Here is a 288,358-nt window from a genome sequence, read left to right as displayed (position 1 = left end):
TCTAGTCTGTCTAGTCTTGTTAGAATTTTATAAGTTTCAATGAGATCCCCTCTCATTCTTCTAAACTCCAGCGAATATAAACCTAATCGACCCAATCTCTCCTCATACGTCATTCCTGCCATCCCAGGTATCAGTCTGGAGGCCATTCAGCCTGTTGTGCCTTTGCCGGCTCTTTGAAAGAGCCGTCCAATTAGTCCCACTCCCCAGCTTTCTCCCCTTAATGCTGTAAATTAGTCCTCTTCCAGTATGCGTCCGATTGCCTTTTGAAAGTTCCTGTGGACGCTGTTTCCACCACTTTCAGGTAGTGCATTCCAGAACTTAACAACCCTCTGTGAAAAAAATTCTCCTCTAGTTCTTTCGGCAATTATTTTAAATCTATGACCTCTGGTTACTGACCCACTTGCCAAACAGTTTCTCCCTACTCGATCTATCAAAACCCCCTCATAATTTTTGAATAACTCTATTAGGTCTCTCAGCTCTAGGGAGAACAATCCCAGTTTCTCCAATCTCTCCGCATAACTGAAGACTGGTATCATCCTGATAAACCTCCTCTACACCCTCTCCAAGGCCTTGACATTCCTTGCTAAAATGTGGTGCTGTTTCTATTTATTTATTCATTCATTCACAGGAAGTGGGCGTTGCCGGAAAGGCCAGCATTTATTGCCCATTCCTAATTGCCCACGAGAAGGTGGTGGTGAGCCATCTTATACAATGGGCTTGCTAGGCCATTTCAGAGGGCAGTTAAGAGTCAACCACATTGCTGTGGGTCTGGAGTCACATATAGGCCAGACCGGGTAAAGACAGCAGATTTCCTTCACTGAAGAACAGTAGTGAACCAGATGGGTTTTATACAACAATCCAGTAGTTTCATGATATTTGCTTTTTATTCCAGATTTATTTAATTAACTGAATTTAAATTCCCCAGCAGCCGTGGTGGGATTTGAAGTCATATCTACTGAGATCATTAGTTCAGGCTTCTGGATTACTAGCCCAGTGACATAACCGCTGTGCTACCGTACCCGATATCCTAGTGAAGCCTAGGCATGGCCAGCGCCCAGTGCAGTTGTTGGTCCCAGTTCAATCAGGGTGCGCTGAACTAGCTTTAGATCATATTGCAGTTACTTGTCTTTTTTCTTTCCCTCCTATGTTCTTCCCAACTCTCCTGAAGCCACGCAAGGGTTTGCTTCCGCAAGTAGTGCCGGTTCTCCATGAGCCTGGCCAAGTAACCATTCTTTGTGTGCAAGCCTAGGCAGTGGGTATTGGTGGGCTGAGCGACTGTGGGAGCATCACAGCTGAGCTCAATCCTGGCTTCACCTGGCACCACGCACGTGCACGGTTTCCGCGCAGGACCTGGACTAGAGACTGGATTTGGACTCCGCGGTGATGCCCCCATGGCCAAATAGCCCGCCGGCCCTTATGCTGGCTAATTTAGCAGAGATTTTTGAAAAGTGGCCAACAGCTCTGGAGCTGAATCCCGGTGCGTATAAAGCCAGAGAGGTGGGAAGGAAATTGGTCGGGAGGAGGGAAATTAAGTGGGGGCGGGGGAGGGGGGAAGGAATCTTTTTCTAAAAATAAATAATTTTAAATAAAGAGCAGCACTACCCAGCATTGGCATCCTTCACCTTGATGAGCACAATTTCACCATCCAAGCTCCTTTGAAAAGTACGTTCTGCTGTTCAAACTGTTTGTTGTGCAATCACTTCCTGATAGCTTTTTGGCTGCAGGAACTATGTTGATTGACTTGTAATTGGAAGGTACTTAGTCACACGGACATGCTCGCTGAGCACTGGGAGGACAGACTACACCCAGCCACTCCATACCTGCTGAAATCCTATCCCTGAAAACCAGTCCCTCCTCCGATTCCTTCCATTGTCTGCTGTCCCAGGTCACTGAGTCCTGCTGTTCCCTAAAGTTTTTCCCATTATTTTATCCCACAGGCTCATCGCAGGTTCCCCAGAGGTCCGAATGTCACTGAGCTCTTGTCACTAGCGGGCACGCTCCATTTCATCCACCTGCCTGTCGTTAGCTCCCCTGCTACAGTTTTATGAATGGAGAGGTGGGGATAAAGACACTGGGACTACCACCAGCACTCATTTGTAGGAAAAAGCTTAACGTCTTTTAACAGCAACCTAGATGCTTCTGATTCCAGCTTCATAAACCTCCGCAATGACTGCCCGCTCTCGCTCAGCCCAGTGATGCGCAGGCACTGGCTTCAGCTGAGCACTGAGCTGGCCGCCCTAACACGTATCATCTCAGTTGCCTCACAGCGCCAGGCACCTGGGTTCGAATCCGGCCTCGGGCGACTGTCTGTGTGGAGTTTGCACATTCTCCCCGTGTTTGCGTGGGTTTCCTCCGGGTGCTCTGGTTTCCTCCCACAGTCCAAAGATGTGCGGGTTAGGTTGATTGGCTATGATAAATTGACCCTTAGTGTTAGGGGGATTAAATACGTGGGGTTACGGGGATCGGGTGGGATATGTGTCGGTGCAGGCTCGATGGGCCGAAATGGCCTCTATCTGCACTGTGGGGTTTCTGTGATTCTGTGTGAGATCATCACCCAATTGCACTCCACCTCTCATAAGAACATAAGAAATAGGAGCAGGAGTCGGCCATTCGGCCCCTCAAGCCTGCTCCGCCATTCAATGAGATCATGGCTGATCTTCTGCCTCAACTCCATTCACCGGCCCTATCGCCATATCCCTTGATGCCCTTACTAGTCAGAAATTTATCGACTTCTGTTTTGAATATACCCAATGACTGAGCCTCCACAGCCCTCTGGGGTAGAGAATTCCAAAGATTCACCACCCTCTGTGTGAAGAAATTTCTTCTCATCTCAGCCCTTTATCCTGAGGCTGTGGCCCCTGGTTCTAGACTCCCCAGCCAGGGGAAACATTCTCCCAGCATCCACCCTATCCAGCCCTGTAATACTTCTGTATGCTTCAATGAGATCCCCTCTCATTCTTCTGAATTCAAGAGAATACAGGCCTAGTTTACTCAATCTCTCCTCATAGGACAGTCTGCTGCCAAAAACCTAAACCATGTCTTCATCACCTTGATAATTGGTTCCCCCAACAATCTTTTCACCAATCTCCTCACATCCTTTGCAAACTCTAGCTTATCGGAGTGATATTCTCCAGTTATTCCAACCTGTATCCTCTACCCCAACTATTCCAGACCACTCTGTGTTAGCTTGGCTCAGTGTTGGACTCTTCCCCCCTGAATCAGTAGGTTGTGGGTTGAAGTCCCATTCCAGGACCGGAGCACAGAATCTAAGCCAATACTTCAGTTCAACAACAACAACTTGCATTTATATAGCACCTTTAACGTAGTAAAACGTCCCAAGGCGCTGCACAGGAGTATTTTAAGACAAAAAATTTGACACCGATCCACATAAGGATAAATTAGGGCAGGTGACCAAAAGCTTGGTCAAAGAGGTAGGTTTTAAGGAGCGTCTTAAAGGAGGAAAGAGAGGTAGCGAGGCGGACAGGTTTAGGCAGGGAATTCCAGAGCTTAGGGCCTTTTTTTAAAATATTCGCTTATGGGATCTGGGATTCGCTGGCAAGGCCAGCATTTATTGTCCATCCCTAGTTGCCCTTGAGAAGGTGGTGGTGAGCCGCCTTCTTGAACCGCTGCAGTCCGTGTGGTGAAGGTGCTCCCTCGGCAAGAGTTCAGTTCAGTACTGAGGGAGTGCTGCATTGTTGGAGGCGCTGTCTCTCAGATGTTAAACTGAGGCCCCACCTACCTGCTCGTGCGGAGGTAAAAGATTTCCTGGTACTATGTGAGGGCGAATGGTGAGCTTTTCTGGTGTCAACATTTCTCCCTCACCAAACACCATCAAAAACAAACCATCTGGCCATTCATCTCCTTTACTGTTTGCGAGACTTTTCTGTGCACCAGTTAGCTGCTGTGTGTGTCTACCTCCCAATGGCGACCACACTTTGTAATCCATTGATTGTAAGGTGCTTTGGGACATCCTGAGGGCGTGCTAAATAGCTGCAAGTTCTTGCTGCTCACGCCCAGCTCCCTGCAGCTCACCATTGGAGGCCACTCCTTCAGTCATTACGACCCTGCTCTCTGCAACTCGCGCCCAAACTCACTTTGCTTTGTTACTCACTCCTTTCCTTCAACAGCAGCCCTCCCCAAACCTCCCCATCTCCTGCTCGCCATCCTCCCCTCCCCCTGTGAAAGGCTCGGCAGTGTTATTCCACGTGAGCAGCGTTAAATCAACGCAAGTTCTTGTTTTGGCGGCACAAGGAATTTTTTCCACAACATCGGTTAAAGTGGATGAAAGATCATTCCCGCCTATCTGTTATTTACATCATAGATTGATACAGCACAGAAGGAGGCCATTTGGCCCATCGTGCCTGTGCCGGCTCTCTGAAAGAGCTCTCCAATTAGTTCCACTCCCCCCTGCTCTTTCCCCACAGCCCTGCAAATGTTTCCTTTTCAAGTATTTATCCAATTCCCTTTTGAAAGTTACGATTGAATCTGCTTCCACCATCCTTTCAGGCAGCGCATTCCAGATCATCATAACTCGCTGTGTTAAAAAAAATTCTCATCTTCCCTCTGGTTCTTTTGCCAATTACCTTAAATCTGTGTCCTCTGCTTAATGACCCTTCTGCCACTGGAAACAGTGTCTCCTTATTTACCCTATCAAAACCGTTCCTGATTTTGAACACCTCTATTAAATCTCCCCTTAACCTTCTCTGCTCCAAGGAGAACAATCCCAGCTTCTCCAGTCTCTCCACACAACTGATGTCCCTCATCCCTGGTACCATTCTGGTAAATCTCCTCTGCACCCTCTCCTAGGCTTATAATTTACCTTTATTTTAATTTTCTTCCTTCCACCCCGCCCCCCACCCTTTCCCGAGGTGGGGTCTCTTGCTGATGTGTGAGAACACGAGAGGACAGCAGTCCTCTGGTACCGCACTCAGTTGCCTGTTCTTTATGTGCGAACCCAGGTGGTGTCTTGACAGGCTATTCAACCATAGGGGTCATTACAGCTGCGCTCTGTTCTACCCTCACCTATAGTCTGCACTTTGCTGTGGGGGGATCCATGGATAGCGATCAGGAGTGGGGACTCTGGCTCATGCGCCCCCCCACCCCAGCTCGGGGACACTGAGTCCAACTGTAGCTCATCCCCGTGTAATCAATAACCCAGCACAGACCACGGAATGTCCCGTCTCCAGCCTACAGGACTGCTCACCCAATGGAGAAATGGACGGTATAGGAAGGGGTGGGGCAGGCTCCTCGGGAGTAGTGCGAGCTCCACTCACAGAAACAAGAACATTTATTGATTGAGCAGGAAGAGGGACGCAGCATTAGTGAGTGAAACACAGGTTACCGACTTTACTCAAGCTACACGTCAGACAGTAAACAGCCAGGGCAGTGTTGTGATCGAGTCCACTCTGTCCTTTTGCCCTGCTTTAATCCGGTGCCAGGTGTGTGTCCATTTAAGCAGCACGTGAGTGGGGAATGAATCGGCAATTCATTAATAGAGTCGCTGCTTAAAACCCACCTCTTTGACTGAACATTTGGTCACCTGTCCTAATGTCTCCTTATTTGGCTGAGTGCCTGATTACGCTCTAGTGAAGCACCTTGGGAGGTTTTACTATGTTAAAGGCGCTATATAAATGCAAGCTGTTGTTGTTGTTAAAGTTTCGTCTTAACACAACAACGTAGCGATCATTGAAATCAGCTCAGAGGAGCTCGACAGGTGAACAGGATGCCCAGCTAGGAGTTGAGCTAACCAGACCAGGGGCTTTAATTTCCTCCGGTTTACATATTTGGGGGAAATTCCTCTACGTGCTGTTTTAATACAATCGTTAATCCATTTTATTTTAAAAGAGTTTAACAACTGCACTAAACCCAGCGCACGAAGGAACTCATTAACCAGCGCACTGGCAGAGGGAATGAAACTTCACGGAGATCTGAGGCTTGATTCCAGGCCTGTGTTGAACTGATCTCAGTCTGGGGCGGGCTTTAGGTGCGCATTTTATTTCTAGGCAAGTTTTCTCCACAAAATGCTCTCCCCTTCCCACCTTTTCTGGAGCTGGGAATGGTTCCCCAGGTGCCAGGCACTCGCCAGGGCTCCCCGCCTATGGCCAGGGGCCTTAGCAGTGAGTGCCAGCAGGCTACTTGACGGTGACGGGCCAGTTTCAGTACGGCCGAGGCTGAGGCTGATTTGGTCCTGCTCCAACGTGCACAGGCGCACACTTTCCAGCAGGGGTCACTGTTTGCCGATCAGGAGCCAGCACCACGGGGAATTACCGCCCCCACCCTCCTCCCTCGCCCAGGGTACTGAGGCTAACTGGAGCAGCCCATTGCTGCCCCTGCTAAGACTAGCTAATCCAGGGGGGGAGGGGGGTGCCAAACCGGAGTACATCCTGGCCTGTACAGCTCAGCTAAAACCGGATAAACTCACCAAGCCATCCAGGAGCTTCAATCCAAGATCAGCTTATTTGTTTTCTTTATTGTTAATTTTTTTTTGTTGCTTAAAAGTTGAAGGAGTCAGTGCCTTCAGGAGGCACAGGGAGAAGAGGGAAGACGATTGCCTTAAACCTTCTGGATCTCGGTGGGTCCCATTACACTGCAGCAGATACAAAAGCATTAACTCCTCAACACTGATCAAAGCAGCGAGTAGCAAGTGTCGGGTCAGAAATACAAACAGTATTTTTCTTGCGGGGGGATGGGTGCGAGCACTTAACATCTGCACATCTAAATAAGGTAGGCCGAAGGGCTGAGAGAAAGGTAACCCTATAGGCCCTCCGACCAGCTGTGCGCTATTTGGCTGTTGTAATGTCCAGGTGCTCATGTAATGCATTCTCCCATGGAGGGACGCCCCGGAGCAATATATCAAACCTTTCCTTTCACAGACTTTTAACTCCTTCCTGGCCCCTCGAGGTTCTTTCAAAGTGTAGACCAGAAGCCTAAGAGGAATTCTGTGGGGACGTGCGAGATAGGAACTGAAGAAATGTGATTGAGCTGCCCCGTGAGCCACTCTATGGGATACCTATAGGGGTTTGGAAATTGCATGATAATCCATGCTCTGTATTTGAAAGAAAGAAAGATTTGCATTTATAGAGTGCCTTTCACGACCACCGGACGTCTCAAAGCACTTTGCAGCCAATGGAGTACTTTCGAAGTGCAGTCACTGTTGTAATGTAGGAAACGCGGCAGCCAATTTTGTGCACAGCAAGCTCCCACAATCAGCAACGTGATAATGACCCAGATAATCTGTTTTTTTTTTGTTATGTTGGTTAAGGGATAAATATTGTCCAGGGCACCGGGGCGAACTCCCCTGCTCTTCTTCGAAACAGTGCTGTGGGATCTTTTACGTCCGCCTGAGAGAGCAGACGGGGCCTCGGTTTAATGTCTCATCTGAAAGACGGCACCTCCGACAGTGCAGCACTCCCTCAGCACTGGCACTGGGAGTGTCAGCCTGGATTTTGTTCTCAAGTCCCTGGAGTGTGACTCAGAAGCGAGAGTGCTACCCACTGAGCCATGGCTGACACTTAACCTGGTATCCAAAAGAGCCATAAATGTCTTTTTCTTTCAACATTGTGCTGTATGTTTTCCTTCTGCTTTTCTTGCCTCCTCCCTTGAAGACGTTATTGCCTCTTGCTGGGGTACAGTTCCACAGGGCTGAAAGCCTTTAACTGGCCGCTCTTCATATGTGACCTTAGCCATTGAATGACAGAAGACTATTCAGCTGTGGGAGTCTCCTGCTTTGATCTGACATGTAGTTGCCCGTCGGGGACACTGGAGAGTGAGCCAGAAAAAAAACATGAATCAACAGAACTGAACACTGATTTGTTGATGGGATCCTCTCCAGTTCACTGTAGACCAGGATAGTAAAGCTTAGGAGCAACCTCCTCTTGGCCCTGCCAGAGCATGGAGCAGGTGAAAGAAGGTTGTGGGCTCAAGACCCAAGTGTTGGGTGTCACTCCAACCTGCCTCCTCTGTCAGGCAAGAATCTCCCCTTTGTCACTTCTGCTGTCATTAACAGCTCTGATGTTGCCTTACCCCATCCCCATTTCCTTGCTGAATTTGTACCGGTTATAGGTGAAGTAGCAGGGAATATGAAAATATCCCCCAGTCCATCTCTATCGATGGCGATCCCTGCACGCCATCTGAAGGTTACGGCTGTTAAACCTCGGCCTTGTCCTCGAATACATGCCTCACTCCACCCTACCTGCCAATATTCTAGAGCTCCCATCCCAACAAGCACCATTTGCTTTTCCCACTCTGTGTTTCTGCCTTGTCCCCCCTTGTTCCACCTTCAGTCGCAGTTCCTTCAGCCACGATGTCCCCGCACTCTTGGAACCCTCGCCCTAAACCTCTTATTCTTGCTGCCTCTCCCCACCTCCCAAAAGCCTCCTTAAAATGTACTTCTTCGACAGTGAGCACCTCCACAGACTTCTTCCCACTTCCTGCTGGGCACCTCCTCCTTCCTCTGCAAAGAATCTTGGGATGTTTTGTTATGTGGATGACGCCATACAAACACACATGAGAGTTGCAATCTGGTAGTTGCTCCTCTACCGGTGTCTAGCTGGTGTAAATGGTTAGGCTCTGGACTTTCTCAGCCAACTATACCAGAACAAATCAACCCTTTATTATGGCACACTTTCCTCCCGTGTACACTGAAACGAGGGTGTAAGAATTGTGTAAAATTGCTAAATCAACTCCAGATTATACAAAATTCAACAACAACAACAACAACTAGCATTTATATAGCGCCTTTTACATAGTAAAGCGTCCCAAGGCTTAGGCCCAAGGTGGCTGAGGCGTGGCCACCATTGATGGGGTGAAGGAAAGGGGAAGATCTACAGGGGGCCAGAGTTGGAGGAACGCCGAGTTCTCCGAGAGTTCGAGGGCTGGAGGAGGTTACAGAGATAGGGAGGCGCAACACCGTGGAGGGATTTGAACACAAGCATGAGAATTTTAAAATCGAGGCGTTGCTGGACTGGGAGCCAATGTAGTCCAGCGAGCACAGGGGGTGATGGGTGAGCGGGATTTGGTGCGAGTTATGACACGGGGGGCCAGCGGAGTTTTGGAGCAAACCATTTCCAGCTGTGTAGAATTCCAACAGACTGAAGCTCTTCCCATTTTCTCCCAGTTTGTAGATTTTCAACGGATCAAAACCCTTCCCATTCGCTCCCAAGAGGGAAGCAGCATCGACCCCAATGACAGTCCTCACTATAACACTCAGGTACACCACATCCTGAGATGCACTGTTTGCCGCTGCCCTGCAGTCTCAGTGAGTAACGGCGCCGCGCGGCACGGTGTGGTGCGGAGCCCAGCTGACCAGGTTGGCCCCGAGTGGGATCCTCAGCCCTGTCTGTGCTGAGTCAGTGGATTTCAGTCTACAATTGGCATTCCTTGTGCTATGAACAAATAGGTTTGTCCAGGATTCCTGCTCCTGGTCACGAACTAATGACTCCTCCTGGGAAGTACATGAGGGTTATCAACACTGGTTGGAGATATTCCTGGGGGTTTCATCACATGACCCTCCCCGCCACCCCCCCCCCCCAAGCTCACGCCATTGGTCGCCCGGCGCATCCATCGTCATGGCGCCCCGCCTTCCCACGGCCAATCGGAAAGAGGACAGATTCTTCATTACCCGATTGGATGATTTGACTGTCAGTCAAACAGCCTTCCCCCATCTCCAATATTTATATAACTAATAAACTAAAATGCTCAAAGTAAACCATGCTTGACTAATCTACTGGAATTTTTTGAGAATGTAACCTGTAGAATAGATAAGGGAGAACCAGTGGATGTGGTGTATTTAGACTTTCAGAAGGCTTTCAATAAGGTCCCGCATAAGAGATTAGCGTGTAAAGTTAAAGCACATGGGATTGGGGGCAAGGTACTAACTTGGATAGAAAACTGGTTGGCAGACAGGAAGCATAGAGTTGGAATAAACGGCTCTTTTTCCAAGTGGTAGGCAGTGACTAGTGGGGTACCGCAGGGATCGGTGCTAGGACCCCAGTTATTCACAATATATATTAATGATCTGGACGAGGGAACTAGATGTAATATCTCCGAGTTTGCAGATGACACAAAGCTGGGTGGGTGTGTGTGCTGTGAGGAGGATGCAGAGAAACTCCAGTATGATTTGGACAGGTTGGGTGATTGGGCAGATGCATGGCAGATGCAGTATAATGTGGATAAATGCGAGGTTATCCACTTTGGTGGCAAAAACAGGAAGGCAGATTATTATCTGAACGGCAATAAATTGGGAAAAGGGGAAGTGCAACGAGACCTGGGTGTCCTTGTGCACCAGTCGCTGAAGGTATGCATGCAGGTGCAGCAGGCGGTTAAGAAGGCAAATGGTATGTTGGCCTTCATAGCGAGAGGATTCGAGTACAGGAGCAAGGATGTCTTGCTGCAGTTGTACAGGGCCTTGGTGAGACCACATCTTGAGTATTGTGTGCAGTTTTGGTCGCCTTATCTGAGGAAGGATGTTCTTGCCATGGAGGGAGTGCAGCGAAGATTCACCAGACTGATACCTGGGATGGCAGGAATGACGTATGAAGAGAGATTGGGTCGATTGGGCTTGTATTCGCTAGAGTTTAGAAGAATGAGAGGGGATCTCATTGAAACTTATAAAATTCTAACAGGACTAGACAGACTCGATGCAGGAAGGCTGTTCCCGATGGCGGGGGAGTCCAGAACCAGGGGTCACAGTCTAAAGATAAGGGGTAAGCCATTTAGGACTGAGGTGAGGAGGAATTTCTTCACCCAGAGAGTGGTGAACCTGTGGAATTCTCTACCACAGAAGCCAGTGGAGGCCAATTCATTAAATATATTCAAGAAGGAGTTAGATATATTTCTTAAGGCTAAAGGGATCAAGGGATATGGAGAGAAGGCAGGGACAGGGTACTGAATTTGGATGATCAGCCATGATCTCATTAAATGGCAGAACAGGCTCGAGGGGCCGAATGGCCTACTCCTATCTTCTATGTTTCTGTTTCTAAATGGAGGAAACCCCACATTTTTTTTACTGGCCCTGTGATTTTTCTCCAGCATTGTTGGAAGCAATGCCCAGGAGATCAACCTTTCATTCCTGGAGACTCCAGGACAAGCCTGGAGGCGTTGGCAACCTTAAGATACAAATGTGTGGACAGCAGGTGAGGACAGGATTGGGCAGGCTGTGATGCTCTCTGTAGTCAAATAGCCGTATGATGCTCACTGTCTGGGCCCGCACATGAGGCACGGCCACTGTATTGGTGTATTGGTGTCTGTGGAACCACACTTTGGCATGGATCACCAACTCAATGAGGAGAGAGGAGAAAATTGGAGAAATTCTGAGATAATTGGCAAAAAAGCCTGGGGGGGCGGCGGCGGGGGGGGGGGTGCGGTGGTGGGTGGCGGGGGGGAGGATGAGGAGAGTTTTTTTTACTCAGCGGGTTGTCGTGATCTGGAATGCACTGCCTGAAAGGGCGGTGGGAGCAGATTCAATCGTAACATTCAAAAGGGAATTGGATAAATACTTGAAAAGGAGAAACTTGCAGGGCGATGGGGGAAAAGGAGAAGGGTGGGTGGGTCTAACTGGATCGCTCTTTCAAAGAGCCGGCACAGGCACGATGGGCCGAATGGCCTCCTTCTGTGCTGTGTGATTCAATGGATCTCCCACTAATGGAGAAGTGGTTTAAATCTCTCTCTGTAGCTCTGTGCCCCTCAGTAGAAGAGGTAGTTGACAGGTCCCAGGCTGCACTATAGTTTCAGGAAACTCTTTGGTATCCGGCACCGACGGGACCGGCGTGTTGCCGGTTGATCAAAAATTCCGGATGATGGAGAGGGTTATCTACCGAGGCTATTTTTAACAAAGAAAAATTAAAAAATCAAGAAATGTGCAGGATACAGTTCTTCTTCTTCTTAGGCAGTCCCTCGGAACCGAGGATGACTTGCTTCCACGTTAAAAATGAGTTCTCAGGTGACTGATGAGTCCAATGTGGGACCTACAGTCTCTGTCACAGGTGGGGTAGATGGTGGTTGAAGGGGTGGGTGGGTGGGGTGCTTGGGTTAATGTGCGCTCCTTGCGCTGCCTGCGTTTGGCTTCCGCTTGCTCCTGGCGAAGAGACTCGAGGTGTTCGGCGCCTTCCCAAATGCTTCTCCTCCACTTTGTGCGGTCTTGGGCCAGGGATTCCCAGGTGTCGATGGGGATGTTACACTTTTTCAAGGAGACTTTGAGGGTGTCCTTGAAGCGTTTCCTCTGCCCACCTGGGGCTCTCTTGCCGTGCCGGAGCTCCGAGTAGAGCGCTTGTTTTGGGAGTCTCGTATCAGGCATGCGGACAATGTGACCCGTCCATTGGAGCTGATCGAACGTGGTCAAAGCTTCGATGCTGGGGATGTTGGCCTGAGCAAGAACACTGACGTTGGTGCGCCAATCCTGCCAATGGATTTGCAGGATCTTGCGGAGGCAGTGTTGGAGGTACCTCTCCAGTGCTTTGAGGTGCCTGCTGTACATGGTCCATGTCTCTGAGGCATACAGCAGGGCGGGTATCACTGCAGCTCTGTAGACCATGAGCTTAGTGCCGGGTTTGAGGTCCTGGTTTTCAAACACTCTCTTCCTCAGGCGATCGAAGGCTGCACTGGCACACTGAAGGCGGTGTTGGACTTCGTTGTCGACGTCTGCCCTTGTTGACAGTAGGCTCCCGAGGTATGGAAAGTGGTCCACGAAATGTGCAGTATACAGTAATTGGGTACTCACCTACAGAATGTTGTGTTAAATGGATGGTGGAAGATGCTTGATTAAGTACAGTACTGCCAGTTGAGGGTAATGCAATGCAATGACTACCAGCAGCGTGGGAGACACACAGTACCCCTGTAAAATGGCGGATCAGAAGAGACTACCGGCAGCGCGGGAGAGTCAGACTCCTGTTGCAGGGGTATTGAGGTGTTCCAACTTCCGACAGCGCCAAGAAGCCGAGTAGTGGCAGTTTGGAGAACTACCCCCACTGACTAACTCGGCCACCGCGGGAGACTCGGACTCGGCAACACTGCCGGTTATTGAGGTGTTGTTTTCGGAGTGAGAATTCCAGATATTTAGGTACCGTTTAAACGAGAGTTTCCTGTACTACCCTATCCCCCGGGCGGTTGCCTCCCTTTCCCCCCTGACCGCATTGACTCTTTGTTGGGTGCACTTCCACCAGCACCCCTTCAGTATGGTGGCCAAGCAGCCGTTCATAGCTGAGCCTAGACAGTGGGTGCTGCTATTCAACAATGGGGGCATCGCAGACAAGCCCAATCCTGGTCTTATCTGGAGTCCACTCAAGATATGGTTTACAGCAGGGTCACTGGACATGAACTCGGAGCAGGAAGCCCGGGCCTGCTGCTACCCACTGCCTTAATGAACGGAGCCATAGTTCAGTGGGGAAGATTTCCCCTGTGCACTGCGTGTGATGAAATTAGAGACCTGTTCTTAATAAGCAGGTTTACCATTTCATTACACATTAAGCACAGGGGGAAGGCTCCCCCAGTGTTTGCTAAAATGACCCACTCTGCCTCACACTGAAGGGTTACTGAACCAAGGTTCCTCGGTGTGTTGGCTGCGATGGTGGAATTACGGCTAACACGAGACGGAAGCCGGAGCCAGTGCAAACCTCGCCGATCCTGGCAAATGGTTAACACGTGAGGCATGATGGATCAGGCAATGAGCTGCTGTGCTGCACAACTCAAAGGAGAGGTTGTGAAATCGGGGCCTTTTAAACACTTCCAGAAACAAATTTCTGATGTTAAAAAAAAAAAATCTTTCTAAAGGGGGGGTGGGGGGTGAGGGGGGAGGAAAAAAATTGGAAGATCTAAATTCGTTTTGACAGTTCAAGAATTGAATTGAGCTTGTCAAAACCAGCGAGGGCAGCGGGGAAAATGATTACATGTCCTGCTGGGGTCTAAAGTGACAGGAGAAGGCCCAATTTGCCCTTCTTAGGTTTCAGGTTTTTCTTCCTACCAGTGCCCGCTGATAGCTCTTTCTCGCTCCCTTTTTTCTTTTTTTTAACAAATAGCCCAATTACAGCCATCCCCATGGTGATAATCACAGATGTGTTCCAGTATTTTTCTGGCTTTTTTTTTTGGACAACAGGAACGTCATTTTAAACATTATAAAGGCACTGGCTTTCAAATCTGTGAAGATTATGCCGTGTCTCGCTGAGCAAGTGAGTAACAGGTAAATTGGTTTTCTTGTGCGATCATTAGGATATCGCCTGACAGAGTTGTACCTTCGCGTTCTGGTTGTAATCACATCTTGTGATGTTTCCACATTTAAGCGAGAGAGAAAAAAATAAAAATTAAAAAGAATCCGTCAAAGTATTTGACAGATCAAATCTCTGAACCGCCCTGGGTGGTGCGGTGCTCACTCTCTCACACACACGGAGGGCTCCACGCTTCACTCCTGGTCTACGCTGAATTGACTGGTCTTAATTGTTCTTGGTGCACCTGGGCTGGGATGGGAGAGAAAGGTTCCCGCTCCTGAACATTTCCCAGCGCCCCTGTGTCGTACAGTGTTGGTGGGCCCAGGCTTCAGGTATTGGCAGCACTCTCGCCTCGGAGTCAGAAGGTTACGGGTTCGAGTCCCAACTCCAGAGACTTGAGCAGAAAAAATCCAGGCTGACACTCCCCAGTGCCAGTGCTGAGGGAGTGCTGCACTGTCGGAGGTGTCGTTTCAGATGAGGCGTTAAACCGAGGCCCCCGTCTGCTCTCTCAGGTGGATGGAAAAAAGATCCCATGGCCACTATTTTGAAGAAGAGCAGGGGAGTTATCCCCAGTGTCCTGGGCCAATATTTATCATTCATCCAAAATCACTAAAAAACACATTATCTGGTCATTATTATTATGTCCGTGTGTAATTGAGACACGGACTGCAGGAGTTGGTTATAACAGGTCTTTACTGAGTGGAGACAAACTGGAACTACTATGCAAAAGTTACTACACAGGCTTATATACAGGGGTGGTCACTACTGGTACTGCAGTATACAGGGGCTGCAGAATATAGTTCCTTCTGCAAAGTACATACATGACAATTATCACATTACAGTTTGTGTGAGCTTGCTGTGCGCAAATTGGTTGCCGTGTTTCCCACATTACAACAGTGACTACACTCCAAAAAGTACTTCATTGGCTGTAAAGCGCTTTGGGACGGCCTGAGGTTATGAAAGGCGCTATATAAATGCAAGTCTTTCTTTTTGGTTGTCTTCTCCCTTCTTCGGTTGAATAACTTGCTGACACTCAATGTTCAATCCACTCATGAAGAATGGGCATAACCAAAGACTCAGTCGGCTGGCCCAGCTTGCATCAGGGCCTTGAGGAGACAAGGCGGGAAGGTTAGACGGACTGCGCTGCAACCTGTGAGCGCCCACTCCAATTGTTGCCATTTTTGATCCATTGGCTTCTCCAACGAGGCTAATCAGAAATGTCCTTATTTTTAACCTGTTTCTGGAATTCGCTTGAATCCCAATACTGAATAAAAGAGATGTTTTATTAAGGTTTGCAGCCAACATTCGCAGTTCAACCTCTGCGAACAAAACGCCGACTTCAATGTGCTGCCTGGAACAGTCCAGCTCAAACCGGTTGTCTGATTGATAAATGAGCAAAGTATGATTGTTAATGGAATATATTTAAGTTACTCACTGAAACTGATAGGAAACACAGGCAGTTACTGAAGTTCAATTCCATGATGTGTAAGATCGCCAGGAAAGGTGTGTCTGACTACTTGACCATGTGACTACTTGACCATGTGACTGAGTGACCATGTGACTGAGTGACCATGTGACTACTTGACCATGTGCGTGTGACCATGTGACTACTTGACCATGTGCCTGTGTGACCATGTGACTACTTGGCCATGTGCCTGTGTGACCATGTGACTACTTGACCATGTGCCTGTGTGACCATGTCTCTACTTGACCATGTGACTGAGTGACCATGTGACTACTTGACCATGTGCCTGTGTGACCATGTGCCTGAGTGACCATGTGACTACTTGACCATGTGACTGAGTGACCATGTGACTACTTGACCATGTGACTGAGTGACCATGTGACTACTTGACCATGTGCCTGTGTGACCATGTGACTGCATGAACATGTGACTGAGTGACCATGTGACTACTTGACCATGTGCCTGAGTGACCACGGAGAGTGACTGCACAGGTATCCACTGATTGCCAGAACTTTTACGGAGCCAATGGGCACTGCAGAACATTAAATGCCTTATCGATTCAAATCAGACAATTGCAATTTAAAAATGGCTGAAAATCAAGTTTAGTTTGTACAGATCGCTCATTTATATTGTTAGTGGTGCCCTCCTTAACTTAGCAGGGTGCTTGTGCTCATTCTGATGGGATTTGACATTGTACAATCCTACCAATTAGCTATCTGCACCAAGTAGGGCACTTACTGAAGCCCGCCTGCTTGCCTATGTTTAGATATTTAGATTGGCCAATGAATATGACCACACAGTATCAACCAGTTTTTAAAAAGTCATTCACGGGATGTGGGCATCGCTGGCAAGGCCAGCATTTATTGCCCATCCCTAGTTGCCCCTTGAGGAGGTGGCGGTGAGCAGCCTTCTTGAACCATTGCAGTCCGTGTGCAGAAGGTGCTGCCACAGTGCTGTTAGGGAGGGAGTTCCAGGATTTTGACCCAATGAGGATGAAGGAATGGCGATAAATGTCCAAGTTGGGATGGTGTGTGACTTGGAGGGGAACCTGGAGGTGGTGGTGTTCCCACGCGTCTGCTGCCCTTGTCCTTCTAGGTGGCGGAGGTCACAGGTTTGGGAGGTGCTGCTGAAGAAGCCTTGGCGAGTTGCTGCAGTGCATCTTGTAGATGGTACACACTGCAGCCACGGTGCACCGGTGGTGGAGGGAGTGGATGTTGACATGGATGAGGGGACCGAGCGTAATGTATCCAAGTTTGCTGAGGATACAAAACTAGATGGGAAAGTAAGCTGTGAGGAGGAAGCAAAGAGGCTGCAAAGGGATACAGACAAGTTAAATGAGTGGGCAAGAACGTGGCAGATGGAATATAATGTGGAGAAATGTGGAAGTTATCCACTTTGGTAGGAAAAATAGAAAAGCAGAATATTTTTTAATAGTTGAGAGATTGGGAAATGTTGGTGTTCAGAGGATGTCCTTGTACACGAATCACTGAAAGTTAACATGCAGGTACAGCAAGCAAGCAGCAAAGTAAATGGTATGTTGGCCTTTATTACAAGAGGATTTGAGTACAAGAGTAAAGACGTCTTACTGCAATTATATAGGGCCCTGGTGAGACCACACCTGGAGTATTGTGTACAGTTTTGTTCTCCTTACCTAAGGAAGGATATACTTGCCATAGAGGGAGTGCAACGAAGGTTCACTAGACTGGTTCCTGGGATGGGGGGATTGTCCTATGAGGAGAGATTAAGTAGACTAGGCCTATATTCTTTAGAGTTTAGAAGAACATACAAAACTCTTACAGGGTAGATGCAGGGAGGATGTTTCCCCTGACTGGGGAGTCTAGAACCAGGGGTCACAGTCTCAGAATAAGGGGTCAGCCGTTTAGGACTGAGATGAGGAGAAATTTCTTCACTCAGAGGGTGGTGAATCTTTGGTATTTTCTACCCCAGAGGGCTGTGGATGCTCAGTTATTGAGTATATTCAAGATGGAGAGCGATAGATTTTTGGATACTGAGGGAATCAAGTGGAAGGTGGAGTTGAGGTAGAAGATCAGCCATGATCTTACTGAATGGCGGAGCAGGCTCGAAGGGCCGTATGGCCGACTCCTGCTCCTATTTCTTATGTTCTTAAGGTGATGGGTGGGCTGCTGATCAAGCCGACGGCTTTGCCCTGGATGGTGTCGAGTTCACCGGCAGCTCTCTATGGCCAGGCAATAGAATGTCCCATTGCTCTAAAGTTCTGAATATGTACCACGTGTCGATTTTTAGTTTGGACAGGCAGTCTGTCATTTTATTAGTGGTGCCCTCCTGTTAGAGGCTGCTTGCAGGCTGTGTCCGGTGCAACCACTTATCAGTCTGACACTGACTGAAGTAAAGGAACATCTATAAATACCCGCACTGTATCATTACATAATCCACCAAGAGAAAGGTCACATCAGAGTTAATACCAGGCATCCATTGTGATAGCAACGGCCTATTTTTCCCACCATCCTCTCCCAGAATTGCAGTCTGTTGCTCAATGGTTCAAAGCAGTGACAGCTCTCTTCTAACCATCCCTGTGGGACTCAGCGCCCAAAGCTTCAAACGCTGCCCAGTTGCCGTATAAAGAGGATCTTGTCCCTTTGCTTCAGCAGCCAATCTATTTCTCGGTGTCCCCGAAATCTCCCTTGCCGTCATTTCTGCGATCAAGTTGCTGCCGGGTCTCAGAGTTCTGCCACGTTCTGCAGATTCTTTTCTTGGGATGGTGGGGTTTTGGGTGGTGGGGGAATGAAACACTTTGCCGTTTCAGGCGCCTAATGTCAGCACTCCCAGGTTAGGTATGGCACGGGTTAAGTGCAGTTCTGACTATCCCCAGACTCAAATCACATAAGGTCCAGAGACTTTCATAATCAGTCCACACTGGAGTTAATCCCCAAATTCCAGAGGTGAAAGGGCAGTGTGCTAAACTATGATAAACCCCAGTCCCTAATCTGGAATTGGTTTAATATCTGATTGACACATGGAGCCAGAAATCCTACTCCAGTCCAACAGTGTACACAAAAACCCCTTTCTTTAAGCTTTTATCTTCATTCATCCGCCATACCTTTCCCCACTAGTTTTCTTTCGTCCTGGCCCGAAGATGCGGACTCATGTTGGGATACAGACCGTGTGCTCCAGCAGCCCCTTCCTGTGTCTCAGCAGACCTCATGCGGGAGCCAGCAAGCTATTTAACCATAGGGGCATCACAGACAAGGCGAACCCTGACCCCTGCCCAACATCCGCCCATGGCACCTTCCAAGGTTTCCCTAAAGGGCCACCGGGGGAGTTCCTGCGGAGCGTCTCTTACATTGAGGGCCTTACAGGCTGCATCATTGGAAGGTAAAGGACATTACAGTATAAAGGATACACGTGTGCCTTGTTTTGATTTCTTTTTGGGTTCAATAAAGACTCATTTCTGAAAGAGAATGTTGTTTAATCTAAAGTCTTGTTCAAGAACTTCTACAGCTTTTTACAGAACACACTAAACTGTGATGCATCTAGAATGAAACTGAAAGTAAAACTTCTCTGGACTCTTTGTCTCTCACATGACCTCTGCTGGTCAGGCACAAGTAATCAAAAACACAGACAAATATGCTGTAAGGCATAAGTAATCAAACACAGACAAATATCATCATTATTTGCTGATATCCTTACATCTCCCTTTCTTAAAACAAAAGTATTTTACTTTTAACTAACAACATTTAATGAACTTACATCATCATTATCATGATCAAGGTTTTTTACCCTTGCTTTGTGTGTTCACATGAAATATGTCAATACACTAGAACTTGAAGAAAGAATAAGATAACATTACTTCCTTCTATAACAATAGTCCTTAAATTTGCTCAATGAGTCTCTCAGGAGGCTTCACGTGTCTTGAGGATTTTCTGATTGATTGTCCTTGAATCTGAGTTGTTGCCTCAGATGATTGGTTCTCAGCTGTGTGATCAGGTTGTTCACCAGTATCAGTCTCTTGACCTGCTGTGGCTGGTCCCATGAGAAGATCTCGACGATTTCTTCTCAGAACAGCACCCTCATCTGTCTGAATGGTGTATGATCTTGGTTGAACTTCACTCAGGACAGTTCCCTTCTGAGTCCATGTGTTTGTTTTGTCTTTCAACCTTACTTGGTCACCAGTGTGGAGTTCAGGTAGGTTTTGTGTTCCTCTGTCATAGTAGTACTTTTGCTTTTCTTTCTGTTGCTCTTTGAACTTCCTCACTTTCTCCCCCTCTTTTGTTTTCAGGAGGTTCTCCGGGATGGGTAGGTTTGACCTTAGCCGACGTCCCATCAGGAGTTGGGCTGGTGACATACCACACTCGAGCGGCGTTGTGCGGTATACTAGCATGCTTTGGTAGAAGTCAGTTCCACTGTCTTTTGCCTTGTACATCAGTCTTTTCACTGTCTGGACCGATTTTTCCACTAATCCATTGGACTGTGGATAGTGAGGACTTGACGTTGTGTGGACAAAGTCCCACTCTTTGGCAAAGTGTCGGAAATTTGCATTGTTAAACTGGGGTCCGTTGTCTGTGAAGACCTCGCTTGCCACGCCATGTCTGGAGAATATGGCTTTCATACTTCTTATCACAGCTTCTGCAGTGGTGGTGTAAAGTCTACAAACCTCTGGATACAGGGGGTAATAGTCTGTGATGACAAGATAGTCCTTCCCTTGACATACGAATAGGTCAGCGCCTACCTTCTGGTAAGGTCTGTCTGGTGCTGGGTGTGGCTTTAGTGGTTCTACCGGATTGCTTGCTCGATATTTCAGGCATATTGTACAGTTTGACACCTCATTTGTCACATCTTGGTTGATTCGTGGCCAGTACATCACCTCTCGTGCTCTTTTGTTACGCTTTTCGATTCCCAGATGTCCTCCATGGATCTTTTTTAGCATCTCTCTTCTCAAACTCTTTGGGATAACTATTTTACTTCCTTTGTAGATGATGTCTTCGACCACTGATAGTTCCGCCCTGCAGTTTCAGTACTCTGCTATATCAGGTGAGCAGTCTTGCTTCATGTTGGGCCATCCATCCAAGATGCTTTTTCTCAGTCGTCTCATTGTTTCATCTTTGTTTGTCTCAGTCTTTATGAGCTCCATTTTTGCATCTGCTATGGGCAGTGCACTTGTGATCATGTCCACGTAGGCGTTCACTTTTTCATCCATTGTGGTGTTTGCGGGCTCACTTGGGTCAACAGCTCTGGACAACGTGTCTGCTGTATACATCAGCTTACCCGGTGTGTACGCAACATTCAGTTCATCATAGACTGTCTCTCTTTCACTTTCCACAACGAGGACTCTCTTTACCAGGTTCAGTCTCTCACAGGCTTTTAAACCTAGTATGGCTTGCACATCCTTTGGCACCACGATTAATGCTAGCATGTGCTCTCTGTCCTTGTGTGTTACTTTGACAATGCATTTTCCTTTCACTGGTATATCAGTACCTGAGTATCCGGTTACTTTCACTTGTATTCCATGTAACTTTGGTCTGGGTCTAATTCTCTTAAAATTGGTCTCTGATATCACATTAACTTGTGCTCCAATATCCAATTTAAATGGAATGTGTATGTCGTTCACTTTTAGTGTCAACATCCAGTCTCTTTCTTCTCTTTTGTTTTCAGACACAACATCTACATAGAATTCCTCTATGTCGCTTGCATCTACTGCATGGACCTTGCTTTGTTGCACTTGGTTCTTGCAGCAACGGGCATAATGGTTGTTCTTGTTGCAACTATAGCAAGTTTTACCATATGCTGGACACTTTCTTGGTGGATGCTGTGTACCGCATCGACTACATGACTTCCGATTGTCCCTTTCATTTTCGTTTGCTGGCCACGTCTCTTTTTTCACATTGGCGCTCTTTTCGTTAAACGGTTTGTATCCGTGCTTTCTCACTGCATCCACGTTGCAGCTACTGTCACTGAACAGCTCCTTTGCCTGCAACTTCACAGTCTCTGTAACCCTACACAGTGCTATGGCTTTTCCCAGGTCTAGATCTTGCTCTCTTAGCAGCCTTTCCCTTAGATCATTATCTGGAATACCACACACCAGTCTGTCTTTTATCAGCGAGTCTGTGAGTCCCCCAAATTCACACGATTTGCTCCGGTTTCTCAGTTCAGTCACATACTGATCAATAGTCTCACTGATTTTCTGTGCACATGTGAAAAATTTGTGCCTCTCAAAGGTCACGTTGCGTTTAGGTATGCAGTAGGCCTCAAACTGTTCCATTATTTTATCTAGCTTCATTTTGCCTCCATCAACAGCAAATATGAAATTATTATATACCTCCAGCGCTGCATCACCCACTACATGTAAAAACACAGACGATTTCTGTTTATTACTTTTATCGTCAGCTCCGATTGCTGATAAATACAACCCTACACTTTGTTTGAATCTCCTCCAATTTTCAGCCACATTACCGGTCAATTGAAGCGTCGCCGGTGGGTGTAAACCTTCCATTTTTTCACTTCGTTAGCTATTCTCTAATGGTAAGCAACGATGTTCTCTTCTGGCTTGCTAATATGTGGAGAGCTGATTTCGCTTACTTGCCACAACTGCTTTCACTGTCCCATCAAGTTGCTAACTTCAGATTTTTTCTCTTTCAGCCACTTCTGACATCATGTTTTGATTTCTTTTTGGGTTCAATAAAGACTCATTTCTGAAAGAGAATGTTGTTTAATCTAAAGTCTTGTTCAAGACCTTCTACAGCTTTTTACAGAACACACTAAACTGTGATGCATCTAGAATGAAACTGAAAGTAAAACTTCTCTGGACTCTTTGTCTCTCACATGACCTCTGCTGGTCAGGCACAAGTAATCAAAAACACAGACAAATATGCTGTAAGGCATAAGTAATCAAACACAGACAAATATCATCATTATTTGCTGATATCCTTACATGCCTGACTCTCCGAATAGTGCCACACAGCCAGAGGCAGTGCCAAGATCAGTGGTGAATGGCAATGGACACCACACATGGTGGCTGGCACAGTTACTGCACGGTATCACCGTCAACCTTTACTTATTTATTCATAGAATCATACTGCACAGAAGGAGGCCATTCGGCCCATCATGCTGGTACCGGCTCTTTGAGAGAGCCGTCCAATTAGCGCCCCTACCCCTGCCCTTTCACCACAGCCCCGCCAATAGTTTCTTTTCAAGTATAAATCCAATAACACCACCCATTTAAAAAATATCTTATTGTGGCGTTGGGGAAACACTGTGTGTATGTAGATAAACCTGTATAATCCCCTTTTAACTGCTGTATTCCCCTCCCCCCGCAAGACAGTTGCAAGCTGAGAGGAATAAGGCATGTTCAGACTTGCCTGCTGCTGAGAGAAGGAAAACCAATCAGGTTCCAGCAGGTGACCAATCCGTGAGTCATCACAGGCTCGCAGGCTTTACGAATTCAGTACTGTATTGTGAGAGTTGGAGTAAAGACCTATTTCTTGTAGCTCGCTGTGTTGCCTATTTCTTTACGCGGGAGACTGTAGTCTCCCACATTGGTGACCCCGAATGTCAGCGGCCGAAGCCCCCGACTCACGTAGCCCTACAGAGACCAGCAACGACCCGACGGCAACCAGCAGCAGCCTGATGTCGGCCGGCGCCGCGTCCTTGAAGCTCCCCACCTTCTGGGAACACCAAGCACCAGCTTGGTTTGCGCACACGGAGGCCCAATTCACCCTTCGCAGGGTTTAAGACAATGAAGAAAGGTACCTCCACGTAGTCTCAGCACTAGCAAGCTCCACCGCCGCCGAAGTTCTCGACCTGCTGGGGAACCCACCACAGACCGGCAAGTACTCAACCATTAAGGGCCGCTTGCTGCAGGCTTATGGCCTGTCCGGGGAGGAGAGGGCCCGTAGGCTTCTTTCACTACCAGGCCTCGGCGACTCTACCCCGACCGAGTTGATGAGCCGGATGCTTGCGCTCCTGGGCTCTGAACCGCAGTGCTTCTTGTTTCGGGCCCTTTTCCTCAGCCTGCTTCCTCAGCAGGTACAGACTGCCCTCGCGGGGTCCCCGATCACGGACTGCGTACAACTGGCAGCCGCCGCGGACAAAGTCTTCACCGTCGCCCAACTCGGCTGTGCAGCCGCGAGGCCCCCCGACACCACCGAGCGCGCGCCGCCACGCCAGGCCGCAGAACTATGCCACTACCACGCGCGTTTCGGCCACAAGGCCCAACGCTGCAGAGCACCCTGCTCTTTCGATCAAACCAAGATGGCCGCCCGGCCCAACGCGCCAGCCCCGCGCCGCCGTCTAGGCCCGCTCGACCGCACCCCCGCCGCCACGATGGCCATCGGCACCGCAGGTAAACTGCTGTACATAACCGACTCCCTTTCAGGGCGCAGATTCCTTTGCGACACCGGAGCCCAATGCAGCATAATTCCTGCCTCCCAGCTCGACATCCAGGCAGGCTGCAGTGGCCCACCCCTCGTGGCGGCAAATGGCGCAGCCATCGCTAGTTTTGGAAAGCGACGGGCCGAGGTTTGTTTCAACGGCCAGCGATTTACGTGGGATTTTGTAACGGCCTCGGTGGCACACCCGTTGCTGGGCGCCGATTTTCTTTGCGCCCACGGACTCCTGGTCGACGTCCGCGACAGGCGCCTGATCGACGCAGCAACTTTCGCTTCACTGGCCTGCCAGCAGAGCAACAGCCCGGCCCTCGTCGGGTCCTGCTCTGCCCCGGCGGATGACGACTACGCCCGCCTACTCACAGATTTCCCGAGGCTCACACAACCGACCTTCTCAGCCGCGGCAGCCAAGCATGGTGTCGAGCACCACATCGCCACTACGGGACCACCAGTGTTCGCCCGAGCCAGACGCCTGGACCCAGCCAAGATGGCGGTGGCCAAGGAAGAATTCGCCACGATGGAGAAACTGGGCATCATCCGCCGCTTGAACAGCCCCTGGTCATCCCCCCTCCACATTGTGCCCAAGCCGGGCGGTGGCTGGCGCCCCTGCGGCGACTACAGATGGCTCAACGACGCCACCACGCCCGATAGATACCCCATTCCGCACATCCAAGACTTTTCGGCACACCTAGCAGGAAAGTCCATCTTTTCCAAGGTCGACCTGATTCGCGGCTACCATCAGGTCCCCGTCCACCATGCAGACGTCCAGAAGACGGCGGTCATCACCCCCTTCGGACTGTTCGAGTTCCTGCGCATGCCCTTCGGGCTCAAGAACGCCGCACAGGCCTTCCAATGGCTCATGGATTCCGTCCTACGGGACCTGAGCTTTCTGTTCGTCTATCTGGACGATATCCTCGTGGCCAGCACCAGCAAGGCCGAGCACATCGCGCATTTGCGCTCTCTTTTCCAGCGCCTCAGCCAACACGGGCTAATCGTCAACTCGGCCAAATGCCAGTTCGGAGCAGCCCAAATTGATTTTCTCGGCCACAGAATCTCGCCAAGGGGAGCCATTCCCCTACCTTCCAAGGTGCAGGCGGTGGCGGACTTCCCCCAGCCCACCTCGGTCAAGGCGCTGCAGGAATTTTTGGGGATGGTCAATTTCTATCATCGTTTCGTGCCCAAGGCCGCCTCACTCATGCGCCCCCTCTACGAAGCCACCAGGGGCAAAACGGGCAAAGAGCAACTCACCTGGTCCAGCGAGATGGCGACAGCCTTCCACCAGACCAAAAGCGCCTTGGCCAACGCCACACTACTGGCCCACCCCATCCCGGGCGCCAAGACCGCCCTCACCACGGATGCCTCGGATTACGCCGTCGGCGCTGTCCAGCAACAGTGGGTCGAAGGCGCGTGGCAGCCACTGGCATTTTTCAGCCGACAGCTGCGCAAGAACGAGCAGGCCTACAGCACGTTCGACAGAGAGCTCCTGGCCCTGTTCCTGGCAATCCGGCACTTCCGTTTCCTCCTGGAAGGCCGGCCATTCACCGCATTCATGGACCACAAGCCGCTCACTTTCGCCATGGCCAAAGTAACCGAACCCTGGTCCGCACGCCAACAGCGCCAACTCAACTTCATCTCGGAGTTCACCACGGACATCCGCCACGTCGCCGGCAAGGACAATTTGGTGGCCGACTGCCTCTCAAGACCCTCGCTCCATGCAGTGCACCTGGGCGTCGACTACGCCAGCATGGCGAGCGACCAGGCCGCCGACGCGGAGATCCAGGCCCTCAGGACGTCAACCACCAGCCTCACTCTGGCCGACATCCACTTCCACGCAGCCGGCACAACCCTCCTGTGCGACGTCTCAGTCCCTTCGCCTAGGCCGGTCGTCCCATCCGCCTGGCGCAAGCGAGTTTTCGACATCATCCACGGCCTCTCACATCCAGGGATGCGTGCGTCTCAGAAACTCATGTCCGCCAAGTTCGTCTGGCCTGGACTCCACAAGGATGTGAGAGACTGGACCAACACATGCGTGGCGTGTCAGCGCGCTAAGGTCCAGCAGCACACCAAGGCGCCATTGGAGTGTTTCCCGGTGCCCGAGAGGCGTTTCGACCACGTCCACGTCGATCTGGTAGGCCCCTTGCCGCCGTCGCACGGTTTCACACACCTGCTCACGATCGTCGACCGCACCACCAGATGGCCCGAGGCGGTTCCCCTCGCCTCCACCACCACGACCGACGTCGCGCGAGCATTTGTCTCGACATGGGTGGCCCGGTTCGGCGTGCCGACCGACATATCCTCGGACAGAGGCCCCCAGTTCACCGCCCACTTGTGGAATGCCATCACCGCCGGCCTCGGCACCAAGTTGCACAGGACAACAGCCTACTATCCGCAGGCCAACGGGCTCTGTGAGCGCTTTCATCGTTCCTTGAAAGCCTCCCTCCGCGCCAGCCTGGCCGACACCAGCTGGATCGACAAACTACCCTGGGTCCTCCTGGGATTGCGCACCGCGCCCAAAGAGGACCTCCGCGCCTCCGCGGCCGAGATGGTCTACGGCCAACCGCTCAGAGTACCAGGCGACTTCCTCCCCCTGACAACGGAGCCGTGGTCGGCCGCCAGACAGCTTTCCCTGCACCAGGACGCGGCCCAGCAATTCCGTCCAGTGCCCACTTCGCAACACGGCCCGCAGCCATCCTACGTGCCTCGGGACTTACGACTTGCGAAGTTCGTCTTCGTGCGCCGGGACACGCACAGAGGCCCGCTGCAGGCACCATACACCGGCCCCTTCTCAGTATTGGAGACGGGGGACAAAGCTTTTCTTATCGACGTCGGTGGGAAGCCGGACCTTATTTCAGTAGACCGCCTCAAACCGGCGCACCTGGACCTTAGCTTCCCGGTTCGTCCGGCTCTTCCCCCACGGCGGGGCAGACCTCCCGCGTTGGCAGCGGTCCCACAAGAGGACCAAGACACGCCAGAACCTTACTTCCCGGCCGCCGCCCCACCTTCGCCGGCAGCCCGTCCAGCCAGCCCACCGGCAGACCAGCCGCCAGACCAGCCGACGAACCAACCGGCCGACCTCCCAGACAGCCCTCCTCACACGCCAGATGGTTACTACAGCCGCTACGGCCGTCTGGTCAAACCTCCGCAGAGACTGACTTTTACAGTTAACGAGGATTTTGTGGGGGCGTATGTGGCGTTGCCACATTGGGGAAACACTGTGTGTATGTAGATAAACCTGTATAATCCCCTTTTAACTGCTGTATTCCCCTCCCCCCGCAAGACAGTTGCAAGCTGAGAGGAATAAGGCATGTTCAGACTTGCCTGCTGCTGAGAGAAGGAAAACCAATCAGGTTCCAGCAGGTGACCAATCCGTGAGTCATCACAGGCTCACGGGCTTTACGAATTCAGTACTGTATTGTGAGAGTTGGAGTAAAGACCTATTTCTTGTAGCTCGCTGTGTTGCCTATTTCTTTACGCGGGAGACTGTAGTCTCCCACATTATTATAAAAATTCACAACTCCTCAGATAATGAAGCAGTCCATGCCCACATGTAGTAAGACCTGGACGACGTTCAGGCTGATAAGTGGCAGGTAACATTTGCGCCACAGAAGTGCCAGGCAATGGCTATCTCCAACAAGAGAAAATCTAACCCCCTCCACTTGACATTCAGCGGCATTACCATCGCCAAATCCCCCACCATCAACATCCTGGGGGTCACCATTGACCAGAAACTTAACTGGACCAGCCGCATAAATACTGTGGCAACAAGAGCAGGTCAGAGGCTGGGTATTCTGTGGCACGTGTCTCACCTCCTGACTCCCCAAAGCCTTTCCACCATCTACAAGGCACAAATCAGGAGTGTGATGGAATACTCTGCACTTGCCTGGATGAGTGCAGCTCCAACAACACTCAAGAAGCTCGACATCATCCAGGACAAAGCAGCCCACTTGATTGGCACCCCATCCACCACCTTAAACATTCACTCTCCCCACCACTGGCGCACCGTGGCTGCAGTATGTACCATCTACAAGATGCACTGCAGCAACTCGCCAAGGCTTCTTCGGCAGCACCTCCCAAACCCGCGACCTCTTCCACCTAGAAGGTCAAGGGCAGCAGGTGCATGGGAACACCGCCACCTCCAAGTTCCCCTCCAAGTCACACACTATCCTGACTTAGAAGTATATCACCGATCCTTCATTGTCGCTGGGTCAAAATCCTGGAACTCCCTCCCTAACAGCACTGTGGGAGCACCTTCACCACACGGACTGCAGCGGTTCAAGAAGGCGGCTCACCACCACCTTCTCGAGGGCAACTAGGGATGGGCAATAAATGCTGGCCTTGCCAGTGACGCCCACATCCCAGGAACGATTTTTAAAAAAATGACATGATATAAGATTCTCTCTGTACTTCGCAGGCTGTACTTGCTCTCTCTCTCTGTGCATGGGGCAAAGTGAAGGGGTTGGACCGACCATGCAAGGTGCCACAGAGGCATAGAACCTGGGATCCCAGCAGCACGCTCCTGCACAATGAGTTCCCAGCAGCACGCTCCTGCACGGTGAGTTCCCAGCAGCATGCTCCTGCACAGTGAGTTCCCAGCAGCACGCTCCTGCACAGTGAGTTCCCAGCAGCACAATCCTGCACAGTGAGTTTCCAGCAGCACAATCCTGCACAGTGAGTTCCCAGCAGCACAATCCTGCACAGTGAGTTCCCAGCAGCACAATCCTGCACAGTGAGTTCCCACCAGCACAATCCTACACAGTGAGTTTCCAGCAGCATGCTTCTGCAGAGTGAGTTCCCAGCAGCATGCTCCTGCACAGAGTTCCCAGCAGCACGCTCCTGCACAGTGAGTTCCCACCAGCACAATCCTGCACAGTGAGTTCCCAGCAGCACAATCCTGCACAGTGAGTTCCCACCAGCACAATCCTACACAGTGAGTTTCCAGCAGCATGCTTCTGCAGAGTGAGTTCCCAGCAGCATGCTCCTGCACAGAGTTCCCAGCAGCACGCTCCTGCACAGTGAGTTCCCAGCAGCACAATCCTGCGCAGTGAGTTTCCAGCAGCACAATCCTGCACAGTGAGTTCCCAGCAGCACAATCCTGCACAGTGAGTTCCCAGCAGCATAATCCTGCACAGTGAGTTTCCAGCAGCACAATCCTGCACAGTGAGTTCCCACCAGCACAATCCTACACAGTGAGTTTCCAGCAGCATGCTTCTGCAGAGTGAGTTCCCAGCAGCATGCTCCTGCACAGAGTTCCCAGCAGCACGCTCCTGCACAGTGAGTTCCCACCAGCACAATCCTGCACAGTGAGTTCCCAGCAGCACAATCCTGCACAGTGAGTTCCCACCAGCACAATCCTACACAGTGAGTTTCCAGCAGCATGCTTCTGCAGAGTGAGTTCCCAGCAGCATGCTCCTGCACAGAGTTCCCAGCAGCACGCTCCTGCACAGTGAGTTCCCACCAGCACAATCCTGCACAGTGAGTTTCCAGCAGCACGCTCCTGCACAGTGAGTTCCCAGCAGCACACTCCTGCACAGTGAGTTCCCAGCAGCACAATCCTGCACAGTGAGTTTCCAGCAGCACAATCCTGCACAGTGAATTCCCAGCAGCACAATCCTGCACAGTGAGTTCCCAGCAGCACAATCCTGCACAGTGAGTTCCCACCAGCACAATCCTACACAGTGAGTTTCCAGCAGCATGCTTCTGCAGAGTGAGTTCCCAGCAGCATGCTCCTGCACAGAGTTCCCAGCAGCACGCTCCTGCACAGTGAGTTCCCACCAGCACAATCCTGCACAGTGAGTTCCCAGCAGCACGCTCCTGCACAGAGTTCCCAGCAGCACACTCCTGCACAGTGAGTTCCCAGCAGCACGCTCCTGCACAGTGAGTTCCCAGCAGCACGCTCCTGCACAGTGAGTTCCTAGCAGCACGCTCCTGCACAGTGAGTTCCCAGCAGCACGCTCCTGCACAGTGAGTTCCCAGCAGCACGCTCCTGCACAGTGAGTTCCCAGCAGCACGCTCCTGCACAGTGAGTTCCCAGCAGCACGCTCCTGCACAGTGAGTTCCCAGCAGCACAATCCTGCACAGTGAGTTCCCGATCAGAAGTGCTGCTGGGTTGGCAGCTGGGATTGAGAGATTCAGAGGCCTTGCCCCATGATACTCTCCAGCGCCTACTACTGGCCAGCTAAAGACCCGCAGTCGCAAAGAATGGTCGGGCAGGGGATTAACCTGATGCCTGTCTGAACTCTCAGGCAAGAACTGTGGAGACGGAGAGAAAGAAAAGAAAATATAAAACTAACTGATACATCTTACAAACTGCCAGAAATAATCTTGCTTTGAAAGCACAGGACATGGAGTTGTGAAGCTACAAGTAAGTACAGGCTTCAGAGTGGCCACCTTTACTGTGAGAGCTCTGAAATGTATATTTCCGCGTGTAACAGACTGGTCTGACAGGAGGAGAGATTTTCCAGAATTTTTTTTTTTGTTCTAATGGAGTTTTAATGTTAGAGAGCGGCCTATGCCAGTTTAGTCAGTAGTTACGGAGCTATCTCAGTGACAGATGGGCTGCTCCCAGTAACAACAGTAATCCTTTCATTTCTTTTAAAGTCACAGAGGAGTTTAACTCCTTCCTGGTCAGACACTACGCCAGTCTGGGACATTCAAGCCTTAACTAGGAGTCTCCGAGCTTTGGATCCCACCTCAAGGAAAGAAATTCCATTTCTATAGCGCCTTTCACAACCTTAGGGCATCACAAAGCACTTTACAGCCAATGAAATACTTCTGAAGTGTAGCCACTGTTGTAATGTGGAGAACGCAGGAGCCAATCTGTGCACAGCAAGCTCCCACAAGCAGCAATGTGATAATGACCAGATAATCTGTTTTGGTGATGTTGATTGAGAGATAAATATTGGCCAGGACAGCGAGGTGAACTCCCCTGCTCTTCTTCAAAATAGTGCCTTGAGTTCTTTCATGTCCACCGAAGAGAGCAGACGGGGCCTCGGTTTAACGTCTCATCTGAAAGACGGCACCTCCGACAGTGCAGCACTCCCTCAGCACTGCACTGGAAATGTCAGCCTAGATTTTTGTGCTCAAGTCTCTGGAGTGGGACTTGAACCCACAACCTCCTGACTCAGAAGCGAGAGTTCTGCCCACTGAGCCACAGCTGACATAAAGTGTAATCACTGTCGTAATGTAATGTTGAATAAGAACCTCAACGTTCTTATTCCGCGAATGTTTGCCTTTTCTTTTCCCTGGTTTGATTCCTGGAATTCTTGTTAGTTCATTCTCTGGATGTGAGCATTGCTGGCAAGGTCAGTATTTATTGACCATCACCAGTTGCCCTGAGAAGGTGGTGATACAACTGAGGGGCTTGAAGCTCATCCGCTGCTGAAACCCTCATCCATGCCTTTGTTACCTCTAGACTCGAACCCTCTCGCTACGAAGGCCAACATACCATTTGCCTTCTTAACCGCCTGCTGCACCTGCATGCTTACCTTCAGCGACTGGTGCACAAGGACACCCAGGTCTCGTTGCACTTCCCCTTCTCCCAATCTATTGCCATTCAGATAATAATCTGCCTTCCTGTTTTTGACACCAACGTGGATAACCTCGCATTTATCCACATTATACTGCATCTGCCATGCATCTGCCCAATCACCCAATCTGTCCAAATCATACTGGAGTTTCTCGGCATCCTCCTCACAGCACACACGCCCACTCAGCTTTGTGTCATCTGCAAACTTGGAGATATTACATCCAAGTCCCTCGTCTAGATCATTAATATATATTGTGAATAGCTGGGGTCCCAGGACCGATCCCTGCGGTACCCCACTAGTCACTACCCGCCACTTGGAAAAAGACCCGTTTATTCCAACTCTTTGCTTCCTGTCTGCCAACCAGTTCTCTATCCAAGTCAATACCTTGCCCCCAATTCCATGTGCCTTAACTTTACACGCTAATCTCTTATGCGGGACCTTATCGAAAGCCTTCTGAAAGTCCAAATACACCACATCCACTGGTTCTCCCTTATCAATTTAACCAGTTACATCCTCAAAAAATTCCAGTAGTTTAGTCAAGCACGATTTATCTTTTGTAAATCCATGTTGACTTTGTCCGATCCTGTTACTGTTTTCCAAGTGCTCTGCTATTACATCTTTTATAATGGACTCTAGCATTTTTCCCACTACCGATGTCAGGCTTACAGGTCTATAATTCCCTGTTTTCTCTCTACCACCTTTTTTGAATAGTGGGGTAACATTAGCTACCCTCCAATCCATGGGAACTGTTCCAGAGTCTATCGAATTTTGGAAGATGACCAGCAATGCATCTACTATTTCTAGGGCCACTTCCTTAAGTACCCTAGGATGTAGATTATCAGGCCCTGGGGATTTATCGGCCATCAATCCCGTCAATTTCCCAAACACCATTTTCCTACAAATACTGATTTCTTTCAGTTCCTCCCTCTCATGAGACCCTATGTTCCCCGGCATCTCTGGGAGGTTATTTGTGTCCTCCTTTGTGAAGACAGAACCAAAGTATGTATTTAATTGGTCTGCCATTTCTTTATTCCCCATTATAAATTCCTCTGATTCTGACTGTAAGGGACCTACGCTTGACTTCACCAATCTTTTTCTCTTCACATATCTATAAAAGCTTTTACAGTTTTTATGTTCCCTGCAAGCATACTCTCATACTCTATTTTCCCCCTCTTAATAAATCCCTTTGTCCTCCTTTGCTGAATCCTAAACTGCTCCCAATCCTCAGGTTTACTGCTTTTTCTGGCCAATTTATATGTCCTCTCCTACGATCTTATGCTATCCCTAATTTCCCTTGTTAGCCACGGTTGTGTCACCTTTTTTGTTTTATTTTTATGCCAAACTGGGATGAACAGATTCTGTAGTTCATTCATGCGATCTTTGAAAGTTTGCCATTGCCTATCCACCGTCAACCCTTTGAGTGACATTCCCCAATCAATCCTACCCAACTCTCGCTTCATACCATCATAGTTTCCTTTATTTAAATTCAGGACCCTAGTCTCTGAGTCAACTACTTCACTCTCCATCTTAATGAAGAATTCTATCATATTATTATCGCTCCGACCCAAGGGGCCTCGCACAACAAGATTGCTAATTAATCCTTTCTCATTACATAATACCCAGTCTAAGATGACCTGATCTCTAGTTGGTTCCTCGACATATTGGTCCAGGAAACCATCCCGTATACACTCCAGGAATTCCTCCTCCACAGTATTGTTACTAATTTGGTTAGCCCAATCCATATGTAGATTAAAGTCACCCATGATAACTGCTGTGCCCTTATTGCACGCATCTCTAATTTCCCTTTTAATGCCATCCCCAACCACCACATTACTGTTTGGGGGTCTATATACCACGCCCACTAACGTTTTCTGCCTCTTGGTATTTCTCAGTTCTACCCATACAGATTCCACATCATCCGAGCCAATATCTTTCCTTACTTCAGCACTGAGCACCGTAGCTGTTCTCCATCTGTGAGCCAGGGCAGAGTTGTCAGACTATTCCACCACAGAAGGCATCACCGCCCAGCCTGACTCTGTCCGTACTGACAGCCACACTCAAGTACTGTCCAGTCAGGTTCCTTCCAAAGCAAAAAGAAAATACTGCAGATGCTGGAAATCTGAAATAAAAACAGAAAATGCTGGTGATACTCAGCAGGTCAGGCAGCATCTGTGAAGAGAGAAACAGAGTTAACGTTTCAGGTCGATGACCTTTCATCAGAACTGGAAAAAAGCAGGAAATGGAACAGAAGGCACTTTACAGCCTTCTGGACTAAAAGTTCAACAATTTCAGATCATAACCTCGGCCCCTATTGTGGCGGAGCCACCAAAGGACTCAGATCGTTTGTATATAATTCCTTTAACAACATGTTAGCTACAGCCTGAATCTGTATTTTTATTTATGCTGTTTAACTGTGCAGAGTGTGGTTACTTTAACAGCGCGGCTAAAACGTGATGATGTCACGCCGTTCATCACATGATTCCCCACTGGCGGGAAAATGTGATGACGTCATGACGTCAGCCACGGGACTGCAGGGGCAGTCCTGGTGGAGCCTCCAGAGAGAGCAGACCTACATTCGATGTTATTCTGCAGTTTCTTGTTAAAGCCTGTTTGTGTCATTAAAGTTCGTTTTTGTGGTGTATGTAACCTGTTCCACCTTAAGAGAACTATCTTAAGAGATGTACTACTTTCTCTTGGCTGCTGTATACTGTAATACCGGTGGTGACCACACCGGTATATAAGTGTTGTGTAGGGATTTGCTGGGCAGTTTAGCCCTGACCTCCGAATAGTAAAGACCTGTTAAAAGTTATTCTTGTCGTCTGTGCCCAGTGATTGATCATAAGCATAACTGGGACACACAGACTCAACAGTGGCGACGAGTCCGATCTTACCCTGCGGCAGTTTTACATCCAAGGCAGCTTCGTCCTCAGAACGGGCGTCGAGAAGAGGCATCCGCCCTCATCATCCTGCTGAGCACCATCGCACGGGAGGCATCGAGAACCCGGGTTAAAAAGAAAAATTCTGACCACGAAGCCCTCCATCAGCGACAGGCAGTGATCATCCCTTCTACCACGGTGGTGGGTAAGCCGATCAGCGACACGAGCAGAAAGTCGGCCGCGTTGGCTGTGGAGTAGGGGAGCGAAAACGGAGGAATAAGGGCGGAGAACTCGACCACGGCTGGTAAAAAGGGCCGGGCTGCAATCAAGGCCGAGAGGCGCAGCGACTGGGGCAGCTTAAGGCACGAGAGCCGCGGAGAACTCAAACGCAGCCGGTGTAAAGGACCGGGCTGCAAGCGGGGCTGCGAGGCAAAGCAGCGTCGGGGAATTGAGAACCGCTGGGGAGGCGAGAACGGCAGCAGCACGGCAATCGCCATTGCAACCAGCGGGGGAAGAAGGCAAACGCGGGAATCCGCCATTGTAGTCGGCGGGGGAAGAAGACGAGCGCGGGAGAGACCGCCAAGCGTGGGAAGCCGCCGTTTTAGTAGGCGGGGGTAGAAGACAAGCGCGGGAAGCTGCCATTTAGAGAAAAAGAAAAATTTAAAAACTTGCAAGGATGCCTAAACATGGGAACATTAATACCTTTGATAGCGATATCGAAGATTGGACCACGTATGTAGAACGCATGGAAGTTTATTGTAAAGCAAATAAGGTACCAGATGATGAGAAAGCACTAACCTTATTAAGCTCAATGGGTGCGAAGACATACGGGCTATTGAAGCACCTTCTATCACCAAATAAACCGGCGGATCAGACTTTCGCGAATATTGTTACTGTCCTGAAAAATCATTTAAACCCCACACCACTGATGATAGCGGAACGATTTAAATTTTACAGAAGAACGCAGCTGAAAGACGAAAGCAACGCTGAATTTTTAATTGAACTGCGTAAGCTATCGAAGTACTGTCAGTTTGGAACAGGACTAGCAGATGCGCTGAGAGATAAATTTGTGTGTGGATTGTTAAAAGAAGGAACACAAAAGCGACTGCTTGAGGAGAATGATCTTACGCTTGATAAAGCTGTCACTATTGCAGCATCGCAAGAAGCCGCAGCGAGAGGCACGGCGGAAATGCAGCTACGGTCACCGGAACTCAGCACCAATCAAATGGTCTTGGGTACAGTAAAATGTTATCGTTGTGGAAAGACAACGCACGATCAGAACCAGTGCTGGTTCAAAAATTAGGAATGCAGAAAATGTGGCAGGCTTGGTCACATAGCTAAAGTATGCCGGTCAGGAAAGAAGACCAGCAACAAAAAGTCACCGCAGGAAAAGTACAGAAAGGTACACAAGGTGACAGAGAACAGTTCGAACGAACAGAAGTCAGATTCAGACTCCAGCAGTAATGAACTGGGTAGTGTAAGAGTACACAATGTTGGTAAGGAAGCAGACCTCCAAACAATTTGGGTCACACTTCAGATAGCAGGAGTCCAAGTGAAGATGGAATTGGACACTGGATCGGCATTGACGGTCATGAATAAGCAAGATTACAAAAGGTTATTCCCACATATTCCCCTACGGGATATGGAGATTGTATTGAAAACATACACGGGGCAAAGAGTATACCCCATCGGGAAGATAGAGGTAAAGGTGGTCCACAAGGGCAAAGAAAGCTGAGGAATGGACTTATATGTGCTACCTGAGGGAGGTCCACCACTACTGGGACGGGTGTGGATTAGGAAAATAAATATGGGCTGGCATTCCTTAAAAGCACTAACGGTAGATTCCGGTAAAAAAGATGTCAAACCTAAACGATTGTCCAGAATATTGGACGATGCTAAAGAGGTGTTCCAACAGGGACTGGGAACACTGAGAGGAATTACGGCAAACACCAAGGTTGAAGAACATGCAAACCCGAAATTTTTCAAAGCCAGACCGGTACCTTATGCGATACGACCTGCTGTGGAAGCTGAGCTGGAAGGGCTTGAACGTTCAGGAGTACTGTCTAAGGTAGACTGGAGTGAGTGGGCTACGCCCATTGTTCCCGTCATGAAGCGTTCATCGAGCAACAAGCCGGGGGAACCGGGGAAGGTTCGCATCTGTGGAGATTTCAAGATCACTGTTAATCCGGTGCTTCACACGGTGCAGTATCCGCTTCTGCGGATTGAGGATATCTTCGCTTCGTTGTCTGGCGGGAAACACTTCACCAAGATAGACCTGGCGCAGGCGTACTTACAGATGGAAGTTGAGGAAGAGTCACGCCAGTATCTCACGATCAACGCGCATAGAGGCTTGTACCGGTATAATAGACTGGTTTTTGGAGTGGCATCGGCTCCAGCAATTTGGCAGAGGGCCATGGAGCAGGTATTACAGGGAATTCCAGGCACACAATGTTACCTGGATGATATTCTGATTACAGGAGATGATGACGAGGAACACCTTGCAAATTTGGAACTGGTGCTCACCAGATTGAAAGAATATGGACTCCGAGTTAATCGCCAGAAATGTGAGTTCTTTCAGAAGCGGATCTCGTACTGTGGTCAGGTCATTGACAAGGAGGGGCTTCATAAGTCTCCTGACAATATCGAAGCTGTTATGAAGGCGCCCGCTCCGGATAATGTATCCCAGTTGAGGTCGTTCCTAGGGTTGATTTACTATTACCATAAGTTTCTGCCAAATTTATCCACGGTGCTGCACCCGCTGAACGCTCTTTTGCAGAAGGGAGTACCATGGAAGTGGAGCGAGGACTGTAAGAGGGCCTTTCGCAAAAGCAAGGCATTGATCACCTCAGAGGAAGTGTTGGCTTACTTCAATCCAACGCTGCCTATTCGTTTGGCTTGTGATGCTTCTCCATATGGTATTGGGGCAGTACTCTCACACAAGTTGCCAAATGGCCTGGAGAGGCCAGTCGCGTTCGCATCCAGATCATTGACCTCCGCGGAGCGCAACTATGCTCAGATAGATAGGGAGGCTCTCAGCCTTGTGTGGGGAGTAAAGAAGTTTAATCATTACCTGCAGGGCCAAAAGTTTACGCTTCTGACAGACCACCAGCCGTTGGTATCCATTTTTAACCCTAAGAAGGGTGTTTCGGTGATGACAGCACAGAGACTCCAGAGATGGTCCCTTTTCCTAGGGGCACATCAATATCAGATTGAATTCAAAGGTACAAAGCAGCATGGTAATGCTGATGGGCTGTCGCGCCTGCCACTACCTACAGAGGAGGAGGCACCAACGGTTGACCCTGTTGAGTTATTTCACTCGACCATCATCGAATGTTTACCAGTCACCAATGCAAGTATTGAAAGAGAAACCAGGAACAACCCGACACTGTCCCAGGTCTACGAAGTGACAGTGAAGGGATGGCCAGCACATGGTGATCCACTGTTACCGGCATTCTCAGCAAGACGAGAACAGCTGTCCGTCTGTCAAGGAACATTGATGTATGGAACAAGGGTGATTATTCATCCTAAGTTAAGAGAGAGAGTTCTAAAGGAACTGCATGAAGGTCATCTGGGGGGAGTCAAGATGAAAAGCCTTGCTAGGGCTTATGTGTGGTGGCCGGGTATCGACCAACAGATAGAGGATCTGACGAAAAGCTGCTCAGGGTGCCAAAAAAGTGCAAAATGCACCTCCGATTGCACCGCTGCATCCATGGGAATGGCCTTCAACCCCATGGCAACGTGTACATATTGACTTTGCTGGTCCATTCATGGACTCCATGTTTTTAATTGCGGTGGACGCACATTCTAAATGGCCAGAAGTGATTAAGATGACTACCACTACCTCGGAAAAGACGATCGCGGTGCTAAGAACGATATTTGCAAGAAATGGATTGCCAGAACAAATATGTTCAGACAATGGACCGCAGTTCGTGTCAGAAGAATTCCAGAAATTCATGAAGAAGAATGGGGTGAAACATTATACCTCTGCCCCATATCATCCGGCTACAAACGGGCTGGCCGAGAGATTTGTACAAACGTTCAAAAAAAGCAATAAAGGCCATGAGCGAAGATCAGATTCCACTACAACACAAGGTGGACAAATTCCTACTGGCATATCGAAACGCCACTCATGCAGTGACAAACCAAAGTCCTGCCATGATGTTCTATAACAGGAGGTTGCGGTCCAGGTTGGACTTGTTAAAACCAAATGTGCGGAGGGAAGTTGAAAACAAACAGTTCCAGCATATAAATAACAAGACCACTCGGAGTTTCGAAATAGGACAACCAGTGTTAGCCCGGGACTATAAAAACGAGAAATGGCAATCCGGAACAATTCGGGCCAGACAAGGACCCCTGATGTACACGGTAGATATTGGTGAAAATGTAATACGGCGTCATGCTGACCAACTGGTAGAATCGAGAACAAGGGTCGAACCCATGGTTACGGCAGAGACAACCGTGGAAGAAGTTAGTGAACCTGAAGCATCTACCTCAGAAGTGAATGTACCTGATGATGATGTCCAATCCATAAGAGACCAACTAGATGAGTCACCCCAGCAACGAGAATCAGAGACCCCTGAAAGGCGTTATCCAACTCGAATCAGGAGGCCTCCTCAGAGACTGAATCTTTGAACTGTTTTGCATGAAGTTGTATATATATATATGTTATTATGTTATGTTAAATGGGGATATAACTGTTAAGCTAAAAAGGGAGGATTGTGGTGTATGTAACCTGTTCCACCTTAAGAGAACTACCTTAAGAGACGTACTACTTTCTCTTGGCTGCTGTATACTGTAATACCGGTGGTGACCACACCGGTATATAAGTGTTGTGTAGGGACTTGCTGGGCAGTTCAGCCCTGACCTCCAAATAGTAAAGACCTGTTAAAAGTTATTCTTGTTGTCTGTGTCCAGTGATTGATCATAAGCATAACTGGGACACACAGACTCAACAGTTTTGTTTGAGCGTCTGAGTAGAACTCAGTCTTTTAGTTAGGAACCCACGTTCCTACATTGGTGACCCCGACTTTCGTGAACGGTTTTCGCGGAAGATCTTCAGCATGGACACGAACGCCGTGACTCTGAAACTGCCACAGTTCTGGGAGCAACAACCAGCCGCGTGGTTTATCCAGGCTGAAGCCCAGTTCGCCATCAGGAACATCGCCGCGGATCAGACCCGTTATTACTACGTGGTCTCCGCCCTCGATAGCGCCACTGCCTTGTGGAGCGTCAGCCTCCTCGGTAGTCCTCCTACTGACCGCAAGTATGATACATTAAAGGCACGGTTGCTACAGGTCTTCGGGCTCTCGAAGTCAGAACGCGCTCACCGGCTCCTCGCTATGCCCAGCCTCGGGGACTCCAAACCGTCCGAGCTCATGAGCCAAATGCTCACGCTCTTAGGTGCCAAATCAGAATGCTTCCTCTTCCGGGAACTATTCCTCTGCCAACTGCCGGAGCAGGTGCAGGCTGTCCTAGCCAGGTCCGAGATCACAGACTGCGCCGAGCTTGCTGCCGAAGCAGATAAGATTTTCACAGTAACCCAGCAGTGCTGCGCGGCCACGAGGCGCCCATCCCCCACAGACACGGCTCCAGCTCCTCTTGCAGCGGGCTGGTGCTCCTACCACGGCCATTTTGGCGTGAAAGCACGACGCTGCCGCTCTCCCTGCAGCTTTTCGCCCCAAAAAAACCAAAGCTCCTGCAGCGTTCCCGGCGAAGGAGGACCAGTTCTAACAGGCGCTCCGTGGCTGCGATGGCCATCGTATCTACGGGGAAACTTTACATCACCGATTCCCTATCGGGTCGACGTTTCCTTTGTGACACCGGGGCGCAGTGCAACATCCTACCTGCATCGAATCTCGATATGCAAGCTGGGAATCACGGCTTTTCCCTCGTGGCAGCTAATGGCGCAGTCATTCGAACTTTCCGAAAGCGGCGGGTCCAAGTCTGTTTCGGCGGTCAGCGCTTCCATTGGGAATTCGTCACGGCCACAGTCTCGCAGGCCATCCTAGGGGCGGGTTTTCTGTGAGTCAACGGCCTCCTCGTCGATGTCCGGCACCGCCGGTTGGCCAACGCAACCATGCTGGCGCACCCACTTCCAGGTGCCACCATCGCCCTTACCACACACGTGTCAGACTACGACAGTGCAGGAGCAGTGGGTGAACGGCACGTGGAAACCGCTGGCGTTTTTCAGCCGTCAACTACGGAAAAATGAAAGAAAATACAGCACCTTCGATCGAGAGTTGCTGGCCCTTTTTCTAGCCATTCGCCATTTCCGGTTCTTATTAGAAGGACGTCCCTTCACGGCTTTTGTCGACCACAAGCCTCTAACGTTCGCCATGGCCAAGACCGCCGAACTGTGGTCAGCTCGTCAACAACGTCACCTGACGTTTATTTCTGAATTTACCACAGACATTCAACATGTGTCTGGTAAAGACAACCTGGTGGCGGATTGCCTGTCCCGCGCGACGGTCCATGCGGTTCACCTGGGGATTGACTACGCCCTCATGGCTGCAGATCAGGCCTCGGACCCAGAGGTCCAATCATACAGAACCGACCAACATCAGTTTCCAGGCCGCAGGCACCACGCTCCTTTGTGACATCTCCATGGGCGTTCCCCGAACTATCGTGCTAGTCGCATGGCGCCGGAAGGTGTTTGACGCCATACACGGGTTGTCGCACCCTGGTATGAAGAGTTCACAACGGCTAATGTCGGCGAAGTTCGTCTGGAAAGGTATGCACCTTGATGTCCGTGACTGGGCCAACACCTGCGTGGTCTGCCAGAAGACCAAGGTCCAGCTTCATGTTAAAGCTCCAGTGGCTACGTTCGCTGTTCCGAAGCGTCGTTTCGACCACGTGCATGTGGACCTTGTGGGGCCACTTCCGCCTTCTCATGGTTATACGCATCTCCTCACCATGGTGGACTGCACCACTAAGTGGCCAGAGGCAATTCCTTTGGTTTCCACCACTTCGGCAGACGTCGCTAGAGCTTTCATCTCCTGTTGGGTTGCTCGTTTCGGGGTACCGGCGGACATCTCTTCCGATCGTGGGCCACAATTTTCCTCGGAGCTCTGGAACGCTGTAGCTCAGGGGCTCGGCACCAAACTTCATCGCACCACCGCCTATCATCCACAGGCGAACGGCCTTTGCGAGCGATTCCACAGGTTGCTTAAAGCCGCCCTACGGGCCAGTCTTCAAGGTGCGGGATGGGTGGACAGACTCCCATGGGTCCTTTTGGGTCTTCGTACGGCGCCCAAAGAAGACCTGCAATCATCCTCGGCTGAACTCGTTTATGGCCAGCCGCTCCGAGTACCAGGGGATTTCCTCCCTTCTCCCACAGAGCCATGGTCCGCCTCCCAGCAACTCGTCAGCCACCAGGAAGCGGCCAGATGCTTTGCTCCGGTGCCTACATCAAATCACGGCCTACAGAGCTCCCATGTGCCAGCGGAGCTGAAGAACACCGAGTATGTATTTATCCGCCACGATGCTCACCGGGATCCGCTCAAGCCCCCTTACACTGGTCCTTTCCGCGTCATCGAATCAGGAGACAAATCCTTTTCGGTCGACATCGGAGGAAAGCTGGATCACATTTCAGTGGACCGGTGGAAGCCGGCTCACCTGGACCTGGGCCGCCCAGTCGTCGTCGCTCAACCGCCGAAACGTGGCCGACCGTCCGCAGCCACCGTGCCAGATCTACCACAGCCGCCCGCCTGCTCGACCACACTCGCCGCGCCAGCTCAACCACAACCGCCCGCCAGCTCGACCACCGTCCATCAGCTTCCTCTGCAGGGTTACCGAAGTCGCTCGGACAGACTTGTCAGGCCTCCTCGACGTCTCACTTTTGCTGTTAAAGACAATTCTGGGGGGGCGCATGTGGCAGAGCCACCAAAAGACTCAGATCGTTTGTATATAATTCCTTTAACAACATGTTAGCTACAGCCTGAGTCTGTATCTTTATTTATGCTGTTTAACTGTACAGAGCGTGGTTACTTTAACAGCGTGGCTAAAACGTGATGACGTCACGCCGTTCATCACATGATTCCCCACTGGCGGGAAAACGTGATGACGTCATGACGTCAGCCATGGGACTGCAGGGGCAGTCCTGGTGGAGCCTCCAGAGAGAGCAGACCTACATTCGATGTTATCCTGCAGTTTCTTGTTAAAGCCTGTTTATTTCATTAAAGTTCGTTTTGTTTGATTGCCTGAGTAGAACTCAGGCTTTTAGTTCGGAACCCACGTTCCTGCACTATCATATTTATATTTTTTATCCACACTTCTTGTCTGTGTCTTTTTTTCTTCTCTCCCACATGGCAGCTGTCTTTCATTCTGCCAGCGCAATTTACACTTCATCTCGAGCCATCCTTTGTTTCTTAACCTGTCCCATTACCATCTCCTTTTGCCTTGAATATCTCTTGATGTCTCTTAACCTCTCCTGCCTTCTATCCTATCACAGACCTTCCCTTTTGTTCTTTCATCCCCTCCCCCCTTTCCCAGCCCCTACATTTGCTCAAAAATCTGTTCCATTTCCTGCTTTTTTTCCAGTTCTGATGAAAGGTCATCGACCTGAAACATTAACTCTGTTTCTCTCTTCACAGATGCTGCCTGACCTGCTGAGTATCTCCAGCATTTTCTGTTTTCCTTCCAAAGCAATCAGGAGTAGGACTACACGTGTGTATGCATGCGTTTGTGCCCATGTGTGCGTAGGCATGCACGTGTGCATGCGTTTGTGTGCCTGTGTATTTGTGTGTGCATTTGTGTGTATGCATATGCGCATGTGTTTTGAAACTGAAAAGCATTGTATACAATACGTCCCCCATCCTCAACCTGGCAACACACCCCAATGGAAGGGCAGGGTAGCCCCCCCCCGTGTGCGCCCTCCCCCCAACACACACCTCCCGGTGGCTGCTGCCAATGAACACCCTGGCTCCTGAAGTGTGTAACACGACTATACCAGTTTTGTACAACTATATCAACAGACCTTTTAGCTGCTTTTTGTCAATGCATGAATGGAAATAAAGATAATTGCACTAAACCTGCCAACCCAAAGGCAAATTGTGAATAAATATTGACTAAAAGTGCAGAAAGCACGTTCAGTTCTGAAAGGGTTAACATGAGATCTGGTCGAAACACTTCTTAAAGTCATTTTAATGCTGGTCACAATGAGGTCAGTAATAATACAAGTAATTAAATAGAGGTCCCGGGAACAGAGGTCCTGCCCTCTAGTGGCGAGATCGAGACATACGCCACTTGGAACAGATTTAAGACCCAGGCAGTCAGTATTCACCCTGCGGACGCAACTAACTGCTTCAGGCAAGTGATTTTTGCTTTGAATCTTACTTTTTATTTCAATACATTTTCTTATCAGTGTGAATGCAGAAGTTGCAATGTGAACAAAGCAGAAGTTTAAAAAAAATCAGACAAAGCAATAAATCCTCCCAAAAAAGAAAAGAAAGACTTGCATTTATATAGCGCCTTTCACGACCACCAGGCGTCCCAAAGTGCTTTGCAGCCAATGAAGTACTTTCTGAAGTGTAATGTAGGAAATGTGGCAGCCAATTTGCGCACAGCAAGCTCCCACAAACAGCAATGTGATAATGACCAGATAATCTGTTTTAGTGATGTTGGTTTAGGGATAAATATTGGCCCCAGGACACCGGGGATAACTCCCCTGCTCTTCTTCGAAAAAGTGCCATGGGATCTTCTTTTACATGCACCTGAGAGAGCAGACGGGGCCTCGGTCTAACATCTCATCCAAAAGACGGCACCTCCGACAGTGCGGCACTCCCTCAGCACTGCACTGGAGTGTCAGCCTGGATTTTTGTGCTCAAGTCTCTGGAGTGAGACTTGAACCCACAACTTTCTGACTCAGAGGTGAGGGGGCTGCCCACTGAGACACAGGCTGACACTGTACGCAGGGACTGGCAGCATTCCCTCTCACCGTAAAATGAGGAGTCTAACGAGGCTGTACTGATATTGGCATAATCAGGCTATACCATCGTGAAGTGGCTGAAATGTAAACGGGTCGGACGCGTGCTTTGTTAAGTACAGAACCAGTTACAGCCAGAGTCACAAGGTCGAACTTGCGTGCATTAGTAAGAAGCAGTCAGAAATAAGGATCCCAGGGCAGTGGAGAACCTGCTGATGGGCATCAATTAGAGCTAGTTAATGAGCTGCCCGAAGTTTCTATTTGTTTTAACGGAGTTGTTAACCCGTCTATCGTTAAAGGGATTAACGACCACGTTAAAAGCTGCTTCTGTATTACTGTATTTATTTGATTTAGATTCTGGGAGCCTGGAGTCTGAGGCACAGCTCCCGATGTTTATGTTGTTAACCTGCCGGGATTTCAGGATCCAAACTGAAAGCTGATCAGTGCAAACGCAGAAAATGAGTGCAGACAGGAATTTAGCCAATCACTTTAACCAGTGCACTAATATACAGCACAGATGAAATTACGATCACGAATCAATCGAGACATCATCATATAGACAAAGATACTGGAATCAACTCAGCTGTGTAGTAACGTGTCAGGACCCATGTCCCACATATTCCATAGCTAGTTCCACTGACCCATCACCCCAGGGGTTACTCGAGCCGGGAGTGCTCAGGTTGGTTCATGGTAGGATAGCGAAGAGACTGAAACAATTGGCAAATGATTGTCATCTAAAATTCAGAAATGAGGAAATTTGGTTTAGCCTCTTCAGTTCAGTTGTTCCAGAATCCATTTATGATCTTGGTGTCAGACCTTCTGTTGCATGAGCACCCAGTTCTTGGCTACACAGGCAGAGGGGTCCCAATCCCTAGACACAGGGAGAGAGGGAATGCTCCTAGCTCCTGGTACAGGGAGAGAGGGAATGCTCCTGTGTACAGGGAGAGAGGGAATGCTCCCAGCTCCTGCGTACAGGGAGAGAGGGAATGCTCCCAGTCCCTGGACACAGGGAGAGAGGGAATGCTCTCAGTCCTTGGGTACAGGGAGAGAGGGAATGCTCCTGGTACAGGGAGAGAGGGAATGCTCCCAGCTCCTGGCTACAGGGAGAGAGGGAATGCTCCCAGCTCCTGGTACAGGGAGAGAGGGAATGCTCCCAGCTCCTGGTACAGGGAGAGAGGGAATGCTCCCAGCTCCTGGTACAGGGAGAGAGGGAAAGCTCCCAGCTCCTGGTACAGGGAGAGAGGGAATGCTCCCAGCTCCTGGTACAGGGAGAGAGGGAATGCTCCCAGCTCCTGGTACAGGGAGAGAGGGAAAGCTCCCAGCTCCTGGTACAGGGAGAGAGGGAATGCTCCCAGTTCCTGGACACAGGGAGGAGAAATGCTCCCAGTTCTTGGTCGGTCTTTAATAAAATGTTTCGGTGTAGCTTTTAACTTCTTTCTCGGCACTGTGAAAAATCCTGGAACTCCCTCCCCAACAGCACTGTGGGAGCACCTTCACCACGCGGACTGCAGCGGTTCAAGAAGGCGGCTTACCACCACCTTCTCAAGGGCAACTAGGGATGGGCAATAAATTGCCAGCGACGCCCACATCCCGAGAATTAATAATAATAAAAAAATACACTGGCAGTGTGGACCTGCGTCACATAGACAAGGAAATCTTTCGGTTTACACTGAATGAACTGATCTGAGTGGTAGGAAGGACACTACAAATGGCCTCGGCACCTCCTCATACTAGGGAGCAGGAACCAAGTCAGCCGCCCAACCCCTCCTGATTGATATCCATAGAATGTACAGCACAGAAACAGGCCATTCGGCCCAACTGGTCTATGCCGGTGTTTATGCTCCACACCAGCCTCCTCTCAGCCTATCAGCATATCTTTCTATTCCTTTCTCCCTCTTGTGTTTATCTAGTTTCCCCTTAAATGTATCTCTGCTATTTGCCTCAACCACTCCCTTGTGGTAGCGAGTTCCACATTCTCACCACTCTCTGGGTGAAGAAGTTTCTTCTGAATTCCCTATTGGATTTATTAGGGACTATCTTACGTTGAAGGCCCTGAGTTTTGGAAAACCTTCTCTACGTCGACCTAAGTCGACCTAATCAAAACCTTTATAATCTTGAAGACCTCAATCAGGTCACCCCTCCGCCTTCGCTTTTCTAGAGAAAAGAGCCCCAGCCTGTTCAGTCTTTCCTGATCATTCTAACTTCTGCATTTCCTGTTGGAAAGTGCGAGTGTTTTAACATTGGGCGAGGACACTCCGCTCAAACCGACGGCCAACACTTCACTTCATGCACATGAAGAGTGTGTCACTCGGCTGAAGACCGCTTGCTCCTGTAGAACTGACTCAATCAAAGAGTCAGCGACTTCATTAGAGAGGAGCTGTTGAGGCTGGGGGCGGGGGGGCAGTAAATTGGACAAAACGTGTGGCAATAATGAGCTTCATCGCACTTGGAAAGTACATTTTGAACCATTGACCAGAAGAGTGATTTTTAAACTCGCACACACATCAAAATGAGCTTTGCAAGAGGGACCTGTCGGTTAGTGAAGCGCAAAGACCTTTCATCTCTCAACTCTGACCTCTCTCTGAGTCCAGGCCACACAAGTTAAAGGTTCACAGTCTTAGGGACCAGCTGGAGTAGGTCATTTGGTCTTGATCAATAGGGGCTTGCCATTTATCTTAATATGTATTTGCGCATACCATACAGTGCAATGGTGTAAATCTCAGTGAAGTGCATCACTGCCTGAATACCATCTGACACCATTAGGATCAAAATGACACAGAGCTCTTAACATCCTCCCAAAGCAAACACCCCAAAAATTGCCAATTTCTTTCATAAAGTGAGTGCACCTTTAAGGGCTCTGAGTGAAACGAGGCTCAATGGAGGCTGCTGGGTTATTTATAGGAAGGATGTTCCCGATGGCGGGGAGTCCAGAACCAGGGGTCACAGTCTAAGGATAAGGGGTAAGCCATTTAGGACTGAGATGAGGAGGAATTTCTTCACCCAGAGAGTGGTGAACCTGTGGAATTCTCTACCACAGAAGGCAGTTGAGGCCAATTCATTAAATATATTCAAGAAGGAGTTAGATATATTTCTTAAGGCTAAAGGGATCAAGGGATATGGGGAGAGGGCAGGGACAGGGTACTGAGTTTGGATGATCAGCCATGATCTCATTAAATGGCGGAGCAGGCTCAAGGGGCCGAATGGCCTACTCCTGCTTCTATCTTCTATGTTTCTATGTTTCTATTTTTTTTTAAGTAATTCACAAATAGGGGTTAAAAAAATTTAATTAAATAGAGAAAAAAAATGAGTTTAGTCGTTCAACTGACAGACTTCCCTTTCCATAGCGTCCTGTTGTCACCGATATTCCCACAAGGAATTGGGTCCTCCTGACTGTGAGGTGCGTCTAAGTGGTATTTCAAACTTAGGAAGTGTTGAGTCTGTGTGTCCCAGTTATGCTTATGATCAATCACTAGACACAGACAACAAGAATAACTTTCAACAGGTCTTTACTATTCGGAGGTCAGGGCTGAACTGCCCAGCAAGTCCCTACACAACACTTATATACTGGTGTGGTCACCACCGGTATTACAGTATACAGCAGCCAAGAGAAAGTAGTACATCTCTTAAGGTAGTTCTCTTAAGGTGGAACAGGTTACATACACCACAATCCTCCCTTTTTAGCTTAACAGTTATATCCCCATTTAACATAACATAATAACATATATATATACAACTTCATGCAAAACAGTTCAAAGATTCAGTCGCTGAGGAGGCCTCCTGATTCGAGTTGGATAACGCCTTTCAGGGGTCTCTGATTCTCGTTGCTGGGGTGACTCATCTAGTTGGTCTCTTATGGATTGGACATCATCATCAGGTACATTCACTTCTGAGGTAGATGCTTCAGGTTCACTAACTTCTTCCACGGTTGTCTCTGCCGTAACCATGGGTTCGACCCTTGTTCTCGATTCTACCAGTTGGTCAGCATGACGCCGTATTACATTTTCACCAATATCTACCGTGTACATCAGGGGTCCTTGTCTGGCCCGAATTGTTCCGGATTGCCATTTCTCGTTTTTATAGTCCCGGGCTAACACTGGTTGTCCTATTTCGAAACTCCGAGTGGTCTTGTTATTTATATGCTGGTACTGTTTGTTTTCAACTTCCCTCCGCACATTTGGTTTTAACAAGTCCAACCTGGGCCGCAACCTCCTGTTATAGAACATCATGGCAGGACTTTGGTTTGTCACTGCATGAGTGGCGTTTCGATATGCCAGTAGGAATTTGTCCACCTTGTGTTGTAGTGGAATCTGATCTTCGCTCATGGCCTTTATTGCTTTTTTTGAACGTTTGTACAAATCTCTCGGCCAACCCGTTTGTAGCCGGATGATATGGGGCAGAGGTATAATGTTTCACCCCATTCTTCTTCATGAATTTCTGGAATTCTTCTGACACGAACTGCGGTCCGTTGTCTGAACATATTTGTTCTGGCAATCCATTTCTTGCAAATATCGTTCTTAGCACCGCGATCGTCTTTTCCGAGGTAGTGGTAGTCATCTTAATCACTTCTGGCCATTTAGAATGCGCGTCCACCGCAATTAAAAACATGGAGTCCATGAATGGACCAGCAAAGTCAATATGTACACGTTGCCATGGGGTTGAAGGCCATTCCCATGGATGCAGCGGTGCAATCGGAGGTGCATTTTGCACTTTTTGGCACCCTGAGCAGCTTTTCGTCAGATCCTCTATCTGTTGGTCGATACCCGGCCACCACACATAAGCCCTAGCAAGGCTTTTCATCTTGACTCCCCCCAGATGACCTTCATGCAGTTCCTTTAGAACTCTTTCCCTTAACTTAGGAGGAATAATCACCCTTGTTCCATACATCAATGTTCCTTGACAGACGAACAGCTGTTCTCGTCTTGCTGAGAATGCCGGTAACAGTGGATCACCATGTGCTGGCCATCCCTTCACTGTCACTTCGTAGACCCGGGACAGTGTCGGGTCGTTCCTGGTTTCTCTTTCAATACTTGCATTGGTGACTGGTAAACATTCGATGATGGTCGAGTGAAATAACTCAACAGGGTCAACCGTCGGTGCCTCCTCCTCTGTAGGTAGTGGCAGGCGTGACAGCCCATCAGCATTACCATGCTGCTTTGTACCTTTGAATTCTATCTGATATTGATGTGCCCCTAGGAAAAGGGACCATCTCTGGAGTCTCTGTGCTGTCATCACCGACACACCCTTCTTAGGGTTAAAAATGGATACCAACGGCTGATGGTCTGTCAGAAGCGTAAACTTTTGGCCCTGCAGGTAATCACAGAATCACAGAAACCCCACAGTGCAGATAGAGGCCAATTCGGCCCATCGAGCCTGCACCGACACATATCCCACCCGATCCCCGTAACCCCTACACCAACACATATCCCACCCTATCCCTGTAACCCCACGTATTTATGATTAAACTTCTTTACTCCCCACACAAGGCTGAGAGCCTCCCTATCTATCTGAGCATAGTTGCGCTCAGCGGAGGTCAATGATCTGGATGCGAACGCGACTGGCCTCTCCAGGCCATTTGGCAACTTGTGTGAGAGTACTGCCCCAATACCATATGGAGAAGCATCACAAGCCAAACGAATAGGCAAATTGGGTTGAAGTGAGCCAACACTTCCTCTGAGGTGATCAATGCCTTGCTTTTGCGAAAGGCCCTCTTACAGTCCTCGCTCCACTTCCATGGTACTCCCTTCTGCAAAAGAGCGTTCAGCGGGTTCAGCACCGTGGATAAATTTGGCAGAAACTTATGGTAATAGTAAATCAACCCTAGGAACGACCTCAACTGGGATACATTATCCGGAGCGGGAGCCTTCACAACAGCTTCGATCTTGTCAGGAGACTTATGAAGCCCCTCCTGGTCAATGACATGACCACAGTACGAGATCCGCTTCTGAAAGAACTCACATTTCTGGCGATTAACTCGAAGTCCATATTCTTTCAATCTGGTGAGCACCAGCTCCAAATTTGCAAGGTGTTCCTCGTCATCATCTCCTGTAATCAGAATATCGTCCAGGTAACATTGTGTGCCTGGAATTCCCTGTAATACCTGCTCCATGGCCCTCTGCCAAATTGCTGGAACCGATGCCACTCCAAAAACCAGTCTATTATACCGGTACAAGCCTCTATGCGTGTTGATCGTGAGCTACTGGCGTGACTCTTCCTCAACTTCCATCTGTAAGTACGCCTGCGCCAGGTCTATCTTGGTGAAGTGTTTCCCGCCAGACAACGAAGCGAAGATATCCTCAATCCGCGGAAGCGGATACTGCACCGTGTGAAGCACCGGATTAACAGTGATCTTGAAATCTCCACAGATGCGAACCTTCCCCGGTTCCCCCGGCTTGTTGCTTGATGAACGCTTCATGACGGGAACAATGGGCGTAGCCCACTCACTCCAGTCTACCTTAGACAGTACTCCTGAACGTTCTAGCCCTTCCAGCTCAGCTTCCACAGCAGGTCGTATCGCATAAGGTACCGGTCTGGCTTTGAAAAATTTCGGGTTTGCATGTTCTTCAACCTTGATATTTGCCGTAATTCCTCTCAGTGTTCCCAGTCCCTGTTGGAACACCTCTTTAGCATCGTCCAATATTCTGGACAATCGTTTAGGTTTGACATCTTTTTTACCGGAATCTACCGTTAGTGCTTTTAAGGAATGCCAGTCCATATTTATTTTCCTAATCCACTCCCGTCCCAGTAGTGGTGGACCTCCCTCAGGTAGCACATATAAGTCCATTCCTCGGCTTTCTTTGCCCTTGTGGACCACCTTTACCTCTATCTTCCCGATGGGGTATACTCTTTGCCCCGTGTATGTTTTCAATACAATCTCCGTATCCCGTAGGGGAATATGTGGGAATAACCTTTTGTAATCTTGCTTATTCATGACCGTCAATGCCGATCCAGTGTCCAATTCCATCTTCACTTGGACTCCTGCTATCTGAAGTGTGACCCAAATTGTTTGGAGGTCTGCTTCCTTACCAACATTGTGTACTCTTACACTACCCAGTTCATTACTGCTGGAGTCTGAATCTGACTTCTGTTCGTTCGAACTGTTCTCTGTCACCTTGTGTACCTTTCTGTACTTTTCCTGCGGTGACTTTTTGTTGCTGGTCTTCTTTCCTGACCGGCATACTTTAGCTATGTGACCAAGCCTGCCACATTTTCTGCATTCCTGATTTTTGAACCAGCACTGGTTCTGATCATGCGTTGTCTTTCCACAACGATAACATTTTACTGTACCCAAGACCATTTGATTGGTGCTGAGTTCCGGTGACCGTAGCTGCATTTCCGCCGTGCCTCTCGCTGCGGCTTCGTGTGATGCTGCAATAGTGACAGCTTTATCAAGCGTAAGATCATTCTCCTCAAGCAGTCGCTTTTGTGTTCCTTCTTTTAACAATCCACACACAAATTTATCTCTCAGCGCATCTGCTAGTCCTGTTCCAAACTGACAGTACTTTGATAGCTTACACAGTTCAATTAAAAATTCAGCGTTGCTTTCGTCTTTCAGCTGCGTTCTTCTGTAAAATTTAAATCGTTCCGCTATCATCAGCGGCGTGGGGTTTAAATGATTTTTCAGGACAGTAACAATATTCGCGAAAGTCTGATCCGACGGTTTATCTGGTGATAGAAGGTGCTTCAATAGCCCGTATGTCTTCGCACCCATTGAGCTTAATAAGGTTAGTGCTTTCTCACCATCTGGTACCTTATTTGCTTTACAATAAACTTCCATGCGTTCTACATACGTGGTCCAATCTTCGATATCGCTATCAAAGGTATTAATGTTCCCATGTTTAGGCATCCTTGCAAGTTTTTAAATTTTTCTTTTTCTCAAAATGGTGGCTTCCCGCTCTTGTCTTCTTCCCCCGCCTACTAAAATAGCGGCTTCCCGCACTTGGCGGTCTTTCCCGCGCTCGTCTTCTTCCCCCGCCGACTACAATGGCGGATTCCCGCGTTTGCCTTCTTCCCCCGCTGGCTGCAATGGCGATTGCCGTGCTGCTGCCGTTCTCGCCTCCCCAGCGGTTCTCAATTCCCCGACGCTGCTTTGCCTCGCAGCCCCGCTTGCAGCCCGGTCCTTTACACCGGCTGCGTTTGAGTTCTCCGCGGCTCTCGTGCCTTAAGCTGCCCCAGTCGCTGCGCCTCTCGGCCTTGATTGCAGCCCGGCCCTTTTTACCAGCCGTGGTCGAGTTCTCCGCCCTTATTCCTCCGTTTTCCCTCCCCTACTCCACAGCCAACGCGGCCGACTTTCTGCTTGTGTCGCTGATCGGCTTACCCACCACCGTGGTAGAAGGGATGATCACTGCCTGTCGCTGATGGAGGGCTTCGTGGTCAGAATTTTTCTTTTTAACCCGGGTTCTCGATGCTTCCCGTGCGATGGTGCTCAGCAGGATGATGAGGGCGGATGCCTCTTCTTGACGCCCGTTCTGAGGACGAAGCTGCCTTGGATGTAAAACTGCCGCAGGGTAAGATCGGACTCGTCGCCACTGTTGAATCTGTGTGTCCCAGTTATGCTTATGATCAATCACTGGACACAGACAACAAGAATAACTTTTAACAGGTCTTTACTATTCGGAGGCCAGGGCTGAACTGCCCAGCAAATCCCTACACAACACTTATATACCGGTGTGGTCACCACCGGTATTACAGTATACAGCAGCCAAGAGAAAGTAGTACATCTCTTAAGGTAGTTCTCTTAAGGTGGAACAGGTTACATACACCACAGGAAGGGATGGGTGAGCGCCATGAGCCAGTCACACTGGAGAGCAGAGGGTGGAAACCATGGTTGTCTAATCTCCACATAGGCATTCCTCACTTCGGCAGAAGTATTTTCTAATTTGGTTTGATACAAGTGTATCATGAAAAGAGGAGTAACTAGCTCTCCCAACGGCTCACTGGGTAGATACACCACTTGTGTGTAAGACTGAACCTCACAGATCACAAAGATCCCAGGTCCCTTTCCGGGTATGTGCCAAGTTAACAACAACAGCTTGTATCTATAAAACATCCCAAGGTGCTTCACCCGAACTTGACACTGAGCCAAACAAGGACATTAAGGGCAGGCGACCAAAAGCTCGGTCAAAGAGGTAGGGGTAGATTTTGCCGAACCTGTCAGGAAGAAGGCGGGACTTCCCCTTTCAGGTTTTTGACCCGTCTACTTCGACGTCCGGCCAATCCACGCGATTTTCCCTTGATTGACCTTGTTAAGCCCGCCCAGCGGGCTCAGCAGGCCAATTAAGGGCCACCCAGCAACAGGTGACGTCACAGACTGCAATTTCATCTGTCAAGAGATCTTGACAGATGAAATATCAGTGTTTTACAGCTGTTTGAAGCTGTGAAACACTGACACTCTGAGTTCTGACATGAGTCATTCTGCACAGACTCAGTTAGAACTCTCACCGACACTCAAAGCTGAAGGCTGTCACTTTTGACAGATCGCAGCCGTTCAGCTTTAAGTTCCGGCTGAGTGATGCGCTCCCGACGGCTACAGGAAGAAAGGCTGTTAAGGTAAGTACAGGTAAGTAAAAGTTCTTTACACACTTTAGACACACCAAACACACTTACCTTTACACTCATGCACCCATCACTCACCTAAGCGCCGACATCGCGACCCCTCCAACTCCTTCAACCCGACGGCCCGCCTGCTCTACCTGGCGTGGTTTGGAGCCATTGGGAAACCCACACGAAACCCCTCAAAATAGGGATTAGGCTAAAAACTGCCTGTTAACTACCTGTTAACAGGCAGTTAATTGGCACTAATCCCTTCCCGCCTGGTTTTGGCGGGTCCCAGTGCAGGGTGGGTACCCGCCGCCCCTGAAACTTACATGGGGCGGGGTTTTGGGCGGGATGGTGGTGGGACCCCCAAATTCGGGATTTCCCCCCCCCCCCCCACACGCCTGAAACTCCGCCTGACGGCTCCCCGAAAATCTAGCCTGTAGTTTTTAAGGAGCGTCTTAAAGGAGGAAAGAGAGGTAGAGAGGCGGAGAGGTTTAGGGAGGGAATTCCAGAGCTTAGGGCCTTGGCAGCTGAAGGCACGGCTGCCAATGGTGGAGCGATGAGAATCAGGGATGCTCAAGAGGCCAGAATTGGAGGAGCGCAGAGATCTCGGAGGGTTGTGGGGCTGGAGGAGATTACAGAGATACGGAGAAGGGCGAGGCCATGGATGGATTTGAAAACAAGGATGAGAATTTTAAAATCGAGGTGTTGCTGGACTGGGAGCCAATGTAGGTCAGCGAGCACAGGGGCAATGGGTGAACGGGACTCGGTGCGAGTTAGGACACGGGCAGCAGGGGCAGCAGTTGGTCTCGGTGTCCCTGGATTAAACTGGGGGTGGGGGTAACGGGGAAATCAGCCAAAGTCCCTGCTCCTGATCACTATTCAATGACCCTTGCTGGAAAGTGGACTTTGGTTAAGGACAGTGCTGGACTCGGCTGTGAGCTCTTGGGAAAGAGTGAGATACAGCAGGAGATGGAGACAGTGCAGAGGGGATTTACCAGAAAGATACCAGGGATGAGGGAGATCAGTTATGTAGAGAGACTAGAGAAGCTGGGATTGTTCTCCTCAGAGCAGAGAAGGTTAAGGGGAGATTTAATAGAGATGTTCACAACTAGAATAAATAAGGAGAAACTGTTTCCACTGGTAGGTGGGTCGGTAACCAGAGGAGACAGATTTAAGGTAATTGACAAAAGAACCAAAGTGAAGAGATTGTTTTTAACGCAGTGAGTTGTTGTGATCTGGAATGCGTTGCCTGAAAGGGCGGTGGAAGCAGATTCAATAGTAACTTTCAAAAGGGAATTGGGTGAATATTTGAAGGGGAAAATTTTGCCGGGCTATGGAGAAAGAGCAGGGGAGTGGGACTAATGGGAGAGCTCTTTCAAAGAGCCGGCACAGGCACGATGGGCCAAATGGCCTCTTCCTGTGCTGTATGATTCTAGCAGTCGCGGTGGAGATGCTCCCCCTAGTTCCGATACAACCTGGACTGGTGCCATTGAGCAATTGAAAGACGATGGATTGCTGTCAGCGGTGATAGGGTTTTAGCGAGGCTGGCCAGACTGATTCACAGGGTGCTGACTGCAGAGGCTGTCCGGAGGAGCAGGCAAGGGAGGGATAAGAAAAGCTGCCAAACCAAGCCTGGCCGCAGCAGAATAAGGCAGATTATTTTGTTTAAATCCGGCCATAAAAGATTTATAATAAAGTTTTAATAGGCCTGTATTGACACCATCGTATATTCAATTGCCCTTGAAGAAGAAAGAAAGCCTAAACCCACCGTGTTTTTAAAGCCTTGCTTCAGACAATAGAGGTTTTAGATTTAGTGAATTCATTAGATTTTTGACTGCTTATTCATAAAGGAATCTGGTTAAAACACACACACACACACACACACACACACACAACCGAGACTCACATTAGGACGGAGTGGAGTGGAGGGGTGGAATTGCTTAGAGGGGTTTAATGATTTTAAATGGATGGAACCATCTGCCCCCTGCAACTCTCAGAGGTAAAAATGAGACCCGACCAGCCATTAATAAGAGTGAGCTTAAAAACACAATATACACAGGAAATCTTCCAGACCAGTTTGCTTTGGCCAGTTGTTCAATTAAGCGACTGATTTCCCCCGCCACCCCCCCCTTCTCCTTTTGTGTACGTCTTTTAAGCTTTAATGGAAGTTAATGTACTCAAACTATCTTTATATCTGCCATAGAATTGTTAGTTCCTTTCCCTCTTACCGCCACCCGCAACCCCCCCCACCCCCCTTAGACTTTCACTCTTAAAGGGATTGTTCATGTCGAGATAATCCATTCTGCTCCAATACAGAGACCGCATCTTGCAAATGTAAACTACACACAATGCTGTTTTAAAAAACGATTATTAGCACTCATTCAATACAGACCAGATGTAAATGTTTTTCTTTTTTTGGGGGGGGGGTGGAATATTGAGAGGCTGTAAACGCCTGGTGCGATTCACTGTGGGCCCAATAAAACAACCCCTTTAAATTGGACTACTTCTGTCCTTGAGTGGGCACTTCATAACCCAGAGTCGATTTAGCACAGGGTGTACCAGCCCTCTTAACAGGATTATTGTGTTGCTGTTATTGTGAGCAGCAATTCTTTCCAGAGCAAAGCAGAGTCTCATCTGTTGCTGGGAGAGAGAGAGAGAGGGAGGGGGCAGGGTGGGAGGAGAAGGAAAATCATTGAATGTTACTCACCATTAAGAGCACATTTGCTTGTAGCGTGTGTATATTTTCCTTTTCTTTTCGTCCCACCGGCAAGAATGTCAGTTGTGTGGAAACCAATGTGTTCCCGGACTGTCCGGCTGCCTCTCAACATTTCACACTCTTAAAAACCCACTCAAGACACATCAACCTCGTTCTATACAAACCGGGCACTTAGAGACTGATTTTTTGTTTATAGAAACATAGAAACATAGAAGATAGGAGCAGGAGTAGGCCATTCGGCCCTTCAAGCCTGCTCCGCCATTCAATGAGATCATGGCTGATCATCCAAATTCAGTACCCTGTCCCTGCTTTCTCCCCATAGCCCTTGATCCCTTTAGCCTTAAGAAATATATCCAACTCCTTCTTGAATATATTTAATGAATTGGCCTCAACTGCCTTCTGTGGTAGAGAATTCCACAGGTTCACCAGTCTCTGGGTGAAGAAATTCCTCCTCATCTCAGTCCTAAATGGCTTACCCCTTATCCTTAGACTGTGACCCCTGGTTCTGGACTCCCCCGCCATCGGGAACATCCTTCCTGCATCAAGTCTGTCTAGTCCTGTTAAAATTTTATAAGTTTCAATGAGATCCCCTCTCATTCTTCTAAACTCCAGCGAGTATAAGCCTAATCAACCCAGTCTCTCCTCATACGTCATTCCTGCCATCCCAGGTATCAGTCTGGTGAATCTTCGCTGCACTCCCTCCATGGCAAGAACATCCTTCCTCAGATAAGGCGACCAAAACTGCACACAATACTCAAGGTGCGGTCTCACCAAGGCCCTGTACAACTGCAGCAAGACATCCTTGTTCCTGTACTCGAACCCTCTCGCTACGAAGTTGTAAAGAGCCGCTCTGATTTACTGGGGGCTAAGATCAGATCAGGCCTTCATCTCAGAGCACTTTTCGTATGGCTTATCATATATTCATATACCAAAAAGGGGGTCACCAATGATGTGCTGTCACAATTAAGACGAGCTCTTCACCTCTGTGGTCCAGCGTGTGCCTCCTTCCTTCATTCTCCTCTTCCTCTCCCACAACCTTCACACCCGCAGTCTTATTTCCCACTTTTTTTTGAGGTGCTGCTCCGTGTCGGGCCTAGATCCATGGATGGCAGGAGCTTTCTTTACCACGGTCTGGGCCCTTGCACAAACCCAGGCAGTGTGGACGTCAGCTGGCTGTTCAACTGTGGAACACATCACAACCCTGCCCTCGCTTGGCATGGTCAGAGGAGATAAATGAGTTTAAAAAAAAAAATTTAAAACAGTAACAAAAAGATTATTTTTTACATAAATGTTTCTATCAATAGAGGTACAGCTAAGACTTCTAACAAAAATGGAAGATCAGCCCAAAAGAAAGCATTAATGAGGAGGAAATCTTCAGGAATAAACCTGTGGGACAAGAAATTGGTTTACATCGGCCTACTGGGCACAGGGCAGCCAGGCCTGAGGCACACCCGATATTGGGCCTTGGGCCACATTTAAATGAGGCCGGCGCGCTGTGGACGTCTGCTGGGTGCCCTGGGCAGCTCGCCGGCGAATCGGCTTCGGATTTCGGGCTGCTGCATCTTACCTCTTGTCCACTCCCTTCACCCCACCATTGGCAGCCGCGCCTCCCGACACCTAGGCCCTAAACTCTGGAATTCCCTCCCCTAAACCCCCCTCCCGCCTCTTGCTCCTCCTTTTAAGACCCTTCTTAAAACCCAGCCTTCAACTACGCACGTGACAAATTCGCCCATCCTGTCGTGATTAAATTGAGAGAATAAGCCGGCTGAAAGCAGGCCCGATTCCTGCCAGGCCCAGTCCAACAGCCTGTTACTTCTTATTTTGTGAGTGGGGGTTGATGTGGAAAACCTTAGATACTAAAGGCACAGGCCAGCCCTTGAAAATAATAACGGCTCATTTTATATCGTACATTTGTAAAAGCGACTCCTGTTCCAAAGGAGGCTTCAGAACGTTCCAGAAGCTCCTGCGTTATTTTTGAGGAATTTATCATTTTGGTTGCGTCTCCTGCGCGTTCCTTTGGCTCCATTGCACTGCGCCGTAGATGGAAGGCTGTGAGTGCATGGACACTAACCGGACGAGCTGAGTTCCTGATCTCAGGTTGGGTAAATTGTAGAGAGGCAGAACATCATCATCAGGTTAGGTTCCCCCAATCCCCACTTCTACACCTCCCACTTTGTGCTTTCACAACGATGTCCGTGAATGAAGCCCCGGAAACAGGCCTCCTCCTTGCCTGTCTCCTCGGGACAGTGAGTGCCAAGGGGAAGACCAGAAAAGGAAACCGATACCTTTGTAAAAACAGAGGCACTCTCAGCCTCAACAAAAAAGCCATCTATTAAAATTCTGCTCTGCTCACAGGGCTCACACGATACTCTTGCTCGTGTCAGACTAACCCTATTACAGTAACTGTGTTTTAATCATCAACCTGTGTGTAAATATTATTAGTAATAAACCCTTTCCCACATTACAACAGTGAATCCACTTCAAAAGTATTTCATTGGCTGTAAAGCGCTTTGGGACGTCCGGTGGTCGTGACAGGCGCTATAGAAATGCAAGTCTTTCTTTTTCTTTATGGGGGCAATTTTAATCTCACGTGCCGAGTGGGAAACCCATGGGATCGAGTGGGATTTACACTCCGCCCATTGACTTCATTGGAAAGTAACATCGGGCGGGGTGTAAAAACCAGTGTTGCACCCAATCTTGTCAGTTTGCCGATGGGCGGCTTTGGTTAAAATCGCTCCCAGTTGTACGCCAGGAGCATCCAAACCTCGTGTCCGCGTGAGTCACTTTGGTGATTATAGTGGAGCCACCAGGGCCACCGTTGAAGCTTAAATGAACGCATCCATTGACTTGCATTTACTCCAAGCTGCCAACACTGGCGGATCTTGGTGTTCACATGATGTGGATGGCGTGCTGCCAATGTGCTCTGACAATTTTTCACCTGATTGTCCTTTGATGCATTGATGTGGAGTAAGAAATATAAGCGCAAGTAAAAAGACTTGCATTTCTATAGCGCCTTTTACGACCACCGGACGTCCCAAAGCGCTTTACAGCCAATGAAGTACTTTTTGAAGTGCCGTCACTGTTGTAATGTAGGAAACGCGGCAGCCAATTTGCGCACAGCAAGCTCCCACAAGCAGCAATGTGATAATGAGCAGATAATCTGTTTTACTGACGATAGCAAAATACTGCGGATGCTGGAAATCCGAAATAACAGCAGAAAATGCTGGAAAAACTCAGCAGGCCAGGGCAACATCCGTGGAGAGAGAAATAGAGTCAACGTTTCAGGTCGAAACCCTTCTGACGAAGGGTCCCAGACCTGAAACATTGACTCTGTTTCTCTCTCCACGGATGTTGCCTGGCCTGCTGAGTTTTTTCAATGTTTTCTGTTGTTATATCTGTTTTAGTGATGTTGATTGAGGGATAAATATTGGCCATGGCCAGGACGTAAAACATAGCTCTTCATAAAACCCAAGTATTGGTGTCACCCAATGCCTACTTTCTGATTTATGTCTTCGCTCTTGCTGCTTTCAACCTTGGCACTTGTCCTGCACAATAAGGCCATGGCCCTTCACCTTTAAAAACAAACCTAGCTGGCCAAGTGTTGTCTACCAGCGTTTTTTGATAGAATACAACTGCTCTGTTCTGAGCAGCAAAGTTCCTGATGTGGCGTCATCGTTCTGAAGTCCACATGTTTCATAATCATCATTTCTTTGTACAGGAAACTCTTTTTTATCCGGGACCGGCGTGGTGCCGGTTTATCAAAAAGTCCGGATTACAGAGAGGTATAGTAAAAGGTACGAGAGCCCCGTACACGGCTACAGATCCAGGTGTCCCTGTTGCATAGCAACAGGTGCAGGAACCCCGGTTACACGGCCACAGATCCAGGAACGGCCACTAATAGGAAGTAAAACTTACCTGAACCTACTCTTGAATTTTGCCGGTTAACAGAGATTTCCGGTTATTTTTTTTCGGTGCCGGTAAATCGAGAGTTTCCTGTATGTGTGGAAAAACGAGAGAAATCTGATTAGACAAGGCATCCACTTGCACCCTTTGCCCAACTGGGTCCCGGGCTCTTTAGTTCCTTGTTGAATTATGCTTTTCCATTATTGGGACTGTAACCAGCATCATGAGTCACCGCAACACTGCTTTACAGTGTCGACCCCAACATGTGATGATCTTAACAGGGTCAAGAAGTCACCAGCAACAGCCGAGGCCTCATTTTTATCGCCCTCACTTTAGCACTTTGGCAAAACCTCTTGAGGAATATCAAGATTCGGAGATGAGTTCACCAGCTCTCTAAAAACAAACTCTGAGACAATCCCGGTCAATATTTAAAAAGTGACGAGCAGGCCTTAAGCAGATGGCCGCTGTTTCCTAAGTACAACTGCACTATCCCCCTGGCCCTTGGAGGCTATAAAGAATTCAGTTTACCTCAATCAATATTTCCCCCCCACCGCCCCCCCCCCGAAGGTGTCTTTCTGCTCCCAGTGGTGTTAGATTTGTTTTAAACCAGTAGCCAACCTCACAGTGTCCGCAAACAATTTGCTTCTCTTACTAGGCAAACATAACAGGGGAGTGGGTGGTGGGGGGCTATTGCTTACCACACACACAGAGCATTTATTTTTACACTTCTTCTTCACCCATCCCCCACCCTTTGTCATTCGCAGAGTACAGTAACCCTTTCTAACCACAGTCTGTGATATAATGCGTGTATTTAAAGATTACTGGCTAGTAATGGAAGCTAAAATGCTACAATAACATCACCCCCAACATAACAGGGCATTGTGCAGTAACTGCCAGTGATAGCCGATCCTTCTTTCGCGTACAGCCTCTGACCCCCCTCTCTTTCTACGCTGAACGCCTCTCGCCTTCTCTTTATTATGGATACACTATGATCATTGCTTCTCTGAACTTTCCTTTCTTGCTCCTTTGCTCCTGCTAAGCTCCAACACGCTCGTCCCCCATCTTGCATCCACATCCTGTTGAAATCAAGACTTGTCATACCATCTCCTACTCTAAACTTATTTTTCCCCCAAGACCGTAAAATTGTAGACTTCTCTCCTACTCAACCTTGGTATTACCCTGAACTATGGATTTACATAAGAACAAAAGAATTAGGAGCAGGAGTCGGCCATACGGCCCCTCGAACCTACTCCACCATTCAATAAGATCATGGCTAATCTTCGACCTCAACTCCACTTTCCCGCCTGATCCCCATATCCCTTGATTCCCCTTGAGCCCAAAAATCTATCGATCTCAGCCTTGAATATACTCAACGACTCAGCATCCACAGCCCTTTGGGGCAGAGAATTCCAAAGATTCACAACCCTCTGAGTGAAGAAATTCCTCCTCATCTCAGTCTGAAATGGTCGATCCATTATCCTGAGACTATGCCCCCTAGTTCTAGACTCTCCAGCCAGGGGGTAACAGCCTCTCAGCATCTACCCTGTCAATCCCCCTCAGAATCTTATATGTTTCAATGAGATCACCTCTCATTCTTCTAAACTCCAGAGAGTATCGGCCCAATCTACTCAATCAAAGGACAACCCTCCCATCCCAGGGATTAATTTATTCTCCTCACCAAGGGTTCTCAGTAAAAAAAAAAAACTGTTGAACTCTCTCGATGACTCAGTTGGTGAGGACGCGATGTGGCCATACAGAGCCAGGTTTGATCTCTGGTCTCAGTTAAGTTTGGCTATCTCAGCTAACACAGAGATGAAAGCAGTACAATTAGCCTCAGTGTCACAGGCACACAGAGAGGAAAATCTGTGAGTGTTCCTGTTCCTCATCGTGGTCAAGCAGCCCCTCTTCCTAAATGCTGTACGTGTGTAGATATCGGGCAAGGACAGGATCAGTCGCAGTTGTGTTTTTTAAAAATTAATTTTTGGGATGTGGGTGTTGCTGGCAAGGCCAGCATTTATTGGTCATCCCTAGTTGCCTTCGAGAAGGTGGTGGTGAGCCGCCTTCCTGAACCGCTGCAGTCCGTGTGGTGAAGGTGCTCCCACAGTGCTGTTAGGGAGGGAGTTTCAGGATTTTCACCCAACGATGATGAAGGAACGGCGATGTACTTCCAAGTCGGGATGGTGTGTGACTTGGAGGGGAACTTGGAGGTGGTGGTGTTCCCATGTCCTTCTAGTTGGTGGAGGTCCTGGGTTGGGGAGGTGCTGTTGATGAAGCCTTGGCAAGTTGCTGCTGGTATCTGCATAAATGACCAGGTTCCAACATGAAATCTGGCTACTTGGGTGTGAGGTACCATGGAACCCACATCCCATAAATCATCGCCTTCAGCAGAGGAGGGAAAGAAAAGAATGACATTTATTTCATGTCTCGTCGCATTAAAATGCCTCCAGGCGTTTCACGTTCAATGAGCTATTTTTGAGGTGCAGTGACTATTGTTATGTTAGGCAAGCAACAGCCATCTTGTGCACAGCAAGATCCCACCGACAACAATGAGCCGAACGAGCAGTTAATCCGTTTTCGGTGGTGTTGTTTGAGGCAGGAGCACAGGGTTCAGGACACAAGGGGAAATAAAGGGAGACTAAGGCAATCAGCAAAAAGAGAAGTCAAATAAAAGAAGGGAAGGAGTTTTTTTTCTCTTGCCCCACAGTGAACTCAAAGTGATTAAAATGATAACCTGGTTTTGTCATATTTGCGATTTTGGTCCAAAAAAAAACCCGGCAGCAGCTCGAAAATGATCTCGAAACCCTGAGCACACGGGGTTAAGAAAAACTTTTGAGACAGTTTGAGTGTCTTAAGGCAAGCTCTTGTCGGAGTGCAAATGTTCTATTTTCTGGGAAGTGTTTTAATTTACAGCTTCAGTCAATGCCACTGCCAAAAGTAAAAAGACCGAAAACCGCAGTTGCTTTGATACAATCTCCATTCAACACAACATGTCAAATCACAACAGGCTTGTCAGGACCTTCAAAGAAAAAAATATAGATATAAAATCAAAATTAAAACAATTCACACTGGCTGCCTCGGGGAGAGCAGTACCTAGGAGGCCTGAAATAGCAGCCAACAGCCCAGACACCGGCAAGCATCAATTTCATCACAAATCACCCTGGGAGGGTGACAGCTGTAGCAGGAGAAATTACCAGAGAGGTAATTCTGACACACAGGAACCTGCCAGTTACCACTTTGGTAATGATGGTAATTATACTGCTGGTGGTTAGGCTGCAGTAATAGCCAAAACAAGAAATGAATCACCAGCCTCAGTATAGAGCTCGACGTGTCTGTCAAATGAGTCGGGCTGAGAGAGGGTCTCTATCCGATTAATCCCCTCGTGTTATGATAATCCCCACTGGTATTTTGTTCTTTTGTCCTCTTCTCTGATTACTCATTCGCTCTTTAAACACGTGAACCATTTATTTTCTGGTGCCTCCCATCATCTCCACACTCTGCTTCATCTATTATGGATTTGTAATTTTTCTTTGCTCTCCTGAAGCTCTGGGGTGCAGTTTGACAAACACTGACCAGTCTCTGCTACCTCACCTCTTCTTTATGCGGAAGCTCAGACAGCCAGCGTCGGTGAGCAGTCCAGCACAGCGGGCAGCATGCCAGGGTTGGCACGAACACACGTGGCAAGAGGATTGTAGGTGGTTTGCCCTGGTGGTTTGAATCACCTCTCCTCCTCCTTAGTTCTAGAGGACAGGAATTACGGTTAACAGGATTGGGACACAGACAAGCTTTTCGGACTCAACCGTACGGTGTTTAATAAGGTTAACACACACACCCGCCTCCAGTACGTAAAATTCCTGTAAAACAAACAGTACAACAATACAACTTGGCCCGTCGTACAGGCCCCTCTCTCATATTAAGATGCCTAAAATCGCACTGTGTTGCTATACAGAGTATAACATGACTTGTCCCACAAACCCCGGAACATACACTATATAATACAACAGAACCTCCCCACTAAGCCCCTCTGGATTGGTTGGGACACACAACACCCCCTCACATAGTACCGGTGGTCTTAAGGATACGTGGGCTTGGACAATGCTCACCCTGATTGTCCCTTTTCTTGCTCGCTGCTTCCCTGTGTAGAGCGTGTCTCCTGGTTCCGTATCACTGATGCAGTATCCAAGTCCCAGTTTCGAGGTTCGTTCCTACAGTCGAAGAGCAAGGCGAGGCTCTCGTCGCTCGTGGTGGTTTCTTCTCTCCGTCTCGGATGGAGTGATCGGTTCTTGGTTCAGAGATGAGGGCACGCGAAGGCGAGAGCAAGCGAGAATGGCCAAGGCTGCCTTCTCTTATACCCTAAAAGTTCATTAAGGTCTGTGTATCGCAGTGATGTCTTTTTAATCACCCTTCTTTGTCTGGTTTCCCGCCTTTCGGGGCTATCCCATCTAGGTGCTTGTGTTAATGACAGATGATGGGCCGCACTTCTCACCCAATCCTGGGTGAAGTGGTTTCCCATTAATTTACAATGGCCCTCCATCTCCTGCCCGTTACCATTGTTTCCCAGGGAACTCTGTCTGCTCATTCTCCCGTAATCAGTTTGTAGGCCTGGCTGGAATCTCCTGTCCATCACGAACACCTGGGCCCCTCCCATCTTCTGGTCAATCAGCAGTAACAATCACACAAAATGTCTGATACAAAAAATCCTTGGGGCCTGCGCTGATGCTTACAGGGCCCGTAACCAGACGGCACAGATTTGAAATAGTTGGCAGAAAATCCAGGGCAGAAATGAGGGAGAATTTTTTTTACGCAGCGTGTTGTTATGACCTGGAATGGGCGGGTTGTCTTATGAGGAAAGGTTGGACAGGCTAGACTTGTATCCGCTGGAGTTTAGAAGAGTAAGAGGTGACTTGACTGAATCATATAAGATCCTGAGGGTCTGGACAGGGTGGATGTGGAGAGGATGTTTCCTCTTGTGGGAGAATCTAGAACTAGGGGTCACTGTTTAAAAATAAGGGGTCGCCCATTTAAGACAGAGATGAGGAGAAATTTTTTCTCACAGAGGGTCGTGAGTCTTTGGAACTCTCTTCCTCAGAGGGCGGTGGAAGCAGAGTCTTGAATATTTTTAAGGCAGAGGTAGATAGATTCTTGGTAAGCAAGGGGGTGAAAAGTTATCGGGGGTAGGCGGGAATGTGGAGTAATTGGATCAGCCATGATCTTATTGAATGGTGGAGCAGGCTGGAAGGGCCGAGTAGCCTACTCCTGATCCTAATTTGTATGTTCGTATGATCTGGAATGCACTGCCTGAAAGGGTGGGTGGAAGGAGATTTAATTGTAACTTTCAAAAGGGAATTGGATAAATACTTAATAAGGAGAAATCTGCGAGGGAATAGCAGGGGAGTGGGACTAATTGGATAGCTCTTTCAAAGAGGCACAATGTGGGCCAAATAGCCTCCTTCTCAGCTGTATGTAATAGAGCCACCTGGTGGACTACTGATGTATATAATAACTAGCTGGAGTGCCCGGCGGTGCCGAGGCTTTTTCGAGGGCATGTTGTTGTTGGAAGAGAGAGAGAGAGCGACTGGGGGGAAGAGAGAGAGCGACTGGGGGGGAAGAGAGAGAGCGACTGGGGGGAAGAGAGAGAGCGACTGGGGGGAAGAGAGAGAGCGACTGGGGGAAGAGAGAGAGCGACTGGGGGGAAGAGCGAGAGCGACTGGGGGGAAGAGAGAGCGACTGGGGGAAGGGGGGAAGGGGAGGGGGGAGGGAGGGGAGGGGGGGGAAGGGGAGGGGGGAAGGGGAGGGGGGAGGGAGGGGAGGGGAGGGGGGAGGGAGGGGGGGAAGGGGGAGGGGGAGGGAGAGAGGGAGGGGGGAGGGAGAGAGAGGGAGAGAGGGGGGAGGGGGAGAGAGGGGGGGAGGGAGAGAGGGGGGGAGGGGAAGGGGGAGAGTCCCCGAGCCCCCTGATCCCCGAGGCTCGCCCCCTCCCGAGCCCCCTGATCCCCGCCCCCCCGAGGCTCACCCCCCCCGAACTCCCGAGGTTGCCCCCCCCACCCGAACACCCCAACCCCCCCACCACCCCACCCCCACCCCAACCCAACCCCCCCACCAAGCACCGAATTCCGGAGGCCCGATCTTCCGAGCACGGCCCCCCGCCCTCCGGAGCCCCGACCTCCCGAGCTGGCTTCAAGACCGCCGATTGCGGCTGTGAGACGGCCGGCGGGCCCGGTTGCCGGGGTAACCCTTCCCGCTCACCAAGCCCCGGCCGAGATCCGCACTCCCGAGAGCCCCGCCCCCCCCGCCCGAGCCGAGCGGGGAACAGAGAGAAACGCAGCGTCTCAGCTGCTCCTGCTGCGCACGCACCCTGACCATCGTGGCTGACGCCATTGCCCCGGCCGGCGGGCCCGGTTGCCGGGGTAACCCTTCCTGCTCACCAAGCCCCGGCCGAGATCCGCACTCCCGAGAGCCCCGGCCCCCCGCCCGAGCCGAGCGGGGAACAGAGAGACGCCGCGTCTCAGCTGCTCCTGCTGCGCACGCACCCTGACCCTCGTGGCTGACGCCGTTGCCCCGGGTAACGTGACACCTGGCGGGGGGGGAGCTTTGCAGAAGCCGTGGGACAATTACGTAGCTCGGGCCTGGCTGGGCAAGAAAGCCCCAGGCTTTCAGGCCTAACAAAAACGGGGAAAGGTAGGAAAAAGAATCTTCAGGTTAGAGAAAATATTTACAAATGAATGAAGTTTTTTTTAAAACAATGTAATGAAGGCAATTTTATTTTGCTGGAAATGTATATTTGAAAAGAAAGACACAGAAAGCAAGAAAAAGAATGGAAGCAAGATGGCGGCGACTCACCTCGGTTCAGAACGATAAGGCCTGCCCACACACGCACCGATTGGTCGACCGTCAGGTCACCAAAGCGTAGGATTGGTCAATCGTCCCGTCACTCGACCGTAGGAGGGCCCGGCCGCACGCGCCAGCAACCCGGCGTACGATTGGTTGACCTCGAGGTCACTCTGTCGCTAATGAGCGGATAATGAGATGCTAATGAGCGGAATGTTGAAGGTTTTTCGGATACCGCGGGCGCGATTTTTGCCCGGCCGAAACGTAAATACGCTTAAGACCGTTTTGGAAAGGTAAGCTTTCTTTCGACGTAACGCACGCGTAGGTACGCTCTATAACTTTCGAGCGCATACCAGACAGACGCACACGTGCTGACAGACAGACAGAAGGACAGACAGACAGAAGGACAGACAGATCGACCGATTTATATATATAGATAAAGCCATGTGCAGTACAGTTCTTACCGGAAGCCATGTTGTGCTGTTGTGTATATATACGCTGTATCTCAAGATATTACAGAATTGGCGATGAAGATGCGATTACGGATTCCCTAGCTGAGATTTTTGTTGGAGGATGATCCTGCCAACCGACGGAAGGACTGTTAGGGGTTCTTTGTTTTGCAGAAAAACTTAAAATCTGAGGTAAATTTCGAGCATACGTGGCTGAACTGTCGACGTTGCCAGAGTTCAGAGGGCCACGCCTAGGGGAATAACAGGGCACTTGGGTGAGTTCCATCGTGACTGAGAGACCTTCGGAGCGTATGTGAAGCGGCTAGAGATGTTCTTCACCGCGAATAGTATCGTCGAAGTCCCCGATGATGTAAACCGTAACCGGACGGTTTTAGAAATGAAACAGGCAATTTTTTTGACTGAAGCAGGCCCCGAGGTGGATGAAACCCTGAAAAATGTGCTTGTTCCCGCCAAGCCGAAGGACACGTCACTGAAGGAGATTCTGACCAAGTTATAACAGCACTACAGTCCTGAGCCCCTGGAAATTGCTGAAAGTTATCATTTTGGAACACGCAATCAATTAAATGACGAGGGTATCAGTGAGTACATTGTAGCTTTAAAAATGCTATCCATTCACTGTCATTTCGGAAACTTTCAAGACCGAGCCTTGCGTGACCGCTTTGCTTGTGGGTTGAAAAATGAAGGTATCAGAAGCAATTGGTTGACAACCCCTAACTTGACTTTTGACTTAGCTTGTCAGACAGCTATATCGATGGATATGGCCGACCGATACTCCCGAGAGTTCCGCGCCATTTCCAGTCGTCAGACAACTGAGGTGAATCGGCTGCAGGCTAAAAGTAAAAGGCAGTTGGGTCCCAAGGCCTCAGCAACTGGCCAAGATAACAGTGCATTGAAGTCATGCTATCGGTGCCTGGGACAACACATCGCTCAAAGCTGTCCATATGTGAAGGCAGTGTTTCTACTGCAAGAAAACTGGGCATCTTGCGATGTGCCGACAGTAGAGTAAACCGACTGGCAATGCTAGAAGTAGAAATCGCCAGACACTACACACCGTTGAAGAGAAGCAGCAGGTAGAGGAGTTTCTGGGGATTCACGTCATCAGGAGCATGAAGGTATCTAACAGCGATTCGCGAGGTATCGCCATCAAAGTCGATGTCGCAGGAGCCAGGATACCCATGGAAATCGACACTGGTGCATCCATGAGCATAGTACAGGTTGAGCGCCCCGAATCCGGCAACCTCGGGACCGAGGCCGAGCCGGTTTTCGTGTTTTTCCGGACTTCGGAACGTGTTTCTGATGTCTGAAGTCTGGAAACGCCCGAGCCCAGGTTGCGATATTTCCGGACTTCGGACATCAGAAACACGTGCCGAGTCTGGAAATGCCTGGGCCCAGGTTGCGCTATTTCCGGTTTTTGGTAAGCCTCCCTCAGGGTGTCCGGATTCCAGAACATTTTACGGATTCCGGACGACCCTGCCACCAATCGTCCTGGAGTCCGGATCTCCGGATTTTGGATGCTCAACCTGTACCGGAATTGCAATATCGCAACAAGTTGCGTGATTATCAACGAGAGAAATCGAAGGTAGAGCTGCGAGGCTACTCCGGAGAGCAAATCCCTGTAGTAGGAAGTGTCACCATACCCAGCGAAATACAAGGATCAGTGTCAGAGCTTGCCTCTCATAGTAGTGGCAGGGGACAAGCCTGCCTTGATAGGTAGAAATTGGTTGGGATTACCGAAGCTGGATTGGAATGAGATTTTTCGTGTGGAAGCGAAATTTGCATCAAAAGATGATGTCATCAAGCAGTTTCCGAAGGTGTTCAGTGAAACGGGCAGTCCGATCCAAGACTTCAAGGCGAGTGTCTGAGTGCAGAAGGACGCAAGACCAGTTTACTGCAAGCCACGTCCCGTCCCATACGCACTCAAGGAGAAAGTTGAGCAAGAACTCAAAAGACTAGAAACTGAGAACATTATCTCTAAGGTAGATCTGAGTAATTGGGCTACACCCATTGTTGTACCTAAGTCAGATGGTAAGGTAAGGTTGTGTGGTGATTATGAGGTAACCGTAAACCAGGTTCTAGAGTGTAATCTACCCAATACGTTGCCAAATGTGGAAGATTTGTTCACAACGCTGATAGGTGGCCAGATCTTTTCGAAGTTAGATCTAACAAACGCCTACCTACAACTTGAGTTAGATGAAGAGTCCAAGTCATGCTTGACTATAAATACTCACCGAGGCCTATATCAGTTCAATAGGCTACCATTTGCAGTGTCTTCTGCCCCCGACATACCCCAGGGGACGATGAACCAAATTTTGCACGGGATTGAAGGAGTAGTGTGTTATTTGGATGACATACTCATTTCAGCACCAAGCAGGCAAATCCATGATGAGGTGTTGAATGAAGTGCTCAAACGGCTAGAGAAGCACGGAGTACGAGTGACAGCTCACAAGTGTGAGTTGTTTAAAAACTCAGTGGAGTACTTAGAGCACAGAGTAGACAAAGATGGTTCACAGCCAACCAAGGGAAAGCTGGATGCAATCAGAAATGCACCCACTCCCAAGAATGTCTCTGAACTTCGATCATTTTTTGGGTCTTTTGAATTATTACAGGAAGTTCCTCCCAAACTTGGCTACATTGTTACATCCACTGAATGAGCTGTTGAGAAAACAGGTCCCTTGGATGTGGTCAAAAGAATGTGACACAGCATTCACAGAGTGTAAAAACCAGTTAGTAGAGAGTACCATGTTAGTTCACTATGGGTGTATCTAAGGAGATCAAGCTAGCATGTGACGCCTCTCCGTACGGAGTTGGGGCAGTGATCTCTCATGTTCTAGATAGTGGGGAGGAGAGACCAATTGCTTTTGCTTCACGCACTCTCAGTGCCAGTGAGCGGAAGTATACGCAGATCGAAAGGGAAGTTTTGTCATTGATTTTTGGGGTCAAGATGTTTCACAAATACTCATTTGGTTGTAGGTTTACCATAGTTACTGACCATAAGCCCCTGACAGCAATCCTCCATCCAAAGTCCCCAGTTCCAACCTTAACTACAGCCCAAATGCAGAGATGGGTTTTGATTTTGTCAGTGTATATGTATGACATTGAGTACAGATGATCAGCTGATCACAGTAATGCTGATGCTATGTCCAGGTTGCCATCCCCATCACAAGTTACACCCAATAAGGAAGAAGTGTTCTATTTCTCATACATTGATGAGCTGCCAGTCACAGCTGAAGAGATTGGCAGGGCAACCAAACATGACCCAATTATGTCAAAGGTGCATGATTACACAGCAAATGGATGGCCAAACTAGGTATCAGAAGAAGATATCCATCCATACTTTGTTCGTAGGAATGACTTGTCAGTGGATAAAGATTATATCATGTGGGGAGCAAGAGTGGTTATCCCAAATAGGTTCAGGTCTAAATTGTTAGGAGATCTTCATGCCCAGCACCTGGGAATGTGCTTGACCAAGAGCTTTGCATGCAGTTACTTATGGTGGCCAGGTTTAGATAAAGCAATACAGTACATAGTCAGTCAGTGTACAACATGTCAATCGGTGAGCAAAAAAACACGATCAGTACCATTATAGCCATGGAAATGGCCTCCCAGAGTGTGGCAAAGGTTACATGTAGATTTTGCTGAGCTAGAAGGACAGCAATTGTTCATAGTGATAGATAGTCACTCGAAGTGGGTAGAGGTTTTTCCGATGCGGATAATAACAACAAGCAAAACACTAGACAATTTGCGAAGATTGTTTTCTTCATACGGCCTCCCAGAAGAAATTGTGTCTGATAATGGGCCGCAATTTTGTTCAGAAGAGTTCACACAGTTCATGAGCAAAAGCGGTGTGAAACATACCAAAGTTCCACCGTACCACCCTGCTTCAAATGGTGCAGCAGAGCGCACAGTACAAATTGTCAAACGTGCCCCCATCAAGCAAATGTTGGATCCAAATCCAAAGAAACATCAGTTGTTATTGGATCACAAACTGGCAAATTTTCTGATTACCTATCGGAATACTCCTCATACCACTACTGGTAGAAAACCAGCAGAGTTGTTTCTCAAACGACAGCCACGAACCAGGTTCTCGTTGTTAAAGCCAAATTTGGCAAAGTCCATAGAAGAGAAACAATCAAGGCAGAAAGTTAAGATAAAGGTAGAGTTAGAGAGAGAAGTGTGAAGTTGAACCAGAAGGTTAGAGTGAAGAACCATCACCATAAATGGTTAAAGTGGTTACCAGGAAGAGTAGTGAAGATATGTGGCCCTCGCACATATTTGGTCAAGATGTTTGATCATGGAAAGGTTAGGTTTGTTCACGTTGATCATATCTTACCTACAGATGTGGAAGGAGTTGAAAGCTGGGATGATTCAATTTATTCTGATGAGTCAGATAGTCTTATTACAAGTAGAGTACCAGTAGCAAATCCTACATCAGACATACCAGAAACAAATCCAAGACTAAGTCAGAATTTAAGTCTGAGTCCGAGTCAGGCAGACAAACAGTCTGAAAGTGTAAAGAGTCCAAATGTAGATCAAGGTCAGCCCTTGGAGAAAAATTCCCTGCAGGCTGAGCCTAGAATGAGTCAAAGTCCTACAACAAGATCTGAAAGTTCTGTTCAAGAAAGAAGGTATCCTCTTTGAAACAGAAAACCAGTGGTTAAGTTTAATCTGTAAATATGGAAAATAAGTTCATATCTTTTGTTTGTGTTATAGAATTTGAAAACATAAAATGGGTTCCATTTGAGAAATGTATACCAAGAGTTGTGTATACCATGCAAGTCATGTACAATGATTATTTGCTGTGATTAACCTCTTCAATAAGGAGGGAGAAGTGTAATAGAGCCACCTGGTGGACTACTGATGTATAATAATAATAAAGCCATGTGCAGTACAGTTCTTACCGGAAGCCATGTTGTGCTGTTATACATATATGCTGTGTCTCAAGATATCACACTGTAAGATTCTATGATTCTATTCTATGATTTTATGGGAGCAGATTTCCAATTTGAAACTTGGGTGTGAAACTGGCTTTGTGATTCGGCCATTCGTTTTTCGAAACCGCCTGATTTCCATTTCCAACAGGAGGTCGATCCACATCCCCAGATTCAAGCCCAGGCGGCAAGTCGAAAATATACTCCACTCACTTGCCAGCAGCAGTCTCAAAGTAGCAGTACGGAGCAGGAACCCTGCTAGTCCAGGTGGCTCTGAGGCCAATTATCGAGCTCCTACTGATACCCCAGGTATGGTCAGCGAACTCAGCAGCGGCCAGGAACCTCCCTGCTCTGTATGGTCAGCACAACACCGAGAAAGAAAGACTTGCATTCATATAGCACCTTTCACGACCACTGGATGTCCCAAGGCACCTTACAGCCAATGAAGTTCTTTTTGAAGTGTAGTCACTGTTGTAATGTAAGCAACCAAGCAGGGTAGCTATTATTCTCAGACTGTTCTCCTCTCTATAGGATATAGAGGGTGCACTATTTGTAATATGTACAGGGTGTTCTGTCCTCTATAATGTATACATGGTGGACTATTCTCTCTAATATACTGAAGATGCTATTTTATATAATATATGCAAAGGTTGCTATTCACTATAATTAGGGCTTGTCATTTGCCTTGGGACTTCTGCCCTAAAATTAGGGACAATTACTTACTGTATCTTCCTGGGGTTCGGGTTTCACATGCTCTACCATCTGCTGTCCTCACCACGAAACCATTGGAAGAACAGGGAGGTGATTTTTTTTTCAGCTTTCTGTATCTGAGAGGGAGCCAGATTCACTGCTCGTTCTATCCAGACTGGGGTGCAAACATGACAAAGAATGTTGTACTGGACTGTGCTGAGGAAAGGGTTAAAACATTAGCTGAAGCACATCATTCCATGAAATTTAGCATAGCCCATAACCCATTGTGTTGTTTGTCTGAAAAGTCTAATTTTTTAAAGAATGTACTTACAATGCAGTTTATTTCAGATTCTTAAAAGGTTTTTTTTCAAAAATGCTATTTAGGCAGAAGTCATCAATACAGTGTTATTGTCCAATTCATCCATTAAATGGCAAGAGATCTTTTCATTGGAGTCAGAAATCGATTAGAATATATACAGTTCACAAAAGCCTCATTCAGGGCAAGGCTGACTCTCACACAGAGCATGTTGCCGTGCCTGCCTCTCTAAAAGATGTGAGCATTAACCCATTTCCCTAACACATTTCTTTCTGTTGAAAGGCATTCAGTGCAGCACCAAGTCTTGTCTCATGTGATGTTATGTGTGCAGATTGAAGTTCTTTGATATTCAATTGATTATTTTTTAACATCCTTTTAAAAATTATTTATCAGAATGAATTGGATTACATTCCCTGGTTTTCTTAATTCATCCTCTTTGTCTTCCTGCGGAATGTCATTCTAATGAGTTTTACTCGGGCAGGTTCTAAATTGATCTGTCTGTTTGGAGGGGTTTTGTTGCTTGTAAAAAGGATCTGTACAAGGTTAAATTTAAGAGGGCTCCATCATAAGACCGTGCTTTGGACAATATACCCCAGATACCGTCTCCGCCCCCCCCCCCCCCCCCCACAGTCACAGCCCACTGTTTGGGCTCACACACAAGTGGGGCAGCAGTTTAGCTGTAGAGCAGCACTCTCACCCCTGAGTCAGAAGGTTGTGGGTTCAAATCCCACTCCATGAGCCTTGAGACATAATCTAGGCTGACACTCCCAGTGCAGTGCTGAGGGAGCGCTGCACTGCCGGAGGAGCTGTCCTTTTGGATGAGATGTTAAACCGAGGCCCCGTCTGCCCTCTCAGGTGGACGTAAACGATCCCATGGCCACTACTTTGTATTTTTTGTTGGGGGGGGGGGGGTCAAATAGGAACATAGGAACAAAAGGAGGCCATTCAGCCCCTCAAGCCTGTTCCGCCATTCAATGGGATCATGGCTGATCTGTATCTTAACTCCATCCACTCGCCTCGGCTCCATATCCCTTAACACCCTTGGCTAGCAAAAATCTATCGATCTCAGATTTAAATGTATTAATTGAGCTCGCACCTACTGCTTTTTGTGGGAGAAAGTTCCGCACTTCTATCACCGTTGGCGTGACGACGTGATTCCTAACATCTCTCCTGAATGGCCGGGCTCCTCAGCCAATAGCCTAAGTATTGCCACTTTAAGCATTTAAGGTTTTGGGGGTGGGGGGTGGAGATTGGGGGGAGGAGGAGTTTGATTTAAAAAAATGTCAGCAGTTAAATCTGAGCAGGCTGCTTACCCTGGGAAGATCAGTTAAGCTCTGTTATTGCATATTCCCAGGCCGAGCATTTGGTCAAGCATTCAGCTCGCTACCTGAGAGAGGTGCTCCCCTGGGGCCCTGCAGCCTGATACTACCCTGGCCAAACATGACAATTTTCAGCCACAAGGTTACAGAGGTCACCGCGCTGTTATTATCCAAAATCTGTTCTTCGTGGCTTTCGTACCAGGGGACAGCGAAGGGATGTGAATAGTCAGCGGTGTTGGGTTTCTAAAGTCCACAGCAGTCACCTGTTCCTCCCCTCCCCGCAGCCCTCAAACGTGACTCCAACTAATTCACCTTTCCCTTTTTGTATTGTTTAATTCAGTCTTTTAAAATAGTCCGTCCTGGAAAAGCAAGCATTGGAGTGGCCGCAGGTCACTGACCATTATTTTATGACCATATGGGATTGTTCTTTTAGACCCTACTTTGTTTAGCTATTTTATTTTTTTTGCTTTACCACATCAGTCTCCACTATCTGTCCCCTCAGGGTGAATGTTTTTTTTCCCAGCTCTCTGATCCAGGTTAAATAGGGTCTAAGCCTCAGCCAGCATATCAGAGAAAATATAATGTTACCTTTCAACCTACAATGAAGCTGGGTTACAAAAATAGAACAGAACAGGGAATGGCACGGTTACTTTATACTTAAAACGGTCTCCCTGTAAATGAGGGGTCATAGATAAGACCCAGATAAGGTACTTTCTTACGATGCAGCATCCTTTTTAAATGGTTTCCAAATTCTCTGCTCCCATAAAACTCCTGATTTATATACTGTGCATTACATACTGAAATACATGCAGGCTGCGGTGTACAGAGGGGCTTGAATTTAACTCGGCCACATCGTGTGTTAACGAGGAGCGAATTTACTGCCCGGCCAATACCAATGCTCTGACCACCGCTATTATTAAAGGCTGTGCTTTAGTGACACCGGCCCGGTGTAATTAACGAGATTTGTAGTTGCCCCGCCAGGAAGTAGTTACAATGAATGGAGAGGTGAAATTTGATGCAATCAGGCTCTGGACTGACGGTTACCGCATTGAAATTCTCCACGTGGCCAGGTACAGAACACGACAATGTACGGCGCTTCAACAAAGCACAGCACCAGCACTCGGGCCGGGCTTGAGTGACGTCATGCGCATCACTGCCTGGCGGCTGTGCCAATAGTCACTCCGATTATTTAATCTGGCTGAAGTGCCTGCCCATTTCAGGCGGGAGACCCTCTTAATATGCAAATCGGGGCCCACGTGATGGACCGAAGACCCCGATTGCCATTTTAAGACAGAACTGAGCAGAGCACATGCCCAGCACCCTCGAACCAGTTTCACTGGCAGCACAGTAGGAGAGGCCCTGTCTCGGTAACTTTTAAACTATTTTTGTGGGGCTGGGACGAGTAAGGTTGCTGCTCCAAGCCCCACAATAATAATAATATAAAATAACAACAGAAAACGCTGGAAAAACTCAGCAGGCCAGGCAACGTCCGTGGAGAGAGAAACAGAGTTAACGTTTCAGGTCTGACAAAGGGTCTTTGACCTGAAACTTTAACTCTGTTTCTCTCTCCACGGATGCTGCCTGGCCTGCTGAGTTTTTCCAGCGTTTTCTGTTGTTATTTCAGATTTCCAGCATCCGCAGTATTTTGCTACCCCACAATAATAATCTGGGCTGTTGCCGACCCAGGACCCCGCCCTACACGATCGTTAACCAACCACCCCCTCCCCGAGGACTTATCTTGTTGCTGGTTGGCCACCTCTGGGCCACCCAATATTGGACCGGCCCGAGTCCAGCGAGATACCTCGGGCGCCAGTTTGGCTGCAGCCCGCTGGTTCTAGTTAAATGAAGTCCAGTCCTCAAAAAATACATTTAAGGTGGAGATAGACAGATTTTTGCAAGATAAGGGAGTGAAGGGTTATGGGGAGTGGGTGGGGAAGTGGCTTTGAGCCCAAGATCAGCCGTGATCTTATTGAATGGCGGAGCAGGCTCGAGGGGCCAAGTGACGTTTTCCTGCTCCTATTTCTTATGTTCTTATGTTTAAAATGGCACCGGCCTCTTTGCTGCTGGCCCAAAAATTAACATCTCCCCCAGACTAGCACACAAGACTGGAGTGTGTTACATATAGGCTAACACAAGGCTGGAGTGTGCTATATACATGTTAACACAGACCGTGCGGTATGTTGTATACAGTGTGATGCACAGCCTGCAGTATGTTAGATACAAGATAATGCATTGACTGGAGTATTTAACAAATGTATTGATTAGTTTGTGTCAGCTTACAATTAAGTTCAGATGATAGCTGCTGTTTTGAATTGCTAATAGTCACTTAAGGGTAAAAAGCAGATTGTTCCCATTTCCAGAAAGAAACCCTGTACTGGTTTCCCCTTTGCGTTTGGTACCATGTAAATGGTGGGAAACTACGCAGACAAAAAATGTGTCTCGGCCTCCGCAGGCTTTTGTGGTTAATTGAACGTTGCAAGAAGCTGTAGCATCTCCAGCATTCAAAAGCAACCTCCTCCGCATGGCCAGATTTACATCTTCAGTGTCTGAGTGTAAGGGATGTCAGCCTTGGCTCAGTGGGCAGCACTCTCGCCTCTGAGTCAGAAAGTTGTGGCTTCAAGTCCCCACTCCAGGGACTGGAGCACTGTTGGAGGTGCCGTCTTTCGGATGAGACGTTAAACCGAGGCCCCATCTGCCCTCTCAGGTGGATGTAAAAGATCCCATGGCACTAATATCTGAAGGGCAGGGGAGTTCTCCTTGGTTTTCTGGGCCAATATTTATCCCTCAACCAACATTACCAAATACAGGTGATCTGGTCATTATCACATTGCTGTTTGTGGGAGCTTGCTGTGCGCAAATTGCTGCCGCTTTTTCCTGCATTACAACAGTGACTCCGCTTCATTGGCTGTAAAGCACTTTGGGACATCCTAAAGGCATGATATCAATGCAAGTCTTTCTTTCTTTCTTTTGCCTGCTGCGTCCACCTATCAGAAATTCGGTGCACTGCCCATGATTTACCATTGACAAAAATCAGGTAGAAAATACTGGGACCACCCAGGACCAGATGCTGGAAATAAAAATCTAGGTTCCATGAGTCATTGGCAATCAAACAAAAATTTTAAAATGGGAAGATCTCTGAATTCAGCGAATCATTTCTCCATTCTGAGACTTGGGTCAGATGACGAGCTCTGTAACATGACTCCTGCCTTACATACTCCGCCGTTCAATTGATCTCCAGATGATAGGGTAAAGGAAGATGCAGCCTATTGAGATGGCGTTCCCTTTTATGAGCACAACAACATAAAAGCCAATTAGATTTGTTCAAAAAGTATGGAAATGGGTGTTTACCCTATTATGGGCTTTTCTCATTACACTTCTCTATTGTATGGTACTGACAGTGTTTGACAACTCATTTTATGCTTTAAATAGATATCATTTAGCTTGCAAAAACTCTGATACATGCTTAGTACAAACCAAATTACAGTGATGATAAAACCCGGCCGCTCGTTCTTTTTCTAATGGTCTTTTATGTGAGGGTTTCCTTCTCAGTTTTCTGATACCAACTGTGGCTCCAAAGTTTCCATCAATGCCACTCTAAACTGGTTGTCTGCAACTGTGCATGCCCTGAGCTCATGGCTAAAATTGGCTGCCTCATTTCCTACAACACATCAGTGACTACCCTTCATTGACTGTAAAGCACTTTGGAACACAGCCTCAAGATACTTCAGCTGTGAGTCACAAAAAGCAGTGCTCGCAGAGATAAAGCTGGTGTTATCCGAAGGAGTACTGGCAACCAGCACACCTGCTGGGGTACAGTGCATCTGGTGGCGATTACCCTGCTTCATGAGTGGAGTCATTAAAGGCCTCGAATTGATCATCACTTCCGCTACAAGACTCAGTAGATTAGATATTGATCCTGTTGACCTGCAGGAGGCCCTAACAGCCAGCCCGAGGCCTCTATACTTCAGTATCTCTCCACAGTGTGGTAACTGGTGGGTTAAGCCTTTCAAAATAGAATAGTGGTCAATATACGATTATTTCTAAGCTCTCCTGGCCTTGGGCTATCTTGCCTGACCTCCTCCTTGCTGATTTCCTAACACTATAGAAATTGGGGTCACACTAACTTGCCCCAAAAGATACATAGTTCTGTCAAGAGGATTCAATCAAGTTTTTTCACTTTAGTATACCAACCACATGCTGGTTTGTCATTATTGCACTTCAAAAGTAAATTTGAAACTTTTTGAAGAAAATCATTAAACTTCAGTATATTGTATTTGAACACAAACTTCAGACTAAGATTCATTCATAGGTTCTCTACAGCTCAGCTGCAGTGCTTTTCTTCTTTTAAGGTCACTACAACTCAGCTCAAAGATCCTGAAGCTGCACTTCCCTCATCTCCGACACCTCAGCCAAAATCCCACACATCAGAATGAGATCCTCTTTGTAACATCTTCAACTGGGGAAAACTCAGATATACCAAGTGCACTGTAATAGGTAAACAGAGACCCGATCATAGCCACGCAGAACACACCAAAGGGTAACCCCATCCAGGTCAAATTAATTTTGTTTCTGAGCTCTTTAAATCCAACCCCCCACCCCCCCCCATCATTTCCCAGCCAACAGGCAAGAGGTTGACCTGTTCTCGGCTTGTATAGGTTGCTCTTGGACCCACAGAGTATATCTATTGGGGCTTTGAGTGCACTGGGTTAAAGCATTGCCCTCTCACCTGTGGAATCCAAGATTGAGCCCCAACTAAGGGGAGGAAAGTATCTCTCTTTGGGGGCTAGAAGGTTTCTGGTAAATTTAGTTTGGGCAGTGCTCCGCACAGGTCTTGGTGGAGGCTGGGTTTGGGGGGCGGGGATGGGTGTGGGGGGCGGGGTATCTGTCCAAAACTGCCCAACATTTGTCACCAACTGACATTTCACTCAGGTAATGATCGCAAAGGTGGCTAGTATGGGGGATGAAAACAATTCTATCGGGTATCGGGTGCTTTTTTTGAGGTTGCGGTTAACCTGTTATTGGGATAAGTGTGGTATGTGCGCTTTATCATGGGCTGGGCTGGACACATACACTTAGCTTTACCACCAGTGGGAAACATGATGTGAATCATAAACACTTGCGACGTTACATTTGGGAGCACCCACTTGGTGCGGCATTCCCCCCCCCCCGCGCAAATGGTGAGGTCTGAAGATATTGGGCCTCGGACTGCACCATAATGAAGACGGTGCTGCGGGAGGAGGCAGCATCAGGCAGGTGGATCAAGGGCCTCGGGACTGCCGCCGGGTAGCCAGTACGTTGATCGGGGGCTCGGGGTTGCTTTTGGGTGGTCGGTTAAGTGGATTGTTGGGGCCGGTTTTGGGGGGGGGGGGGGGAGGGGAGGGGAGGGAGAGAGATCGGGAGGCCTGGAAGTCGGACGACAGGGATCTCGGGACCGGGAGTGATTGCGGCAAGTACTTATCTCTATTTATGCGATGCTTAGGGTAGGTTTTCCCTGGGCAAACCAAAGCTGCAGCAGGGACCTGAAGCAGGCCCCTTATATGCCTGTGAAAATAGTCTAATGCATGTTTCAGACATGGGTAAAAGACGCCTCTTTGTCCCCACCCAATACGGCGGGCGGCGCACTTCCGGTCAGTGTTTGTACGCTTCCTGCCCGCCATTTTGGGGCCTGAGAAACAGGCTCTACGTGGCCCCATTTAGCCCCCTTTATTTCCACTGGCGGTGAATTTAAATAAATCTCTGTGATAGGCCAACAAAAAGCCGATAGGTCAAATACACAGTCCGTAAGGGTAACCCTGAGCTTCCGGTCGCCTGTCACTTTAATTCTCCGCTTCACACCCACTCTGATCTCTCTGTCCTCGGCCTATTACATTGTTCCAATGAAGCTCAGCGTAAGCTCGAGGAACAGCACCTCATCTTTCGATTAGGCACTTTACAGTCTTCTGGACTCAACATCGAGTTCAACAATTTCAGACTATAACCCCGACCCCTATTTTTCAGGCTGTTTATGATTTTGCAACATTTTATCTTTCCTGCCCCCTACCTTAGCACAGAATGTTCCTTCCTCCCCTCCCCTCCCCCTTTCCCTGTCTCTGCACCTGCTTAATATCTGTCACATCTCCAGCTTTTTCCAGTTCTGATGAAGGGTCCCAGACCTGAAACGTTAACTCTGTTTCTCTCTCCACGGATGCTGCCTGACCTGCTGAGTATTTCCAGCATTTTCTGTTGTTATTTTGGTTCTTGTACTTGTTCAGCAGGATTTAGATCCCAGAGTCCACCAAAAGAAAGATTAACCGGGCATTGATCATTTGGCTGTTTGTGGGAGACCGCTGGCGCAGAATAGTTTCTGTATTTGCCTACATAACGGTCACTGCACTGCCAAGGCAATTCATTGTGTGAAGCACTTTGAGATGTAACCTGGCAAGGCACTAATACAAGAAGCATTTCTTTCTCTCTTTCCAAATTGAAACTCTGGTTGTGAAGGGAAGCAAATAATTTCTCCAAATACATGTACCTCAGGAGTTGACGTTTTCAGCGGCTTGTGTGGAACTACAATGCCCAGTGCACGAGGACAATCTGTGTCACATGACAACCAGGCAGAAAAAGGCAGCGGAGTTGTCGCTTCTCTGGAGAAATGGTGTGTGATTTTCACGTGTGTGCGAGCGAGCGAGTGTGAGATGCATCAGGGGAACTGTATTAGCTATAATAACCCAGAAAGAACTCCGCATATTATGCAGTTTAAGACATTAAGTAAAAATTCTAAACTAAGCGGGGTTTTTTTTGTATTACTTGGGGAATATTTGAGAGGCTTTGATGCTGAGCTAAGACATTGTGGCTGGAGTGAGCCAGGCCTGGACCACGGCGAATGCCCACCTATTCAGTTGCTGGCTGTTGGAGACTCGATAGTGGGATAATCCTCCCCGGGCAGCGCTAATCAATGAAAACTTCAGCAAGTACCACAAATCAGCGATGGGCAGCAAGAAGAAAAAGAACTCAAGTGAGAAAAAGGTTTCAGATAGGGAGGAGGGAAGTATAAAGAAATGAAGTTCATGCAACGCAAGCAATTATTTCAAATCCACTGTGGAAAGTAGAACAAGATGATAACTGTTAAGTCTGTGTGTTCCAGTTATATTTAAGGTCAATTACTGACACAGACTACAAGAATAACTTTTCAATAGGTCTTTACTATTCGGAGGTTAGGGCTGTACTACCCAGCAGATTACTACACAGCACTTATATACCGGTGTGGTCACCACCGGTATTACCGTATACAGCAGCCAGAGAAAGTAGTACATCTCTTAAGGTGGAACAGGTTTAAGTTCTCTTAAGGTGGAACAAGTTACATACACCACAATCCTCCCTTTTTAGCTTAACAGTTATATCCCCATTTAACATAACATAATAACATATATACATATACAACTTCATGTAGAAACAGTTCAAAGGTTCAGTCTCTCAGGAGGCCTCCTGATTCGAGTTGGATAACACCTTTCAGGGGTCTCTGATTCTTGTTGCTGAGGTGACTCCTCTAGTTGGTCTCTTATGTCTTGGACATCATCATCAGGTACATTCACTGCCGAGGTAGATGCTTCAGGTTCACTAACTTCTTCCACGGTTGTCTCTGTCGTAACCATGGGTTCGACCCTTGTTCTCGATTCTACCAGTTGGTCAGCATGACGCCGTATTACATTTTTACCAACATCTACCGTGTACATCAGGGGTCCTTGTCTGGCCCGAATTGTTCCGGATTGCCATTTCTCGTTTCCATAGTCCCTGGCCAACACTGGTTGTCCTACCTCGAAACTCCGAGTGGTCTTGTTATTTATATGCTGGAACTGTTTGTTTTCAACTTCCCTCTGCACATTTGGTTTTAACAAGTCCAACCTGGACCGCAACCTCCTGTTATAAAACATCATGGCAGGACTTTGGTTTGTCACTGCATGAGCGGCGTTTCGATATGCCAGTAGAAACTTGTCCACCTTATGTTGTAGTGGAATCTGATCTTCGCTCATGGCCTTTATTGCCTTTTTGAATGTTTGTACAAATCTCTCGGCCAACCCATTTGTAGCCGGATGATATGGGGCAGAGGTATAATGTTTCACCCCATTCTTCTTTAAGAATTTTTGGAATTCTTCTGACACGAACTGTGGTCCGTTGTCGGAACATATTTGTTCTGGCAATCCGTTCCTTGCGAATATCGTTCTTAACACCGCAATTGTCTTTTCTGAAGTAGTGGTAGTCATCTTGATCACTTCTGGCCATTTAGAATGTGCGTCCACCGCAATTAGAAACATGGGGCTAGATTTTCAGTTGCTTGCGCCAGCAGTTAGCGCCTTAAGAGAAGTGATTTTCGGGCGCTATGCGTGTAGCGCCCGGGCGCAGCGCAGTTTGCGCCCCGCCCCAAATTAAGTTGCCCGTTAGCGCCGGCGCAAAGTTTAGCGGCCGCCCGGATGCGCGCGCAGAAAATGACGTCACATCCTCGTGCAACGCCCTTTGGCCGCCCCGACTCCAAACTTCAGTCGGACCGCCCCATTGTGCGGCTGGCGTCCAGAGCGTTTGTAAAATGGAACGCAACACACCCTGGGGAGCGCAAATTAAAGGGCACTCCCCCTGCACTATAAACGGCAGTCTGCATGTGTTGTGTGGAAGGATCCAGTGTGTTGTTGTGAACGGTGTATTTATGTCCTCCTCCTCCTCCTCCTCCTCCTCCTCCTCCTCATCTTCTTTTCCCCCCCAGAGTCTGCCTTTGAAAAAAACACATGCACCCTTCCCCTTTAAGAGCTCACTGGCCCCAGAGTGTGTGCCGTGCGCTGCGCCCGAGCTCGGGTGTTGCGCTCTGCACCGCCGGCTTAGCGCCTAAAGATAGTAGTGGAACGCCTCTTTTAGCGCTCCACCACTCTCTTAGGGCGAAGCCACTGAATTTCCGGCAACGGGGCGCTACTTTGGGGCGGGCGCTAACTTCGGGCGGGCGCTAAGGTTAGCGCCCCAAAACTGTCTATACTGAAAATCCAGCCCATGGAGTCCATGAATGGACCAGCAAAGTCATGGGGCTGAAGGCCATGGGGCTGAAGGCCATTCCCATGGATGCAGCGGTGCAATTGGAGGTGCATTTTGCACTTTTTGGCACCCTGAGCAGCTTTTCGTCAGCTCCTCTATCTGTTGGTCGATACCCGGCCACCACACATAAGCCCTAGCAAGGCTTTTCATCTTGACTCCCCCCAGATGACCTTCATGCAGTTCCTTTAGAACTCTTTCCCTTAACTTAGGAGGAATAATCACTCTCGTTCCATACATCAATGTTCCTTGACAGACGGACAGCTGGTCTCGCCTTGCCGAGAATGCCAGTAACAGAGAATCACTATGTGCTGGCCATCCCTTCACTGTCACCTCGTAGACTCGGGACAGTGTCGGGTCGTTCCTGGTTTCTCTTTCAATACTTGCATTGGTGACTGGTAAACACTCGATGATGGTCGAGTGAAATAACTCAACAGGGTCAACCTTCGTTGTCTCCTCTTCTTCAGGTAGTGGCAGGCGCGACAGCCCATCAGCATTACCATGCTGCTTTGTACCTTTGAATTCTATCTGATATTGATGTGCCCCTAGGAAAAGGGACCATCTCTGGAGTCTCTGTGCTGTCATCACCGACACACCCTTCTTAGGGTTAAAAATGGATACCAACGGCTGATGGTCTGTCAGAAGCGTAAACTTTTGGCCCTGCAGGTAATGATTAAACTTCTTTACTCCCCACACAAGGCTGAGAGCCTCCCTATCTATCTGAGCATAGTTGCGCTCAGCGGAGGTCAGTGACCTGGATGCGAACGCGACTGGCCTCTCCGTGCCATTTGGCAACTTGTGTGAGAGTACTGCCCCAATACCATATGGAGAAGCATCACAAGCCAAACGAATAGGCAGTGTTGGGTTGAAGTGAGCCAACACTTCCTCTGAGGTTATCAATTCCTTGCTTTTGCGAAAGGCCTTCTTACAGTCCTCGCTCCACTCCCATGGTACTCCCTTCTGCAAAAGAGCGTTCAGCGGGTGCAGTACCGTGGATAAATTTGGCAGAAACTTATGGTAATAGTTAATCAATCCTAGGAACGACCTCAACTGAGATACATTAACCGGAGCGGGAGCCTTCACAACCGCTTCGATCTTGTCAGGAGACTTATGAAGTCCCTCCTGGTCAATGACATGGCCACAGTACGAGATCCGCTTCTGAAAGAACTCACATTTCTGCCGATTAACTCGAAGTCCATATTCTTTCAATCTGATGAGCACCAGTTCCAAATTTGCGAGGTGTTCCTCGTCACCATCTCCTGTAATCAGAATATCGTCCAGGTAACATTGTGTGCCTAGAATTCCCTGTAATACCTGCTCCATGGCCCTCTGCCAAATTGCTGGAGCCGATGCCACTCCAAAAACCAGTCTATTATACCGGTACAAGCCTCTATGCGTGTTGATCGTGAGGTACTGGCGTGACTCTTCCTCAACTTCCATCTGTAAGTACGCCTGCGCCAGGTCTATCTTGGTGAAGTGTTTCCCGCCCGACAATGAAGCGAAGATATCCTCAATCCGCGGAAGCGGATACTGCACCGTTTGAAACACCGGATTAACAGTGATCTTGAAATCTCCACAGATGCGAACCTTCCCTGGTTCTCCCGGCTTGTTGCTCGAAGGACGTTTCATCACGGGAACAATGGGCGTAGCCCACTCACTCCAGTCTACCTTAGACAGTACTCCTGAACGTTCTAGCGCTTCCAGCTCTGCTTCCACAGCAGGTCGTATCGCATAGGGTACCGGTCTGGCTTTGAAAAATTTTGGTTGTGCATGTTCTTCAATCTTGATGTTTGCCGTAATTCCTCTCAGTGTTCCCAGTCCCTGCTGGAACACCTCTTTAGCATCGTCCAATATTCTGGACAATCGTTTAGGTTTGACATCTGTTTCCCTGGCATCTACCGTTAGTGCTTTTAAGGAATGCCAGTCCATATTCATTTTTCTAATCCACTCCCGTCCCAGTAGTGGTGGACCTCCTTCAGGTAGCACATATAAGTCCATTCCTCGGCTTTCTTTGCCCTTGTGGACCACCTTTACCTCTATCTTTCCGATGGGGTATACTCTTTGCCCCGTGTATGTTTTCAATACAATCTCCGTATCCCGTAGGGGAATATGTTGGAATAACCTTTTGTAATCTTGCTTATTCATGACCGTCAATGCCGATCCAGTGTCCAATTCCATCTTCACTTGGACTCCTGCTATCTGAAGTGTGACCCAAATTGTCTGGAGGTCTGCTTCCTTACCAACGTTGTGTACTCTTAAGCTACCCAGTTCATTACTGCTGGCGTCTGAATCTGACTTCTGTTCGTTCGAACTGTTCTCTGTCACCTTGTGTACCTTTCTGTACTTTCCCTGCGGTGACTTTTTGTTGCTGGTCTTCTCTCCTGACCGGCATACTTTAGCTATGTGACCAAGCCTGCCACATTTTCTGCATTCCTTATTTTTGAACCAGCACTGGTTCTGATCGTGCGTTGTCTTTCCACAATGATAACATTTTACTGTACCCAAGACCATTTGATTTGTGCTGAGTTCCGGTGACCGTAGCTGCATTACCGCCGTGCCTCTCGCTGCGGCTTCGTGCGATGCTGCCATAGCGACAGCTTTATCAAGCGTCAGCTCATTCTCCTCAAGCAGTCGCTTTTGTGTCTCTTCTTTTAACAATCCACACACAAATTTATCTCTTAGCGCATCTGTTAGTCCTGTTCCAAACTGACAGTACTTTGCTAGCTTACGCAATTCAATTAAAAATTTAGCATTGCTTTCATCTTTCAGCTGCTTTCTGCTGTAAAATTTAAATCGTTCCGCTAGCATCAGCGGCGTGGGGCTTAAATGATTTTTCAGGACGGTAACAATATCCGCGAAAGTCTTATCCGCCGGTTTCTCTGGTGATAGAAGGTGTTTCAATTGCCCGTATTTCTTCGCACCCATTAAGTTTAATAAGGTTAGTGCTTTCTCCCCATCTGGTATCTTATTTGCTCTACAATAAACTTCTATGCGTTCTACATACGTGGTCCAATCTTCGCTGTCGCTATCAAAAGTATTAATGTTCCCATGTTTAGGCATCTTTGCAATTTTTTTTTCCAAAATGGCGGTCTTTCCCGCGCTCGTCTTCTTCACCCGCTGGCTGCAATGGCGATTGCTGTGCTGCTGCCGGTCTCGCCTCCCCAGTGGTTAACAACTCCCCTGACGCTGCTTCTACTCCACCGCGGTTCCCGTGGGCATTCGCGCTTCCCTGCCGTCGCGCCTCGCAGCCCTTCTTGCAGCCCGGTTATGTGCACCCACTGCGTTCGAATTCACCGCGGCTCTCGCGCCTTCAGCTGCCCCAGCCGCTGCGCCTTTCGGCCCGAATGCGGCCCGGCCCTTTTCACCGGCCGCGGTCGATTTCACCGCCCTCTTTCCTCCGTCTTCCCTCCCCTTCGCTACAGCCAACGCGGCCGACTTTCGCTGATTGGCTTACCCACCACCGTGGTAGAAGGAAGATAGCTGTCTGCCGCTGATGGGGGCTTCAAGTTCAGAATTTCTCTTCTTCACTCCGGGTCCTCGATGCCTCCCGCGCGACGTGCTGTTCAGCAGGATGATGAGGGTGGATGCCTCTTCTCGACGCCCGTTCTGAGGACGAAGCTGCCGTGGATGTAAACTGCCGCAGGGTAAGATCCCATCCTCGTCGCCACTGTTAAGTCTGTGTGTTCCAGTTATATTTAAGGTCAATTACTGACACAGACTACAAGAATAACTTTTCAATAGGTCTTTACTATTCGGAGGTTAGGGCTGTACTACCCAGCAAATTACTACACAGCACTTATATACCGGTGTGGTCACCACCGGTATTACCGTATACAGCAGCCAGAGAAAGTAGTACATCTCTTAAGGTGGAACAGGTTTAAGTTCTCTTAAGGTGGAACAAGTTACATACACCACAATAACAGCCTACAAATTCTGTGCCACTTGAAGTGTGGCGAGATGGAACTCGCACCCACCGCTTTGACCTGGTGGTGATCCAATCCGAAATCCCAGGAATAAGGTTGCTTGAATAATAGGAATGGGCACTTGCACCTGTAGTGATATAACGGGGGCATCTCACCCACCGACATCTCGGAGTGCAACCCTGCTGCCCTGGGGTGGGTGTACAAGAAGTTGCTCAGGCTGAAGAATGGAGCAAAAAAAGTAAAAGTATCTTTGGTCCCATGCCGGCAGGCCCTTGTCCCATCAATCACCGTTTGCCTTGTTAACTTCAGGGCCTAGACCAGAACTAACACCTGCTCTCAGCAGACAGAGGTCTTGCTGGGTCTATCCGGAGTGCCTCTGGCAGGATTCTCAGAATAGTCCAAGAACGACTCCAGACTCACTCCCAAAGTTCTGGCTGAACTTAAGTGGAGCAGGCTGAGTAAGTGTCCACCTCCTTTCCTCCCAACCTTTGACCACAGGTTAGTTTTTGAATAGGGGAAAACCCTGTTGGATCTGGGTTCTGCACCCCTTCACCTCTGGTTTTATGTTGAAATCGTGTGATTTAGTTCTTGCAAGTTCTCCCTTAAATAATATCATGTAAATGACTGGGAATAAGAGGTTTTGGTGGAAGGCTGGACAAAATTACTTGTAAAGTGGCAAGCAAACTGTATTACAAATATATCCGTAAAGCCCCCATCCTTTAGTATCCATTTATTAACGTGTATCCCTAACATACACGGAATATGTATGAAAATGTCAGAGTTACTGGATGAAGTCAATTGTAAAACCTTTTTAGGATGATACATTATTGTATCATTTACCTTGAGTCAGTGATGGATTTGTGAAGGGTAGGTCATATCTGATTAACCTAGTTGAATTTTGTGAGGTCACTAGCATGGTGGATAGGGGAGTGCCTATGGATGTTGTCTATATGGACTTCCAGAAGGCATTTGATAAGGATCTGCACAAGATGTTTCGAAAAGACAGGCAGAAAGGAAAAGGGGGGGGGTAGCCCTGATAATAAAGGATGACATAAGGACAGTAGAAAGGATCTCGGCTCGGAAGATCAGGAAGTAGAATCAGTATGGGTGGAGATAAGGAATAACAAGGGGCAGAAAACACTGAAAAGAGTAGTATATAGGCCCTCTAACAGTAGCTATACCGTTGGACAGAATATTAATCAAGAAATAGTAGGAGCTTGTAACAAAGATAATGCAATAATCGTGGGGGACTTTAATCTTCATACAGACTGGACAAATCAAATTGGCAAAGGTAATCTGGAGGACGAGTTCATGGAATGCATTCAGGATAGTTTCCTAGAACAATATTTCATGGAACCAACCAGGGAACAGGCTATTTTACATCTTGTATTATGTAATGAGACAGGGCTAATTAGCAATCTCATAGTAAAGGATCCTTTGGGGCAGTGATCATAATGTTAGAATTTCACATTACATTTGAGAGTGACTTGCCCAAGTCCGAAACTAGAGTCTTAAACTTAAATAAAGCCAATTACATAGGTATGAAGGGCGAGTTGACTAAGGTAGATTGGAAAAATAGGTTAAAAGGTATGGCAGTAGATAAGCTGTGGCTAGCATTTAAAGAAATATTTCATAATTCTCAACAAAAATACATTCCATTGAGAAACAAAAACTCCATGGGAAAAGTGATCCACACGTGGCTAACTAAAGAAGTTAAGGATAGCATTAGATTGAAAGAAGAAGCTTATAATGTTGCAAAGAATAGTAGTAAGCCTGAAGATTGGGAGAGTTTCAGAAACCAGCAAACGATGACCAAAAAATTGATAAAAAGGGAAAAAATAGAATGAGAGAAAACTAGCAAGAAATATAAAAACAGATTGTAAGAGCTTCTACAAGTATGTAAAAAGGAAGAGAGTAGCAAAAGTAAACGTTGGTCCCTTAGAGGCTGAGACAGGAGAAATTATTTTGGGCGATAAGGAAATGGCAGAAACGTTAAACAAATATTTTGGGCTCGAATTTCCAAGCCCCGTGGAGGCGGGTTTGGAGGTGGGATTGGTGGGAAAATTGCAGAATCGGGGGGCAGGAACCCATCCCGCCTCCGTGCCAATGTCCCAGGAGGCGGGTATCCGACCTGTGCTGGGAGCCGCCTCCCCGAGGCAGGAAGGGGATTAGTGCCAATTAACTGCCTGTTAACAGGTAGCTAACAGGCAGTTTTTTGCCTGATCCCTATTTTTAGCCCTGAAGTATGGGCTTCCCAACAGCTCCGAACCACGGCAAGTTAGTGAGGCGGGCCGTCGGTTTGAAGGGGTTGGAGGGGTCGAGATGTCCGTTGTGCAGGTGAGTGAAGGGTGCATGTGTGCAGAGGTAAGTGTGTGAGGTAAGTGTAAAGTGTTTTAAGAAGTTTTACTTACCTTTACTTTCTCCTGCAGGCTTCCTTCCTTCAGTTCTCGGGAGTCCCTCAGCTCACCGGCACAGAAAGCAGAATGGCTGCTGAACTGTCAAAAGCTGCAGCCTCTGCTTTCTGGTCTGGAGAGCTCTCTAACTGAGTCTGAGTAGAAGGACTCAAGTTAGAAGACAGATTGTCCGTGTTTGACAGCTTCACAGGGCTGTCAAACACTGATTTTTCATCTGTCAAAAGCTCTTGACAGATGAAATGTCAATCGCTGACGTCACCAGTAACCAGGTGTCGCTTAATTGGCCTGCTGAGCCCGTTGGGCAGGCTTAACAAGGTCAATCAAGGGAAAATAGCATGGGTTGGCCACAAGTCGATGGAGGCGGGACTACAACCCAAAAAGTGGGAGTCCCGCCTCCATCACGTCCCCATTGACAAAATCCAGCCCTTTGTATCTGTCTTCACAGTAGAAGACACAAAAAGCATACCAAAAATGGTGGGGAACCAAGGGTCTACTGAGGGTGAGGAACTTAACGTAATTAATTTAAGTAGAGAAAAAGTACGAGAGAAACTAATGGGTCTAAAAGCCGACTAAAAGACCTAATGGCCTACATCCTAGGGTTCGAAAAGAGGCGGCTGCAGAGATGCATTGGTTTTGATCTTCCAAAATTCCCTAGATTCTAGAATGGTACCAGCAGATTGGAAGGTAGCAAATGTAACACCGCTATTCAAAAAAGGAGGGAGAGAAAAAACAGGGAACTACAAGCCAGTTAGCCTGACATCAGTTGTCGGGAAAATGCTGGAATCCATCGTTAAGGAAGTGGTATCAGGGCACTTAGAAAATCATAACATGATTAGGCAGAGTCAACATGGTTTGATGAAAGGGGAATCGTGTTTGACAAATTTATTAGAGTTTTTTTGAGGATGTAATGAGCAGGGTAGATAAAGGGGTACCAGTGGATGGTGTATATTTGTATTTCCAAAAGGTATTCGAGAAGGTGCCACATAAAAGGTTATTGCACAAGATAAGGGCTCATGGGGTTGGAGTAATATAGTAGCATGGATAGAGGATTGGTTAACGGACAGAAAACAGAGAGTAGGGATAAACGGGTCTTTTTCAGGTTGGCAGGCTGTAACTAGTGGGGTGCCGCAAGGATCAGTGCTGGGGCCTGAGCTATTTACAATCTATATTAATGACCTAGATGAAGGGATCAAGTCATAGAGTTATACAGCACCATCGTGTCTGCGCCAGCCATCAAGCCCGCTCTATTCTAATCCCATTTTCCAGCATTTGGTCTGTAGCCTTGTATGCTATGGCATTTCAAGTGCTCATTTAAATGCTTCTTGAATGTTGTGAGGGTTCCTGCCTCTACCACCCTTTCAGGCAGTGAGTTCCAGATTCCAACCACCCTCTGGGTGAAAAAGTTTTTCCTCAAATTCCCTCTAAACCTCCTGCCCCTTACCGTCAAACTATGCCCCCTGGTTATTGACCCCACTACTAAGGGAAAAAGTTCCTTTCTATCTATCCTATCTATGCCCCTCATAATTTTGTACACCTCAATGAGGTCCCCCCTCAGCCTTCACTGCTCTAAGGAAAACAACCCCAGCCTGTCCAGTCTCTCTTCATAGCTGAAGCGCTCCAGCCCAGGTAACATCCTGGTGAATCTCCTCTGCACCCTCTCCAATGCAATCACATCCCTCCTATAGTGTGGCAACCAGAACTGCACACAGTATTCCAGCTGTGGCCTAACTAGCGTTTTGTACAGCTCCATCATAACCTCCCTGCTCTTATATTCTATGCCTCGGCTAATGAAGGCAAGTATCCCATATGCCTTTTTAACCACCTTATCTACCTGTCCTGCTGCCTTCAGGGATCTATGTACATGCACACCAAGGTCCCTCTGATCCTTTGTCCTTCCTAGGGTCCTACCATTTATTATGTATTCCCTTGCCTTGTTAGTCCTCCCAAAATGCATCACCTCACACTTTTCAGGGTTAAATTCCATTTGCCACTGTTCTGCCCAGCTGACCAACCCGTCTATATCGTCCTGTAGCCTGAGGCTTCCCTCCTCGCTATTTACCACTCTGCCAATTTTCATGTTATCTGCGAACTTACTGATCATACCTCCTACATTCATGTCTAAATCATTAATGTACACTACAAACAGCAAAGGACCCAGCACCGATCCCAGCGGTACACCACTGGACACAGGCTTCCAGTCACAAAAGCAAGTGTAATATATCCAATGTTGCTGACGATACAAAGCTAGGTGGGACAGTAAGCTGTGAGAACACAAAAAGTCTGCAAAGGGATATAAATAGACTAAGTGAGTGGGCAGTAAGGTGGCACATGGAGTATAATGTAAGGAAATGTGAGGTTATTCACTTTGGTAGGAAGAATAGAAAAACAGAATATTTTTTAAATGGTGAGAAACTTTTAAATGTTCAGAGAGGTTTGGGTGTCCTCATGCAAGAAACACAGAAAGCTAGCATACAGGTACAGCAAGCAATAAGGAAGGCAAATGGCATGTTGGCCTTTATTGCAAGGGGGTTGGAGTGTAAGAGTAAGGAAGTCTTGCTACAATTGTACAGAGCCTTGGTGAGACCATACCTGGAGTACTGTGCACAATTTTGGTCTCCTTATCTAAGGAAGGATGTACTTGCCTTGGAGGCGGTGCAACAAAGGTTCACTAGATTGATTCCTGGGACGAGAGGGCTGTCCTATGATGAGAGATTGTGTCGAATGGGCCAATACTCTCTGGAGTTTAGAAGAATGAGAGGGGATCTCATTGAAACATACAAGATTCTGAAGGGGATTGACAGGGTAGATGCTGAGAGGTTGTTACCCCTGGCTGGAGTGTCTAGAAATAGGGGGCATAGTCTCAGGATAAGGGGTAGGCCATTTAAGACCGAGATGTGGAGGAATTTCTTCATTCAGAGGGTTGTGAATCTTCGGAATTCTCTGCCCCAGAGGGCTGTGGATGCGGAGGGCTGGATTTTGTCAGCCCCAAGGAGGCGGGACTGCCAGTAAAGTTGCAGAATGTGGGGGCGGGTGGCAAACCCGCCCCCATCCCGCTCCGTGCCCTTTTGCCAGGAGGCGGGAAGCTGTCCTGCCCCGGGTCCCGTCTCCTCGAGGCAGGAAAGGGGTTAAATCCTATTAACTGCCTGTTAACAGGTAGTTAACAGGCAGAAAATAGGATTAGTCCCATTTTACCTTTCCAAGTGCAGGCTTCCCGACCTCGGGGAACCCCGCCGGGGTGGAGGAGGTGAGTAGGAGGTCTGCGGGGGTCAGAGGGGTCTGAAAGTGAGATGTAGAGGTGAGTGATGGGTGCAAGTGTGGAGTGGTAAGTATGTAAGATGAGTATAAAGTGCTATAAAATGTTCACTTACCTTTGTTTCTGCCTGCAGCCGCTGTGGATCCGGAGTCCCGACATCTTCATTGTAGATTTCACAGACTGGCTGTTGGATCCTCTGAACCAACAGCTGGGTGATTTCTGCAAAGTGGAAAGGTTTGTTGAGTCCTGAACACAAGGACTCATCAAACTACACAGAATGTCAGTGTTTGACAGCGTCACAGAGCTGTCAAATGCTGACATTTCTTCTTTCAAGAAATCTTGACAGATGGCACGGCACGTCAGACATTGACGTGCTCTGTCAGTGACTTCCCCCTAATTGGCCTGCTAAGCCCGCTGGGCGGGCTTAACAAGGTCAATCAGGGGAAGGTCCCGCTGGTTGGCCAGAAGCTGATGGAGGCGGGATTGAAAGCCGGCAAGCAGCAGTCCCGCCTCCAAAAGCTTCCCATTGACAAAATCCAGCCCCGAGTCTTTGAATATATTCAAGGCTGAGATAGATAGGTTTTTGGACTCCAGGGGAATCAAGGGATATGGAGATCAGGCGGTAAAGTGGAGCTGAGGTCAATGATCAGCCATGATCTTATTGAATGGCAGAGCAGGCTCAAGGGGCCGTATGGCCTACTCCTGCTCCTATTTCTTATGTTCTAGGCATTATTCGCCAAAATGAGTGCACATGAAATTGGAGGTCATCTTGTGACATGGGTCGGTAATTAGTTGGGAGGTAGGAGAGAGAATAGGAATAAAGTTTTTGTTCTCCGACTGTGGGATGTAACAAGTGATGTTCCCCAGGGACCTGTACTGGGGCCTCAGCTTTTCACCATATATATTGACTTGGATGAAGGAATAGAGTTGTATATGCAAGTTTGCAGATGACACTAAGTTAGGAGGCACAGTAAGTTGTGTGGACGGGAGCAGGAAGTTACAAAGGGGCATAGACAGATTAACAGAGTGGGCAAAACAGTGGCAGATGAAATTCAATGCGGGGGAAGTGTGAGGTCTTCCATTTTGAATCAGAGAAAGTCAAATTGGAATATTTTTTTAATGGTGAGAGACTAGGAGCTGTGGAGGAGCCCAAGGAATTTAGGCGCCCATGTAGACAAATCACTAAAAGCTAGTGCACAAGTGTAAAAAGGCTAATGGAATGTTGGCCTTTATATAAAGGGGGTTGGAATTCAAGTGAGAAAGTGATGCTTCAGTTGTACCAAGCCTTGGTTAGACCCCATCGGGACTATTGCATTCAGTTTCAGGCAGTGAACCTCAGGAAAGATATACTGACCATGGAAGAGATTCACCAGAATGATACCAGGCTTAAAGGGTTAAATTATGCGGTCAGGTTGTATAAACTAGTTTGCATTTCCTGGAGTATAGCAGGTTGAAGGATGATGTAATGAAGATATTTAAAATGACTAAGTGATTTGATAGGGTAGATGTAGAGCAACTATTTCTTCTGGTGGGGGAATCCAGAACAAGAGAGCATAATCTTAAAATTGGAGCTAGGCTATTTACAACTGAAATCAGGAAGCACTTTTCACACAAAGCAAATCTGGAACTCGCTCCCCCAAATGGTTGTGGAAACCGGGTCAATTAACATTTTTAGGACTGAAATTGATAGATTTTTATTGGGAAAGGGTTTCAAGGGATTTGGAACAAAGCCGAGTACAGGGAGTGGAGGTACAGATCAGAACAGGCGCGAGGGGCTGAATGACCTATGTTCCTGAAACAGGTATTTTTAACTTTTACGGCATTCATGCTCAAAATTCATCGCATCTTCTACTCCAACGGATTCTTTTGCAGGACCTCAAAATAGTAGAACTCCTTACCATTCCTTCCCCTCATAATATTCAGCCTTTCAAAACCCAAGCTTGGTATCACCTAATCACTTCTTGATTTATCTAGTCTTATCTTTTAATTGTTTTCAACCATAATAGTAACGTGTGCTGTGGGTCTTAATCCTTTATCTAGGGTTTTCCATAACCGAAAACCTCTAAAAACCGAAAGTTTTTTCGTTCAGCGTAAGTCGTGCGCACAACATGACCCGAGTGGCGCACGACTTACGCTGAGCAGGGCAGAGGGTCACAGAGTTCCCTCCTGGGTAGGAGATTGCAGGCCGAACCGGGCAGTGTGAAGGAGGTACCGGGAGAGTGAACCCAACAATACAGCGGCCCGTCCAATAGCTGCAGCGGCCCGTCCGATATTCTTTTCTCCCCGACCCGACCCGTGGCCCGTCCGATATTCTTTTCTCCCCCCCCCTGACCCGACCCGACCCGCGGCCCGTCCGATATTCTTTTCTCCCCCCCCACCCAACCCGACCCGCGGCCCGTCCGATATTCTTTTCTCCCCCCCCCCACCCGACCCGACCCGCGGCCCGTCCGATATTCTTTTCTCCCCACCCGACCCGACCCGCGGCCCGTCCGATATTCTTTTCTCCCCACCCGGCCCGACCCGCGGCCCATCCGATATTCTTTTCTCCCCACCCGACCCGACCCGCGGCCCGTCCGATATTCTTTTCTACCCCCCCCCCCCCGACCCGACCTGACCTCCGACCTGATTTGCGGGCCAGCTTAGTAGGAGTCAGCCGATATCCGGCTTTCCCACAACTGGCGGCGGCAGTCGAGCCCCAGACCCCCCGCTAAGTCAAGGAATGAGACACGGAGCAGGGGGAGCTGTAAACAGACTGTGAGCGGCAGCACAGAGAAGCAGGAAGGGGAATGAGACACGGAACAGTCGCAAGAGGTAGCCTGAACTTAAAAAATTTATATTAAATACAAATTTCCCAGTCTTATAATAATACCTTCTGAAATCCGAAAAATTCCGAAAACCAAAACTCAGCTGGTCCCAAGGCTTTTGGATAAGGGATAGTGTATCTGTATATTCAAAAAAATCAATGCCCAATGGTCTTAAAATGCATTTAAGAGTCCTTGTCCTTCATTGTCATTTAGAGGAAATAGCAGAAAAACAAGTCCACTGAGATGTGTGTGTGTGTGTGTGTTCAAGATTATTCATTTTATTTAAAATGAAACCAGTAACATACAGAGGGAATCTGCACTTTCCTTTCATCACAGAATTCCATATTCTGTAAATTAAAATGAGTCAACAGGATAGTCAAAGCCCGACCTCATTCATTTAGATTTTGGAGTTGCGGCACTCTGGAGGCGATGGTATTCTTTCAGCCTGTTTGAAAATACAATAGGATAGTTAGATATTTGTAATAAAACAGGGAGACATCAACAAGAGAATTTGCTTTACATGGAATTTAACAGAAATCCATCATCTTCCCCTCAAAACTCTTCTGCAAGTTCTTTCAAGAGGCCTGCCTGAATCCATCTCTGTAGTTTCTAAGTTGTGAGTGTGCTGTGTACAGCAAGGTATGACTGATGTGCCATGATGGTAGCTCGTCATACTTAGTGTTTAGATATATTGAACTTTAAACAGACCACCACGGAGAGGGTTTTCGCAACAGTCATGCAGGGCGGGTTTTCAGACCATAAACTTTTCAACTAGAGCATTTAAATTTCAAATCTGATCATTTAGTGGCACCCAAAAAATTTTTAAATTGTAATTTGAAATATGAGATTGAGAGGAAACGTGTTTGTGCACAAGATTCCTCACATGGTGGAGTTCCTGATCTTGGCTCCAAGATGAAATAGAAGAGTGGGATTAGGCACTTTGCATGAAGGGAAACAAAAAAAGAGAGGGCGAGATACCCAGGGGCTGCTGTTGCTCCCTTGTCATGCCAGGTTACAGCGTGGTTGTATACCCACCCGTGTGGCTAGTGCATGGTGCAGGCACATCTATAATAAGATCATGAAGACAGACAAGAACTGCATTTTTACCATACCCGTGTTTTGGCTATTAATTTGTTCAACATTTTAGCTCATGCTCAGAATGGTTTTTATAAATTATGTTCCCCATGATAAGAGAAAACAAAATCAACTTTTGAACTAAGCATAAAACACCTGGAGTAAAAGTTTCTCTTCTAAAAAAATATATATAAATGACACTCACCTCAAAGAGCAGATCCTAATAAATCCACCTGCATCAATTGGGTCATAATCACCCTGTACGTTCATGCTGGAAAGAAAAATTAAAGAAGTTAATAAACCACATTAATCCTCTCTTGGTTAATATTCTATTGCTACATTCATTGTTTCAATGGCTGGAATTTTCTGGAAGAAGGTGGGTTGGGGACGGTGGGCCTCCGAGGAGGGCGGGCGGGAAACCTGGGATTCCTGCCGACTTTAACGGCAGGGCCAGATCTGCATTGGGCCTCGGTTTCGCACCCGCAGCCAGCCAGATTGAGAGGCTGGCTGGCTGCGGGCGGGTAGGCCTGCAGCTGCGGAGAGGGGAGGGAGGGTTCGGTCCAGGGGAAGGAATGGGGGGTGGGGGGGGGTAGGGGGTGGGTTAGACCGGGACCCTGGATCCAGGAGGTAGGTATAAAGCCACTTACCTCCTGGACGCAGCAGTCCCCGCCTCGCTTTAAGTGCCGGGTTTCACAAATTGAGAGAAACCCGTCCACATTCGGTTAAATTCAAAATGGAGGTTAAAAAGAGGCTTCCAGCCTCATTATAATATTTAGATTGACGTTCCACCCCCTGGGAGCTGGTTTCAAGTTGTCAAATAATACGTTCAAGTACTTCTGCTGAGGTCTGAATGTAACCACTACTAGAACGCATTGTCTCACCAGATAGATAAAGTTTGATCACTGTACCAAATCCAACTGAGGTGGTGGAGCACGTTGGAGAACAAAAGTCCTAGAACGTGGAACAGGTGGATAGAAGTTTGTATCTCTGATTTCCCCTATATGTCAAGTTCTGATCTTTGATGCGCCATTGAGATGGGGTGCCAAGCAACAGCAAAAACTTGCATTCATATAGTGCCTTTAACACGGAAACATATCCCACGGCACTTCAGAGAGGCATAATCAGATAAAAATGGACACTAGCATTGAGGTTAGGGGAGTGACTATGCATGTTCTCTATGAATTTCCAGATGGCATTTGATAAGGTTCTGCACAAAAAATTATTAGCAAAATTGAAAGAACACAGAATTGGAGGTAACCTTGTGACATGGGTTGATAAGGTAGGAGACAGAATAATGGGTAAAGGGAATGTTCTCTCATTGACAGGATGTGATAAGTGCCGTTTCCAGGATCTGCACTGAGGCCTCAGCTTTTCACCATAATGACTTGGATGAAGGAATAGAGAGTTGTGTATCCAAGATTGCAGATGACAGTTAGGAGGCACAGTAAGTTGTGTAGATGGGAGCAGAAGGTTACAAAGGGACACAGACAGACTAAGTGAGTGGGCAAAACTATGGTAGATGCAATTCAATGTGGGGAAGTGTGAGGTCATCCATTTTGCATCAGAGAAAGACAAATCAGAATGTTTTCTTAATAGTAAGAGACTAGGGGGGAGAAATTCAGTATCGCCCCGTTTGGGGCGTAAGTATCGGCCGGGCGCGCGGCGCAAATTATCGCCACCTACTGGTAAATTGGCCTGCTTCGCCCCAGGAGGTGCTTGGAGCGCTAAAAGAGGCGCTGCACGACTGTCTTAAGGCGCTAAGCTGGAGAAGCGAGGCGCTACCACCGAGAGCGGGCGCAGCGCAGGTGCGGCCAGTTAGCGGTTGCATGCAGACATGTTGGTGCCGGTCAGCTCTTAAAGGGGCGGTTCAATCTTGGATTGCAGCCACACCCTGCGCATCGGAGCCCTGATTCGCGGCCTGGACAGACCTGCTGCCACATTCTTACGCCTAGGACCATGGAGAGGGCCAGGGAGCGAGCACAGCGGTTCAGCGAGGGGGCCTTGCAGGTTCTGGTTGGCGCGGTGGAGCGCAGGCGATCTATCCTGTTTCCGGACAGTGGCAGGAGGCCGCTGCCCAATGACTATCGCAAAGCTTGGAGGGAGGTGGCTCACAGAGTGACCTCCAGCAGCATGGTGCCTAGGACCCCTGTGCAATGCAGGAAGAAGTTCAACGACCTCACTCGGGTCGTCAGGGTGAGTACCCTTTTCAGAATCCTCTTCATCCCTGCATGTCGACCTCACTTTATGGCCAAAGGGTCCTGAAAGCCCCAATGCCCAGCCCTCATCCAACACCTGTGGCCCTTTCAGGAAACTCACACGCACATTCAGCACTTTACACACTGTAAGGGCTAATCGACCATGGGAGGCAGTGCAGCCAAGATCAGGGCTTCACACTGTACTCAGAGCCCGTCCTTTCTCTTGCAGGGCAAGCTGGCGCATAACAGGAGGCAGCAGCAACGGACCGGAGGAGGCTGGCCTCACCTTCAAGCCCTCACCGATCTGGAGCAGCGAGTCCAGCGGATTATGGCAGGCTGGATGATTGGCCCCGTCGCCACTGGAGAGGCCGACCCCGTTCTGGACAGCAATGGTAAGGTCATCACCTTTTTGACCCCTCTCCTTCCACTTGTGCCTCACACCAGCATCCTTTGCCACTATCGAACCAATACAGTACATTGCAGCACTCATGCCTCCCTCGCTGCCACCCTGTCCTCACGCTAAAGCCACTCTTGTACCTCCCTGCTTTCAGATGCTGATTCGCCAGGTGAGGAGGCGGGCCCTCAAGCTGCCACTGTGAGTGACTCTGAAGGCAACGAGGAGGAGGAAGCCAGACCATCAGTGCCACCCTCAGCCGAGGCAGCCCATGGCCATAATGGGGACACGTCTTCCCTGGAGGGGAGCAGGGGGGAATGGTCTGAGGAGGGTGAAGCTCCGGGGCCCAGCGGGCTGCAGTAACACGCAGGGGGGGGGCGGGGGTAGGGAAGCTCGGCGGCCTTCTCACCGGAGGGAGAGTCTGGCCTCGAGTCCTGCTACAGTGAGCGCAGAAGAGGTGCGGCTCCTCGCTGAAATGAGTGCCCAGGCGGAGCACAGGCACACTGAGCTCATGGCTGCAGTGGCAAGGATGCCCGAATCTATTGAGTCACTGGCAAGGAGTGTCCAGGACTTCGGCGCAGCACAGGCAAGGAGTGTCCAGGACGTCGGCGCAGCACAGGCAAGGAGTCTACAGGACTTCGGCACAGCACAGGCAAGGAGTCTCCAGGACTTCGGCACAGCACAGGCGGCTGCCACGCAAGTGCTTAGTGCTGCAATGCAGTCAGTGGCTGGTCTCATGCAGACGCAGATTGAGGCCACACGAGCACTGACTGCTGCCACCCTCGCTGGATCGGGCACGAATTGCCGGGGCCCTCGCCGCGCCGCAGGCCAGCAGTCTGTGCTTCAGCAGATTGATCTGCATGCTGCAGTGCTGCCTCGTGGGAGTGCCAGTGTGTCGTCCGAACAGGGAGTTGCTGTCCTCTCTCAGGATGACAGCATTCCTGCTGCCAACACTGTCACTTCTCCACTGCAGCTGCCACCACCTGTAGGACAGACTGCTGCCGCCCATGCAGAGTTGGAGCAGTCAGCAGCCAGGCCCTCCAGGCCCAGAGCTGGTCCAGGCCGTCCCTCAAGGGCATCTGTAGTCTCAGTTTCTGACACTCAGCAGCCTTCCCCCAGCCTTGCTGCAGCCACTGGGGTCCCATTGCGGAGGAGCTGCAGGGTGGGAAGGGGCGAATCTCGCAAGCGAAACAGATCACCCTCGAAGGGCAAAAAGTAGGAGGTCTGGCAAAATGCTGTTAAATGTTTTATTGAAGGCCGAGGATTGTGGTCATTTTTTGGTTACTGTTTTGTTCATTGTCTCCAGGTTGTGAGAGCTAGTTATGTGACTGACTGCTTTTTTTTGGGTTTCTCTCTATTACTTTGTCATGCGGGAAGGGCACACAGTTTGTTAAATAAAGAAGTGTCTTTATTCAGAATGTGCATGTTTGCTCTTTGAACTATTTGTTGCCTTGACTGGCTTAGGGGTTGCGGCACGGTTCCATTCATGTTCTTTGAATGGCAGAAGCCATTCCCTCAGGGGGCCTAGAACCGACTTGCTATAAGCCGCTGACGGACGGCCCTTGCACTTTGTGCCTCCCTCCCGTCTTGGTGCTGCTCCTCCTCCTCTGCTGGTGCTCCAATGTCTGGTGGCAGTGGCCGAGTCCTGAGGATTGCCAGATTATGCAGCATGCAGCACACAACAACGAAATGGGAGACTCGCTCAGGTGAGTACTGAAGGGCTCCTCCGGAATGGTCCAGACAGCGGAACCGTTGTTTGAGCACGCCAATTGTGTGCTCAATGATGTTCCTGGTCGCTTGATGGCTCTCATTGTATCGTTCTTCAGCAGGGGTGCTGGGCGAACGGAGCGGGGTCATCAGCCAGGTGCACAGAGGAGCCAGCCTCCTGGGTGAGCCGGGGCCTCAAACGTCTGCCACAGAAGTCTGGCGCAGGATGAAGGCGTCGTGGCTGCTGCCTGGAAAGCGGGCATTGACAGCGACGATCAGCTGTCTGTGGTCACAGACCAACTGGACGTTCAATGAATGGAACCCCTTCCGGTTGCGGTAATCCTCGGCATTCTCTTGTGGCGCCCGCAAAGCCACATGCAGTCAATGGCGCCCTGGACCATGGGGAAGCCCGCTATTCTTGCAAATCCCATTGCGCGCTCTTGCTGCTTGTCCAGGGTCATGGGGAAGGAGATGTACTGACGTCTCCTTTTAAAGAGGGCAGTCGTGACTTGACGGATGCAGCAATGCACCGCGAACTGGGAGATATTGGCAATGTCCCCAGTAGCGGATTGAAAGGAGCCGGTGGCATAGAAGTTGAGAGCCACTGTGACCTTCACTGCCACCGACAGAGACGTCCTGCTCCTCAGTTGAAGCTGCAGATCTGGCTGAAGCAGGTGGCAGAGCTCAGTGACCACCTCCTTGCTGAATCGCAGCCTCCGAAAACACTGCTCCTCAGACATATTGAGGTATGAGAACTGTTGGCGGAAAACCCTGGGACGGTAAGGTCTCGTGTGCCAACGCCTGTTGGCCCTCCTCCGTCTGGCCATGATTGGCACTCTCTCTCTGCATCTCTGTGCCCTCTCAATGTAATGGAGAAGCCCAACGTTCCCACCCATTGCAGCCCCCATAGTATGTGGCCACTCAAGGTTATGCGGTGAAAAAGCAAACCAACTACAAGGTTCTGGTCAGAAGCCAAAAGTACCTCTGCGAGCGCTGACTCAATGCAGAAAGCTCTCTCCCTTTGTCTCTCTGTAAATCTCTCTCTCTCTCAGAAGAAGTGGTCCAAAAATCACTACCACAAAGAAGCCAGGAAGAGCCCCCTTTAAATAGCACCCCCCCCCAGCCCCACAGAGACTGGGAACCGTTCCAGTCGCTGGGAGCGACAGGCGGAAAGGAGGGGGGCGCCACAGAATTTCCGGTTCGGGGCGCCCCAAGGGCGTTGCACCATGAAATGACGTCAGGATCTGCGTGCGCACCTGAGCGGGCGTTGCGGTTTAGCGCCGCCGCTAAATGTCCGCTCAATTTCGCGAGAAGCGCAGGTCTCGCCGCGCCCGGGCGCTAGCTGGCTCGCGCCCCACTTATCGCCCTCTTAAGGCGCTAACGGGTGGCGCAACCAACTGAATTTCTCCCCCTAGGAGTTGTGGAGAAGCAAAAGCATTTAGGTATCCAAGCACATATATCACTAAAAGCCAGTGCTCAGATACAACATGTAATCAAAAAGGCTAATGGAATGTTGGGGCAGGGGGTTATAATACTAAAGTGAGAAAGTGATGCTTCAGTTATACAGAACCTTGGCTGGACCCCATCTGGAGTACTGTGTTCAGTTTTAGACACTGAACCTCAAGAAAGATATATTGGCCTTGGATGGGGTACTGCACAGATTCACCAAAATCTTACCAGGGCTTAAAGGGTTAAATTATGATGACAAGTTGCATAAACTTGGCTCGTATTCCCTTCAGTTTAGAAGGTTGAAGGGTGCACTAATTGAGGTCTTTAAAATGATAGAGGGTTTCAATAGGGTAGACAGATAAACTATTTCCTCTGGTGGGGGAATCCAAAACATGAGTGAATAATCTTAATATTAGAGCTACGCCATTTAGGAGTGAAATTAGGAGACATTTTTCATACTAAGGGTAGTAGGAATCTGGAACTCTGTCTCCCAAAAGGCTGTGGGCGCTGGATCAATTGAAACTTTCAACAAGACTGAGATCGATAGAGTTTGGTTAGGTAAGGGGGGGGGGGGTGGGTAGTGGTGGGAAAGAGGTGGGTAAATGGAGTTGAGGTACAGATCCGTCTTGATCTAACTGAATGGCGGAACAGACTCGAGGGGCTAAATGGCCTGCCCCTATGTTCTTAGGCAGCTGAAGCCACAGCTGCCAAGATCGAGGCAAAGGGAGGAGGTAATGCACAAGAAGGAACCGGCTGTTCATGGGAGTGGGGTGGGGATGGTTGTAGGGCTGGAGGAGTTAACAGAGATAGGGAGAAGTGAAGCCCTGAAGGAATTTAAACACGAGGATGAGAATTTTAAACTGGAGGCATTGGGGCATCAGGAGCCAATGTAAAACAGCGAGGACAGGAGTGATGAATGAGTCACATCCCATGAATGAATGAATAAGTAAATAAATAAATAAATCCAATAATCTGATAGAGAAACGTCTTTAATGGTTAAAATGTGGAACTTGCTACCACATGGAGTGGTTGAGGCAAATAGCATAGACACCTTTAAGGGGAAGCTAGATAATACATGAGGGAGAAAGGAATAGAAGGATATGCAGACTGGGTTAGATGAAATAGGGTGGAGCATAAACCAGTTGGGCCGAATGGTCTGTTTCTGCACTGTAAGTTCTATGTCATGTTATGGAAGTGGAAGTAGGCAGTCTTTGTGATGGAAAGGACACAGGATTGGAAGCTCAGCTTAGGGTTGAATTGAATGGTAAGATTGTAAACAGTCTAAAACAATGAATGAGGAAGGGTTTGGAAGCTGCCAGATCTGGTGATGGATAGGTAAACTAGTTGGAGTAAACTAAGACAGGAGTATATATAAACAAGGCGAAAATATATTTATAAACTCAGGGATATACCTGTTTATACACTGTATGAATGGAACCGCGTTTATGTGTTCAACCATAAATGTATTTTGATGCTTTGGCAACATAAGATGTACCTTATCATGCCAATAAAGCGATTTGTATTGTATTGTATTGTGTGCCAGATACATTCAAGTCTGCACCCTTTGGACTTGAGGGAGCAAAGGTTTTACTAGGGACAAGGACATCAAAGGAGAGGAGAGAATGCTTCAGCAGATTGAGGGCTGCTGAAGTATCGTGACAAGGGAGGGCCAAAGGCTAGGCAGTCGGAAACTTGAAAGTGCAGTTGTAAGTGATATGGGGGAGAGTTTTCTTCCCGGGGCAGATGCAGAAGGAAATTTAGTTGGAAGGAGGTAGAAGGATGTGGGTGGTGAGGGGTACAGGGAAATTGTTGGAGATGGCCTTGTGTGTGATCGCGACCATGGCAGTAGAATATGGGAGTATAATCCCTTGTGGCTAGCTATACAGTGAAATTTGCAGAAGTTTGGGGACATGTATGTAACCTGCACCTTTTGTGGCAAAATTACTCTGAATAAAAGGGAAGAATTACCCCCCTCTAAAAATGTTTGTGAAAGAAACTGTCAAAACCATTAAGTACTTGGCTTACAGAGTTTGTGTACTTTATCATGATTTCAATTGTGTAATGATCAAAGGATATTATAGAGCTAATTATGATTATATAACTGACATCTTAGCAGCAATAAATGATAATTTCATTATTCACTCAGCAAGCATGCAGACCTCACTACACAATTGAACTAGAGTGGTTTGTGATGTATCTACTAGCACTACACACAATCTAAATGAGCAAACCCATGGATGATTTAAAAAACTGCATTTTTAACTCCTCTTACCATGAATACCATATGAACAGATTGATGATGAGGGCAACTCCCCAGGGCATCTATACCCCGATGGTAGCTACCGTTTGCTAAATAGTGTTTATATCCAAGGTCTTGCTTACAGTAATACATCAATCTGTTCTACCCTTGCTAAATGTAGGGTCAACTGCTTCAACAGATAAATCAGGATCAATAAGCGGTTCAAGTATAATGCACATTGACAGCAACATGTCCATGAAACATGCATCACTTTAATTTTACTCCTCAGACTTTTATTATAGTCTGTTAGAAGCCAAGTCTAAAAAGCCACAACATATTGACACAGCCTTTTCAATGGACAACTTTTGTTCAACAACATTGATTTTTTTGTTATTCTTTGACTCTCAGGGCTAATAAAATGAAATCTCTCAGTTAAACCACCAGAGTTTTATTTTTAAAGGAAAAATTAAAAGCCGAGTTATTATTTTTTTTGTTGCTCTATAGTCTGCAGGCTGCACTTAATGCTTCTATACAGTGGGAACTTAACAATTAGAGAACATCCATCAAAAGCAGCTTTTGTTGGCAGTTGTAATCTGACAATGCCAAGGATGTACAGAATCTTCAAGGCAACATGGCCAATTAAATGTACTGAGAATCTGGTTCTAACACACAATGTAATAAAAACTAACCAGATCACATGGTTGGTATGACAGGACTGTGTCTCAAGCCATGGGTTCCGATTGCAGTGGTCTGGTTTTTAAGCTATGTGACGAAACATTTACTTGGGTGTTTAACAAAATAAATAAAATGTAGGGTGAATCCGCCCAGGGTCACCCCCTAACGCACCTACAAGTGGCTGCTTGAGCGCCACTGGCATTGGTCTGGGTTAAATTTGCCTACTCACGCTGACAGCTGCAGACTTCTGCAATTAAAAACATGTGGCTTAAGCCAAAGTCCTGTCATACCTACCATACGATCTGATTTGTTTTTATTTCAACGCATACCGCAGGGGACTATTAATGCTCTAGAATTAGGTTCTCAGTACATCGAACTAGGGAATAGTGTTTTGCTGGGATCAGGATGGCGGTGGGGGGCGGAGAAAGGAAAGAAAAAATATATATAATTCTTTAATAAAAACAGAAAATGCTGGAAATACTCAACAAGTCAGGCAGCATCTCATAGAGTCATAGAGTTATACAGCACGGATAGAGGCCCTTCGGCCCATCGTGTCCGCGCCGTCCATCAAGCCCTGTCTAATCTAATCCCATATTCCAGCATTTGGTCCGTAGCCTTGTATGCTATGGCATTTCAAGTGCTCATCCAAATGCTTCTTAAATGTTGAGGGTTCCTGCCTCCACAACCCTTTCAGGCAGTGAGTTCCAGACTCCAACCACCCTCTGGGTGAAAAAGTTCTTTCTCAAATCCCCTCTAAACCTCCCGCCCTTTACCTTGAATCTATGCCCCCTAGTTATTGACCCTTCTACTAAGGGAAAAAGCTCCTCAGTATCCATCCTATCCATGCCCCTCATAATTTTGTACACCTCAATCATGTCCCCCCTCAGCCTCCTCTGCTCCAAGGAAAACAAACCCAATCTGCCCAGTCTCTCTTCATAGCTGAAGCGCTCCAGCCCTGGTAACATCCTGGTGAATCTCCTCTGCACCCTCTCCAAAGCGATCACATCCTTCCTGTAGTGTGGCGACCAGAACTGCACACAGTATTCCAGCTGTGGCCTAACCAGTGTTTTATACAGCTCCATCATAACCTCCTTGCTCTTATATTCTATGCCTCGGTTAATGAAGGCAAGTATCCCATATGCCTTTTTTACCACCTTATCCACCTGTTCCGTGGCATCTGTGGCGAGAGAAACAGGTTTAACGTTTCAGGTCAATGACCTTTCGTCCAGAACTGGAAAAAGTTAGAGATGTAAAAGGTTTTAAGCAAGGCAGGGAAAGGTGTGGGGGCGGGGGGTTAGTGGGAGGGGAGGAAAGAACAGAAGGGAATGTCTATGGTAGGGTGAAAGGCAAGAGTGATTAAATGACAAAAGGGATGATAGTGCAAGGCAAAAGGAAGTGTTAATGGGACAAGAAAAGAAACAAAAGATGGGTTGAGAGGAGCTGAAAATGACAAAAGCAGGATCATCACCAGCAACTACTGTCCAAAAAAATGGGAGCAGTGGTTATGATCTGAAATTGTGGAATTCAATGTCGAGTCCGGAAGGCTGTAAAGTTCTTGTTTTTTTTAATAAACGTTGTTTAAAAATAGAATCTGTTACAAATTAAAGGCCGTGAAAACGAGGAGGCAACCTTCTTAGGGCAACTGGAGGGCCTTGCCAGTGTCGCCCACATCCCCAGAACAAAACATGCATGGACAATTGCCTATAGTTACAGGTCATTTAATGCAAAAAATACAGAATCAATCTGGAACACAGGTGGAAGAGCAAATCATTAAATATATTTGCATTAGTTGTGTTGCTGGCCTAGTGGATAAAGGCACTGCCTAGTGAAACACTAGGGCTGGATTTTGTCAATGGGGAGTTTTTGGAGGCGGGACTCCCACTTGTTGGGTTTTAGTCCCGCCTCCATCGACTTCTGGCCAACCCACGCTATTTTCCCTTGATTGACCTTGTTGAGCCCGCCCAGTGGGCATAGCAGGCCAATTAAGGGAAAGCCGGTGATGGAGAACGTTTCATCTGTCAAAAATTTTTGATAGATGAATTGTCATCATTTGACAGCTCTGTGAAGCTGTCAAACACTGACATTCTCTGTTGTTTGATGAGTCCTTGTATTCAAGACTCATCAAACCTCTTTCCGGAGCAGAAATCAGATGGTTGTTGCATCGGAGAATGCAGCAGCCATTCTGTCATCTCTGCCGGTGAGATGCGGGAGTCTCCGGTTCCCCAACTGTTGAAGCCTGCAGGAAGGAACAAAGGTAAGTAAACATTTTCTATCACTTTACACTCACCTCACATACTTGCTTCTCCACACTTGCACCCATCACTCACCTCTACAGCGCACTTTTGGACCCCTCCGACCCCCGCAGACCGACTGCTCGCCTCGGTGACCCTGGCGGGGTTTCCCGACGTCCGGAAGCCCGCACTTGCAGGGGTAAAATGGGGATAATCCTCTTAACTGCCTGTTAACAGGCAGTTAAGTGGCTGTAATCCCCTTCCAGCCTCGGGGAGGTGGCTCCCAGCGCGGGTTGGGTACCTGCCTCCTGGGAAGATGGCATGGAGGCGGGATGGGCACCCGCCCCCAGATTCTGCCATTTTCCCGGCAGTCCCGCCTCCCCAGTGCTGGCAAAATTCCCCCTAAGCCATAGAGATCAGGAGGCCTCAGGTGTGATTCCTGGTTTGTGCTGACCTCACCAAGATTGGCTGTGATGTTCCCTCCACAATCGAGTAGCCTGACAATGCTGACTGTCTAGCCTCATGCATGAAAAATGCGCAACTGGCCGAGGTACCAGTGGGTGGCAACATCCATAAACATACCACATTAGACATTGGCACCTTCAGGTGAGGAGGGAAGAAAACTGAAAAATAAAACTAATGTTTATCAGTCACAACTCACGCCTGGGGCCCTCAAGTTATCCACTCTCCCTCATCCGTGGAATACATTTTCTCATTAATGGCTTACTGTTGTGCACCTTCTAGTCAAAGCACAAAAACTGTCCCTGTTGTCTCTACAGGATCTGTCACCCTGCAGTGACTGATGAGGGTCAAAAACCTAGTAGCAATGCTTCATTTTTCATAAATCACAGGACTGTGTCAGTATACAGTGCACTGCTGCATAAAAACAGGTATTTTCATTTACAGGGGCAAGTTTTCCTTTGTGTACTATTTAGAGAAAAAAAATTAAATGCAAACATTACACTGCAATAGCAAACAGATGAAATCTGCCTCACAGTTATGCTATATTTTGTATTATTTTTAAAATGAACAAAAAAACAAGGCAAAGGGCATTATTTACAAATGCTTCTCAGGCTTTCCACGATGCAAAAGTATAGCAGACAAATGTTAACTCCTATTTTCACAGCGGGTGGCCCAACCATTACAACATAGGCAGGCTACCTGCCCTCTGGGTTTGGAGTGTTGGTCAGGAGACAATCAGTAGCACTATAATAACTGCAAAAGACTGCTTGTTCTGGGCGTTAAGCACCATTAATACCCAAATGCTTAGCCAAAGTATCACTCCTTTTCTGATGTACTGCCTATTATAACAAAGGGCGTTTTTTTAAAATTAGTATAAGAGAAAGTGATAACTGTGACAACTGAGAACATTATAACAAAGGTGGAATCTACATTGAAAAGGAAGCGGAAGATATTTTAATACCAACTATGTTACTTTCTCACTGCAAGGTTTTTAATGATAACATTAGGGGTTGAAACCATACTGGTGATACAGTAATGAACACATTAATGTGTTTGTATGAAATTCCTTAATAATATCGCACAGCGGGACATCTCCAACAACAGAGAACCTTTTAATAAAGACATGGGCCCCGATTTTTAAGGGACCATGGGTACTGTGGGCATGAGCCCCGAAATGGGCGGCACACCCGGGAACACGGCCTCATTTGATTAAAAGCTCCCAGAGTTCCGCCCGACACCTGCCTCTGGCTGCAATCTGTGGGAGCTTTCTGGCCATGATGGGGGGAGGGGGTGCCAGAAGCAAGGGTGGCCCGCGTCATCCTTGTGAAACACGAAGGAGCACTCCTGCTCCTCGTGGCCCACAAGGAAACCTAAAATTAAATCTTCTGGCCCACGATCCGGCTCCTGACAGGTTTGGCCTGACAGGGAAGCTGTCACTGCTTCCGCGCTCAGGCCTCCAACTAAAATTTCAGATCGGGTCCGGATAACATCATCGGACCTGATCTACATATTTGAAAAAGGATCACGCTGCCTTCCTGCGGGTGTCCCGCTCGCCTGCTCAAAAGAGCATGTTAAGATCTGAACACAGCGGGTGAGCGGCCTTGTTTTAACTGCACCCTCCCCTCCTTGTCCGCCCGCCTGGTTTATGCCAAGCTGGGGAGATAAAACCGGGGTCATGGTGTTTGAGAAACAATGATATGACTGACCCTCATAAATCTCATCCCGTCAGCATTACGACTAAGATCCTTATAATGAGACCACAATGTACCAATAGAAATAATGTTGCTCACACCATTCTAACAATCGGTGCTCAGCAAAAACAATATTTTGATTTGCAAAGCTGCTGGACCTTGCTTCCCAACATTTTTTTAATATTACATCTTGTGCTATCTTGTGGGATATTCACTACATAGGCCTGGCGTCCCTGGGATTGTGCCATTAAGAGGATGCGGTGTAACACTGTACCAGAGTGTTATTTCAGAAACCTCTCCTCCTAGTTTGAGCTGCATCAAACAATGGAACACCAACACCAGAGTGGTGGGGCGCGCAGGCTTAATTCTATATTCTGCTCAGCTCCTGTTGTATGGCTATGGAGAGGCACTAAACTGAATCCTGTCACCCTGCCCTTACAGGGATGAAAGTGGGAAAAATATTGTTGCACAATTCTTTCCTGTACTGTTCTCATGTGGCTCTTAGCAGCAGTTCAGAGCTGTACTGGCAGTGGCCTGGGAGAAGGTCATCTGCCTGCCTGTCTACCTCTCAGCTGCAGGTGATGTGTGCCTGGGGAGACCAAGAAAAGGGGGGAAATTAAGATTAAATACCCTTAAATAATTCTTTAAAATCTCTTCTGTTTTAACTTTTTTTTTTAATTGACTGCTTTTCTTCATCTCCCTCTGTATAGGTTTCAAAACACCACAGCAGTTACTGTCCACGTTGCAACTGATGAATTATTTGCGAGAATAAAAAAAACAAGCAATTTGGAAGAATTTACAATGGTGCTGAATGTCTCTCCAGAAATCCATGCTTTTATTTTTGTGCAGTCGAGTGGGCTGTATGCCGTATAATTACATTACTTTATACCTACTGTGACCAGTCACTTCCAGCCTCCTGTACTGCTTACTGCTATTCTTTTATTAGTATGATTCCATCATCATTCAAACATTTTAAAGGCACTGATGTAGAAATTGAAAGCGAAATCGCTTTGGAACTGACAGGGAATAAATGCTTCTGATTACTTTTACTTTATTCATTTAGCTCCTTCTGTGACTGTAAGCCATAAAGAAGGGATTATTAAGGGTTACTCTGCACACATTTTGGCTACAAAAGAGATAAATCAGCTGTGGTATTTATCTTACCCAATACCTTTTTTCTCACGGATAAAAACGTTTCAATGTCTTTACAATCTCAAAACGTAGCTTTGACAATAAGAAAATAAACTGCATGTGTAACACAATACAATTTTAACTCTGCATGAGTAATTGTATTTACTTATTTAAAAACAAGGATAGAGGACACAGTTTGTCGCCTTTTGAGTGGACTGCAAGAAACTTTACACAGATTTGTATTGATCCACTGAATGGTACCATGGGTTATTGATCTGTATGTGTTACTGTGATTTTTTTGTAGCTGTAATTGGTGGATTAAAATCAATAAAGATTATAACACTGAAATATGTGCATCAGATGCAAGTAAACAGGAATTAGTATTTTTTGGGCAGTGAGACAGTCAATAACTAATCTCACTGTATAAATAGTAATGCATCGCCTCGCCATACTTGCCCACTTACAAAACATCAAGCTCAATACCGCAACAAACACAGCATTTTTCTGCCTTTAGTATCTAATATATACATTATACACAGCAAGTACATAGATAATGGATGAATGAGTGTGATTACAAGGAAATAATTTCATCAAGGGGGTCAGGGTGGCATCCTAAACCACAACAGCTTAAAACTCAGTTTATCAACTTCAACTGCACTACGAGAGATGTTATTTCTTTTAAAACTTAATCCTAAGTATATTATTTCCATGAATCTCTCTATTTCATTTATAGAAAACACATATAGTGAAGAATTTGGAGGTAACCAAAGGGAGCAAGAAGCTCCTCATTGTGCTAGTTTGCATTGATAATACACACTTACGAGTGCACCATAGAACGTAAACACCAGTTACACAATTTTTGATTTGTCTACTTGATGCAAGGAAATATCCTGCCTTGTACCAATGTTTTGATATGGTAAATATCTCAGTAAAAACCAACATTTAGTTTTTAGTATACTGTTCCTTCCAATCATATCAGAAGGATACTTCTTTACATTTTCCAGCAAAATTCCCTTTTATTTCCTGTAATATTGTACTGTAATATTCTATAAGTTTATGTAGTAGATTGTAGGCAAAAAAGCCACCAATTCTGGCAATTTAAAATATTAACACAAAATGCTGGGAATGCACTACAAGTCAGTCAGCATCTAAAAGAGAAAAAGATAGGTTCACATTTTGGGTGGGACCCTTCTTCTGGAGACTGAGTGGTCCAAGGTGTTAGCGTCCTTTTAAGAGGGATTCAGATGTGGAACAAGTTCACACAGTAGGAACTCCTGTTCTGTCTTTCATGGCGGCTGTGAATTTATGGTGACATGAGTTTTAATTGATCTCCTTAAGTGGAAGATATAAATCTTCTGATCCTGATTGCATTGTTCCTCTTTAATTGTCTGGTTTCTTATTTTGGCATCATGTTCAAACTTGGAAGATTTTGCTCACTATACCCTTATCTAAGTCATTAATACTGACAGCTGAAATGGGTTGCCAGGAAGTGTGATTCAGGCCCGAATTCTGGATTTATTCAAGGAAAAGTTAGATGCTATATTAGGAAGATGTTACAGTTGGTATTTTGGAATGATGAGACCAAACAGGATGAAGAGCCTTATTCATTCAAATTGATCTTGTGATAGGAGTTCACAGCACAAAATTTCCCATGCTATTCAAACAAAACTGCAGATCAATCAGTAAAGATAGTGATGTTACGTACCTGACAAGATCTTGGTTGTACAGGGAAGTAGGTGACTCCCGACCAAGAACGTAAACTTGCCCCTTAAAGACAGACACCTGAACTTTCCCTGCAACGTGCTCCTGTGATTTGTTGATGCAGTGACGGACAAATACACATTCAGGGCTGTCCCAAAATCCTACCATCAAATCACAAAAAAGAAAGAATTTTCAAACAAGTGATTAAGCATCGAACAGATAATCAGAAAAGTTTGCAAAGTAGTGATCTCATTGAGCAGGTTCAGCAAACATCATAAACCATGACTACAATAATCGTGCAGTTCATAAATGCCACTGGAATCCCAAAGATGTACAGTACATAACACTGACAAACCAAACACCAGTTAGCCTTGATGATGCCATTGTGTTTGGGCTGCACTGCAGGAAGATAGGAGAATGGGCATCTCCTGGTGGTGAAATATGAGGCTGTTAACTTGCATTCCGAAAAATCCAGCAACCTAAGGTTCCAAACATCTGACAGAAGATTACTCATGTGATTTGGTTATTGTTAAATTTTTGAAAGCGGCGTAGAGCTCAATTCTATGGTTTTTAAATACATTAGGGCCCACTTTCCTCCCCTAGTCCTCATGCCTCTGCAGTGGCTGGGCGCAGCACATGCAAAGCCCCTGGATTTATGGATGCAGGTCATTTTCATAGCCCCAACATGCCTTCGGCCTGCAGCAATAAGAATGGCCGCAGTCAAAAAAAAAGTTTACGGTTTATTTTCTGTGAAGATAAATACTGATCTGTAGTTTGTTCAACCGTTGCACCCAAAACGCAACTGGACATGTACAGCCCTATATAAAGATGATGCAATGTTGAAGCAATGATCACAATATACAGACAACACACAGTGATCAGAAATGGGAACAGAGTAGGTAATGATTCTACTTTATTAAAGCTATAGGGCTAGATTTTCAGTTGCTTGCGCCAGCAGTTAGCGCCTTAAGAGAAGTGATTTTCGGGCGCTATGCGTGTAGCGCCCGGGCGCAGCGCAGTTTGCGCCCCGCCCCAAATTAAGTTGCCTGTTAGCGCCGGCGCAAAGTTTAGCGGCCGCCCGGATGCGCACGCAGAAAATGACGTCACATCCTCGTGCAACGCCCTTTGGCCGCCCCGAATCCAAACTTCAGTCGGACCGCCCCATTGTGCGGCTGGCGTCCAGAGCGTTTGTAAAATGGAACGCAACACACCCTGGGGAGCGCAAATTAAAGGGCACTCCTCCTGCACTATAAACGGCAGTCTGCATGTGTTGTGTGGAAGGATGCAGTGTGTGTTGGTCTGAATGGCGTATTTATGTTTCCGGACAACAACAACAACAACAACTCCTCCTCCTCCTCCTCCTCCTCCTCCTCCTCCCGTTTCTCCCCAAACTTTGCATTTGAAAAAAATACATGCACCCTTCCCCTTTAAGAGCTCACTGGCACCAGAGTGTCTGCCGTGCGCTGCGCCCGAGCTCGGGTGTTGCGCTCTCCACCGCCAGCTTAGCGCCTAAAGATACTAGTGGAACGCCTCTTTTAGCGCTCCACCAACCTCTTAGGGCGAAGCCACTGAATTTCCGGCAACGGGGCGCTACTTTGGGGCGGGCGATAACTTCGGGCGGGCGCAAAACTGTCTATACTGAAAATCTAGCCCATAGACTCTGCAAGTTTAATTGAGTCCTTTCACTTCCTCTATGGATGCTCCAACAGGCTCACCTCCATTCTCTTGCTTTCTTTTGTTCTAAAGAATTATCCAATACCCAGGTGGTCTATTAAGAAAATAACCCAGAAAAGGGAAAAGACAGAAGAGAAGGAGAAAGAGGAAAAACAGAGTAAGACAAATAAAGAATATTTTACTGTCATTTTTATAATACACGGTCCATTCAATTTTCATTGTGCTGTTAGTCGAAGGCACAATTTCTTTACTTGCTAGTGTTGTTATGAAGTTGAGTAATGCAGAGCTCCAAGCATAAATACTCAAAGGTACGCGTGGAGTGCTGCTCACTGGTCACCCACTGCCAATGTGCATCTTCCTCTATAGTTACCTCTAATCATAACAAAAGAATCAGTGATAAAGCAACTACATCAGGGATAATGGGTCAATATGACACAGGCTATCCCCTGGAGCCAAGCAATGAATACAGCTTGCTGCTTTAAAAACAAGATTTTTCCAGAAATGGTACCTCTAGTATGCAGGTGTACAGTTTAATGCAACTGGAAATCTCACACTTGGGGCTTACATAATATATTCAGGTTAGATCAAGTATTCATAACAAAAGAGTTTAGAGCTGACTTTGGAACTCTAAGGGTATAGCCAACCTGACTAAAAGATAGAGAAAGAATTAAACAGGAAATAGAGTAGGGTAACTTTCAAAACCCAGGCTGCACAACTCATCAGGTACTGATCCAGCAGGTGGGCACAGCAGTACGCACTAGTACCACTGCCACACCCCTCGGTGTCTACAATGTCAGCTGCTCAATAAAACTCACTCACTACTATGATGTACATCATACTATCAATGCAATTTGTCGTGTGTTGTAATCAATATAAAATACTCCCACCAACAGATTCTCCAGCTGTTCTCGTCAACAAATACCATGTGTTTTTATTACTTCTTCTGTAATTGCACTTGATTAATAGACTGCAAAACTGCTCTAATTTACTAATAAACTGGAATCCATTCATCTAATTTGGACTAACGTTGTTAATTACTGTATAACTTGATATGGCTGCTGGATTCAGTTATTTGAAAAACCTATCTGCAAAGTCTTCTTTTATTATTTACAGATGTTTGTATTAATGATTCTTTGCTTTTTTTGGCGGGTGAGGGGGGGGGGGGGTTAACATCTATTAGAAATGACACCACATGGCAATTTCACAAACCTATTGGGAATCACCAAAGTCATTACAAGAGAGGGCCTCTCAGGAAAGAAAGGGCTGAAAATGGCTTCTTTCAACTTAGTAAAGCCCTACCAACCCCGACAATGAAGTCACAAAGGGCAGTTCAAATTCATCCTGCAGGCCTTTGAGCCCTGAATGAACAGCTGAACCTATTTTCTTCTGGGCCTGGCGTGGCCTCCTGATAGCTTGTTGAACTGTCCCATGAGGGGCTCCTCAGACCTTCTACTAAATCTAACTGAATAGGTGAGACCTGACCCAGTGTTTATCAGGATTGGAATCAAAGGTCCATATGTTTCATTTTGCAAACCTACACGTTTTTGTTGCTGCTCACTGGTACTCTCTTTCCAAAATAACATCTCTAATCGGAACCCAAAGGAGCCGACAGGCTCCAATTTCTCCTTTTTTCTGTCCCTCTTTCTCTCTCTGCACAAGAAGCTATCACTGGCACATCTGTCTGTTTGTCTGGCTCATGCACACCTTGCCAACATATTCTCCAGCACTCAACTCCCTCGAGACAGAGACAATGTAATTGCTTTTTAGTAACATCACAGAAACATCACACAAAGCCTATGATTATCCTGAGCCAAGACCTGTAACTGGCATCTGCTTTTTTGATGCAATACTTCCCATTAAAACAATAAATGGGTTAATAGCGCCCTGGGTATATTTTATTTAAAACTAAAATGGGTTTGTACCACGGAAAGGTTTCTGCTGATAATGATGGGTTAACCTATCTGCAAGTTTGAATAAACTGTATTTAAGATTCACTTCTGTTCTGCACTCAAGTTGAGAGAAGTTCGTGCTGGGAGTGGAACAATTTCCATTTTTCTCACCCATCAAACACTCCCGGGTCAGTTATATGCAGAAAATTCCCTCTACTCTGCCCCAAGAGTATAACTTACTTCTAATTCAGAACAACACAATTTACTTTACCAGTGTGACATTTCAATTCCCTACATCACATATCCTTGTGGCTTCTGAGTAAGATTAACAAATTAATGCCAGTGTAAGGGCTGCTACAGACTCAGACCCAGGGAGGAATGAGCTGAGACTACCATAACTCATTTCACTTAAGACCCTACAGCTTTCAGAACTAGAAGAGTTTATCATCATCAGTCTGGGCATTATAACCCCAGAGGCAACATGACAATTGATCCAGTCCATTGTGTCTTGCGTCAAGGGAATTCAGCAAAGGGAGGGCAACTGAAACGGACGTTCTACCACTCTGGTGCTCTAAGCTATACCAATATGGTGCCCTTATTACACGTTTATCATTTCACATTGCTAAAAGCTGTCTGCCACAAACAAAATGTTCAGTGTTTCAGTTGACCTTAACAAAAAAAAAAATCACCTGCTAGGGTTTTCATACATCTTAAACCTTAGTTTTCTGTAGTTTTCACACTGGCCCCAAGTATAACAGTAGTTACACTAAACAACAGGTCTCTGACGAGGTATTTTCAGAGGCGGAACATTAACCTGAGTCCATTCCACACACCTGAAAACACCATTCCTGTCCAGTCTGCTGTTACTAATGAGGAAAAGCAATTAGGTGTTTAGTGTTTCTTAGATAATAAAGGTATGTGAGGGGCTGCAACTCGACTAACCTCTCATATCCTTCAATCACCCAATTAACCTTTAGAAATCATGGCATAACCTTTTCTCTTCTAGCAGCTTCTCCATTTCCCAGAACACACAGTGAGCTCAGTACAGCTGAAACCCAGGTAAATATAAAACTATTGGCTCAGTGTCCCAGGTGAAATAAATTTGGGGCAGTCTCAACCCAGATCCTAATGAGCACAAAAGTCCCCAGAATTTGACACAAAATTTGAAATTTCATTCAGAGACCCCTCTGCTAAGGGAAAAATTCAGTGATGCAGTAGGGGTGCAATTCTAAGGTTGGATTTATCAGGGAAGAGTAAAGGGAGTTTTACTTTACATCTGGCTTTGCTGACAATATCAAAATGGGCATGTGTTCTATTCCCCAACAATAACAACTCTAAGAAGACAAAAAAATCCTTTATTTAATTTTATAAAAAGACTTAGACAAAATGATGGGAAGATTAAAAAAATGCTATTTTTGAAGGCACAAAATGAGAAGAACACTGCAACTGAAAAACAACGAAAACCAAAGTCTGTACCAAAGGTGCTGTAACAAACCTTTAGGTAGTGAGGCTCATACACGAAAATGTTTAACTTGTGCTAGGAAAAACTGACTCTCCAAAGCAGGACAGTCCATTATCTACTGCCCAGGAGCAGGAAGGGTTACAAGATCACCCCCCTGACGTTATGATATCATGACATCACAAAACGTCTTAAAGGGAGGTCATTTTCTATGTGATTAGTCTTCCCCAGCAAGAACGTGGCCCAGTGGCAGCTCACTGCAGTAGGACAATTACTTCACTGTGATTAAAAAGTGTGGGAGGTTGCTTATTTACAGGTGCACAGATTACATTCCTTTCATCTCCAGCTCCAAACAAGTTCTTTCTATCAATGATCTCACCTTACTTTTCCAAGGCTTGTGCTATTTCTTTGTAACCAACATCCAAACATTAATAAAATAAATCCTATTAACTTCAAGCTCTTTAAAAGACAATAGGATTAAACACCTGGGCTGTACCCTAGAAGGAGGATTTACCAGTTTAAATCTGTTTAAAATATTCATTTCAACAACAGGGAGCATTGACAAAAGCAAATAATCCTTGGAGTAGGAGGCGAGTTGTAGCAATTAGAGATTCTTCATATAGAAACAGTTCTTCTGCCAGTTGTGGGGCTACTCAGCTATTTTAGGTCAATTTATTTCTATTTCTCTAAAATGTGATTAAGGTGGTGAGAGAAAAATGGAAGCATCTTTCCACTACAATCCCAGATCACTTCTCACAGACTCTTCACAGGTTTTGCACTGCCAAAGTCCAGAGCTGACACAGGGTGCTTTCTAACTGGAGTTAACAGTCACTCTTGTGCACCTTATAGCAAATGGATTCAGGGGCACTGGCTGAGGCCTGTGAGCAGGTCAACTGCCTCTCCTCCTGGATGACGATAGGTCATGGAGTGCAGAATATTGAGAGAAGATGCTCCCCCAAAGGTCTCAGTGACTAAAGGCCAACACATAGCAATAAGCTGAACAGAATCTCCCAAGTTGGATTCCTGGTGTGTGCCGAGTTAGCTGATGTGGAGCAGCAGTAGGTACTCTGCAATTGCTTCTTGCACTCCTGGGTGAGGGGAAAGTAAAAAAATATCATTAGCTAGGGTACCTGCTCCTAATCACTATCCAGTGTGCCTCATATTGAAAAGTATGTACATCGCAACATCGGGCAAGGACCTGACTGGGCTCAGCTGTGATGCCCTTCATGGTTGAATAACCTGTTGACATTCACCATCTGGCTCACACATGAAGAACGGCCACTTGGGTGAGTTACCACAGAACTCATAGGAATATACCTTAGCATAAAACAGTAACTTTAGGAAAAAGGGAGGAAGATTATAGGTGAAGGAAAGAAAAGGAGACAAAGTTCCTTAAATAGAAAAGGGTGAAATTTCCGTGCAAGTTAATTTTAAACATGAATATAAACTGGTGTACTCACAGCTACCTTTTCACTAAAATTAGCAAAGTAATGAATTTCACCCAAAGTATCTCTATAATCAAAATCTACAACAGTTCGGCTCTATAAATGAAATTTGGGATTAAAATGAATCTAATATTTTATTTCCAAAAGCTCCTATACCGGTACTGGCTGCGCCAGTGATGGAGCTCCACCATGCAGTCTGTACTTGTAGACAATGTATGTAAAATCTTAAACTCTAGCCTCAGTGTAGGAGAGCATGGATGTATTAGCATCAGAGAAGTCTAACTATAATTTGACAATATCACTGTAGTGGAGCACCCTCTCACTCCCCAGGAAGAGAGAGTATCTTTCACATTTTGATTGTTACTATAGGCTGGGTTTTTGATTTGTTTTGCTTTATTTCCACAAATGTTTCTCATAGATGTTTCCTTTTCACCAAAGAACCTACTCTCTCACAAATAACTTCCTTCAGCTATGGGGATGGGTTGGGTTGCTGCAGTCTTCAAAACCGCTAAAGGTGATCTACTAATGAAGTGCAGGAATTAGATGCACGCCAGTTGTGTTTGGTATTTAATCTTTCTTCCCTAGCGAAAACAGTCCCAAACAATGTTTTACTAAGAACTGACAAACCTCATTCCCAACCGTGGCAGGCGATCATGAGCATAAGTGTGGGCACTACAGAGAAGCTGCCATATTTCTATTTTTGCCCCTTCCCTCCAAAGTGACTGCTGCTGAGATACAGTTCCACAGGTGACAGTAGCTATCTGCTCATTTGTATGCCCTCCTGTATGCTTCAGAGACATGGACCATGTACAGCAGGCACCTCAAAGCACTGGAGAGGTACCACCAACGCTGCCTCCGCAAGATCCTGCAAATTCATTGGCAGGATAGGTGCACCAACGTCAGTGTTCTCGCTCAGGCCAACATCCCCAGCATAGAAGCTTTGACCACGCTCGATCAGCTCCGATGGACGGGTCACATCGTCCGCATGCCCGATACAAGACTCCCAAAACAAGCGCTCTACTCGGAGCTCCGACACGGCAAGAGAGCCCCAGGTGGGCAGAGGAAACGCTTCAAGGACACCCTCAAAGCCTCCTTGAAAAAGTGCAACATCCCCACTGACACCTGGGAATCCCTGGCCCAAGACCGCACAAAGTGGAGGAGAAGCATCCGGGAAGGCGCCGAACACCTCGAGTCTCTTCACCGGGAGCAAGCGGAAGCCAAGCGCAAAGAGCGGAAGGCGCACACATCAACCCTAACCCCACCCACTCGCCCCCTTCAACCACCGTCTGCCCCACCTGTGACAGAGACTGTAGGTCCCGCATTGGACTCATCAGTCACCTGAGAACTCATTTTTAGTGTGGAGCAAGTCATCCTCGGTTCCGAGGGACTGCCCAAGAAGAAGACTTGCCCAAACGACCATTCTCCCATATATGTCCATAGTCTCTGAACATGGCAGGCTATTGAGTGAAGGTGACAAATGTCTAACTTTCTCTGCCTATCCCCTACATAGAGCGAGCGAGCGAGTGCATGCGTGCGTGTTTATTTCGGTGAATTTTGTAGAATAAGTGAAAAGAAACCTTAAGCAAATACTAATAATTCTGTTTCCTCTGTTGCTCTGTATGGCATATGGGGCAGTCACAGTAATTTCCCCCCTGGATTTCCACTGGAGTCTCTCAGGTAAATTTAAGGAGAAGTATAATATAAATAGAACCAAGAGGTTTAAACAGTAAGAGGAGGATGTGACCTTCACATTGAGGGTCACTTTGCATTTTTGACAGTCAATGTGACTGGGTTATCTTAACAGCAATTCAACCTTTAAATTCGATGATTTTCCACCGTTTTCCCTGCTTACCATTGTACAGCTGTTCTGAAAACTTCAGTGACAGTTCCTGCTTGATTTTTCTCACTTCCTTGTCCATGGTGAAGGTCTCAATGTCCACATGAGCTTGATACAGAATCGTCCCACCTGGGGTCTCATAGATACCTAACCATTTACCGAGAGAAGAAAGAAAAAGAAAAACATCACAAAAAATTATTGTTGAGTGACAAAAATAATCACTTTTCTGACAGAAACAGGAGTTGGGCACCATTCAGTCCCAGCTTGCTCTAAAATGCATCTGTCATTATCTGCTCACTGGGACTCAGACAGTCCACTTCACACCTTGCAGTGAAAATTTCCAGATTCCTTGTTCTATCTGCTCTCATTCTGACTAAATGACAGGGTTTAAGCACTGATCCCCCTCAATGTATGCCCAGTGGCCTCCCTGAAAGCCTGTAATTAAACAACTGCCAGTGAGCAGAGAGAAACTCAGCTGTGAAAATTAAGCTGTCACCAAGTCCTCAGTGCAGGATCTCCTCTTTATCCGTTCAAAGGGAAAGCACTTGGGAAAATCTGATTAGGTTTGTAAAATACGGCTCTGAGCTGCTTCCTAGGTTTTGCAGTCGGTAGTGGATAAAGAGATAAATTGTTAAAAGAAAAACAAAAGCAAGCAGATTTATCTCGTGGTATGGCGAGTTGTGACCATACAGTTTATTTAACCACCTTAAGTAATCCTCAAGTATGGAGTAAATATTTTTCAGGTGTAAAAATGCACATTTTTTTCAGCGACACAGCTGCAATCAAGCCCCATCTTTATAAATTTAACATGAAAATTAGTACACATTTCACAAATCAACTTGTTAACCTATGAAAGTTCCTTTTGGTATTTCTCAATATCTTCCAGTGTATTTCTACAAGAAATTTATATTCTGCATTACCACTGAAGCTTCTCGTTTTCTTTTTTGGGTCTTAAATTTTCCACTTTGGCAGGTTCATTGTACATACGTTAATAAATAAAGGATATTTTATATCTCAGTGCACCAGCATATGTGCGGTGTCAGAGTAAGTGGGATATGGTCTTCAGACCCCGATTTCCCACAAGTTTTCAAAATCAGTCATGTTTCTAAAGAAGTTGCAAGTAAAGGCCAGATGATGTTTCTCCCCCTCACCTGAAGTTGTTGGCTCCTTGTCGAGATACAGTTTGACTGCAACCAGCCATCCTCCAGTACCTCACCCAGTTGGCCATTCTTCATGTGTGAGCTTCATTTGTGAGTGATGACGGGCTATTCAACTGTGGGAAGCATCACAGTTCCTGTCCTCATCCAACATTCACTCTGGCGGTGATGATCTAACAGCGCAGGATGGGATCAAAACTGGGATTTTCCTAATCTGTATGGCTCCGCTGTTCATTGAATAAACTTTGCTGATTCATCCAGAATTGGATAATTCAAATTTGTTTAGCACAAAAACAACTCTGAATCATCAGGAGTAAACTATGGTAACATACATGTGATGCCAAACATTTTTAGCTCAGATCACTGTCACCTTTGTTACTCTTTATCCCCATCACACTAGAACAAGGAAAATAGAGCAATGTTTGGTAGTGAGTTTAAAACAAAAAATAAATATCTGGGCTTTTGCTCAAGTTCAAACATTCAATGTTTATTCTCAAGCTTGATATAAAAGAAAAAAGATACCCTGCCCGTGATTCTATGGCTCTAGTTGGTAATATTCCGAGTCTGTGCTGATAACGCTAATTGGAAATTCGGGCACACACTGCGTACAATTATCACAGTTGGAAAATCATTGGCAGCAAGCACCCCAACTTTGTGCTGCCAGTGGATGAGGCTCCCCATCTCAGTGCAGACTTGTAGAATTACCCCTGTGATCTCATTTTGGGTTCAGAGGATGGTATTATCTGAGCTTCATTTTCGGAATGTAGAACATCTTGTGGCAAAGAGACCATGGCTTGAAGTTGGCTCATGCCCGAATCGGGGAGAGAAGCGGGTACAGCGCATGGTCACGTGCCTAATGAGGTCGGTGGCAGAACCATGGCAATTTGGTCTGCTGGCCTCATTAGTATAGTATAGTAGAGCTGTGGGTGCTAGTCGCAGCTCCGAAGGCAGCTCGGCGGTCACGGGGGGGGCTAGCAAGATCACCTGGCCTAAGGCAAATCTGGGAGGAGAGAGACAATCAAGAGGATTAAAACTGCAGTCCACAAATTTAATATAGAGCCGGTAGGAGAATGAGTCCTTTAAAGGATGGTTGCTTAGGCCGCATGTAGACCAGGCAATCTTGAATGTGGTAGGCGAAATGCGGCAGGCCCGTCGCCTACCACATTCAAAGCAAACCAGTTTCCAGTGAGAGTCCCAAAAACAGGCATGCGGCCCCTTGCTAGCATATTCAAGGGGCCCAATACCCGTTTTAGGCGGCCGCCAGGGATGCCTCGAGAGCATCTGAACCAACATGGGGTTGGACCTGTTTCTGAAGATGTTTGGATGCAGGAGGTTGTCCCCTAAATTGGACCATTTTGCACCAGTTTTCCATCAAGCAAACGGACACAATGAGGTCCAATTTCAGCCCTTACACCGCATAAACACTCCCAGGTGATGAGTATGGAAATAAAAATGTTTAAAAATAATTTAAAAAAGAAATTCTCAGCATTCCTGCAATATAAACAGGATATTTCCTTTGTACAATTGGTGAACCGTGACCCACTCATGACTTCACTCTTTTAATGTTTTAAATATCAAGTCCGTAAGTTATGTGAATAAGGTATCAAACTGGGATGGTATTTCCTAAGCTTATAATAATGAAGTCCAGCTGCATTTGAACACCTCAAATTCAGGTACACTGGTATTATGGACTATGTTGTTCAAAGTTAAAAGTTGTCATGGCATCAGTTTCAATTTTTTTTTTTACAATATCTATCTCCAATATTCAGGAGGTAGGACATGATGCTATGGTATAGACATGGTAAACTATGCAACACAAAATGTAAAATCGAATCATATTCTACAAGGTACGGTATGAAACAATCAGTAAAAACTTTAATTTGGCAGAACAGTGGGACGTTATAAACTGTGATTCATTGTACAATGCAAATTGGATCCTGTCCTACTATTATTTACAATTGTAAGAGTTGGTGCATAACCACTGTGTCTTTTCAAGCAGGGACCTCTGGGGGATTGAAAGCTTCTGCATAATACAGGAAATGTTAGCTTAATAGAAAGGTAACACTTTCATGATAACTGTACGTTATTTATAACCAACATAGCAGAGACTCTAACATTTTCAGGCCATTAAGTGGGAGGTGTACAAGGTGCTGCTCCATGGTTCTGAAGCGCAGGTCATCGAAGACTGACCTTCAACTCAACAAAAAAAAAAATCACCATTTAAAAAAAAAAAATGGTGACTTGTAAAATGATTTGTAAAGTACTATTCCTATAATGATCACAGGCTTCAAATAAAATTTTTAAAATCCTACTTTAAAATGCATTTTTCTCTTTCTGGTGCAGGACGATTTCATATATAGTGAAAATCACAAACCAGCTAAATTTGTTTATGATTTCATGACACACAGCATAGAGAGAAAATCATCCCCACAGATTTTATGTCTCCTCCTCCACACCCCACATTCTCTGCTGAGAGCATATTCTGACAGCTTGCTCTCACAAGATAGATAGATATCTTTGTAATCTCTCTGAGACTGGTAATTTAGTGCCAATTTGTGCTGAATTATAGGTAGTTTTGTAACATGGACCAGTAAGTACTAGGAACTGTGCTGAGACAGCCCAAACTCATTTCATAAATGACCCTTACAGCCAGGTCAATGAGGAGACTTTCATCTTGTTGATCTGGGGTGGATTCAGATCAGATGACCACACACTAGAAGTGAAACTGGTATACGCCAGTAGCGCGAAATGGGCAGATAGTGAATCGCCAGCACCTTTTCCACTGTGGCGGATTTTCTATTCCATTTCCATCACACAATGAGTGATCAACATTTGGGATGGTCTTCCGAGTAGAGTAGTGGAAGTGAAAACCTTTGATTCATTCAAGCAAGAGTTAAGTGATACGAGGGAATGTAAACTTAAAAAAAAATATGGATAGAAGAGCTCAGATGGGTCGAATGGCCTCCACTCTGTTGGCTGCGATAGTCCAATTTCAAATGAGTTTGGGCCAGTTCCTAGTGCTTACTGATTCACATTACAGAACTTTACATTACTAAACCAAAATTGGCACTAAATTGCTGGTCTCGCTGAAAGAAATTACAAAGATACTTGGTATGGGAAATAGAAGAGTCACACTGGCACAATGGGACTGGGACTTGAGGTTGGAGCTGAAGCACATTTTTAGGAAAGAGTAGGGAGCTTTACCCTGCATATCTGGCCATATTGTGCTATGGCTGACTAAGGAGTGCTTAATGCTGACACAGGGTGACCAAAACTGAAAATTCTTTCATTCATCACGGATGACGTCCATCTCCCCGATGACCACAACAACAAATTCAAAAGGATTACAACATGGCCTATTTACTTTGATTGTAGAGGGGTTATGATCCAAAAGTACAAAATGCTTCCCTAAGATCTGTGCTTTTTAACACTCAGCACTGTAAACAGTTAATTCACTGTAGGTATAACTTAAAGGCAGCCGCACATTTTAGGAATCAAATCACTTGTGCAAGGTACTTTATTCTTGTGTGTTTCCTGTTTTTGTTTAGCCTAACCTGCTAAATGAATTATTAAATGAGCTGGGGGAAAAGATTTTCCAACAGGCTATTTTTACCTGGAATTCAAAGAATTATGATTCAGACAGATCATTCCTTTGCATATTAGTAATGCTTTTTAAAATCAATTATATAAATGTGCGCTGAAAGCAAATATTGTGTAGCGTTAAGCACTGTGTCAGGGACAGGGGTCAATTCAGAGTATTATTCTTTTATTGCAATAGTGGAGATTTAAAAAAATCATTTCATGCTAAGGATAGGGTGGTCTGGCAAGTGAGGAAAACCTGATGAAGATTACCAAGGCCACACAGAATCTGACAACAACAACAACTTGTATATAGCGCCTTTAACAAAGTAAAATGTCCCAAGGCGCTTCACAGGAGTATTATAAGACAAAAAATTTGACACTGAATCACATAAGGAGAAATTAGGGCAGATGACCAAGAGCTTGGCCAAAGAGGTAGGTTTTAAGGAGCATCTTAAAAGGAGGAAAGAGAGGTAGTGAGGCAGAGAGGTTTAGGTAGGGAATTCCAGAGCTTAGGGCCCAGGCAACAGAAGGCACGGCCACCAATGGTTGAGCGATTATAATCAGGGATGCTCAAGAGGGCAGAATTAGAGGAGCGCAGATATCTCAGGGGGTTGTGGGGCTGGAGGAGATTACAGAGATAGGGAGGGGTGAGGCCATGGAGGGATTTGAAAACAAAAGATGAGAATTTTGAAATCGAGGCGTTGCTTAACCGGAAGCCAATGTAGGTTAGCGAGCACAGGGGGTGATGGGTGAATGGGACTTGGTGCGAGTTAGGACACGGGCAGCCGAGTTTTGGATGACCTCAAGTTTACGCAGATAGGGCACAAATTAGCAAAGGGGCTGGATGGATGAGTCAGGATAGAATGGAAGCAGAATGAAGACAGGTGCTGGAAAATACCAGAGTTTGGTACCAACTGGAATTTGCTCTCTTTCCTTCCAAGTTTATTTTATTTATCTTTAATTCTTACTGGGTAAAATTCTGCCAACTGAAATGGGTTAGTAGCAATTATTTAAGCAGTTTTCAGCCATATTCATCACATCTGCCAGTCAACAGAGCATAAACAACGACTATTCTATTAAAATGTAGTTTTTTCACCCATTGTACTAAGTGAATCTGACATTCAGTTTATTGGTGGATAAACAAAAGAAAAAAATTGAGATGGGTAAGTAAACTTTGGAAGTGAGTAATCTTCCTGCATTTCTGTCTAAAGACATTGAATTCTAGTATTCCATCAGGAAACAGAGGATGACATGTGTAAAAATTAAGTAATTGCTTGTCAGAACCAAGTCAAATAATCTGTTCACTTCATGTTGATAGGCACTCAGCTTTATTGCAGACTTGATGCACTGCAGGTCCCTGATGTTCTCCTGCGAGCAAGGATGTAGCAAGAGACCAAAAGCTACTGGAGTAGTTGCTAGTTTCAAACAGTTCAGTTCTTCGCAAGGGGAAAAAAACCACAGGATTCGTAACTCTGGTCAGGGGAACAGAAGGAATAGGTTCAGAGATGCAGCAATTAATCTGCCTCTGGTGCAGGATCTTCAACACTGCAGTGCAGGCATCTGCACTGTTCCACATGAAATTTAATGTACCTCTGAAAATTAAATATCAGTGCCTTGAATTTCCACAGGGTTTCCCCAATCTTCAGCAAGATATGGTTCTTGGAGGAATATACATGATCTTAAGCAATGAGGCATGAACATGATAATATGCTAATAGCCAAGTCAAGTTTGTTCTTTTCACAGTATGAGTGGCTCAGATTTTTACCTTCTCAATCAAGACTACATTTCTACTTGTTAATATTTTAAATCAAATTAATAAGAAATATGGGCCTAGAAATTCATTATAGCCACTTTTGGGGCGGTAAAGTCGGGCGGCCACTAAAGTTTGCGCCCGGCGCAAAGTCGAGGCCACTTCGCCGATATTCAGTAGCTTCGCCCTAAGAGTTTGCTCGAGCGCTAAAACTGGCGATGCACGACTATCTTTAGGCGCTAAGCCGGCGGTGCTGAGCGATACCGCCGAGGCCGGGCGCAGCGCAGGTGTGGTCATTTCTTGATTGACAGCAGACACCCTGGCGCCGGCCAGCTCTTAAGGGGGGAAGGGTCGAGTTGGTCTGCTGCCACGCCCTGGACACTGCAGCCCTCCAGCTAGGCCTGAACACTGCTGCTGGACCCAAATAGCGCCTGAAAGGATGGAGAAGGCCCGTGAACGAGCGCAGCGCTTCTCAGAGCATGATCTGAGGGTGCTGGTTGGCGCTGTGGAGAAGAGACGCCATATCTTGTTTCCGGACAATGGGAAGAAGCCGGCGGCCCGCGTCTACCGGAAAGCCTGGAGGCATGTCGCCACCAGGGTGACATCCAACAGTGAGGTCCCCAGGAGCTCTGTACAATGCCGCAAAAAGCTAAATGACCTCGCCAGGATTGTCAGGGTGAGTACCCTTTCCAGTGTCCTCCTCATCCTTGCATGTGCACCTCACATTATGGGCAAAGGGACCTGAAAGCCCTAATGGCCAGCCCTCATGCAGCAGCTATGGGACAGTCATGAACATCAATTGCACATTCTGCACTTAACACACTGGCCAAGCTATTCGACCATGGGAGGCACTGCACACAAGATCAGGGCTACACACTGGCCAGGCTATTCCACCATGGGAGGCAGTGCACACAAGATCAGGGCTACACACTGGCCAGGCTATTCCACCATGGGAGGCAGTGCACACAAGATCAGGGCTACACACTGTACTTAGAGGCCGTCCTTTCTCTTGCAGGCCAAGCTGGCCAATAATAAGAGGAGCCGGACTGAGACCGGGGGAGGCGGACCCCAGATCCAGCAGCTCACCGAGCTGCAACAGCGCGTGGAGCGCATCATGGGTGCCCGGGTGATTGGCCCCGTTGCATCTGGAGATGCCGACCCTGTTCTGGGCACCAATGGGAAGGACATCACCTTTTGGACCTCTCTCGTCCCACTTGCGCATCAGATCTACATCCTTTGCCACTGTCCGACCAATGCGCTGAATGCCACCACTCATGCATCCCTCGCTGACGCCCTCTCCTCACTCTAAAGCTACTCTTGTGCCTTCCTGCTTTCAGATGGTGAGGAGGAGGTCCCTGAAGTTGCCAGTGACAGCCCCTCAGAAGAGGAGGAGGAGGAGGAGGAGGAAGAGGAAGGCGGCCCATCAGGGGAACCCTCAGCCGCGGCAAGCCATGCCAATGTAGGGGACACGTCTTCCCTGGAGGGGAGCCTGGGGGAAGTGTCGGAGGGGAGTGTAGCTCCTGGGACCAGCGGCCTGCAGCAACGCGGGAGGGGGGTGGAAGCTCAGCGGCCTTCTCCCCAGAGGGGGGAAGGGTCGGAGGGGAGTCCAATTGCTGGGCCCAGCGGCGTCCAGCAACGCAGGAAGGGTCGGGCAGCTCGGCGGCCTTCTCCCCAGAGGGAGAGTCCAGCCTCCAGTCCGGAGACGGTCACCGCCGAGGAGCTGCGCCTCCTCGAGGACATGTCTGCGGACTCGGAGCGCCGGCACACGGAGCTCATGGGGGTAGTGGCACGGATGCCTGAGGCCATCGAGTCCCTGTCTCGGAGTGTGATCGAATTCGGGGCCTCACAGGCCACGAGTTTGGCGGAATTCGGGGCAGATCAGGCAGCGAGTCGGGCGGAATTCGGGGCAGCTCAGGCAGCGAGTGGCCAGGTGATCAGTGGTGCCGTGCAGTCACTGGCTGCTCTGATGCGGTCACAGAACAGGGCAACACGGGCACTCACTGCTGCCACACTCGCTGCGTCAGCCAGGCATCGCCAGGGCACCCGCCGCGCTGCAGCAGCACAGCGGTCTGTCCCTCGGCAGATTGCTGCGCATGCTGCAGTGCTGGCCCGGGCGAGTGCCAGTGTCTCAGGCGACCAGCGAGCGCCTGCCATCCGCCAGCTTGCCCCCATTCCTCCAGCCGCCACTGCCACTCCCCCAGTGGAGCTGCCATGAGCTGCTGCAGCGACTGATGCTGCCCAGCCACAGCTGCAGCATTCACCAGCCGGCCCCTCGAGGGCCAGACCTCATCTAGGCCGACCCCCAAGGGCATCTGCCGTCACGACATGTGCCCCTCAGGAGCCTTCCCCCAGCCTTGCAGCAGCCACTGGCCTCACTTTGAGGAGGAGCAGCAGGGCGTGCAGGGGCCGCCAAAGTTTGCAGAAGGCATCGCCCTCGCGGGCCACAAAGTAGAGGGTGTGGCCAAATGTTTTGTTTTTTGGAATGGGTGTTTTGTGAAGGCTGAGGATGAAGGCCATTTTTGTTTACATCTTTTGTTAATCCTCCCCAGGTAGTGGGAGTGAGTCATGTGTGTGAGTGTTTTTTGGGGGTTTCGTCTGTTTTTGGTTTTCATGTGGGAAGGGCCCCGAGTTTGTACAATAAACCATTTTCTTTATTCAGATTGTCCATGTTTGATCTTTGAAGTGTTTGTTGCCTTAACCGGCTGAGGGCTTGCGGAGTGGCTGCAATCATGTTCTTTCATTGGCACAAGCCATTCCCTGACAGGGGGCCTAGAAGTGACGTTCAATAAGCCGCCGACGGGCGGCCCTTGGACCTTGTGCCTCCCTCCTGGGCTGGTACTCCTCCTCCTCCTCATGCTCCTCCTCCTGAGGTGGTGGTCCAACGTGAGGTGGCAGTGCCCGAGTCCTGCGGATAGCCAGGTTGTGCAGCATGCAGCAAACGACGACGAATTGGGAGACTCGCTCCTGCGAATACTGGAGGGCTCCACCGGAGCGATCCAGACAGCGGAACCGTTGCTTCAGGACGCCGATTGTTTGTTCAATGATGTTCCTGGTCGCTTGATGGCTCTCGTTGTATGCCTCTTCAGCAGGGGTCCTGGGCGCATGGAGCGGGGTCATGAGCCAGGTACACAAAGGATAGCCTTTGTCCCCGATAAGCCATCCTCTTGGGTGAAGCTATGCCTGGAACATGTCAGCCACAGTTGTCTGTCGCAGGATAAAGGCATCGTGGCTGCTGCCTGGAAAGCGGGCATTGACAGCTAGGATGCGCTGCCTGTGGTCATACACCAGCTGTACGTTGAGGGAATGGTAGCCCTTCCGGTTGCGGTAATCCTCGGCATGCTCCAGAGGTGCCCGCAAAGCCACATGCGTGCAGTCAATGGCGCCCTGCACCATGGGGAAGCCCGCTATTCTTGCAAATCCCACTGCACGCTGCTGCTGCTTGTCCAGGGTCATGGGGAAGGAGATGAATTGACGTCTCCTTCTGAAAAGGGCATTGGTCACCTGGCGGATGCAACAATGCACGGCGAACTGGGAGATGTTAGCGATGTCCCCAGCAGCGGATTGGAAGGAGCCGGTGGCATAGAAGTTCAGAGCCACCGTCACCTTCACTGCCACCGACAGAGACGTCCTGCGCCTCAGCTGTGGACGCAGATCTCTGTGAAGCAGCTGGCAGATCTCTGCAACCACCTCCCTTCTGAATCGCAGCCTCCTAACACACTGCGCGGCAGACATGTTGAGATAGGAGAACTGCTGGCGGTATTCCCTGAGTGGGTAAGGCCTCCGTTGCCGACGCCTGTTGCCCCCTCTGCGTCTAGCCAGGGCTGCCACTCTCTCACGGCGTCTGTAAGCCCTTCGGACATAATGCTGAAACTCAGCGTTGGCACCCAATGCAGCCCCCATAATATGCTGGCAAACACTGAGATCTCAATGAAGGCAAAGAGAATTGCAAAGCTCTGGCCTGAAGCCAAAAATACCTGTCCTAGTGTTGGCCCAAAGCAGTAAGCTCTCTTCCTTGGTCTCTCTCCAAAAATCCGTTGCACAAGAGTGAGTGCTGCAAAATGGCTGCCCTTTATAGTGCAGGGTAAGTGCCCTTTAATTTGCGCTCCCCGCGGCCCGCCTCGGCTGTGTACCGTTCCAGTTCACAGTCGTTCGGGCCGCCAGGCGCACAATGGAGTAGCGCGAGTGAAGTTCCGGTTCCGGGCGCACAAAGGGCGTTGCACGATGAAATGACGTCATGATCTGCGCGCGCAGATGAGTGCGCGCAATGACTTTGCGCCGGCGCGAAATGTCTACTGAAGTTGGGGCGAGGCGCAGATCGCGCTGCGCCCGGGCGCTAAGCGCCTAGCGCTCGAGATCTACTCCTCCTAAGGCGCTAACGGCTGGCGCAGCCAACTGAATTTCTAGGCCATTGCACCTTATCACATCTCTCAGGCATGTCCCAAAGCACTTCACACAAAATAAATTACATTATGCAGTCACTGTTATGGAGGTAAATGTGGCTGCTAATGTGCACACATCAAGGTCCTACCAACAGCAGTGAGATGAATGACCAATTAATCTGTTTCTGGTGGTGCTGGTTGAGGGAGGAATGTTGGCGAAGACAGCAGGTGAATTCCCTGCTCTTCTTTGAATAGTGCCATGGGTTCTTTAACGTCTTGAAACATCAGAACAGACAGGAAGGCCCCAGTTCAACATCTTATCCAAAGGATGGCACCTCAAACTGCAGCAGTCCCTCAATACTGCACTGAAGTGTCAGCTTACATTATGTGCTCAAGTCCTGAAGGGTTGAACCCACAACCATCTGACTCAGTGGAGACAGTACTAGCAATTGAACCAGGCTGACAATTAATCATTTATATAAGCAGCAGCTAGTTTTTTTTAAATATAAAGTGGAGCTGATAGTAAAGTCCCCAAGTCCCCAACTGAAATCGGAACAAAATCACACTTTCTAAGCACTTTCCTATTTTGGGCAGCCATGACACAAGACACACCTGCATATTCAAAGTAAACTCTTAGTTTTATGCTTTACTAATTGAAAACAATTGAACTTTACATCAGCCATTGTACAACTCACAACTCAATAGGTTGACCTGTGCCAAATAATACTGCAATCCACAGCTAACCCACTGCCGACCTGTCTCCAAGAAACCCAACTTCCTCTTTCACGGCAAACATTTCCTTTATCCTAAATTCTAAACTCTCTGTAAATCCATCTAAGACTCGAATAGTGCGCCGATGTATGAGGAGGGTCTGCTAGTACTTCTCTCACATTCCTAGATAAGATACAAGAAAAAGCTTGTCCTCTTACCTTTAGCCTCCAACCTCGCTCATTCATCCCCCTCAAGCTTTCTTATCCATCTCAATGTCTGGATGTGGTCAGTGCTTTTCTGCTAGATTCAGTTTCTCCTAATCACTACTTTCTTATCCATCTCAATGTCTGGATGTGGTCAGTGCTTTTCTGCTAGATTCAGTTTCTCCTAATCACTACTTTTCCATCACCCCGCCCTCTCTCCTATTCTTGCTGGTGTCCTGCATTAGTGACTGTGGGACTTCACTTGGGTTTCTCGATATTAAGAAAAATCTGATTATTTTGATTTCTAATAGTAATACACTAAATACCAAAATGCCCCCATATTTTAAGATAAGGACTCATTAAGAAACTGAGCTGAAATGTCTGGAGTAATCAATGCAAAAGAAATGGAAAACCACATTTGTGCACATGCCTGTGTATCCTTATTGGGAGGGAGGAAGCTGTGATTAAGGTGCGTCATTAGGGAGATGTAGAAGACACCCCTGGATTGCTACACTTGATCAGAGTGTGCTTAATACTGGCAGAGTACAAAAATGGAAAGATATTCTATTTAATCTCACCACAGTAAGAATGTAAAAGGAAAAAAAGTTTCTATATAATAGATTTCTAAGGTTAATAATACCACCCATCAAAATAAATAATGAAAACTGTGCACTTTAAACTAAGTTTGTATTACTCTATAGTTAAACCTATTTACTTTCCCATTTATTGGAGAGTTCACATTTTTGATTTAATGAATGATCTGGGCATAGTCACAAGACGAATGTTATCAAAGTTGTTGATATACCAAATTAGGGGACATGCTTAACAGTGTGGAAGAATACAGGAGATTACAGATGGAAATTGGATAATGGAGTAGGCAGATAGAGGTCGGATTCAATTCAATGCAAAAAAACAAAGTACTACATTTTTTGAAAAAGAACAGTGAAAGGAAACACATCCTAAATGGTAAGATTCAGAATGGAATACAGAAGCTAAAGCTACAAATAGCTTTAAAAGTGCAGGTAGAAAAATCTATAATAAGGGCAAATGGGGTTCTACATTTTATACAAAGGGGTAATAAATATAAAAGCATTGAAGTGATGTTGCATTTGTACAAAACATTGGTGAGACCACTGTTGGAAATTGTGTGCAGCTCTAGGCACCCCATTATAGGAAGGATATCAGAGCCATGGAAAGGGTACAGGGGAAATGCACTAGGAATTCTAATTGGGCTTATTTCCACTGGAACAAAGAAAGTGAAGGGAGGGAAGAGGTTTTCAAATTTACAAATGATTTTGCAAGAGTAAATAGTGAAAGACTTGCTGCTGTTTGGCAAATTGATAATAAGGAGGCACAGACTAGAAGAACGAAGGGGGAAGCTAGAAGAAGTGGTTTCACACAGACTGTTATTAGAAAATGGAATGCTTTACCACAAGTGACTATTGAAGCAGACTAGAACATTATTTAAAAGGAACGTGAACAAGTATTTGAAAAGGAAGAATCTGAAAGGCTGCAGGGAAGAGAAATGGAATTCGAGTAGATGGCTCCAATTTAAAGAGCACCGACAGAGGCACAATGGCCTCCTTCTGTGCTGTAATTTCTGTGACTTCTAAATTGAAGTGTTAAATCAAGTATAGCAGAATTAAGTTAAGTTTCGCAATAATGCTAAATGTTATGCTTTTACAATACTAGTTCCCAGTTAGCAGTAGGGGTCAGAATGTAGGAGCATTTTGCTTTGACAGGGGTTTGATACTAAAAGGTTGTGGATACAAATGTGACTAGTGAATATAGGGCTGCAAAGGTAAAGCGTTGGCAACTGCTTATCTGGCTCGTAGATGAAATGAAGTCTGACATTTCAAGGATCTTTTGCTCTCCTGTGTTTACAAGAACTCAGAACAATAGCGACAGCTCTTCAACCACAGGTACAAGACAGCAGAAGTTCCCTTGGCAACTGTCTATCCACTGTTAATAAAAAATATATTTTATTTTTAGTTTACCTTTCTAGATCATATACCACTGCTTCAAATTCTAAACAAATTAGTGTTTAAGTATTTAGAAAATGAAAGTAAAGGAGTACTCTGGGATAGGCTCAAATACATTTGTAAGCCTTTCATTATACACTACAGTGGCACCATGCAAATTTAAAGTTACTTTTCTTCTGGTATTTTAGTTTTCAAATAATCAAATTGTCTTCCAGGGCATGGGGACAGTAGGAACCATTACCTAGTATTTGTTTGATGCAGATGATGTGATAGTACCAGGCGCAGAATTCAACACTCATTGTTGCAGTAACCTTATATTGGCAGGATCCCACCTCCTCAACAGACATAGTCCTCTCAGACTTTTTGCTTCATGAAAATGCAAAATGTAATGTTCACTAACACATCATGCTACTGCCCAAATGAAATTTCACAAGGAGACCAGTATAAAAGAAAGAAATTGCATCTTCATAGAGATTTTCCCGTCCTTAGAATGTCCCTAAGCACTCGACAGCCGGCAAAGTACTTTTTGAAATGTAGGCCGCGATTTTGCTAACCTCGGCGGGTCCGTGGTGGACGATGTCGGTGGCGGGTCCCGACCCCGCTGCCAGCTCCATCCAGGCCACAAATTAATTTCACTTGATTGGGCTTGTTAAGCCCGTCCAGCGCGCTTCCCGGCCAATTAGAGGAAGTGGGTCTGGTGACGTTATTTGATGACGCATCATCAGCTGTTTCCTTAAAGGGACCATGGCCAACTTTATTTTAACATCTGTGCTGTCAGTGTTCTACAGCATTGAGGTGCTGCAAACACTGACAATGACTGCATAGAGGTGCAGGGCTGCACCCAGGCTCTCCCTTGACTCCCTCCCTATGCTTATGGAGGAAGTCACAGCACGCAGGGAGGTCCTCTTCCCTTCCCATGGGGGAAGAGACCTCCCCAGGAGATCAACACAGCCTGGTTGCACATTGCAGGAGGGCACAAGCAGGGATGTGGTCAAGAGGACTTGGATGCAGTGCCGCAAACGTTTCAATGATCTCAGTAGATCACAAACCGTTAGTACAAAGCCATACTTAACCTCGTCCTGCTGTGCCGCTCATCACATCCCCATCACTCTGCCTTCCCTACCCTACTCCTGCACATCCTTACTCACACCAACTTAACTTGCACCTCCACCCATCCCTCTCTATCTACATTATCACATCCCATCTCACTAGCCACCCCTCACACTCACCCTCATCCTACTGCAAGCATACCAACTAACAATACACAAGGGTAAACCTTGGGTGTTTTATACAATGCTCATGTAAAGTTTCTGTTAATGTGGTGTCAAACATTGAAACCTTTATTTTCAACACTTTGCATTCTTGGACAGATTTGTGTGCACCTTTGGAAGTGGCTTAGTGAGTTGCAGTGAATGGTGAGACATAACGGTACCCCCCACAATGGTGAGGAGTGTGAAAGGAATGGCTTGGGCATTGTAGGGATGCTTTATGGTGTTGGTGTGGGGTGGTGCCAACCTGGTACATCATGTGGCAGCCAGGGTGTACAGTGTCAAGTGAAGTAAATCTGGCCATGGTGAGGCCGTCCCTGGCCTCCCAGGCAGCAATGTGGTCTGGTGCTGATGTCTTCTGTCCTGTGCAGCATCAGGTGATTGCGGAGAAGGTTGGTGGTGTTGCTGTTGGTGCTGCTGGTGTGCCTGGTGCTGCTGGTGTTGGGGCTGATCGTAATGGGATTCTGAGGACCAAGGTGAGAGAGTATAAAGGGCACCCATGCTGATGGAATAGATGACAGGTGAAGTAGAGATGACAGAAGAGATCTGTTAATGGTGAGAGAGGTAATGGGGTCAGACTGGATGGAGACTTGTGTAAAGACTTGCAGCATGGTGAATCTGTTGTGGAAATGCAGTGAGGAAGAGTTTGTGGCTGAGGGAAGATATCTCTGTAAGCTGGGAGCTTTTACAGTACTTTTGAAGCTGTCAACTCAACAGCTGATTCAATGACCACTGACCTCCTGCCTCAGCTTGACAGACATGGTCCACGACCAGCGTGGACCCCATGGGCAAGCTGTCAAATGCAGAAGGTGAGCTGAAATTAATTCTTAAGTGGCTCTAAACAAGCCACTAATTAGCTGAGTTAGGTCCCCCGCTGTGAACACGGCGCTGCATGTTGGGTCTGCTCAGCGCAGACAGACCTGACATCAGGGAAAGGAGCGTGGTGGTGAGTTTACAGCAGGGTCCTGACCCGCTGGGGAAAAAAATCACTTTCCCACCCAACCAGCTACCGATCACGCCCGCTGACCCCCCAGAAAATCCAGCCCGTGGTCACTGATGTAATGGAGGAAATGCAGCCACCAATTTGCGCACAGGAGGTCCCACGAACAGCAATAAGATAAATGACCAGATAATCTGTTTTGATAATGTTCGTTCAGGGATAACTGTTGGCTGGTCTCCTGGCCCATAATATAAAAAGCTCTTTAAAAAACAAGCTTTGCTAGCTGCTGCTAGTCAGCTAGTTAAAGAACTGTCATTAAACCTACACCTTTATTTCTGTTATTACTGGGGCAAACTTACTCAGATCTAACAGAGCCTGCCAGTGCAAAAGAACTGAATTTGCATCAATAGATAACCAGGATGCTTTCAAGATTCTGCCATTTCATTAATGTATGTTCAGTCGGTTGTTTCACACACTGAGACTCAGGAATTCCAACAAGTTAATTTCTGCAATGGCTGCTTTTATATTGGTGTCATTTTAATTCGGATTTGGGTAGTTCCTGGCATTTACAATATTAAGTTTGGTGCTCTTATCCTGACAGCAGGCCTATAAGGTGCTTTAATATTGTTCATTTAATTCAAGTTCCAGAATTCAAATGTCAGTGACCCACCTCCTGGCATTTAGGCTATTAAACCAATGTTCTATTGCTCGATGGCACAGGCTTCTGGAATCTAAATTAAAAGGACATAAAGCACCTGTAGAATCACGAAAAATGAGTCTACCACCAGGATAAGGGTGCCAGATTTAGCAGCGTAAACACCAGGAGTCAGTTCATGGTTGCCACTCTCCTGAACTCTAAATTGTCGTAAGCAATTGGTTGTTAACTTAGTTTAGGAAGTTATGAGGACAGGTTAAGGCGGAGTAAAAGTTCAAGTTCTTTCTTTAAAATGGCACCAATATAAAAGCAGCCTTACAGTAAGGCTCATCAGAGAGGTCAGCGGCTTAAGCCCACTAAACTCCATTTAATCCAGAGGATGCTGGAAATCTGAAATAAAAACAGTTCTGACGAAAGGTCATCGACCTGAAACGTTAACTCTGTTTCTCTCTCCACAGATGCTGCCTGAGTAATTCCAGTATTTTCTGTTTTTATTACAACTGTGAATGTGAAGTTGCTAGTTACTCTGGTGCTGTGGAATCTTGAAAGGCAAATTGGGTACGTTCCACAGCACTGAGGGATTCAAGCAGCTCTGTAATATAAGGAGGCACAAGACAGATAATGTTGTGCAGTATAGCTAACCTCACCGCCTCGTAAATCAGGAGACAAACTCTTAAAAATCATGAGATTTGGTACAGAAATCACGAGTGCTATTTTCCCCCAAACATATAGTTCGACAGTTGGTTTATAATCCTCATTAGTGGCTTTATTTAATCTCTAACAGGTCACAGCTCTTTACAAAAACTATTACTGCATCTGAAAATGCTTTACAAAAAACCTTTTTAAAATCCTATCCGTTCTCACCACCCTTCACCTGGTGCCCAACACAACCACCACGCAATGCAGTCTCTGCAGCTGCCAAAGGTAATTTTTTGGAAAAAAATCAAAAACACCTTCCCAAGGTGACAGGATTCGCGATCACCACCCCCCGCCACCCCCCCCCCCCCCACCCACTCTAGGCTGCTCCAAGCCCCTTTCTGGGATTTGCCCAGAGGGTTCATGCTGGCATCGATGTCTTCGCTCATGCAAGCTGCCCATGGAGACACAACCAGTAATTATGCAGATGTGGCCCGAGGACCGATTTCTATCGATCCTCTGGCCTCTTGCTTCCATGGCCCTCCGCTCCCCCACCCCCCCCAACCATATTATAAAAAAATCCGGGGACCTCCCTGTAACACTGAGTATTTTTCCTGTATAAAAATTAGTTATATAATAATGTATTATTATTTTTGTTTTACTCACTTAATGTAAGAGCAGGAAGGTGCCTGGGTTCGATCCCTGCCCAATGCCGAGTTACCAGATCTGAGCTAGGTGGCAGTGGCGATGCTGCTCGAAGGTCTTGAAGCCCCTGTTTCCTCTTATCTCAATACTGTGTTACGACCTTGCTGCAGGCCCAGAGACTGACAAGTCTCTTTCATTCCGCCCCCGTCCCCCCGTCCAAGGCCACATGGCGGGTGTACTCTCCATTGATGGCGCGCTCACTAAATTGATACATTATTAAAGTATCCGCTGCATAGCTACAGCTTCAAATAGTTAATGCCAAAAATGGCACTGATGTGTCCCTCCACCCACCTTTACCCTCTCCCCCCACCTCATCCACCCCACCCTTATCCCCCTCCTCCCCACGAGGCTGCCGGAAAAAACCACTGGGAGGGAGCAAATGAACCTAATTTACCGGAGTCCTTTCCGGAGTAGACATAAGAACATAAAAACATAAGAAATAGGAACAGGAGCAGGCTATTCGGCCCTTCGAGCCTGCTCCGCCATTCAATGAGATCATGGCTGATCTTCTGCCTCAACTCCATTCACCGGCCCTATCGCCATATCCTTTAATGCCCTTACTAGTCAGAAATCTATCGATTTCTGTTTTTAATATAACCAATGACTGAGCCTCCACAGCCCTCTGGGGTAGAGAATTCCAAAGATTCACCACTCTCTGTGAAGAAATTTCTTTTCATCTCAGTCCTGAATGGCCTACCCTTTATCCTGAGGCTGTGGCCCCTGGTTCTAGACTCCCCAGCCAAGGGAAACATTCTCCCAGCATCCACGCTATAAAGCCCTGTAATAATTTTGTATGCTTCAATGAGATCCCCTCTCATTCTTCTGAATTCAAGAGAATACAGGCCTAGTTTACTCAATCTCTTCTCATTCGACAGTCCCACCATCCCAGGAATCAACCTCCTGAACCTTTGTTGCACTCCCTCTATGGCAAGTATATCCTTCCTTAGGTAAGGAGGCCAAAATTATACACAGTACTCCAGGTGTGGTCTCACCAAGGCCCTATATAAATGGAGTAAGACTTCTTTACTCCTGTACTCAAATCCTCTTGTAATGAAGGCCAGCATGCCATTTGCCTTCCTAATGGCTTGCTGCACCTCCACATTCACTTCCAGTGACTCATGTACAAGGACACCCAGGTCCCTTTGAGCATCTGCATTCCCCAATCTTTCACCATTTAGGAAATACTCTGCCTTTTTGTTTTTTCTACCAAAGTGGATAACTTCACATTTATCCACATGATATTCTATCTGCCATGTTCTCGCCCATTCACTGAGCCTGTCGAGATCCCCTTGAAGCCTCTTCACATCCTCTTCACAACTGACACTGCCTAGCTTTGTATCATCAGCAAATTTGGAAATGTTACATTTAGTCCCCTCATCCAAATCATTGATATAGATTGTGAATAGCTGGGGCCCAAGCACCGATCCTTGCGGTACCCCACTAGTCACAGCCTGCCATCCTGAAAAAGACCCGTTTATCCCTACTCTTTGTTTTCTCTCTGTTAACCAATTCTCAATCCGTGCTAGTATATTAACCCCAATTCCATGTGCCCTAATTTTGTTCACCAACCTCTTGTGTGGGACCTTATCGAAGGCCTTCTGAAAATCCAAATACACCACATCTACTGGTTCCCCTTTGTTTACTCCACTAGTTACATCCTCAAAGAACTCCAATAGGTTTGTTAAACAGGATTTCCCTTTCATAAATCCATGTTGACTCTGCCCAATCTTACTATTGGTTTCTAAGTGCCCAGTTATTGCATCCTTTATAATAGATTCCAGCATTTTCCCAACTACTGATGTGAGGCTAACAGGTCTGTAGTTCCCCGTTTTCTCTCTCCCTCCTTTCTTAAATAGCGGGGTTACATTTGCTATCCTCCAATCTGCAGGAACCGTTCCAGAATCTATAGAATTTTGTTGCCAAATCCTCTGTGCCAGTCCAGTCTTGTTCGCCGCACCATGAGGAGTCGCGCAGCCGTTGGCTGCCGCTTGCAAGAAGACATGGACCCCGGGGCCGCTGACACTGACGTTTTTCTCTGCCCGCTCCTGTAGACTGCCATTCCAGGCAAAAACGACAAACAACGCGGCCGTCGTCACTCTCTCCACCACCGGTGACCTCCCAACTCCGGACTCTCTGGAGCTGGTTGGATTCCTTTCTGGATATTTTCCAACTTTGAACCAGTCGCTCCCCTTGGATCTCTCCCTCTCTCTCCCCCGGTTAATTATTTTTAATCTACTTGCTTGCCCTGCCCAGAAATGAATAAAATGTCCCCTGATCCCAGGAGGAGACAGACCTAGGTCCAAGGGGCAGATGCAAGGGATTTAAAAGTCCTGAAAACAGCCCCTAGCTCTGAAAATGGCTCCAGGAAGCGGACGATGAATGAAGGGAGACACGCGGACTAATAGCAATTTTCCTGCCCGGCCCTCAGGTTTCAATCAAAAAAAACGTAGAGATAATCCTCAAGACAGTGAACTCGCCTAACACGCATTGCAAATGGTGTCCAACAATGCGCAGGGACAGTCTTTGTACCTGTATCTGTATCCAATCGTCACAAATACACAGGGGAGCAGGGAAGACTTCTGATGGGAAACCCAATTCGTGGGAGACTACTAATGGGACAAACCAACGTGCGGTCTCTGGTTGAGAACCAGCAGCAACCAATCACAGGAGGCGTGACAAAGATTAATACAACAGAAAAAAAAATGATGTGTTTTGAAGTGCCGTAACCTACGAGGCTACAGACCAAGAGCTGGAAAGTGGGATTAGGCTGGAGAGCTCTTTTGCAGCCGGAGCAGACGCAATAGGCTGAATGGCCTCCTTCTGTGCCATAAATTTCTATGATTCGGAGTTTTACAGTTCAAATCGCGAGATCATGTGTATGGGTAAATTTTCATTAAAACTCGCGTGTCTTGTGATTAACTCGCGGCTGGTTATTGCGTTCTTATCCTTTTTGATGCTAAGTGTACAATCAGTTCATAAGTCGCATGTAAAATCAAACAGACAACGAAGGCCAGGGACATGGCGGTGGGGGGGGGGGGGGGGGGGGCCGGAGAAAAAGGAGAGAAAGAAGGTAACCGAAAGAAATTCCACTTTAGCTAGTGATCCCAGAAAACCTTTCCATTTTGATGTGCACTACAAAACGAATTAGACTTCCAATGAAGGAAAGGAATAATTTAATAAATTCTGCACGCTTGCAAGGCATAGGAAATTATTGAATTCAGTGCCTTCATCTATTTGCATTCCATGAATTTCTATCATGACCTGTATCTGTTATCTTCTGAAAATATCTGTGGTATTTATTTTTCTCCTGATCATGGGCTTGTTTTACAAAGTGATAGACTCAAAATAGCACTCATGACAAATTTAAAACATTATTGTGCCTGTGTTTTAATGCAGTTCACAGTCATCTGCATGAATTCAAATAAAAGCTTTGACAAAAATCAACACAAGTGACTATTATTTCCAACAGTAGCCTTGGAACAACAGAATGTGTCTCTACACAAACCTCGTGTTTGTCAATTAACAATATCTATAATGGGCCCAACCGTTCTTTGATAATCCAGACACAATGCATTCATTGATGTATTATATATGATGTGAATTTATCTTTATTAAAAGAATGATGCATCAAGTTTTAAACTGAGGTTGCAGACACAAAGCCTTTTAATTAGGGCTTTTGTTTGACTGGCACACAATTAAAGAACTCTGCAGCTTGAGGTGTTAATGCTAATTTTGGGATTTGTTCACAATTTCCTTTTTTTCTAATCCAGGCGAGAACAGGGGCAGGGAGTACAAAACGAAATAAATTGAATACAAAATATTTTGTTCTAAATGTCATGTCTATGTAAACAAAGGCACGGGTGATTAAAATGTTAATAAACACAGAGACTGAACACAGAGACTCATTTATGACATTGTTATTCAGTTGTGAATAGGCAAACAATCTGGAAAGAGGTTTAAATGGGACTGTTTACACAAACCTCACATCAGCCGTAACAAAGGCAAGCTGTCAACAGCTTCACCTGGACTTCTCATTCTTTCCCTGTGTTCCTGCCTACATGGGCACTCGTGCATTTTATAGCCCATATATTTATATTTATAATAGCAACAGAAAATGCTGGAAAAACTCAGCAGGCCAGGCAACATCCGTGGAGAGAGAAATAGAGTCAACGTTTCGGGTCGAAACCCTTCTACAGAACTGAGAGAAAAGGCAGGAAATGAAACAAAAGGCAGTTTGGGAGCTGGGCCCCAAACACCCCTTCCAGGTGAAACAGCGATTTACTTGCACTTCTTCAATCTAGTATACTGTATTCACTGCTCACGATGTGGTCTCCTCTACATTGGGGAGACCAAACTCAGATTCGGTGACCGCTTTACGGAACACCTACGTTCAGTCTGTAAGGGTGACCCCGAGCTTCCGGTCGCCTGTCATTTCAATTCACCGTTCCATTCCCACTCGGACCTCACCGTGGAGATAAGGAATAATAAGGGGAAAAAAACACTAGTGGGCGTAGTCTATAGGCCTCCGAACAGTTGCAACTCTGTTGGACGGAGTATCAATCAGGAAATAGTTGAGGCTTGTAATAAGGGAACATCTATAATTATGGGGGATTTTAACTATCATATTAATTGGACAAATCAAATTGGGCAGGGCTGCCTTGAGGATGAGTTCATTGAGTGTATTAGGGTTGGGTTTCTTGAGCAGTATGTAACTGAACCGACCAGGGGGCAAGCAACCTTAGATCTGGTCCTGTGTAACGAGACAGGATTAATTAAAAATGTCCTAGTAAAGGATCCCCTTGGAATGAGTGACCATAACATGGTTGAATTCCATATTCAATTAGAGGGTGAGAAGGTTGGATCTCAAACAAGCGTGCTAAGCTTGAATAAAGGAGACTATGAAGGTATGAGAGCGGAATTGAGTAGAGTGGATTGGGAAAATAGATTAAAGGGTAAGACGATACATGATCAGTGGTGTACATTTAAGGAGTTATTTTACAACTTACAAAAAAAATATATTCCACTGAGAAGAAAAGGGTGTAAAAGAAAAGACAGCCATCCGTGGATAAGTAAAGAAATTAAGGATAGTATTCGAATAAAAACAAGGGCATATAAGGTAGCCAAATCTAGTGGGAGGATAGAGGATTGGGAAAACTTTAAAAGACAGCAAAAAGTAACAAAAAGATTGATTAAGAAAGGGAAGATAGATTATGAAAGTAAATTAGCAAAAAATATAAAAACAGATAGTAAGAGTTTTTATAGTTATATAAAAAGAAAAAGGGTGGCTAAAGTAAATGTTGGTCCCTTAGAGGATGAGACCGGGAAATTAATGGTGGGAAATATGGAGATGGCAAAAACACTGAATGAATATTTTATATCAGTCTTTACAGTAGAAGACACTAAGAATATCCCAACACTGGACAAACAGGGGGCTAAGGGGGGGGGGAGGAGCTAAACACGATCAAAATCACTAAGGAAGTGGTACTCGGTAAAATAATGGGACTCAAGGCGGATAAATCACCTGGACCGGATGGCTTACATCCTAGGGTCTTGAGGGAAGTGGCGGTAGGGATTGTGGATGCATTGGTAATAATTTTCTAAAACTCCCTGGACTCAGCAAAGGTCCCGGCAGACTGGAAAACTGCTAATGTAACACCCTTATTTAAAAAGGGCAGTAGACAGAAGGCTGGAAACTATAGATCGGTTAGCCTAACATCTGTGGTAGGTAAAATTTTGGAGTCCATTATTAAGGAGACAGTAACAGGACATTTGGATAATCATAATTTAATAGGACAAAGTCAGCATGGTTTTATGAAGGGGAAGTCATGTTTGACAAATTTGCTGGAGTTCTTTGAGGAAGTAACATATAGGGTGGATAAAGGGGAACCAGTGGACGTAGTGTATTTAGACTTCCAAAAGGCATTTGACAAGGTGCCACACAAAAGATTATTGCTTAAGATAAAAAAATCACAGGATTGGGGGTAATATTCTGGCATGGATAGAGGATTGGCTATCTAACAGAAGGCAGAGAGTTGGGATAAATGATTCATTCTCAGACTGGCAATCAGTAACAAGTGGTGTTCCGCAGGGGTCAGTGCTGGGTCCCCAACTCTTTACAATCTATATTAACGATTTGGAGGAGGGGACCGAGTGTAACATATCAAAGTTTGCAGATGATACTAAGATGGGAGGGAAAGTAGTGAGTGAGGAGGACATAAAAAACCTGCAAGGGGACATAGACAGGCTAAGTAAGTGGGCAGAGATTTGGCAGATGGAATACAATACTGGAAAGTGTGAGGTTATGCACTTTGGCAGGAAAAATCGTAGAGCAAGTTATTATCTTAATGGCAAGAAACTGGAAAGTACTGAAGTACAAAGGGATCTGGGGGTCCTGGTGCACGAAACTCAAAAGGTTAGTATGTAGGTGCAGCAAATGATTAAGAAAGCCAATGGAATGTTGGCTTTCATTGCTAGGGGGATAGAATATAAAAATAGGGAGGTATTGCTTCAGTTGTACAAGGTATTGGTGAGACCGCACCTGGAATACTGCGTACAGTTTTGGTGTCCATACTTAAAGAAAGGACATACTTGCTCTCGAGTCAGTACAAAGAAGGTTCACTCGGTTAATCCCGGGGATGAGGGGATGGACATATGAGGAGAGGTTGAGTAGATTGGGACTCTACTCATTGGAGTTCAGAAGAATGAGAGGCGATCTTATTGAAACATATAAGATTGTGAAGGGGTTGGATCGGGTGGATGCGGGGAGGATGTTCCTGATGATGGGTGAAACTAGAACTAGGGGGCATAGTCTTAGAATAAGGGGCTGCTCTTTCAAAACTGAGAGATGAGGAGGAACTACTTCACGCAGAGGGTGGCAGGTCCATGGAATATGCTGCCCCAAAAAGCTGTAGAAGCTACATCATTACATAAATTTAAAACAGAAATAGACAGTTTCCTAGAAGTAAAGGGAATTAAGGGATACGGGCAGGAATTTGGACATGAGTCTAGGTTCGGATCGGTCATGGCCCTGTGGGTAGCGGAGCGGGCCCAGGGGCCGTGTAGCCTGATCCTGCTCCTATTTCGTGTGTCTAATTCTGTTAGATTCAGGAGATGGTTCTGTGATAGTAGATTGGCAGTTAGGATCAGATCAGCCATGATCTTATTGAATGGCGGAGCAGGCTCGAGGGGCCGATTGGCCTACTCCTGCTCCTATTTCTTATGTTCTTATGTTCGCTGTCTGCGGCCTCTTGCATTGTTCCACGGAAGCGCACCGTAAACTCGAGGAACAGCACCTCATCTTCCGATTAGGCACTTTACAGCCTTCCGGACTCAATATCGAGATCAACAATTTCAGATCATAACCTCGGCCCCTATTATATTTTTATATTTTTTATCCACACTTTTGGTTTGTGCCTTTTCCTTTTTTCTCTCTCTCTCCCACATGGCAGCTGTCTCTCACTCTGCCAGCGCATTTCACACTTCATCTCGAGCCATTGTCTGTCTCTTTACCTGTCCTATTACCATCTCGTCTCACCTTGAATATCTCTTAATGTCTCTTCTTTCATCCCCTCCCCCATTTCCCAGCCCCCCAAACTGCCTTTTGTTTCATTTCCTGCCTTTTCTCTCAGTTCTGTAGAAGGGTTTCGACCCGAAACGTTGACTCTGTTTCTCTTTCCACGGATGTTGCCTGGCCTGCTGAGTTTTTCCAGCATTTTCTGTTGTTATTTCGGATTTCCAGCATCCGCAGTATTTTGCTATCGTATTTATATTTATAGTTTGCTCAGCTTCAAAGTTGGCAACAAACTATGAATGTGAACAAGGACACAACTTAAATGGGCAGTTTTGATCTCTGCTTTTTGCCACAGCCACCTTGAATGGCAACGTAAATGCCAAATGGCTTGCTGTCAGAGGTAGCCAATATGACCAATGGGAGGCCAAGTGACTGCAGTGACCCTACCAGCCTCTATACAGGGCAGAAAATAATTTTTGGTGTCACTGGCCTGTACTGATCATTCGCAGCCATATTGCTGTGATACTAAACAAAATGGCCCAGAACTTGGTGTCGGGGGCTTGCCGCGCGTGCAAGCCCCCGATGTGCACTTACCTGGCGCGCAGACATCTGAAACCTGGCCCGCAGTGGATTTCCTGTAAGTGGCCCGGTTCTGATGTCGGCGCGATGTGCTAACCTGACCCAGCGGCGTAGTTAGTGCGATGTGCCGGCTGGGATCAGGTGAGCACTGTTCAGCCAATCAGGGGAGGGGAAACTTCATTCATAAAAGTTTGATAGTAAAGACTGTCAAACTCATGAAAAGTACGGCACCCCAAAACACTACTTAAACTTTAAATAAAATTTTTAAAAGCATCCCAATAATTAAATTAACTATGAATAACTTAAAAAAAACTATTTTAAACAATTAATCAAATTTTTGAAAAAAATAATTTTTTTAAAAATAGGGTCTAAAACTAAACTTACCTTACAGTAGATTCTTTAAAAATAATAAACATGTGGAAAAAAAAATTCTAAATTGTACTAAAAGACCACTTACCTGTAAAACTAAGTACTTACGTGTGGTTTTTCAATGCGTAAAAACCGGAGCCCTTTACACATGCGCAAATCTGTAAAAATACAGGAAATCCAAGTCGTACGCGCGGCCCAATACCGCGCATGCGTTCAGCCTCTTAACCCCTTGGGTCAGAGGACAGGAAATGCCGGTTTTCAGCGCATGCGCTGTGCATGCTGAAAACCGGCAATTCCTCCTGGCACACGCTTGAGTACCCTGTCCGTACTCACGCGTTGTGACAGGAATTACTGGGCCAATATTTACTATTTAAGACTTTATGGGAACTGCACATGCACAGTGATCCAGCTATATAAGAACATAAGAAATAGGAGCAGGAGTAGGCCATTCGGCCCCTCGAGCCTGCTCTGCCATTCAATAAGATCATGGCTGATCTTCTACCTCAATCCTGCACTATCCCCATAACATCCAAAAATCTATCGATCTCTATCTTGAATATACTCAATGACTGAGCCTCCACAGCCCTCTGGGGTAGAGAATTCCAAAGATTCACCACCCTCCGAGTAAAGACATTTCGCCTCATCTCAGTCCTAAATGGCCAACCCTTTATTCTGAGACTGTGACCTCTGTTCTAGACTCTCCAGCCAAGGGGAAACATCTCCCTGCATGTACCCTGTCAAGCCCAGTAAGAATTTTGTATGTTTCAATGAGATCACCTCTCATTCTTCTAAACTCTAGAGAATATAGGCCGAGTCTACTCAATCTCTCCTCATAGGCTCATAGGGCAATCCCCCCATCCCAGGAATCAGTCTGGTGAACCTTCATTGCGCTCCCTCTGTGGCAAGTATATCCTTCCTTAGGTAAGGAGGCCAAAACTATACACAATATTCCAAGTGTGATCTCACCAGGGCCCTATATAATTGCAGTAAGACGTCTTTACTCTATAAACAGGGTAGGGCTGGGAATCAATATTAGAAAACTGTTTCAGGAAAACATAGAAGATAGGAACAGGAGTAGGCCATTCGGCCCTTCGAGCCTGCTCCGCCATTCAACGAGATCATGGCTGATCATCCAAACCCTAGCACCCGGTCCCTACATCGACAGCCATCCCACCCAAGCCCTATCCCCGTAACCACGTAACCCCACATATTTAATCCCCCCTAACACTAAGGGCCAATTTTTATCATAGCCAATCAACCTAACCCGCACATCTTTGGACTGTGGGAGGAAACCGGAGCACCCGGAGGAAACCCACGCAAACACGGGGAGAATGTGCAAACTCCACACAGACAGTCACCCGAGGCCGGATTTGAACCCGGGTCCCTGGCGCTGTGAGGCAACAGTGCTAACCACTATGCCACTGTACTTTTCCAACTGAATATTTTTTGCCTGCCAGTTTTAGTCCCACCTCTCCTCTCCTGAAGCCAACTACTCCTAGCTGGGGTATGGTTCAATGAGTACCATGCTCAAGTAATCATTATTCCTGTGTGAGCCTAGCCATTAGCTGGTCAGGCTGGGGGGGGGGGGGAAAGAGAAACATCACAGCTGAGCAAGGTTCTATCCATACACATATGCTTCCTGGAGTAGGTGTCCTAGCTGATTTTTTCCCTCCTTGCCAAGGCCAATTGTAGCACCCCTACAAAGACTCAGACTGAGACAATCTTGCTCAGCAGAGACGAGTGTTCAAACCTAAGACATTCCTCATCGTGTGGCTCAGCTAGTCACTGGATAAACTTAAATGTCAAGAGTCAGACTCTAGCATCTTTCTACTGCAACCTTTTTTGTCTCTCTCCATTCTAAAAAAGAAATCAGTACTACAATGGACAGCACACCTCTGAAACTTTCTTTACTTGTTAATCCTAAACTGCAACTACATCATTATCTTATACACACTTCCTGATTAAGTTGAAAATGGAGTCTTCTGCTGCAACACATTCTTTCCTAGGACATTAAAACTGTGAAACTCATCTTTTTCAATCTTGCCTTCCTCTTATAATTTCAGTCTTTAGCTGGGGATTGCCTAATCACTACTTCCTGTTTTATCTTGTCTTCTTTGCTACTGCCTTTAACTCTGGCAATGCCCTGTGCTACAGGCACAGACCTTTCACTTGGGTTTCTCAATTGAGAAAACACATGTTCCTCCGTTCACTTCTCCTGGCTCATCACCAAGAATGTTTCCACATATGTCCCCAATTCCCTTTGCAAGTTGGATAAGCCATCCTTTTCTCCCATTGTTTTATTTTTCTCTGATGGGAACAGACTGGGTTCACAAAATGCAGCTCTTTCTGTTTGGTATACAATTAATGTACTTACCAAGAGATGTAAATTATCCCATTAGGTTTTAAGAAGCTTTGAGAGACAGTTAATTATGGTTTTCACAGATGTTATTGATTTCTATTTAGCACTGATTACTAGTTAAATTAATTCATACTCAGGGCCCAGAAGTATAATCAGCTGCTTTTGTTTAATCATCTAGACCTATAACAAGCATTCCCCATGCTACATGTCACATAGCTCCATTACAATTTTAGGTCATTTTTGTATAGGACCAGACAATGCAGTTCCATTCTAGTTTCAGAAGAGTCCTCACTGGAATTAAATTATCCACACTCATTTCTAGGTGTCAGCAGGTAACTCTTCCTACATATTTAAATCCTCTGAGAAATACTGAAACTAAATCAAGCAGATTGATGACCTTTACCGTGTTTATTTCAAATTTGATTTTCTTTAATATTTCCTTCCTCCATGACTGCTTGCTGTCATATGTTCTCATGCAATTAATAGGACCAAACAATCTGGCTGTAGTCGTCTTCTTCTTGCTATAAATTCTGTCACTTCAGTGACTAAAGGGAAGTGTAGTTCAAGCCAAGTGGCCCACAAGAGGTCAGTTTTTCTTCTCCCCATGGGGTGAGGGCACATTGGTCAATGTGGTGCTCTTTCCAAAAACTTGTGAAATACAAAATAGACCCAAAAGTTTATTACTTAAACTTGCAAATTTTATTTTCTTACCTAATTTTGTAACCTCTTGCGCCACACACACCCTGGATACTGGCACAGAGGAAGGGAAGGAAATATTGATGACTCGGTGATCAATGCCAATACAGCATCAGCCTTAGTTCAATGGTAGCACTCGCCTCCAAGTCAGGAGCTTGAGGGTTCAAGCCACACTCCAGAGATTCGAGCACATAACTTAGGCTGATGCTTCTGCGCAACACTGAGAGCCATGTTGGGAAACGTGGCAGATAATTTGCATACAGCAGTGTCCCACAAACAGCAATGCAATAAATGACCAAATAATCTGTTTCAATGATGTTGATTGATGGAAAACTTGCTGGCCAGGACACTGAGAACTCTCCTGCTCTCCATTGAATGGGGCTATGGGATCTGAGGTAGTGCTGCATCATAGGAGGTGCTGTCTTTCGGAACCTTACTATGTGCAAATTTGAATGGTATGTTTCCCTACATTACAACAGCAACTACACTTCGAAAGTAATTCACTGGCTGTGAAGTGTTTTGGGACATCCTGAAGCTGTAAAAGATACTATACAAATATGTTATTTTCTCTCTCTAATGCTGCACTGTGTCCAGCTTGCAGGGGGAAGCAGTCCTTTTCATTGAGGTATTAAACTTTCTTGCCAAACAAGAACAGCAGTCTAAGGGAATATCCAACTACAAATCCAGAGTGCTGACTTTTTTCCCCCCACTCAACTGGGTGTACTACAAATGGAAAGCTAATTATGAAGTTTACGAGTCACTGAAACAAAGTTACAAATGGAAAGCCAATTATGAAGTTTATGATTCTCAAACAATGTTATAGAGAAATCTACACCTGTAAAATCCTCTCCCCGCTCACCCACCCCCACAACCAGGTGGAAGTTAAAGATCCCATGTCAGTATTTTGAAGAAAAGCAGGGAAATATCCTGGCCAATATTCTTTACTTAACAATACCATTTAAAAATAAAATAGATCAACAGATTATTCATCTGACTTTTATTTGTGGGATCTTGTTTATGCACAAAATGGCTACTGCATTTGTCTACATAACAACAGCAATTGCACTTTGTGAAATACGATATGTGCTATATAATTCCAAGTCGTTCTCTTTTAGTGATATAATAATGGGTAATGCCTTTACCCGTTAGACAGGACTATACTACAACCATATTGTGCGCCTCGCAACACTGCAATTTGAAGAATCTCTTTGTACTGACAAGGTTCAGTATAATTGCACAATTACATTTTTTTTTAAATGGTAAAAAGCAATATTAATAGGACAATTGGCCCGCAACATTGGTCATTGCAGCCAATAAAGCTGTTCTCGGTATTAAATTTAAAATGACTGTTCTGCTATATTAATTTAAAAGGAAATAAAGTTAATGTGAAGAAGTGCCTGCCCAGTTGTCTGATGTATGCTATTGTGCAGGTTATTCTACACATTACTGTAACTTTACAATCCTGGATACTTTATAGCTTCTAAATATAGGCATGTGACTTTTTAAATAACAGAAACTGCAACCATTAAATTGGAGTGCAACTGATGCACTACATTTCATAGCATATTAGTAATAATGGTGTTTACAAAAAGTTAACATTTTCTGCTATACTAATACCAACCAATAAGCATGCATAATTTCCATTGAGGAATTTACTATAGATCTCTGCACAACTGCTCTTCTAACTGCTATGTCAGTGAATGATCAAAGACATGGAGAGTCACAACAGAGCCTACATTAATTGCCATTAACAGGACAGGCTAATTACTGGTTGAATATTAACCTCAATTTACTGAGGTTTTCCTCTTTCAGCTGTTTACAACAACATTAAAAGAATCCAGCTATTATCAGTTTAAAACTGCATTTGTTTTGTTGAAACAAGCCAAAAGATTTAAATTCCATCTCCGGTCTGGCACCCATCAGCTGGGCCTCCATTTATGTTTTGACTCCGAGTCCCCTTTCCGTGCCAAGAATGGCTGTGCTTGTATTGGGAATATTTGTAATTTAAAAATTATTTTTTTAGCTTTTCGTTCAAAGCTGAATTTGTAGAGTTGGGTGACAACAATGTAATTCATGACCCAAGAGTGGTCAACCCAAACCATTATGACCACTGATGGACAGCCCCCAAGCTCTCCCCAGACCACTGTCAGACCCAACGGATCCTGAGACCAAGAACACATCTCCTTAACCCCTAAACCTGCACTGCTCCCAGCGCAAGCACAGTCATGATGCCAAGAAAATGAAACTTATCAATGCATTTTCCCATGAACATTGTAATGAAAATATACAGTGGGTTCATAAAACAGGTGACTGGATACCCAAGAATTTAAAAACGTGACCTTGTGATGGATAAGCCATATTCCAAGAGATACACCATCATATAAATAGATTTCTGACATTATTAATACATGAGAAACTGGGTTTAAAAATCTAAAAAACCTCAGAGACACAGGCTGCAAACAGAAAACAGGCTTCTGAGATGGGTTGGTTTGATAACACAAGCTGTAAAAACCACACAAACTTTGAAATGGGAATTGATTGTTAATGCTAAAACAATGACCCTATTGAAATAGCAGTTTGGCGCTTCCAGGAGGTCTGGAGTTTGGGAGAAACACAATGGAATGACCCAAGTAAAGTGTGAAGAACTAACACGTGAAACAGAAACACAGAATATTAAAAAACCATGTGCCTTTGTAAAAGTAACATCAAATAAGACAGGAAACACAAGACTGTAATATAACCAACTAAGATAGCAAGAAAACAAGTAAATACCTGGTTAAAGTGGTTTTGATTTACATGTAGTAAATATACCTACAGAACACTTTGAAGCTATGACTTCAATAGATGCACCAAGCAATCACATGATTTTTGTATTGAACTTGGAACACCACGGAGACAGGAGTCTGTGATTATAAACAGTTAAGCCAATATTAAGAATTGAATGAAAGATCTTCGATACGAATGACATCAAAGAGATAAATCTGTTGTAGCCATTTTTGATAAGTTTTTGGAACACCTAAGGGTAGAGTCATAATTATGCATGCAGCAGCTAAATTGACAGTAAGAATAGAAAGAAGTCAACAGAAGGAATGACTTAGAGATAATTAGCTTACATCAGCAGAAAACTTCAAAAGGATTTAACTACTGCAAAAAGGATATAAAAATAGAGCTTTTCAAACAGAAAGTCAGAAGTTGCTGGAAATGGGCAAGCAATTCTCGGCTTCAGAACCACTCTAAGCCTACAACTCTGAGTCTCGGGTAATCAAGGTATTTGATTTTGGTGGATATTCTGGATTAAGAATAAGTAGAAGAGTGGAAATGTAATGTAGTTAAGATGTGAGAATAAGATTGTGTAAGCTAATTGTATTTTGAACTGTAAAAGTTGCGATTGAATCAACAGCTGTTAACTGAATGTCGGCTCTTAAATAAAGTTATATATTTTTAGAATTGTCTCAGAGTATTTCTGTATCAACCTCGCGAACTCAATTTCTGTACACTCTTTTGTAAGGAGTTGCAGAATTCTGGGGGGTATTCCGGACCCTCATAATATCCGGAAGGTTACAATCTAGTTAAACTTATTAAAAGTGCTATCCGGAGGACAGTAACATCTTCACGACGTTCCTTTCCTTTAGGGAGAGATAGTCTGAACCTTTAGACCCAATTAAGCATCTTATAGAATTCGGCTATCTTTAACTTTAGTTGAAGGTGAACGTCTGGGGAATACGCCTGATCTGAGGTAGCCCGAAAAGGGCTAGGACTTGTAATTATCCCTTCAACCTAAACTATCACTTCAAACAAATATAAAAATTCCATAAAATAAAATGTACCACTCAGTACTAATGCTACTTTAAACCTATTGCTGAAAACAAAGAAAAAGGGTAATACCATCTTTTACAGATTTAGAACAAATGTTGATTGGGTTTAAATTCTCTATTGTGAAACCATAAAATATTTTTAATTGTAATAATTCTGGTTAGTGCATGTTAGTGTTATTGGTTATCCTGTGGGTGAGCAAGAAACTTAATGTTCAGTACAAACTGCAGCTTCAACTGACACACAGCCTTCCAAAAAGGTTTAAATAGGTTAACAGAAATATTTATGTAACTATGTTAAATATAAGGGGATTCCAGTAATCACCTAGTGTAGCAAGACTACAAAAATGCTATAAATCCATCAGCATCAGTGGGGAAGAAAATTCAGTCTATACTTTGCCTGCTGTAGCTTCAACTAATGAACCAAGGCTGGAAATGGGTGTACTTAAAATAGATACAATTCCCACGTTTTTAAAAGCCATTGTGGCATCACATAACCAATCGTTCTTGATAAATACATCTCCTCATGCTCTTTCAATTGGTGTTATCTTGCACTATTATTCTTTAACCTTCAGCTAGATCTGTCTACCATTCCTCATCTTCCTCTTGTACATTCTTCCCACAGATACACACATCTTGCATCACTTTCTGAAAGACTGGGTTGCCAACTAGGCAAATTGTAGACGTGAGAAAAATTCGGTTGTTTAACGCCTCTCGTTAGCACCTCCGGGGGGGCGCTAGGAATTTAGCGCCTGAGCATGGCAATTTTAGCGACGCTTGCAAAATTGACCAGTCACTATCTCCTGCGCCTGCAGATTGTGACGTCAGTCGAGCGTGCAATGCCCCGGACCGGATATTGAGTTGCGCCCCCTGCCTTAGCGCCTGTCGCTAGGAATGACAGGTAATGGGGATCGTTTTCAAATTGGGAAGGGGCTGGGGGAACGCCATTTAAAGGCAGGCGCTTCCTACCTTTTCTTGCCAGCAAACTTTTTGGTACACACAGGTTGAGAGATGTCTGGAAAGATTTAACGCTGTCCTAAGGAGTTTTGGCCCTCAGCACCACTTTTGAGGTTCCTAAGCGCCGAGCTCTTTCCCTGGGCCTATCCATTAGTGCTTCCAACACAATTGCTTTTGAGGTCTCTCCAGGCCGAGATTCAAGGCTGCAATGAGCAGGGTGTGGCTGGCCAGCAAGATGGCCCCTCCCCTTTAAGAACTGGACAGCAGCAGTCTGTCTGGCTTCCATGGTAACTGACATCACTTGAGCTTCGATAGCGTCTCGCTCCCTGACATTTGCGCCTTAAGAGAGGTGTGTAGTGCCTGATGTAGCGCTCAAATCACCTCCAGGGGCGATAGAGGCAAATTTTGCAGTCGGAGGCGATAATTAGCGCCGGGCGCTAAACTTTGCACCCGGACGATATTAGCGTCCCAAAATAGGCGATACCCAATTTTCCCCCCAAAGACTTACATTTATATAGCGCCTTTCAAGACACCGGATGTTTCAAAGCGCTTTATAGCCAAAGATGTATTTTTGGAGTGTAGTCACTGTTGTAATGTGGGAAACGCGGCAGCCAATTTGCACACAGCAAGCTCCCACAAACAGCAATGTGATAATGACCAGATATTCTGTTTTTGTTATGTTAATTGAGGGATAAATATTGGTCAGGACATAGTGCCATGGGATCTTTTACGTCCACCTGAGAGCGCAGACAGGGCCTCGCTTTAACATCTCATCCGAAAGACAGCACCTCCGACAATCTGTATCTGTAACCGACATCCTGACAAACTGTATCACAGTATGGTATGGCAGCTGTAGCTACTATGACCGGAAAGCCCTGCAGCGGGTAGTCAAAACTGCCCAACGCATTACCGGCACCCGGCTACCGACCATAGAGCACATATACCAGAAACGCTGTCTACGGAGGTCACGGTCCATCATCAAAGACCCTACCCACCCCAGCCACAGTCTGTTCGCCCTCCTGCCATCTGGGAGACGCTACAGATGCATTCGCACCCGTACGACCAGATTTAGGAACAGCTTCTTTCCCAGGGCTGTCATCCTACTGAACTCCACAAATAAACTCTAAAGCCTGCACATCTGCCAATGCACTTTATTATGGCTATGTTTATGTTAATGTATTACAAGCCAAATGTATGTTGAATGTTTAAATGTCTTAATCTAAATGTACACTCTCGGGAGCCGCAAGCCTACATTTCGTTGTACTGCACTTGTGCACTAACAATGACAATAAAAGTTGATTTGATTTGATTTGAATGCAGCACTCCCTCAGCACTGCACTGGAGTGTCAGCCTAGATTTATGTGCTCAAGTCTCTGGAGTGGGATTTGAACCCACAACCTTCAAGCGCACTATATAAATGCAAGTATTATTTATTATAATACATTTGGTATAATAGTGCTTCCGTTCAAATTAACCTGTGTCCATCACTACCTCCCCTACTACCGCACCCAGTGCAGAGGGGGGAAAAATACCAACGTGTCACTACTTCGTATCACAATCCAACCTATATTGGCATACATAATCCACACAAGCGTGTTAGTACGTCTGTAAGACAGTATTATTTTTCTATAAAACACCACAGCCAACATTATACACCTACTAAAAAAATTGAAGTGCGTCAAATGCCCACTAAAACAGATATCTGAAAGAGTTCCATAGAGAACACTAGATTCTCATGACTGATGACAAGGTGGAGATTTAAGACAGACACCGTAAATCATAAAATCAAAACCAAAACTGCTGGAAATACACAGCAGATCTGCAAATACTTGAAAAGAGAAAAACCAGGCTAATGTTTCAGGAGTATAGATCCCTTGGATGAAGGATATACCCTCAAAAAGTTAAGCTGCCTTGTCTCTTTCAAATATTGACAAACCTGCAAAGTGCTTCCAACATTTTCTGTTTTTTTTAAAGTTTCAGTTGTCCAGCTTTTCTTTATTTTACCCGAAACCATGAGTAAGTTGTAGAAGAGGGTCACACTCTCACTGAAAATGGAGGCGCAGACTGGACAGCCTTACTGAAAGATGCATTATTATCGGTCCTACAAAATCTACTGGAAGTACACAGTGACGAGCGGCACTTCTCTTGCTTTGAGATTGGTCATATTAGAATTTCACAAATAAACAAACTCAAATGAAAACTCAAAAGAAGTTGTGTGAGGATGGTTCATCTTACAACTGTCTTACATAATTATTAGCCGCACTTACATACCACTTCCTTAACTTTTAAAGTAAAATGTTTAATCTTAGAAATTAGTGGATCTTCTGTGGCACTGTTCACAGTAAGTCCGAGGAAATGCTATTTGAGAAGAGTTAAATCATTAAATGATGTAATGCACAGAGTATTACTTTGTTCCTAAAGTGGAACGGTGTGTAACTTAGCTTGTTCCTTCAAGATTACGCGGTCAAATTACAAATCCAGGTCATTGATAGGCTAGTTCCTCTTATGCACATCACAAAGTCAGTAAGTGCCTGTATTTTTTGTAGCTTGGCAGATAGTCATCAATCCCTGGCTTCCCCCAGGTCAGAAAGACCAGCAGGAAATGATCGTCTCTCTTTCCCATTCCTACAGATTGCTTTGCATCGGCACACAATGGTAAATGTTCACTGGTAAGCTATCTAGTGTGGACTCTTCGATTGTATGTGGGCATTCATGCATCTTTCTACTCACTGACATTCCCCTCATACTGTGAGGACATGAAGTCCCTGATTGGGAAGGAGTTCCTTGATGTGATTTATAAAATTTCTGATGTGGGCAGATTCCTGACCAAGGTTTAATTTACTTTTAATTGATAACAGTTCCCATTAAATAGATTTCTGGTCAGAAGCAACATTATTTGGCTGTAGCCTGATCTATTGTCTGAAACTGGATTCTACTCTCCTTAATCATCATGTCTGGAATTCCCACAATGAGTCTGCAGATTTATCCAGTGAGTAGCTCAGCTGTATAGACCAGAAAACTCCCATATTCTATCCCGTAGTAGGTACAACCGGCTTCAGGTGTCTGAGTTTTTCGGGGGGGGGGGGGGGGGGAAGAAGAAAATAATCAGCCCGGGTTCCTGGTGTTTATCGGAGGCTAGAGACCTCTGCTGGAAGTGCATGTACATGAACATTGAGCAAAGGCAGGATTAGGTTTGGTATGATGGCCCCAGCAGTCGATTAGCTTGCTGGTACTGACCATTTTGACTTGCAATTAAAGAATGGCTACTTGGACGAGATAACGAAGAATGACCAACACCTGTGGAACGGTACTCCAACAAGAAGTCAGCCTTCAGAGGTGGAAAGGATGGGAGGGGAAAATTGGCAAGAAAACAAAAATAGTGTTCATGATTACAGCATTTAAAAAAAAAATTAAGGTATTTTGTACCCCTCTCCTTTCTTTGATCCCCCCAAGCCAAGCAACATCCTGGCTAAGTGCTTGGGCAGTCTGCCTGCTCACAGGCTTACACCAATGCTGTTCTGAATTTAGCTTCTAGGAAACATATGAATGGCACAGGTTGGCTTGCCCTCCCTGTTGGGAAGAGGGCGGCCACCACTTGGCATCATTCCACACTGCACGGCTGAGATTGGTAACTCACCATGTGGAGAACCAGAAGTGTGACCCTCTATTTTAATATTCCATCTGGCACTCCAAATACAATATGCTATCAAGCTCTTAAAATACTCTTTAATCCACTCCCACCTGAACTGAGTTTAAAACAAGCAAGTGAATTGATCCACTCTGAAATGGTTCCCATGGTCTATCTCGACAAATCAGTCAAAATCTTAGAGTGGGTTCGGAGGAAAGAGGGGGCGAACCAAATTTCAATTGTAAACTACAGCATAGAACAGATGCTTAATCAGGCTTTACCTGTATAGTGTACAGTATTTCCTTTAATTTCAAGATCATTTCCCTATGTGCAACCACTGTATTCCTGCACTTTTATAATTTGATCATTGTGCTCCAAACACCTAAAAGACCCAGGACATAAACTTGTGATGGTCTTTTGAAACAAAAAGATTCTGGAAACATTTGTGAGGAAATAAGAGCCCAAATCTCTTTATTCCATGGAATTTCCTATGGATTACTCAGACATGTTTTTCCTGTAAATACAGGTATATATGGAACCATTTGAAGACTGATTCATCGATCTCTGAATGCTACAGGCAGAAAAAGCCAGTCACATTATCAGGCAATACTGATGCAGATACTTGACTACTATGGACAATACAGCATCAAAACGGATTTAAAAACAATAAATAAAACACATCAGGAGTCCCTTACCGCGCGATTTCATGCCAATGAAGCGATTCTCCACGATGTCTATCCGTCCAACCCCATGCTTACCCCTGAAAAAGGCAGAAGACGAATGGTATAGTTCAATTTCCTTTTCAGGCGGGTGAATCACCCCCATAAAGGTACAACAGGGCATTAAGTAATTGGCTCAAGTGATGTAGACATTAATATGGTTGAGGTTAAAAAGGGCCAGTCAACTGAGAGACAGCGAGATAAACTCACACAATGAACATTCTGCCTCATTAAAGGATGTCAAAATTTTTTAGGATGGCTGCACAATTCCAAGGCACACAGCCTGGCACTTTGTCGGGTCCTGAATGGGAGTGAAGTCAGATTAGAATAAAATGAGACTGATCTTTTCACACACTTTGAAGGGAGACGTCGAGCGTGCACAAAGAGGCAATTCTCCAGGTCGACAGCATGCTGCTGGAACTGTGCGGTATGAGGAGCAGCTGATTAAATCCGGAAGAAGACCTCCAAGGCTGCTACATTCAGGGTACACATAGACAAAAATCCATGCAAAATTCTCACAGTCCAGTCTGCTATAGGCGGGCACTCAGGACCATCACAGTAGGCCCGGGGGGAAAAAAATACAGTAAATCCAATCTCATTTATACATGTCTATTCAGCATCACATAAAAACTCATTGCAATGCAAATCCTGCTTTCATCTTGCAAGCACACAGCACTTAAAGTGGCTTTTGAGGAAGAATAGTGACCGAGGAAGTTGACAATTAAAAGTGACAGTAACCAGGAGACAAGATTTTTAAAAAAAAAATAAACCTTTTTAACATCACAGCTGTATTCATGCAAGCCTCATTGTGCGTGTGAAGTCATTTCGCCCAATCTTTTAAATAACAGTTTAAAAGGGGATAAAGCAAAGTTTTATATCATTGTACCATTTTGTCCCGATACAACACATAATTGCTATGTCACGCATTCTTCAATGAACAAAACAAAACAATAAACTAATATCTAAACAAAACTCAGTTGATGCTTGTTTTATTTAACACTGCATAAACCCCTTTCCCAGGCCTTTTATCCTTCAAAAGGCTGAGACTACATTAAAATCACATCAGTTTCAAATGGACACTGTCTGAATTTCAAATGATGTTTTACTACTTTAATATATATATAAATATTAATTTAAAATCAATCCTTTTCATTTGTGATTTTGTGCTAAAAAGTGGACAATCTTCAAAATAAAATTCAACATACCAGGTACACAAAGATCTCCTACTGGTGAACATTTAAATTTATCAAATTGATAAACGTTAGGCTGCTTCTGATCATCCTACAGATACTATTCTGGATTTCCTACATGATGATGTTTTACCATTATATCAATTACCTGGGGTTGTGTTTAAAGCAATGCAGATTATCCAGACTGATCGGGATAGCAATGGTCAGGGGTTTGTTTCCATTTTAATATTACCATGTGATACTAGTAATGAACATCTTCAACATTCAGGTGACATTTTTCTATTTTAACCCCAAAAAGGGTTAGTAACTTTGTTAAAATAACAAAGGAATTTCATACAAATACAATTACAGGTTTCATCAATATTGCACAGAACTATTTAAACCACTCGTTTGCTATTCAGCGTGCCTTGCTGGAACTGCACTGTGGGTCCCAGTTCAAGAATGGATCAGGCTGCATTGGGCTCGGCGAGATCCCACAGCAGAGCTATCTACTGACACACAGCAGCCAGACTCATCCTTGCAGAATGGCCACTTGGATGTGGTGGTAGAAGGCTGCTGGTGGCCACGAAAGCTTTTGGCGTAAATCCTCAGGTTACTTCACCCAGAGAGTGGCAAGGATGTGGAACTCGCTGCCACATGAGTGTGGTTGAGGCGAATAGCATAGGTGCATTTAAAGGGAAGATAGATAAGTACATGAGGGAGAAATGAAAGGAGGATATGGTGATAGGGTGAGATGAAGTAAGGTTGGAGGAGGCTTGTGTGGACCATGAACACCGGCATAGACCTGTTGGACCAACTGGCCCATTTCTGTGATGTAACTTCTATGCTAAGGAGAGGAAAAAGTTAGAGAGGCAAAGAAGGAAAAACAAAGATAATAGCACCATCAAAAGCTATTCATAAAATGGTATAGCAATTATGCTCAGGGAAATCTCAGGAAAGCAAGGAAGAGCTAGTGCCCATGGATAACACACAGAGTACTTTCTGCTCTCTACAATTTTTCTGCATGCCTCCTCTCCTCTTAAAGTCAGTTATTTATGGTGGGTATTTTTCTTTGGGTTCCAATTGTCATTTTTCCCAAATGGCCATTCTTCATGTGTAAGCCTAGACAGTGAGTGTTGGCAGGTTATTTGACCATGTCAGGCATCACTGCAGAGTCTGACCCTCCAGCAAGTTAGTAATTAGGGGCAGAGACTCTGGCTGATTTTCACCCTTCCTTAGGCCAGCAATAAAGAGGTCAACTGTAGTGTCTTAGGAGCAGCAGTAAGCCATTCTGCCCCTTGAGCCTGTTTCACCATTCAATTAGATAATGGCTGACCTGTACCTCAACTCCATTTACTCACCTTCGGTCTATATCCCTTGATACCCTTACCTAATAAAAATCTATTCCTTTCAGTCTTTTTTCCATTGACCCAGCATCCACAGCCTTTTGAGGGGAGAGAGTTCCAGATTTTCACTACCCTTTGTTTTAAAAAGTGCTTCCTGATTTCACTCCTAAATAACCTAGCTCTAATTTTAAGATTATGCCCCCTTGTTCTGGATTTCCACATCAGAGGAAATCGTTTCGCTGTATTTAACCTATCAAATCCTTTTGCCATTTTAAAAACCTTGATTTGATCACCCCTCAACATTCTAAACTCAAAGGAATACAAACCAAGTTTATGTAACCTGTCCTCGTAGTTTAACCCTTTAAGCTCTGGTATCATTTTGGTGAATCTGCACTGTACCCCTTCCAAGGCCAATACCAGAGGTGCAGTGCCTAAAATTCTTGTTGCAGCTGCATAATATTACTACACATACCAAAACTAAACAATCTAATCAAGTCAGTGTGGGCCCAGAAAAAAATCGGCAGGGCAAAATCTTGGTATAACTGGCAGGATGGCCCCCGCCAGTGACCTCCAGCACTGCCCCTGTCAGGGTTTGTGGGGTTCCCCAGCCCCTCCTGCAAGATCCATACATTTTGAGAACAAACAAAAATGAACCATCCTTCAGGCTCCAGGCCGCTTGTCTAACTTGGCCCCTCTTCTCACCAGCGGGACGTACTTCTTCCCATCTGGCGGCCGGTCCATCTAATCTCACTGGGCATACCAGTCTCCAATACTACGCTGGGTACTGAGTCAGGGTGGTGGGATCTAACTGTGAAGGGAGTCCCTTACCCACGGCTACCTTGTAAAGGACAGGTGGATGTTCTGCCCCTTACAAGGAATGCCAGAAATTGTGGAGACCTGGCACAACCAGGTCACTGCCATTTTACATAGTATTACATAGCCGGGCTCAGCTGGCTTCCCGCCGCAGTTATAGCAAACCTCATGGATTTTCAGGACCTGTGTCTGTGTCTGAGTGCCAATGATGTATGGACATTTTTCTTTTTAAATGAAGATTTTTTTCACCTGGGCAGTTACTATGAATGTTGACATTAAAACTAAAGGAAAATTTGGAAAAAACACTGCTCAGCAGTAACACCACTATATAGGGAGAAATTCTCTGACCAGGTTCCCACCATCGAGAATAATACAGCAATGAAGTTAGAAACACAGATTCCAGGGTAAGGTGTGAAATGCACTGGGCCAAGACTAGTCAAGTTAGCCGTTGAATCAATGACAGTGGTTGCAACTACTGCATTCCAACACTAACAGGCAACCTTATAATGCGAGTTTCTGGTATAGGATTTTTAAAACTGCCCCAACATCTATGTAAAAAGTAAAAATCTTTTGTTATTTTTCCACATTGTGGCATCTGAATTAAATAAAAATATATTTAACCTCTGCAATCTTTCCTTCACTCCACACCAGTCAAGACAACCACTGACTACTTCTGGGTTTTGAATCCCTGCTGACACAGTTATCCTTGTTAAAAGTTTAATGCTCTAGTATAATGTAATTTCCCCCCACCACCCCCCACCTTTCTCTTCAAGTTAACCTATGGCTCAGAGTAGACCAGTGACCTGTTCCCACACTCAACTCTCCATCCCGTTTTTCCTGCCTTTTTCTAGGAAGGTACCAGCAAACTGCTAACGTTTCAGTTTCTATCTCCGCACCTTTCACTCAAGTCATAAGGGCCTTTGTCAGGAATATCACACTTACCACAAAAATTATTGATATATCCTATTTAATTTTAAATGCATGGCTTAGGATGTAATTGGGATAGAAACTTTATAACTTTATTTCCAATCCTAATTTTTATAATTTATTCTCAACTTACTATAGCATTTTCTCTGTTTTTCCAGAAGTTTGTTTATATAGCAGGGCTGCTTTGTACTCCTATGGGAATGAACTTATGATCCATACACGGTAGTGCGAGAGAGGAAGCTAGCTATGACATTCTACACTAAATCAAAGTTTAAATGAAGAGAATTGACCCTTCTGTTCCCATCGAAAGACAAGGTCCCAATTTAGTGAGAAGAGAAAATTGTTGAGGGAAAAAAGGTTTGTAATTCTCTTACCCGATTTCATTGAGGTAAGTGAACAGTTCAAGGGCCGAGCTGTGAGTGGTCTTGTCACCCAGGTTGGTGACCTTGACAGGGACACCTGCAGCAGAGCAAAAAAGGAAAGCATTTCAAGGCAAAGGATCTCTAACTTCATGGCTGGTGCATTAAATGGGGCTGACATATATGAACTATGAATACACCCTAGTAACGAAGAGCACAGTGGGCCTTGGCTGAGGAAGCTGCATCAAGAGACATAAAAACTCCTTTCTTTTTGGCCGTGAAATCATGGCCAGGCCCTTTACTAATTAAATTTCACACTTCAGCATTGTGTATGCCACAGCACCTTCTGTCCCACCAGTACCTCATGCAGGCTGGACAAATGAGCGAATAGAATGGGCTTTTTCAGGCTGATAAATGGAGGGGAGCGCACACTGCACGGTCGGCATGCACACATGCTCCACATTATCCTGCCCTACAAAGGTGAATGTCTGTAGTAGTCCATCAAGGGGAATAACCCCATGAATTAATCATTGCCCAAAACAGGCAAAAAAAGGAGATGTCATTGGCCTTCTTATTAGCTGCACGAAATGAGCAATAAATGAAACAGGAAGCAGTTGGGGGTGTGGAAGGAGAAGCAGAAAGCCAGTCTCTAATCTCCTTCACATCCATCTGTCTACCTTATTAGCATTTAGCACAGCAATCAGTTGCCAATCAGAGTAAAATAGTCTTTTTAGCCTTTTCTCCATAAAATGTAAGCTCCACATTAATGATTACTAAACCCCGACAAATTTTTGCGCCTGTTGTATTGTCCTCCACTGAGCCTCGCGAGCACCAACATAGTCATCCTGTTGTCCAAAAAGCTACTTAAGTCTGAAAATAGTTAATAATTAGATTAAAACTTCAAATAAATTAACTCTTAGATGAATAGTTATAGCAGGGGGGCTTAGTCCATTACAGCCATTAAAATGTATTAGATTTTGGGGCATCTATTCCCAGACACAAAAGACGTTAACATAATAGTGCTGTAGAAAAGCACTGCATTGCTTCTCTGAAATAAAAACACAATAAAAAGCAGTGTTAAAAGGAAAAGCCTAATAATTTAACACTTTCAAGATGTATTTCTATTTGTGTTTCACATCACCAGCAGCACATTAACTTAAGTATTCCAAAAGTATAAATTTCGAAATAAAAGTTAATACTATAGTTTTTAGTCATAAAAATATATTTAATGACAATACAGTCCCTACCGCCTATAGTGGGTACATTGCGTCAACGCGATTTGCCCCCATATACGCAGTGGACGTTGTAACCAAGAAAACCCGTACGAGTGGGTCGGGGCCAGGGTCTTCCAGCCACATGAAAACATCGGGGCCGGGGTCCTCAAACTTGCGTGCAAGAGTGTTGGGGCCGGAGTCCGGGGCAACTACGAGGAGCTCAACAAGTTTCGGAGCCAGGGTCTTCAAGCTAGTGTGAAAGTGTCGGGACAATGACAAGGAGCTCAACAAGCCGGCAAAAAGGACTTGCAGGAGTTCTAGAGTTGAGTCAGTGCGTGAGTTAAACAAACAAAATCTGATCTCTCATCTTGGCTTGTAATGCGTTAATTTTAGTTTGTGAGAGAAAATAGGGAATAACCAGGATAGTACAGGGATTGTGCGAACAGCTGCTTGAAATGCCTGAAAAGAGCTGGCGTGCTTAATTCGGATGAAACGGCACCTTTGTAAATGATGCCAATGGCAATGGCAAATGGTCAGCGCCATTTGCCCGATATAGGCGGCTATCCTAGATAAGAGAGGATAGTGTAAGTGGCGGGGACTGTAATTACAAACACAATAATCCTCCTTCATTAAAAGTTACAAGTGTATTTATATGTTCTTTTGTTTCAACCTCGGCTCCTTAACTCTTGAATCCTCAGTGCTTTGCAGTCGTCTCTCCAAGACAATGAAAAACTATGTTACAGTTACAGCGAAAACCCTTCAGAACTCACTAGCAGGACAGAAAAGCTGCTAAAATCCAATAATATGTAGACTGGAATGACACAAAGCACTACTATAATGTGCTAAAAGTAGTATGGCTCCAAGTATACCAATATTGCAGCTCTGAAGAGTGCAGATGGTGGCAAGCTCTTCACTGACAAGGCTGAGATTAGCAGAGAAGGCGCTATCACTGATGACCTACTGAATAGACTATCCATTATGTCATAGGATTTGTCCAGAGTCACACACTAACCAAAATATAACATAGATGAGATTCTCCACAATTACAGAGGTTAATGAAGATATCAAGGCAATGAAGACTGGTAAAGCTTAAGGACAAGGCAGGATTTCAGGGTGCGGCTGAGAGCTCACGGTCAGCTATATAAACCCTTCAAAATCATTTGATGACAGCCCAAGAGCTAAAGCATGTGACAGTGGCCATCACATACAAGCAAAAGAGCAGTTACAACTGCTGTTGAATTTCATCTGTTTCAGCGGCTGGGAAGTCACTCCGACAACTGTTCCTCAGGCACCCGCTTGAAAGCATGGTTCTCTTACGTTCTCCCACAACCACAAATTTGGATTCAGAGCAAACTGCACCACCACTGACATGGTTTTATTGCTTAGAAGATTCAGGAGAAATGTATAGAGTAACATAAGGACTTTAACATGGTCTTCGTTGACCTGACCACAGCTTTTGACACAGTCAGCCAACTAGGTCTATGGAAACTGTTTTCCAAGTCTCACTCCCAGAGCGATTTGGCTGGATTGTGCATCAGTGATAGAATGCATGGTAGACCGAGTGTGATGGAGCGCTGTCCAAACCTATTGCCATTATCAATGGAGTTAAACAAGGGTGCATGCTTGCACTGAGCTCCTTTAGATTGTTCTTTGCAGCTATGGTAGATGATCCAAGAAGTTAAATGTGGGTATTCCCTTTCTGCACATCTAGGAAGTTGTTCAACTTGAGTAAACTACAAATCTCAACGGCATCACAGAGGAGGTTATGTGTGAGGTATCAACAAAGGTGGATCTGCAGCATTAAACAACTACGGCTTTATCACATGGCTGAAGAAAATATAGGTCATGCTAGCCCTAGGGAAGTGCTACACCAAACCAACTGTTATCATTGACACTGCTGAAATAAAGTGGTCAGCAAGTTCATATATATGGGTAGTGTGTTGTTAAATGATACATCACTCATATCTGAAAAGTCAGCTCTGCATTCAGAAGACTGATACACGTCTTGCACAGACTAAACACATTCCTATGAGGAGGAAAGGAAGGGCATCCAAAGCTAGAGCTCCCTGGAGGACTAAAGAAATTGAGACTGAATGAAACAAAAAAAGGCTCATGATAAATGTCAAGTTCATAACACTGTAGAGAATCAAGCAGAAAACAGAAAGCGCAGAGGAGAACTGAAAAAGGAAATAAGGGGGCAAAGAGTGCAAGAGAAAATATTAGTGAGTAATATAAAAGGGAACACTAATATCTTTTATAAACATATAAACAGTAAAATAGTCAAAGGAATGGTGAGGCTGATTAGGGACCAAAAAAATCTTATGGAGGCAGAGAGCATGGCTGAGGTACTAAATCAATACTTTGCATCTGTCTTCACAAAATAAGAGAATGCTATCAATGTCACTGTAAGAGGAGGGGGTAGAGAAATTGGATAAGAGAAAAAGGAGGTACTTAAGATTGGCAGCGCTCAAGGTAGAAAAGTCACCAGGTACAGGTGGGATGCCGAGGGAAGTTAAGTGTAGAAATAAGTGGGCTCAAGCGACAATCTTTGCTTGGATATGGGAGTGGTGCCAGAGGACTGGAGGGTTGAAAATGTTATACACATGTTCAAAAAAGGAGGGGGATAAACCTAGTAACTACAGGCCAGTCAGCCTAACAGCAGTGGTGGGGAAACTTCTAGAGACCATAATCCGGGACAAAATGAACTGTCACATGGAAAAACATGGGTTAATAAATGACAGCCAACACGGATTTGTTAATGGCATATAGGGGGAAAAATTGGGTTGCTTTGCGCCTCCAGTTAGCGCCCTAAGAGGGTTAGGGTTCACCCTAAGAGGGTTAGTAAGAGGGCACTAACGGGGCGCAAAGTAACTAGCGCCCAGGCATGGCACCACCCACGCCTCCCGCAAAATTCAGCGGGAGGTTAGCGGTGGTGCTAACCGGTAGCGCCCCACGGTGCTAACCGATAGCGCCCCGCTCGCACCCGGCCGCAATCTTCGGGAGCGCCCCCTGACTTACCGCCGGACGCTATGTCCGACAGGGTCAGGGGGGCCTACCTGCGGCCAGGGAGGCGCTATTTAAAGGAGAGGTGCGGGGCGGCCATTTTTGTTGCTGGCCACCTGCCAGCACCTGCCTGCGATCCCGTCCCCGGCCTCCTGATCAGACCCCCCCCCGCAGAGTGCCAGCTGCGCTCCAAAAACACGGCACTTCGAGTGCCAGGCTCTTTTGCCGGCACTCCCGATCCCCGGGGGCCCAGGGTCATGCTGTGCAAGGCCCCTCCCCTTAAGAAGGGGAGGAAGGCCTGCAATACCGCGGCACGTAGCACCGTGATAGTGACTCGCAGCGCCCCAAGAGGGAGGCGGTGCACTTCCAGTAGCGCCCCCTTCCCTCTTGGGGCGCAACCACTCAATTTCCGGTGTGGAGGCGCTAATTTTCCCGGGGCGCTAAACCCGGCAAAGTTAGTGTCCCAAATGGGGCGCTACTCAATTTTTAGCCAAAAGTGTCTTACAAACTTGATTGAGCTCTTCAATGAAATAATGGAGAGGTTTGATGAAGGTAGTCCAGTTGATGTGGTGTATATGCACTTCCAAAAGACCACTTGACAAAGTGCCACATAATAGATTTGTTAGAAAAATTGAAGCCCATGGGAGTAAAGGAGCAGTGGCAGCGTAGATATGAAATTGGCCAAGAAACAGATAGCAGAGAGTAGTGGTGAACGGTTGTGTTTCAGATTGGAGTAAAGTATACAATGATGTCCCCCAGGGGTTGGTATTAGGACCACTGTTCTTTTTAATATATATTATTGAGCTAGATTTGGTTATATAGGGCATAGTTTCAAAGTTTGCAGATGACACAAAACTTGGAACTGTAGTAAACAATGAGGAGGATAGCAGCAGACTTCAGGAGGACATAGACAGACTGGTGAAATGGGCAGACACACAGCAGATGAAATTTAATGGAGAAGTGTGAAGTGATACATTTTGGAAGAAAGAATGAGGAGCGGCTTTATAAACTAAATGGTACAATTTTAAAGGGGGTGGAGGAATAGAGAGATCTGGGGGTTCACACATACAAATCTTTGAAGGTGGCAGCACAAGTTGATAAGGCTGGTAAAAATTCCTAGAGTGTTTACGGGATGGTTTCCTGGACCAATATGTCGAGGAACCAACTAGAGGTCAGGCACTCTTAGACTGGGTATTATGTAATGAGAAAGGACTAATTAGCAATCTTGTTGTGCGAGGCCCCTTGGGGAGGAGCGATCATAATATGATCGAAATCTTCATTAAGATGGAGAGTGAAGTAGTTGACTCAGGGACTAGGGTCCTGAATTTAAATAAAGGAAACTACGATGGGATGAGGCGCGAGTTGGCTAGGATGGATTGGGGAACGTTATTAAAGGGTTGACAGTGGATAGGCAATGGCAAACATTTAAAGATCGCATGGATGAACTACAGAATTTGTTCAACCCTGTCTGGCATAAAAATAAAACAAAAAAGGTGGCGCAACCGTGGCTAACAAGGGAAATTAGGGATAGCATAAGATCCAAGGAGAGGACATATAAATTGGCCAGAAAAAGCAGCAAACCGGAGGATTGGGAGCTGTTTAGGATTCAGCAAAGGAGGACAAAGGGATTAAGAGGGGGGAAATAGAATAGGAGAGTAAGCTTGCAGGGAACATAAAAACTGACTGTAAAAGCTTCTAGATATGTGGAGAGAAAAAGATTGGTGAAGTCAAGCGTAGGTCCATTGCAGTCAGAATCAGGGGAATTTATAATGGGGAACAAAGAAATAGCAGACCAATTAAATACATACTTTGGTTCTGTCTTCACAAAGGAGGACACAAATAACCTCCCAGTGATGTCAGGGAACATAGGGTCTAATGAGAGGAAGGAACTGAATGAAATCAGTATTTGTAGGGAAATGGTGTTAGGGAAATTGACGGGATTGAAGGCCGATAAATCCCCAGGGTCTGATAATCTACATCCTAGGGTACTTAAGGAAGTGGCCCTAAAAATAGTAGATGCATTGCTGGTCATCTTCCAAAATTCTATAGACTCTGGAACAGTTCCCATGGATTGGAGAGTAGCTAATGTAATCCCACTATTAAAAAAGGTGGTAGAGAGAAAATGGGGAATTATAGACCGGTAAGCCTGACATCGGTAGTGGGGAAAATGCTAGAGTCCATTATAAAAGATGTAATAGCAGAGCACTTGGAAAACAGTGACAGGATCGGACAAAGTCAACATGGATTTACAAAAGGTAAATCATGCTTGACTAATCTGGAATTTTTTGATGATGTAACTGGTAGAATAGATAAGGGAGAACCAGTGGATGTGGTGTATTTGGACTTTCAGAAGGCTTTCGATAAGGTCCCGCATAAGAGATAGCGTGCAAAGTTAAAGCACTGACTTGGGGGTAAGGTACTGACTTGGATAGAAAACTGGTTGGCAGACAGGAAGCAAAGAGTTGGAATAAACGGGTCTTTTTCCGAGTGGCAGGCAGTGACTAGTGGGGTACCGCAGGGATCGGTCCTTGGACCCCAGCTATTCACAATATATATCAATGATCTAGACGAGTGAGCTAGATGTAAAATCTCCAAGTTTGCCAACGACACAAAGCTGGGTGGGCGTGTGTGCTGTGAGGAGGATGCAGAGAAACTCCAGTATGATTTGGATAGGTTGGGTGATTGGGCAGATGCATGGCAGATGCAGTATAATGTGGATAAATGCAAGGTTATCCACTTTGGTGGCAAAAACAGGAAGGCAGATTATTATCTGAACGGCAATAGATTGGGAGAAGGGGAAATGCAATGAGATCTGGGTGTCCTTGTGCACCAGTCACTGAAGGTAAGCATGCAGGTGGTTAAGAAGGCAAATGGTATGTTGGCCTTCGTAGCAAGAGGATTCGAGTACAGGAGCATGGATGTCTTGCTGCAGTTGTACAGGGCCTTGGTGAGACCACACCTTGAGCATTGTGTGCAGTTTTGGTTGCCTTATCTGAGGAAGGATGTTCTTGCCATGGAGGGAGTGCAGCGAAGATTCACCAGACTGATACCTGGGATGGCAGGAATGACGTATGAGGAGAGATTGGGTCGATTGGGCTTATATTCGCTGGTGTTTAGAAGAATGAGAGGGGATCTCATTGAAACTTATAAAATTCTAACAGGACTAGACAGACTAGATGCAGGAAGGATGTTCCCGATGGCGGGAGAGTCCAGAACCAGGGGTCACAGTCTAAAGATAAGGGGTAAGCCATTTAGGACAGAGATGAGGAGGAATTTCTTCACCCAGAGAGTGGTGAACCTGTGGAATTCTCTACCACAAAAGGCAGTTGAGGCCAATTCATTAAATATATTCAAGAAGGAGTTAGATATATTTCTTAAGGCTAAAGGGATCAAGGGATATGGGGAGAAAGCAGGGACAGGGTACTGAGTTTGGATGATCAGCCATGATCTCATTAAATGGCAGAGCAGGCTCGAGGGGCCGAATGGCCTACTCCTGCTCCTATCTTCTATGTTTCTAAAAAGAAACATATGGGATCATTGGTTTTATAAATAGAGGCACAAAGAACAAAAGCAAGGAAGGTATGCCAAACCTTCCTAAATCACTGGTTAGGACTCAGCTGGAGTACTGTGTCCACTTCTGGGCACCACACTATATGCTATATAAATGCAAATTCCTGGTATTAATTTTAATGGACAAAAAATTGTGGGCAGTGCATTCCCAAAGTTCTGATTGGCACTCCCAGCAGGCAAATATCTAGGCCATTGTGTTAGTTGATTCTTCAGTGAACGAGATACAAGGTTATGTTGGATCTTGCAATTTTGAAATTTATTATGGCCCTACTGCTTCTTGGTTCTAACCATCTCTTCCTCCATGCCTCACCCTCCCTCATCCCAAAATGAAACAAAAAAATCCTTACCATTTTTGAACTCAATCTCCAATTCGTCAGGAGTGCTTGAAGACTTCACTGGGTCAACTGTCATCATAAACATACCATCTGGTGCATGATTCTGTCAGGTTATAAAAAAAAAAATTCAACTTCTGATAGCAAAGCATATTTATATTTATTGTCAGGCCTCTAAAAATACTGTTCTATAATTTGACTTTAAGATGTGCCAGAGCAAACCTGAGGAAGGAAGGGTGATTGCCTCCTTCTCTGTTTATTTTCCCATTTTCTTCCTCTATGGAAGATGACATGAACCTATTTGGTCTATTCAATAAGATGCATTTGCATAACAAAAGCAAAAAAATTCCATTCCCCAATACGGGGATCCGTAACATGATGTGGGCGGATTGCAAACGAAAAACTTAATCATGCTTGAACCCTTACTTAAAATCATTTCCCACTGCCCTCCCCCCCCCCCCCATTTTGAAGTATGCCTGCAGTAATATATTTTGTTCTTTAAAAAACAAAACAAAAAAGAGTTGTAAGGTAGGTCCCCATTGGTGAATTTGTACTAAAATTTTACTTAATTCAGCATTCATTTAAAATGTTTTGCCTCGCAGTCCCTGGTTCCTAATTCCACTCGAGGACTTGCAAACCAAGGCGTCGAACACACCTCGTCGCTTCACACAAAAAAAAGAAAACTGTTTCTGAAGTCAGAGCAAAGAAAGACTTCCATTTATACAGCGCCTTTCACAACCTTAGGATCTCCAAAGTGCTTTACAGCCAATGAAGTACTTTTGAAGTGCAGTCACTTTTGTAATGTAGGAAATGTGGCAGCCAATTTGCCACAAACAGCAATGTGATAATGACAAATCATTTTTTTTTTAGTGATGTTGATTGAGGGATAAATATTGGCCAGGACACCGGGGATAACTCTTCCTGCTCGCCTTCGAAATAGTGCCATGGGATTTTTAATGTCCACCTGAGAGGGCAGGCAGGGCCTCCATTTGACGTCTCATCCGAAAGACGGCACCTCTGACAGTGCAGCACTCCCTCAATATTGCACTGAAGTATCATAGATTTTTTATGCTCAAGTCTCTGGAGTGGGACTTGAACCCACAACCTTCTGACTCAGCGGCGAGTGTGCTACCTACTGAACCATGGCGAGTGCAGCTCAGATAGAATAAATCTCATTTTGTGAAAAAAACCTTTGAATTTTTCTAATTTACTTGCTTTGCAATTTAATGGGAAAATCCTAACTGTTAGTTTTGAAGTAACTATCTATTTTGCGAAAATTTGAGCATCATTCATTCATTGTCCAGTCCTTAAAATGGATTTCAAAAATGGAACTTGCTGCATTCTCACTTTCATTTGTTCAGTTAGCTGACTTCACATTCGGCAATAGGTCTTCAAGTCCTGAGCAGTGACCTACGCGAAACCTAAAGATTGGTATTGGAACCTGTGACAACGCAGGTTTATCAACAAGAAGCTTCCACTGTACACAAGCCATTCAGCAGCCTTTTGTATCACTTGTGGTACCAGTTGTACTCAAAATAAGACAAAAGCAATGAAACAAAAATGGAAAAAAAAGTATTTCTTGTAAGGTATTTATTTATTCGCTGCTTTCACACTCTAATTCTCCATGTATCACAGCCTCTACTAGTGTTGCTCAGTAACCTACATGCTGTGCCATAAAATGGTGAGATGCAGGTTCACATCTGCAGACGTAATGGGCTGGATTTTATGAACCTTGGCGGGTCTGTGGCGGGCAACGTCAGTGGCTGGTCCCGACCCTGCTGCTGTCTCAATCCCGGCCTCTGAAATGAATTTACCTTGACTGGGCTTGTTAAGCCCGCCCAGCATGTTTTACCGGCCAATTAGAGAAAGCGGGTCTGGTGACGTTATTTGATGACACGTCATCAGCCGGTTTCCTTAAAGGGACCATGGCCAACTTTCTTTTGACAGTTGTGCTGTCAGTGTTCTACAGCATTGAGGTGCTGCAAACACTGACAAGTACTGCACAGAGGTGCAGGGCCACACCCAGGTGCTCCCATGACTTCATCCATATGCTTATGGAGCGAGTCACAGCACACAAGGAGGTCCTCTTCCCTTCCCATGGACAGAAGAGACCTCCCTAGGAGACCAACACAGCCTGATTGCACATTGCACAGGAGGGCACAAGCAGGGATGTCATCAGGAGGACCTGGCTGCAGTGCCGCAAACGTTTCAATGATCTCAGCAAATCACGAAACATTAGTACAAAGCCACACTCAACCTCATCCTGCTGTGCCTCTGATCACATTCCCATCATTCCTTACTCACACCAACTTACCTTGCACCTCCACCCATTCCTCTCCATCTACAATATCACATCCCCATCTCAGTAGCCACCCCTCACACTCACCCTCATCTTAGTGCAATCATACCAACTAACAACACACAAGGGTAGGCACTTGGGTGTTTTAGCCAATGTACATGTAAAGCTTCTTTTAATGTGGTGTCAAACATTGAAACCTTTATTTTCAACACTTTGCGTTCTTGGACAGATTTGTGTGCACCTTTCGAAGTGGCTTAGTGAATTGCAGTGAATGGTGAGACATAACGATACCCCCCGCAATGGTGATGAGTGTGAAAGGAATGGCATTGTAGGGATGCTTTATGCTGTGGGTGTGGGGTAGTGCTAACCTGGTGCATCATGTGGCAGCCAGGGTGTACAAAGTCAAAGTTAAGTAAATCTGGCCATGGTGAGGCCATCCCTGGCCTCCCGGGCAGCAATGGGGTCGGGTGCTGATGCCCTGTGGCCTGTGCAGCATCAGGTGACTGCGGAGAAGGTTGGTGTTGTTGCTGGTGCGCCTGGTGATGCTGGTGTTAGGGCCGATCGTGGTGGGATTCTGAGGACCAAGGTGAGAGAGTTTCAAGGGCACCCATGCTGATGCAATAGATGGTAGGTGAAGTAGAGATGACAGAAGCGATCTGTCGTCAATGGTGGGAGAGATAATGAGGTCAGACTGGATGGAGACTTGTGTAAAGACTTGCAGCATCCTGAATCTGTAGTGAAAATGCAGTTTAGAGAAGCTAGTGGTTAAAGGAACATATCTCAATCAGCTGGGAGCTTTGACTTGACATTTGAAGCTGTCAACTCATCAGCGGGTTCAATGGCCACTGACCTCCCGCCACCGCTTCACAGATGAGGTCTAGGCACAGTGGGAAACAGTGAGCAACCTGTCAAAAGCTGGGAAAAAACCATTGATAAGTGGCTGTAAATAAGCCACTAATAATTTTAATTGCCTCTCCCGCCGCTGTGCGTTAGGACTGTCGGCACTGAGCAGACCCGACATTTGGTCAAGGCATGTGGCTGCAGGTTCACAGCGGGGTCCTGACCCGCTGGGGAAAAAAAATACTTTCCCACCCAACCCGCCACTGACCCCTGCAAAATCCAGCCCAACGAGTTGAAAATCTCAACTTTCCCGTTGTGGAGAAAGAGTAAGCAGAGTCTGCAAGTTATCCTGTAGAGAAAAAGGCAAAAGCCAGAAGTGGGGGTGGGGAAAAGGAGAGAGAAAAAGAGAGGGAAATGAGAGAGAAAGAGAGAGAGAGAGAGAGAGAGAGAGAGAAATGAGAGAGTGGGGGAAAGAGAGTGAGCGAGAGGGGGGTAGAGGGGGAAATGAGAGAGAGAGAGAGAGAGAGAGAGGAGAGAGAGAAAGAAATGAGAGAGGGAGGGAAATAAGAGAGAGGGAGAGAGGGGGAAATGAGAAAGAAATGAGAGAGAGAGAGAGAAATGAGAGAGGGGGAAATGAGAGAGAAAGAAATGAGAGGGGGGGAAGAGAGAGAGAGAGAAAGAGAGAGAAGGGGAAGAGAGAGCGAGAGAAAGAAAGAGAGAGAAGGGGAAGAGAGAGAGAGAGAGAGGGAAATGAGAGAGGGAGACAGAGAGGGGGGAAGAGAGAGAAAGAAATGAGAGAGAGTGAGAGAGAGGGGGGAAGAGAGAGCGAGAGAAAGAAAAAGAGAGAGAGAGAGAGAGAGAGAGAGGAGAAGAGAGAGTAAAAGATAGCAAACTGAGAAAAACCTTGACAATGTACAGACTTAGTGAGCATAGCCTAGCCATCGAAAAAGGCAGACACAGGCAGACCTGGCTGCCAAGAGAGGACAGGATTTGCTCTCACTGCAGTCAGGGAGTGGTGGAGACAGAGATGCACTTCCTCACAACTTGTGGAAACTATCAGGACATAAGGGGGAATTTCTACCCAAAATTCATAAAAATATGCCCCAAATTCAAAAATTTGAATGACCACCAAAAACTCCCATATCTATTAGGGGAACAGAGAAATTGCGTAACTTTAGCGGCAAACTATGTTACAGCTTGCCATAAGCAGAGGGACAACCATTAAATCTAAGAAAAGATTATATGCATATTATGTGTGTATCTATATATATATATAAATAAAAAAGGATACATCTGTCTATACACTGTATGTCTAGATCTGCGATTACGTGTTCAATCATACATGTTTTCTCTGTGCTTTGGCAACATAAGATGTACCTTGTCATGCCAATAAAGCAATTTGAATTGAATTGAATTGAATTGAATTGAGAGAGAGAAAGAAATGAGAGAGAGAGAGAGAGAGGGGGAAATGAGAGAGGGAGGAACAGAAAGAGAGGGAGAAATGAGAGAACAAAAAAAGAGAAAGGGAAAAAAAGTGAGGAAGAAAAACACCCACCCCAGGGCTGCTCGGCACCTCTTTAGCAGTGGGCTATAACATAGTGCTGGCAAAGTCTCAGTAGAATCGCTGCCCTTTTACTGAGACAGTCTGATCTGGAAAGCTTGGAGGAAATAATTATGCACCTTACAACAACCACCAAAATGGGGGGGGGGGGCGGTTGGTGGGGGAGACTAACATTTTGTTTAATTTACTGATTGAATCAATTACTGATATTTAGGACCTAGTAACAAATACTTTTTTTCCCCCCCAGTTGAAGAGAAAGTTGTAGTAAATATGAAAGTAGATGCGAGACCCATAATTGCTGCAAAACAATAACCCTTCCCAGCCTAAATGAAATTAGGGTAAAAAAATCCAACTTGTTTTATTCAAAACAAAATGTTCTTTGTATTCCTAGGCTACCCATTTTCAAGATACTGTAGCTTTCAAAATAGAAAATCAAAATTAAAAATATCCCAGCCGTGTACTCTGGCTGTTGAGTTCTACTTGTCATCCAGAACTTTGGTCGCAGGAACCCAGATATGAACTGTAAAAGGCAGTGGTTTAATAAGGGCAATCCATGCATTGATCAAACTGAGCTCCACTACAATTTTAGCTCCATCGGTTATGGTTCTTTTTAAATTGAAACACAAGCATGCTTCTTTAAGTGTCGGAGGGGAAATAATTGTTGCAATAATTCTGGCATTACTGCAACTTGAAAACAATACTGTCGTATCCTTAGCGATTAGCACCATTAGGGTTAAACAAAAATTCTTAGCACTGTCTGCTTTAAAAAAAAAGATTTTTTTTTGAAAAACTTAGATCATCAACGACATGAAAATATTGGTTCAGAGAACTTTTTCCTTCCCTGTAATTGTACTGGTAGTACAAAAATAAAAAGCCTGTCTCAAGCTGAAAGTATCAAATCTGTTCCCAATGAATATATAGGTTTTTTAAATCCTAAAATAATTTGTTTCTTTACAACTGGTAACCTTGTGCCAGTTAAAAATCATGCCTTTAATTCCCCTCAAGTTGATTTCATCTCATCCTTTGACACGTTCTCAGCTGGAGTCAGAGTAGTCTTAGAGGAGCAAGTCAAGCAAGAAGCAAAGCCTGCAGTTGATATAAAATTTGAGTTGATTTGGTATTGAATGAAAACCCATGCAGATCTATGACCTTGGCAGATGTCTGACCACCACACTTTATTAAAAAAAAATGGGCACTTTGTGTGACTGTGATAGGACAGTTTAAGATGAAGCCATTTAGAGAACGATTCTGTGTCAATAGAATGCTTTATTTAAGGTACTGCCATCAATCACAGCATGGGGGATGGTCCATCTTTTAAAAAAACTCTAATAGCTTGGCTAGATGGGAAGAATCCCCATTATAAATTGTGTCAAACATTTGCAGAAAACCTTAAATGTCTTCTCATTAGCAACAGTGTAAATGAAATGAACGAGGGACAAGCAAAGCAACACAGTAACGGGAGGTAATCAGCACTGAAGCAATTTATTTTGGGAATTTGTTTAACAGCCAAAAATTGTCTTCACTGTAGATCAAAAGTTCGTATTTATAAACAAAATGACTAAAATGTTTAAAATGGATCGACCAAAAAAAAGCAGCTTTCCGCAACAAAATCTCGGTTTGTTAAATTTCTACACTGCACTGATAGCTCAAGTAATTTTGTTTACTCAGCAAAGGAAGTCAGAGGGAAAAAATCAAGACATTTATTTTTGACTTTATAGTAAATATGGTTCTTTAAAGTTGATCTTATTAAAAAAAATCTCTAAAACAACCCTTCTTCCACCGGAATCTATTTTTGCTACTATGTAGCAGGGTGCTTTACAAAACAGTCGGGAATCTCCTGTGCTGTTATCAGGAAATTATCCTAGGAAACACAAAATTCCTAAAAAAGGCACAGAGACTTCTACAAGCATTAAAAACAGTTGCCATGCAGATGTACCTTAGTGTTAAAAAGGGCAAGTCTTAAAATTAGAGGAAAATAACCAGGTTGGAATGGGTTAGCAGAGTCGCAATCATCAATTCATTCTCATACTGTGAGGGAAAGACCAGTTTTAATGCAATGTCATGGGACAACCAGTTCAGAGAATCACTACCTTTCTTTAAAAAAAAAACCTAATTTGTCTTTACATAGGAAATTTTTACTTGGGATGAAACTTAACACTGATTTTATCCATCCTCTCATGGCAAGTAAAACAATTTGGTCAAGTTCACCACATTATATTCCTCATCTTTCCCTTGCCACACCGTGGATAATTCTCTCGTCTACATTAATGAGGGAAGTAATTTGTCTGTATTCACCACAATTGTTATCGCGCCTCAATTGTGTAATGCAAACAACCATAGTTGGCCACACCACATTAGGTTTGTGTCACATAACAAGCAATAGGGCACATTAACTTGGAGGGACTGGTTTTCAAGTTGTGGAAATATGATAGACCAACAAGAAATATGCAAAATTCCTCTATTTGGCAAGCCAATGGATCAAAGGAATTTTGCAAAGGTTGGTGTTGAGACCTTCACAAATTTGCAGAACAATGGTGATGAATGTTGGATCACCAATAACCAGCAAATTCCTAACCTCACCACACTGCTGAGTGGAGGCCAGATGCTTCCGTATAAGTGAAAGAGCAAGGAGGAAACACACTTCAAGTTAAATGCCATGTCTTTTTATGTGCATTACTTAATTTTCTTAATTAATGGTAGCTGCAGTCTTGATCTGAACAAAATCCAGCTCAGATTTTGCCATCTTTAGAAAAGATTACTTTAGCAAAATCAGTGTCTATATGGCAACTTCTCCCTCATAAAATAAGAAATTATATGGCATGAATGGATATACATGATAAGATTATGGCATTCAACTTCACTTCCCCCACCACATCCTTACAAATGTATATGATCTATCTACAAAAAGTTTTGTTTGCGAGCACTGCCCAATGGCAGCCAGACACTGCCCCACAGGAAGAGGCATTAAAATGGATTATTATTCTATTATTCTCCTTGGGAAGCCAGAATAGACCTATTGCCCAAATGCATTCCCTTGCCTTTCTTTGCTGAAGCTCATAAGAGGGAACAGAATGGGGAAAAAAAACAAAAGCCATGGTGAGCTCCAAATTACAGTTTTAAAATGCAAGTTAGACAGGAGGTAAAAGAAGCCATATGGGAAGAAAACCATTTTTGTCATCCATTCTGAAGTTACTTTAAATTGAGGCTGCAAACTTTAGGTTTGTAATCGTTTTAGAAATTTCGGAGGCGAGTGATGACAAATCAGGTAGTGAATCGCCCACACACAGTTCCTATACAGTGGTTAACAGCTGGTCCAAAAGTGCCATTGTCATTTGGTTTGTGAACAGATCACCTACCCTCTTGGCCAGATAATGGTACGTTTCTGACTTCATTGATGTTGATGAATTCTCTATAACTGCTGAATTATATGTGAATCATGGAGTCTGTAACAGGATCTAGTAGGACCTGTGCCCAATCTAGTTGTTGCTCATAAACAGAGCACATCAGACACAACAGTCAGTCCAAATAGAATCAGACTCCTCTCTCTCTAAATTTTATGTCAATTGCCCATTCGATATTGAGCTTGGTTTCATAAAGTAACAGTTTAACAAATCAATGGTGTTCTTATATGGTGAAATCTGACCCACAAGATCATGTGTATAAGCGCCTCCTCTAATTTACAATTCATTTCGGAAAGATGGAGCAGCACATCAACCACTCTTCAATATATAAGGGGCATAAAAACCATGAATGAAAGTGCAATTCATGCACAATATTTTACACTGTTCAAGAGGATAGGTTATTCATACACCTGGTCAATTGAGGTCAAGTCTTGTAATTAATCCAAGTTCCAAGATAAACTTTAACAGCAAATAAGATTCAATCTGAAATTTTAAGTTGGAGGGACACCTACTATTTTGAAAACCCAAATGTTATAAAGAATTCTGATTAACTTTCTTCTTGTTTTATTCCACCCTTGGGTGTTTCAACTGTGGTTCAGTGGGTAGCACCCTCGTCTCTGAGTCAGAAGGTTGTGGGTTTGATGTGCCTTCAATAACCACAAAACTAGAAGTTATAGACTTTAACAAGTTGGCTTTTAATCACTAAGATCAGAGCTAACATCTCAACACACCGACTGGCTCGCAGGAATGAGTCATACAGATCCTGGGATCTTTAAGTAAGAGAAGTCAGGGGCGGAGCCAAGAGCCAAGACCTGGAACCTTCCAGGTTAGTCAGGAAAGAGGAAGTGAAACTATACACCGTGTGGGGGAGGGTAATATACATGAGTGCAAAACGAATACAGGCAAGCCAAACACATTTCATTACATTCACCCCTTCTTTAGATTTAGTCCATCGGGGTGATGTTTCTTAAAAGTTGGTATAAGTGAGTCTGTCAGGAGGTTTTGCGGTTCTCAGTGATCGGCGCAAAGCCGGTTGGGGTGCCTCTAGGGGAGTGGATTCTGGTTCCTCTGCTGTCCGGGCCTCCGCAGTGTCTTCCAGGTTATCTGCAGTGTCCTCCAGGTTAAAGTTGGGTATTGATACCTCTGGGCGTCCTGTCTCTTTTTGGTGTAGGTCTTCCTCGGGTAGTCTCTCATCATTCTCTCCGCTCCCCGAGGGAGCGAGGTCTTTTATGGAAACAGTGTCCTCTCGCCCGTCAGAGTATTTGATATAGGCGTACTGAGGGTTTGCATGGAGGAGCTGTACCTTTTCCACAAGGGGGTCCGTTTTATGGCCTCTCACGTGCTTCCACAATAGTACTGTCCCCGGAGACGTCAGCCACGCAGGTAGAGCTATGCCCGAGGTGGATTTCCGGGGGAAAACGAACATCTTTTCGTGAGGGGTAGCGTTAGTGGCAGTACATAACAGAGACCTTATGGAGTGGAGCACGTCTGGGAGGACTTCCTGCCAGCGGGAGGTCGGAAGGCCTTTTGACTTTAAGGCTAACGTGACAGCCTTCCAAACAGTAGCATTCTCCCTTTCCACTTGCCCATTACCCCGGGGGTTGTAGCTAGTGGTTCTGCTAGTGGCTATCCCCTTCGAGAGCAAGAACTGGCGCAGCTCGTCACTCATGAAGGACGTCCCCCTATCGCTGTGTATGTAGTTCGGCATGCCAAACATGCAGAATAGATTACAGAGACACTTGATGACCGTGGCACTGGTCATGTCTGGGCAGGGAATGGCGAAGGGGAAGCGGGAATATTCATCAATGATATTGAGGAAGTATACGTTACGGTCGGCAGAGGGAAGGGGTCCCTTGAAGTCCAGACTTAGGCGCTCGAATGGCCGTGTGGCTTTGATAAGGTGTGCACGGTCAGGCCTGTAGAAACGAGGCTTGCATTCCGCACAGATGCGGCAGGCTCTGGTCATTGCCCTGACCTCCTCGATGGAGTGGGGCAGATTGCGGGACTTTATAAAATGGTATAGTCGGGTGACCCCTGGGTGACAGAGGTCGTTGTGGAGACCCTGTAATTGGTCCGTATGAATGCTGGCACACATTCCCCGCGATAGGGCGTCTGGGGGTTCATTAAGGGCTCCCGGCCTGTACATAATATCATAGTCGAACGTGGATAGTTCGATCCTCCACCTGAGTATTTTGTCATTCTTGATTTTCCCCCTTTGTTTGTTATTAAACATGAAAGCCACCGACCGCTGGTCGGTGAGCAGGGTGAAACGTTTGCCGGCTAGGTAGTGTCTCCAGTGCCGCACTGCCTCCACTATAGCCTGTGCCTCCTTCTCAACAGAAGAGTGCCAGATTTCAGGTCCCTGAAGGGTTCGGGAGAAGAAGGCCACAGGTCTCCCAGCCTGATTGAGGGTCGCAGCTAAGGCAAAGTCTGACGCATCGCTTTCGACTTGAAAGGGAATGCTTTCGTCCACTGCACACAGTGCAGCCCTTTCAATGTCCTGTTTGATACTGGTGAAAGCCTCCCGAGCTTCAGCTGATAGTGGGAAGGACGTCGATTTAATGAGGGGTCGGGCCTTATCAGAGTAATTGGGCACCCATTGGGCATAATACGAGAAAAATCCCAGGCACCTTTTTAAAGCTTTGGGATTGTGTGGCAGGGGCAGTTCCTTTAGGGGGCGTAATCGGTCAGGGTCCGGTCCAATTACCCCATCTTCCACCACACAGCCGAGGATACAGAGACGGGTTGTGTTGAAGACACATTTGTCTTCGTTGTAGGTTAGATTCAGCTTTAGGGCAGTTTTTAAAAATCTCGCAAGATTTAGATCGTGGTCTTGCTGGTTGTGCCCGCAGATAGTGACATTGTCCAGATAGGGGTAGGTAGCTTGTGGTTTATTCTCGTCAACCATGCGGTCCATCTCACGTTGGAAGACCGAGACCCCATTTGTTACCCCGAAGGGCACTCTGAGAAAATGGTAGAGGCGTCCGTTCGCCTCAAAGGCGGTGTATGGGCGGTCCTCCGTTCTAATGGGGAGCTGGTGATACGCGGATTTGAGGTCGATAGTCGAGAAGACTCGGTATTGCGCAATCTGGTTGACCATTTCTGATATGCGGGGTAAAGGGTAGGCGTCCAGCTGGGTATAAATATTAACAGTCTGGCTGTAGTCAATTACCATCCGTTTCTTTTCGCTATTTTTAACTATGACTACTTGGGCACGCCATGGACTGGTACTGCATTCAATAATGCCTTCCCGCAGGAGTCTGTCCACTTCCGCCTTGATAAAGTGTCTGTCTTCCAGACTGTACCGTCTACTTTTGGTTGCTATGGGCCTACAGTTCGGAGCGAGATTAGCGAATAAAGAGGGCGGGCTGATTTTTAAGGTTGATAGGCCACAGACTGTGAGTGGCAGCTGGGACCCGCCATATGCTAGCGTGACACTTTCGTGGTGGCACTGGAAGTCCAGGCCCAAGATTACATTAACACAGAGTTCTGGCATCATGAGGAGTTTAAAATCCTTGTAGTCCGTGCCTTTTACAGTCAGTGTTACCACACAGTAGCCCAAAATGTCCGAAGTGTGGGGCTTAGCAGCCATAGCGATTCTGCTCAGTGTAGGGGTTACCGTTAATGAGTGCCGCCGTACCAGGCTAGGGTGCATAAAACTCTCGGTACTCCAACAGTCAATTAAACATTTAGTTAAATTCCCGTTTACCTGTATGTCCATCATGGATTTTGTCAACGGGTGTGGCCTGGATTGCTCCACCGTGATCGAAGCCACTGTTGGGCCCTGGGCGGCCGTTGAGTCGGGAAAAGATGGCGGATCCCAAGATGGCGGCCCGCACGGCACACACGAGGCAGTGACGGAGTTGGAAATCAGATTCCCCCTGCAGACTTTGCTAAAATGCCCCTTTTTCTTACATTTGAAGCATGTAGCGTCCTTTGCTGGGCATCGTTGTCTGGGGTGCTTGGCCTGGCCGCAGAAGTAGCATTTCGGGCCTCGAGACATTGCCGCTGTAGTAGGACTCCTGGGTGAACTTCTGTGTGGGGACTCCGGCGGTGTAGAGCTGGTCTGAGACCTGGATGGGGAAGATGGCTGATTCCAAGATGGCGGCCCGCTCAGCGCGCACGAGGCGGTGAGGGCCGCATGGCCGGAAGAATAAGAGTCAGAGTTTTTCTGGGCCACGTCCAGCGATCGCGCAGTGGCCACTGCCTTTTTTAAGTCCAGACCTCCTTCTCCAGCAGTCTCTGCCGGATATAATTCGATTTGAGGCCCGTGATGAAGGAATCGCGGACCAATTCGTCAGAGTACACGTTGGCCGTCACGGCCTTGCAGTTACAGTCCCGGACCAAGTCCTTTAGGCCCTGTAAGAAATCGTCCATTGATTCCTCAGGTCGCTGCCTGCGTGTAGCCAGCAGATGTCTGGCGTACACTTCGTTTACTGGCCTCTGGTATTGGGCCTTCAGGATAGTGATGGCCTCCGTGTAAGAGGTGGCGTCCCGGATGAACGAATAAATCCGATGACTAACGCGAGTAGTCAGTAGACTCAGTTTATCTACCTCGCTAGCGGATGAGGCCCTCGAAGAGTTCGAAGCATTTGAGCCAGTGTCCAAATTGATTTGATGCTTCAGCAGAATGTGGATCCAAGTCCAGACGCTCTGGTTTTAAGAGTCGATCCATCCTAGTATTCTTTAGTGATTAAAATTGATGTGCCTTCAATAACCACAAAACTAGAAGTTATAGACTTTAACAAGTTGGCTTTTAATCACTAAGATCAGAGCTAACATCTCAACACACCGACTGGCTCGCAGGAATGAGTCATACAGATCCTGGGATCTTTAAGTAAGAGAAGTCAGGGGCGGAGCCAAGAGCCAAGACCTGGAACCTTCCAGGTTAGTCAGGAAAGAGGAAGTGAAACTATACACCGTGTGGGGGAGGGTAATATACATGAGTGCAAAACGAATACAGGCAAGACAAACAGATTTCATTACAGGGTTCAAGTCCCACTCCAGGGACATGAGCACATAAAGCTAGGCTGATACTCCAGTGCTGTGCTGAGGGAGTGCTGCACTGTCGGAGGTGCCGTCTTTCGGATGAGACATTAAACCGAGGCCCCGTCTGCTCGCTCATGGTGGACGCAAAAGATCCCTTGGCACTATTTCAAAGAAGAGCAGGGGAGTTATCCCCAGTGTCCTGGCCAATATTTATCCCTCAATCAACATAACAAAAACAGATGGACTTTATCACATTGCTGTTTGTGGGAGCTTGCTGTGCGCAAATTGGCTGCCGCGTTTCCCACATTACAACAGTGACTACACTACAAAAAAGTACTTCATTGGCTGTAAAGCACTTTAAGACTTTCGGTGGTCGTGAAAGGCGCTATATAAATGTAATTCTTTCTTTCAACAGCAAACACCGAATTGGTAACATCACGGGGAAGGGGTTCTGGCTTGAAGGGATTGATGGCTTGTTCAACTCCATTGTATTGTCAGGCTCAGAAACAAGCAAGCTAGCACCCCCAATTATGTCCTTGGCACTTACAGTTTGAACTACTTAATTTTAAGATGAGATTGCAATGGTCATTAGTCATAATTCTTTGCAAATATTTTGCTAAAAAAAAGTTGCAATAGTGAGATACCCTCTAAATAACAGCATTAACTGGCACAGTCAGTCACAAAAAGTTAAAACTCCTTCATTCAGAAAGGAATTTTTTAAAATCAAGGTGTGGTAGAATATAGAATATGGGTTTATGTCTACAACTCTCCACAAGTCAGTTCTTGGCCATAGCCATACAACAAAGGGAGGTGCAGAACAGAGACAGGGAGCTCCCTCTCCTGACCCTTGGGACAGGAGTTAACCATGGTCTGCATCACTATGGTCTGCCCTGGTTTCTCTTCCGATAGCAGGAAAAGCATCGACAGAGGCTTGGCTAGGAAACTGTGTGCAACACGAAGCAGGAAAGTAGATACATTTCTGGATATAATAATTTGCAGTTTCCCCCTTCTCTAGGCTTCCCTTACCCATAATTTGACAATGAGGACAGTTAAGTGATCAGTTCACAGGCTTGTCAATATAGCTATGGAATGATCACTAAGAGATGTGTGAAAGTAGCTGTGGTACATTAGCTGCAAATTTTCCCTCCCCGCAGGGTAATAAACGGCTTTTACTTCCTGGTTCCAATGAGAACCAATGCCAGGAATTTGTGTATGGAAACACTGGTGCCAACCATGGCCTTACCACTTCATTGCACAATGTGTTAAAATGGGACCCAAGCAAGTTCTGTACTGTTCCCAATCAGAGACTAGAAAATCAAATAAATCAGAAAGAGCTCCAATATTATGCCTTGAAAAATATCTTTCAGCTGAAATGCCACGCTGCTATGTTATAACTGCAGGTACAGTTCCACTGTGTAATTTGTCACGATAACTAGCTTTTTCTCTTCTGAGACTCTCGCTTCCCCATCTCAATCTGTTGACATTTTTGACACTATGCCAATTGCAGTAAGTTGCACAGTTATAAAAACTGCAACATACATGTTCAGTTTAGAAACAGAGTGGCATCATTTGTTTGTCTAAGGCAGTCAGCGAAAAACAAGGTACACAAGGGGGAAAAGCAGTTTTAGAAAACGTTGTATAAGTCAGCGTGGCAGTATAATGAGTCAGGGACTAAGCAGGAGCATTACATCTTATTCAAAGAGCCCAAATTTTTGAAAGTTAATCTGGATCCTTTAGACCATGCTGTGATTTCCATTAGATTATTCACTGTTTTACAGATTGTAGCAGGATGCTACAAGAGAATTACTACGCAACAATTTTTAAGTAATACTTAAAAAAACACAAAAATGGCAATAAAGCCTAGAAGGAAAAATAATTTTCTTTATCGATTCGCTGGATGAGTTTGATGTTCCAATCTCTGTCATTTTGCGAATGACACACAATTACTATCAGTGACCTTCACTGGTAACTGTAGGGTTAATGCTACCTACCATGTACTGAGGCAAGAAAAACAAATTAAAGAGAACTGATGTGAACATATTGAACTGAAACATTAGACTTACTTTATATATGTTTTATTTAAACACAATAACCAGTCTCTTCCTGCATATAGAAAGTTTACTTAAATTATTTTTTCTCTTTACCAAACATTGGAAGAAAAATTCAGATCGTCTCCTATTTGAATCTGACCCCAACTACTTCTTAAAATGAAAATATACCGCTGCTCGATCAGCTTTCCTTGATTGCTCAGTGTTCTGCTTGCTGTAGTTCAAAAAAAACAAATCGTTTTGTACACTGTATCACTGCGTTCCATTTAGCCCTCACTGTAGGAGGCCAGACTGCAATGTCAGCCTCAGAGAATCTGAAGAAAGTCTACCCAGAAAGGGGTGAAGAGAAGAAATTGGAGGCAAATGGGCCGTGAACTAAACCATCATGTAGAGCTATCGATGCTGATAACATTTATTCAATCGCCTGATATTGTTGAGCTTGGCCTGAATGAAGTCTTTCAGGGTGCTGCATGAAGTTAAAGCAAGTAAATTTCTCTCTTTTCCTGCATTAGCCGCCTCATTGCCCTTCAATCGGCCTCACAAAAGCAGAAAATGGTTATACCATCTGCTTTCAATTCTCTGTAGCCAAATGTTCTTGTTGCGCCACTGCACACATTCAGAACAGTTCCCCTCCCCACCTCACCAGCCCCCCACCCCCCCCACCATCACCACCAAGTATTAGCCTTCCGGGCATGCCTAGAGCCCCGCTGCAAAGTAAATAGGCCTGATCAAAGAAGTTTGTGTTCATCAAAATAAAACATTTTCTTTTAAAACTCTGATTTTAAGACCGATTACAATTGGGTCGATAAAAATATAAACCATTTAATTCCACCCCCTCACCCCAATAAACGTTACAAAAATCACTAGACCTCGAAGCAACACAGACAAGGGCGGCAAAAGCAGCAGTTTCTTCAATTAAACAGGAACATAATTGTGTTAATTTGTACTTGTAGGACATGTATGATTAGCTATTAATTAGAACTCTTCCAAATGTATAACTGTCAATTGCTTTTAATCTAAAAAAAATCCAAGCCAGTATGAATTTTTTTTTTTAAAAGATATTTTTTGAAAGATCCCCAGGACTCAAGTTGCTGCACTCTGGTAGTTACCAACAGTTCCCTATCACTAGGAAACAAATAGCTTTGATTACAGTTTCCTATCACTAGGAAACAAATAGCTTTGATTAGACCAGGAGTTATAGAAAAGTAAAAAATAAATCATAATTATATGTATTTAGGGTGTGCATTGAAAAATTGCTTAAATTTTACAATTATTTCTAGCAGCACCAATTCAGATTACCTGTTGATCTCACACCAGGACTAATTAGAATTGAACTACTGCACAAGAAACTGAATCAGTTACTGTTTACCAATTTCCTGTTCCAACTAGACCTAGCTTGTTTCATATTGGGGTAGAAATTCTATGCATTGCACCAGTTTTTCGGGCATAAAACATACCAATTTAGCAATGGGATGGGTTGTGCCCAATCTGCACAGGCACTGGTCCCACTGCTAAATACGTGGAGCCCCACTTTTACGTGACTCCTTGAATATGTAAATAAGGGCCTCAACACCTGTTGAGGACCCCTTTCAGAAACTTGTCTCCGATGAATGTGGCAGGTGTCACTGCTTGCCCCACTCAGGAATCTTCAGTGTTCCCAGCGGCCACCAACCGAAGGTAGGTTGTGAAAATCTTCTCATTAAAAAACGTTCCTGTGGAGTCACGTTTGTCCCCCGTCCCACCCGTAGCCCGCTCCAACCCCCTCCCCAATCTCGGGATTTACCAGAGGGCGGCTAGAAACTGAAGTCTTCGCTTTTAGCGAGTAGCCTTTCGGAGCCGTGACCAGTGCCGGCAGCTTGTGCCAAATATACTGAGGAGGCCAGAGGATCAATTTCTTTCGATCTTTGGCGCTCTTGCTTCAGGCATGCACTGATTGTGCAGTTCTGAGTCGAGACTAATTTCTACCCCACTGCACTAAATCCCACTTTCCTTCGGGCGATCAGGGCTAGGGAAAGCTGAAGGCTTCTTTGAGGGGCCCGGGGGGAGCACTCCTGCTCCTCCTGGTATACAAGGATTGCTGAGACAGCTACTTACCTTGGCGAGCCGACAGCTCCTGCCTCCATTTCAGTGCAGGGCTTCCCGACCCCATGGAAACCCATGCAACAATAGTAAATTTCAAATTGAGCTCCCAATTGTGCTGTGGGAGCCAGATTTAAATGTTAATTAAGCGTCCCACCTCGCCATGGTGGGACACTCAGATGCCCCGATATCTGCCGCTATAATAATGATGGCTGGCGCCTGTGCGGCAGATTAGGGTCAGGTTCCGCACATTTCACTTTTACCCAAAGAGTGGTAATAATGTGGAACTCGCTACCACAAGGAGTAGTTGAGGCAAATAGCAGAGATGCATTTAAAGGGAAGCTAGATAAGCACATACAGGAGAAAGGAACAGAAGGATATGCAGATAGGGATAGATGAAGAGAGGTGGGAGGAGCCTCGTGTGGAGCATAAACACCGGCATGGACTATTTGGGCTGAATGGCCTGCTTTTGTGCTGTAAACTTTATGTTACTCTATGTTCACTTGTTGGGCACTTAATTCAAAGAAAAACAATATGTTTCAATTTACACCCCTTGATGTAATAATGATTGTGAAATGGTCAAAACAGTCATCAATGTCACTTCATGAGAATCAATCTCCCATTTGTACTACCATGACAGGGCAGCCACATCATCCAGCGCTGGGGTGGGGGATGGGGGAAGTAATCAGTTTTCCCATCCCAGATTCCTGCCCAGAGATTGTCACAGTAAAATGTATGGCCATCAAGTGAGAATAGGATTGGGTGCAATTATGATGCCATTTCCCCCTTCCCCTCCTGAGGAAAGTCTTGACCCCTTCCTAGGATTATATTTCCATGGGCAGTCACATTCTTGTGCCTCAATGTAGCCATTTTCTCTAGACAATATTTGTCTGTAGACTATTCGATTACAGGAGGCATCATCGCTGAACCCATGCCTGATCCCAGATAGGTATACTTCCACCAGCAATGTCTGCAGACTTATCGGAAGAAGGACACTGGTTGATTTTCAGCTCCCTAACCGAGGCCAGAAAGTTCAAGGCCAGCTGTAGTGTTCCTACAGCCTCATCTGCAAGGCTGAGCCAAAGTCAGATATCAATTGAGGGTGGTAATCAACACAGGGCTGCTTTGGGAGTCCAATAGTCTACCATTAGAGCTCAACTAGCTGAGCAATCATGACAGCATCCTTAAACCTATTAATGGGTTAATGCTTCCGTTAAAATAGCAAAGGAATTCATACACTGCAATCCCAGAGTGCAATTTCACTATATTGCAACGTAGATGCTTTCATATTGCCAAGTATTAAAATTGTTAAAATAAATACTGATACCACCTTTTCATCAAATCACACTGCACAAAAGGAGCCTGATAAGTGTCACCAGCAACAAAAAAAAGAGGAAGTGAAAATCAGTAATTTTCCCTATATTAGAGAGTATTGCACTCTGATGTGTTTCAAGGCAATAAAACATCTCAAGGTTGGGATGATGTTAAACCATTCAAGCTTCACTCTTCTTTGTGCCATCACCTCAACTCAGAGATGCAGTCACCGTCTTGTAACATATTCCAGGCTGTGCGTATATGCATATAAACACAAATACACTTCTTAAACCAAGTGCTTTGCCGTTAATTTTTAAAGTGTGGCTGCACAGATCCACAAAGTGCAGCACACAGATGTAAAAACTTTCCTTAAATGTTTAATAATCAAAAGACAATACGTTACATCATTTGAGGTCAGCTTTAACCTTGTAAATTTTTCAAGCAAAGTTTCCTTACAGCAAAATGTATTTCCCTCCAGATTATATAAAACCGATCAGTAGCTTCCCCCCCCCCCTCTAATATAAATGAGTAAACATGCTAGTAAAATCAGATAAAAGCCTGTAGTGAAAACATGAAAATGGCTAATGGCAGTGGAAAAGCCAGTCTATTGGCTGCGACTGCATCGAAAATTGTATTAGTTCATGACCTTCGATCAAACAAGACCCTGCATTTCACAATGAGAGAAACCACTGCTGCAAGCTGCCAACTTTGAAGCGCTCCTCTGTGAATGTGGCTCATCTGTCTAATTGCTTCTTTATTGTTTCGATGTGACATTGTACAATACAATGTCACATAGAATGTTTCCCTCCCCATTGATCTCAGCAGCAATAAAAAGCTTTAAAACACAGATGATAATACTACCAGGGCTTGGCCTTGCCATTCCCCCCTACCCCCATGAAATTTCAAATTATGGGTCACACACATAACACACTATAAGCTTAATGGCATATTTGAGAGTATTTCAATGTCATGAAATATTACCTTGGGGTTTTCCAGGATCCCAGACTCATAGCTGTGGGAAAACATAAAAATCGAACAAGTAAACAACAAGAATATTTACTGGGAAAGAACCAGACTATATTAAGATGGCAAGAATTTGACATGAGTAAATTACTCAGCAGAGATTAAAATAAAAATGAATGCTGGAAATCTGGAGAGAACAGAAAATTGCTGGAAATACACAGCAGGTCTGTTAGTGTCTGAAAAAGAAAAGAAACGGCCGTATTTTAGGTAGAGTCCAATCAGCAGACAGGTTTTGACAAAGGATCTCCACTCAAAATGTTAAATTGTATTTTCTCTTTCAGATACTGATGGACCTGCTGTGGCGCTCCAACATTATGCTTTTTTTTTTAACTACACCATTCAGTGTTCAGCTTCTTACCTGATATGCATGATGTTAGCATCCATACTCCAAGGGCTTTTGGGAGTGACGGGAACAGGGATACCATGTGCCTGTAATCAAAAAGGAAATGTATGATCATTTGGGGAATTTTAAACCAACATCCACTATATAGTCCTGCTAAGAACAAGTTACATTCTGTACAATAAATGTGCCTCACAATTTCTGCAACTCAGTAAAAGATGAAGAAACTGCTCACAGGGAAACAAAAGTTTAGATTTGTCTTCTTTTAAAATAAAGTTAATGTCTAAAGAGAGGAATTTCATAAATATCTTACATTTTAGATATAACACTGTAGGGTCATTTCAACCCAAATGAGTATAATGAAAAGACATAATTTTAAGTTTTTGTCCCATCTCTGTACTCTCCACATTATATATCATCTCTTGCTATTGCTCATTTTAGAGTATCACCAGTGCCTTGAAGCCACAACCCTAACCCCCAAAAAGAAAGTTATTATTACATGGAATTTACAGCACAGAAACAGGCCATTCCAGTGCCAGTGTTAGGCTCCACACAAACCTCCTCCCACCCTACTTCAGCTAACCCCATCAACATATCCTTCTGTTCCTTTCTCCCTCATGTACTTATCAAGCTTCCCCTTAAATAGATCTACGCTATTCACCTCAACTACTCCACCTGGTAGCAAGCTCCAAATTCAACCACTCTCTGGGTAAAGAGATTTCTCCTGAATTCCCTATTATACAAAAGACACCGCAGCTAGTATGTGCATAGATTTGACATTGTACATGCTGCACCTAGTTATTTGCTTTTCCGCCTTGTAGAACTCTAACTGCCCGAACTGACTGGCCTACTATATTTTTTTGTGGATGGTAGTTTTGACTAATTGTTTGGCATGTGCCATTTCCAGCTGTCAAATTAAGTCCTGCTTTAAAAGCCACACACTGCTCATCAATTTCCCCTCAAGGTTCACTGCTGCACTGGTTACAAACTAGTAAGAAATGATCTCCAAATTACAGACAAGCTCCAAGGACTGAACAAAAGATTACACGGGGGAACTTAATGGACTGAACAGTACATTAAAGAGGAATCTTCAATTGAATTATTTAATATTTCTAGTACTTTCTGGTCATTTTTAATATACATACACAAATGTAAGGATAAATTTCAAGTTCCCAAGAGACAATCAACATCTGTTTACAAGGATGTTGGGGGAGGGGGTGCAGGGGAAGAGGATGAAATAAAGACATGATGCAGAGAAGATGAGTATCTATTCTTGTGAACTGATACGATTTCCCAACCTCCCACTGCGGGGCTCCTCCTTCAGATCACAGACAATACACTGAAGCATAGATAACAAACAACATTATGAAGTAATTCATTACTCTGGCCCCAATTATCTCTAATCACCGCAGCAGAACAGTACCCCTGGTGACCAGGGCCATCAGCTCCCGAAACCCAGTCTTGCAGAAATGCCACCAGCTACTGAGGCAGACAGAAAGAAAGCTTTAGTGTTGAACCTTTCACATGAAAACAAGCTCCAATGATGAATAACACTCAGACACTGCTCCAAAAAAAGGTACTACTCATAAACCCCGTGCTGAAGTGAGAAAGTTACTTCTTTTTTTTCCAATTTTCAGAGTTATACAATTCCATTCAAAAATACCTCACCAGTGCCTCTTCTAAATTCACTCGAATTTCAAAAATAAACTTTACCATTCAGGCACTTTGAGATTTAAATTCTTTTTAAATTGGAAGTCAAGTTTGAATTCCCTACCCTGTTAAAGTTGAAACATTCCACCCTACATATTCTATAAGGAGTAGATTTACTTTTAAAAAACAAATTTAGTACATAAATGTTAATTCATAAGCCAAAAAACATTTACTGCTGCTAATTGGAAAATTAATTGTTTTTTGCCTTGTGGCATTAAAATTATATTCTTTCTGGTCTACTTGTGGTACGCACCATCTCAACCAGGAGGGTGGACAGGCATCCGTTTTATTCTATAACCCAGTATGCAGAGGAGCCCATGGCATGTTGGTTACAGCAGAGATCTGAAACAGTACAACCTTCCCAACTGAGACTGGCTAATTTGGCAGAGAACAAGCATCATACTTGGGACCCTCTCATCCTCACAGTTCAGTGCAATACACACTGCATTTACCCAATGAGCAAAGGTTTATTTTAATAACCAGGTTTTATTTTATTACATCAACATACAGATAAGAAAATTAACAATGCTGAAGTGGAACAAATACTCAGACTTCAGGTTCAAATCTGAATTTGGCATTTCTGGATCCTAATTTCAAGTGTCTAAATTCCAAATTGGGTTAATATATATATATATATATATATAATTTAAAATCCATAATTCATTTTTGGCAAATCTAAATTCCAAATTCAGCCAAACCCATATCTGAGTTCTGAATTGAGCCAATTTGGAATCTAAAACTACGTTATAGTTCAAGCCTACAGTCAGTTGATGAGATCTACAGTCATTTTGGGCAATAGTGAGACCATCAGATTTAGGCACAAGTATGAAGAGGGTTCAAGTTATAAATGGTCACTAGAATGTTTCCATTACTTGGTACTTGTAAGAAAAGAAAATACTCTATACTTTAGTAATCTACAGCAGTGGTGCAATGACCTCACTGCCAAGAATGGCTAGAAATATGCATTTCTAAAAAGGGAAAACTGAAGAAACACCAAAATACTAAAGGTTGCAGCAGCCAAGTTGACCCATGGAGGGATGACATTAGCTGGCCTGCAGAACACATCTCTGATCTGCAAAGTTAGTTACTTTCTCCATGTTTCAAAAATGATGCCTTTCTAAACTCCACCAGCAATTCATAAGGAGTCTTGATTATTTTGAGTTCAGGACTCTCATATCATTGCAGGCAGAAATTATATTTCATAGCAGTACAGAAAAGAAATAGAACAATCTTGGACAAATAACACAGAAGCAATAAGCTGATCTGATAGCAGACATCAGGGAAAAGTTCTGCTTTTAAGATGTGCATTCACAGAAGAAAAAAAAGTTATTCCCCCTCCCACATACATAGGGGGAAAATTGGGTTGCTTTGCGCCTCCCGTTAACGCCCCAAGGGGGCGCTAATGGGAGTCGCAAAGCACCTAGCGCCCGGGCGCGGTGCCACTAACGCCTCCTGCGAAATTAATCGGGATGCTGGCGGCGGTAGTCGGTAGCACCCTGCGGCGTTGCACCTCCGGCGAGGAAGACATTGCTGTGCGCAGCGTCCCCTAACCTACTGCCGGATGCCATGTCCGACAGGGTTAGGGTGTTGTGCTAGCGGCCGCGGCGGCACCAATTAAAGGGCAGGTGCCGGGCTCTTTTGCCGGCACCCCACTCCCCGGTGATCCAGCAGGGCCCCGGTGTGCGCTGCGCTAGGCACCTCCCCTTTAATCAGGGGAGGGAGGCCTGTAATACCGCGGCACTGTGAGCCAACTCGCACCCTGCCTCCTGCTTGGGGCGCTACCATTCAATTTCCGGTGTGGGGGTGCTAACTTTTTCGGGGCACTAATAGGGCGAAGTTAGCACCCCAAAGGGGGCGCAACCCAATTTTTCCCCCTAGACTCTAAACTGGAAAGGCTTACTGTTCATACTCAGTTTTTCCCCCCTCAGCTATGGGCACTTGGTTAGTTCAGATCAGAGGAGATTGGGGTCCTTGCACTGGATGCCATTGTTTGCACTGCTAAAACTGGCTCTCTTATCCCATAGGTAGAATTGTACACCAATAAAAATGACATCCACTCCTCTCAGTCGGGACTAACCAAATGTAAAAATGCCTTATAACTCCTGTCAGCTCTAGTACCAGGTCACTAAAATAAAATGAAAGCAATAAAACAAGCTACCTGCATTTAGCTTATTACATGCATGCAAAGGTTTTAAAAAGTCCTTTTGTTCCAACTCCATGCATAGTCTCCTCAAGCAAAGTACAGTACCTACCACAGCCTCTGCTACACTGCACCCGAACTGGGCATGAGGAGTTGTGCAAGAGCAGTCTGATGATAGTACTTCCTTGCCACTCATCCTGAGGAAGCAGTTGGCCTTTGCTGAGCATTACCAAGATTGGGAACTCAACAACATACAAAAAAAATTGGTGGAGTGGACAGTGGCAACAGGTAAAGAAGAAAAAAAAAATGGGAGCAAACACACTATTTTAACATCTCTAGATGGTGTTGTAACTGACAGCTCTACTGAAATAAGAACCAAATTTCGCAGGTGCCCAGCAGAAGCGTCTCACAACAGAAGGGGGGGGGGGTGCAATGGCAGGGTAGTCCAAACTGGATGGTAACTCACACCTTTTGGTGGTTTTGACAGAGGCCTGGAAGAAAGCTCTATGCCCAATTTCTCAGCAACAGAGAAGAGAAAGCAGGCAGAGTAAACAGGAATAAATTACTTTAGAAATAAATGTGGTGAATGCTTAATGCAGTTTTATGATTTTTTTTGCTTGCTCTTTCAATTGAATGGGTTTTATTTATCATCTTTTTTCCCCTTTATTGATACTTTTGTATGGAATTCCTTTACCTGCTATTTTAGCAGAGGAAGCTTGGGTCCTTGAAGAGCAATGCCAAAACAGCGTCCCTGCATTGCGGTCTTATATTTTTAATATTTGAAGTCTGTTGGCAGTCCAGTGCAGATAAATTGAATCCAGAGGAGGCTGTTCAAACCCAGGTCTGGAGACTCATGAAAAGTGGGTCTTCACTGCTACCAGAACAACATAGGTTGGGTGATTTACACCGGGGAGCTCCTTCGACTGCACCAAGACTATGGAATTGACAGTACCACAGGAATACAAGAGTGCCTTGTGATTCAAGCTTCAGTGGTTCTCACTAGTTTGAAAGACTGTATAACTCACTTGCCGTTATGGGTCGTTTGCACTCATGAACTCACTCCTATAATAAACTGCAGCTGTCAGTAATATCCTATAGATTTGTTCTAGAATAAACATGAAAAGATAAGATCATTAATGGCTAATGAGTTGTTAATGAGTTGTAGTTGGACAAATGCAGTTGTGTATTATTGTTCCTCAACAATAAATGTTAAATTAGTAGCTATTTACTTGATGCTTTTACCTGGCCTGATTTCCCCCCCCCCCTCAAGCAGTTTTGTATCAGCCCTGAGTGGTGTCAACAGGTTACCCACTGTTACAAAGTGTCTTCCTCATGTCACAAGAAGATGGAGCAATTGTTAATGCTTGAGCAGCCAAGCCACTGAATGGTTCATTAGGTTTCAAGAGGTTGTTTTTTCATTGAATGCCTTTTAGCTTCAATGGGCTGTTATCATTAGCACAGGGTGCAGCCCCAAAGAGGTGGTCTCAGGTCTAGTATGGACACAGTCTGGGGCAAAGACTGTTAGCAGTTACTTCCACCCACTTTTGCTTATTTAAAATGGCAAATCACAGTTCTTGTGATTTCATTTTTTAATGTTTTATAATCTGTGGTGATCTGAAAGTGTTGGACTCTTTATAAACTCCATGGGTATTTTACATTTGAAAGAAGGTCATAAATAAATCAAACTGGAAATAATAATTAAACTGAGTAATAGGAAACACTGAATTTTCATAAATGCATTTGAGTGCATGAATTCAGGATTTTAAAAGGCCCTAGAATTTGCATTCTCAAATTAAATTCTCTATTTCCTGACACATTTGTCTATATAACAAGTGACTGTACTTCGAAACGAATAGGTGAAATGCTTTGTGACATTCCCGAGAGACACAATACACGTTCGAAATGGAAGCTCTTCATTTGAAAAATTCATTTTTTTAATTACAAAAAAGATTTACGCATTTAATTGGGTTTCGATTATTGGGAAAAATTAGTTAAATGAAAACTCTGCACATGTTTAGCATTGATCAATTTGTCTGTGCAGCAGTCACCTATTTTTGTGGATCACATACATCAATTATTATATAGGTTAAGTGCAAATCAAAAGGTGAATTTCATCAAAATAGTAACGTGGTTTACAGACAAAAACTGTCTAAAGTTGAAACAGAAACAGAAAATGCTGGAAACAACCTCTCTGGCACTGAAAATTAACTTTTACAAGTGTGGAGTCTTATTCCTTCAGATTTTAATTACCGCTGGAGATTTTAATTTTAATTTAATGAATTTTTGCTTTTTCTTTGTCTCTTATCCCTCTCTCTTAATCCAATCTTTCTTTCCCTCTCTAATTCGCTTTCTATACCCGAATGAATTCAATATTCTAACTGACACTTCCTGGTTCAGACTCTGTGCTGCTCATTAATGATTCTTCAATCCGATTGGTTAAGGAGATACACAAGTTGCTTCCTTGTTCACACAGGTCCCAGATGCCCTGTAGAGGGCGCTGCCCTTTTTGGATGATTGGCTGGCAGCAACTTGCTGTGCAAAAGCCCACAGAACATCTACGAGCAACTGCAAGTCTAACACTTGGGTTCGCTGCTCAGGGCAAAAATCTGGTCCACTTCATTTGTGCCCTTCTCCAGATCAGGCAACCATGTGTAATACATCTGCCATTCATTTCCCTGACATAAATCCTTTGTATTCTAAACATGAATTTTATTACTTTCAAGGATGTCATGATCTGATTTTTGTGTTATGTTTCTACAGGCTGGCACTTCTTAAGTTATAACTTTGCCAGTGTACAGAAGCTTTCACTGATCTGCATAATGCATTCAACTGCATTTGATGGGCTAAAACATTAAAATAATACTGCTTTGACTTTTTCCACTGTTGGCAGGCCGTAATGTCCATCAGCACATACAGAATACTCTCCTGTAATTAAGCACTTTTTTTCTGGCATCATTAGTACATTGTTCCATTGCACCAGTGACATCACAGCGTCATTTCTCCATTTACCTCATTTGTGCTATCAATCCATTACCCAAAACTTGGGATGTTCAGGATAGCAATTAACAGGGCCTTCTTATGATTTTTCCATCCCTGAAGTCAGTGAATGCGCCCATACTTTTCCAATATGCACCGGTTGCAAATACGGTTTCTTTATTTAGAGTAGTATCCCCATATTGTCCAAAGTAAGGGGGTAACAAAGTACTAATGTTGAGGAGATCCCTTGCCAACTCCTGTGTATGAGCAGCCAAACTAATTCACTGCCACATTTTCTACAATACCACCTACAACCATTCGTAAACACACAGCATCATTTAGCATGTCATAACATCATGACATTCTTAGCAAGAAAGAAAGTAAATAGGGTAGTGGCAGATCAAACTACATTTCTGGCAGTTTACTCAAGCAGTAATTATTTCAATCACATACACAGTTACTCATTTTCTACTGTAGCCTATTTATACATTGAGGTGAAAATTTTTAAGAAGATTTAGAAAATACATAGTAACCTTTCATAATTTCTAATCACCTGACAATTTTTAAATTGAAGAATGTTATTTCAACTCCTTGAAAACAATGGGAAGCATTATTAATGTTACTATTTGCTGATGATTGGTCATGTTTGTTAAGTGAATAAGAGCTGTGCAGGTTAGTAGGTCCCAAACTCAATTTCTGGCGAGACAGTTAATCTCAGCCGGAGTGCACCACAGGCAAGGGGGGAGCATTAGCTAGGAATCTTGTTCCTATTGTGATCTGTTGGAAACTGCGCACTTGTGCAGTGAGCGTCAACAAGCCGTTTTGCCAGCGACATCATAACCAAGCCTGATGTCCAACTGCATCTGTATCACGATTGTGTTTGGTTGTGATGTTTCTCATGATCAAATTGCCAGCACTCACCGTCTAGGCGCACACATGAAGAATAGCTATTTGAGTGAGGGAATCAGTGACCACATACCACCTGTGAAACCCTACTCTATAGAGGAGGGGAGAGGGTAAAAAATTTAAATCATCATAGCCAAACCCAATCCCATCATCCTATACTCATACTTTCAGCTATCAGGAGTGGGAACAGTGACTGAGTTTTTTTTCATCCTTCCAAGAGAGAATTTAAATAAAGAAATAACTTGCATTTATATAGCGCCTTTATTGACGTCAGGACATTTTTTGAAGTGTAGTAACCATTGTAATGTAGGGAAACATGGCTGCAATTTGCACACAGCAAGGTCTAACAACCCGAGAGGGTGGTTGGGGCTTCAATTTAATGTTGCACAGTTCACTGGCGAGACTACATTTGCCAATATGGTGCGCATTCTACCTTGAAAAGGTTAATGTGTTGGAGACAACTCAGAAAAGGACTAAGGTGATCTGGGGAATTAAAGTTCCAGAGTGTGTGTGTTTTTTAAATATTCAGCACAGCCAGCAGCACGCACATGCAGTGCTCCTGTCACCAAGAGAAAACTATCCATATAAAAACATAAGAACTTAAGAAATAGGAGCAGGAGTCGGCCATTCGGCCCCTCGAGCCTGCTCCGCCATTCAATAAGATCATGGCTGATCTGATCGTGGCCTCAACTCCACTTTCCTGCCCGCTCCCCATGACCCTTTATATCCCTGTTTTTCAAAAACCTGTCTATCTCCACCTTGAATATATTCAATGACTCAGCCTCCACAGCTCTCTGGGGTAGAGAATTCCAAAGATTCACGACCCTGAGAGAAGAAATTCCTCCTCATCTCCGTCTTAAATGGGCGACCCCTTATTCTGAAATTATGCCCCCTAATTCTAGATTCCCCCATGAGGGGAAACATCCTCCCTGCATCTACCCTGTCAATCCCCCTCAGCATCTTATATGTTTCAATAAGATCACCTCTCATTCTTCTAAACTTCAGTGAGTATAGGCCCAACCTGCTCAACCTTTCCTCATAAGACAACTCCTTCAACTCAGGAATCAACCTCGTGAATCTTCTCTGAACTGCCTCCAATGCAAGTATATCCCTCCTTAAATAAGGAGACCAAAACTGTACGCAGTGCTCCAGGTGTGGTCTCACCAACGTCCTTGGAAGCAAACGTCACAAAGCACTCCTTCCTAATAAGCCAATTGGTCTGGTGGAATGTTATTAAAAGAAATAGTGGGAGAGTGAGCTTGGAGACGGTGTAACACTCCAACCTAAAACAGTTAATTTTGTGTCAATTAACAGCTTTTAAAAATAGCTGTATGAATACCCAGTTAGGAATAGAACCGAGGAAGACAATACTTTTCAAAATGCTGGGTCCATGGAACTAGCATGCCAAAGACAAGTGGCACAGGACTTATAATGGAGACACAGATATTTTGGGGGTTCACTCAATTTACCTTTGCGGGGAGAAGATGAAGGTCAGCAGAACCTTTCCTCTGGAGATTAAGTGGGTGGAGTAGCATTCATAGGAACAGGAGGAGGCCCTTCAGCTCCTCAAGTCTGTTCCGCCACTCAATTAGATTATGGCTGATCTGTACCTCAACCCCATTCACCTGCCTTTGCTCCATATCCTTTGATACCCTCACCCGTTAAAAATCTATTGATCTCAGTTTTGAAAGCTTCAATTGACCCAGCATCCACAGCCTTTTGTTGGGGGGGGGGGGGGGGAGAAAGAGAGAGATACGGATTTCTACTACCCTTTGAAGTGCTTCCTGATTTCAATCCTCAATGGCCTGGCTCTAATTTTAAGATTATGCCCTCTTGTTCAGGATTCCCCACTAGATGAAATAGTTTACATCTACCCCATCGAATGCTTTTATCATTTTACATACCTCGATTCGATCACCCCTCAACCTTCTAAACTCCAGGAAATGCAAGCCAGATTTATGCAACCTGTCCTCATAATGTAACCCTAAGCCCTGGTATAATTCTGGTGAATCTGAGCTGCACCCGCTCCAAGACCAATATATCCTTCCTGAGATGCAGTCTCTAAAACTGAATGTAGTACTCCACTGGAAATATCTGGAGGCAGTTCATGATACAGCACTGTATATCAATGAAGTGAGCTTGACCAAAACAGCCTTTTCACCTTCAGTGCTTTCTCATGTGCTTGTGTACACCCATTCATTGTGCATCAATGTTCATTAGATTAGATTCAACCACATTAAATCCCATCTACCATTCCACAGCCGATTCTCTTATTTTAAAAACATAAGAATAAGGAGCAGGAATAGGCCATACAGCTCCTCGAGCCTGCTCTGCCATTCAATAAGATCGTGGCTGATCTTCAACCTCAACTCCACTTTCCTGCCCTATCCCCATATCCCTCAATTCCTCTGGAGTCCAAAAATCGATCTATCTCAGCTTTGAATATACTCAACGACTGAGCATCCACAGCACTTTGGGGTACAGAATTCCAAAGATTCACAACCCTCTGAGTAAAGAAATTCCTCCTCAACTCAGTCTTAAATGGCCGACCCCTTATCCTGAGACTGTGCCCCCAAGTTCTAGACTCTCCAGCCAGGGGAAACAATCTTTCAGCATCTACCCTGTCAATCCCCCTCAGAATCTTACATGTTTCAATAAGACCACCTCTCATTCTTCTAAACTTATGCCCCCATCTTTTGAATGCTACTAATCATCTGTATACTAGCGACAGCCTCCATAGCTTTCTGTCAACAGATTTTGTATAACAGTCTACACCTGTGATGCGCCATCAATTACTCAAAAGACTGAAGTTGAGCGAGTAACAATCAGGCTTTTATTAACTAAAGAATGAAGGTCTTGTCTCGAGTGGTCGACCCGTCCAGAATACTAAGGGACTGGGAGGTAGTCACTTATATACCTGGAATAGTGGGAGGAGTCAGCCGAGGCATGTCCAGACCTGTACCTAGTGGAATACACATACAGACACAGACAGGTATGACAGTGGTTTACCACAACCTGATCATTCAAGTCATTTTTACACTAAAAAAACAATGATTTAATACTTCAAATTATGCAATGTAAATAAGAGATAAAATTTATTGCTAAAAATTGAATCATAATTTGAATTAGGCAGAAGACTGTACTATAAGTACCCTCCTTCTTCCAAGCATGAATTGTGTGAACATCCCTTTCACTTGCCTGATTTGTTCACCTCACCTGTGATATTGAATGTGTTCTGATCATTGTGATTCACTGAAACTTCTAAACAACATTATCCACCAGTTAACCTTATGTTAGTTAGTTAATTATTTTTGTTGCCATTAATAAGTTTCTACTCAAACTGTGTCTGCCATCTCCTCTTCAGATGTTACATTATCTCTTACCAATAATGTTAGTCCTTCGCCTAGCTCAGCAGGACTATCTGTCAAATATTCTACACTCTCCTAGTTCTTTTTCTTGTCCATCTTCTGCTTGTAGCCATGTTGTCTAGTTCAGTATATTTGCCTTCAAGTAATTTATAAACAAATATTCAATATTAGAAATTTACAGAAAATCTTTGCATCAATTAGCTGACAGAAACCCAATGTATGCACTTCAAAACTGTAACAAAATGCCATTACTAAAAGGCTTAAGAGCTTGAAAGTCTAACAAAGCTAAAACAGACATACCAATATTTTTTTTTAAATAGTCTGAAGAAATAGAGTTATGGATATCTGAGAACAATTACAAGATTAATATAATCAAGATGGTATATAGAATAATGCATACCTTGGAGTGAGTTACAAGTTATAATCCGATCATGGGTATCATGTGATTTATACAAAAAATAATAGATACCCAAGAGTGATTGCAAGGCATTGTGTGAATTGTGCCAAACAGAACAAAAGTATGAGCAGTTTATAATAATCAACTGAAATTACAGCCTTGAAATCACTCTCTATTGCTTATACTTTACATATACTTCCTATGCTTAGGCACATGCACACATAGTTTTAATTTTAGCTGGGCACAGAATGTTAATTCTGCATTTTGTCACTTTTTGGTCTTAGCAGTAGTTGTACGTGCACTCTGTAGACTGGATGGGCGACAATGTGTACACTTGAGAATTAGTACTTCTGATATCATCAGCACAAATTTTGAGAAATAAATGAGAAATTCTACATTCGCTATATATCAACTAATAGTTAGGAAACAGATTACAAAACAACAACTTGCATTTATATAGCACCTTTAACTAAATAAAACATCCCAAGACGCTTCACAGGATCATGATCAAACAAAATTTGATACCAAACCACATTAAGGGGACATTAGGACAGATGACCAAAAGCTTGGTCAAAGAGGTAGGTTTTAAGGAGCATCTTAACAGGAGGAGAGAGGTACAGAGACAGAAAGGTTAACGGAGGGAATTCCAGAGCTTGGGGCCCAGGCAGCTGAAGGCAAACCGCTAATGGTGGAGTGATTCAAATCAGGGATGCGCAAGAGGCCAGAATTGGAGGAGCGCAGAGATCATGGGGTTGTAGGGCTGGAGGAGGTTACAGAGATGGGAAGGGGAAAGGCCATGGAAGGATTTGAAAACAAGAATGAAAATTTTAAAATCAAGGTGTTGCAGGACCGAGAGCCAATGTAGGTCAGCGAGCACAGGAGTGATGGGTGAACGGGATTTGGTGAGAGTTACGATATGGGCAGCAAAGTTTTGGATGATCTCCCAGTTTATGGAGAGTGGAAGATGGGAGGCTGTCCAGGAGAGCATTGGAATAGTCGAGTCTAGAGGCAGCAAAAGCATGGATGAGGGTTTCAGCAGTAGATGAGCTGAGGCAGGGGCAGAGATGGGTGATGCTATGGAAGTGGAAGTAGGTGACCTTGGTGATGGAGCGGCTATGTGGTGGGAAGCTTATCTCAGAGTCAAATACAACATCAAGGTTGCGAACGGTCTGGTTCAGCCTGAGGCAGTGGCCAGGGAGAGCGATGGAGTTGATGGCTAGGGAACAGAGTTTGTGGCGGGTACTGAAGACAATGGCTTCAGTCTTCCCAATATTCAGTTAGAGGAAATTAACCAACTGGTTATTTAGGACACTTTCTAAGTGTTTAATTTGGCATTACCAAAAAAAGCACCCCCTTCCCTTCCCCTATTTAAAATAGATTAAAAATAAATATGGAACGTTATTATTGCTGTGAATGAAACCATTTACTGCTTGCAATCTTTGTTACAATAATTGTCAATTTGTGGAATATATCTGATACAATTCCTGTATTCAGAGTGTTGACAGGATTCTCGGGGGTTTGAGTCAGAAATGGCTGAGGTGCAATGGTATTCAGGAGAATATTCTCCATATGATGTTAACTATTTGATGCAAGAGAACAATCAGATTTGGTTTAGTTCCTTTTCACAATAATTGTTAAGAACAAATCAAAATATTGTTTAAGAAAAATATATAAATTTCTGTAAATCAATGGCTACTAATGCATTATTTGTAGCAACCAGACAACTAATGTCAAAATGTGGAATTTATACAAAAAGGTACAAGAGGGTGACCATGGCCCATATTTTCTGATCCCTATGGGTGTGTACGAGCTGTGTACACACCCTTAGGGACCTCGCAAGTGCTGGTTTCAGGCATGCGAAGCGCATGCGCTGAAAACCGGCACTTCTGATCTGTCAAGAATCCTCTTGACAGATCGGACGCCTGCCCTGGAGAAGGGCCTCTGCGGGTGGAGAGTTCCGCTTTCTGCAGAACCTCCGCCCGCTGAAAGCCTTTAAAAATCTTACGCCTGGTAAAAGCAGGTGTAAGGTCTGCTTTTACCAGCATAAGAGTTTAAAAAAGTAAAAAAAATGTTTTTTCCACTCATTTATAATTTTAAAATACTTTTAAAAAAGGTAAGTTTATTTTTAACCCTGTAAAAAACTTATTTTTTTCAAATAATTTAATTTTTGTTTAAAATATAATTTAATGTAATTTTAACTCATTTTAAAAATGTGATTTAGAAAAAATTATTTAATGTTTTGATGTCTTTTTTCAGTGATCCCCATTCATACTTTTGACAGGTCTACCTGTCAAAAGTATGAAGGGGGATTCCCTACTCCCATTGGCTCGCCTGGCCCACGTGACCCCAGGGACGCTTGCGAACCGCCTGCGCCCCAGGATACCTGGGCCTCTGCGCGCACGCACACCAGGAAAGACCCAGGATCGGAAATGGCCGGACCTCAGGAGCACTCAGGTAAGGGCGTAGAGTTTTTCCCGGTAGGAGGCATCCGCACGCAGGAAACCTCCGGTCGGAAATGACAGGCCATTGTTTGGTCAGACCCAGGTCTTCGCCGGATAACTATCGTATCAAATGATTCCCCCAAAATATTGTATCAAATGATTTCCCCTTTGTATCATGGGTATAAGAATGTGAGCAAACAGATAAACTAACATGGCATCGAGGATGTCTTTTCTAAGTGGCAAAAATAAATTGGCTCCATCACTGTTGTCATGGTCAAGACTACAGGGACCATTTTAACTGGGTGGTTTACGTCTTCTATACTTTAGTGGCATTGTGACTAGCTGAGTGCTTGTGCTTAGCACACGGTTGTATCTGTAGCATGCAAATGGAACTACTGAAAATTAAAAAATGCAGCTTTCTGCCAGGCCCATGGGTGTTATCGAATGGTTGCCCCCGGTATAAAGAAACAGTAACAGCAAAACAGAAGTGAATACAAGTAAGTCTATTGATGGGTTCAAACGTTATGAACGAGAACTATTGTCACTTAAACCAAGCTGAGATCTTCATCATATACATTTCTATCCATGCTTTTGTGCAATATACATCAAGAATAAGATATCTGTGTTATTTAACATGATTACTGAAGATTTAAATTGTGATTACAGGAACTTAATCTGCAGTGGAGAAAATCATGCCACTCACTCTTCACTAGTCCTTCCCTTGTTATACAAGTCCATGTTCTCCCACAAACCTTGTGTGCCCTCTTGTGACTCTCAGCTCTTACTGCAGACATATTAACTTTGCCATTTTTTTTCAACAGCTACAGTGAAATGTCTCCTGTGTACATGGCTGCTGTGTAGTAACATATTTTTGTTGACTATTTTTAATGTTTAAAAGAATAGTCTGTTAGATTAAACAATGCAAATTGATAACTTACTCACTGTTCAATTAAATTCAATGGAAACTGACTGCTAACATTTTTTAAACTGTTTGATGTGCCATAAATAACTAGTAATTTAGGTTTGTGCCTACATTGTGTACATACCTCCACATGCACTGTAGTACTCCAAGTTTTGGAGGAAAGAGGGCCTTCCAATACATATAATGAGAATAACATGGTAATTCTATTTATGGCACAGTCTACCAGCTTGGGGGTGGTGGCAGGGTTACACCAATCTGTAGGTATACTGCATTTTCAGTATGCATCACGAGAGCCAATTTAGTGCAACTAGAGTGCCAATTCAGGTCGGTCCTGGTGAAGGTAATATAGTTGACTTGCAGAGATATGCAGTTTCAATGCAATTTTACTCTGCTACAAATGGTTCTATAACAGGATAAAAATTAGATTTAAATCAGAGTAGAGACTGAAGTCACTCCCAAATATGGTCAGTAGATAAGGTTTCGATGGATTTAAGAATATTTTTGCAAGTGCTGATGACACAAGGGATGAAATAATAAGGAAAAACTACAATGCAGGATACATACCCAAAACGTCATGGCCTGTCTTTTCTCCCTACAGATGCTGACTGACCTGCTGTGGAGTTCTGGCATGAGAGGTACTAGTTTAGAAAAGTTATTGAACCCAAGAGTGTGAAACTTAATTAACACACATTTGATGGTTAATCATGCTTGGTTTTATGACTCTCTTTACAGCTACTTACACAGTACTGCCAGCTTTTGATGCATGGCTTCCGAGCAGCTAATGGTAGCTCCAAAGTAAGCTTGCCAGATTTGCTAAAGCTGGGACCTGGAGAGTCATGGCTATATAAAAAGGTCTTCCTAGCCACCAGCTTTAGTGAATTCGGCAAGTTTACATTGATGTTACCACTGTCTGCACAAGTCTTGCGCATCAGGAGCCAACAGCACCAACATGGTAATTAATCCAAAATAAAGGCAGCTTAAAGCTGCAATATAGCTCCCTTGCATTCAGGCTTAGTAATTCTTTTGAATTAGGACATTAAACTGTAACATCTAAAATCTTGGCTTAACCAATATTCAACAATTAACTGAAATTGAAAGAGCAAGAACATTTGGTTGACATTTTTACCATTATTTGATTTTAAAAGTAGAAAGAGGAATTTCTGATCATTTAAATTCATTGTTTTTAAAATAAAACAGTGATAGAATGTGTATGGTGACTAGACCCCCTATAATTAGATTGGAGTTCAATTTTTTCACCCTTGGTTTTTTTTGGTCAAATTTAGCCATTTTAGCAAAACCTTTTTTCCCAAATGAGGTTTATAAATTGCTGCCCTCAATCTGGAGCCAAAACCTGGTGTACATAATGGGGTTTGAAATTGCATGGAATATAGTTTGTCCTGATGTTTTTATCTAAAGTAATGATGTTGCAAGGCTGTTGGCCAAATGCTCAGAGATTTACACAAAGACCTGCGTTGCCTGCCCAATGACCAAGCAGATGGGAAGCGGAAAATCTCAAAAAGTGGTCAGTCAACATCTGTAGAAAGAACAGACAAGTGAACATTTCAGACGTACAATGATCAGAAGTTCTGGTGAAAGGCATACACCTAAAGCATGAACTTGGCTTTTCTCTTCACTGATGGTGACTGACCTGCTGTGCATTTCCAGCATTTTATGTTTTTATTTCAGATTTACAGTATTTGCAGCTTCCCCCTCCCTTGATTTATCACTCCAAGCATAGAATTTTATTTCAAAATGTTATTTCTGTTTGTAGTAGTCATTTCTACTCCTTCCAGTGTTTATGCAATTAAAAAAATGAAGTCTTAACAATCTTTGTCTTGATGTTGTTTTATTAGTGCTTTCTGGTTTAAACCAAAATCACTTATCCACTCAGCTCCAAATACACCATTCAGTACACTTTCTCTTCCCTATGTCCAAACTCAACTCTTTCCTTCCCAGCACTTCAAAACTGTTGAACAACCTCACTTTTCTTCTACATTTAACAGGTTTCAAAAATCCAAGCTTGGTGTCATCTATGCAGTATTTCTTTATTTATCTAGTATTCTGCAGCACCATTTGGCACATTCTGTGGCCTCCTGGGGCAAGCGGGTGCCCAAGGAGTACCCTGGGTACCTGTCCACTTTCTAACTGAAGTCACCTTTCTTTAAGCCCATGAAATTTGACAGGGTCAGCGCGAGAGGACACGGGCAGGCACATCACGGCACTTACGCTGGGTCCCATGTTTAGAAACAACTTTAATTATGCTCTTAACCTAAGCCCCATATTACAAGTTTGTAACTCACTCGCAGGTACCCACCATTCTATACACACTATAAGAATGCATTACATATGACTTCAATACACAAGATAAAATCTAGACGGACTATTCGTTCGTGCACAATACATTTCCTCTAAATTGGATAATGTTGGTACTGGAGATGTATACACTCATCAAGAACAAGGATGTCCATTAATATTTTCTTATATTTTGCATTAAATGCCATTGCCAATGTGGGTTAGCTACAGCACGAGTTAGATGAAGAGCACAGCTTCCTGTAAACTGCCCCAAAAACATGCTTCAACTATAACATCTGCTGCAGCAAAGTGACATTTGGATTTTCCACACCAAGCAGGCTTCTTGTCTCTTCAAGTGAAACTGCCAATTAGAGACAAAACTATAGGCAGTCTTATGTTTAGAACTCACACCACCTAGGAAGTGACCAGCATTTCCCAAACTGTTTCAAATCTAAGACTGTCTTTCTTGAGACTAAAACCCACTCACAAAACTGAGGAGTCTCAAACACTGCACTGCTTTTTAATGGTTTTTTAATTAGTCAAACGTCTACACAGGAACCCATGTACTAACCTAGAGTCATTATTAGGACAGCAAGTCAGGGGTTACCTCTTCTCTAAATAAATTAAATCCAACTCCAAACCAGTTTCAGATACATTGTGCAGTTGTTAGCGTTCTAACAAACCTTTGCATATTCCATCAAATCAGTGCGTCCTAAGAATCGATTGAAGAACTCTGGTAACCTCCATGGGGAGATGATCTGTGATCGATAAAAAGTAAAGACATAAAAAGAATCAACTAAAAGTTCTGTGATACTTGGCAAGTTTGTATTGATCAAAGTAAAGAATCTTTGAATTCACCAAACAACTCTGAAATGACTGAAGACTTTCTATATAAACAAAACTTTATTTTTCTGACCCAGGAAGTTGGCCACAGATGCCAAAATTCTGCAGGTATTTTCATGGCAACATTGAGCTCTAGAGGCTCTTGGGAAAGAAACATGATAATTTTGCAAAAACAACTGCATTTTAAAAACACATGTCTGGGTTCAAGTAAACCAACAGCAAGTTAATGTGTAATGCATATCCTAAATAGGCATGAACTTGCTGCAACACAGAGGGCAAACAATATTCATCTGCTTGTAAGACAGTAATTTATCTTTATTTAGGTGTCTTCCAAAATGTTTTACATATCCACCTTTTCAGATGCAAATATTCACTCCTTTCCCTCCAAAAAAATAAAAAAGGCTATTTCAACCTTTTATAAACTAAATTTAATTCTTTGACACATTTAAAAAGTGTACATTTAAATGTATGGACTACAAAACTTTATGTAAAAGGTTGTTTTGTTTGAATTAAACAGTAGTTTTACTCAGCCTCTCTTTTCTCTTACAATCTTCAGGCTTTTAAAAGCCAAGCTTGGCATCAGCTAATCACTACCCAATTTACTACTTTTCAACCTGTCCTGCACTATTAGCCTTGGCCTGTTACCTTGGTTTCTTGACATGAAAAAACATAGCAGGACTCAATTTTTTAAAATATTTTGAATGAAAAAATAAATAAAATGCAAAGAAAAGGAGTCAGGTCAACTCGTATGACAGCAAGTTTTTCCCTTTTGTTTGTCCATTTACATGGTTATGGACTGAGGCCGCTGGTAAATAACTTCACATTAGTTTTGTGGTTCAAAGTGGGATTATCCATCCTTTTTAAATTAAATCCAATGAAACAAAAGGAGGATTATCCAGGCTGTAAGCAGAGCTCACCACAAGCTGCTTCAGACTGTGAACTACAAGAATCTACCATGCCAGTTGTTCTCAAACTTTTTTTGTGCCAGGCTCCATTGTCTTAAACTTTCTTGGGTAGGTCTAACCAAAATATTCTCAGCAGACACAAAGGAGAACCAAGTAGGGGCATGCTCTTCACTTTCTATCAGCAGAGCCACATCCTCTGTTGCCCTCCCCAGTCTACAGAAACTGCAGTTAAAAGGCATAAATGCCAGGAGCTAGCTCACAGATGCTACGCTCTCAGAATCTGGCTTAACACAAGACCAATGTAAATTAGATAAATATAAAGAATGTGTTGCCTCACCAGGCCACAAGCCAAAAATTGATTATTTTTAAATTTAAATTAAAAAAAAAGTGATAAAAATAAAAGCTTCAAATGCACAGCAAGGCAGTCAGCATTTGAAAGAAAAATGTTAACATTTCAGGGGCCAATTCTAATGAAAAGGTCCCAATCAGCATGTTAATCATTTTCCCTTTCAAATGCTGACTGGCTTATTGTGCATTACCAACCTTTTCTGTCATTATTGGTATTTGTAATTTGAATTTATCCAGGAAATAGTAAATTAAGGCACAACTACAAGTTTGATACAAGAAAAGTACGTTAGTTAAAAATATGACACAAAGCTTTTACCTTAACTTCAGGATACAGTGCGTAGCAAGTCAACTCAAACCGGATCTGATCATTTCCCTGAAAAGGCAAATAAATAAAGTTAAAGATATTGGAGAGCTACACACAGTAATATCCAGAACATGCTCTCCACTTCAAAGCAGTTCCTTATGTCCTGTAAACCGGGGAAAACAATTATTTACTGGCGCCGGAAAATTTTAGGCTAGAAACTATTGTTGGGGATTTCAATGAATGAACACTTAACGGCTTGATGTTACATTCCCCTCTTTACTGTTTTAATGCAGATGTTAACCCTCTTGTTTTAAATGAGTTGATGCCTCCACTTAAAGAGCAGACAGAGAAATATCATACAATGTCATTCGTCATTAACAGTTCATTCACCAATATTGCCAACAGTAAACTCTAGGTTTGTTTGTAACCATAGCACAATTAAAATCATGTCAGCAACTTTTATACTTGTGCAACCAAAGCACTGGACTTTAAAGGTATATAATCAGTTATTCAGTCACAACAGAGGAAAGTAATCCAAGTATTCTAAAATATTAATCATGGTATCACCTACGAAAGTTGCACCTTGATGCCTATTTTTGGACCTTGCAAGGGGCCTCCAATGCACCTCTTCTGGACTATAATGAAACATTTTTGCCTGCTTACTAGCCTTTCTTCAAATGACCAGCATACTACTGTATATATTTTACAAATACAGTACTAGCAAATTAACATTGGCAGTGGTCACAATAAGTTAAAGGATATGCTGTTTTAGAACGATAGGAACGTTATAATGTGTAAGGCACAATATACTATCCTATTGCCATGGTATAACAGTGTCTAAGCTGACTTGTTCCTTTAAATGCAAAAAGCCTAATAGGTACATTCTGAGGTCATCTGGTTGTTGTTGGATATCAAGAAAATCAGCATGAAGGGACCAGTTTTCTTCCTCTTTTTTATATAAATGATGCTACTTGTTCATTGGTAGGGTCAGCTACGATTAGTTACTCCTTAGGGACCGCTCCCTCCTCGACACCCTCCTCCTCTATCGCCCCCAACACCCCTTCCCCTTCGCCCGGCACCTTCCTGTGCAAGCGCAGGAGATGCAACACCTGCCCTTATACCTCCCCACTTCTCACTGTCCAGGGACCCAAACACCCCTTCCAGGTGAAACAGCGATTTACTTGTACTTCTTGCAATTTAGTATACTGTATTCGCTGCTCGTGATGTGGTCTCCTGTCCATTGGGGAGACCAAACGCAGATTAGGCGACCGCTTTGCAGAACACCTCCGTTCAGTCCGTAAGGGGGACCCCGAGCTTCCGGTCGCCTGTCGCTTTAATTCACTGCTCCACTCCCACTCCCACTCAGAACTCACCGTCCTCGGCCTCTTGTGTGGTTCGACGGAAGCTCAGCGTAAGCTCGAGGAACAGCACCTCATCTTTCGATTAGGCACTTTACAGCCCTCTGGACTCAACATTGAGTTCAACAATTTCAGACCATAACTCTGGCCTCTTCATACATACATTTTTTATCCACACTTTTTGTTTGGCCTTCTGTTCTTCTCTCCCACATGGCAGCTGTCTTTCATTCTGCCAGCGCAATTTACACTTCATCTAGAGCCATCATTTGTTTCTTAACCTGTCTGTTGTGTATGTACCTTTAAGAGAGAACTGATTTTATACTGCAGTACCGGCAGTGACCACACCTGTATATAAAGCCATAGCAGGCTTCTGTACTTCAGTCTTAAGTTTACCCTCTGTTCAGTAAATACCTGTTATTATTGTTCTCCTGCAGTCCATGTATTATTGATACTCGGACACTACACTGGCGACGAGCAGGTTTGAACTCACCTGCAGTACTGCATCACCTCACGGGGATCTTTCCCTGAGAAGAAGCTTCTTGGAGGTCGAAGTCAGAGCAACGGGCGTCGACTGCGGGCAACCGCCCAAGGATCCATCGGAGTTCGGAGAATTGCAGGGGAGGCTGTGGAGAGCTGGGCTTGGCTCCCCAGTCAAGGTGTTCCAGCAAATCGTGCTGGTAGCAGGTAGTGCGCTGACCCTTCTGGACTGCGGCGGGCTCGAGCTCGATCGAGCGGCTCTGCAAAGGGGCCGTGCAGCGTCGTCGGGAGGAAAAGAGAGAGAGGGTGGAGCGCACAGGGCGCGGTCGGTGCTCAAGAACCGGGCAGCGTAGAGAAAGTAAAACAAGGGGAAGGAAAGTGAGACGCGCCGAAGCCGCGGGTCGCCGCCATTACCCTGTAGAACGCTAGGAGCAGCGTGGCAGCAAGGGGAAGAAGGAAAAGCGCGGCAGGCGCCATTTTATTCCATTGGGGAAGAAGGAAAAGCGCGGGAGGCGCCATTTTAATCCATTGGGGAAGAAGAAAAAGCGCGGGAGGCGCCATTTTAAATCATCCAAGATGCCGAAGAGTGGCTGTATCACTGCTTTCAACAACGAGGTAGAAGACTGGACCACGTATGTGGAAAGAATTGAAGTGTACTGCAAGGCAAATGAGGTAGCCGATGGAAAGAAGGCGTCGGTATTATTAAATTTGATGGGCGCGAGAACGTACGGCCTATTGCGGAATTTAATTACCCCAGCTAAACCAATGGAGAAAAGTTTTGAAGAGTTGTTAATATCTTACAAGAACACCTAAACCCTACACCGCTGCCGATAGCAGAAAGATTCAAGTTCCATAAAAGAAACCAGCACAAAGATGAGAGCAATGCTGACTATCTTACGGAACTACACAAGTTATCGAAGCACTGCCAGTTCGGAGCAGGACTGGCAGACACCTTAAGGGATAAGTTTGTCTGTGGGCTCCAGAGCGAAGGAACCCAGAAACGACTACTTTCGGAAAAGGACCTGACGCTAGAACATTCTTTCAGCGTGGCAGTATCCTACGAAGCAGCAGCACGGGGAGCTGCGGAAATACAACAGAAACCACAAGAATACAGCGCTAACGAAATGGCATATGGAGCAGAAAACTGCTATCGCTGCGGCAGAACAACCCATGATCAGAAGGACTGCTGGTTTAAGGACAAAGTATGCAGGCAATGTGGGAAAATGGGACACATAGCAAGAGTCTGCAGGTCGGGAAAGAAAACCAACACTAAAAGAACTACTAAGGAAAAGTACAAGAAAGTAAAAAAAATGACAGACAGTAGTTCGGAAGATCAGGAGAGTGATAATGACTCCGAGAGCAGGAGACTAAGTTGTCTAAAGTTACACAACGTGATCGCAAAGGAGGATCACCGAACCATTTGGGTCACCCTCATGATAGCAGGGTCCCAAGTAAAGATGGAATTGGACACAGGATCAGCCCTAACTGTCATGAATCGACGAGACTATGAGCGGCTATTCTCACACATACCCTTGAAGGACACGTCCATTGTATTGAAGACATACACGGGGCAAAAAGTCTACCCCAGAGGAAAAATAAGGGTGCCAGTTAAATACAACGGCAAGGAAACACAGAAACCGTATCTATATATACTACAAGATGGAGGACCACCATTATTGGGACGTGAATGGATCCGAAAAATACAATTGGATTGGCATTCCATTCAGGCGCTAACTGTGACTGACAAAAAGGATGATGACGTCACACCTGGACGACTGTCAAAAATTCTAACTGACGCGAAAGAGGTGTTCCAACAAGGACTTGGGACTCTAAAAAGGAGTAACGGCAACGATAAAAATCGAAGATAACGCAAACCCAAAATTCTTTAAGGCCAGACCGGTACCGTACGCGATCCGCCCAGCTGTTGAAGCAGAGCTGGAGAGTCTGGAGCGTTCGGGTGTGCTGTCCAAGGTGGACTGGAGCGAGTGGGCCACACCCATCATTCCTGTAATGAAGAAATCATTGAGCAGCACGCCTGGGGAGCCGGAGAAGGTTCGCATCTGTGGAGACTTCAAGGTAACTGTGAACCCAGTCCTGCACACAGTACAATATTCACTTCCACGGATAGAAGATATTTTCGCCTCACTATCTGGAGGGAAACACTTTACGAAGATTGATCTGGCCCAAGCGTATCTACAAATGGAGGTGGAAGAAGCATCTAGGAAATACCTCACGATAAACACTCACAAAGGCCTTTACCAGTACAACCGACTGGTATTCAGGGTAGCATCAGCCCCGGCTATTTGGCAGAGGGCGATGGAACAAGTCCTGCAAGAGATCCCGGGGACCCAGTGTTATTTGGACGACATCCTGGTTACGGGCGAAAATGACAGTGAACACCTTGCCAACCTGGAGCAGGTGCTCACTAGATTACAAGAATATGGGTTACGAGCCAACCGCCCCAAATGCGAGTTCTTCAGGAGACAAATCTCGTATTGTGGCCACATGATTGATGAGGAAGGGTTGCATAAGTCGCCAGACAAGATTGAGGCTGTAGTCAAGGCTCCAGCACCGGAAAATGTGTCGCAACTGAGGTCGTTTCTCGGGTTGGTGAATTACTACCATAAGTTCTTGCCAAATTTATCTACAATTCTGCACCCACTGAACGCCCTGCTGCAAACTGGAGTAACATGGAAATGGAGTGATGAGTGTAAGCGTGCCTTTCAGAAATGTAAATGCCTAATCACTTCAAAAGAAGTATTGGCCCACTACAATCCAACACTACCGATTCGGTTGGCATGTGATGCGTCTCCCTACGGCATTGGAGCGGTGCTGTCACACAAATTCCTTGACGGTTCAGAGAGGCCAATAGCCTTTGCGTCGCGCTCGTTAACCTCAGCCGAGCGTAACTACGCCCAGATTGACAGGGAGGCCCTCAGCCTGGTGTGGGGGGTGAAGAAGTTCAATCACTATCTGCACGGGCAGAAATTCACCCTACTGACTGATCATCAGCCCCGGTCTCCATTTTTAACCCAAAGAAGGGCGTTCCGGTGATGACCGCGCAACGGCTGCAAATATGGTCACTTTTTCTAGGGGCACATCAGTACGACATAGAGTACAAGGGTACGAAACAGCATGGAAACGCTGATGGGCTGTCGCGCCTACCGTTGCCTACGGTAGAGGAAGCACCTGCAGTGGACCCTGTTGAGATATTCCATTCGACCATAGTCGAATGTCTACCTGTTACAAACTCAAGTATAGAGAAGGAAACCCGAAATGACCAGACACTCTCTCGGGTCTATGATTTGACGGTGAAGGGATGGCCAGCACATGGCGACTCACTGTTGCCAGCATTCTCGCCAAGGAGAGAACAGCTGTCAGTGTGCCGGGGGACCTTGATGTGTGGATCCCGAGTGGTAATTCCACCCAAGTTGAGAGATAGAGTGCTCAATGAGCTTCATGAGGGTCATCTGGGAGGGGTAAAAATGAAGAGCCTAGCCAGGGCGTTTGTGTGGTGGCCGGGAATCGATAAAGAAATCGAGGATATGACCAAGAGATGCACAGGATGCCAGAAGGTCCAAAACGCTCCACCACAGGCCCCGCTACACCCATGGGAGTGGCCCTCATCTCCATGGCAACGGGTACACATTGATTTTGCTGGTCCATTTATGGACTCAATGTTTCTAATCGCCGTGGATGCCCATTCGAAATGGCCAGAGGTCATCAAAATGTCCTCCACCACCACGGAGAAAACTATTGCAGTCCTATGGACCATCTTCGTCAGGAATGGCTTGCCAGAACAGATTTGCTCCGACAATGGGCCACAGTTTGTGTCCGAGGATTTCCGGAGGTTTCTGAGGAATAATGGGGTGAAACATTACACATCTGCCCCATATCATCCAGCCACAAATGGATTGGCTGAGAGGTTTGTTCAGACCTTTAAAAAGGCAATAAAGGCGATGTATAATGACGGCATACCACTACAACACAAGGTGGATAATTTCTTGTTTGCTTACCGGAATGCGACACATGCAGTCACCAACCAAGCTCCAGCCATAATGTTCTTCAACCGAAGGCTAAGATGTCGCCTGGATTTGCTCAAACCAAACATAAGATGAGTTGTTGAAGATAAGCAATTCCAGCACATCAATGAGAAGCCAACCAGGAGCTTCAAGATAGGGCAACCAGTCTTGGCCCGCGACTACCGAACAGAAAAATGGCAGCCAGGAACGATATGCACACAGCAGGGACCACTAATGTACACAGTGGACGTTGGAGAGAGCATCGTGAGACGCCATGCTGACCAGATTCTAGAGTCACAGGAACAAGCCAAACCCATACCACGAGCATGTGCACCTGGTAATGAACCCGAAGTACAGATTGCGTCTACCTCAGAAGCAGTGGTATTGGAAGCTAACGAACCAACCAATGACAATGAGCCAGAATCGACTCCGCCGCAAGAACAGGATACTCGAGAAAGGCGCTATCCAGTCAGGATCAGGAAGCCTCCTCAAAGACTGAACTTATAAATGATTATTTCAGTTGATGTATATAGTACAGAGAAAATTGTAATTGTAATTAGTTATTATTTAGTTGTTAAATGAATGTTATGTACTGTTTATCTAAAAGGGGAGGAATTGTTGTGTATGTACCTTTAAGAGAGAACTGATTTTATACTGCAGTACCGGCAGGGACCACACCTGTATATAAAGCCATAGCAGGCTTCTGTACTTCAGTCTTAAGTTTACCCTCTGTTCAGTAAATACCTGTTATTATTGTTCTCCTGCAGTCCGTGTATTATTGATACTCGGACACTACACTGTCCCATAACCATCTCCTTTTGCCTTGAATATCTCTTAATGTCTCTCAATGTCTCTTAATCTCTCCTGCCTTCTATCGTATCACAGACCTTCCCTTTTGTTCTTTCATCCCCTCCCCCCTTTCCCAGCCACTACACTTGCTTAAAAATCTGTTCCATTTCCTGCTTTTTTCCAGTTCTGATGAAAGGTCATCGACCTGAAACGTTAACTCTGTTTCTCTCTTCACAGATGCTGCCTGACTTGCTGAGTGTCTCCAGCATTTTCTGTTTTTATTTCAAATTTCCAGCATCTGCAGTATTTTCTTTTTGTACGATTTGTTACTGTTCTGCCAGTGAACCATCAATCACTGTTCTCATTTTTTTTCCAGAATGTCCGCTTATTCACAAACAAGGCCCTTCCCAACGGTGACCTTATTGTAGATGACTATGAATTCCTGGACCAAAAAACATGGCTCACAGGTGGCAACTTCCTCCTTACAGAAGCTGCCCAAACCTGGCCAGATTTTCCTCCACCTTCCCCACCCAAACTGCTGTAAGGGTAGCAGAGCACTCAGCTCCAAGTCACCTTGGCTGCCCAACCCCACTCCTCTGGCTCTGTGTCATTCTTCGAGCACCTTATCCATTCCACTCATCTTTTATTTAAAATCCTCGTCACTTAAAGACCACCCCCACCACCACCCCCCCATCCCATGCCAGTTTCCTCCCACAATGTCCTCCCTACCCTCTTCCCTCAGCCTGTGTACCAAATGACTCCTCATCCTCAGTTATTTCAATCATCATCTCCTCTGAATTCACCACCCTCCTGCATTCTCTCCAACTCACTCTCCAAAATTAACTCACCCACCCATATCCACGGCCAGCCCATCTCTCATGGCCCCTCTGCACCCACTCAATCAATCAGCAACAAAGTTATAACCAACCACTCCTCACCCTGCCCTCCTACAATTCCACTACTTTCACCAACCACCCATGGAAAAAGAAACTCTCCCCAGGTCGCTTATATAACCATAGTTTTGAATTCCAAAATCCCTCGTCTTTAGCCCTTACTCATCATGACACTTCTGAAGCCAATTTGCTTCATTCTCTCTCACCTCTATCTTCGATTCCCTTGTCAGCAGCAAAAGTATCACTATTTCACAATTTATCATTTCTCTAGTACAGTCCCCATCTTCACTCCCTCAAGTCTGAGGGATGCAAACTTGAGCGTAACTAGCACACAACTGGTCTAGCTATCTAGCATCAGATCTAGCATTACCATACCAAGCTCTACCACGCTTCACTCTACGCTGCTTAAACTGGCCACTACTCCGGGATCATCCTGAATGGTAATGATACCTCAGGCTTCTTGTTTCTACAACCAATTGCCTCCTTAAAACCCATTTCCCTGCCCCTCCTCTAACGTTCTTCAAGAAGCTTGTGAATTTCTTAGTTTCCAAGATTGAGAGCATCCATGCAGCTGTTTGCTGTGTCCTTCTCTTGCCTTGTTGCTCTTACTCTAACCCTCTCCAGTTACCCACCCACCAGCTCTGAACCCCTATTTCTCTGCAGTTCCTCCCCCATCTCCCTCTAGCTACTTCAAGCTCATCTGATCCACGAGACTTAACACCCTCTCAACTCCCCTTTTTCTGGTCCCTATGCTAGTTGACACTGTCAGTAGTTCTCGGCCCTCAGACACTGGGAAATCGTAGGCTGCCACCAGGAAAAAGAAGTAACCTTGAAAGCTACTGGGTTGTCATAAAAATACAGCTAATTCACTAATGCCCCTACCTGGTCTGGCCTTGTGGTTGAATTTTAATGGCCTCAGAGCAACTAGGGATGAGCAATAAATACTGCCTTGTCAGAGTTTCCCACATCCCAAGAACAATTTTTGAAAAAATATTGTTTTATGCAAAGGTTAACTTAAAAAAATATATATATATAATAATTGAAGCTGCATCACAGAAAGAAGCAGGTGACCTCTCAGCCTTGGCCAATGCTACTCTGAACCCAAGTATGCAGCTTAGAGCAGACTATATATTTCTCTCGCCTTTCCATTAACAATGAGTGAGACTGAAAGCACCTAGCTTCTGTTCAGCGCCGCCTATAACAGGATGGTTGAGATCAGTAACTCAGCAGCATGATAGACCCAACAAACCAACTTCGATCACACCATTTTCAATGAGACATGCACATGAATGCTGTGTGTGTCTAGGGGCTGAAATTACATTGTGAAATACTAGTGTATGAAATCCTTAGAAATTGAAACAACTCACTCCACTACTTTAGCAGAGATGGTCACCCACTTATTTAAACAATTAAGGACTCCACGGGTATAGTGGGGAGGGAAATTTCAGATCAATGCATCAAGGTTCATGTCCCACAGTGTAATCTCAGGGCCTAGGTATTTAGCAGATGGGATAAAAGAAAAGCAATGCAGACCCTGGGCTCACCTGCTGCACAGCACATGATAATTAGGTAGCATCATCTGCTCAATAGTTTATTTGCAACATATTCATTAATGCTGAATGGTTAATAATATTGGCACCATCAGACTTGCCTCATTGTACTTTTTTGTTTTTAAATCTGTAGCCAACCTGTTCAGCATTGTATATGCTTTTAGTAGAATCACAACAGCAGCTTACAGAGGCAATTTGTTTTTTTCCCTGTAAGTCCCAAAACAGGCCCATCTGCTCCCCACAATGCATCAACACTACAGATGGAGAAACTCCTTACATCAAAACCACTCACAGTGGCCTCAGGACAGCCTACTCTGATCTCATTACTAGACAATGCTTTAGAAAGGGCAGACGTACCTGTTATTACTGGACTGTGCGAGTGAAACTTTAGATCAAATAAATTTAATGTAACTACCCACTATGGGGGAAAAAAACCACTGAAATGACTTATGGGGATTATGCACTGAACAGGCACATTTTATTGTGCCTTTTATTGGCAAGAAAACATTCAGCACAGTCAGACCTCATCAGAGTAGAGGGGGAAAAAGTCTGCCTCTCCACTACATGTGCACCAGAAGCACTCAAGAGCAAGTGAGCAAAAAAAACAGAACCATGGGATCATAGGGCAGTATTTTTCTTTCTCCCTTGATTATATACAGTAGCTGAACTGCACAGAGAAGCAATATTAGAAACTGTGCATTAATGGCAGTACTTAGCGATAGTTGTTCAGCCTCAAACCGAATTAAAGCACTTTCAGATGAGATGTTATTAACTTTAACATTCTTTTGCGTGTGTGGATTTACTTGAATGGTTTAAAATAGTGAGTGCTAATTTCATTTAAAGCTGTTTTTATATTGCTTAGACTAATACTAGTGGTGCCAGCTCTCGACACATGGATCTCACACAGCCAGTTACAACCCAAATGTAAACTTGCCAGGATTCACGAAGGCTCACAGCCTGAAAGACCAGCACGTTTACTTTCAGGTTGCAGTTACTGTGAGTGACCTATGCTTCGGGAGCTGGCACAAGTCTTGCTCAGTTAGAAGCATCTGTCACTAATGCCAATCTGTACTGAATACCAGGAAATGCACAACACCTATACAAGCAAGATCATGTCAGAACATGAAAGTACAGCATTAGAGTGGCAAAACAGAGCTTTAATCCCTCATTCTGCTAAGTTCGTGATCTCATCTGTGTTACGGGGAGGTGCCTAGCAGAGGGTAAAAGATGCGGCAGGTGAGAAGGACAGGGAGGAAAAAGTTCAACATCACTTTCCTCAACCAACACAACCAAATTCAGATCATCTGGTCATTTACTGTTCATGTAATACTGCCACATACAAATTGGCTGATGAGTTTGTCTATATTACTCCGGGCGTATTTTGAGTGGGTGGTTGGTGGCGTGAGTTAGTAACTCACAGGTTGCACCTGAAAGAGCCGGCGCATTTTAACTGGCGTGCCTCGTCTGCATGCCGCTGGTCAGCGGCCTGCCTGAAATGAGCAGAAAGCAGCTGCTGGCCAGTGGGTGGGAGCAGAAATTTGGGCAGCAGCTGGCACTAAAGGAAGGCTTACTGCCAAGAAGGTAAGTCGCAGGGAGGGGTGGCCTAAACTTTCCTTGTGGGACTGGGAGGAGCACACCTTAAATGGCCGCTTCTGGTCCTGGACCCTCTTCTCGTCGTCTTCAGCTGGTGGTAAAACTGCAGCGGCTTCCTAGACTCAGGCCAGAGTTAAAATAGCAGTCGTGCCCAATGTCATTAACCGACCCCGATATGCATATTTAAAGATGAATCCCACCAGCTTCAGGCAGGTACCTTTGCTGCCTAAAAATCAGGATTGGCAAAAGCAGCAGCGAAACCATGAAGCAAGTTACCCAGTGCAGTTTAACTGCTCCCTTCTCCCACGGGTTTATGCCATGTGGGTAGGATTAAAATCGCACCAGTGACTTTACTTGAAAAGTAATCCTGTAGAGCATATTGTGGTGCTCTGAGGATGTGATAAAATGCTGCCCAGTTAGTCTTGCATTGCAGAATACACTGGACACATGGTGCCACCAAGTGGAGAGGAAGAAAACATTGACAGTTTCTCTTCAATTGAACACTATTCAGTAGCTACTCAGCAGTGAAGCAGCATGGTGTACTTTCAACTGAAACGCACGCTTGGATGTGTTCTAAGATGGGAATATCCACCATGCAATCTGCAAGCCAAATTCAGCTGACAGTGAGAGAAGAGGATGAAGGGTTTAAATTTGTGTGCATGGGTGCTTGGAAGTTTTGTTTACAGGATATCGCTTTTTTTTTTACAATAAACTCTCTGGGAAATTTGGCTTTGTGTATGTAAAGGGCAGGGGAGGGTCTCAGCATGTGTGGGTGTGGGCAGTCTTGCTTTTTTTGGTCTATGGGTCTCAGTTTTTGTGTACAAGGGTGTTTTAATTTTCTGTACATCAGGGATCATACAGTCCACTCACTGGTTTTGACACAAGTATCCGACTCCCAGCTCCAAAAAGTTGGATATCCATTCAAAGATACGTGAAGAAGGACATGCACTCGCAAACATTTTCAAAGGGAGATGGAAGTACTGAAGCAAAAGTTTCCTGTCCTCATTTACCTCAGGCATAATAATGTTTAACATTAATTTTATTTAGAAAGACATCAGGGAATGCTTTCTAGTGAGAACAGCTACAATTTCAGATGAGAGAAAAGGCTTTTCCATTTAAGAGTCAAGGTACCAAATGAATATTCTGCTTCTCTAGACAGTTCCATGGCAAAAGTACTGCCCAAATGGTACTGAGCCACACAGATCTGTGATGAAATAGCTGATCTCAGTTGGTCCAATGGGGAGTGGGGGGCCAAAACAAAAATTGGCTTCAATGTCTTGGGTTGGAGAGAAGGGGCGGGGGGAAAAAAAGCCAAAAACTTCCTACCAGAAAGTGGTGAATGCCAAACAGGATTACAAACACACAGGAAAAAGGGAGAAGGAAGGAGGAGGAGACACAAATCCAGAAACATTACCTCCCAGGATATTCATTGAATGGCAAATATCTAAATGCACTTTTATATTTTGGTGGTTCCAAGTTTAGGTCACACGAGAACGAACCAGGTGTTTATTCATACCAGACGAGCCAGTCGCCATACGGAGCAACTCTCACAATGAAATTTTGAAGAGTGTGCACATGCACGACTGGCTGAGACAACTTGCACACTGCGCACGTGCCAGTAAAGGCTGGCATCATGATCCTGCTTTGCATCACAACACCAAGACACAGGCACCAAGTCAGGTTCCATGAACCTATGGAAAATGTCAGAGTAAAAACTGAATCTCCACTACAGCCACCCATCAGAAAACTGGCAGTTTAGTGCCACTGGCTGAGCAGAGCCAATGCATCTTAAATATCTCAGCAGCAATTTAACCTGGATTATTATCAGATCGAAACCCAAGTAAGCCAGCCTGTTACTAGTATCCTATGTTTCAAGGCAGCTAGTTGAGTGTCCTTGTCCATAGAAAAGTACACCAAAAACAGTATTATCTGTGAAAAGTGCATTTGAGGTGGTGAATTCAGCGTGTACATAATTCATGCTCAGGACAGTTTGCATTTTGTATCTCTAGAAGATGTTAAACTGAAGGAGTGGTGAAGATTTGGAGTGATCAATGCCAAATATATAATGTATGAATGACTTTCTCCCCCACCACCATATCTGGTCAGACGAGAGTCTTGCTATCTAAATGGTTAATTGCAAATGCAGTTAAAGCCCTTCTCCAACAGGCTTCTTATCACTTTGTCCTCAGCACTGTTTAAATATTTTCATGAAAACCATTTGTAGAAATAAGATAAAAAACATACAAGTCTTTTGAGCCAGCTGATGTTAACACAGGTTATAGTAGAGGGACACATTACACATTTTTAAGTGAGTTGCCATTAACATACCTTTCCTGTGGCTCCATGGGACACAAACTGAGCTTTTTCCTGCTTTGCAACCTTAACCTGACCCCTAGCAATACAGGGTCTAGCCAGCGATGTTCCAAGCATGTATCTGTCCTCATAAATAGCATTTGACTGCACCCACGGCCAGATGAACTCTTCTACAAACTCCTTCCGCAAATCTTCAATAAAAACCTGCAACAAAAGTACAAAAGGACACCGTTTTATTCATGAAGGTTTAAAAAGCTAATCAAGAATTAAATTTTACATAGATATTCAGTGATATACATAGAGAGCTAGTGTGACCAACAGATCAAGCATATGACTCCACTTTTTTCTACAAAAGGTATTAAATAAAAATACTTCATTACAGGATATTCGGCAGCATAAAGGGAAGGCAGGCAGACAACCTACTCCCCAATTTCTATTAACACCAATAAGACACTCATACCAATTCCCTCTCGCCCTCTCTGGAACAATTGGCAACTGCCAGGTAACACATCCCATCCCCAGAGTGTGACCATCTTCTCTTGTGATTAATTGACAGCAGTGAAGGTTTTTTTTTGCTGGAAGGGATTTTATTCCTTTACCCATTCTTGGGTTTTGTGGGGAAATGTCACGATTGTGAATCTGGCTGCTGGGAAGTGTGAACAAATTTCCTGGAGTGACGGCCTCCTTCGAGGGAAGCACCAACTTCCACACAACACCTACTACATTAGGACAAAAGATTGGGGAATACAGCATTTGGAATTACAGTTTTGGTCTCCTTACCCAAGGAAGGATGTACTTGCTTGGAGGCAATGCAACTCAGGTTCACTAGATTGATTCCTGAAAGGGTTGTCGTATGAGGAGAGAGTGAGTAGAATGGGCCCATATTCTCTGGAGTTTAGAAGAATGAGAGGTGATCTCATTGAAACGTATAAAATTCTTAGAGGGATTGACAGGGTAGATGCGGAGAGGCTGTTCCCCTAGCTGGAGAGCCTAGAACTAGAGGGTCATAGCCAAAGTTTCCTGTAAACTGCACTTTGTTCTGCGCGGCCTGTTTCTTTTAGTGCGCGATTCTTTTAAATTTCCGCGCCTGCACGGTATTTACAATGGAGACGCCGGTGAGCGGCCTGCGCGGGACTTTTCCAATTACTACGCAACTGCGCAGCTTAGAGGGAGCATTGGTCATAGTCTCAGAATAAGGTGACGACCATGTAGGACTGAGCTTAGAAGAAATTTCTTCATTCTCTACCCCAGAGGGCTGTGGATGCTTAGTCATTGATCTCATTCTTGAATATACTCAATAGATATTTGGACATTAAGGGAATCAGAAGATATCGGGATAGGGCAGAAAAGTGAGGTTGAGGTAGAAGATCAGCCATGATCTTATTGAATTGCAGGGCAGGCTCGAGGGGCCGTATATACTCCTGCTCCTATTTCTTATGTTCTTATTGTAGAAACAACCCTCTGTTCTCCCACTCCACAGTGTAGCATGCTGGGGTCCAACATACTTGAAATACAACTTACTGCTTCAAAAGTCATTCGATTGAATTCGTTTGGACCACTTAAGTATTACAATATAGCAGACTTTACCTTTTTAGCTCCCAGAGACAATGCCTTCTTTCGAGCAGCTTCAAAATCTTCATCCTGTCCTACGTTAGCCTGTTTGTGATGGAAGAGAGAGAGAGAATCATTTTATTTACCTCGATTTAATGGCCAAGACACTCTAGAGATCAGAAAGTTAATGAAAGTTGTTTCTGGTAGTGGGACTGGAAAAGAGGCAACTTAAAATCATAAGATAGATCATTTGAACCTTCAGGCCATTCAATCTCATCCTTTAAGAATACCAACCCTGCCATTTCCATTACAGCACTTAACAGTTTCTTACAAGTCCAATAGCCTGGCCTTAACCATCCTAACTAGCAGCCTGCTCCAGAAACGCTGGATATTCTTGACAGTGGTTTAGAATGCAGGTCATTTTTAATCCACTTATGTTAAATTCAGTTTTAATCTTACTTGGACTTTTTTTTGTCAAAAAATGACAGCAGCGGAGAGATAGCGGGTTACATGGTACACCTCAATTGTTTAATATTGTCCTGGGAAAAATGGTCATCACATTGATATTATTAGATGGTCACTAAGCTCGTATTCTGAAATTAAAATTACATTGTCATTCCACCTGTGGTGAAACAGCCTAGCTCGCAAGCAAGTGTAATGACATTGATTTTGAATTGAAAGCCACTGCACATGGAACTGCAACAGCCAGAACAGCAAAGGTGAGAGGTTGGGGCAATTTAAGAATCAGAGGCCCAGAAAATCTGCTAGGATGCTATCCCGGGAGTGACACTAGGGCTACACCAGTCACTGATCCAAAGCTTGCGAGTCCAGTGGGAATGTCCTCCAGAGGCATAACCACAGCAACCCTCCGCCAAAGCTGCTGAAATCACCAGCAGCAGTTGGCTGACTGGGGGGGGGGGGGGGGGGGGGTGAGAAACAGCATCAGAGCGCAGTTTTAAAAGAAACACCCCCACCCCGATCTTTAGAAGGCACGGTGGCATAGTGGTTAGCACTGTTGCCTCACAGCGCCAGGGACCCGGGTTCAAATCTGGCCTCGGGCGACTGTCTGTGTGGAGTTTGCACATTCTGTCTGCGTGGGTTTCCTCCGGGTGCTCCGGTTTCCTCCCACAGTCCAAAGATGTGCAGGTTAGGTTGATTTGGCTATGATAAATTGACCCTTAGTGTTAGGGGATTAAATACGTGGGGTTACGGGGATAGGGTGGGATATGTGTCGGTGCAGGCTCGATGGGCCGAAATGGCCTCTATCTGCACTGTAGATTCTGTGATTAGTCTGTGATCTGTGATTAGACAAGACCCTTCTCCTCCTCCTCGTAGGGCCCACTTCCACCCATCAGAAGGGCAGAAAGCCTCATCTCACTCAACATACCAGTCTCAAACTCCCTTTAAAAGGATGAGGAAGCAGGAACTCCCAGCATAGGGAGTTCCACTCTAGGGCCTGCTTCTTTGGCATCAGTGACCTTGTTTGTGGCAGGCAAGCCTCAAAACAATGCCACAGGAGATTCCACCATAAGCCAGGGCCCAGCCTATCCATGCTCAGCAGAAGTTGCAGCGAGTCAGAGTTACGGCAGAGCAGCCGAGCAATTTCGGGCAGATAGGTTTCAGAATTTTAACAGTCACATGGCACAGTTTATTCACGGTTTGGTGTGCTCTTCATTTGCTTTCTTTTTTCCAATCAAAATGTTGATTACAACAGAATACCCACAAGATTAAATTAATTAGATCACAAGGCAAACAAATAATACAATCATAGTCTTCTTAACCACTGGGCCTCACGTAGCAGCACCCAGTCACAACATCCACTTTGTAATGCAATCATTTTTAAATTACATACACTATACATGAATGAGGTTTTCACTTCAAGCAACAAGCTGTCAAAAGTGTATGCTGGTGTTAATTTCCCATGGTAAGATAAGCAAAGGAAAACCTGTTTCAATTTTTAAAAGATATATATTTTTTTAAAAACACAAGGCAATTAAAATCCATTTGAAAGAGCAAGTGGAACCACCCATAACCTTTAAAAATCAAATCAAAATATTGACATTAAATTTAAGATCCTTCTACTGTATATGTGCCTTTCTCTTGAATTCTTTGAATATGTTTCTTTTATGGGTGGGGGGGTGGTGGAAGAGACAGAGAGACAGAAACTTCAAAAGTAATTCACTGGCTGTGAACTAATCAAAATGCCTTCCCAATATTTATTAATTTTAGGAAATTTCATTTCCCCCTCCCCATTCTCTCCCCTCTTCTGGTGTCACAAATCCATAAACTGTCTGCAACCAAGAGGGAAAATTAGCAGACATGCCAAACTCACTCCCCTCCACCAACTGCCCCATCAGATAATTCAATATTTTTCTTAGCACTTGGTCACACAAATATTCCCCTCTCCTGCAAGAATGCTGAAACCATACATTTTAGAATGCATGCAATTTCTGCATTAAGCACTTTTTTTTTTTAAACCTGAAAATCCATTTTATAACTATCTATATATATAAATCGGTACTTCTGTCATTCTGTCTATCTGTCTGTCATCGCGTGTGCGTTGCGGGTATGCACTCGAAAGTTACAGGGCGTACCTACGCGCGCGTTACCTCCAAAGAAAGCTTACACTTCCGAGACGGTTTTAAGCGTATTTACGTTTCGGCCGGGCTAAAATTGCGCCCGCGGTATCCCAAAAACCTTCAACATTCTGCTCATTAGCATCTCATTATCCGCTCATTAGCGACAGAGTGACCTCGAGCTCGACCAATCGTACGCCGGGTTGCTGGCGTGTGCCACCGGGCCAATCGGTGCGCGTGTGGCCGGGCTTTATCTTTCTGAACCGAGATGAGTCGCCGCCATCTTGATTCCAAACTTTTCCTTTCTTTTTCCCGCTTTCTGCGTCTTAAAAAAAAAACGTTGCTTTTAAAACACATAGGCCTAGAAATTGAGTTGGCGCCGCGCCAGGGCTTTAGCGCCGGAAATTTAGCGCCGGCCCTAAGTCCTCCTGCGCGCGCCAAAAATTCAGTAGCGCCGCGCCCAGACGGCTGCCGGCGCTACTGGCGGGCGTGAGCGCCTCCCAATGGGCGCTGACTGCCGCATTGCGGCGCTAATCCGGCGCTGCGGGACCCGATGCGGTGCGGCAGGCTGGGGAAGTGCAGGCCTCCTCCTTCAGTTAAGGAGGAGCTGCCTGCACCCGCCCGCTGTCCGTTCAAATATTGAAAAAAATGAGCCCGGCACCTCGGACAAGTGCCGGGCTTGCAGGCCAGACGCATCTGTTCCGCGGGGGGGTGTGGAGGAGTCCGGGGAGGGAGGTGCGGGCAGGCGGCCGGCGGGAAAGCGGCCGGCCGCCGCGCGACCTTAATGCGCCGGCGCTAACTCGGGGAAGACTCGGTTGAAAAAATCTTAGTTGCGGCTGCCACGGGCGAGGCGGCCGCAACTCAATTTCGGCGCTGGGGCCCGTCACCACGGCAACCGGGACGCTGCGCACACCGATGACGTCATCGGTGCCGGCGCAGCGCAACCGGTCTACCGCCGATTCTAGGGCCCCAGGGAATTTCTAAACTGGCCATAACTCCGGCGCTAGGCCCTCTAGCGCCTCAAATGCGGCGCTAAGGCTACTCAATTTCTAGGCCATATTGTTTTTTAAAAAAATGATTTAGAAAGTAATTAACTTATCTAATCTCATTAATTTTCCTACCTTTCCCCGTTTTTCCAGGTAGGCCTAGAAGCCTCGGCGTCTCCTCCGCACCCACGCCCGAGCTAGGCACCTCCCGGCCCCACTCGAAGGCTGGAGGGCCGAGCCTCAGCCCAGCGCCGCTAGGGTGCGCGCGCAGCAGGAGCTGAGACGTCTCTCTCTGCCGGGGCTTGCTGAGCGTCCAGCGTTACCCTGGCAACGGGCGCAATCGGCGGTCTTCACCTCGGGGGGAGGGGGGGGGCGGCCGCGACCCTCGGGGGGGGGGGGGGCCCGCGCGCGCAGCAGGAGCAGCTGAGACGCGGCGTCTCTCTCTCTCTGGCTTGGTCAGCGTCACGGTTGCCCTGGCAACCGGGCCCGCCGGCCGAGAGAGACGCCGCGTCTCAGCTCCTGCTGCGCGCGCAATCGGCGGTCTTCACCTCCGGGGGGGGGCGCGCGACCCTCGGGGGCCGCGACCCTCGGGGGGGGCGCCCGCCGCCCTCCCTCCCCTCCCTCCCCCCCACCCTCCATCCCCCCCTCCCCTCCCCCGCCCTTCCCCCTGCCCTCCCTCCCTCCCTTCCCCCCGCCCTCCCTCCCTCTCCTCCCTCCCCCCCCGCCCTCCCTTCCCCACCCTCCCTTCCCCTCCCCCCCGCCCTTCCCCTCCCCTGCCCTCCCTTCCCCGCCCTCCCCCTCCCTTCCTTCCCTGCCCTCCCCCCCGCCCTCCCTTCCCCTCCCCCTCCCCTCCCTCCCCCTCCCCTCCCCCTCCCCTCCCTTCCCCTCCCTTCCCCTCCCCCTCCCCTCCCCTCCCTCTCTTCCCCCCAATCGCTCTCTCTCTTCCCCCCAGTCGCTCTCTCTCTTCCCCCCAGTCGCTCTCTCGCTCTCTCTTCCAACAACAACATGCCCTCGAAAAAGCCTCGGCACCGCCGGGCACTTCAGCTAGTTTATTATATGAAGGACAAGCGGCTGATTTGAACGTTGAATTAATATCTTCCAATATTGACAGGTTGGCGGAACACAGGCACTCATTATTGAACTTGCAGAAGGGAAGTTGTACACTAGAGGGCACTCTGGTTTCAGGGAGCATTCTAAAGGCTTTCAGAAAACTTGCTTGTACAGTCCGTTTGTGGCTTCCAGAGCACGCAGCAGAAACTGGTTAGCCAAATCATCCTCAGCAACTCCTTTCTGATCACAATAACCAAATTGTTCCACTAACAGATGTAACTATTTTATGCCTCAAAAAGGCTTTGTATTGATGTTTTAGTGACTGCCACATGTATTTTAAAACATAATTGCAATTAGACAGAAGATCTAAAGTAGAAAGCTCACGCAACCTCACAATTCCCAAAATAAACTTAGGGATAGGTCTTGTTAGCTTGCATCTGTTCATTGGTTTCTTCTGACAAATCTTAGACCAGAAGTATATTAAACTGCCATCTCCTGTATCTTTTTCCATGTAAAAGCAGAAAACCAAAAAAGTGTTAATAGGAGAGGTACCACAAACTTTACTAAAAGTAGCTATTTACAGTTTTTCCAAAGCGAATACCCTGTCCACTCACTTCAACAGACAAAAGGACAGAGGGCAGGAACAATGTCAGCCATGAGAACTTCCTGGGTATTATTCTGAGGACCTTTTACATCCACTTGAACAGGTAGACTGAACATCAGTTTAATGTTTCATCTGGCACTTCCAACAATGCAGCACTCCCTCAATATTGCAATGAAGTAGAAGTATTAATTCTGAAGGAATAGTATCTAAATAGGGTGCAGCCAAAGTGGTCACCAACCAAGCCACACCTTCAGCCAAGCATTCGGGGGAAATTTAAACCCCCTCCCCATAGCAGAAACCAGGTAGGGAGCAGTTTAAAATGGAGCTGGGGACTTACCCATTGGATTCCTGCCCCAATCTGGCCATCTGCAATTTTAACTTGCAGACACAAGGACCCCAGTCCAAAGCCAGTGGGGTTCGTCTTTAAATATGTAGATTGGCACCGATTATATAATCGAATGCAATATTGCAACCAGCAGAGGTAGTTTACTTGCCAGAAGAGGGACAGAAAGGCAACATTTTTGATTTTTTTTTAAAATGTTTCCTTGTGGGCCAGGAGGAACAGGAGTGCTCCTCTGGTGCCCACAAGGAAACCGTGAACCTCCCTTGCCCTGGGCTTCACTTCCCTCCCCCTCACTCAAGCATGATCCCAGTTAGACCCACCTCATGAAGACTTGAGTTACTGCCGGGGACCATTCCTTTTGGTCACTAGCAGAGGCCTCCTGCCACCCAGCTTTAATGGCCAGGCAGCTGCAGACTCATTTAGCCTGCCGCTGGCTAACGTCCTAAGGCCCGACTGTTAAAATCGCCTGCACCTCCCCCAATGCCACTCTTGGTCTGGCTAGCTGCCCACTAGGCCACATTCCCACCCAGGAATTAAAATCAATCCTTCCAAGTTAAATTTAAGATGGTATCTGTCGGCCTCTATTCCTCAAGTACATGCAAAGTGATGAAGATTCAAAACAGAGATGGGTGCATTAATACTGGGAATATTCATGAATGAAGACTTTGAGAGAAAACCTAAAAGTTATATTCTTGATAAGAGAACCGCTCAGACACGGATTCTAACAGAATTATTGCTCAAACCCTTGGAATTTCTACGAATGTATTAAAAATATTGAATGAGGCTATTAATAGCAAAAACACAGATGCTGTTGTGCATGAGTAAAGAGGACATCTCTATACATATATGGTGATGTGATATACTTAGCCAATATTCTTTAGAAAGGATCACATTTCATCTCATTGAAGTGCTTGTATGTTAAGACTATAGATATGCAAAAAACATAAAAACAGCTAGAGTGATTAGAATGCTAGGGAGTAGACTAACCAATCCTCAATCTACCAAAGGAGGAGGAAGAAAATAGGAGGAGATCACAGATCATATAGCCTACATCTTTATTTATTATGAATATCCATTTTACAGCTATTTTCAGCTGGTGTGGTTCTGACAGCATGGTGCCACTAACTGTCAAAATGCCTTAATCCACACTAAGTACATCTGAGTCTTAGTACTTTCTTTTAAACTTAGTAGCTTAAGTTTTTTGTTTTTCTACCCTTCGTACAAATAAATATTATATTGGGTCCCCAATGTGTTTATGAAATGAGAAGGCAACATTAGTGTGTTCAGTGCATTACGGTGTTTAAGATCTAGATTGAATATAGTGATGCACAAGTTGTTCAAATACAAATGGAAAATGATTATACCGTGTGTAACATTTATAATTTATAAACAGTATAGTGGTTTCTTTGATGCTGAGTATTCCAAGTTGGCTGCAGTAAAAAGGTGCAGCCATTAGCTCTTATGATAACAGAAGTTCTTTCATCAGGTAAAGTAATGACAATTAAAAGTTAACTTATAGTAACTGATGTACAGTACTATCACAAAATGTTGTTAAAACTTCTTATAAGTTACTAGCGTCAATTTCTACGGGAAAAAAAATGCTCAATTACTTGCTCCAGGGTAGACTATTTTTACGCCCATGGTGTAGAGCTTTGGGCATCAGGAATGCACATGAGAAATTCTGGCCTGGAGGTCAATGGTCCCTGCAGTATTTTCCATCCATTAAGATTAATGAACACAAAATCTTGCAAGGCCAACTGATCTTTACATTCAAATTCCTAGTATGCACTTCTGGCAGGTGACACTCCATTCTAGGACAACCAATTCACAAAATTACCCCATATGTTAAGATTAAAATAGGTCAATAAAGATCAACAATGGGCATGAAATCTACAGTACAAAAATTCAAACATTTATCATTTTGCAAATAAAGCTCTATACATTATGTTACAAACAACTATAAACAGGCTACAAAGACCTTTAATTGCCAGATGGAAATGGAAAGTTTTGTTTTTCTGAAGGAAGAAACCGCATTATAAAGCAATTACTCGAGACCGTGAGCATTCACAGGCCTTCCGCAACCAATCAAAATTCTTTAAAAAAAATTACAGATAGGATATTTGTGGACTAAACAAATTTAAGGGCCATCTTTAGAACTATAATGTTATAATCTTTTCATAGCTCCATCAATAACTCAACAAGATTTGAATTACATAGGGAAAACCCCAAGAGGTTATAGGAGTCTGCAAGCACTTCAGACACATTAGCCAAAGGAGACAGTTGCTGGTTAAGGCCAGTTGCTGGTTAAGGCCAACACCTTTTGAGGCCAAAGCTGAACCAAGGTTTGGTCAAAAAAGAGCTATGGGACTGGAGGGGGGGGGGGGGGCAAAATGTTCAATCTTCAGTAGTTATTGATATAAAGGCTAATCCTTCCACAGCAGGTGATATCACAGAAAGGGCATCATCCAAATCGAAGGATTTTCCAGTTCTAATTTTAGTTCTCAGCTTGAACTGGCATTTCATTCAAGAGCTCTCCACAAGATTTTTCTGGCAATGTTTAATAGGGGTTCTTAGCTACCTATGCCAGCTGGGCCAATAGAAAAACTACTTACTAAAAACACAGCAGTTAGAACATTCATATGACATGTGGGGGAGTGAACAAAATGAGAAAAGCTGCTGATCATTGGTTTGTGGATAGGGCTTTTATGCAGTGCGGCAGTGGTGACGTTTGCAACAGTGCAAGACTCCAAAGATAGAAAAAAAGCTATTGCAGTAATCTTTCTCTCTAGCTGGATGATGGGTTTATCCTAAAGTTACGTAGCGGATATGAACAAGCAAGAAAAAAATAATGAGTTTTAAATGCACACTAAAATTTAATTGCGCAATTACAACATCAAGGTGGAGCTTTGGGATTCATTAAGCAGACAGTTTCACCTAAATAGGTTAGTCTAACTGTACAGGTTCCATTGCCTGCAGCTCAGACATTTCATAATATGCTGCATCATTTATCTACCAATTGCTTAATTCATGTAAATCTTTTTGCTAATTATTAACTATATAGTCCATCCCTACTGCTCTCTCTATTTTAGCCATCTTCATACTTTGTTATTTTGGCTCAGTTGGGAGCACACTTGCCCGAGGCAGAAGGTTGTGGGTTCAAGGCCTCGCTCCAGGGCTTCATTGCAATGCTGAGGAAGTGTTGCACTGCTAAAAGTTCTGTCTTGCAATGAGACATTAAACCAAGTGGAAGCATTTAAATTTTTAATGTGACTCACACTGAATCCATAAAATGCATTCAAAGAAATGGGAAATAATGCAGGGCGCAGTGGATGAGAAAAAATGTATTAAAAAAAAAAAAAATCACAATAGACATAAACTATCTCAAGGCACTATTCAAAGAGCATGGTATTCTACCAGTGTCCTAACCAATATGCATCCTTCAAATGAACATTACCAACACATTAGCTGAACACCAATTTCATTTGCTGTTACAGTAGTAGGACCTTGCTGTGCACATTATTGGCTATTACGCTGGCCTACAGTGACTGTACTTCAAAAACATTTCAATATTTGCCCGTGCAGCACTTTGGAACATCCCAAGGATGGGAAAGGTGCTATATAATTGCATTTTTTTCTTCCTAGCTTAGAATTACTTTCTGTACCCAAGTTATTTGTGTAGATAAGGAACAGCACAGTCCAAGCAATGATCCCTCTGGTACTCCACGATACCTACCCAGTGCAACTACCAATAGGCTACAAAGAAAAAATGAAATGAAAGGATTCAGATCGTATCATGGATCATGAATCCAGATAGTTTGTAAACTGGAAAATTACATTGATATTATTACCAACTCTTAACGCTCAATTCACCTGCAACTCAGACATTCATTATATGCTGGACCGTTTATCTGCCCAATTGTTTAACTGATGTAAATGTTTTTGTCAGGCAAAAGATCATAGATTTGCGTGTTTTTTTTTACCCTGCCTTCCTAGAAATGCTGACTCATGGCATGGTAGAGCTCCACAAATACAGACAACTCTCTGGCACCTCACCCCAAGTGAGCATTCTTCATGCATGAACCTTGACAGTAAGTGTTGACAAATTATTCTACCATTGGAGGCGTAACAGCCAAGATTATGCACATATGTTTTTACACACACACACACGAAGAATGAACTAGAGACAAAAAAAATCAATAATCGATAAAATGAATTGTTTATGCAAAAGAAAATGGGACAAGTCTTTAAAGTACTAGAATATTGCCCCTTCACTGATTGAGATTGTCCATTCGCAGGTGCTACAACTTCCAGTTGATAAGCAATGCCCTCCCCGGCCAGTATTACGTTAGGCACAAGAGGAAGTGGGACCAGGGGAGCAGCCTCTCATGGTTTATATGATGTCAATTCAACCATTTGCCTGCCTTGCAATACATTCACTATTTGGATGATCTTGTAGCATGACTTGGATGTGGCACTGGCATATTCAGGGAGATCACTACTTGGTTGAGCCTCTTCACTCAGGAAAGGCCCACCTACACACAAAAAATCTGGGAAGTGCAGCAGAACTCAGGCTCTAGAGAAGTGCAGGGGAAACCAGTTGGAGGCATTGCTAATGCACAGTGGCCAATTACATGGGTAAGTTTCGAGTTTTATTTTCCAGACTAATTGAATTTTATTTTTAGGTGTTGGTGTTATAAATGTCATTTATAGAATTATATATTCATCCAGGTCAGAAATCCAAGGTGGCAGCTGAAATCAGTTTGAAAAAATTAAATTGGACAATATGATTGGTTTATTGCATGCCTGCTGCTGCTGCTACCAGGTTAATATCTTTAAAAATAATTTGAGCAATTTAATTGGTTGGTTTTGATCATTACTAATAGGTAGCTTTCCTGAACTATATTTGAGCAACTAAGTATGGCTATGTGTTAAATTAACTGATAAGAAAAGCACAATACTTGGCTAATTGGGCTGTGGACAAATTTAATACATGGTACACTGTACATATGATTTTAATTATATAGATGCGAAAGGGGTAGAAACTTAAAATTGTCCTAATTCAGGTCACAAGCAATGTGCCCCGTAATTTATTTTGGGCTGCATGGCCCATTCAAAAGTCTGCGCATGCATGGTTTTTTCAATTTAAAAGCCAGCTCACCAGCTGTGCGGGACCCCTGGAGCGCTGCGTGGCTACACAGCTTAAAGGGAACACTGGTCACAAGTAAAGAAAGATCTTACAATGATATAGCACCTTTCACAACCTCAAGACAGCCCAACACATTTCACAGCAATGAAGTCCTTTTTTAGTATAGTCATTGTTGTAATATAGGAAAACACAGCAGCCAAATTTCACACACTGCCATGTCCCACAAACAGCAATGGGATAAAATGAGCAGATAATCTGTTTTAGAGAGGTTAGTTGAGGGATGAATGTTGGCCAGGACACCAGGAGAATCCCCCAGTACCATACTGAAATGTCAGCCTAGATTAGTCTCTGGAGTTGAGCTTGAACCCACAGCTTCTAACTCAATGACGAGTGTTACCACTGATCCAAGACTGACACCTAGGGATAGAATTCTGGCCAAACACTTTTGCCAGGGCTCAGCAGAGCCAAATGGTGGCAGGTCAGCTGTGAAATTTAAAATGATTGTCAGCGGGTCGGGAACCTGCTGTCAAAACGCGCACACCTGCATTTCAGAATGTCGGGTCTGCCAGCGCAGAGCAGACCCAACAGGTAGCGGCGGGGGGACTCAATTCAAATCAGTAGTGGCTTGTTTACAGCCACTTAATAATGATTTTTTCCCAGCTTTTTAACTTTCACATGTCTCCCATGGGTTTCCCGCTGTGCCTAGACCGCATCAGTGAAGCTGCGGCGGGAGGTCAGTGGCCGTTGAATCAGCTGATGAGTTGATAGCTTCAAATGACAACTCAAAGCTCCCAGCTGATTCAGGTATCTTCCCTTAAGCACTAGTATCTCTAAACTGCATTCTCACTACAGATTCAGGATGCTGCAAGTCTTTACACAAGTCTCCATCCAGTTTGACCTCATTATCTATCCCACTATTGACAGATTGCTTCCGTCATCCCTACTTCAACCTACCATCTATTCCAACAGCATGGGTGCACTTTATACTCTCTCACCTTGGTCCTCAGAATTCCACCACGATCAGCCCCAACACCAGCATCACCAGGCACACCAGCAGCACCAACAACCTTCTCCGCAATTAAACAACCACGCCAACCTTCTCCGCAATCAACTGATACTGCACAGGGCATCAGCACCCAAGCACATTGCTGCCCGGAACGCCAGGGATGGTCTCACCATGGCCACATTTACTTCACTTGATGCTGCACACCCTGGCTGGCACATGATGCGCTAGGTTGGCACCACCCCACACCAACCACATAAAGCATCCCTACAATGCTCAAGCCATTTCGTTCACATTCATCAGCATTGCGGGGGGTACCGTTATGTCTCACCATTCACTACAACTCACTAAGCCACTTCCAAAGGTGCACACAAGTCTGTCCAAGAAAGCAAAGTGTTGAAAATAAAGATTTCAATGTTTGACAGCACATTAACAGAAACTTCACATGAACATTGGCTAAAACACACAAGTGCCTAACCTTGTGTGTTGTTAGTTGGTATGATTGGACTAGGATGAGGGCGAGTGTGAGGAGTGGCTAGTGAGATGGGGAAGTGATAATGTAGATAGAGAGGGATGGGTGGAGGTACATGGTAAGTTGGTGTGAGTAAGGATGTGCAGGAGTAGGTTAGGGAAGACAGAGTGATGGGGATGTGATGAGTGGCACAACAGGATGAGGTTGAGTGTGGCTTTGCAGTACCGTTTCGTGATCTGAGATCATTGAAAGCTTTGCACCACTGCAGCCTGGTCCTCCTGACAACATCCCTGCTTGTGCCCTCCTGTGCAATGTGCAACTAGGCTGCGTTGGTCTCCTGGCGAGGTCTCTTCCACCCATGGGAAGGGAAGAGAACCTCCTTGCGTGCTGTGACTCCCTCCATAAGCATATGGAGGGAGTTATGGGAGAGCCTGGGTGCTGCCGTGCACCTCTGTGCAGTGCTCGTCAGTGTTTGCAGCACCTCAATGCTGTAGAACACTGACAGCACAAATGTCAAAGTAAATTTGCGCATGGTCCCTTTAAGGAAGCTGACTGATGATGCATCGTAAATGACGTCATCAGACCCGCTTCCTTCAACTGGCCAGGAAACTCACTGGGTGGGCTTAACAAGCCCAATCAGGGGAAAGTCATGTCAGAGGCCGGGATGGAGCCTACAGCAAGGCCGAGACCCGCCACAGATATCGCCTGTCACGGACCCGCCGAGGTAGGGAAAATCGCAGCCCTGGTAGCTGCTGTATGGCACAAAGTAGGTTAGAATATTATCTGTGATAGCTATTAATGGGACTTGAAAAAGGAGATAATGACAAGTAAAAATAGTGTTCTTTTATAAAGGTACTGAGGTTCATTAGAGACTCAAGGAAAATAATTTAAAAAAGTTTTTCCAGTTATTTCCCAAAGATAGTTTGTATCAATGCTAAAAAAAATTGATATTTAGAGTACTGTGGAACTGTTCAATCAAACAATACAAATTTTCGGGGAATTGCGCATATCTGCAAGAGAACTAAAAATGTGCTATTACATTCCAACCTCACGTGCTGTATGCAAATCAACATTATTCACAGTAAAAATACATCTCAAGTACTAAGTACACACGAGGGACGCCATTCAGCTTGTCCTTCCACAGAAAACTACAAGCCCACCCATCCCACCAACCAACTGCCCCCTTGAATGGCTCGAGTTTTAGCATCCACTGCTCTATATGGGAGACCGCTCAGGTATTAATCATTCTGTGTGAAGTGTTTCCTAACATCAGTCCTGAACTTGTCTTTCACCAGTTCGTACACATGTCCCCTTGTCCCAAGTCATGCATCAACATGGAATAGTGCTCAGGATTAACCTTCCCTATTCTATTTGGTATCTTGTACCTCTGTAAGGTTGCCTCTCATTCACCTAATTTTAAGGCTGAAAATTCCAAAGTGTATCTAATGTTTCCTCATAACTCAATCCTCCGACACCAAGGATCAACTTGTGGCCCTTTTCCCTGTCACATCCAACTCTTGAATGCTTCCCTTTGGCATCAATGACCAGAACTGAATGCAGTATTCAAGCTGTTGCCTGACAAGAGGACTATACAGAATGACAACTGTAGACTTGCACGTGACTGATTTGCCGATATAGCTTAGCATTCTGATTAATTTGTCGTTTGCTCCTCTGTCATGACTGGACATAGTCAGTGCTGAGTCTAATATCATTCAGAAACCTCTCTATACCTTACACTAATCTATTTTATTTTTATCTGCAATAGTTCTGCCCACTTGCAAATTTTGTCTGGGTCCTTCTTACATAAAATGTACAGTACAGAAACAGGCCATTCAGCCCAACTGTTGAGCTCTCTGGCTATGTCACAAGACTCTACTAATCCTCTTCCCCCCCACCTCCCCCTTTCCCACCCCCCAACAATGTGGTGATGGTGTCTGCAAAGTTGACTGACTTAAAAGTGAGTCGCTGAATTCAGTTTGACTGCTACCTGGTGCATCCGATTAAGTACAATTCTCCAGGCCAACATTACTCCCCCAAATTACTCAGACTGGAGTTGTTCCACTAAAAGTGCAAAGTATTTTTTACTGTGAATACAAATACTTCAAAACAATTTTACACAGCGATTTATGGTCTCTAGCACCATGCAAATGTGAGCATTCTTTACAAAACCCTCCTTAAGCTTACCTTTTGACAGCATATTTGACCACCTTCGCTAATGTCCCTCCTACTTCTGTCCAACTGTGAAGTGCTTGGGACATTTTGCTACATTTTTTTGATGAAGGAAATACACTGTTGGTCCCGTCGTTCACAAATGTCCCATATGCCCTGTTGGCCTAGCTGCGCTGTTATCAGCTCCAACTTCCAGGGCAAAACATTTGTGAGCTTAAGGGTGCAGGAAAAAGCCTAACTAACCGGGCATGCTGCGAGATGACCTGCTCCAGCAAATTCCAGCCCATTAGCTTGTGAGGTAGAAACGAAAAGAACTAAAGTAACACCATGAGCCACAAAAATAATCAGTTTGTAGATTTAAGAATTGATTTGGTGTTATTTTTTCTTGACATTGGTCATCAAACAAGAACATTGCTCTCATCACAATCAATGCTTTACATTTTGGAGTTTTAAAATCTAGATATACTACTTTCAGCATCAATGACCACTCCCATAATTGAACTCTGTGTCTATTACAAAGTCAATAATTCACGTTCCTTGTATTCCACTGCAACCACCTCCCTCGCACTACCAGTCAGTCAATGTAAAAATCATTTTCAATAGTTGTTAAATTGCCAGGCAAGACAGTCAATTCACCATTTTAGAATGCTGGGCCAATCTTAGTGGATGCAAGTCACAGCACGCATTAATAATAAACCAACGCAAATAGATTCTTACCAGATATGCAACAATATCATATCCTTGTTCCTTCAGCCAAACCAGAATACACGAGGTATCCAACCCACCACTGTAGGCAAGAACAACTGTGCCTTTGGATTGAGACATTGAGCCTTTAGGAATCGAGAGGAAAAAAAACACAAGACTATTAGACATTGCTACAATTGGCAAGGGAATTGCACAGAATAACTTCTTCTGAAAATATTCAGCTTATTAATATTAATCTTATGAAAGTCACCGCTGACCGGACCCCCAAATTGCTGAGGGCAGTGTCCTAGGCCCAACCATCTTCAGCTGCTTCATCAATGACTTTCCCTCCAGCATAAGGTCAGAAATGGGGATGTTCGCTGATGACTGCAGCATTCAGTGCTATTCACAACTCCTCAGATAATGAAGCAGTCCATGCCCGCATGCAATAAGATCTGGACGACGTTCAGGCTTGGGTTGGAAAGTGACAGGTAACATTTGCGCCACAGAAGTGCCAGGCAATGACTATCTCCAACAAGTGAGAGTCTAACCACCGCACCTTAACATTCAACAGCATTACTATCACCGAATCCCCTACCATCAACATCCTGGGGCGTCACCATTGACCAGAAACTGAACTGGGCCCGCCACATAAATACTGTGGCAACAAGAGCAGGTTAGAGGCTAGGTATTCTGCGGCGAGTGTCTCACCTCCTGACTCCCCAAAGCCTTTTCACCATCTACAAGGCACAAGTAAGGAGTGTGATGGAATACTCTCCACTTGCCTGGAGGAGTGCAGCTCCAACAACACTCAAGAAGCTCGACACCACCCAGGACAAAGCAGCCCACTTGATTGGCACCCCATCCACCACTTTAAACGTTCACTCCCTCCACCACTGGCGTACCGTGGCTGCAGTGTGTACCATCTACAAGATGCACTGCAGCAACTCGCCAAGGCTTCTTCGGCAGCACCTCCCAAACCCGCGTCCTCTTCCACCTAGAAGGACAAGGGCATCAGGCGCATGGGAACACCACCACCTCCAAGTTACACACCATCCTGACTTAGAAGTATATCGCCGATCCTTCATCGTCGCTGGGTCAAAATCTTGGAACTCCCCCCCCTAACAGCAATGTGGGAGTACCTTCACCACACAGACTGCAGCGGTTCAAGAAGGCGGCTCACCACCACCTTCTCAAGGGCAATTAGGGATGGGCAATAAATGCTGGCCTTGCCAGCGACGCCCACATCCCATAAACGAATTTTTCAAAAAATTTAATATACTGTATTTGCTGCTCACAATTCGGTCTCCTCTACATTGGCGAGACCAAACGCAGATTGAGTGATCACTTTGCGGAACACCTCCATTCAGTCCACAAGTGTGACCCTGAGCTTCCAGTCACCTGTCATTTTAATTCACCGCCCCACTCCCACTCTGACTTCTCTGCCCTTGGTCTCCTACACGGTTCTAATAAAGCTCAACGGAAGCTTGAGGAATAGCACCTCATCGTCTCGATTAGGTACTTCCTTCTAGACTCATAACCACCGCTCCCATTTTTTCGGACAGCAAGTGCTGGTAATGATTCTGCTGTTGCCATTTACACCTCCTCTAGACACATCTTTTATTTCTTTACTTGTCCTATTACCATCACCTTTTGCCTTGCACCATCATCCATTTTGTCATTTAATCGCTCCTGCCTTCCACCCCATCACAGACTCTCCCTTTTGTTCTTTCCTCTCCTCTCCCCTTTCCCTGCCTCTGTACTTGCTTAAAACCTGTTACATCTCTAACTTTTTCCAGTTCTGATGAAAAGTCATCGATCTGAAACAGAGGCCGCAATTTCACCGACCGAGGAAGGTCCAGGGCCAGTGTTGCAGTCACAGCGTGCTGTATAATGCAGCCCACACTCACCAAGTGATTTTCCGTTAATAGGGCTTGTTAAGCCCGCCCTGCGAGGTTCCCGGCCAATTAAAAGGAAGCAGGTCTGATGATGTCATTTGATGACGCATCATCAGCCGGTTTCCTTAAAGGGGCCATGCACAAATTGATTTTAACAGTTCTGCTGTCAGTGTTCTACAGCATTGAGGTGCTACAAATACTGACAAGCACTGCACAAAAGTGCACAGCTGCACCCAGGCTCTACATAAGCATATGTAGGGAGGTTCTCTTCCCTTCTCATGGGCGGAAGAGACCTCCCCAGGAGATCAACGCAGCCTGGTTGCACATTGCACAGGAGGGCACAAGCAGGGATGTCGTCAGGAGGACCAGGCTGCAGTAGCGCAAGCCTTTCAATTATCTCAGTAGATCACGAAACGTTACTGCCAAGCCACACTCAGCCTCATCCTGCTGTGCCGCTCATCACATCCACATCACTCTGCCTTCCCTACCCTACTCCTGCACATCTTTACTCACACCAACTTACCTTGCACCTCCACCCATCCCTCTCTATCTACATTATCATCACTTCCCCATTTCACTAGCCATCCCTCACACTCATCCTACTGCAAGCATACCAACTAACAACACACAAGGGTAGGCACTTGTGTGATTTAGCCAATGTTCATGGGAAGTTTCTGGTAATGTGCTGTCAAACATCGAAACCTTTATTTTCAGCATTTTGCATTCTTGGACAGATTTGTGTGCACCTTTGGAAGTGGCTTAGTGAGTTGTAGTGGATGGTGAGACATAACGGTACCCCCCCGCAATGGTGAGGAGTGTGAACAGAATGGCTTGGGCATTGTAGGGATGCTTTATGGTGTTGGTGTGGGGTGGTGCCAATCTGGCGCATCATGTGGCATCTAGGGTGTACAGTGTCAAGTGAAGTAAATCTGGCCATGGTGAGGCCATCCCTGGCGTCCCGGGCAGCAATGTAATCAGGTGCTGATGCCCTGTGTCCTGTGCAGCATCAGCTGATTACGGAGAAGGCTGGTGTTGTTGTTGTTGCTGCTGGTGGTGTGCTCGGTGCTGCTGGTGTTGGGGCTGATCTTTGTAGGATTCTGAGGACCAAGGGGAGCTATTTTCAAGGGCAACGATGCTGATGGAATAGATGGCAGGTGAAGTTGAGATGACAGAAGCGATCTGTCAATGGTGAGAGAGGTTGTTCCAATGAGGTGGCACTGGATAGAGAGTTGGCTCCAAACACTTGCAAGCTGCAGAAAGCTCAATATGTCTTCCAAATGCAGTAACCAACAGTTTCTGAGCTTTGAAAGTGAACAGCTGTAACATGGGATCTTTTATACAACTTTGGCAGCTGTCAGGTCATGAGAGAATTCAATACTGAATCCACTCACAGCATGCTGAGCTGACGTGTTCCCCGAGCAGCGGGTAACCCGTGGGGGAGCACGTAAAATTGAAATGTAGGCATAAAAGAACACTTAATTGGATGTTAACAATCCATTCAATGATGTCAATTGCCTCCCCCGCCGCTTGGTGTCGGGTCTGCTCAACGCTGACAGACCCGACACCTGGGAGACTCGCATGGTGGCGGGTTGACAGCGGGTTCCCTACCCGCTGTCAATCTTTTCTATTTTGACAGCGGGCCCGCCTCACCACCCGCCCTCTGAGCACCAGCAAAATTCAGCCCATTAACTCGGTTTCTCTCTCCACAGATGCTACTTGACCTGCTGAGTATCTCCAGCATTTTCTGTTTTTATTTTGGATTTCGAGCATCCGCAGTATTTTGCTTTTGTACAAGAAATAGATTGGTTGAGGGGTTTAAAGGGAGCATTCCAGAGAATAAAGCCAAGGCAACAGAAGGTCGTCAAAAAGGGTTAAGAAGGCCCGACTCAGAGGACCAAAGGGCACAATAGGAGAAGTCAGCTGGGAGAGGTTGTACAAGTGGGGTATGTCAAAAAAAAGGAAGGATTTGAAGATGAGGACAAGGTGTTGGAGAACAGGGAGCCAGTGTAGGTCAGTCAGGATGGAAATGATAGGAAGATAAGGCTTGGTGACAGCAGGGGAGTTTTGGATGAATTGCTCTTTCTGGAAGGTGATGGGTGGGTGGTCAGCAAGGAAAGCATTGGAGGATTGACTCTAGAAGTTCAAAAAATGCAGAGAAGGATTTGGATGCTGGCTGGGATGAGGTAGGGGCTCAGACAGAGGTGGCAGTAAACAGTCTTGGTGATGCATAAGACCAACTGTGGGTCGAACTGGACAGTAAGATTTCATGTGGCCTGTTTCAGCCGGAGCCAGTGGCTGGGAGGACAAATTGATTTAATTACAGTAGTTTATGCCAGGGGCCAGAAACAACAGTTTGGATCTTTTCAGGTGATAAGTTGGAGAACATCTTGGTTCATCCTTGGCTTCACAATAGGCAATCTGACAAGAGAGAGATTATCAATGGATCAAGGGAAGTGGTGTAGAGGTTGGTGCACTCAGTACATGAGGAAGAGAAAAAGAGGCACAGGATAGATATTTGGGGAACTCCAAAGGGGATTGCGCATGAAAAGGACCCTTTGCTCGAAATTCACTTGCTATGCTAAGAACTTCATGGTTTGTTATGGCTCTGTGGCACACTAAGCATTGCATTTATCCCTCAATTTATCAGATGATCTTCAATTCAGTTCTTTAAACAGATATTAAGTCAGCATTAACTGATTTTGTCAAGTCTATTTTATGCATATACTATTCTGCAAGGGAAAACATTTCTATTCACTAATCCTTTTTGAAGTTCTTTTGTATTAGTATCACCTCATTCTGTGATGATAATCGAAGAGAAATAATCTTTGTATAGCTACATAGATTTACACCTATTAAAAAGACCTTCCTCTTGTCTCCTTTGGATGATTTCCAAGGGGAAGAATTCAGTTGAGTGTACCTTTAATATCTTAGAGCCGAGTTCTAGGTTTACCAGTCACTTGTGTCTGAACTTCTGCCATTGCACCAATATACTTTTGAATGCAGAGTCTAAGTGTAGCACCTCTATTATTAAAATGTGAGTACTGTCTTGTCAACGGTATTGGCTAGTCTCATTGAGTTGTGGTTTTACAATTACATGCATGTATAGTATTCAAATATTATTAAAATGGTAATTTGCAAATACTAAAAAGACTAAAGTGGGAGAAGTCAGTCTTTATAAAAGATTATACTGTATTCAGGTACAACTACCCCATCCAGGGGCACAGTATAAAAATATTATACATACAATCAGATTTCTGTGGATTGGTTTTAATGATAGAAAATTAAATATTTTGAATACCATGACGTTTCAATTTTGTAATTTTTTCAATATTTCTCTTAACACAATTCTCCCCATTTCCGTTCCCTGAATTAAAAAAGATGGATTTTTTAAAATTCTGCAGTGAAACAACTGAGTATTGTATCACATGTCTGCATTATAATAACCAGTTCTTCCGCATTGCCACACAATTGTGAAAACTAGTAGGGTTGCAGAATACCCTGGCACAGCTTGAATGAATGAAAGCAACCAGTTGTTAACTTACAGTATCAGTTTACAGCAATAAACAACTCAAAAGAACATACTCCACCAGCTTTGCAAACCGTTAACAAATCTTCTTAAAAGTTTAAAACATACTATCTCAAAACGTATAAATCATCATTCACAACTGTCAGCCTTGGCTCCAAGTCAAAAGGTTGTGGATTCAAGCCCCACTCCAGAAACCTGAGCACATAATCTAGGCTGACACTTTAATACAGTATGAAGGGAATACAGAATTACTGGAGCTGCTGTCTTTCATAGAATTTACAGGACAGAAACGGGCCATGTGACCCAACTGGTCTATGCAGCATTTTATGCTCCACACGAGCCTCCTACCACCCTACTTCACCTAACAGAGTTAGCATATCCTTCCAACATTTCTCCCTCATGTGCTTATCTAGCTTCCCCTTAAATGCATCTATGCTATTCACCTCAACTACTCCCTGTTAGTTTTAACATTTTAGTTTAACACAAGATATTAAACCAATATCAAGATGTTACACCTACTTGCCTTCTTAGGTGGGCATAAAAGATGCCACGGCACTATTCAAAGAGTAGTGAAGCTCTCCCGGTGTCCTGGCCAACATTCATTCCTCAACCAACATCACCAAAAACAGATTATCTGGTCATCAACTCATTGCTGCTTGTGGGACCTTGCTGTGCGCAAATTGGCTGCTGAGTTTCCCTACATTACAACTGTAACTACATTTCAAAAGTACCTCAGCGGCTGCCAAACACTTTGGGATGATCAGAGGTGTGAAATGCACTCTATAAATGCAAGTTCTTTCTTTCACAAAAGTATTATGGATTTGTAAGGCCATTGGGCCCAAAAACAGATTGTCTGGTCGTTATCACATTGCTGTTTGTGGGACCTTGCTGTGCGCAAATTGGCTGCCGCGTTTCCCACATTACAACAGTGACTCCACTTCATTGGCTGTAAAGCACTTTGAGATGTCCGGAGGTCGTGAAAGGCACTATGTAAATGTAAGTCTTTCTTTTTATCTTAATTCATCCATCCATCCTCTAAAATGCACACACCCCACACCACCACCCCCGCAGCATTAAATTGTTTCTTATATGATTTTTGCCTATACTATCTTGAAGCTTATTCCAATGGTTGATCAATTTTGTGTTTACAAGAATTGCCCGACCCCAGTCCTGTCCTAAAATGACCTTATTACTAGTTGCGTCTCCTAGTTATACTCCTGCAGTTAAAATTTAATGGGGTCTGGCTCGGTGTATTGCCTGAAGTTTGAAAAAAAGACTTGCATTTATACAGCGCCTTTCATGACCTCCAGATGTCCCAAAGTGCTTTACAGCCAATGAAGTACTTTTGAAGTGTACGTCACTGTTGTAATGTAGGAAACGTGGCAACCAATTTGCGCACAGCAAGCTCCCACAAACAGCAATGTGATAAGGTCCACCTGTTTTAGTGATGATGATGGAGGGAAAAATATTGGCCGGGACACCGAGGTGAACTCCCCTGGCTCTTCTTCGAAATAGTGGCGGTGGGATCTTTTACGTCCACCTGAGAGAGCAGACGGGGCCTCAGTTTAACGTCTCATCCGAAAGACGGCACCACCGACAGTGCGGCACTCCCTCAGCACTGCATCAGGACTGTCAGCCTAGATTTTTGTGCGCAAGTCTCTGGAGTGGGAACTTGAACGCACAACTTTCTGGCCCAGAGGTGAGAGTGCTACCCACTCTGAGCCACAGCTGCCAAACGTGGCATCTGGAGTTGGAAAACAAACAAAAAAAAAGTTAAAGTCCTGCTAGGAGCACGTTTTAAGTCTATTGGTTTATCTTTCACTGCGGTAAATTGTAAAAGGAAGCAGTCTTTACAAATGACGGCAGGTTGCCCGGCTTCACAAAGTGGCCTGACAAGTTGCCTTTGGATCAGTTCTGCAATACCAGATGGGGATGTCATCATCGCATCTGCAATCTGGTGCTTTTTCCCCCCTTCTTTCCTGCTTTGTTTTTCCTAAAGGAAAAAGTTAAGACAATTCTGCAATTGTAAAAAAAACATCAACAACAACAAAAACAAATCTGTTGCACGTACTGGACTTTTACCAGTGGATTTACTGTTTGCAATTGGGATTGAATCGGCTTTGGAAAATAAATAAAAAAGCCACAATCATAATATATATATATACACACACATGCATGCATGCATGCATGCGATCAAGAGTTATGAATTATGATTTAAAGAGAAATCAAGGTGTCAGTTGAAAGGCTAAGATTTTTTTAAAAAGTGAGGTAGCTGAAATGATCAACTTTGTGCTTTTGTTTTTTGCTTCGTCGATTATGAGGTGTTTTTTATTTACCTGCGAGTTTTCCCTCTCACCGGATTTTATTATCTTCCCTCCGCGGCTCGCGCTGCGCCCGTTTTTGTTTTTTCAACCGCTCCGCTCAGCTCACGCCGCCGCGCTCCGTCTGCTTCTGCTTCTGCGCACAACTGGCCCTCGGCTCGGCTCTCCGATTATAAACAGTCCCCGACTGGGGGGGCGTGGTCTCCGAGAGATGGGGGCGGGGCCAGCGGGGCCGTGATTGGCAGCTCTAAGAGCCGTTCGCTCCTCCCCTCTTCTCTCTCGCTCTCTCTCCCTCTTTCCCCCCCAACCCCGCACCCCGTACGTGATGACGTCAAGTTCAACAATTTCAGATCCTAGATAACAACAGAAAATGCTGGAAATACTCAGCAAGCAAGGCAGCATCCGTGGAGAGAGAGACGGAGTTAACCTTTCAGGTCTGGGTCCCTTCTTCAGAGGCTCTGATGAAGGGTCCCAGACCTGAAACGTTAACTCTGTTTCTCCATGGATGCTGCCTGGCCTGCTGAGTATTTCCAGCATTTTCAATTCAATTCAATTTTATTTGTCATATATGCAGCAAACCTGTGTACTGCACATTGAAATGTTGATTTTTACGAGTCCTCCCAACATTGGAATAAATATGGCATAGCAATGATAAAAACACTAATAGAAATACAATAATAATAAATAAAACAACAGTAATAAATAATAATAAATTATTTGTTCATGAGTCTTATGGCCTGGGGGGTAGAAGCTGTTTCGAAACCTGCTGGTACGAGACCGTATGCTTCAATATCTCTTACCGGACGGGAGCAGGGCGAAGAGGTTGTGGCTGGGGTGGCTCGCGTCTTTGATGATTCTCAGGACCTTCTCCCGGCAGCTCTCGGGGTAGATTTCTGTTGTTACTTCAGATTTCCAGCATCCGCGGTATTTTGCTATTATATTAATTTCAGATCATAACCTCGGCCCCTATCATATATATATATATATTTTCTCTTTTTTTTAATCTACATTTCTTCCCTCCCACATGGCAGCTGCCCTTTATTCTGCCAGGGCCATTCACGCTTCATCCAGAGCCGCCCTTTGTTCCTTGAATATCTCTTAATGTCTCCCAATGTCTCGTAATCTCTCCTGCTTTCTATTCCCATCACTGACCTTCCCTTTTGTTCTTTCATCCCCTCCCCCTTTTCCCAGCCCCTACTTGCTTTAAAATCTATCCCTTTTCCTGTTTTTTTTCCAGTTCTGATGAAAGGTCTTCAACCTGAAACATAGAAGATAGGAGCAGGAGTAGGCCATTCGGCCCCTCGAGCCCGCTCCACCATTCAATGAGATCATGGCTGATCATCTAAATTCAGTACCCTGTCCCTGCTTTCTCCCCATATCCCTTGATCCCTTTAGCCTTAAGAAATATATCTAACTCCTTCTTGAATATATTTAATGAATTGGCCTCCACTGCCTTCTGTGGTAGAGAATTCCACAGGTTCACCACTCTCTGGGTGAAGAAATTCCTCCTCATCTCTGTCCTAAATGGCTTACCCCTTATCCAATTCCAATTCCAATTCCAATTCAAATGCTTTATTGGCATGAAAGTTTACAGAGAACCATATTGCCAAAGCTTACATATCAAGAAAGGTACAGTTTTCCAACATTCTGTAGGTGTCAGTCGATTTGACATTTGTTGGGTACATACAATATTACTTTTAAACAATATTAATTTTAAACAGTCTTTGTATCTCATTGGGTACGTTCAATATTAATTTTAAACAGTCTTAATTTTTAAACAGTCCTCAGGTTGTGACATGGTGTTACATATTTGGCCCCAAGGTATGGTCTGTCTCCTTCTCCCAGGACTAATCTTAATTTTGACAGGTCATCCAATTCCTTGAAATCTGGGGTTGTTTGGCTTAGCTTGTTGAATAATATGTTTCTTGATGTGTTGAATTTTTCGCATTTTAGGAGGAAATGCATTTCTGTTTCAACCTCGCCGGCCAGACATTGATCGCATATTCTATTCTCTCTAGGCTGCCAGGATTTCTTGTATCTGCCTTTTTCAATTTCCAGTTGGTGGTCGCTTAGTCTGTACTTGGTGAGGGTCTGTCTCTGTTTTGTGTCTCTGATGGTCGAGAGATAGTCTGCCAGTTTATATTCTCTTTTTAGGGCCCGGTAACATTCTAATCTGCTTTGGCTTTCGGTTATTTTGTTCCAATGTTCCAGGTAGGTTTCTTTGCATTGTTTGATGATTTGGTTCACTCGGATTGGTGTTTGGACGGCTGTGTTGGTCTGGGGCTGGTCAGGGTCCGGCTGGGTACTTAGTTTCAGTAGCAGCTGACTCAGGGGACTCTTTTCTGGGTTTAGCTCTTGGGTCTGAAAGGCTTTGAAATGAAGGGTGTCTGGGGAGCTAGATTTGAGGTGATTTAGGAAGTTTAGTGCTCGTTTTTGGATGTTTATTATCAGTGGGTATCTGCCTAGTCCGGCTCTGCATGCATTTGTTGGCGTTTTCCTTTGGATGCGAAGGATGCTTCGGCAGAATTCTGCATGTAGGGCTTCTATTGTGTGTTTTTCCCATTTAGTGTAGCTTTGGTGATTTAGTGGGCCCCATACTTCACTACCGTAAAGTGCAATGGGCAGGATTATGCTGTCAAATATTTTGAGCCAGATTTTGATTGGGATTTGGATGTTGTAGAATTTTCTTTTTATTGCATATAGGGCTCTTCGGGCCTTTTCTTTTAATGCATTCACTGCTATGCTGAAGCTCCCTGATGCTGTAATAGTTAGACCAAGGTAGGTGTAGCTCATAGTGTGTCCTATAGTGGTATCACTGAGAGTAAACTGGTATTTGTTTTCCTGACATCTGGGCCTTTTTTGAAAAATCATGATGTTGGTTTTCTTTAGATTTACTGTTAGAGCCCAATTTTGGCAGTATTTGTCGAGTAGGTCTAGTTGTTGCTGTAATCCCTGTTCCCTTAGACTGTGACCCCTGGTTCTGGACTCCTCGGCCATCAGGAACATCCTTCCTGCATCTAGTCTGTTTAGTCCTGTTAGAATTTTATAAGTTTCAATGAGATCCCCTCTCATTCTTCTAAACTCCAGCGAGTATAAGCCCAATCGACCAAATCTCTCCTCATACGTCATTCCTGCCATCCCAGGTATCAGCCTGGTGAATCTTCGCTGCACTCCCTCCATGGCAAGAATATCCTTCCTCAGATAAGGAATGTCTCTCAATGTCTCTTAATCTCTCCTGCTTTCTATCCTATCACTGACCTTCCCTTTTGTTCTTTCATCTCCTCCCCCTTTTCCCAGCCCCCACTTGCTTTAAAATCTATCCCTTTTCCTGTTTTTTTCCCCAGTTCTGACGAAGGGTCTTCGACCTGAAACGTTAACTCTGTTTCTCTCTCCACGTCCTGGCCTGCTGAGTTTTTCCAGCGTTTTCTGACGTCAACACGATGCTCCTCTGTGTCAATTATTTCATAAGAACATAAGAACATAGGAGCAGGAGTAGGTCATCCGGCCCCCTCGAGCCTGCTCCGCCATTCAATAAGATCGTGGCCGATCTGATCTTGGCCTCAACTCCACTTCCCAGCCCGCTCCCCATAACCCTTGACTCCTTTACCTTTCAAAATCTGTCTATCTCCGCCTTCAACATATTCAATGACCTAGCCTCCACAGCTCTCTGGGAAAGAGAATTCCAAAGATTCATGACCCTCAGAGAAGAAATTCCTCCTCATTTCCGATTTAAAAGGGTCCCCCTTATTCTGAAATTATGCCCCCTAGTTCTAGATTCTCCCACGAGGAGAAACATCCAGCCACAGTTCTATTTTTGGGGAGGATTGATAGATACATGGAATGTACAGCACGGAAACAAGCCAGCCACTCAGCCCAACTAGTCTGTGCTGCTTGGTGTTTGATAAAGTGCCACATAATAGGCTTGCCAGCAAAGTTGAAGCCCGTGGACTAAGAGGGAGAGGGACAGTGACAGCACGGGTCGAGAACTAGAGGGCACAGATTTAAGGTGATTGGCAGTAGATCCAAAGGCGACTTGAAGAAAAACTTTTTTTTACGCAGCGAGTGGTTATGGTCTGGAATGCACTGCCTGAAAGGGTGGTGGAGGCAGATCCAATCGTGGCTTTCAAAAGGAAATTAGATAAGTACCTGAAGGAAAAAAAAATTGCAGGGCTATGGGGAAAGGGCAAGAGATTGGGACTAGCTGAAGTGCTCTTGCAGAGAGCCGGCACGGGTTCGGCGGGCCGAATGGCCTCCTTTTGTGCTGTAACCATTCTATGATTCTATACGAAATTGGCTAAGTGACAGGAAACAGAGAGTAGTGGTGTATATATAAAATATAAAAACGAATTCACAGAAATCACAGAAATCCCACAGTGCAGATAGAGGCCATTTCGGCCCATCGAGCCTGCACCGACACATATCCCACCCGATCCCCGTAACCCCTACACCAACACATATCCCACCCTATCCCCGTAACCCCACGTATTTAATCCCCCTAACACTAAGGGTCAATTTATCATAGCCAATCAATCTAACCCGCACATCTTTGGACTGTGGGAGGAAACCGGAGCACCCGGAGGAAACCCACGCAAACACGGGGAGAATGTGCAAACTCCACACAGACAGTCACCCGAGGCCGGATTCGAACCCGGGTCCCTGGCGCTGTGAGGCAACAGTGCTAACCATTGTAAAAGCTTCTATTGGTATGTGAAAAGGAAAAGACTGGCGAAGGTAAATGTAGGTCCTTTACAGTCAGAGACGGGAGAATTTATAATGGGGAATGAAGAATTGGCAGAGAAATTAAATAAATACTTTGTTTCTGTATTCACGGAGAAAGACACAAAATACCTCCCAGAAATACAAGAAAACCAAGGGTGTGGCAAGAATGAGGAACTTAAGGAAATTATTATTAGTAAAAAAACAGTACTAGTAAAATTAATGGGACTAAAAGTCGATAAATCCCAAGGATCGGATGACCTACATCCTAGGGTTTTGAAAGAGGTGGCCATTGGGATAGTGGACGCATTGGTTGTCATCTTCCAAAATTCTATAGATTCTGGAACGGTTCCTGCAGATTGGAGGATAGCAAATGTAACCCCGCTATTTAAGAAAGGAGGGAGAGAGAAAACGGGGAACTACAAACCCATTAGCCTCACATCAGTAGTTGGGAAAATGCTGGAATCTATTATAAAGGATGCAATAACTGGGCATTTAGAAACTAATAGTAAGATTGGGCAGAGTCAACATGGATTATGAAAGGGAAATCCTGTTTGACAAACCTACTGGAGTTCTTTGAGGATGTAACTAGTGGAGTAGACAAAGGGGAACCGGTAGATGTGGTGTATCTGGATTTTCAGAAGGCCTTCGAAAAGGTCCCACACAAGAGGTTGGTGAAAAAAATTAGGGCACATGGAATTAGGGGTAATATACTAGTATGGATTGAGAATTAGTTAACAGACAGAAAACAAAGAGTAGTGATAAACAGGTCCTTTTCAGGATGACAGGCTGTGACTAGTGGGGTACCGTAAGGATCGGTGCTTGGGCCCCAGCTATTCACAATCTATATCAATGATTTGGATGAGGGGACTAAATGTAACATTTCCAAATTTGCTGATGACACAAAGCTAGGTGGCAGTGTCAGTTGTGAAGAGGATGTGAAGAGGCTTCAAGGGGATCTCGACAGGCTGAGTGAGTGGGCGAGAACATGACAGATGGAATATAATGTGGATAAATGTGAAGTTATCCACTTTGGTAGAAAAAACAGAAAGGCAGAGTATTTCCTAAATGGTGAAAGGTTGGGGAATGCAGATGCTCAAAGGGACCTGGGTGTCCTTGTACACTAGTCACTGTAAGTGAATGTGCAGGTGCAGTAAGCCAATAGGAATCAAAAACACAATTTCTAAATTTGCGGACGACACCAAACTGGGGGGGATAGTCAATACTGAGGAGGACTACAACAAATTACAGGAAGACATTAATAAACTTGCAGAATGGACATATAATTGGCAAATTAAATTCAACACAGATAAATGTGAGGTATTACATTTTGGTAGGAAGACTCAGGAGGTCACTTAATACTTGAAGGATGTGAGTCTGGATGGGGTAAAGGATCAAAGGGATCTCGGAGTACAAATACACAAATCACTAAAAGTAGCGACACAGGTTAACAAGGCCATAAAAAAAAGCAAACCAAGCATTAGGGTTTATTCCTAGAGAGATAGAATTGAAAAGTAGTGAAGTTATGCTAAACCTGTATCAACCTTGGTTAGACCACACTTGGAGTACTGCATACAATTCTGGTCGCCATATTATAAAAATGATATAGAGGGTGCAGAGAAGATTTACAAGGATGATACCAGAAATGCAAGGGTATACCTATCAGGAAAAGATGAACAGGCTGGGTCTATTTTCTTTTGAAAAGAGAAGGCAGAGGGGTGACCTAATAGAGGCCTTTAAAATTATGAAAGGTTTTGATAGAGTGGATACAGAGAGAATGTTTCCACTTGTGGGGAAGAGCAAAACTAGAGGCCATCAATATAAGGTAGTCACCAAGAAATCAAATAAGCAATTCAGAAGAAACTTCTTTACCCAGAGAGTGGTGAGAATGTGGAACTCGCTACCACAGGGAGTGGTTGAAGCAAATAGTATAGATGCATTTAAGGGGTGGTTAGATAAGCATATGAGGGAGTAGGGAATAGAGGGTTATGCTGATAGTTAGATGAGGAAAGATGGGAGGAGGCTCGAGTGGAGCATAAACGCCGGCATGGCCTGGTTGGGCCGAATGGCCTGTTTCTGTGCCGTATATCCGATGTAATCCTCTGTAATCTTGGCAACCAGGAATGGGCAATACATGCAGCCTTGCCAGCAACACCCACATCCCAAGAACATTAAATTTAATGCTCAATTCAATTTACACAGACAGTCAATCCTTCCGGAGCCCACCAGTCGCAGAAAATTGCTTATGAACCTGGGGGAATCAGGGTGCCTGTAGCCCAGGGCCACCTGGCCATGTACCAAAGCTCGCAATGTGGGCATGCAGTCGGAGGCACCCCACTTAGCAATATTGGGAAAAGTGTCAGGAGTGAAAGTTACAATCAACTGAAAGAAAGCGTTAAGGCACATTACTAAAACAATAATAAAAATGAAATAAAAACAGAAAATGTTGGAAATACTCAGCAGGTCAGGCAGCATCTGTGGAGAGAGAGAAACATATTTAACGTTTCAGGTCGATGGGCATTCGTCAGAACTGGAAAAGGTTACATAGAAACATAGAAGATAGGAGAAGGAGTAGGCCATTCGGCTCCTCGAGCCTGCTCCGCCATTCAATGAGATCATGGCTGATCATCCAAACTCAGTACCTGGTCCCTGCCCTCTCCCCATATCCCTTGATCCCTTTAGCCTTAAGAAATATATCTAACTCCTTCTTGAATATATTTAATGAATTGGCCTCAACTGCCTTGTGTGGTAGAGAATTCCACAGGTTCACCACTCTCTGGGTGAAGAAATTCCTCCTCACTTCTGTCCTAAATGGCTTACCCCTTATCCTTAGACTGTAACCCCTGGTTCTGGACTCCCCTGCCATTGGGAACATCCTTCCTGCATCTAGAGATGTAACAGGTTTTTAAGCAAGTGCAGGGGCAGGGAAAGGGGGGAAGGAGGGGCGGAAAGAACAAAAGGGAAGGTCTGTGATAGGGTGGAAGGCAGGAGAGATTAAAAGACAAAAGGGATGACAGTGATGGTAATGGGACAAGTTAAGAAACAAAAGATGGGTCTAGATGAGGTGCAAATGGGAATGGCAGGATCGTCAACAGCTGGCATGTGGGGAAAAAAATAGGGGCCGAGGTTATGGTCTGAAATTATTGAACTCAATGCTGTGTCCGGAAGGCTGTAAAGTACCTAATAAAATGAAATGGGTAGAACATTACAAGCCAGTTTCAAGCCAATACAGCGACACAGCAGTTTTCTTTTCCAATTAGAGGGGGCTCCGCTGGGGTTTTCCAGGGTGTAATTCCTGGCAAGGTTGTGGCTGTAAATACGAAACAGGAAGAGATGAAAAAATATACTAGAAGGCTTGGATTGTGACACACCCAAATATACTGAAGTTAATTATTTCCACATGTAATTCATTCTCTCAAGGTTTCAAGAGAAAAAAAATGGAGAATTGGACATAAATTGAAGTGGCGGTGGAATCAGTCCAGAATTGCTTAAGGTCAGACAATTGAAAAGAGTAAAGTATTTTTATGGAAAAATAGTCACTTTGATTGTGAAACCACTGAAGTGAATAGTACTGGAGCTATTTTTAATATTATTTTCTTAACAGTGAAACAGAAAGTAATTTCCCCCCGCCTAGCCCACCAAGAAAGTGGTGCCAATTGAGACTTGGCAAGTCTGGGGTCCCAAGACCAATTTGCATACACACCAACCATCAGCAATTTTTTTTATTCGTTCCTGGGATGTGGGCGTCGCTGGCAAGGCTAGCATTTATTGCCCATCCCTAATTGCCCTTAGAGAAGGTGGTGGTGAGCCGCCTTCTTGAAACGCTGCAGTCCGCATGGTGAAGGTGCTCCCACAGTGCTGTTAGGGGGGAGTTCCAGGATTTTGACCCAGCGACGATGAAGGATCGGCGATATATTTCCAAGTCAGGATGGTGTGTGACTTGGAGGGGAACTTTCAGGTGATGGTGTTTCCACGGGCCTGCTGCCCTTGTCCTTCTAGGTGGTAAAGATCGCGGGTTTGGGAGATGCTGTCGAAGAAGCCTTGGCGAGTTGCTGCAATGCATCTTATAGATGGTACACACTGCAGCCAAGGTACACCGGTGGTGGAGGGAGTGAATGTTTAAGGTGGTGGATGGGGTGCCAATCAAGTGGGCTGCTTTGTCCTGGATGGTGTCGAGCTTCTTGAGTGTTGGAACTGCACTCATCCAGGCAAGTGGAGAATATTTCATCACACTCCTGACTTGTGCCTTGTAGATGGTGGAAAGGCTTTGTGGAATCAGGAGGTGAGACACTCACCACAGAATACCTAGCCTCTGACCTGCTCTTGTAGCCACAGTATTTATGTGGCTGGTCCAGTTAAGTTTCTGGTCAATGGTGACCCCCCCCAGGATGTTGATGGTGGAGGATTCAGCGATGGTAATGCCACTGAATGTCAAGGGCGGTGGTTAGATGCTCGCTTGTTGGAGATAGTCATTGCCTGGCACTTGTGTGGCACGAATGTTACTTGCCACTTATCAGCCCAAGCCTGAACGTCGTCCAGGTCTTGTTGCATGCGGGCATGGACTGCTTCATTATCTGTGGAGTTGTGAATGGCACTGAACACTGTGCAATCTTCAGTGAACACCCCCACTTCTGACCTTATGCTGGAGGGAAGGTCATTGATGAAGCAGCTGAAGATGGTTGGGCCTAGGACACTGCCCTCAGCAATTTGGGGGTCTGGTCAGCGCATTAATGTTTGCTGACAAAAATCAGCATGGACAAGGCCCCTCTCAGTACTGCTCGTACCCGAGTGTTGCACTAATGCAAAGTATTCTGAGTGTCGCATACTGTAGGCCATATTCACTTCAAGCAATAGTACTCAGGTAGGAGCGGTGAAATGGATCATAATGAAAGAAAGAGGAATGGATCACCATCAAGGGGTGCTGAAGCTGGGAGTGTTGCTTGGGGGAGGGTAAGAGAGGAGAACCTAAGAATGGCACTTTGGGGTTGTTGAGTCTGTGTTTACAAGTGCAGTTATATTGAATAACAGGACACAGACTACAGAAGTAAGTAAACAGGTCTTTAGTGATTGAGGGTCAGGGCTGAACTGAGGTACACTTTGCTCCGCAGGGTTTATAGACCGGTGTGGTCACCACCGGTACTACAATGTACAGGAGCCATCAAAAGTAGTCCATCACCTTAAGGTATCCTCTTAAGGTAGTACAGGTTACATACACTACAATTCCTCCCCTTTTAGCTTAACAGTGGACACCCCAATTAATACACTACATGGATAACATATATACAATGTACACACACAAAAACTGTTCAAAGATTCAGTCTCTGAGGAGGCCTCCTGATCCGGCCCGGATAACGCCTTTCAGGGATCTCTGGTTCCCGTTGCTGGGGTGACTCATCCACTTGATCTCCTATGGATTCAACATCATCCAATACGTTCGAGTCTGAGGTAGATGCTACAGGCTCAATAAGTTCTTCAACTGGTGTCTCTGCCGTAGACATGGGGTCGACCCTTGTTCTCGATTCCACAAGTTGGTCAGCATGACGTCGTATTATGTTCTCTCCAACGTCTACCGTGTACATCAAGGGTCCCTGTCGTGCATGAATTGTCCCAGGTTGCCATTTATCACCCCTATAGTCCCTGGCCAACACTGGTTGTCCTATTTCAAAACTACGAGTGGCCTTTTTATTTACATGCTGGAATTGCTTGTTTTCGACTTCCCGTCGCACATTGGGTTTTAACAAATCCAACCGGGACCGCAACCTTCTGTTATAGAACATTATGGCAGGGCTTTGATTTGTCACTGCATGCGTGGCGTTTCGATATGCCATTAGGAAATTGTCCACCTTGTGTTGTAGTGGAATATGATCTTCACTCATGGCCTTTATTGCCTTTTTGAACGTTTGTACAAATCTCTCGGCCAACCCATTTGTAGCCGGATGATATGGGGCAGATGTATAGTGTTTCACCCCATTCTTTTTCATGAATTTCTGGAATTCTTCTGACACGAACTGTGGTCCGTTGTCTGAACATATTTGCTCCGGCAATCCATTCCTTGCAAATATGGTTCTTAGAACTGCAATCGTCTTCTCCGAGGTAGTGGTCGACATCTTAATCACTTCTGGCCATTTAGAATGTGCGTCTACTGTTATCAAAAACATGGAATCCATGAATGGACCTGCAAAGTCAATATGCACACGTTGCCATGGGGCTGAAGGCCATTCCCACGGATGCAGCGGTGCAATTGGAGGTGTGTTCTGAACTTTTTGGCACCCTGAGCAGCTTTTAGTCAGATCCTCTATTTGTTTGTCGATACCTGGCCACCATACATAAGCCCTAGCAAGGCTTTTCATCTTGACTCCCCCCTGATGACCTTTGTGCAATTCTTTTAGAACTCTATCCCTTAATTTAGGAGGAATAATCACCCTTGTTCCATACATCAATGTTCCTTGACATACGGACAGCTGTTCTCGTCTGGCTGAGAATGCTGGTAACAGTGGGTCGCCATGTGCTGGCCATCCCTTCACTGTCAAGTCGTAGACCCGAGACAGTGTCGGGTCATTTCGGGTCTCTCTCTCAATACCCACATTGGTGACTGGTAAGCATTCGATGATGGTCGAGTGAAATATCTCGACAGGGTCAACTGCCGGTGCCTCTTCCGCTGTAGGTAGTGGCAGGCGCGACAGCCCATCAGCATTCCCATGTTGCTTTGTACCTTTGAATTCAATATCATATTGATGTGCCCCTAGGAAAAGGGAACATCTCTGAAGCCTCTTCGCCATCATTACCGGGACACCCTTCTTAGGGTTGAAAATGGAAACCAACGGCTGGTGATGTCAGCAGCGTAAACTTTTGGCCTTGCAGGTAATGGTTAAATTTCTTAACTCCCCACACGAGGCTGAGAGCCTCCCTATCTATCTGAGCATAGTTGCGCTCAGCGGAGGTCAATGATCTGGATGCGAAAGCGACTGGCCTTTCCGAGCCATCTGGAAACTTATGTGAGAGCACTGCCCCGATACCATATGGAGAAGCATCACAAGCTAAGCGAATAGGCAGCGTTGGGTTAAAGTGAGCCAATACTTCCTTAGAGGTGATCAGTGCCTTGCTCTTTCGAAAAGCCCGCTTACAATCATCGCTCCACTTCCATGGTATTCCCGTTTGCAAAAGAGTGTTTAGCGGGTGTAACACCGTGGATAAATTTGGAAGAAACTTGTGGTAATAGTTAACCAACCCGAGGAACGACCTCAACTGGGATACATTTTCCGGTGCTGGAGCTTTGACAACAGCTTCGATCTTGTCAGGTGACTTATGGAGCCCCTCCTGGTCAATGACGTGGCCGCAGTACGAGATTCGCTTTTGAAAGAACTCGCATTTCTGGCGATTAGCTCTTAGCCCATATTCTTTCAATCTGATGAGCACCTGCTCCAAGTTCGCGAGGTGATCATTATCGTTATCTCCTGTAATCAGGATGTCATCCAGGTAGCATTGAGTGCCTGGGATTCCCTGCAATACCTGCTCCATGGCCCTTTGCCAAATCGCTGGAGCCGATGCCACTCCAAAAACCAGCCTATTATACCGATACAAGCCCTTATGTGTGTTGATCGTGAGATACTGTCGTGACACTTCATCAACTTCCATCTGTAGGTACGCCTGCGCCAGGTCTATCTTGGTGAAGTGCTTCCCGCCAGACAGCGAAGCGAAGATAACTTCAATCCGCGGAAGCGGATATTGCACCGTGTGAAGCACTGGATTAACAGTGATCTTGAAATCGCCACAGATGCGAACCTTCCCAGGTTCCCCCGGCTTGTTGCTCAACGAACGCTTCATGACAGGAACAATGGGTGTAGCCCATTCGCTCCAGTCCACCTTGGACAGTACCCCTGAACGTTCTAGGCCTTCCAGCTCGGCTTCCACAGCAGGTCGTATCGCATAAGGCACCGGTCTGGCTTTGAAAAATTTTGGGTTTGCATGTTCTTCAACCTTGATGGTTGCCGTAATTCCTTTCAGTGTTCCAAGTCCCTGTTGGAACACCTCCTTAGCATCGTCTAAGATTTTGGACAGTCGTTTAGGTTTGACGTTGGCCTCCTTACAGGCATCCACAGTCAGTGCTTGTATGGAATGCCAGTCCAAATTTATTCTCCAGATCCATTCCCGTCCCAGTAGTGGCGGACCTCCATCAGGTAACACATACAAGTCCATTTTCCGACTTTCTTTACCATTGTAGACCACATTTACTTTTATCTTTCCTTTGGGGTATACTATTTGCCCCGTGTATGTTTTCAATACAATCTCCATATCCCTCAGGGAAATGTGCGAGAATAACCTTTTGTAATCTTGCTTATTCATGACCGTTAATGCCGACCCTGTGTCCAATTCCATCTTCACTTGAACTCCTGCTATCCGGAGCATGACCCAGATAGTTTGGTGGTCTGCTGTGTTACCCTCATTATGTATTTTCAGACAACCCAGTTCCTTACTGCTGGAGTCTGAATCCGCCTTCTGTTCATCCGAGCTGTTCTCTGTCACCTTGTGTACTTTTTTGTACTTCTCCTGCGGTGACTTTTTGCTGCTGGTCTTCTTTCCTGACCGGCATACTCTCGCTATGTGACCAAGTTTGCCACATTGCCTGCATTCTTTGTCTTTGAACCAGCACTGGTTCTGGTCATGTATTGTCCTTCCGCAACGATAGCACTTTACTGCGTCCAATGCCATTTCATTGGTGCTGAATTCCAGTGGCCTTTGCTGTATCTCTGCAGCGCCCCGTGCTGCTGCCTCCTGGGATGCTGCAATGCTGAAAGCTTTGTCCAGCGTAAGATCCTTTTCCTCTAGCAGTCGCTTCTGGGTTCCTTCCCTTAGGAGCCCACACACAAACTTATCTCTCAGTGCGTCTGCTAGTCCTGTTCCGAACTGGCAGTATTTTGATAACTTGCGCAGTTCTGTTAGGAATTCAGCGTTGCTTTCTTCTTTAAGTTGAATTCTTTTGTAGAATTTAAATCGTTCCGCTATCAGCAGCGGTGTGGGGTTTAAATGCTCTTGCAGGATAGTAACAATATCCGCGAAACTCTTCCCTGCCGGTTTGTCTGGGGTTACCAGGTTCCTTAATAACCCGTACGTCTTCGCACCCATCGAGTTTAATAGGGTTAGTGCTTTCTTATCATCCGGTACATCATTCGTTGTACAATAAACTTTGATGCGTTCCACATAAGTGGCCCAATCTTCCACATCGTTATCAAAAGCAGTGATGTTACCCGTTTTTGGCATCCTTGCTGAGTTTCTCCTTTCCCTTCGGATATTATTTAATATGATGACTTTTTTTAAAATTTAAGATGGCGGCTTTCCCCGCGCTTGGCGGCTTTTCCCGCGCTTGTCTTCTTCCCCCGCCGACTCAAGATGGCGATTCCCGCGCTGTTGCCGTCCACGCCTCCCAGCGGTCCTTCCTGCCTTTATTTTCCTTGCGCTTCTGCTCTTGTTACCCCGCCACTCCCGCGGTCCTTGTGGCAATAAAACGCTTTTCTGGCTGCTGCGCGTCTCTGCCCCGATTGCAGTCCGGCCCCTGACACCGGCTGCGATCGTGTTCTCCTTCGTTCACCTTTCCTTCGTTTTCCCTCCCCTTCTCCCACTGACAACTTGGCCGACTTCCCCCCCCCGTGCCGTTCGATCGGGCTTACCCGCCGCTGTCGTAGAAGGGATGATCACTGCCTGTTGCTGGTGTTGGACTTCGTGGCCAGAAAACCAACCCGGGTTCCCGATGGCCTCCCGTGCGATGCAGTGCTCAGCAGGATGTTGAGGGCGGATGCCCTTTTTCGACGTCCGTTCCTGAGGACGAAGCTTCCTTGGATGCAAAACTGCCGCTAGGTAAGATCAAACTCGTCGCCACTGTTGAGTCTGTGTTTACAAGTGCAGTTATATTGAATAACAGGACACAGACTACAGAAGTAAGTAAACAGGTCTTTAGTGATTGAGGGTCAGGGCTGAACTGAGGTACACTTTGCTCCGCAGAGTTTATATACCGGTGTGGTCACCACCGGTACTACAATGTACAGGAGCCATCAAAAGTAGTCCATCACCTTAAGGTATCCTCTTAAGGTAGTACAGGTTACATACACTACAGGGGTGAAGCAAGAAAGAGAGTGCCAGCGTTAACTGAGGGGGAGGGGGAGGAGTGCCAGTTTGAAGAAGAGTTCCAGTTTTAAATGAGAGGGAGGGAGAAAAGTGTCAGACTGATTTGAGATGGGAGAGAGAGAAGACTGTCAGTATAAACTAGGCGAGTTGCAGGAGGAGAAAGTGTCTCTGTGAAAGGGTGGGGAGTTGAATGGGAGACAGCATATCTGTGAACTGAATCCAAAGAGGGTAGAGTGCCTCTGAACTGCGACGGGGCTGAGGGGTTAGATGTGGGCGAGTGACTGTACAGGTAACTTTTGGGGAAGTGATAGTCTGGTCTTTCTGTTGAAAATCCAAATGCTACATTGTTTATCCTTTTGTTTTGGATTGGGAATCTATCAATTGTGACCTATAAGAGTACCAAAAATGGATTAAAATGCATAATTTTTAATGTAAAAATGCACCACTTTCCAGGGGAGAATATTCACAAATCCCCGTCGAGATGCACCACAATGTTGTACCTTCAGCATTAGGATTTGCTCTTCACAATTTCATGTACTTATGTGTTTCTTCCTCCAATACCAGTGAAGGATCTCCCTACAGCTTAAGTTTCACGTGTACCTACTTGTTTTCACAGCACAGGCAGCTGTGGCTCAGGGGGTAGCACTCTTGCCTAAGTTTAGAAGGTTATGGGTTCAAGTCCCACTCCAGGGACTTGAGCACAAAAATCTAGGCTGACATTCCAGTACAGTACCGAGGGAGTGCTGCTCTGTCAGAGGTGCCGTATTTCAGATGAGATGTTAAACTGAGCCTCTGTCTGCTCTTTCAAGTGGATGTAAAAGATCCCATGGCACTATTTCAAAGAAGAGCAGGGGAGTTATCCCCGGTGTCCTAGCCAATATTTATCCCTTAATCAACATCACTAAAAACAATATCTGGTCATTATCACCTTGCTGTTTGTGGGAGCTTGCTGTGTGCAAATTGGCTGCTGCGTGCCTACATTACAACAGTGATTACACTTCAAAAAGTATTTCATTGGCTGTAAAGTGCTTTAGGATGTCCGGTGGTTGTGAAAGGCGCTATATAAATGCAAATCTTTCTTTCTTTATAAACAGGATCTGCTTTTTTGGAATGGTGTCAACTTTTTATAAAACTGTTGGTCCGGTTTTGCTAGTTTTCTGGGTTGGCTTGTGTGAACATTTATCGGTACGTTTATTAAAAAATATGAATTTAAGGTCCCAAGTTGCTAATATGATTTGCAGTAAGACTTTAGACAAGGTGGACTAATCCCCTTCACCCCCTCCCCCACAAAAGAAATGGTAAAAGTCACTGCTGAGCTGATACTCAAATACATTTTGTCACAGCAAGTAGATATAAGTCACACAAGGAAAAAGAAATCAGCTCTTACACCACAGCATGTCACAATATCTTTTCCAAACACAGTGTTGTAACCCAGTACCTGCATTGCTACATTCTGTGAATACCTTTGCCTAGCAAGGCCCATTAATGTAGATCACTACAGAGTCAAAAGGCAATTCTTTTTTTGTTGGTGTTTATCTGCCACACAAGCAGGAGCCCCTGTCTCATGCGCCCGCCCTATTCCCATATCCTTATACCCCCCCTTTTCCTTCAACCACCTAACCTATTCTTAAATATTGACATGACCTTTGTTTCAATCACTAACTGCATTCCGCAGTTTCACAACCCTTTGTGTAAAAAAAAATATTTCCCCTGATCTGCGTCCTAAATCTGTTTATTTAATCTTATATCATTTTAGGACCCTCGATCACTGGAAACAATTGGTTTCTATCTGTTCTGTCCCATCCCTTCATAAATTAAACATCTCTATAAATCACCTCATAATATCCACTGTTCTAATAAAAACAGCCCCATTTTTTTCCAAGTTTTTCTTTATATTGGCATGTCCTCATCTCAGGCAGCATGATAGTGAATCTGCACTCTACCCTGTCTATTGCCTCAACATCCTCCTTATTGTGCGGAGCCCGAAACTGCACACAGTACTCTGGTGTTATTAAGGTTTTATAAGATTAACATCTCAGCTTTTAAATTCTACGGGGATAGAAACTCGCCGCTGCCCGGTTTCAGGTACGCAGGCAGCAATGTGGCCGCAACACATGCCCCGAACCAGGAGGCCCGAGGCCTGCCTGGAATTAGGCCTCGGGTCTCAACCAAATAATGTGGGATGAGCTGTTCTTCCACATCACCCAGCCTTCCCTCATACAAAGTGCACAATAAAAACATGTACCACCTCACATTTACTGACACTGAATTCCATCTGCTACTTTATTTTCCCAGTTCCACCATCTTATCAATAGCCCCTTGAAATTTCCTTTGGTCGTCCTATTTTACTATCGTATGAAAATTTGGGCACCACTCCCTCTAGCCCTATGTCCAAATCATTGACGGGCACAGTGAACAGAAACGGTTCCAGAACAGAACCCTGGGGACACATTAACCCATTCTCATCTATTCCGAGAAACTACTTGACGTAAGAAAACTACTAGGTACTTGGTCTAAGCATTAAACAAAGCTTTAATCAACTGTTTTACAACAGGGAGGACTAGTTGTGTCCTTCACTAGTTCCTGTTAAGAATGTCCTGCGCAAGCTGGGCCTGTGCCCGAGTATTTATACTCTCCCTGGACAGAGCCACCCATGGGCTGCTCAGTATTATTTCATAAGTCTTTCTTTCATGAATGACTGATTCATGTCACTACTCTTAACTCCTATTCCGCGGTTCCTCCCTACTGACCAGCTTTTATACTAATTTGCTACCCTTCGCCTAATTCCACACCTGTTAATCCTCTCCAATAGGCTCCTTGTCGAGGGCTTTCTGAAAGTTCATGTACACCAGGTACTCTGCATTTCCCCCAGCCAACGTATCCGTCACCCCCTCAGGTAAACTCAGGTTTCTCAAGCACGATTTTACTTTCTGAAAAATGATTCTAATTATTTTCTCTTTACCTAGATATTTAGTAATTTCATCTTTAAATTAAAGATTGCAAACATTTTCCTTACAACAGATGGTAAACTTATTAGCCTATAGTTGCCTAGATTAGCTTCATCTCCCTTTTAGAAAACAGGTATTACTTTGGCTACTCGCCAGCCCTTCAGCACACAGCCACACTCAGTAGAACCCTCAAATATAATTTCTAGGGCCTCTTCTATTTCTTCTCCCATTTCTCTCAGGATCTTTGGATGTATCCCATCAGATCCTGGTACTTGTTGTCCTGTAGTGTCAGCCGTGGCTCAGTGGGTAGCACTCTCACCTCTGAGGCAGAAGATTGTAACTTCATAGTCCCACTCCAGAGACTTGAGCACATAAATCTAGGCTGACACTCCACTCCAGTGCAGTGCTGAGGGAGTGCTGTATTGTCGGAGGTCCCGTCTTTCAGATGAGACGTTAAACCGAGGCCCCGTCTGCCCTCTCAGGTGGACGTAAAAGATCTCACGGCCACTATTTCAAAGAAGAGCAGGGGAGTTTTCCCTGGTGTCCTGGCCAATATTTATCGATCAACATAACAAAACCACATTATCACATTGCTGTTTGTAGGATCATGCTGTGTGCAATTTCCATGATCTGTCTACAGATTTCATCTTCCATTTCCCTCCCACAATTAGAGGGTCTGTAGTACAATCTGACTAATGTAACAATCTCTTTTCAATCTTTGATCTCTAACCATATTGACTGAACCATTTTCTTGTATACATTACTCCTTTCTACAGCACTCATTCCCTCCCTTAATTCTTTTTAAATCAATTTTGTCCCTCTTAAAAATATAAAATCCAATACATTTATTTTCCACTCCTGCCTAGATTGTAGCCAAGTTCAAGTTAGTCCTATTAAATTTGTATAATTGTTGTTAATTCCCCACATCTCCTACACCCCTCTACCAACTCTATTACTTCTGGATGCTATTCCTCTTGCTATATTTTCTATTTAGATATTAACCTCATCTATTTCTACCTTGGCTACCGGCTCATTCTGATTGTTTTTAATTTTCTTCTTCCCCACCTCGCCCCTCCCACACCCGGACCCCGCAGGGGCCAGTCGCAGATGTCAATAGATTGGTCCCTTTGGCTGGGTCAGGTAATGGTGCCAGAGAAAGGGTCAGTTCCTTTTCTCCATCCCTGGGCTTTGTCCCAGGAGAATCAGAGGAAGTGCCAAGGTCGTGGGCAGCCCAACAGTTGAGCCTCACTGCCCAGGCAAGGCAGGGGATTCCAGAATTGCTACCACCACCCGACTGAGAACGAACGGAAGAACCCTCGAGGGAATTTTCCTCGGCCTTAGATCCTGGGGGTGGGACCGAGGTGGAAGCAGGGTCCGCTGCAGCAGCCAGTCCTCTCTTTGCCTGGTCCGGCCAACACATGACGCCCTAGCTCTGTAACATCCTCCAGCCTTACAATTCCCCGCCCCGCCTCGCACTCTCCATCCCTCCGACTCCAGTCTTTCGTGCATCCTTTCTCCCACCAATGCTGTCCGCTGCTTGACGCTCTATACAGGAAACTCTTTTTTATCCGGTACCAACGGGACCGGCGTGCTGTCGGTTGATCAAAAAGTCCGGATTACAGAGAGGTATACTTACTAAGGTACGAGAGCCCCGTACACGGCCACAGATCCAGGCGTCGCTGTTGCATGGCCACAGGTGCAGGAACCCCGGTTACACGGCCACAGATCCAGGAACCCCGTTTACACGGCTACTAATATGAAGTTGTGGCATACCGATCACAGAACGGACACAATCCGCTTTCCGGTCCATAGACTATAAATCAGGCGTCATGCCTTTAAGAAGGATCACACCTTTAAGAAACTCGATCTGCATATAGTTAAGCCCAGAGCGGGGGAGGAGGAGTTGAAGCTGTGCACTGATGAAAGGCAGTTGTACTTTGTGCAGTCTCTGACTCCATTTTGTGTTCAGCATGCAGCCTCAGCAATTAAACCTTTTCTGTTGAACCTCTCCGAGTTCAGTATTTTTTGCTAGGAGTACGTAGACTCCTACATTGGTGACCCCGATGCTCAGGACGACTCCTAAGCGTAACCATGGCTGACACAAACGCAGTTTCTGTGAAGCTGCCGGAGTTCTGGGAGAACCTGGCCGCCGCCTGGTTCCTTCAAGCCGAATCGCAATTCCGACTCCGCGGCATCACCGCCGACGCAACGATGTACGACTACCTCCTCGCCTCCCTGGGCAGCTCCACAATCACGAAAGTCTGGACAACACTACAAAACCCTCCGGAGGAAGGCAAGTACACACATCTCAAGGCTGCGCTCATTAAAAAATTCACAGCCTCCCAATTCGTGCGCAACTGCCACCGCCTCGACCTCTCGGGCCTCGGTGACTCCACGCCGTCAGACTTGCTCTCACACATGCTTGCTCTGACCGACGAGAAACCGCCCGGCTCCCTCTTCCGCACGCTCTTTATCCGCCAACTACCTCCCAGCATCCGCCCGGCGATCGTGGCGTCCAGCCTCACGGACCTCGAGGCCCTGGCCGACGAAGCCGATAAGCTCCTGTCCGCCAGCTCCAACCACGCCGTCACCCCCGACCTGGCCTCCGCAGCGTCGGCGCGCGCTCCACCCTCTATCGCGCGGCCACACAGCTCGGCCACGAGGCCCCCCAGGCCCCCACGTCCCCCAAGCCCTCCGACCCAGGGCTACTGCTACTTCCATACCTGGTTCGGCACACGGGCACGCCGCTGTAGCCATCCCTGCACGTTTCCAACCGCCCCCACACCGGCCTACACGATGGCCGTGGGGCAAGCAGGCGCGCTGCTGTATGTTACGGACAGCGCCTCCGGACGCCGTTTCCTATGCGACAAAGGCGCACAGCGCAGCATCATCCCCGCGTCCGCCCTCGAGATCCAGTGAGGCGGCCGCGGCCCTGCGCTGGCTGCCGCCAATGGCACCGACATCCGGACGTACGGCACCCGCACCGTCACCATCGACCTCGCAGGCCGCCGCTACCACTGGGAGTTTATCACCGCCAAGGTGCTCTCCTCGCTCCTCGGTGCGGATTTCCTGTGCGCCCATGGCCTGTTGGTCGACATGCCTCAGCGCCGCCTCGTGGACATGAACAGCATGTCACCTGTCCCGGGCGCCATGGCCCCCCCCAAACCCGCCGAAATGGCGTGGCAGTGCCGCGCCCGCTCAACGGACGACTACTCAGCACTCCTGGCTGAGTTCCCAGCCCTCACCAACCCGACCTTCTCCGCGAAGGTTGCTAAGCACGGGGTAGAACACTTCATCCCCACCACAGGCCCACCGGTGTATGCCCACGCCCGCAGGCTGGACCCGGCCAAGCTGGAGATCGCGCGGGCCGAGTTCACCACAATGGAACAGCTCGGCATCATCCGCCGCTCCAACAGCCCCTGGGCCTCCCCACTCCACATCGTCACCAAACCCGACGGGGGATGGCGCCCCTGCGAGGACTACCGGCGCCTAAACGACGCCACCACGCCGGATCGGTACCCCATACCGCACATTCAGGACTTCTCGGCTAGACTGGCCGGCCGCTCAGTCTTCTCCAAAGTCGACCTGGTGCGCGGTTACCATCAGGTGCCAGTCCACCCCACAGACGTTCCCAAGACGGCCATAATCACCCCTTTTGGGCTATTCGAGTTCCTCCGAATGCCCTTCGGCCTCAAAAACGCGGCCCAGGCCTTCCAGCGGCTCATGGACTCAGTCCTCCAGGACCTGAGGTTCCTCTTTGTCTACCTGGATGACATCCTGGTAGCTAGTTCCTCCAAGCAGGAACACATCGAGCACCTCCGCACCCTGTTCCAGCGGCTCAGTGAGCACGGGCTCATCATCAGCCCAGCCAAGTGCCAATTCGGCCTCAGCAGGATCGACTTCCTCGGCCACCACATCACGCAGGACGGAACCATTCCCCTGCCCGCCAAGGTGCAAGCCGTCCAGCAGTTCCCCCGGCCTACCACCATCAAAGGCCTCCAGGAGTCCTTGGGAATGATTAACTTTTACAACCGCTTCATTCCCGGAGCGGCCTCCCTCATGCGGCCCCTATACGAAGCCCTCCGGGGTAAGAAAGACAGAATGACGATCGAATGGTCGGCGGACATGTTGACCGCTTTCGACTTGACCAAAAAGGCGCTCGCCGACGCCACCATGCTCGCTCACCCACAGCCCAACGCCAGGGTGGCCCTCACCACGGACGCCTCCGACCACGCGGTCGGCGCCGTGTACGAACAGTGGGTCGACGGGGCCTGGCAACCGCTGACCTTTTTCAGCCGCCAACTGCGCCCCCCGGAGGCCAAATACAGCGCCTTTGACCGCGAGCTCCTCGCACTGTACCTGGCAGTCCGCCATTTTAGATTTCTTCTGGAGGGCCGCCCCTTCACCGCGTTTGTCGACCACAAACCCCTGACATTCGCGATGGCGAAATCTGCGGACCCGTGGTCAGCCAGGCAACAACGCCAGCTCGCCGCGTGTCTGAATTCACCACGGACATCTGGCACGTCTCCGGTCGAGACAACGTGGTGGCCGACTGCCTATCCCGCCACGCCGTCCACGGCGCCCACCTGGCAGTGGACTATGCTCAACTGGCAGCAGAGCAACGCACCGACCCCGATCTGCTCTCCGTGCCCACAACCCTCCCAGGGCTGCGACTGACCGACGTCGCCTGCGGCCCGTCCGTCGTCACAGTCAAATGTGACACCTCCTTGGCGCAACCCCGCCCCATAGTCCCGGCGTCCTGGCGAAAACGGGTGTTCGACATCGTCCACGGCCTCTCACACCCCGGCACCCACGCGTCCATTAGACTGGTGGCCAACCGATTTGTCTGGCGCGGCCTGCGCAAAGATGTGCGCGTCTGGGCCAGATCCTGCATAGCTTGCCAGCGTGCCAAAATCCACCCGCACGTCAAAGCCCCACTCGAGGAGTTCACCGTGCCAGAAAGAAGGTTCGACCATGTCCACATCGACCTCGTCGGCCCCCTGCCGCCATCACAAGGTCACACGCACCTGCTGACAATCGTGGACCGTACCACCCGCTGGCCCGAGGCCATTCCACTGACGTCCACCACCACCGCCGACATTGCGAGGGCGTTCATCGGTACCTGGGTCGCTCGGTTCGGCGTCCCCTCTGACATGACGTCGGATAGAGGCCCGCAGTTCACCTCTGATCTGTGGGCCGCCATCGCCCGAAACCTCGGGGTGGCCGTTCACCGCACCACGGCTTACCACCCCCAAGCCAACGGACTGTGCGAGCGATTCCACAGGTCCTTGAAGGCGTCCCTCCGCGCCAGCCTCAAGGACGAGGCTTGGATCGACCGCCTCCCGTGGGTGCTACTCGGCCTACGCTCCGCGGTCAAGGAAGACCTGCAAGCCTCAGCGGCGGAACTCGTGTACGGCCAGCCGCTGCGCGTACCCGGAGAGTTCCTGCCCACCACCACGACCCCTGGTCGGCTGACCAGCAACGCTGCGCTTTCGCCAACCGAGCACAACAGTTCGCTCCGGTACCCACCGGCCGGCACGGCGAACCAGCAACCCGCGTACCACCTAGCCTGCACATGGACAAATTTGTTTTCGTGCGCCATGACGCCCACCGTGGACCTCTACGGCCCTCATACGACGGACCCTACAAGGTACTCCAGACGGGGAACAAGTTCTTCCTCCTCGAAGTGGGCGGCAGAACTGACAAGGTGTCGGTCGACCGGCTCAAGCTGGCGCACCTAGAGCCCGACGAACCCGTTCAAGTGGGCCAATCCCCACCGCGGGGCAGACCGCCTAAGAGCCCGACGCGTCTAACCGCCCCGCTCCCGACACCAACCGCCAAGAGCCGTTCCGGCCGTGCCATCAAGCCACCACGCCGGTTCGTACACTCCCTACTAGCGGATTCTGGGGGGAGCTGTGTGGCGTACCAATCACAGAAAGGACACAATCCGCTTTCCGGTCTGTAGACTTTTAATCAGGCGTCATGCCTTTAAGAAGGATCACACCTTTAAGAAACTCGATCTGCATATAGTTAAGCCCAGAGTGGGGGAGGAGGAGTCGAAGCTGTGCACTGATGAAAGGCAGTTGTACTTTGTGTAGTCTCTGACTCCATTTTGTGTTCAGCATGCAGCCTCAACAATTAAACCTTTTCTGTTGAACCTCTCCGAGTTCAGTATTTTTTGCTAGGAGTAGGTAGACTCCTACAAAGTAAAACTTACCTGAACCTACTCCTGAATTTTGCCGGTTAAGAGAGATTTCCGATTATTTAGGTGCCGGTAAAAAGAGAGTTTCCTGTAATTCCCTGCCTAAACCTCTCCCATTTCTCTAAGACCCTCTTCTCCTTAAGACCCTTCTTAAAACCTACCTCTTTGATCATCCCTCATAATATCTCCTTCAATGGGACGAAAATCCGGCGGGTTCTACAAGAGGCAGGTGATCTGCTCCACCAGGTTGCCACCCAAGCAGCATAGTTGAAAATGAACCCTTGCAGCTCATCCTGGGATTTAAATTATTATGTAAATAAAAATAGCTTCAGGACCTTTTAGAGGTGTTCTCATTTTAATTTGCATTTGTGTTTCAGGGAGGCACTGGAGGATTCTGCACTGCCTGTTTGGGAACATTTTATAAGAAGTAAGAAAGAAAGACTTGCATCTATGCGGCGCCACTGAAAGAACTATTCACTTACTTCCATTATGTTGCCCTTACCACATATCTTTTTAATTTTTCTTTTTCAAATATTTATCCACTTCCCTTTCAAAAACTCTTTTGGATTATTGTTCCTCAATATTCATGTCCTTCCAACCCTATGCGTCAAGACATTTCTCCTAATCTCTACTCTTGGAACTAGGGGAAAGGGAGAGGAAACAGGGAAAACCTGTTGGGAGCTAGTAGCCTGGAGAACTACATATGGGGCCAGTAATTCCTGTCCCAACGCGTGAGTACGGACGGGGTACTCACGCGTGGGCCCGGAGGAATTGCCGGTTTTCAGCATGCACAGCGCATGCGGGGAAAACCGGCATTTCCTCTCCTCTGACCCAAGGGGTTAAGAGGCGGAACGCGTGCGAGGTTTCAGGTAGCGCGTGCGCGCTGAACTTCCCTTTTTTTTGAAGAGTTGCCCGTGGGGAAAAGACTCCGGTTTTTACGCGTGGAAAAAGCAGCCATAAGTACTTACTTTTAACAGGTAAGTGGTCTATTAAGTAAAATTAGAAAATTTTTCCACAGGTTCATTTTTTTTGAAGACTTTACAGTAAGGTAAGTCTATTTTTAGCCCCGATTTTTTATATAATAATTTTTTTCAAAATTTAAAATTATTGTTTAAAATAGTTTTTTACAGTTATTTATAGTTTATTTAAGTAGTGCGATGTTTTTTAAAATTTTCTTTCAAGTTTAAGTAGTGTTTTGGGGCCAGGAGTTTTCATGAGTTTGACAGTTCTTACTATCAAACTCATGAATGAACTTTTGCAACCTCCCATTGGTTGCCCAGTGCTCACGTGATCCCAGCCGGCTCATCGCACTAAGTACGCCGCTGGGTCACACACGCACAGCGCGGCAGGACCTGAAGCGGGCCAGTGACAGGAAATGCAATGCGGGCCAGGATTGAAATGTCAGCGCGCCGGGTAAGTGCACATCGGGGGCTTGCACGCGCGGCAAGCCCCCGATCCTAATTTCTGGCCCATGGAGCAAAGAAAACCAAACGACTTGCAAACTAAATCAAATCAAATCCTTATATCAGGAGCCAAAGAACCAACATCAATTGACCTTAGATGCTGTTTGCATTGCCCATTGACCTAGCATTACAGCGAATTTTAATCTTCTAACCCTCTCTATGTTAAATAGTAACTTATTAACATCAGTATACAACTAAATAATCAGCAGTCAGCTGGATAACTAAGTAAGTTGTCTCAAGCTAAGCCTGCATTACAAATTTCAGCTAATGGGCTGGAGAAATATAATTCTTGAATTAAAGAAATACTAAGCAGTCCATGCCTGCACGCAGCAAGACCTGGACAACATTCAAGCTTGGGCTGATAAGTGACAAGTAACATTTGCGCCACGCAAGTGCTAGGCAATGACCACCTCCAACAAGAGAAAGTCTAACCACCTCCCCTTGACATTCAACGGCATTACCATCGCCAAATCCCCCACCATCAACATCCTGGGGGTCACCATTGACCAGAAACTTAACTGGACCAGCCACATAAATACTGTGGCTACAAGAGCAGGTCAGAGGCTGGGTATTCTGTGGCGAGTGACTCACCTTCTAACTCCCCAAAGACTTTCCAAAGCTAACGAGAAAGAAACTCTTATGGTTAAAACGTCCAGGGCAGAATTAGGAGACAAACTGAAACCCACCACCATCTTAGACACTGCAGCAAAAGAAGTTGTTTTTAGATATATTTGTTGTTGTTAGATATATTTCTTAAGGATAAAGGGATCAAGGGATATGGGGAGAAGGCAGGGACAGGGTACTGAATTTGGATGATCAGCCATGATCTCATTGAATGGCGGAGCAGGCTCGAGGGGCCGAATGGCCTACTCCTGCTCCTATCTTCGATGTTTCTATGTTTTCAATGAAATTAGCAGTGGTCAGATCCTGATTACTCCACCCTCTCAGTTGAGGAAGAAAGAAGGAAACTTAGATAGCATCTTAGCAAAAATGTCATATACAATAAATTACTTTGAACAGTAGTGAAAGCTGTTCAGTGTGTGTTTCATTAATTGAATGTGTTTCAGATATAAACTGTTACTGATTTATTCTGGAACAAAGCAAAAGCGGAAGCAGTGAAGGGGAACTGAGCAATAATGGACTCCTGGGAGTAGGCTGGTGATGTCTGTCAACCAAATCCATTCAGTCTACTGGCCAACTGCATGATCAATATTAAAAACTGATTAGACTTCTTGTCAGAATATTAAATATACTTTTCTCGACTCCTTACCTAGAGGCATATTTATCACTGGGAACTGCTATTCTCATTGGCAGCCATTCATTACCTTGCTCGATTAATGAAACTGGGCTTTCTTCATTTCTCAGCCTAGCCAATGAGTGTCAGCATACTATTTGATTATGGAATGGGTTGAGGGTTGCAGACAAGCCCAGTTATGTCTTTATCTGATGTCCACGCACGTACACCTTCCAGCTGTGATCACGCGATAGTGGTCAGAAGTGGAAACCTAAGTTAAATGCTTGGTTGAGGGATGCATGTTGGCCAGGGCACTGGGAGAACTCCCCTGCCTTCTTCGAATAGTGCCATAGAAACATAGAAGATAGGAGCAGGAGTAGGCCATTCGGCCCCTCGAGCCCGCTCCGCCATTCAACGAGATCATGGCTGATCATCCAAATTCAGTACCCTGTCCCTGCCTTCTCCCCATATCCCTCGATCCCTTTAGCCTTAAGAAATATATTCAACTCCTTCTTGAATATATTTAATGAACTGGCCTCTACTGCCTTCTGTGGTAGAGAATTCCACGGGTTCACCACTCTCTGGGTGAAGAAATTCCTCCTCATCTCTGTCCTAAATGGCTTACCCCTTATCCTTAGACTGTGACCCCTGGTTCTGGACTCCCCCGCCATCGGGAACATCCTTCCTGCATCTAGTCTGTCTAGTCCTGTTAGAATTTTATAAGTTTCAATGAGATCCCCTCTCATTCTTCTAAACTCCAGCGAGTATAAGCCCAATCGACCCAATCTCCCCTCATACGTCATTCCTGCCATCCCAGGTATCAGTCTGGTGAATCTTCGCTGCACTCCCTCCATGGCAAGAACATCCTTCCTCAGACAAGCCATGGGATTATTTTTTATGTCCTGCTGAGAGGACAGACATTTTAACATTTCATCCATAAGGTGGCACCTCTAACAGTGCAGCACTCCCTCAGTATAGCACTGATTTCATCCAAAATGGCAACGCACTGATCCAATCTGCATTTGGACTCTCCAGTGCCGTGCTGACCGCCCCATGAGCAGTGAATACAGTAGTAGGTTGGAGAAAGGACAAGTCAATTGCGGTCTTATGTGCAAAAAAAGTGTCTATAGAAGACTGGAAAGAAACCTATTGCTTTCCTCATTGTCTCCTGTTTAGAATACGTTTGTTGTTTCTTCTATCTGTCCTTACGTGATGGGCCCTTAATCTGAATTATTTTTGAGGTGAACAGCCCAATGACTTGGATCCTTTGAAGGCTTCTCTCTGGGTGGGACTGTTCATTCAAATGGACTGAAACCCCATTATTGACTGTGCTTATCAAGCTGATCCCAGCTTCAGTGTTGGTGTTCTGGTGTTAGTGTGACTGGGTTATTTGATTATTGAGATTTAAATGGAACATTCTTATTTAGCATTGTGCAATCCAGGTGCAGTCGGTTTATCTCGGCTTTCAGGCTTTATTAATTTTTTGGCCCAGTGAGGTCATTCAAAATGAAAAAGCCAATTGTTTTATATAGAGTTGTATTGTCATTTGCAAAGTTTGCATACGTGGTAAAGTTGAAGTGCATATAGGGTCACACGATATTCACATTTCTAAATATATATTTTACTTATCCAGATTGGGCTTGGTACACATAAGGACACGTGGCATTCAAAAATGCAGAGTGATGGGCATATAGAAGGTTGAGTACAGTTAGGTAGCTCGATCTATAATCAGCAAAGAGATCACCTCTTAGAACAGTAGGGAGGCAGGGTATAAACGTAGAGCCATTATTGCCAAACTGTGCAGTGTTATTGGGTAGGGGTGAGGAGGAGGAGTTTCCAATCTCACCTAGAATGCAGTCACGTTGATCACGAAGGCATGTTTGCACTGCAGTTGACTCTACACCTGTTGCAGCACACACTTTTACAGCGCATCTTTGTGATACATTTCTCTTTCTGCTCTTGCTCCATGCTGAAGTGACTGATTCCTTGCTATGGTTCCACAGGTACCGCTGGACCTCGGGTACCTTGCCAAGTGTCCCTCATTGATTTGTGAGCCCAGCTTGATAAGCACAGTCAATAATGGGGTTTCAGTCCATTAGGATGACCAGTCCGCCCAGACAGAAGCCTTCAAAGGATCCAAATCATTGGACTGTTCATTTCAAAAATAATTCCGATTAAGGGCAGATTGAAGAAACAACAAATGTATTCTGAACAGGAGACAATGAGGAAAGCAACAGATTTCTTTCCAACCTTCAATAGACACTTAAGTTAATGGTTAATTTTTTTTGCACATAAGACAGCAAGTTACGTGTCCAATCTAGTTCACTGTATTCACTGCTCATGGTGCGGTCTGCTCTACACGGGGGAGTCCAAATGCAGATTGGATCACTGCATTGCCAAATGCAAGTGTGTGTGAGAAAAAAAAAGTATTTGTCCACGCATCCTTATTTTTTCTTCACTGTGTTTTCCTTCTCCTCTTCCCCTGAAGGCACTGCCTTTGCAAGGGTACAAGTTACACTACCATCAGCAGGCCTCCCGGAGCCTTACCCAAACTATAAAGTATTTGACCATCATAACCAAGCCCAACCCTGCCATGACCAGACATTCATCCTTTCCAGTGGGGCCGCTTGATATTAATAAGGGGCAGGAAACCTGGCTGGTTAATCCCTTGCTTGGCTAAGAATGCTGTAGCGACCCTAATAGCACCCTGGATGAGATCAACCATCTCAGCACCGAGCAGGGATCCTGTTCTGGGTGTGTCTGTAGGACAATTTAACTAATAAGCAACTGACACATACACGTGACATTAAAAAATGTGAATGTTGAGCACTTGACATACACTTAATAAAAGGTACTTAACAGCAGTCACAGCCTCCGACTTGTAGCTCCCAAAACACACAGGTGGTGAGATTGGACTTGGGCCGGGACACAAAACAGGCAGAATTACTTTTGCCGCCCGTTATACAGCACACAAAACATCCAGTGCCATTGAAGCCAACGGAACTGAACATCGGGCGGAGCGTAGAACGGGAGACAGACGCGATTCTGCCTGTTTAAAGTCCCCGCCCCATGTTCCATTTCACCCCCATGAAGTTCTGCCCGTGCCTTTGATACCTCGGGACTATTCCAACGCTCTCCAGGCAGCCTCCCATCTTCCACCCTCCACAAACTTGAGCTCATTCAAAGCTCTGCTGCCCCGTGTCCCAACTCGCACCGAGTCCCGTTCACCCATCACCCCCCTGTGCTCACTGACCCACATTGGCTCCCGGTTGAGCAACGCCTCGATTTTAAAATTCTCATCCTTGTTTATAAATCCCTCCATGGCCCTCGCCCCCTCCCTATCTCTGTAATCTCCTCCAGCCCTACCACCCTCCGAGAGCTCTGCGCTCCTCCAATTCTGGACTCTTGCGCATCCCTGATTTTAAACGCTCCACCAATGGCGGCCCTGCCTTCAGCTGCCTGGGCCCTAAGTTCTGCAATTTCCTCCCTAAACCTCTCCGCTTCTCTACCTCTGTTTTCCACCTTTAAGACATTCCTTAAAACCTACCTCTTTCATCAAGCCTTTGGTCATTTGCCCTAATATCTCCTTTTGTGGCTCAGTGTCAAATTTTGTTTGATAATCGCTCCTGTGAAGCGCCTTGGGACGTTTTATATGTTAAATGTGCTGTATAAACGCAAGTTGTTGTTGCTGATGATTGTCCAGCATTAGGTTGTGTTTGATGAGTCCAATGAAGCAACACTTCAATGTATTCTTGTTATTGAGGAGAACGTTTCTGCAGATTGTATTCATAGACGAAAATGGACCAATCTTAGGGATCTGGTGCCTGATCAGCAACAATGGCTTTCCCCACACCAGGTGAGCAATCTAAGGCTGGCAGATAACTAATGAGGATTCAATGAGGGCTGGAGCGACACTCCAATGGTTAGATATTAGTGAGAGACTCCACTAGATTACTAGGGAACTCAGAGATAAACTGCCAGGGAAAATGGATGCATCCTTTATTAAATCATCATGAAAAAGATTCTTCTGAACATGCATAGCACAATCAAAAGTGCATTCAAATCAATGCAGGTCCAAACTCTGACTTACGCATATGAATACAAGTCAGACCAGTTTGGTTTTAGTATGCAACCTGAACAAGTAGATTCCCCATATTGCAACAGACACAGGGAGGACATTTTAATATCCCAGGCAGGAAACCAGTGAGACGAGTAGGCCGCCTGCCCAGGAGCTGCTGTGAGAGGCCTGGCCCATTTCTAGCGGGTTGGCCTCATTAACGGGCATCCAGAGGCCGCTCGCTGGCTTTGGGCTGATCAAGGTCCAGGCGGCCCAGGGGCCACCTGGCCAGCAGTCAGGTAAGTCGCTAGGGGGAGGGGTTTGCGAGGGCTTCACGGGTGGGAAAGGGGCAGCCTAGGGCAGCCGCGTCCATAACATTCTTTGTAGGGCACCTGCTCCTCCTGGCCCCACAAGATAAGTTTTACACTTACAGGGCTTGTGCCATGTGTCCACCAGGTTTTTACTGAGCATAAGAACATAAGAAATAGGAGCAGGAGTAGGCCATGTGGCCCCTCGAGCCTGCTCCGCCATTCAGTAAGATCATGGCTGATCTTTGACCTCAACTCCACTTTTCCGCCCGATCCCCATATCCCTTGATTCCCCTAGAGTCCAAAAATCTATCGATCTCTGTCTTGAATATATTCAAAGACTCAGCATTCACTGTCCTCTGGGGCAGAGAATTCCAAAAATTCACAATCCTCTGAGTGAAGAAATTCCTCCTCATCTCAGAGCTAAATGGCCGACCCCTTATCCTGAGACTGTGACCCCTGGTTCTAGACTCTCCAGCCAGGGGGAAACAACCTCTCAGCATTTACCCTGTCAATCCCTCTAAGAATTTTATACGGGTCAATGAGATCACCTCTCATTCTCTTAAACTCCAGAGAATATCTTCTTCTTCTTCTTAGGCAGTCCCTCGGAACCGAGGATGACTTGCTTCCACACTAAAAATGAGTTCTCAGGTGACTGATGAGTCCAATGCGGGACCTACAGTCTCTGTCACTGTTGGGGTTGTCCATGAGGGTCCTGACATTCCAGGTCCCGAACTTCATTTTAAAGGGTGGAAGATGCCTGTGCGTGAATTCTTTTAACATGGGGTGGCCGTTGCACACCAGCTACCACACGGGCTTGACAGAGCAAGGTCTTGGTCCAATGGCAAGGGGATCCAAGACGATTGGAGACCAGGTTCTGCTCCATCGGCCTAGTACACACACACAAACATACTCCTACAGTCCTCCTCCCTCCTTCGGCCCGTATAGGCCGCCATGAGTGGGCAGTTAAAAAGCATCGAGGTCCTAGCTAAGTGACAAAACCCCGATTTATGAAGCGCCCACCTGTGTCAGGCAGGTGTCTCGGCCGCCCAAGAAAGCAGTGGCGTTAAAAAGGCGGAAAACGAGCGTTAAGTGTCCCGCTTGCCTTTTTATATTTTTCCCAAGGGATGGAGGGAGTAAGAGTTCCCCATTCCAGGGTCTGGATCACATTTGGTGATTGATGTGCCAAATAACTGCCCGAATCCGTAAAGTTAAAGCTTAAGACTGAAGCCTTTTATTAAGTAAGAATCATGGCAGAGTTAACAGAGTTCATCATCGACCGAGCCCTTGGTAGAACATACCAGAAGAGGGGCGGGGCCAGGGAGGAGCATTAGTGGTTCCCCCCGGTGGAACATTCCAGACATTACAAGTACAAGTACAAATATCAGAACACAGAGTTATTTCATCACATTCACCCCCTGCTATAGATTCAGTCTGTCAGGAGGTCTGATAATCCTCTGGGAACGACGTAACTCTTGCTGAGGCTCCTCCCGGAGTACTAACTCCGGTTTATTCGAATTCCCAGAATCATCAGTATTTTCCACACTGAGGGTTTGTGTCTCTGAAGGTCCAATACCACGATTGAAAACTCTACTCTCAGAGTCGAACTCTTTTCGAGCTCCAGCAGGTGCAAGATCTTTAATAGAGACCGTATCCTCTCGCCCATCCGAATATTGAATATACGCATACTGGGGAATAGCATGGAGGAGTTGTACTTCCTCCACCAGTGGATCAGTCTTGTGGCCTCTCACATGTCTGTGCAACAACACAGGGCCCGTGGTCGTCAACCATGTGGGTAACGATACTCCATTAGTAGCTTTTCTTGGAAAACTAAACATCCTTTCATGAGGGGTGGCATTCGTCGCTGTACACAAAAGAGACCTTATGGAATGCAACACGTCTGGCAGGACATCCTGCCAGCGAGAGGTCGGCAGGCCTCGTGACTTCAGAGACAGTACGATAGCCTTCCACACTGTCGCATTTTCTTTCTCGACCTGCCCATTACCACGAGGGTTATAGCTGGTAGTTCTACTCGTTGCAATCCCCTTCGATAGCAAAAACTGTCGTTATTCTTCGCTCATAAAGGAAGAATCCCTATCACTATGTATATAGTTAGGCATGCCGAACAAGGAAAACAGTTGGCAGAGGCATTTAATTACAACAGCACTAGTCACATCCGGACAGGGGATAACAAAAGGGAACCGAGAGTACTCGTCTATAATATTAAGAAAATAGACATTACGGTCGCTTGATGGAAGGGGACCTTTAAAATCGAGACTCAAACGCTCAAATGGTCGAGTTGCTTTAATAAGATGAGCTGGCTCGGACGGCTTATAGAAGCGGGGCTTGCATTCAGCACAAACATGACAGGTTCTGGTCATTGTCCAGACCTCCTCAATAGAGTAGGGTAGATTGTGGGACTTAATGAAGTGGTTCATTCTGGTAACCCCAGGGTGGCAGAGTGCGTTGTGGAGACTTTGAAGCTTATCTGTACCTAGACTAGCACATACTCCTCGTGACAAAGCATCCAATGGCTCATTAAATACTCCAGGCCTGTACTGAATATCATAGTCATATGTTGACAGTTCTATTCGCCATCTTAAAATCTTATCATTTTTGATCTTGCCTCTCTGCTTAGTGTTGAACATAAAGGCCACGGATCGCTGGTCAGTAATGAGCGTAAAACGTTGGCCAGCGAGATAATGTCTCCAATACCTGACTGCTTCGATAATTGCCTGTGCCTCCTTTTCCACTGAAGAATGTCGAACTTCTGGTCCTTGCAATGTACGAGAGAAGAAAGCTACTGGTCTACCAGCTTGGTTAAGAGTTGCTGCCAACACAAAATCAGATGCATCACTTTCCACTTGAAAAGGGATCTTCTCATCCACGGCACATACCACTGCCTTCTCAATGTCCCGTTTGATATTAAGGAAAGCCTCCTGAGCTTCCGCCGATAGCGGAAAAGACGTCGACTTAATAAGAGGTCGGACTTTATCTGAGTAGCTAGCCACCCACTGGGCATAGTACGAGAAGAATCCCAGACACCTTCTTAAAGCTTTTACAGTGTGAGGTAAAGGTAATTCCTTAAGTGGGCGTAATCTTTCAGGGTCTGGCCCGATTACCCCATTCTCCACAACGCAACCAAGAATACACAAACGTGTAGTATTGAAGGTACACTTGTTTTCGTTGTAGGTCAGGTTTAACCTCTTTGCAGTCTCTAGGAACTTCGCGAGATTTTGATCATGCTCCCGTTGGTCACGCCCACAGATGGTAACATTGTCCAGGTACGGGAATGTTGCTTCCAATGCGTATTCATCCACCATACGATCCATCTCCCGTTGGAAGACGGATACCCCATTCGTCACTCCAAAGGGCACCCGAAGGAATTGGTACAGGCGCCCATTAGCTTCAAAGGCCGTATAAGGTCGGTCTTCTATTTTGATGGGGAGTTGATGGTAGGCAGACTTTAAATCAATGGTGGAGAACACGCGGTACTGAGCTATCTGGTTCACCATCTCAGAAATACGAGGCAAAGGATAGGCATCTAATTGGGTATACAAGTTTATAGTCTGGCTATAATCGACCACAAGTCTTTTCTTCTCATTAGTTTTAACCACCACCACCTGGGCACGCCATGGGCTACCACTGTGTTCGATGATTCCCTCCCGTTGAAGCCTTTCCACTTCCTCTTTTATAAATGTTTTATCTTCTGAACTATACCGTCGACTCTTAGTCGCTATAGGTCTACAATTAGGAGCAAGGTTCGCAAACAAAGAAGGCGGACTTACGTTTAAAGTAGAAAGACCGCAGACTGTGAGCGGAGGCTGAGATCCACCATACTTTAGGGTAACGCTCTCATGCTGACACTGGAAGTCCAAGCCTAATATTAAGTTCACACACAACTGAGGTAATATGAGGAGTTTAAAGTCCTTATACTCCGTATCCTTAACGGTCAATGTGACTTTACAATATCCAGTTACCTCCGAAGTAAGGGATTTGGACGCTATCACAATTTCACTTCGAGTAGGATACACCTTCAATGAACAGGAGTTAACAAGGTTGGGGTGTATAAAACTTTCAGTACTGCCACAGTCTATCAAACACCCAGTAGGACGACCATTAATCTTAATGTCCATCATAGATTTTGACAAGGAACACGGTATGGTCTGGTCAACCGTAGCCGAGGCTAGAGTAAAATGATAGGCGGCAGCAGAGAAGACATCGGGTACAGGATTACCCTTACACACTTTACTAAAATGTCCCCGTTTCTTACATTTAAAACAGGTAGCCTCTCTGGCTGGGCAACTTTGCCCGGGGTGTTTAGATTGGCCGCAAAAATAACACTTAGACCCATGGGGCACAGCCGCAACAATAGGATTAAGTGGGGGCTCCATTGGTGTTATGGATGCCTCCATACTCGGAACACACGAGGCTGAGAGAGATGCATGGGCTGATGCATACACTTCTGAATTCTTCTGGGCTACATCTAACGATCGAGCAGCAGCGACGACCGTTTTTAAAACTAACGAGTCGTTCTCGAGGAGTCTCTGTCTAATATAATTAGATCGGAGGCCAGATATGAAAGAATCGCGGATGGCTTCTTCCTGATACACTATGACAGAGACAGCCTTGTAGTTGCAACCCTTAGCCAAAGCCTTAAGGTCCTGCAGGAAATCGTCCAGAGATTCCTCGGGTAATTGCCTGCGAGTAGACAGGAGATACCTGGCATATACTTCATTAACCGACTTAAGGTACTGGGCTTTAAGAGCTGCAAGGGCCTCTTCATATGTAGTAATATCTTCAATTATAGAGTAAGTTTGATGACTTACCAAGTTGGTTAGAAGACCCAACTTGTTAACCGTCGGATCGGTCGATGATGCGATGAAGTGTTCAAAACATCGGAGCCAATGCGTATATTTCTTCGACGCGTCTGCCGAATGGGGATCGATATCCAGACGCTCTGGTTTCAAAAATCGATCCATCTTCCAAAAGTTGTTACTTAATAAAGTTGATGTGCCAAATAACTGCCCGAATCCGTAAAGTTAAAGCTTAAGACTGAAGCCTTTTATTAAGTAAGAATCATGGCAGAGTTAACAGAGTTCATCATCGACCGAGCCCTTGGTAGAACATACCAGAAGAGGGGCGGGGCCAGGGAGGAGCATTAGTGGTTCCCCCGGTGAAACATTCCAGACATTACAAGTACAAGTACAAATATCAGAACACAGAGTTATTTCATCACAGTGATGGGATAGACTTAATTCCCAAATTGACTGGGGACAACTGGAGCGCCTTTCACAGCCACAGGACGTCCCAAAGCGCTTTACAGCCAATGAGGTAATTTTGGTCAGGTGGGAAGGAAAGGGTTGTCCACTCTTCAGACCAGAAAGCAGAGGCTACGGCTTGACTAAATCAAATCTGAGCAACAATGGACTGGATTCGTCCAGCGTCAGCTTGTCAGTGTCAGCTGGTGGAAGGCTAACAATGAACACCAGCACCGGCAAATGAAGGCTCGACAGCACAAAGGAATTGCCAATTATCTCTGAAGCAGCAAACCTTATTATAACTCGAATAACGCGTTAATCAGCAAACCACTGGAGCAACTGAAGAAATTAAGCATTACCAGAACAGCGAGTGTCTTCATAAAAGATCCATTATTATTCCAGAAAGGAAGCCTTCTCTCTCCTACACAATGCACATTGAAAGCTTTTGAGGTCATACAGTAGAATTGGCAGCTGTGTCATGCAAAAATTATTGGCGATGTACTGAATTAGAATGTTAACACTCTGCCCTACTGGAGCCCTTAGATTGTTTTTGATGTTGAGTCTTGTTCACTATCAGCCTGACCCAATTTCTCAGGTAACTGCAGCAGCAGCTTTGCGTTATGTGCCTTACTCTCCCTGAATCGAGACAGAGGATAGGAGTGAGGCAAGACCTACAATGTTAAGGGACACATTCCCAAATCCTTGAAAAATTAGAAATAAGGAGAGATCACGACAAGTACAGTCAGTGCTCCTCCAGTTCCTTCTAATCTCCAGATACACTGTTCTACATAATCTTCCTCCTCCCTACATCTTGCCTACATTGAACACACTGTCTCACAACAATGCAATTGGAATGTACAACACCCAAAGAGACTGCACCCTCAATCCAGCTCCTTGGACCACTTGGCAACACGACCTTCCGCTACTTCCTGATGTACCTTGTCTTTTATCTTTCACAACCTTGTGGTGCCCTGCACCAACAATGAAAGAAAGAACTTGTGTTTATATAGTCCCAGTTGCATTGTCAGGATCTCCCAAAGCACTTCAGAGCCAATGAATTATTCTTCAAGTGTAGTCACTGTTGTTTGTAGGTACAAATAGTAACTAATTTGCACACAGCAAGGTCCCATAAACAGCAATGAGACAAATGGCCAGTTAATCTGTTTTCATGATGTTGAGAGATAAATGTTGGCCAGGATACCGAGAGAACTCCCCTGCTCTTCTTCCTGGGTGTTCTTGTGCACCAGTCGCTGAAGGTAAGCATGCAGGTGCAGCAGGCGGTTAAGAAGGCAAATGGTATGTTGGCCTTCGTAGCGAGAGGGTTCGAGTACAGGAACAAGGATGTCTTGCTACAGTTGTACAGGGCCTTGGTGAGACCGCACCTTGAGTATTGTGTGCAGTTTTGGTCGCCTTACCTGAGGAAGGACGTTCTTGCCATGGAAGCAGTGCAGCGAAGATTCACCAGGCTGATACCTGGGATGGCAGGAATGACGTATGAGGAGAGATTGTGTCGATTGGGCTTATACTCACTGGAGTTTAGAAGATTGAGAGGGGATCTCATCGAAACCTATAAAATTCTGTCAGGCCTGGACAGACTAGATGCAGGAAGGATGTTTCTGATGGCCGGGGAGTCCAGAACCAGGGGTCATAGTTTAAGTATAAGGGGTAAGCCATTTAGGACTGAAATGAGGAGGAATTTCTTCACTCAGAGAGTGGTGAACCTGTGGAATTCTCTGCCACAGAGGGCAGTGGAGGCCAGTTCATTAAATATATTCAAGAAAGAGTTGGATATATTTCTTAAGACTAAAGGGATCAAGGGATATGGGGAGAAGGCAGGGACAGGGTACTGAATTTGGATGATCAGCCATGATCTCATTGAATGGCGGAGCAGGCTCGAAGGGCCAAATGGCCTACTCCTGCTCCTATCTTCTATGTTTCTATGTTTCAAAACATTGCCATGGGACCATCTACGCCCAACTGAACAGGGAGACAGAGCCTTGGTTTAACGTCTCATTTGAAAGTCGGCACCTCCGAAATTGCAGCACTACCTCAGTACTGCACTGGTATCTGCCTCGATTATGTACTAACAGGTTATGGGGGAAAAATTTGGTTGCTAACGGGGGCGCTAACGGGGCGCTAGGAAGTTAGCGCCTGAGCGTGGTGATTTTAGCGCCGCTCGCGAAATTGACCAGACATTTTGCGGCAGC

At 45.7% G+C, this 288,358-nt stretch overlaps 1 protein-coding gene across 1 annotated transcript; it reads right to left on the bottom strand.

Annotated features, from left to right (window-relative positions):
* Positions 1-96,742: 96,742 nt before the first annotated feature.
* On the bottom strand, positions 96,743-242,244 carry ass1 (argininosuccinate synthase 1). The gene is made up of 14 exons (XM_085965449.1): positions 242,132-242,244; positions 227,102-227,170; positions 225,530-225,718; positions 212,532-212,588; positions 210,803-210,877; positions 192,986-193,056; positions 192,586-192,616; positions 173,089-173,179; positions 164,970-165,054; positions 160,317-160,381; positions 121,759-121,890; positions 113,444-113,600; positions 97,770-97,835; positions 96,743-96,935 (listed from the first exon to the last, which is right to left on the bottom strand). Exons 1-14 carry the CDS (start codon positions 242,237-242,239, stop codon positions 96,884-96,886), a joined length of 1,248 nt encoding a protein of 415 aa, XP_085821575.1. The 5' UTR covers positions 242,240-242,244; the 3' UTR covers positions 96,743-96,883.
* Positions 242,245-288,358: the final 46,114 nt, after the last annotated feature.

The sequence above is a fragment of the Somniosus microcephalus genome, chromosome 23 (assembly GCF_052327205.1).
Source record: "Somniosus microcephalus isolate GS21.2 chromosome 23, FLI_Smic_1.0, whole genome shotgun sequence".
Lineage (NCBI taxonomy): Eukaryota > Metazoa > Chordata > Chondrichthyes > Squaliformes > Somniosidae > Somniosus > Somniosus microcephalus.
Note: the sequence above shows the minus strand (reverse complement) of the source record. Positions and strands in the feature narration are given on the sequence as shown.

What these genes read in the sequence shown, in the direction of transcription:
- ass1 (XM_085965449.1), bottom strand. Translation starts at nt 242,239, where the DNA reads ATGTCTCAATCCAAAGGCACAGTTGTTCTTGCCTACAGTGGTGGGTTG. An exon ending in TGTCTCTGGGAGCTAAAAAG is followed by an intron (nt 225,719 to 227,101) that starts GTAAAGTCTGCT and finishes CTTTTGTTGCAG; the next exon opens with GTTTTTATTGAAGATTTGCG. An exon ending in CATTGGCATGAAATCGCGCG is followed by an intron (nt 121,891 to 160,316) that starts GTAAGGGACTCC and finishes GTAAATGGTTAG; the next exon opens with GTATCTATGAGACCCCAGGT.